Genomic DNA, 253,856 nt, shown 5'->3' on the forward strand with positions numbered 1-253,856 from the left:
GCAGTTTGGTCACTTTAGGGGTCTGTGGTTTGTCTTTTAGCACTCGTTTTCGGTTGGACGGTGCAGTAAAGCAACATCTAGTGGTCAAATAATACACACTGCCCCTTTGATGTAAGTGCAGCCCACGCAAATTATATTTATTTATAACTGATTCATTTATTTTCACATTAATTCTTTTTCTGGTGGAAAACCCAATTCGGCCCAACCTCACCAAGGCCCTAGCTGTGGCGGCCCTTAAGTCAAGCTTGAGACCCCTGTTCTAAATAAATACATGTATAAAGGAAAAAATCAATCATATTTACCTTTAGTGTGACGTGATTTGAGCTGGTCAAGTGTAGTAGCCGATGGATACAAAGGGGGAGGAGACAGATTAAATGATGATTTAATTAAAAATTCAACTGAATATAAAACTTGCAATTGCGATCCATATTTTTAATGATAGTCTTGACCTTCAAATGATTATGGCCATGCAACTTAGGTAGCCATTTGTGTGCCTCCTTTGTATTTCTTGATAATCACAAGTTGCGTTTCCATGGTTAACATGTTTGTGCTTCTCTTTTTAGCATCGCTGCAAGCCTTGAGACCCAAAGCGAATAAATACATTATTATATCTTCAACACGCAGGCTTCACAGAGCGCATGAGATTCTGAACCGAATGAACAAAGACAAAGGCATTGTAGGAGGTAATGATGTAAAACAAAAGCAGACTAGCACTTTAGAAGAAAAAGCTCATCATTCGCATGACCTTTACACTTTATGTCTTTGGGCATGCAAAATAATTTGTTGTTGATGTGGTATAGTGGGGAAAATGTTGCGAAGAGGGGCTGAAAAAACATCTTATCCAACATTGTGAAGTTAAAACGCCGTGAGGTGGAGGGGCCATATCCCAGGGGTCTACTGTATATTATTTGAGTCAATGATTAATACCATGTTAGTTCAGGGTTACCGCAGGGTCTTAAAAACTTGAAGAAATTTGAAAATTGCAAATGAAAGCCTTAAATAGGTCTTAAATTGTGCTTACAAGTCTTAAATGAAATCTCAAAATGTTCCTTCTTCCTGCGTGATAGAGCTAATGACTATGAAATAAGTAAACTAACAAAAGTACGGAACGTTGGGTTGTAAAGGTTTTTTATTTTCTCTGACTTCTAATCTCTGACGAAAGAATGCAATGTATATGCCATAATAGGTGCGATATTGGTCTTAAATTTCATTGGATGTCGTCTTAAAAAGGTCTCTCATTTGAATTGTAAAATCCAGGGGAAACCCTGTAGTTGACTGCATGAAAAAAACCACACAGGACAAGGGCTGTGTAAAAGTGGGACGAGAACCACCAGGCTCAAATTTTGGGATGGTCCCAAACGGGATGCATGTCCAAAATGAAGCCTGTAACTAAACTGTATTTGCAAATGTATCGTTGTAACAATCTCAACATGTTAGTCTCATACACTGTCTGGAGTTAATCTTCTCTGCTCTTGTATTTTTTTTCCTCCTGCCTGAAATATTCTTATTGTAACAGCTTGTCCACAGAAATTAAATACATCACACGTGAATGAGGACATCTCAAACTGGAATCTTTATTGAAGTCAAGCTGTTTCCATGAAAACATATGGGAAGTTAGACCACACATATTAAAGTAGGACTCACCCGAGTCGAGGATTTCGAACAAAAAATGTAGAGATCTCAATATATCACCTGTGGAAAATAGAATTATTTCACAAAGCGAAAATATATTAACTCTGACTGCATCACAACACGGTTGCTGGATATTCTAAAATGACAAAGAAACTAAACGAGCAGCTGAGGTTCATGTACTACGCTATAAGATAGTATGTGGTAATCTCCCCTCATTGTTAGCACTCAGCAATCTAATACTATATAAAAGCTAGACGGCGATTGTCTTTCGTACGTTGTAGTTGGACAGGAGCTAGTTTCCGAATTTTCACAAGCTTAGGGCGCACCGTGTTAAAAGGCGCTGTCTCCGTAGCTGATTCCATTCTAGATTTAACACTACACAGGGCGCACCGCCCGATAGAGTGCGGGGTCCCTCAGCTGCGGCCACCTTACAACACAGACAAGCATACAAGTGTGCGTATTTAAAAATACAGCAGGAGCAAAACTGAAACTGGTTGTAATTGTAAGTGTTGATTACAAAGTAAAAAACACGGATGAAAACAGACTTGGTTTTTCAGCTTCCTCCACTCGCGAACCATTGATTTATTAATCTTCAATTCTGTCGCGACTGCTCGGTTTCCATGCTTAGGGTAGCGTAGGAATCAACACAACATGGCGAACGAAACCATGGAAAGCATTCAATGGAGGGAATTTGAGGTTTTAAATTGTATTCATATTTGGTGGGACAACTCTCTTAAGCCTTCGGTAGCAGAATAACTTTCAAATTGCAAATGTGCTACAGCACAGGTGTCACACATGCTGCCCACGGGCCAGATCAGGCCTGCCACGGTTTTTTGCTTGGCCGCTAGACAACAACGAGAGAAGCACAAGAAAAAAAAACAGCTGAAGTTTGAAATATGTCCACTTGTTGCCAAAGCCAGGCAATGCAGCTGAAGCAGTTTTACTTTTTCTATTTTCCTCTTTACTTATTTCTTTCTGTTGATCTTTTTCTTTATTTCTTTTTCTCTTTTCACTCTCTCTCTCCTCTTTTTCTGTCTCTCATTTTCTATTTATTTTTCTCTTTCATTATATCTCATTTGTCTTTCTTTGACTTTCTCAGTACCTTTCATTTCTCTTTCTCTATCTCTCAGTTTCTATTTCTTTTTCTCTTTTTTTCTGTGTTTCATTCTCGTTTTATCTTTTTCTATAACTGTCTTTTTAGCTCGTTAGCTTGTTTTGTCTCTTTCTCTCTCTCTCTATTGTTCTCTCTGTTCTCTCGCTCTCTTTCCCTGTTCACCCTTTCTCTGTTCTTTTCTTTTCTTTCTGTTTTTTCTTTCACACTAGCTTTCTCTCTCTCTCTCTCTCTCTCTCTCTCTCTCTCTCTCTCTCTCTCTCTCTCTCTCTCTCTCTCTCTCTCTCTCTCTCTCTCTCTCTCTCTCTCTCTCTCTCTCTCTCTCTCTCTCTCTCTCTCTCTCTCTCTCTCTCTCTCGTTTGTCTCTTTTCTCCTCTCTCTATTCCTCTCCCATTCTCTTATTGTCTTTCTTATTTTCTGTCTGTCTTTTTTCTTTCTCTCTCTCATCCTCTTCCTCTCTTTAACCTACCAGTCCGGCTCCCGTGAGAGTTTTTTTTCTACAATGTGGCCCTCAAGCTAAAAGGTAAAACAATGTACGCACTGCATAGAAGTCACAGGAGATCAATCACACAAAAACATGGGATTTCACAAAAAATGATGCAAGTCTCGACTCAGCCAAGACTCCAACAGGAGCCCAACCGTAGGGCAACCAAGCTGGTCCATGTCTGCCGCTTTACATGACACAAAGGGCGTACCGTAACATTTGAAAAAGACTCTTGTGTGCGCCATATGCTCGTGAAAATAAGGTACGTCATGAAGACCTGATTGGTTGTGATCTTTATGTGACTGGTTCCTGTCCATTTGATTGGTTTTTGTCATCATGCTTTTGACTGTCCACGTGATCTGAATAGTTGATTCCATCTGATTGTTTATTGTCTTCTCGCATGTGGTTCTTCTCTACTTCACCTGATTGGTTCGGGTCAACTTCTTGTTTTTGGTTCTCAGGCAACGAATCTTTGCTGCTTTGTTTTTTGTCCTCGCACGTTTTGCTTTCCTCGTGTTGAAACATTAGAATGGAATTGTAAATCTTCAGGGCGGGACCAAGTTTGATGGACATGATTCGGATGATGTCTCGCTGAGTGAGGAGAAGGAAAGCCCTCCCATCGATTTGCTGGGAAACAGGTGAAAAGCTGGTTAGATTGCAACAGGTCGACATGCGTTTAGTCCTCTCACCTCATCGCTGAATTGTTCGGCTAACTCCTCGCAACCTGGTAGCGACTTCACAAACTCGCATACCTAAAATTTCACCTCAGAAGTCAGGCCCAAACAAATTCAACAAAAGCAAATGTAATTTCTCGCTATTTTCTGCGATCCATTATCCCACAAACGCAAATTTTGTGGGTTTTCTCATATCACAGGGGTTCTGCTCCACATAAAAGAGGAATTACAGTAGTTGAAAAATGCAGGACCTGCTGGACACTCCAGTGGCGGACAGTGTTGGCGTGTACCCTGGAAACTCCTGGCAGCAGTTTGCGGTGCTGCTCCCAGCAGTTGGGCTGGGTCAGCACGGCGGACAAAAACACAGACTGGTGAAGTGCTTCTGGGAGGAAGATATATCCACTTTGGTCAGAAAACAAGTGTTGCTCACAAAACATTCTTTCAGGAAATACCTGAAACGCAGGCTTGGATATTGTGCTCCTTATCTTCCTCTTTTGCTAATGTGGACTTTTTGACGACCCTGTTGGTGACATTCTTATGTTTTGTTTGACAATGAAAATGTGTTTCAGCCCTCGACTTTATTTGTGCATCATTAGTAACAACGTACCTCGAAAGGTATAACTCACCTGTCTGTCATTCTTCTTCTCTTCACCACAGGAGACAGGACAGTTTCCTTGGGCTCTGTTTCCGCCTCACTGCTGGATGAAAGCAATTTTACTCCCTCATATCCACTTTAAAAATGCGTCCAGATAAAAAAAAATCTAAGTTACCCTAGTGGCGACTGCTCTGTGACTACGCCAAGCCGATCGGGATGCAGCAGCTCCTTGCGGATGTTCATATCAGAGTATGGACAACCAAAGGCACTGACAAACACACAGCCAATTTACATTGACAGTGTTTAAATGCAGGCAATAATTTGGGTGGAAATAGAACACTGTTATCCATGGATGGCAAATGTATTTTCACTACTTTAACTTGATGGTTTTCCTCAAAGGGCCTGATGTACCAATAATTTATTATGGTAATCAATAATGTAAAATGACTCTGAATTTATTACTTGCTCATATCACACACATTACAGTTCGTAAAATAGTCTGCCATCTGCATTTTTGGGATAATGTATTTCTCAATTCCAATATTTGGCATTGATAGGGACGACACTGCCGTGAAGTGGCTCTGTGCAGTCACTTCTTGGGTATTATAGTCAACGACCATTATGGGTAATGTCGTTTTTTTGTCAAAGCCATATTTTGACCTATTTATTTTTAGATCAGGAGACATTTTAGGCTCTCTCTCATAGGCCACATAAAATGATGTGGCAAGCCACTTTTGGCCAATGAGGCATAGGTTTGACATGTGTGCTTTAATTCCTCATATATCAAAGATGTGTCCAGACGTGCATGTATGTGGCAAGCCAAAAGCATAGAGTTCCACTATACATGGAGTGATGCAATTGTATATCAATGGTCCGCAAACCATATGCTAAATATGAAGGTGGGGCCTCAAATTATTTTATGGGCCGCAATTGACCCCCAGGCCAGGAGTTTGAGACGCTTGGTTTGGAACAACCCAAACAATTGGGTCGTTTTGTATAAAACAACCCAGAAAATTCGGTCCAATTGACCCAAGTACTAGATTGGTCCCGGTTGATTTAATGATTTTTTTTACCATTAAGAGGCGGCTAATATAATACACTGTATTAAGGCAGGGGCCTCAAACTATCATCCCGTGGGCCGAAAATGGTAATTGGGTCATTTTGGGTCAAACAAACCAGAAAATTCTATCAAATTTGACCCAAGTACTGGGTTGGTCTCATTTGAATAAATAATTGGACCGCTAGGAAGTGCCTAAAGATACACACTGTCCCTATTAATTTTAATATTAGGGCGAGGCCTCAAATTATCATCTCATGGGCTGCAATTGGCCCTGAGACATCTGGTTTAGCACAACTCCAAAAATTGCTTTTGAATATTTTTTTACCACTAAGAGGCGACCAATGATACTCACTATCTCTTTAAACTCCCGTATTAAGGCGGGGGCCTGAATCTATCATCCCGTTGGCCAATGGCGGCCCACGGACCATGAGTTTGAGACACATGGTTTGGAACAACCGAAACAATTGAGTTGTTTTCTGTCAAACAAACGATAAAATTTGACCCAGGTTGGTCCCTGTCGAATGATTGAATTTCACCACTAGGAGGTGACCAATAATACACACTGCCCCTTTAAACTCGTATTAATGCGGGGGCCACAAACTATCATCCCGTGGGCTGCAATTGGCCCTCGGACCATGAGTTTGAGACAGCTGGTTTAAAACAACACAAACAATTGAGTTGTTTTCTCTCAAACAACCCAGAAAATGTTGTCAAATGTGACCCAAGTACTGGGTTGGTCCCAGTTGAATGAATTGATTTTACCACTAGGAGGCGACCAATAATACACACTGTCCCTTTAAACTTTCAGATTAAGGCGGGGCCTCAAATTATTTTCCCGTGGGCCGCAAGTTCCAGACCCCTGATATAATTTGGATACACCTGTGGCATTTTTGGCGTCAGGGGCAGTAAATAAAACCGAAACGTCCAGGAGACATCAACTATTACACAGGAGTCTTCTTTTTTACGTGAGCGAGCCAGAGTTGCTATGTACGATTCGTCTCTGCACTAAAAGTCCCACATTGCTTTGGATGAAAATATCCTGCTTTTACATACTCTGAATACGGGCAAAATCGAATTGTTGCCTGCATGTAAACCAGATTCGCAGCCCGGGGGGGCCGATTGCAGCCCCATGATGAAAGTTAGACAGTTAAAGGGTTGTTTGAAAGGGACGTGTGTATTATTTACCTGCAAGATGTCGCTGTATTCTATCGTGCCACCCAAAAACGAGTGCTAAAAGCACAACTGTAGAAGACGAAATTCAAAGTGACTGAATTGACCATATTACTTTTGAAAAGGGAAATGAGAAAAGAAAAATGAAATAGAGAAGACAAAAAAAGACAAAAAATAAGACAAAAAGTAAAATTCAAGAAATAAAAAGAAAAATGGAAACAAAAAAAGAGAAAAGAAAAAGAAAAGAAAAATAGCGAAATATTTTGGGGTCTTTTTTCCTTTTCTTTCTTTCATTTTTCTTCTTTCTTTTTCTCTATTTTCCTTCTTTGATTCCTCTCCCCTACTTTTCTTTTTATTACAGCATTTCTTTTTTTGCTTCTTTTTCCTATTTCTTCTTCCCCCTTTTTTTAAATCCTTTCCTTTTGTCTTACTTTGAAAAAGGCTGGGTGAAAATGTGAAGAAAAAGGGTGCTTTTAGCTCACTTTCAGTCTCCGTAGTCTGCAATCTCCCTTGGACTACACATGACAGCGACGTCTGGAGGAGAAATGTAAAACACTGTCCCTTTAGGAAGAGCTGAATGTTTTTATCAGCGCTGTTGTTGTGGAAAACCCCATTAGCCTCAACCTTACCTGAACCCTAGCTTCGAGTTTGAGACCCCATGCATGTAAACGTACCTAGTGTCAAATAATCCCTGACTCATTCAGACTTTTTGTCACCCCCCACCTGTAGTGTCCGGTGTATTTAGGTCCCTTGATGTGTCCCACCCCCCTGCAGCCTATAGTGGGACATGCCCCCTGGTGGTGGGAGGGCGAGGTGCACCAATCCGGCGGCGCCTCCAGCGGATGAGCTGTACGTTGGCACCAGCCCATCGGATGGAGGTCAGCCTGATCACTGTCGCACCACACGTCGTACTGCTGCGACCAGCCGTCGTAGTGAACCTGCAAACAAGCGAACGCCTGTTGTGTCAATCACACGGACGCTCGGCAACCGTGGCAACTGTACCTTGACTCGGTGGCCTTCCACCGCCGTTACCGTGGCTACACGGATAAGCATAGGGTTCCTCTTGTCGACAGCCTCTAGTTTTTGGTTGATCTGGAAGGCGGGAGTGCTCTGATTTGACACACAAAATCTTAAAGACATAAGTGGCTAATGGGCGAGTTCACGATGCTAAGCTTAAGCTTGCTACAGCTTAAGGCAAGTTAAATTCATGACTTTTCAAGACTTTTAAAAGCCTTTTTAAGACCAAGTCAACAAAAAAAAAAAACACACAATTGAAACAAAACAATAAAACACCCCGCAAAATTGCAATATGATATTTTGTAATACATCATAAAAGAGCATCAGAACATGAAAGAAATACATGTTAAAACTAAATTGCCGCACAATAAATATAAAACGAGATGCACAAAATGTATAATGTATGTTGTTAATATGTTTTAGCCGGTTAATTATTGGAAGTAGGAATAAATAGACTCAGTCAACCACTAAAAAAATGTCATATTACTACGAAATCACAATGACCCAGCACTGGTGAGCTATTTTTAGAAGAGGCCCGCTAGCACCTCAGCTGTCCACAGGGGGCACCCTGGTGCCCTAGGCACCACGTTGGAGACCCCTGGTCCAAAGTAAACGTTTCTGTCCAAAGTTGCTATGTGTATTGTGGATAGACCTAAAACATGTTTCTTCTCTGAAAGGCCCGACTGAAACCACATTTTGATAGTCCTGTTATTGTGGTAACGCCATGTTGCCGCCAAAGTAAATCGGTTTATAATGAATAAATTAAAAAAAAAAAAAAAAAATTTATATATATATATATATATATATATATATATATATATATATATCCATTATTCATGTGTTCACATATTAAGAATTTTGAAAATCAGATTGAAGACATTATGATGCCAATTAGGCCTTATTTTTAGAATATTTAATTCAATGACTGAAGCTTTTTAAAGGATCTGCGGGAACCCTGTATTTGCATTAGCGTTTATATTGACATGCCAATGAATTAAGTGTGGTGATAGTGTTGTAACTGGACATGAGTCTCACGAGGGTCATATCAAATGGTTGCTTTACTTTAAATGTTCTTAATATAAAAAGGTTCAATCTTTAAAAGTTCACAGGATTGTGAAAAAATAAATGCTGTTACAATTTAGAAGGAAAATTGACGAACCATCGCAATTGTGCAAGGCAGACATAGCGATAGGCTGATTGAGTGATGGCTGCGTGCTCTTTCCTGCTTTCATGCCGGAACCCTTACTCTTCCTTGTCTCCGCAGTCTGAAGTGTGTCCGTGACACGAAGAGAGTTCAGCACCTGAACTTGCAGCCCCCCGCCCCCTAGTGTTCAGTACATTTCTGCGCCTGAATCATTCATAACAGTGCCCTAACTCATTTATATTGGTACTTGTCCGACTGCCGGGCTGGTGCTGATACGAGGGAGAAAGACGATTTGAGATGACTCAGCAGAACAGCATCTGACCTGAAGCATGTCAACGCCTGCATCGACTAGCCAGCAGAGATGGGGAGCCGCGTTGTTGCTGTTCTGGACTTTTTGGACTTATGTTACGGGCTTGGGCGTCGTTGCTGTCATGCGCTTTCCGGACAAATTTCAACATGTTACCTATTGTTCTCTTTTATTGATGTTTACTATGTTTGTGTACTGTTACCCAATGCTAAATATATTCCACCCTGGTCATCTTGGAAGGGGATTACCACTTGTGAAGCCCCTTCTAAAGGTTTTTTTTTTCCTCACTCTGAGGTTTTGAGTTTTTTCTTGCCCGCATTTGGTTTAAGATCAAGCGATAGTTATTGTAATCCTGTGCAGTCCTTTGAGAATTTTTAGTGAGTAAGGGCTATACAAATAAATGTGACTCAACTTGTTATACTTTTTATACATTTTATTCACTTTTAAACATTTTATTCAGTTTCATTTATTGTATGGACTTCAGCACTTTATGGTTGAACATTGGACTATTGCATGTGTGTGGGTGGGTTTGTATGCTACACTGTGTGCCTATTTATTATCCCTTGGGGACAAACAAAGTATTTTGATTGATTGATAAGAACTGGTAAGATTTTAGACCCTTAGAAGATTTTAGATCAGCACCAGTGTATGGGGCTACACTATTAACAATATAGTGGTACAGATGGTGTGGACTGAAGTCAGGAAAACTAGAAGATTTGTTTAGATGTGTGAATATGTCAGGAGGAAGCTTGGAAGCTAGCTAGCATTGCTATTACTATGTTCTCTAAGCAGCTCACTTTTTACTGTCAGACAAGGTGAGCCACTTAATCTGAAAGCTGCACAATGTTGGTTTGATTAGTCATTACCATTAGTGTTGATCGGTATAAATGGCTTTCTTGTGCCCTGTTACTGGCCTCGCCCACTGTTTACTAAATGTTACTGTCATCTCGTGGTTAGGTCTCCTGCGTGCAAAGTGTCCGCCCACTTGTGTTGTCATTTCCTCACCGGCTTGAAAGCTGACTTGGGAGCAGCCTCAAAAGCGCTTTCTCGCAGGTATTGGTCCCAAGTAAAGTTCTCAGGGTCGGGGTGACCTGAAGGTTGTGTAGATTAGTTATCAGCCCAATCTGGAATTTTGCCATCTACCGTACCGTGTGGTGCGGTCAAAGGTCGTCCTTGCTCCTCGCACCAGCCGACGGCATGGATCAGAGGACTGCCGCTCTCGCACCTGATGCGTCCAGCTCTCGGTCATCCAAAACTGACCAATCGGATCGTTTGTTTCTCACCAGTAGTCGTATGAGTCGTCCCAGTTGTCGAAATGCACCAGGATGCGATCGTCGATCACGTCAGCCACCGATGCCACGCAAACCAGAATCGGGTTTTTTCGATCCACCGCTTCCAATTTCATTCCCACGCAGAAACCGCTTGACTGACGGCACAAGGGAAAAAGGGGATTGGTCCCAGACAGAGAGAAGGAAAAACGTGCGGTTACTGACAGCCGTGCGACAGGTGAAGAGCGTCGAAGGTGCCGCTTGACTCCCCGTGGACTGCAGATACTGTGACCAATCGAAATTTCTCTTGCTGATACCTTAAGGGACAGAGCGGGAGGAGTTTTCAGTGTTGGGATTAGAAGTGGGCAGTAAATTTTGGGTCATTTTGTACTTTTAAAAATCACTTTGTATTTTTAAATCACTATACTTTTTACTTTTACCTAAATAGATTTGTGAGGAAAAAATGGTATTCTTACTCCAGTACATTATGCTACATTGAAGCACTTGCTAAAAAACTTAAATCCCCTTTAGTAATTTGCATTAATTCTCGCTCTTGCTTGCATTTTTTTTATTTTATAAAAACAATTAAATATTCTGTAATTCATTTACAAACTTGAGGTGGTATCATACAACAGAGAAGTCGTGCATTCTCCACAGGATGTGCAACATCTAACTGAGGCGTTTTGATAGTAGGCTAATATTGCTAATATTGATGCGTTGCATTCACTACAAGGCTTATATAAGGCTTTGAATTTGTTATGGTTTCTGGAAAAAAAAAATCAGTTTTTTTTATATATTGTTAGTTTTAAACCATTCCATTGTAGATTTTGCTTTGCGTTTCGGGTTACTTTCCTGTTGGAAGGTGGCTCATTCTCAGGTCATTTGCAGAATCCAACAAATTTTCTGCCAGAATCGACTCAAATTTGGCTGCATAGATCAACTTTAACCATCTTCCCAGTCCCTGCTGTAGGATAGAAACCCCACATCATGATACTGCCACCATCATGTTTGACAGTAGGGATGGTGTTTTCAGAGTGATGTGCAGTGTTACCTTTACAGTATATCCCAAAAGTAAGGCTTTGCATTCAGCCCAAAAAGTTCCATTTTGTTCTCATTTGACCAGAGCACCTTTTACATATAATCCTTGGCTCCCATTTGGCTTCTTGCAAAGGGCAAAACGGGCCTTTTTCATGGTATTCTTTTGGGAAGGCTTTTTTACAAGACAGTCTTCCATAAAGAGCAGATTTATGCAGGGTACGACTAATAGTTTTCCAATGCGAAAATTGTCCCCCCACTCAGCTTTGTATGCCTGTAGGCCAGGGGTGACAAACATATGGCCTACGGGCCCACAGGATAATTTGGTGGAAAAAACGCGCAAACGACATGGAATTCATATTTTAATAAAATGCAATTCACAGATTGCCCGTTAGGGAGCAGAGTGGTGCTGTTTCGATCAATGCAGTGTGATGCAGATTTGAAGGGCAAATTTGCCTCCGTGGGTCTGGACAAATTTTATCAGTATCTACTACCAAGGTACCCCAGATTTACAGCGCTGGCTGCTAAAATTTTGTGCATGCTTGGATCAACCTACCTTTGTGAACCAATCTTCTCAGTAATGAATATCAATAAAACAAAAATGTGTTCATTGACTTGAAAAGCGCTATATAAATGCAGATAATTTCATTTCATTTCGAAGCTCAAAAACAAGCACTAAAATGACCTTATAAAGTGTCAGCTAGTCAGGACATGACACCTGGTATTGATGCATTTGTACAGGCGTAAAAGATGCCAAATATCGGGAACAAAAACAAGTCCAGACTTGACTAACGCCTTTAAAATGCTGCTTTTAAATGAAGAATACAGCTCTGTAAATACGAATCCTTCCTGGGCAATTTAATGTTAGTCAGCAGCTTGATTTCATACAAGTAAGGTGGAATTGTACTGTTAATTTTCAGTATGTATTGTATGTACGTATGTTTCATGTATGAAGTTAACACATTTACAGGATATCTCATTAGGTAGCAGATCATGGAGGAGTAAAAAAATATATATTTTACCAGCGTTCTCTATTCTGCACCAGTGCTGTGGAATGCTCTTCCCCCTGAGATTCGATCTGCAACCTCAGTGGAACTGTTTAAATCGAGGCTTAAAACACACTTCTATTCTATGCATTGAATTACCTATATTTTATGTTGACAATATCTGTGTAATATTTGTTATTGCAACATCCATTGCAGCCTGGTCATCCTGGAAGGGGGATTGCCTTATGTGCGGTTCCTTCTCAAGATTTCTTCATTTTCCTCATGGTGAGTTTTTTGAGTTTTTCCTTGCCCTCGAGTCGATTTTAGATCAGGGGATGGTGTAATAATATTCTGTAGTTTGCAAAATTTTTTGATCTGTGCAGCCCTTTGAGACTCTTTGTTATTACGGGCTATACGAATAAACATGACTTGACTTGAGAAGAAAATCACAATGACTCAGCACTGGTAAGCAATTTTCAGGAGAGGTCTGAGGGCACCTTAACTGCCCTTAGGACGCATCACGTTGGAGACCTCTGGTGTACACGTTTTTTTCTATTTATTTTACTATGAGCTATTTTAAAGCAGTTTTATGGGCCGGCTTCAATGTGAGGATACACGGTTCTTTGTAACTAGAGAGTAACACACTACTTCAAGGTGTCAGTAATCTGGGGGCAATTTTATTACTTTTTAATTGAAGTAAATGGTAACTGAAACCATTTACCTTTTTTATGCACACGCCAACACTGTTCATTTTAAGGGCTTAGCTATAGCCGTCACCTTTGGGTTGGTGGAGTTTGCGTCGGTTTTGCCGACACCATCCCGCTGGTCGGATGTCGGGGGAATGGCTATCCAACCAGAAGTCGTAACACTCCGGGTATCCGTCAAAGTGCAGGCGCAGGCGACAGCCAATCATCTGTCAGAAACGTCAAATGTTCGATGAGGCCCACGACATTAACAACCAATTCTTTTGTGTGCTCAAAAACATACAAAATTCAAACGTTACCCTGTTTGTTTGTATTATTGCTCTAAGATGCCATCTGCTATTGGTTGATGTTGTATAAATTACATCCATCTACTACTCCACTAAACCAGCTCAAGTCACATCGAACCAAAAGGTAAATGTCATTTTTCTTTCTTTACTTGTATTATTTATATATCTAATAATATAGACAGCTGCCAAACATTGAAAATCACATTTAAGGAAGAGAATATTCCGATTTTGACATTTTTCTTAGCAGCAATTAAGAGGTCTCTCTCTCTCTCTCTCTCTCTCTCTCTCTCTCTCTCTCTCTCTCTCTCTCTCTCTCTCTCTCTCTCTCTCTCTCTCTCTCTCTCTCTCTCTCTCTCTCTCTCTCTCTCTCTCTCTCTCTCTCTCTCTCTCTCTCTCTCTCTCTCTCTCTCTCTCTCTCTCTCTCTCTCTCTCTTTTAAATAATTCATAAAAGGGTTTCAGTACCTGAAACACATACATGTTAAAACTAGATTACTGCACAATAAAACGAGAAGCACATGATGTAAAAAAAAAAAACAAAGAATAAAATAAATAATAAAAATATTCCAATAGACTTATCAACACTTTTCCCAGGTGATTCCATCCCACAAATTCTGAGACTTCGTGGAATTTTGTTTAAAAAAATTTAATTTGGGCTGATTGATGATAGCTGTATCTTGCCAGAACCCCTTTCATCCTCATCTCTGAACTCTGACGGTGACGAGATGAGCATGCTAGGAGCACGCATGCGTACTGGGTTGACTGGGAAATTTTAAGCGATAGCAAGTGTGTTTACGTTCGGCAAACTTTGGGAGCGGGTTATAGCAGTGCGTACTTTTATTTCCCTCTCTTTATTTTGTTCTCTCATTCTTTTTCTCTATTGATCTTTCTTTTTTTTCTCTCTATTTCACTTTCACTCTTTCTTTATTTAACTTTCTCGCTCACATCCTTTAATTTAATTTGCTCTCTCATTCTCTTCCTTTGATCCACTCTCTCGCCCTCTTCCTGCATTTCACTCTCTTGCTCTCTTCCTGTATTTCATTTTCTTCTTGTATTTCACTCTCGCGCTCTGGCCTTCTCTCTTGCTCCTGCCTTCTCTCTGCCTTCTTTAGTCTCACTCTTTCTCGCCTTTCTTAAGTTGAGATTCGTGAATAAAGGTACCGCTGTACTCTTTCGCTCTCTCACCTTCTTTACTTCTCTCTCTTAGATTTTAAACTTCTCTCTTTCTTGCATTTTTTTGCACTTTTTCTCTTTATTTTAAACTTTCTCTCTCTCTATATTGCTCTTTCTCCATTTCTCTCTCTCGCTCTCTTTATTTAGCTTTCTCACTCTCTGTATTTTGCTTCGCTGTCGTCTCTCCTTCGCTCTCGCCTTCCCTCTCCGGCGCTCTCGCCTCCTCTCTCCGCCGCTCTCGCCTCCTCTCTCCGCCGCTGTCGCCTGCTCTATCAGCCGCTCTCGCCTGCTCTCTCAGCCGCTCTCGCCTTCTTTCTCACTCTCGCGTTCTCTCTCACTCTCTCGCGCTTCCTCTTCCTTATTTCTAGCTCTCGCGCTCTCCTTATTTCTCGCTCTCGCCTTCTTTATTTCTCGCCCTCGCCTTTTTTTATTTGCTCTTACCTTCTTTATTTCTCGCTTTCGCCTTCTTTATTTCTCGCTCTCTCCTTCATTAATTCTTGCTCTCGCTTGCCTTCTTTATTTCTCGCTCACCTTTTTAATTTCTTGTTTTAATTTCTTGCTCTCTTGCTTCTTTTCTCGCTCTCTCCCCCTCTCTTTCTCTCTCTTTCTCTATTTCTTTCTCTCTCTATCTCTTTCTCCCCTAGTCCACCCCACAAAAGAGTGTTTTTTCTACCACGAGGCCCAGGGCTCAAATTAGTTTGACACCCCTTACCAATGTACTATTTTTTTATGTTAATTTTTATATTTAGGCTACCGGTTCTGGACACATTACTTCATTACTGTAGGTTTCCATCTCCCACTATAAAACCGTTTCCCCTTACTATGCCCGCCTTAAAAAGTAGCCGTCGTATCTCGGGTCTAGATTAATTGTAACAAAAATAAAAGTTTCTAATTCACGGATTTTGCCTATCCGGGGTTATTTCGAGAGCTCACTTTACACCACCTTCACTTGACAACATCTCATTGCAGGTTACCTCGGCAACGGTCATCACGCAGAACATGTTGGGATGCACCGGGTCGATTCCCTCAAGCTTCATTCCGACTTTAAAAGCGTTTCTTTTGCTGGGAAATCCCTGAGACTGACAGCAAAAATAAACAAGAGTCACCCATTGTGTTTGGGGAGTTAGGGGCGAGCTGTTATGAGGTTTACTTCTGTAAAGAGTGCTAGAGGTGCCGCTTCAGCCTTCTGCTGCTTCAGATAATCTTGCCAAGACCACAAACGTCTTTTTCCACTCACTAGAAGACAAATTGACATTTATGCCAATAAAAGTTCCAACAAATATCAAACCCATGGTGTATAATATTCGACCACGAGAAGGCACTGTGCTTCAAGGTATGAGGAAGGGCCCGTGACGCAGTGCACAGCGTGGCAGCAGGATGCCGGACAAACGTGCTGAGGACTTAAGTGGGGATTAACTGTGCAAAAGAAATACAAATTCCTACATTTTTTTAATAAAAATAAACATTGGCATGATACCTGTAGTTCATGTACTTTTGCCTTGTATTCAAATCAATGGGGTTTTTTTACTGAATGAAAGTTTTTGGGTGGAAAACCGAGGAGGAGACACTAATGCTGCAATTTTTCTCACTTTGCCTCGCTATTTTTCCGAGCACTCAGTTCGACACGTGCACGTGTCAGTGTAATGTGTCCCGATACTCTCAAGACCGAGGGCCGTTCAACCTATAAAATAACCCCATCAGATGAATGGAGGTCAGGAGCTGACTTGGAACGAAGTGATTTCCCAGAAGACTACAAATTCTGAATGTCGACAAACATGGCTGGAAAGGAACCGCACAAATGTAAATAGTTTTCCGCAATTAAGCATGTATTTGCACCGAAATATATTGAGGTATCCTAGTTAGACATAGATGCAATAGAAAACCTTATTTTCACGTTAAAACATGAACATCGCAAAATCGCTACTTTACACAGTGCACAAATCTACCGAGAGAGCCTCAAAAATATCTTCTCCGTACAGTGGGATAATTGTGCACAAAATCTCGGTTTAGCCTATCCCTGTTTTTATCTTTAACGAGTCCTGCCTTTACATCTCAATGGACAAAACACCAGTCGCTAAAGCAGCATAGCCACAATAACGTTATTCATAATTGTCATTGCGCTTGTTTATTGCACACAATTTTGTGTGTCCTGTTACATTTACAATATGATGCTTTTATGTGAGATCAGAAACATTAATGACGTGGACGGGAGGTAGGCATTCAGTAACTGGCAAAATGCATTGGTTCTCATCATGCATCATGATTAGCGTCTCTGTATTTTACGTGGAAATCCAGATGAAACAAATAACTATCACATAGTACACTGTCTTCTCTGTCAACACATATATTGATGCTGGTCAATAAAAGGCTCTTACAGCCATAAGAATAACATGTCAGGTTTGTGTATCTATTCACTATTAAATAATTATTCAGAACACATTCTAAAATGTCCTGTCTCACATCAAGTTGCATTGGCCTATTAGTGAGCAACTTGTGTCTAATGTGGTCTTGTGGTCTAATTTTAGGGACTGTGGAGCAAACCAAAGCCCTGATCAAATTCAGGGCAGAAAATGATGAACAGTTCACAAAAAAAAAAGTTCACCACAAAACAACTGTGGGAGTGAGTAGCCTAACCTGCAATTCTGCAATCACATTGTGATAAAGCATTATCCCACTCTAATGTCATAGGACAACCGTCAAAGTGATCGGCCTGGAGGGGAGAATCACAGGACAACAGGCAGCAAAAAATGGGAAAACTTACAAATGAAATACAAGGTAATCCAAAAGTCAATGTGATTTACATCTTCCTAACCTGTTAGCTGCCATTATGTAGATCCTGTTTCAAATACATACACAGTATATTACAGTATCATTTTGTATAACATACAGTAGTATGTGTTGAGATTGCAGAACCTAAAAATGCCCAAAACTGGGTCAGGCACTTCTGATGGGGAACAGACGGCATCAAACTGGCCTTATTATGAGGCCATGCATGCGGTTCTCGTGGCAGGCCATCCATTGATCCACCAATATTTGTAGCGTCATTCACGCAACCTGAACCCACAGAACCAATAACGGTAAGTTGAGAGGAGCAGGAACTGAACCCACCAGTAACGTTTTTTTATGCACAACAGTATATAGCAGACCAAGAACCCTATACACAGTTGTTTTTGTACAATACACCGGCATTAATTGATTATTCCTTTTTTCCCACCAAATTCAAGTCCAATGTAGAACATCCCATGGAAGAGCTGGCATTCATCACAGCCACGACATCACCGGGCACGTCATCGCAATCTTCCATTCCGTCACCAAACCCCAAGTCACCCACAAACAAAGGAAGCAGGATACACTCCTTGAGTTTTTCAAAGAGGAGTTTGCCAGAGAGCAGAAAAGGCAGGTGGGAACTGAGGCCAAAACTGAGCGGTTCCTGATACTTTTTGAGAAGCTCGTGGACAAATTGATTTATAAAGGGAAATTAGTTTTATGGAAACATTGGTCAGGAAGTTCTGGAATTGGCAGCTGCGGGTCCATATTGTCCTCTGATATATCCTGATCTGGTTCTAGGATGCCCCTGTTGTCTATGCACACAGCATGCAGAAAAGCACAGGATTCAATCACCTGAGGTGCAAAAGTGGGTCTAACTTCAAGAGCCTTAAACAGAGTGGACCTTTCATAATCCCAAAAGCTTTCTCTATGACTGACCGTCTTTTAGAAAGGGGGTGATTCAACCTTTGTTGCATCCTGCCATTAAATGGTTCCCTGTAAGGTGTAATGGCGGCATTAGCTCAGGAGATAGAGCGCTCGTCGCAGGTTTGACTCCTCCGTGTTATATGTCGAAGTTTTCTTGGGCAAGATACTGAATCCCTAAAGCAGGTAGTTGCCTTGCATGGCTGATGCTGCTATCTTCATCGACTTGAAAAGCGCTATATAAATGGAGACCATTTACATTTACATATAATGTAATGAGGCAGATCAGGTGTCTCTAAACACGGGTATCCTCAATCACCCAACAGGAAGTACCCGCTTGAGCAAAATAGTAAGAGCTGCTCTTCAAAATCCGTGTATCATTAACAGAGCCTGGATATCCCACAAAAATATCCAAGAATGGCCTGCATGTTTATTGAATAGAAGCCTTTGTAATTCAGCTGGTCCAATTAAAAGTGTAATGGGGGCTTAATAAGAATGTGGCATCCATCAACTGCACCTACAGCTGTGTTAGGGAGGAGTGTACCACATAGTTGTTCAAACCAATGACCCACAGTGTCCATATCTGCAGGGCTTGGAAAGTGTATGGCTTTGAGCAAGTTCTTCCATATTAACTGTGCACTCCGGTGGACAATTCTGTGTATGGTGGGCCTGGGTACACTGACGACCCGTGGCACCACACGGTAGGACAGACTGTGGGCCAGCCAGTACATGAAGATTAGGACCTCCAGCTCATGGCCCCAGCCGTGGTCCTGTTCCCTCTTCAGCAGGTCTTGCAGGGCCTGCATGGCCTTCCTGCTCAGCCTGAAGTCCTGGATGAGTGCTGACTTCACATCGAACCATAAGCGCAGGATGGGAACATTCCTGTCCAACCTACAATAGCTTATGGGACGGCCACTCTGGAACACAATAGATAAGATCAACTATTTAGGCATAAACGTGGCAAAAAAAAGAAAAAGACAGCTTCTACCATTTACTGTGAGGGTATGCATCTTGAGAAATGTATAAATTATCTTTTTTTACGTCCACTGACAACTCAGTTGAATTAAATCCCTTAAGAACAAAGGTGTTTGGGTGCTACAGGGAAGGTTTGGTAACAATATTACGTCAGCTTACGTGTCAGGTGGACTGATCTTGCGTTTGTTTACTTTTCAACTTGTAACACGTTAAAGACCCCTACTATATATCATAAAATGGCATCAAGATACTGATGAGTTGTCATTTATTTCTACACAATCATAGGGTATTATGTGAACGTAGGTTGTACCCTCACTGTATTTGACAAACCGCGTCATTTTTTTTTTAATGTGTGGACGTACCTTGTAAAGATGAATCAGCACTATATAGCGCCGCAGCCGTCTTCGGTTTAACCCATTTCTCCTCCGTTGATTGGAGAGACAGACAAAGGTGAGTGGCCAGGTGATCGGTAATAACACAGATGTCGCGGGTATTTGGAACGTTGCATGGACGCTCCAACTGCCACATTGCTGGTTGTGACTAGAGTTGTTTATGTGTGACGTAGGTCAACACGTCACTGAGGTCTACAGCCAATTAGGATTACCGCCATTTACTGGACTGGGGTGGAACCTTGCAAGTGCAGTCTGATTTCTTAGGCGACAATGTTCACTTGCACGCCTCTCATTGAGGGGACTTTCCTGGGGAAGGACCTCACTGGAGTATTCTCAGGGCCAAGTGAGAGGAATGGGATTGGGCATAAATATTACACACGTCCCTTGAAGCTCCTTTCTATAATATATATGGATTCTAACCTTGAGTTTCCAAAATTCAAGTAAACATTTTATTAAAAAAAATAAAACAACATAAAATGCAGATAAGAAACTTAAATCCTTTGCACTTAAATTTGTGTTAGTGTGCTATAGTAGTCATTTTCCAGTTTACATTGATTTCCCCAAGGTAAATAAACAGTATTTAAAATTATTATTTGTTATTTTTAGAACTGCTCAGTTGACAAAAACTAAACTAGTTAACGGAAATTGTTTTACAATCGAATTGTAATCAAAATTGATTTGTGAGCCTCCAAAAGATCCAGATCCAACTCAATGTTTTGTTTTTCCAATTATTACACACTGTCCCTTTAACATTTGCACAAATTTGTGCATATAACTTACCCAAAGCACTGCTTGGTTTGTTTTTAATCTTTACATGCACAAAAAACTGGGTATGCTTATATTCAGAACTGATCAAAATAATCAGAAAAAATCCTGCACTGAAATGAACTTGAAACGTCTAATGGAAAATTATTGTATCTAATTGAATGTACCAGCTCAGTAGCCTAGATGGTAGTGTGCCCGCTTTGAGACTGGGAGGTCGCTGGTTCGCGCCTCGGCCGAGACATACCTAATTGGTATAATGGCGGCGCCCTCTGTTGGCTGCGGCTGCATCGACTCGCTACAACGGGTCAGGTGTATCGACATTTCGTTCTGGGTACATTGTTACAAAGAATGACAATACAAAGGAAATTGTTATTATTATTATTATTATTAAATAATTCCCACTGAATTGTGTTCGCAAGGAAAATCAATCATTGAAGAGGGAAATATATTGCCTGGACCTTTCAAAATAAAACCAAAAATGTACATTCAATTTCGAAAAAGAAGTAGTTATTTCGCCTGTATGATCATCAACAGGGTTGGGTAGGGTTACTTTAACTTGATTACTTTCAATTACTTTTGGATTACTCCAATACCAAATATACTAATAAAAGACAAAATAAACTAAATATGAATAAAATTAATAAATTTTGTGCAGGCTTGGGGAGTAACCGAATACATGGAACGGCAAAAATAATGTTGGCAAGCAGTTTGGATTTATTTTCATTTTGTTTCTGTCACATTTTATGTAACTTTAGCCCAAGATCAAAGAGATCAAAGCCAGGAGAGAAAGCTTACCACGTGTTGTGAGTCATAATTTTATTCATATTTAGTTTTTTTTTGTCTTTTATTATAATGAAATGAAATGATGTGCATTTATATAGCGCTTTTTAAGTCAATGACTTCCCAAAGCGGGGCAGCACGGCGGCGCAGTGGTTAGCGGCACAGTTCATGTCATGGGAACCTGTCGTGGGTTCAAATCCAGCTCCAGACTTTCTGTGCGGAGTTTGTATGTTCTCCCCGTGCTTGCGTGGGTTTCCTCCGGGCACTCCGGTTTCCTCCCACATTCCAAAAACATGCATTTCAGGTGAATTGGCCGGTCCAAATTGTCCCTAGGTGTGAATGAGCGAATGAGTTGTCTGTCCCTGTGTGCCCTGCGATTGGCTGGCAACCAGTTCAGGGTGTCCCCTGCCCACTGCCCGAAGATGGCTGGGATGGGCTCCAGCCCCCCCGCGACCCTAATGAGGATAAGCGGTACGGCTAATGAGATGAGATGAGACTTCCCAAAGTGCTTTACATTGTGCTTCACATTTCCCAATAGCGGCCGTGATCTGTGCAGCCATGTAAGGCGCTAACCTGCTTATTGGGGGTAATTGGGGGTTCAATGTCTTACCCAAGGACACTTCGACATGTAACACGGACAAGCCGGGATTCGAACTGGGATCCCTTAATCCTAAAACGATCGCTCTACCTCCTGAATTGGAGTAATCCAAAAGTAATGAAAGTAATCATGTTAAAGTAACCCTACCCAACCCTGATTATCAATGATCATTATACTTCTCACTTGAGTCAAAAAGGTGTGACAGTTTGTAAGAAGAACTTTAATAGATAGAATTCAACATTTATATTGTTTTGTTCTGAAAGCCTTAGCGGAAATACACGCCACATCATTGCGAGCTTAATTAACTCATCTCTTGTTGTCGAAAAACCAAAAAGTGTCTACCAGCTATCGGCTCCTATAACTCTTGTAACAGCTCCTGAACTTACAGAAACGCGCAAAATTGAGCTGTGTGTTTGGACCCCGATGATACTGATCAACAGAGCGCCAAAAATACACTTACTGTTGCCGAAAATCCGCCAGCCAGCTGTCCCAACCCGACGGTCGCTTTTCGTAAGCAACACGGAAACGCTGCGCGAGATGACGACTGCGCATGCACCGCGTTGGTGGTTTCGAAAGAGAAAGAAAAATCTTTTTTGTTCTGATTGAAGTATGTCTAAAAATATATTTTCTTGCCTCAATAATGTGTACACCTTGGTAATAATTTAAAGGTTAATAGTTTTGAGCTCAGATCATTAAGATTAAACGGGCAAACTTGATTTGTAATGGAAATACGACCAAAGAAAATTCGCTATGCTAATGCTAAAATAGGCTAGGCTACATTGTGTCAATCTGTAAAAAAATGTAAATTTAATTTTATCTTATCATACTCTACATTTGTATTCAGTTGTCCTGATTAAGAGCTGTACAAGTAAACGTGACAAAAAAGTGAGGAATGGGTTTGGAAGAAATTTGCCTATTTTAAAGGAACAGTGTGTAATATTTAGTACCTGTTAGTGGTACAAAAACTTCCATTCACTTAATAAAACATTGATGTGAATGCTAAGCAAAAGTACACGAACTATCATATCAATGTTAATTTTTACCCCCTAAAAAAATTATAGTTAGAGGGTTTTGTATAATTTTTTTACTGTGGAATCCTTTCTTGGAACGGCGCCATGCTCCTCTGGTCGGCACTTTGTTTGTCCGCCATCCTTGCTTGTGATGAACAATACTGTGCTATCCAGTGGCCAAATTTTACACATTGGGGCTTTAAGAAATGTAAATACGCCCAAACAATATTCGGTATGCTAATTGCTAAAATGTTCTTTGCTAGGCTACATTGTGTCGATCTGGGATGAAAGTTGTCAAAATCCGACTAATTGCATTTAAACTTACAGTACTTTACATTTTTATGCAGTGGATTCGATTAAAGGCTATACAAGTAAATGTAACTTAAACTGACGAAAACATATTTATTGTATGTATATATATCGACAAGGAGGAAAGGGTTTTGAAATTCTTTTACCTACTTTAAATATGTCTTAAAGTTAAATCGTTTTGAGCACATATTGTTAAGAGTAAACAGGCAAAATGTTCATTAAATAAATAAAAAAATATTCACTACACTAATACTATAATATTCTGTACTAGGCTACATTATATCAATCTGCGATCAATGTTGCCGAAATCCTAAAAAAATAACGTATTATTAAGAGTAAACAAGCAAAGTGTTCATTAACAAGGAGAAATACTACAAAAGTTATTTCTCTTTGTTATGCTATGCCAGTGGTTGGCAACCCAAAATGTTGAAATTGTCACGAGAGATGTGGTATAACCCCACTAGGGGAAAAAAAAAAACTTCAGAGAAGAGGGTGTGGGACCAAAATAGCAGAGGAGGTAATCTCTAAAGTGAAGCTTTTGAGGAAAACCCAGGAGGATGTCTTGGGGTGGAGACAAATCTTGTATTTATTTTTTTTGAAGGGGCGTTTCTTCTGGGCACTCCAGTTTCCTCCCACATTCCAAAAATATGCATGTCGGGTTAATTGGCCAGTCCAATTTGTCCCTAGGTGAGAATGACCGAGTGAGATGTCCGTCTCTGTGTGTCAAGTCAAGTCACATTAATTTTTATAGCCCTTAATCACAAAAATGTCTCAAAGGACTGCACAGGATTACAATTACACAATTACCTGATCTTTAACCAACGCCCCCAGCCTGTAAACTAGTCCAGAAAGTCTATGACGCCGCTTCCCATCACTGCCAGATGGTCAATGCAGGCGTTGACATGCTTCAGGTCAGATGCTGGTCTTCTGACTCATCTCAAATCGTCCTTCTCCTTCGTATCACCGCCAGACAGGCAGTCTGAAAAAGACCGGACATATACAAAATATGAGGTGGGCATCAATCATAAGCTTTGGAATAGAAGTGTGTCTTCAGTCTAGATTTAAAAACTTCCACTGAAGTTGCAGATCTTATCACCGGAGGCAGAGCATTCCATAGCACCGGGGCCCCGGATGGAGAACGCTCTCGAGCCTGCAGACTTCTTGGCCCTCGGAGTCACAAGTAGACCAGCATTTTCTGAGCGGAGGCTCCGTGCAGGAACATAGGGGGAAATCAAATCAGAGAGATAAGAGGGTGCAAGTCCATGCAAAGATTAATGAGAACCTTCAAGTCACATCTTAAGTGGACTGGGAGCCAGTGTAAGTTGGCCAATACAGGACTAAAATGCTCAAACTTTTTTGTCAAAAGTCTAGCTGCCGCATTCTGAACCAGCTGCAAACTTTTAAAGCTAGACATCGGGAGACCAGAAAGCAATACAATACAGTAATCAAGCCGAGAAGTAATAAACGCATGAATTAAAACCTCTGCATCTGATTGGGACTGCATCGAACACATCTTCGCAATATTACGGAGGTGGTAGAAAGCTATTCTAGTAATATTTTTCACGTGTGACTGAAACGACAGATTAGGATCAAATATAGCACTTAGATTTTTGACCGAGTCACTATGGGTGATATTACATTTGTCTAGGTTTAGGGCAGTGTTTGAAAACAACTCACGACAATGAGCTGGACCAATAATCCACATTTTAGTTTTTTTCTGGGTTAAGGTGCAAAAAATTAGGTGACATAATTTCACCAAGCGGAAGCATATAAATACTAATAAGAAGGGGGCCAAGTACAGAGCCCTGTGGAGCACCACAGGGGACATTAGAGTGTTTAGAGGTCAGATTGCCATCGTTAACACATTGCGACTGGCTGGCAACCAGTTCAGGGTGTCCCCTGCCCACTGCCCGAAGATAGCTGGGATTGGCTCCAGCACCCCCGCGACCCTACTGAGGATAAGTGGTGCAGATAATGGATAGATGGGTAATATCTTAAAAATTAGCATATCATGAAAAGGTGCTCTACTTTGACTGACCTATTCATCTGAGTCAATGAGTTAATTCTACACACCTGCAAAAGATACCTGAGGCTGTTAAAAACTCCAAGCCTGATTCATTACTCAAAACCGCAATCATGGGTAAGACTGCTGACCTGACTGCTGTCCAGGAGGCCACCGTTGACACCCTCAAGCAAGAGGGTAAGACACAAGGCTATTCCCTGAGTGCTGTATCAAGGCACCTCAGTGGGAAGACTGTGGGAAGAAAAAAGTGTGGCAGAAAACACTGCACAACCAGAAGAGGTGACTGGAATCCTGAAAAAATGTTTGGTGAACAGCCGATTCCAGACCTTGGAGGAATTGAAGAAGCAGTGGACTGAGTCTGGAGTAGAACTTCCAAATCCACAGTGTGCAGGAATTGGGCTACAGGTCCCGCATTCCCAAGGTCAAAACACTTTTAAACCAGCGGCAGAAAAGGCTGACTCAGGTGACAGAGAAGCAACACTGGACTGTTGCTCAGTGGACCAAAGTACTTTTAGCAGATGAAAGCAAATTTCAAAGTCAAGGTGCTAGAGTCTGAAGGAAGACTGGGGAGAAGGAAATGTCAAAATACCTGGAGTCCAGTGTCAAGTACCCCTAATCAGTGATAGTCTGGGGTGTCATGTCCGCTGCTGGTGCACTGGGTCTTATCAAGGGCAGGGTCAATGCAGCTTGCTATCAGAGGATTTTGGAGCACTTCATGCTTCCATCTGCTGAAAAGCTTTATGTAGATGAAAATTTTATTTTTCAGCATGGCCTGGCACCTGCTCACAGTGCCAAAACCACCAGTAAATGGTTTACTGGTGTTACTGTGCCCAATTTGCCTGCCAACTTTCCTGACCTGAACCCCATAGAGACTGTGAGATCATGTGAAGAGGAAGTTGAGAGACACCATCCACTCTGTGGATGAGCTTAAGGCAGCTAACGAAGCGTCCTGGGCCTCCAAATCACCGGTGCCACAGGCTGGTTGCCTCCATGCCACGCCACAGTGAAGCAGTCATTTCTGCTAAAGGATTCCCGACCGAGTATTGAGTGGATAACTGAACATAATTATTTAAAAGTTGACTTTTTTTGTTTTTATTAAAAACTTTTTTTTTAATTGGCCGAATGATATATGCTAATTATTTTAGATCGTGATTTTTGTTTTTTTTCTCCACTATTTTCCCCCCAAAAAAAGAAAGAAAGAAATGAAAGGAAAATGAAACAGAGAACAAAAAAGCAAAGTAAAAAGTAACAGCTAGGAAAAAATAAACACAATGAGATTTTTTTTAAAGGAATTAAAAAAGAGTAGAAAAAAACAGGGGAAAAAAGAAAAAGTTTGCGTTACATTCAAATAATTTCCAATTATATCAAGTCAATCTTGATGCCAACTTTGTATTAAAAAATATGATTAAATACAGTTCTGTATAGTGCAACCGACTAAATAAGCCCCCAAAAATGTTAGTATTATGCGACAAAAGATACCAGGAAAAAAAGAAATGGAAATCTTGTGAAAGAATTGTAAAAACAAATGACGTTTGTAGGCCGTACAACCTTTGCAATAGTACATCAGTCAATTCATTCAAAAGTGAAAAATGATTTTGCATTGCCGGAAACTCAGCAAAATGGAACTTGATGTCAGGTTTTGGACATGTTTGACAATGATTTAGTTGCCATACTTGAGATTGCTGTTGCTCACTGTTGTTTCAAGCGTTGCTCACCAACTTTGTGTGAACGCTCAGAACCGTGGAAGATTAGAGGGAACATTGGTCATGGGAGATCATTATTGCCAAAATGGATTTTTAAAAACTATAACATACTCATGATATCTGAAGCTACTGACAACTTTTCTAATTCTAACTGTCTACTCACTACACATTCCACCAGCTGGAAAAAATGTCACCATATGGTGGAAAGGGTGAAGATCCCAGTTCGAGTTCGATCACAAATCGTCATCCCAAAGTGGAAGAGCAAACATTGCGAGCGTGCTCCAAGCTCCACCCTCTCGCATCCATCTTCCCTCCTACTCTCTGCTGCTTTCCAACATCAGCGCAACGGCACATGGAGGTGAGTTGCTTTCTGTTTGCCCTCGCCGCAAATTTTTAATATTTAAATATCCGTTTTACCGCGTGCACGTCAGCGTATTCAGCGATTTCTTGGCGTTAAAGGGAATAAGCCTTACAGGTTTTGATCACAATTTATTTATTATGTAAATATGACATCAAGATATACAATAGATATAAATAATCACACATTTTCTTGATGTTTTTGTGCTTGATGCAAACATAATATAACTAACCATTTTTGAGTGAACTCTTCCATCTGATTGGCTGCCAAGATCCATTTCCTCCTAATGGACAGTAGACACACTTTTGGATCAATAACAGGATGTGTCAGACTTCCTTTGGATCCTCGTCATACTTGTGCAACTAGAACTTTAATCAAAAGGGGTGAGAATTATGGGAAAAATATATCACAATTTTAAAATAGGCACATTCTTTAACATTTTTTTCATGATTCAGAAACCCCGCCAAAAACGTACTTTTTAGGAAATGTATCGACATCGTGGGCTGGATTGCATTAAAATACTGTGTTTTCCCCAAAATTGGCATGGTTAAACTTTGGCAACTGTGGCATTAATACAAAGAAATTGGCTTTAGCAGCTGGCGCCATGGTCGCAATGCTACCATTAGCATTAGTAGTTATCTATCTATCTATCTATCTTCCTTGGTCATATCCCTCAAGTGGGGTGACCGACAGCAAGACACACACATACAATAACAAAGGAAATAAAAGGGAAATAAAGAGCACAAAAAAAACACACAAAATTTTTTGGACCATGGCCAACCCAATTGCCCAAACACCCAAACAAGTTAGGCACCTCGGCACCCAAGTTGGTCATGTTTTCGTCCCTCCAGATGAAATGGGACACCAGAAAGCGGCCATGTCACTCGGGTCAGGGTGACACAACCCACTCTTTTGTTCAACAGCAGGGCCCGACAGCTTTCACTGGTTTACCCCTGCCGCATCATACGGGTGCCCAGCCCATCCTTAAGAACGCGTCCACAATCTCTCTTCCCTTATCCTCCCAATGTAATGTGTTGATATAGAGTATTTAAATAGTGCTACATAAAATACACACTTTAATAAAAATACGGTAATATGCAATGTGGGGGTGTGGTTTAATGTGGGCTTTTACTCCCCCGGAGAGCCTCATGGCATGAGAAAGAAATTTTCTCCTCAGTCTGTCCGTGGAACAAGACTGTGACAGCAGTCTGTCGCTGAAGCTGCTCCTCCGTTTGGAGATGAATTGTCCATGATTGACCGCAGCTTTTTCGGTGCCCGTCTCTCAGCTACTGTTATCAGGCTGTCCAGCTCTGTGCCCACAACAGAGCTCGCTTTCCTCACCAGTTTATTAAAACGAGAGGAATCCTTCTTCTTGGCGCTGCCTCCCCAACACGCTGCCGCATGGAAGAGGGCGCTTGCCACAACAGTCTCATAGAACATTTGTAGGAGCAGACGTTGAAGGACGCCAGCCTTCTGAGGAAGTAAAGTCAGCTTTGACCTTTCCTGCATAGAGCTTCTGTGTTGGCAGTCCAGTCCAGTTTACTGTCCAGCTGCACATCCAGGTATTTGTAGGTTTGGTTAAATTCTACACATTCTCCTTTGATAATTACAGGAACCGTGTGAGTTCTAGTTCTCCTGAAGTCCACCACCATCTCCCTGGTCTTGGTGGTGTTCAGGTGCAGGTGGTTAGCATTTGAGTTACGAACAACGGTACTTACGAACATTTTTTCCAGGATGTCAAAAAATATCCGGACATTGCTGTAAGTTAGATATTGTATTGTATGCCCCTTTCTCCGAGTAGAGGACAGTACTGTAGTGCTTCACACAGCATCCACCCCGAAGAAGAAATCTGGCTTCTACTACCTGGTTCGTGTAAACATAACAACGTGTACTGAATCGCTAGCGCGTTATGAACTTTGATGTTTTTATTGTTTAAGATCTCTTGCATCCATTTAATATGGTTGGTGTAAATTGTAAAGAAAAGGCTAGCCGTTTCTTTTGAAACGAAAGTGGAATAAGAAAGCTTAAAAAATTGAACGCTTTTTTTTGGCCACTTTTTACCCAGGAGGAGGACCTCTTCCAAAAGTAAGTTGAACTGAACTTTATTTATCTTTATAGAGCATATTATTCTCGAGTGGCACTTGAGGGTCTGGTCAGGTTCAACCCAACAATTGTAACAAAAACCTGTATACAAAAAAGACAGAGAGAATTGTGTTTAGTTTTACTTGCAAGGGAAGTGAAAGAAAAACTGCTTTTGGTTACAGTTCTCGAACTCACTCCAAAGCAGCCTTCCCTCACCTTGCCTTTTATTCAGAAAAGGAACGCCCTGGTTACAAGGTGGTTTCGACTGCTAAACAGAAGAATGCATTTGAAGGTTAATTTTTTTAGCTTAAAACCAGTTCTTGCACAACAACTTGTTATTTGAAATGTGACTGATTAACTCTCTTCCACTATACTCAGAAAAAGATCCTTGGCCTTCGGGTCAAATCTGTAACTGATTTACTGCATTTATTCTCTCTTGCCAGGGTGTAGTGGAAGACTTTTGCTGAGAGAATATCTTATTTTGTAAGCACAATATCTCACAAGAAACCATATAACACACATAAATTATAGTAAAGTAGAATAACTTATGTACATTATTCCAACAGGTATCCAACATATTGAACCTTTATGTCATTACCTTACCATTACCCTGAGGGTGGTAAGGGGTTGTATTAGTCTTAGTGATGCCAGTACACTTGCAAAGCTCTCTCTTTTAAAATTGCGGCCTTGGTCCGTATGCAATTTTGATGGGAATCCAAAACGAGAGAAAAAGTTCTTCCACAGCACTCGTGCTACGATGTTGGCTTTTTGATCCCTGGTTGGATAGGCTTGTGCGTAATGAGAGAATTGGTCAGTGACGATAAGGACATTTTTGATGCCTCCCCTTGACTTTTCCGGTCAAGTCCACACATAAAAGCTGCATTGATGCACTCGCGTGGATGCTTATCAGTGGGGCCCTATTGCTCGCCGTGGGTTTCTTCCTAGGCCAACATCTTTCACACTGTTCACACCATAACTTAACATAGTGGAACATTCTCGGCCAGTTGCACCTCTCCTGTATCATTTGCAGTGTTCTTTCGAAGCTCAAGTTTCCTGAGTGTCATGGAGTGTTGTTTTTACTGATTTCTGCATTGTATCTGGCAGCATCAGGTGTTCTACTATCCCCCTCTGAAAGTCTTGGGCCAGGCAGTACACTAAACCATCCTTCATCGCCAACGTCTTCCAACCTTTAAAGTAGGCATACCTTTCTCCCTGCCTCAAGACATACACGAGTTGGATTCTAGTTCCGACGTTTTAAGTGGGTTACAGGACCAATAACAGGATCTCCATTTTGCTCTGCGTGAACTTCCTGTTTGTCACGGAATTTTAACGGCCGGTGTACTTTTCAAGGGTTTGAGGACATGGGTGTAGCCCACTGTTCATTTTGTGTCTGTTCACCACCTGCAATTTGCTGGCACATCTGCCATGCTTGAAAGCCATGGCTTGGTTGGATAGGTATTTGAGTTACTTTGCCCCCTCTTGTACATAATTTCAAAATTAAATGTAAAGGGGTGACACCCATCGTTGGCCTGTGGCATCCAGTCTGGCAGAGGACATCACATATTTGAGAGGGTTATTATCTGTTTGGACAGAGAATTTGTGGCCATAGAGGTGGTCGAGTCTGTGCGACTTTTACTGGCAGCAGGACAGCTCCAAGTCCTCCTCCTGATGCATCAGTTTGCAGCACAAACCGGTCATTGTTATTCAGGTATCCTATTACTGGCGCCTTCACTAACTTCTCTTTTAGGGACAAGAGAGATTTCTCACACCCATCGGTCCACAGAAAGGGTATTTTAGGTTCTGTCATGTTTCCCCCTTTTTTCTTTCTTGGGTCGCCATACGTGAGGTGGTAAAGTGGGTCAGCGATGGCAGAGTACCCCTTCACATACCTTCTTTAGTATCCTGCCAAATCAAGGAATTGTAGCACTTTATTCCGTTTGGTGGGTCCTGGCCATTCTTTTACTTTACTGATCTTCTCTGGATCAGTCCTGACTCCCTTAGCAGACACCAGGTGACCAAGAAACTGCACCTCTTTCCTCAGGAGTTTACACTTGGAAGGCTTAAATTTTAACCCATGCCCTTGCAGCCGATCAAACACCAGCTGGAGCCTCTGCAGATGCTCATCAAATGTATTTGAGAAATTAAAGGTGGATCAGCAAATCTGTGAGATTTAGGTCTCCAAGACACCAGATCATATTTTTTTAAGGGTTGCTGGGGCATTCTGCAAGCAAAATGGCATTCGGTTAGCCTCAAACAGCCACATTAGTGTGCTTAAAGCCGTCTTGTGCTTGTTCTCTTCTGCCATCTCCACTTGCCAATAATCGAGTGTGGGGAAGTACTTGGACTGACCCAACGCATTCAGAGCCTCTTCTATTCTCTGCAGGGGAAAGGCCCAATGCATTCAGATTTTTTCAGAAGTTTAGGTTATTCGTATGCTATAGAGTAGAAGTGAGTTTTAAGCCTAGATTTAAACATTTCCACCGAGGTTGCAGATCGGATCTCAGGGGGAAGAGCATTCCACAACACCGGTGCCCGGATGGAGAACGCTCTCGAACCAGCGGAACACTTCTTGGCTCTTGGGATCACCAGGAGACCGGCGCTCTCGGAACGAAGGCTTCGGGCCGGGACATAGGGGGAGATCAGATCTGAAAGATATGAGGGGGAAAGTCCATGTATGATTTTGTATAGCAGTAGGAGAACCTTAAAATCGCATCTTAGGCTAACAGGGAGCCAATGCAGGTTAGCCAAAATTGGGGTGATGTGATCGTACTTTCTTGTCCTTGTTAAAAGCCTCGCTGCAGCATTTTGTACCAGCTGAAGACTCTTGAGTCTGGTCATCGGAAGACCGGAAAGTAGTGCATTACAGTAGTCGAGACGGGAGGTAACAAACGCGTGAATTATGATTTCCGCATCCGACTGAAAAGGAATAGGAGGAATTTTAGCAATGTTACGGAGATGGAAGAAAGCGGTTCTAGTAATTTTCTTCACATGTGTTTGAAAGGACAGATCGGGGTCGAAAATGACACCTAAATTTTTAAGTGAGTCGCTCTGTGTGATGTGGCAATTGTCTATGTTCACAGCGGTTTTAGAGAACAAGTCAACAATTTAGAGTTGAGACGCAGGAAATTGAGTGACATCCACTCTTTTATATCAGTGAGGCAGGCCTCCAAATATCCACAGTTTAGTGTGGCAGATTCCTCCATCGGTAGATAGAGTTGAGTGTCATCTGCGTAGCAATGGAAACTGACATTATACTTGCGAATAATATCACCCAGTGGAAGCATATAAATGCTGAAGAGAAGGGGGCCAAGCACTGAACCCTGCGGAACACCACAAGTAACACTAAATGGCTCAGATGTCAATTCGCCATATTTAACGCAGTGTGTCCTATCTGAGAGGTAGGATCTGAACCATAATAGGACGTTTCCTGAGAGACCAATCCATTTTTCCAACCGTTCTGGCAAGATATTATGGTCCACTGTGTCAAATGCAGCACTAAGGTCCAGCAGCAGCAAAAGTGATGATGCGCCCGAGTCCATTGCCCGTAGGAGATCATTGGTTACCTTAATCAGAGCTGTATCAGTAGAGTGGTTAGCCCTGGATCCTGATTGCATTGATTCAAAGAGATTGTTCTCGGACATGAAATCATTCAGCTGCTGTGCCACTACTTTTTCAAGTATTTTAGAAAGAAACGGTAGGTTTGACAAAGGTCTATAATTACATAAGTTTCCTGGATCAAGGTTGGGTCGTTTCAGTGTGGGTTTAATGACGGCGGACTTAAAAGCAGCTGGAACTACACCTGAGGAGAGTGATATGTTTAAAATATTTAGAACTGAAGGTGCAAGAACGCCAAAGAGACCTTTAATAAGTGAACCTGGAAGCGGGTCGAACTGGCAAGTCGTCGGTTTGGCCGTATTCACCATCTGTTTAAGATTATCGAGTGACAGTTCACTAAAACGGGACAAAATCCCTGGACAGCCACCATGTCGTGCATCTATAGATTTGAGTGCTTTAGTATGTGTTGAGTTAATACTGTCTTTAGCAATTTATTCCTGTATTCTTTGGATCTTCTTAGTAAAGAAGACCATTATGTCGTGGGCAGAATGAGTGGAGCTATCTGGGATAGTCTGTTGCCTTGTGAGCGATGCTACAGTGTCAAAAAGGACCTTGGGATTGTTCTTTTGTGACGCAATCACCTTCGAAAGGTAGGCTGATTTTGCAGAGGCCAGGGCCGCTTTATACTTCAACAAACTATCACACCAGATTTGATGGAAAACTTCAAGCTTGGTAGCGCGCCATTTTCTTTCAGATTTCCTGAATTCTTGTTTAAGGGATCTGGTTTCATCATTAAACCAAGGTGTGCGTCTTTTAGGTCGTGATTTATGCCGGGCACTACTGAATCCAGGGCATTGGCCAGGGTAGCGTTGAATTCATTTAGGAGTGGTTCGATGGAGCCTTTGTAGGAAGGAAAGGACGCAACTGCTCCTGGAAGAATATCGGAAAGCTCAGAAACTGTGCCCGTGCTTATATAGCGTCCAGTGAATCCTTCAGTTTTTTTGGTACTACATTTAGCTAGCACCTCAAATGTAACTAAATAATGATCCAAGATAACTGTAGTACACGATAGCACCGTCATTTTTGAGGTTGAAACTCCTCGAGTCAGAACCAAGTCGAGCGTGTTTCCATTTTTATGGGTTGGCAAATCAACCAGTTGATTAAAACCAAAATTATTACAATACAATTATAGACTGAAACGCAACAGTGAGTGAACTGAGTGGGGAGTTCATATGAATGTTAAAGTCCCCCATGATTATAATTTTGTCTGCATAGGTTACTAGTTCAGACAAAAGTTCAGCAAATTCGTCTAAGAAAGTTGTGTATGGTCCTGGTGAGCGATAGATAGTTATCACATACTGTAGATTGACAATGGAGAGAACCTCATAACAAGAGCCTCGAACGACTTGTGATTATTAGAGGTACGAGGAGTAAATTTGAGCGTTTTTTCAGAAATGAGCGCGACACCGCCACCCTTTTTCAACGTGCGTGCTATATGGCTACTCTCGTAATCTGGGGGAGAAGCATAATTTAACGCTAAATACTCATCCGGGCGTAACCAAGTTTCACAAAGACCGATACAGTTAAGTTTATAATCGCGAATAATATTATCTACAAATAAAGTTTTAGGAGCGAGCGATCTAACATTCAAAAGACCAAATTTTAGCTTTGAATCATTTAACTTAGCTGTAATCTTTGTAGAGATCGTCACGAGCTGCCGTTCGTGTGCGTTGGGCTTCAGGTGTCGGTGGACTCGCAGAATCGACGAAGAAATGATGGTTGGATTAGACAGATCTTCATGTCGTTGCTCCTTCAACTTCACACGCTTCCCTGCACGACATCCTCGCTTCTGTTTTCTATCTCTGCGCCGTCTTTGTCTCCGATTTTTCTTTTTATTCTGTGGAGCGGGAAAGCAGGGCGAACCCGAGTCCCTTTGGAGCTCATTCAGGATGTCGTGGGTGGTATAGAAAGTGCCCGAAAAGTCGAAATTTAGACACCCACCCAGTCGGATGAGCTCCTCCCGGCTGTAGGTCTTATTGGCCACGCATGTATCCAAAAAGGAAAGCAGGAGGACAGTGGTAAATAGTAGGATAGCCGGATAGCAACCAGCCGCTACGTAAACACGCGCCGCCATGTTGGAAACCGGAACCTTCAAATGTAACTAAATAATGATCAGAGATGACGGTAGTACACGGTAACACTGTCATGTTTGAGGTTGAAACTTCTCGAGTCAGAACCAAATCTTGCGTGTTTCCATCTTTATGAGTTGGCAAATCAACCAGTTGATTAATACCAAATGCATCAATTAGAGACAGAAACGCAACAGTAAGTGAACTGAGTGAGCAGTTCATATGAATGTTAAAGTCCCCCATAATCATAATTTTGTCTGCAGAACAAAAGTTCAGCAAATTCGTCTAAGACAGCTGTGTATGGCCCTGGTGCGCGATAAATAGTTACTAGATAGATAAATAGATAGATAGATAGATAGATAGATAGATAGATAGATAGATAGATAGATAGATATTTTATTCATCCCCACAGGGAAATTCACATTTCCAGCAGCATCCCTTCGCTGAGAACAGTACAATAAAAAGCAAAAGGAATACAATATACAAATACCCAATGTGACGTGCTAATACCCACTGTAGCGTGTTGTATAGAGTATTTAACTAGTGCTACATAAAATACACACTGCAATAAAAGTACGGTAATATGCAATGTAGCGGGTGGGATTTAATATGGGCCTTTACTCTTCCGGGTGGAGTTAAAGAGCCTCATGGCATGAGGAAGAAAAGATCTCTTCAGTCTGTCCGTGGTACAAGACAGTGACAGCAGTTTGTCGCTGAAGCTGCTCTTCTGTCTGCATATAATGCTGTGTAGTGGATGTGATGAATTGTCCATGATTGACCGCAGCTTTTTCAGTGCCCGTCTCTCAGCTACTGTTGTCAGGCTGTCGAGCTCTGTGCCCACAACAGAGCTCGCTTTCCTCACCACTTTATTGAGACGAGAAGTATCCTTCTTCATGACGCTGCCTCCCCAACACGCTGCCGCATAGAAGAGGTCGCTTGCCACAACTGTCTCATAGAATATTTTCAGGAGCTTTTTGCAGATGTTAAAGGAGGCCAGCCTTCTGAGGAAGTAAAGTCGGCTTTGACCTTTCCTACATAGAGCTTCTGTGTTGGCAGTCCAGTCCAGTTTGTTGTCCAGCTGCACACCCAGGTATTTGTAGGTCTGGACAAATTCTACACCTTCTCCTTTGATGGTTACAGGAACCGGGTGAGTTTTAGTTCTCCTGAAGTACTACCTAAATTGACAATAGAGAGGACCGCATAACAAGAGCCTCGAACGCCTTGTAATTATTAGAGGTACGAGGAGTAAATTTGAGCGTTTTTTTAGAAATTAGCGCGACACCGCCACCCTTCTTCAAAGGGCGTGCTACATGGCGGCTCACGTAGTCTTGAGGAGAAGCCTCATTTAGCGGTAAAAACTCGTCCGGTCTCAACCAAGTTTCACATAGACCAATCAAGTTAAGTTTGTAATCACGAATAATATTATCAACAAGTAAAGCTTTAGGAGCAAGCGATCTAATATTTAAAAGACCAAATTTTAGCTTTGCTGAATCGTTTAACTTAGCTGAAGTCTTTGTAGAGATCGTCACAAGATGTCGCCGTTCGGGTGCGTTGAGTTTCAGCATCGGTTGTCCGGCAAGACTTGTGAAGAAATAATGGTGGAATTAGACACATCTTCGTGTCCTTCTTGCTCCTTCGACTTCGCACACTTCACTCACTTCCCCGCACAACAACCCCTCTTCTGCCTTGTCTTTACGGCGCCTTCGTTGCTTCGTAGGTGGAGTGGCTGAACACGGAGATCCTGGATCCCTTTGTAGCTCGTTCGGGATATCATAGGTGGTATGAAAAGTGCCCGAAAAGTCAAAATCTAGACTCCCACCCAATTGAATTAGTTCCTCCCGACTATAAGTCTTATTGGCCACGCATGTGTCCAATAAAGAAAGCAAAAAAGACAAGAGAACGGTAATAAATAGAAGATTAGCTGGAGAGCAACGAGCCGCAGCATCCATCATGTGCGCCATCCATCGTGGGCAGTATTAACTTTTCTCGTTCCACACTTTCGTTCAGCCTCTTCAAGTCAACACATATTCTGGGCTCGTTATTTTTAATAAGTGGCACCATGGGTGCACACCATTGTGTTGGCTGTGTCACTTTTACAATCTTCTTTCAGCATATTATTTAACAGGATCTCCCTTTGATGTTTCCATTTAACGCGTTTGATCAGGCCTAACTTGGTGGCTACTGCTCTGCCAAGCAGGTTTTCTCCGCCTGAATTGACTACAATATTAAAATGGAAGTCACACAGCTTGTCCTTCAGCTCAGCTTTGATCCAGGCTAAAAACCTCCTTCTCGTGGTTACTATGCCTCTTGGGCTTCCCAGAGTGGTTTGTACAGGTTTGAGAATGGGTTTTGGGAACAGCCTGTTGTACATAGCTTCTGTAATTACCTCTCTTATTTTGGTTGCCATCTACAGTCACTTTTCATGCAATGGATGCGGCGGCTCGATGCTCTCCAGCAAATGACTTGACTTTTCGCACACTTTTTGTGTAGCATGCTAATGCAGAGTGTCACATTTTTTTTACATTGATCACATTTTCTCCTATTTGCTGGGCACTGATCAGACTCACTGTGGTCTCTGTCTCATCTCCCACAGCTCCCTTTTTTTCATTTTTCTGTCTCTTAGTCAGTTAAAATACATTTGCTCTGTATTTCCTACTTTAATCCTTATGTGGTTTGGACTGTCGTTTTATTGTGTAACATTACGGAATTTATGTACACGACTCTGCTGTTGTTTTTACCTGCGGAATTTGTCAGACTCCGCCGTCCATCATAATACGAAATTTGTCGGTCTCTCATTCACTTGCAATTGAGTAGTATTCACAAGGCTATCCCTCCTTACACATGCAGGCTGCGCAGTACCCTCGCGCACATTTAATGTCAACTTTTACTCTTTTATGCCCAATATCAAAATGTATTCTTACCCAGATGGCTTCTGCTTTCATACCCCATATGAATGTTACCCCGATATTGTCTTGTTTCTGGATTTCGCGTCAACCATCAGATCCCAATCTTAGAGGATGAGGACCAGTGCCTGAAAGGGTCTGTACTGCTGCTGCCACGGTCACCCTGGACGTTGACTCTGGAACTGGGAATCTTTTGGTGTTTTTGGACCTGACTCAAAGGACCAAAAATAATGTTAGGTCCATTATTATTAAACACACTATAAGAGACAAGGGACATTAATATTGCTTATGAGGAGATGGTCAATTCTCAGTCTGATTCTCATCTGCCCAAAACTTTACCAACTCCCATTTTTATTCACAGAATTGTTGGGAGAAGGGAGTTGAGGGACGGAACAAAGGGACACTCCATTTGTATACAGGGGATTGCGGAAAAATAAAACAGAAGAATGCAACTTTACTCCACAGGCAAATGATTGATAGGTCCGAAAAGGTCACGTCCCCAAAGGATGATAAAAACCCCTGAAGCAAGGGAAATAACACTCAACTGTAAGGGTCTCTATGATGATCAACTATTTGTACTTAATGCGTTAAAAATTTACAATATTCCTCTCAGAGGGGCTGCCTGATAACAATAAAAACGATGTAAAAAATGTTCGATTTTCACAATCATGATCTTGTTTTAGTCCTTCACGATTTTATATTATTATATCGCCAACCACTTTTTTGGACACTACCAATTGTACACTAAATTTTTCTTTTGCGGCCTACAGGATGATGTCTTCTTCATCAACTGATCACACCATGGGCAACGATCTCCGACATCTTGCCATGGAAACTTACTGGCAAGAGGTGGAATGTATGGAGGAGGAAGAACAAGAGGAAGAGCAAAAAAGTATGGATGGTAAGGAAGAAGTTTCTTATTTGCACGGCTGCTGGGGTGGGCAGATCAATTGAAATATCAAAATTAGTGATACTAAGCCAGTACTTGGATCGGATCGATACCATTGTCCTCGGATCGATACTTCCCATCTTCACTAATTTCCTCGAAGCACCACTTCTCTATGTTGAGAGCTAAGCTCTTATCTCTCTCCCTCACTCAGCAGCCTCAGCAACTCTCTAAGTTTATGCCTGATTGTGTGACTGACAAGCACACTTTTAGCAAAACTCTTAAAGAGAAGAAAGTGGCAAATCTATGCAACCGCCCCAACCAGGAACTAAAAGTTACAGAAAAAAATAAGAAGCGCAGCGGAGTGTGGGCTTTTTCTTCTAACTACAAAAAAGTACAATGCCGGGTGTCATTCGTGTAGTAAAGTCGTCTGCTTCTGTGGCAACGCCAAAAATTGACATAAACTCCAGGAAAAAGCTCCCATGCAGAGAGGAACGAACTGCAGCCAAAAATGTAGACATGTTATTGTTTCTGAACAAAAACCTGTAAATCCGTTGTTACTATGGCAACAGAGCCAGTGAGAGACGATTGATACTTTGTTTGCACCGCTGACTTAATCTTAAAATAGTCTGCATTAGGGCTGCAGATTTTACTGAAATCGAATCAATATCGTGATGTGACGTAGTCTGATAGTGTAACTGCAAAACACTGCTTTCTTTTGAGTATCTATAGATAGTTTGTTATTTGAGTAATAGAGTGTTTGGCCGACAAGAATTCTCACATTTCGGGGTTTAACAGCGTCCACCAATCTGAAGCATGTTTAAATATCACCAGCCAATAAAGGCCGAGGCCAAGTTTGCAAGATGTGTGTGCATGACTTTGATAAGCTTGTGTAAGCACTTAGTCAAACTGGCGGCCGCACACCCGGGCACCAAAACAAACTCAACAGCTCGTAACTTTAGCGGCTCATTACATTTAAAATTTATTGATTAATAAATCGGACTCTGTGAAAAGTTTGAAGAGCGCAAAGAACAGCAGATCACCAGCGGGTGCTCCCTGGAGTTTTATCGCGTCTCGGAATTGAGTGAGGCGGCGTCAGAAGGGAAAGCTAACAACTAGGTTAACAACTTAAAAGCCACCACTGTCTGAATGTGGCTAGTTATCAACGCCTGATCCATTACCTATAAAACGGAAGCTACCACTCATGGAAAACCGCTACATTTGTGACTCTTGTATTTTAATCATCACAAAGACCTTGCATAAGTGGCAGTTACCCTTCACTATCGTGTAGCTAGCCATCTGCTCTCTAAATCGCTTTCTTACACTGAAAGGAGTAGCCCTCCAATTTCTGTAAGGGATTAATCTCAAGATACGTTTGCATGTCATTATGTTTAAGTTATCCCTAAAAACAAAACAGCACAGAAATGCACTTTTCAAAATCACATCGAAATTGCAATTCAGGTCTGAAAAATTAAAATGATGTTTTTCTCCTGAATCGTGCAGCCCTATTGTGCAATGTATCATACTTTAGTTGTCTTGTTGACCATGTTATACAGCAGGGGTCTCAACCTTTTTCAACCGTCAAGCTACTTTTGTTAGTAATCAGTACAAGGGGCACAAGGGGCAGTTTTATATACCGTATTTTCCGCACTATAAGGCGCACCGGGTTATAGGGCGCACCCCGAAAAAATAGTTTTTGGTCCTATTTTTGACATACATAAGACGCACCGGATTATAAGGCGCTACAATGGGAACGTCGACAAAACAGTCAGATAGTTCAGTCAAACTTATTACCCCCTTCAATTTCCCAAAGCTTGCAAAGAAGCAAATACGTGTCGTAGACACGTGCGGATGCGGTGTCCCTACGATGTCACTCAAATGCAATCATTCGGAAGGTTAAAGTCTTGGGATTCAAGAAATGCCAACCATTCCTTTATTTCTATTTTCCTTTTCGCTCGCAACTTTACTGTGCATATGACAATAAACACTTGGAATTGAGTTTAATCTAAAAATAGATACACCATTCCATCCATTATCTGCACCGCTTATCACAGAAACATCGAGTTCAGTCTGAAACAAGATACAGGGACAATATAAAACCCGGAGTAGCTCACCGAAGTCGTTGTGTTCATAATAATGTGCAGCCAATGTCCTCTTATATCCGTGAGGGTAGTAAATCCAGGAGAATAAAATATTTACAAATACAGAATAGAAAAAAATGCTTTCTCTATGCCGTCAGCCACGTGCTATACGCATTCATCTTTTTCGGCCAATTGCAGGCTCTGTTTTGCCGTTTAAGCCAATGCCAGCCTGTAAATGATGAAAAGGATCCGCCCCCCGACCTCCGAATAACTTTAGCCAATAGTGATCGATTCAACTGATGATTGACACGTCTTTTTTGGCCAATTGCAGGCTTTGTTTTGCCGTTCAAGCCAATGCCAGCCTATAAATGATAAAAAGGATCCTCCCCTTGACCTCCGAATAACTTTAGCCAATAGTGATCCATTCAAATGATGATTGACACATTGGTTAGCCAATGAAACGCTGGTGAATAAATCCCAGCATACACCACGGACTACTTGGCATTCGGGGGAAAATCTAGTCGGCGGCTGCAAGTTAGTTTCAAGACTTTGTGAATTAATATTGATCCATAAATAAGGCGCACTGTATTATAAGGCGCATGGTCAGCTTTTGAAAAAAATAAAGGCTTTTAGGGCCCGGTCACACAGCCGTTTGCGTCTGAATCACGGCCAGAAATTTCTGCCTCTGAAGCAGACGCTGTTGGAAGCTTTGAGATCGCCATACAGACGAGATACAGCAGTGCTTTACACGCGGTCGGAAATTCACACGCGGTTGGCCGCGCGAAAAAGTTTTGCGCTGCTCAAAACTTTAGACCACGTGTTAACCGCGGGCGGCACACGAGGTAATGACGCGGAAATGACGCGGAACGACGTGCTCTGGCCGCGGCCAGGGCGTGGTTACACATGGGTAGGACGCGTAATTTCAGCGGGTAATCGTGGGTGGAGCACGGTCATAGCATGTTCTGCGCCTGTATCGCGGTGTTATTACGTGAAATTAGCGTGTTACGCGTGTGACGGTTAAACGCCTTTCTCCGTGTATATACAGCGCGATTTGCCGAGCACACGTCAGTTGTGCTCGAGACGTCAAGGGGTGGACATGGATCCCCGTCACCGTAGTGACCTCGTCTTAATCCATTTTTATTTCTTGACATTTCTTTTCATTTCATAACAAGATAATAAAATAAAAATGAAAAACTATTACAATAATAACATATTGGCTTTTTCGGTGCCATAGCTCACGGGACTGTGTCTTGAGCGGTTATGATTTCTACAGCCCGGTTTTATGCCGAGAAATGCATCCCTGCCGAGATTTGCATCCCCTCGCTACTACAACCACTTTTACCTCGTTTCATCTCACTTTTAGGGAATGCAATGGCGAACATATAACCAAATCTACTTCGTCTTGCATTTGTTGGGAATGTAATACAACATAAACCATTCCGTCTTTGTTTTTGTTGTGAACGTAATCGAACGGTAATGCACACCGTATATAAATCACTTTTGAGAACTGTTATGCACTCTACCTTAAAGCTTATTATGCAGAAATTAGCTTTATGGTAGAGTGCATAACAGTTTTAATACGAGCGATTTGAATAGAAAAAGGCAAAATAAACATGTTACCTGCTCAAAAGTGATTTGTATACGGCGTGCATTACCGTTCGATTACATTCACAACAAATACAAAGACGGAATGGTTTAAGTTGTATTACATTCCCAACAAATGCAAGACGAAGTGGTTTTGGTTATATGTTCGCCATTAAATTCCCTAAAAGTGATATAAAAGTGAGATAAAACGAGGTAAAAGTGGTTGTAGTAGCGAGGGGATACAAATCTCGGCAAGGATGCAGTTCTCGGCATAACGCCGGCTCGGCAGCTTTTATACCCGTGGTCCACACGAGAAAATGACGCGGAAATGACGCGATGAGGAAGCGGAACAGTCGCCGCCGTCTGTTTTGCTGGCATACCACCGATGAACAGCGGGTTGGCCAATTTTGCGCATTTTCCATCGCGGGCAACCACGGGCAAAAAAAAAAAACGCAAAATTTTACCCGCGATACAGACGCAAACGGCTGTGTGACCGGGCCCTTAGGTGCGCCTTATAGTGCGGAAAATACGGTAATTTTTTTTTTTTTTCAAAATAGCAACTTGGCTAGATGGATTGCTAAATGGCTACCAAGATAGCTTGAAAGTTAGCTAGAAAGGTAAACAGGTAAAAAAAAGAAAAGGGAATTAGATAGCTGGCTAAAAACGCCTACTAAATTGCCCGATAGTAAAATATAGGCGCTCCCCTACTTACGAACTAGATACGTTCCAGACGATTGCTCGAAAGTTGAATTTGTTCGTATGTTGCTTCAGTGCTATATTTTGTATGGAATGTACGTTAAAGGTTTATATAAGTACGTTTAAAGCTTGTATAAGTAACCTGTATTGTACCGTCCATAATCATGGGGAATGTCAACTCCCTACCAAATAAGATCGACGAACTGGCTGTGCTCGTGAAAAACATCAAAGCATACAGGGAGTGCAGTTTGCTTTGCTTTACGGAAACGTGGCTCACGTCTATCTTCCCGGACGCTAACGTCGGGCTACCCGGTTTCTGCGCTGTTAGAGCAGACAGCGACACAAAAGCCTGCGGAAAGCGCAGAGGAGGCGGACTAGCTATCTACGTGAACACGAGGTGGTGTTGGAGGCATATAAACACAAAGATTTCTATCTGCTGCCGTGATGTCGAACTTTTGGCCGTAAGTTTGCATCCCTATTACCTGCCCAGAGAGTTTGGACACGCCATTGCTGTTATTGTTTACATCCCACCGCGCGCTGATGCGGAAGTAGCGTGTGACGTCATTCACTCCGCTGTTGCCAAGCTACAAACACAGCACCCTGAGGCCGTCATTTTAATCTCTGGGGACTTCAATCACGTGACTCTAGATACAACACGGCCCTCTTTTTTCCAGTATGTGGACTGCAAAACCAGGGGTAATAGGACTATTGACCTACTGTATGCAAACATTAAGGACGCATACAGTGCTACGCTACTGCCTGCCCTCGGGAAATGAGACCACAATCTCATTCTGCTTAAACCTCTTTACAAACCAAAAGTGAGGAGGCTACCAACAACCACTCGCTCATTCAGGAAATGGTCTACTGAGGCAGAGCAGGCTCTGAAAGACTGCTTTGGACGTACGGACTGGGATGTCCTGCTAGGGTTCAGCAGTGGGGACATTGAGTAGTTGGCAAACTGCACTACTGACTACATTAACCTTTGTATGGACAATGTTGTTCCTGTAAGAACTGTACGCTGCCATGCCAACAACAAGCCCTGGATCACGAGCAACATCCAGTGCCTTCTGAACCAAAAGAAGAGGGCCTTTAAAGATGGTGATCAGCAGGAGCTGAAACGAGTACAGAGGGAGGTCAGATCCAGCTCTGTGAAGCAAAGGAGCAGTACAAGAGGAAAATGGAGAAAAAGCTGCAGAACAACAGCACGAAGGAGGTGTGGGAAGGGATGAAAACGATCACCGGCTGCAGCACCAAGCAGGGTGTGGCCGTGGACATAGATGTGGGGAGAGTCAACCTGTAAAAAGACTTTTTTAACAGGTTTGACCACCCCAACTCGTCCTCACCCCAGAGTAGTGCAGCTGTCCTTCCCCCTCTGGACACCAGCATGGAGGAGGACATCCCCCACTCAAGATAACTGCGGCCCAGGTGTGTGGAGAGCTGAGGAGGCTGCGGGCCAGCAAGGCAGCTGGTCCAGATGGAGTATCCCTCCGACTGCTGAAGGCCTGTGCGTTGGAGCTGGGAGACACTCTACAGCGCATCTTCAACCTGAGCCTGGAACAGGGGAGGGTCCCCCAGCTGTGAAAAACATCCTGCGGGTGTCCCCCAGCTGAGGGTCCCCCAGCTGTGAAAAACATCCTGCATCATCCCAGGCCCAAAGAAATCAAGACCTGAGGAACTCAACGACTTCAGCCGGTCGCCCTAACATCACATGTGATGAAAACCATGGAGCGGTTGCTGCTGCACCACCTAAGGCCACAGGTCCGCCACGCCATCGACCCTCTGCAATTTGCCTTCCAGGAAAAGGTGGGAGTTGTGGAAGCTATAGTCTACATGCTACACCGATCCCTCTCTCACCTGGACAGGGGAAAGGGGGCTGTGAGGATTACAGTTTTGGACTTCTCCAGTGCCTACAACACCATACAGCCTCTGCTACTCAGTAGTAAACTGACAGAGATGGGAGTAAGCTCACACCTTGTAGCATGGATTACGGACTACCTGACAGGCAGACCCCAGTATGTGAAACAGGGGGGCTGTACATCGAATACTGTGGTTAGCAGCACAGGATCTTCGCAGGGGACCGTGCTCTCTCCGTTCCTATTCACCCTGTATACGTCGGACTTTCAGTGCAACTCTGAGTCCTGCCACGTGCAAAAGTTTGCTGATGACACTGCTATCGTGGGATGTATCAGAAATGGGCAGAAGGAGGAGTACAAGAAATTGATTCAGGACTTTGTCAAATGGAGCGATGCTAACCACCTGCACCTGAACACCACCAAGACCAGGGAGATAGTGGTGTACTTTAGGAGAACTAGAACTAGAACTTCCTGTAACTATCAAAGGAGAATGTGTAGAATTTGTCCAGACCTACAAATACCAGGGTGTGCAGCTGGACAATAAACTGGACTGGACAGACACAGAAGCTCTATGTAGGAAAAGTCAAAGCCGACTTTACTTCCTCAGAAGGCTGGCATCCTTCAACATCTGCAAAAAGCTCCTACAAATGTTCAATGAGACTGTTGTGGCAATCGCCCTCTTCTATGCGGCAGCGTGTTGGGGAGGCAGCGTCAAGAAGAAGGATCCTTCTCGTCTTAATAAACTGGTGAGGAAAGCGAGCTCTGTTGTGGGCACAGAGATGGACAGCCTGACAACAGTAGCTGAGAGACGGGCACTGAAAAATCATGGACAATTCATCGCATCCACTACACAGCATCATCTCAAAACGGAAGAGCAGCTTTAGTGACAGACTGCTGTTACAGTCTTGTTCCACAGACAGACTGTGGAGATCATTTCTTCCTCATGCCATGAGGCCCCTTTACTCCACCCAGGGGAGTGACAGCCCACATTATACCACACCCACACTTACCCATTCACACACACACACTCACTCACCAATAGGGAGTCAGCCATGCAAGGCGCCTACCTGCTTACTGGGTGCATTAGGGATTCAGGGTCTTGCCCAAGGACACTTCGACATAAAACACGGAGGAGCCAGGAATCGAACCTGTGACCTCTTCATCCCTCCCTCTAAATAAATCATTATCATATATTATCAAGTTTGCAATATAGTTATTTAACAAAAAAAATGAAACTTTTTGGGTGCGTAAAATCCTAATGCTGTATATACCAGCTCAGTAGCCTAGATGGTAGGGCGCCCGCTTTGAGACTGGGAGGTCGCTGGTTCGCGCCTCGGCCGAGTCATACCTAAGACTTATAACATTGGTAAAATGGCGGCGCCCTCTGTTGGCTGCGGCTGCATCGGCTCGCTACAACGGGTCAGGTGTATCGACAATTCGTTCTGTGTACATTGTTACAAAGAATGACAATACAAAGGAAAGTATTATTATTATTATTAATGAATATATTAACTAATTGAAGAGAGAAATGGCTCAATTATTCAAGAATTCAATACCAAAATTTTCAGCATTACCTGCCCCTAACGTCCGCCTCTTCTGACTCGAATTTCTGTCGCAGAACTGGAGCTGGAGGAGGCATGGTTGACACAGGCGGGTCTTTCTTCATTACTGGTGGGAGAGTCTCCGCTCCCTGTGGTGGCTCCGCACCCTGCCCAGGCAGTTCTGGCCACGCTCACGCGCCAACAAACGCACACGGTCAAGACGCGATTACGCAACTACACGCAAACGCTCAAGAGCTCGCACAGACAACCCATCATGCACGTTAAAGACATCTTTGCTGTGAGTCTCACAAATTACACACTAAAATCCAAGTACTGTATTCTCTGGACTATTAAGTGCACCTCAAAATCCCCAAATCTGCCAAAAATGAAAATATGCGCCAGGGTCATTGCCAGACATGAGTGTCAGGGGCAAATCCGATATATGCACTTTATTCTGTTCTCCATTTTCCTTTTATTTTTGTTTTTCTTTTTTTCTTTCTCCTTAGCATTTCCATTCATTTTCATTGTTATTTTCTCTTTTACTTATTTTTCCTGATTGTGTTCTTCTTATTTTTTATCTTTTTTCCTTTTTTTTCCTTTTTTCATTTGTTTCTTTTTCTCAGCTTATTTTCTTGCTTTATTATTTTTTCTTCTTCTTTGTCTCCTTTTTTCTTTCATGTTTTATTTTATTTTTCTCGTTTTGTTTCCATTTCTTAGCTTTTTCTTTTTTCTTGCTTTTTCCTTTTTCTTATTTTTTCTTGCTTTTTCTCCTTTTTGTCTTTTTCTTTTTTTTCTTCTGTCCTCTTGTTTTTTTTTTGTTAGCTTTTTTGCATGATTATTTTTTCTTATTTTTCTCTTTTTTCCCCTTTATATTTTATTTAATTATTCTTTTGTTTGTCTTAAAAAAATCAGACTGCCCTACATCCAGTATTTTTGGGCTGGGCAGAACGTGTCTATGGGTGGGCGCTGCAAACCCCTACCCACTGCATAATATTGGATGCAACAGGAATAGAACCCAAATCGTGGCGGGGAGAGTGCATGATCCTATCCACTATGACAGGGGTCTTCAACTTTTTTCATCCTGAGAGCAACATTTTGTAAATAATTCGTGCAAAAGTCAACAAGTTTGATATGCATTTTTAAAACAGCAACTTATGCTTTCTATTTTGTTACTATGTTATTATCAGGTTAATTATTGGAAAAACATGTTAAAACTAGATTGCCGCACAATAAATATTAAACGAGAGGCACAAAATGTATAATGTATGTTGTTAATATGCTCTTACCCGGTTAATTATTGGAAGTAGGAATAAATAGACTCAGTCAACCACTAAAAAGTTTACTAGAAAATCATAATGACCCAGCATTGGTGAGCTATTTTCAGAAAAAGTCCGCAGGCACCCCAGCTGTCCTCAAGGGGGCACCCTGGTCCCCGCAGTCACCACGTTGGACAACCTTGCACTAGATCTCTAGGGACACAGTCAACATATGAAAACGTAATAAGTCTTATCTCATGTTCTAACAGTTTTTAGTTATGGTACCAGGTATGTAAGAAAAATGAGAAGACAGAACACAAATAAAAATCAGTGTACAATTTTGTTTCACTTTTTTATAGCCCAAACTAAGCATTGTATGTGGCAAACTTTTTATATATGTGCAGCCATGTGTTTATTTCTATCTTTTAGGACAACATAATTACTTCCAACAATGTATTTCTCTTCATTCAATTCGGAATCTCATGCGATACAATTCTGTACACTAATGGTTTCGGGTCGGACTGGGTTCAGGTTCCACCCATTAAATCTTACCTATAATTCTTACTGATCACGGTACTTGCTTATTTTATGTGCAACCCTTGCCCTTACCGTAGTTTTAAAACCATGCGAATTAATTTTGAAAATATATCATAAAAGACTATTCATTGGGGGTGCGCTTTATAATCCGTTGCGCTTTACATTGCAGACAATATGGTCAGATTTTGAGCATTCATGTCTACTTGCCAGGCTGACATGGAGTCAGGTGTAAGTTCCGCCCCTCAGAGTCTCAGCGACCAATCAACTGCCTCCTGCTACGACAAAAACACTACCAAAACCATCCGAAGACACACCAAGTCAGGTACCCATCTCCATCACTCCTCCAAACCGTCCCCGATTGGAGGATTTCTCTTTTTTAGTCCATCCCGACCTTTCGGCGTTCTGTTACGACGTCAAGCCTCCGTCCCCGCCTGCCCACTCTTCCACTGCGCAGTTTGATTGGTCGACCCCAGCTGATTGGTTGCTGCGCAAGTGCCCGTACTCGGACGGAGCGGCCGAACATAAAAGGGGGGGGACTTGTTGGGATTGCCTCCTAGATCGCGGCGGTGACATGCCGGTGAGCGTGACTTCTGAATGGGCTGCAACTATGATCATTTTAGTAATCATGATGAATTGTCGATTATCTTTTTCGATTAACCGTTGTCTCGAAAGGGTAAAAAACACATTTTAATTCAAATATTTTTGGGACAATAGAAAATAAGCGCACAAAACAACAGACTATTCTGTCATGTTGAACAATAAAAAAATCCATACAAATCGATACTACACACCTGCAAAGATGTGAGATACTTAAAGTGATTAAAGGTTTGGATCATTGTGGTAAAGCCTTGGTCTTCTACCATGGAAGAGGCCTCATGTCAGTGACAATAATGTTGAGGATGCTCTAAGTCAGTGTTTTTCAACCAGTTTGCCAGGGCACACTAGTGTGCAGTTAGAACTTGTCCAGTGTGCCGCAGGAAATTGCCCAATTTTATCTTTGCAAACAAATACCATGCCATTGTTTTTTTCCATTGATCAACCATGTAACTGTAACTTTCATCCATAACAGTAGGTGGAGACACATTACATTTTTTTCTTTTCTTTTTTTGTAACTTAATTTTTATTGTACCTTTTCTCTTTCTTGAACACACAACAAATAAAGAACAATGAGGGAAGGGAAAAAAATTAAACAAACCGAAAACAAAAACAACGTTGCAGTGTTGGAGGAATATCTTCCATGTTCAAGTCAATTTTAAAAGTCCATTCTTCATTGTTTGTAAGTGGTGCCCTAATTTTCCCTATATTCTATCCATTTTTCCCATTTGTCCATGAATCGGGGCTCCTGTCAAGTCAAGTCAAGCTTATATTGCGTCAGCTAAATCCTTCAGCTTTTTTAGTACTACATTTAGCTAGCACTTCAAGTCAAGTCAAGTCATTTTTATTTGTATAGCCCTTAATCACAATTAGTCTCTAAGGGCTTCACAAGTTATTACATATAAGATTAGGTTACTCGTATGCTATAGAGTAGAAGTGAGTTTTAAGCCTAGATTTAAACATTTCCTGTATTTTTATTTGAAAGTGGTCCTCTACAATGTGGTCCTCTCCATTTCAAATATTTCCTCCACAGTGCACACTGCTCCAGGTTGGGGAAATCTTGTTTGGGCCTTAATCTTGTTATTACTTTTTTTTTGCTAGCTGTCAGTAAATTTTCAACTAAGTACTCATACTTTCTCTGTAACATTTCTTCGGTTATATGGCCTAAACAGAGCACCTTGAATGTTTTATTTATCCCTTGCACAATATTTTCTTTAAAACAAACCATAATTTTTCGCAATAATCTTGGATCCATGGGCAAAGCCAAAATATATTCATGTGGTAAACGTCTACCTCTCCACATGTTCTCCAGCAGGGTCAGAAAAACCGAGTGGATGTGCGCTGTGTTTTACAAATATTCCACTACTCGTCTTCTGTTATTTTTAAATCCATCTCCTTTTTCCAATTTATTTTAATATAGTGTGATGAATGCCCACTACATGCCATCAAACATCCATACATACCATTATATTATGAAAAGTCCCCAGTTTTTTTTCTTTGTGATAGTAGTCTTTTTTTTGAAGATAACAAAAAAGTCACTTCTTTGTAACCCAAATTTGCATTTCAATTCCACAAATCTCTGGGGTTTGCCATTATCAACTGTCATACGTATTGCTGCAATACCGACACATAGCCATTGTTGAAACCCTTTATCATTCTGTTTAGGAATAAATCTGTCATCGCATAAAAATCTAATAAAATCCCATATCACAGCAACTTTGTTAACCAAAATGATTCATCTGTATTGCTTCCTGAGCCACAGTGACCACAAACAATTTTTACAATATCAGTTTATGCGACATAAATAAAATTAGATAATTTTTAAACAGTTTTAACAGATAGCGTGCCTCGAGATTTTTTGATGAAAAAAAGTGTGCCTTGGTTTAAAGAAGATTGAAAAACACTGCTCTAATTCAAGACCGTAGCTTGCGCTGGCATACAGTCGAGAAAACAAGTATTTGGTTGACGTTCAAGAGTGTAAGTTTTGGCAGTGAATTGGATCCGAAGAACACCATAACCACTCTGAACATCGGGGGTGGAAACATTTTTTGTGAAAATCTTCCATCAGCTAGGGCATTAAGGATAAGACGTGCCTGGGTCTTTTAGCATGAAAAAGATCACAAACGCACAGCCAGGGCAACAAAGGAGTGGCTTAGTAATGAGCATTTCAAGGTTCTGGAGAGGCCTAGCCAGTCTCCAGAATTTAACCCCATAGAAAATCTGTCGAGAGAGTTGAAAGTCTGTGTTGCCCAACGGCAGCCCCAAAACCTCACTGCTCTAGAGAAGATCTGCATGGAGGAATGAACCAAAATACCAACAACAGTGTGTGAATATCTTGGGAAGTGTTACAAAAAACGCTTGTCCTTTATTTACAACAACGGTTACATAAAAAAGTATGAGATTAACTTTTGGTATTGACCAAATACCCCTTTTCCATCATGAATTTCAAGCAAATTATTTAAAAATCAAACAATGTGATCTTCTGTTCATGCTTGGCCAGTCCATCCCCTTTACCCTTGGCCCCTTTAGAAAAGCCTTGGTCAACTTATAAGTGTATTTGGGGTAATTGTCAGACTGGAACATTGCTCTACGACCTAGTTTCTGGAAGGAGGGGATCATTCCTTGCTTCAGTATTTCACAGTATATGCTTGAGTCCATGTTTCCCTTAATTAAATGCAACTCCCTAATTCCAGTTGCACCCATGCAGCCCCAAACCATGACATTTCCAACACCATGCTTGACTTTAGCCACGACTACTACTGCTCATCTGGTTTAGGCCACACATGCTTCACACCATCTGAGCCAAATAAATTAATCTTTGTCTCATCAGACCAAAGCATATCTTACCAGTAAGCCATGGCCTTTGTTGACAGACTGCTTTTCATTGTGTCAAAACGATGTTTCTTTAGTGGTGTTCTATTAAACATTAAAATGAAAACTCTGTAGAAACGTGAGGGGTGTACTCACTTTTGTGACAGACTGTATTTGCCCCACTGTATATGATGTCTTTCTTATTGTGAAGCCTGTCATTGTTGTTTTCTATTGAGATGAGAAAGTATAGTATGAGTATGTAGCTCCCTTTTAGTTTGTTACATGTTTACCTTAATAGCTAACCATCAAGTTACGTTTTTAGCCATTTAGCAAGCCATCTAGCTAAGTTGCTATTTTAGAAATTCATATGAAAGTGGCTGCCCGCTGCGCTAATAAGTAGCTAGACATTTGAAAAAGGTTGGAGAACTTTGTTTTACAGAAACCCTGGAGGTGAGGCTTAGGCCACCTGAAATCAATATTGTTACGTGGTAGCCAAGGTAATATGGAACCCGTAAAACACACACACAGTCATTAATCAGCTAACAAGCAAACGCTAGCATCAAGCAAACTACCAGAAACTAACACAACTTTTCCTCATTTGCAAACGCAACAACAAATGCAAAATAAAGTGATGACCTACCCAGTTACTGAGTTCCCTTCTTCCTCATTGGCGACGTCAACACCTTTCTGTTTCAGGTGTCTTATTATTGTTGACCGATATAGGTTTTTCAGGGCCGATATCGATACTTATTCATAATTTAAAGAGGAGGCCGATATTTATTTGCTGTGAAAGGTTTAAAATTGGCGTAATAATTTTATAATGATGCAAAAAGAAACAGAAAAATATTTGTTATAAATTCAAGTAAAACTTTAATAGCTCTCTGAAACATTTTAGAGTCAATTAGAATTTAAACACAACTAACGTGGCTAATTTTTCACTTTACCCAAAAACTAACAGTGCAGAGAATAAAATTAGTCTTAGCAGTAACTTTTATATCAGTACATCAAAACTTAAATAGCTGTCACAGACCAGAACGGACACAGGACTCAATTGCATGCGTTTCTCAGATTCTATAGAAAGAGAGTGAGAGTAAGGCTTGCTTGATTGCTTGATCCGAAGACTGGGAACGAGCAAGGCGGGAGTGACACTTCCGTGTCGGAAGAAGACAGGCGGGAATGGCAAGTCGTTTGACCAGGGCTGGAGATCAGAGGCGATGTAAAGTTCGTAATAGTGGTCGTAGGCAGGCGGCAGGCAAAACAGGCGTAGTCAGGTTCAGAAACGGGTCGAAAAACGGGAATCAGGCAGGAAACAGGTTTTAACAGGGACGGAGTCGGACGGGAACGCTCACTGAGTGAAACACAACAGCTCGCAACGATCTGACAAAGTTTGAACTTGAAGTCGGGGGTTTAAGAAGGGTGTGGCCACTAATCAGCTTGTCCGGGCTGTTGGTGCCACAGGTGTTCCAAATAGGGCAATTATGACAATAGCTCCTTTTTTTATAGTCAATAAATAAAAAATGTCAATCATGATTCAAATTAACAAAAATTAAGAAATGGAAATTTCAATGGAGCTGGTGAATTAAAAAGTGTAGGCACTCCTATTTTAGAGTCAGATTGACAACCCAATTTTATGGTAAAAGCCAATCACTCAGCCTTCAACTATAGCTTGCTTTTTATGCTCTCTTTCAATCACAAACACACACGATAGATCAAGGGGCGGCAACCTATGACACGCGCGCCGTGTTATTTTGAAGCTTTTCGTTAGCGCCCCTCCGTGTGTCAGTGCGTGTTTGCGCGACGCCTCGCAGAGGAGAGATTCGTGTTTTTACCCAGCCAACGAAACAGACGCGCACGATAAATGAACGAATCATGAGGGCTCCTCGAGCGAAAACATCGCATTCTTTCTAGCCAGCGTGAACAGATGACTGGGGCTTTGTGCAAAAAATGACCGTGCTGTTTTGTGCACTATGCCTTGAGAGCGTTGTACCTCGCGCATCAAGTGTTAAACGTCATTACGAGACGAAACATGAACATGAATTCAAGGCGGAGACATTAAAACGTGCTGTGTACAGGTACGGCAAATAGACACAGACCCTAAAAACCTTTGTCGCTGCTAAAAAAAACACCACTAAAGCTATCTAACAAATTGCTCACTGAATAGCAAAGCACGGAAAAACATTTACTGATGTCGAATGTTTTAAAGAAGCGTGTGTGTGCGCATGCGTGTGTGCGCGCGGGCCTTCTGCATTGCTGCTGTTGTTTCAAGTTTTGATATTTTCTGTAACAAGATATCATTGATGAATGGTATAGTAGCTGAGCATATTTCTAGTTTTTTGATTGTAGCTTATAGTTGATGAAGAATGGTTGATTCTGGTTAATTCTTGAGGTAAAAATTTGAAGTCAGAATGGCTACAGGCCTTTCCACATGTTGTTTACATTCATATTTTAGTTAATTGATGAACAAGAATAGTGGAAGATAAATATGCCAGTTATACCAGTGTTTTTCAACCAGTGTGCCGGGGCACACTAGTGTACCGTGAGACCTTGTCTAGTGTGCTGCTGGACTTTTATCTTTCCAAAAAATCAGTCATTATTCAATATTTTTGCACTCTTCAGACGAGGAATTGTAATAGTCACTAGGTGGCAGTAGATTTTTATATACTTTTTATGTACTAATTATCCGCTCTTGAGGTAGCACAGTACATTTAATAACTTAATTTGTTTAACAAAGCGGTTTAAGATTGTACTGTAAAAAATAAAAACATAAAGCACGTAATTCTTTTTTATTTGAAGTGGTATTTTCTTCTTTTTATATAGTAATTATCTGCTTATGAGGTAGTACAGTGAAATATTTGACATAACTTAATTTTCAAACATTTTCGACGGATGGTGTGCCACGGAACTTTTTTATAAATAAAAGTGTACCTTAGTTCAAAAAGGGTTGAAAAACACTGAGTTACCATAAATTCCGGACTTTAGAGCTCACCTGATTATAAGCCGCACCCACCACATTTCAGGAGGAAAACCGATTTTATACATACACAGGCCGCACCTGTATATTAGCCGCATGCGCCCACATTGAAAAAACGCAACACAATCACGAAATTAACCCATGCCCGATAAAGTCCAAAAAACACAGCCGGCAATATGAACGAAAAATGATACCGGTACTTACAATTTAATACAGACCTGCAGAGTCCGGGTGCCCGTTGAAAGTAATCCAAGGAAAAAAGTGTATTTCCAAAGGTAAGGGTGGGAAAAATATATATCCACTATTGTCGGCCGCGTCCACAAACAAGTCTCACCTTTACTCCACTTCCCGTCAGCCCGCGTTTGCCCCGCCCCTTCTTTCTCATTTGCTCGTGCAAAACATCAGAATAAGTTTCTAAAATAAATACATTACAAAAATATACAGTTGCAAATACATATTATACATGGTTACACATATTTACAAAGAAAGACGGTACACCGAGAGAGTTTTCAAAGCTTTAATAATAATATTATAACTTTCATCCCAAACCGTGCCTGTGAACTAGCAACTGAACACTACTAGCAACACGCTCGCAACACAGTTAATAGCTCTGTTAAAAAAACATACCGTACTTGTAATAAGCACGGTAAACTGTCCTCATCTTCTTCTGACGTCATCAAAGTCGTCTTCCTTCAGTATGGAAAAGAGACTTTGTCATATAGACGTCGTCCCACGCTCCCTTATTCAAAAACACGCCAGCATCACGCTCGCAGAGTAAAGATTACTGTTTCCTTCTATATCGGACTGCTTGATTGCGTTTAGCTCGAAAGTTGCGTCATGTGCCTTTCTTTTTGCAATTTGCATGATGAGGATATGTCTACGCTAATTTAATTTGTGCACAAGTTAATAAGCTGCAGTCTAAAGCTTACCTTTTGTATTCGTGCGCCGCTGGTGGCCGTATCACTGGATAAGCCGCAGGGTGAAATTTTGGGGGAAAAGTAGCGGCTTATAGTCCGGAATTTACGGTATACGGTTAAAATGTCTATCCATGTTGTATATTTGGACTGGTGTAAAATGACAGCTCTGTTGGATATTAAAAAAATGTTGTGCGAGTCTTTAATCTTGGTTTGGCACACTGATTTACAAAGAAAATTTGAAAGTGGCACACCGCACCGAAAAGGTTGCTGACCCCTACACTAGGTTGACGAACTAATGTTATGATAAAAGTCGACATATCAGTCTCTACCTAAGGTGCCTCCCTAAAACAAGTTGACTGCACTTTTTACACTATCTCTTAAACACATGCACGCTTTTCTACCATGGACTTTTAAAATCTCAATATTATCAGCAGTCTTGATTCACATTCACAAACATGTCAGAATGAGTTAGCAGAGATGCCGCTGTAACGTTATTGTTCCTTCTTGAGTTGCTCCGCCCTATGTCGCTTGTTCAATCAGAAGGCGCAGGGTGGGTAGCGTCCAAGGAGAGAGAGGAGCAGGATAGAGAATAAGACTCGGAAGCATCTGAGCCCAAATGACACAGTTTTAAATATATTTAATCGGCTTGTCAAATAAATAAAAAGGCCAATACCGATATCCATAAAATTCTCTAGTATCTGTGCCGTTAATCGAGTTTTCGTGGAAACGAGTGTTTTCAAGAAACTGCCGTTTACCCGATTCGGGATGCAATTGATCATCCTGAATATTTTCGTGTTTGTTTCCATAGTACGCACGTCCACACGAGAGCTTGACGCGAGCCGACGACCTTTCGCCAGTGGACATCAAGCGACTGGGCTTCATCTGTCACATCGAGCTCTCCACCTTCTTGCTAGCTTTCGGCGTTCAAAGCAAACGCACCTGGCCAACCCGAGAAAAAAGCGGTGGTGCGCTTCATCAAAGACACCCGTGTCAACAATCGAGTGTCTTTTAAACAGTGGTTTCTCCGCCAGACGGGGCCATTTTTGGCGTTCCTCTTAACGCACTGCTGGAGGATGACAGAAAGAAGTATCCGGGGGTCAAAGTTCCTGTGGTTTTTCACAAGGTGCCTTTGAGATTAGCGACAGGGTTTGTACTGGTGCTTGAAATCCCTGATAATTCGGGATTTTAATGTTATGTTTTCAATTTATTAATGAAACATTATGCACCAAAATAATTAGTAATTCGTAATTTCTTATGTTTTGCATCCATGCAAAACACATAAAATTCAAATATAAATATTCCCAGACGTACAAAAAAACTAGCTTTTTACACACTAAACAGATTTAAAGTTGAACAACAACATGAAATCCCTGAAAAACAAAACAATACAATAAAAATTACAAATATTAACTATTCGGTGCGATAAATAAATACTAAAATCCCAAAAATAATCACCTTTTAACATTCTTTTTTAAAATAAGTTTTGGACCCAAATCTTCTGAAAAACAATGAAAATACATGAAAATACGTTTAAAAAAAAGGAAAAAAAAACAAAAAGATCATCAGTCTCTAAGATTGAAAGTTTGAATGCGTTCTGCTAATCAATATCATTACCGTTTCTCCTTTATTGTCTTCATATTGAACTCAATTATTACCCAACATCTACAGAGCCTTTTCCATGTTTGTAAACAATTGTGAAGAAGAATGGCAGAAGTCATGTGAATTTATAGCAGCCCATTAACAAGATCGTAAATCATCGAAAGGAGCAGCTCTAAATCACACAAAGTATGTGCTAGCAGCAACGATCTTTTGATCAACGCTGGAAAAATTGGCCTTCAAAGTGCTTGGATTTAGCCATGAAAAGGGTGTACGAACCCTACAGCTGAATGATTTACTGTTTTGCATATGTTGGAGGCTACATATTCATTTGTGTGTTTTTGTGCGTGTAAGTTGTTGTGTGTGTTGCAGCAGAGTGGCTTGAAGACTGAAGGAATTCTCAGAGTATCGGGATCAGTCGCTCGACTCAAGGTAAGTCAGCAGCACATACTGGTTTTGGTTTCTAAATTCTTATGCGATGACAGATTTATTAAAAAAGTTGGAGTTCCTCTAAATATAAGTATTCTAACTAAGTGGGCAAAATACAGCCCAGGCTTTACATCCAACCTGCCAAACAAAAACAAATATCTAAAATACTAAATTAAGTAAAAACACATTATTATATTTTTGGTGCCAACTTTTTCTCCATTGTCCTTTTGTCTGTCAAAAATACTACTACACAAATAAGAAATACCAGAAAAAAACATTTCTAAAGTTAGTGCAAAATTCAGTCGTTATAAACAAGGACCCAATGTATTATTTTGCTGTCATTCTGAAAGAAAATACTGCTTCAGTAAAAACATACAACTACAGCAATACTTGATAGACAGATAGATGGATAAACAGATGGATATATGGATAGATAGATACTTTTTTTATGTAGGGAAATTCACATTTCCAGCAGTATCCTCATGTTAAAAACTAAAATAAAGAGAGATAGAATACAAAAATACCCAATACTGTTATGATTACTGATTTGGGGCACCTGCGGCTGCCCCGGTGGCACCAACAGCCCTGGTAGCTGATTGGATCATTGCCACTTTTTAAACCCTCCGACTCCCTGTTACCGGCGTCCGAACGTTGCGAACCTTCAGCTCCCGCTAAGGCAAGCCTTCCGAACCTGACTCCCTGTTTTTGACTCCTGTACGTTTCCCGGCTTCGACCTGTTTCTGTTTGCTCACGTCTCTGCTCCTGCGCCCTTGTAACCCGACCTGCTTTTCCTTCTTCGACACCGCTATCTCTCGCCAGAGAAGTGCCACTTCCGCGTCACAAGCGACCTGCTCCCCACAATCTACGAGCACTGGATCGTGGGTGCCAGCTTACGTCTCTTTTCAAATAAAACTAAGAAACTAACGGAATTGGGTTCCCGTCTCCGTTCCTAGTTCATGACAGAACGATCGGACCAGAAAAAGAACCCAGGGGAGGTTTTTTACGAGCGCCGATCGGCGAAAGGAGACATGCAACGTTCGCACCGTACCGTGGCGGAGGTCTGGCAGATGTCGGGTGACGTGTCAGCCATTCTACGGATTGTTCAACAGCAACAGGAATGGCTTCAGCGCGACCAAAAAAGGTTAGATGCGCTCCCGGAGATTCTTGCTCGTCAGCAGCACGCATCGGCCCCGCCCTCCGGTAATTCCCCGTCTGCCGTGGCACCACTCGCCCCGCCCATCCCGTTCACGAACTCTCCCACCATTGAATCGGCAGAACCGCGAGTGGGCGCACCTGAAAAGTTCTGTGGAGACCCGGCACAGGTTCGCGCATTCATTGTGAACTGCCGACTCATTTTCGACCTGCAACCCCGAAACTTCGCGGCCAGAGTGGCCTTCACTATCAACTATTTGACCGGAAGTGCCCGACTCTGGGGAACGGCTGAATTTGAGAGAGGTTCAGCTGCGTGTTCCTCATTTGATCTCCTGGCCCAGGAGATCTTCAAGGTATTCGGCACAGGATCCTCATCAGTTGACGCGTCGAGATCTCTGATGAGGATACGGCAGGGAAGACGATCGATCGCCGATTATTCGATCGATTTTCCGACCCTCGCAAGCCAGAGCAACTGGAATGCAGAGGCGTTAGTGGACGCCTATCTCAACAGCTTGGCAGACTACATGAAGGACATGAAATGAAATGAAAAATGAAATGAAATGATCTGCATTTATATAGCGCTTTTCAAGTCAATGACTTCCCAAAGCGCTTTACATTGTGCTTCACATTTCCCAATAGCGGCCGTGATCTGTGCAGCCATGTAAGGCGCTAACCTGCTTATTGGGGGTAATTGGGGGTTCAATGTCTTACCCAAGGACACTTCGACATGTAACACGGACAAGCCGGGATTCGAACTGGGATCCCTTAATCCTAAAACGATCGCTCTACCTCCTGAGCTACTGACGAGTTGGTGTCTCACGCCCCGCCTACCAGCCTCGACGAGGCTATTGCGCTCACGGCCCGAATCGATCGTCGGGTCCAGGGTCGACGCCGTGAGAGAGTCTGCCAGAGCCATCCAGTTTCTGCTTACCCGAGGGGACTGGCGCCCCTTCGGATTTCCAGCAGCCACCCGCAACTCTACTAGACCCACCAGAGGCAATGGAGGTGGAGCGCGCGTCGCTGTCCGTCGAGGAGCATGGGCGTCGACTCTCCAAGGGCCTCTGTCTGTACCGTGGAGGGCAAGGACACCGGGCATCATCCTGCCCGTCAAAAGGGGGAGCTCACTGGACGGTTGGAGTTGTCTGGTTGGGTTCCGTCCGAACCCCGATCTCCCCGACCGGAAGGCCAAGGCTCCAGGTGCACCTTCAAAGTTCCGGGTCAGAATTGGATTTTTTGTTTTAATCCTTATATGGTGATATGATTTTCAGTGACCCGTTTCAAGGTTTTAAAAGTAATAAGTGTGCGGGGCCATAAAATCAAATTACAATCGGAATATATGGTTATGAATACATAGATTATTTGTGTTGTGTTAACTATATCGAGCAATCCTCCTTTCTTCTTGGTGTTCAGGACTGAGTTAGACCTCAGGTAAAAAAAGAACACCAACAAGGGTCAAAGGGTGCCAATTTCTTGAACAAGATGAAGGTTCAATTGAAAAGAAAAATCCCCAAGCTTACTAAAAGGTATAAAAAGGTAAAAATAATTTAGAAATGAAAATAAAAGCTTCTTTTCCATGGTTATGTTTTTGATTCTCACATTATTATCACTGCAAGCCTTGGATAAGAAATACAGTACGAAAATTATAATATTTTTCAACAGTAACTCGGAAAGTCTTTACAAAGCACACAAGATAAAGAGATATTTTAGGAGAGGATGTCGTTGGGCATCTCCCCAAAACATAAACAGAGTCGATATGACGGAAAGGGAATATGTTTATTCAACAACATTAAAGCCACGTTCAACCCACGTTCCTCAGACGCTGGGTTTTTATACTGTGTTCAACAACATCGGCGATCAGTGATGTGGTGTTTTTCTCGAACTGGACTTGGCTCAGTCAACCTTGCTATTTCCTGTATAAACATTGCTTCCTAACATCCAGATGTTTTCCATCAAACCGACTTGCAGTTAATCCACAACAATCCTCCCCTTGGGAGCTCATCTCCCACACAGATAAACAAAAACAACCGAAAATTAAAGTCTAAAAAATAATACAGAGTAAAGGTAAAGTATAGTAAATAGTAAATCATAGCTGTACTTTCAATACACGGACATAATGACCCGAATTTTACATTTAGCTGCTTGCGCGTCAGACTGCTGTAATTAATTTTATTGTTTACGCTTTGCTTAAAAAATCTCAGACACTTCAACGTTTATTTGAACATTTAAAACCATTCACTATTCCCCCTCTTCTTTTTTGTAGATGCTGGAATTATATATTGCAAAATGTTGATGGTTGATTGATACATGATAAAGGTACACACATTGATTAACTGATAAGTGGTAAGATAAGCTAATAACAGTGCAAGATTACGGTAGTAGTTGTCGATACATGTCAGTATGAGTACATGAATGAATATAATATAGTATATGTCCATGTTGCCATTTGGCATTGACACCTCCCCTTAAACATTTTGAAGACCATGCTTCTCCATATTCGTTATCAGGTGTCATGAAGTCAGATGTTGGAGTCAGAGACAATTCCAGCAGGCATCACGCTCAGCTTTTTTGTGTAGCCCAAAGTCGGGAATCGATGTTGCATCCTGACCTTAACCGACAGCTTCCTCCCTGGTGGTGTGACATACCAACAAGAGAATCACAATTGGAAAACAATGAAGTTGTAGCAATTATTCCTAGTGCTACATGTCTGATGAGAGTACTGTCGGATATTGTAACATCTGCAATTAGTCCAGATCATCGTTTTTGTTGATTTTTCATGGTAAATTCCAAACTAACTTGATTTATTTCCATAATTTTGTTTCCTTTAATTCTGTTTACTTTATTATTTTATTTTATTTTTCTTTCTTTTTGCGGATGCTCCACTTTCTTGTATAGGTTTTCCTGATCGTTGGCGTTTTCAGACAAGGGGTCAATGCAATTCATAGCGATGCACTCAGTTCAGCCATCTGATCTTCCTCGTTAAGAAATAAGCTTGGATATCCAATCACTAACTGCGCCAATTGAGCTTCTGCCACTTAATTCCCAGCCAAAACTGTCATTTGTTCTCCAAAAGTCTTAAGCATAGGTGTGACACAAAAACACAACAAACACATCACTATTTCGACTGTCAATACAATTATTCCAATAATTTTTCCAATTTTGTACTGTCGGTTTTTGGTGTTCAGTCGTCACCCAGGTTGTACGTCTCTCTGTTGTCGAACTAATCCCATAATACTTGGTAGTTACAAATTGATCTCTTATGCCATACCAATGCGATTTTCATTCTCCCAATTTTCAAATGTTTTGGCATGTTGTACATTATTGTGACACTTAACCAACTTTACTGTCCTGTTGTTCTCGGTCGGGCTCATCAACCGTGGCAGCGTGGGCCTTGGTGCAGTGGTTCAGATGGTATCAAGTTGTGCTGCCCTCGACTATAATGGCGCTTGGCGTTGCCCTTACGACGGTGTACGGTCCCTCGCGTCTTGGTTGATTCCACTTCTCGAATGGTTGTTCGACCTCTGACTCTTGTCTCTTCACACCCAGGTAGATGGCTGTTTGGATAGAAGTCAGTTGTCTCATATAGTCTCTCAGATCATTTTGTAACTGCTCAAGTGGTGGCCCCTTATGTAGACCTCTCAGATGCGGTGCTGGCATTGGTCTGCCTGTTAGCATTTCATGTGGTGTTAAATGTGTGCTCCGATGAGTTTACATGCGATAACTCATTAACGCTAACGGAAGCGCATCTGACCACTTTAGCTTTCTTGATTTTAGTGTTCCATTTACTCTCTCAACCAACCCCTGACTTTGTGGGTGATACACCGCACCTAACCGTTGTTTAATATGTAGCTTTGGTAGGATGCCCTTCACGACCTTTTGAACAAATTCAGCGCCATTATGTGAGCTTATTTCTGATGGAATACCAAATCGCGGAATAACTTCTTTGATCAGAAACTTAATTACTGTTCCCGCGACTCGATATTTTGATGGTACTGCGTCAACCCAACGACTAAATCGGTCAATCACGACGAGCATATACCGTTTTCCTTGAACTGTCTTGATCATGTCTACATAGTCAATGACGAGATGTTTAAATGAGCCTCCCGGGCCGATAATATGTGCGATTGGTGTTTTTATGCACTTTCTCACGTTTTCTGCACAGATTTAAGACTGGTTTAGCACTTCGTCTACAGTGGCTCGTAAAAATGGAGACCAATAGCCTTGCTGTTTTATCTTTTTTACAACTCCCCCCTCGCACAATGATCCACATTATGCGCTTCAGAGATTAAAATAGTAAGTCGTGACACTGGAGCAATAATCAGTCCTTCATGTGATCTCCAGAGTCCTTTATCATCACAGGTTGCTCCTCGTTTTTTCCACAGCGTCTTTTTGTTTTGGCTTGCATTTTCTTGAATTTAGACTATATCTTCTGGCGTTGCTATTGGCTCCAGAGACACCATAGGCGCAAGGACGGCATTTTTGCTTTTTGACAATTTGTTGGCTGCTTCATACGCTGCATTGTTCCCTTGTATTACTGCATCTTTTCCTCTTCTTTGCGCTTGGCACTTGATAATGGCTAATTTTCATGGTTGCAGACATTAGTTCCATGTCATGAGACCAGGTCCATGACATTTGGACCATAATATCTTACTAGAATGGTTGGAAAAACGGATTGGTCTCTCAGGAACCGTCCTCTTATGGTTCAGATCCTACCTCTCGGGTAGGACGCACTGTGTTAAATATGGTGAAATGACATCTGACCCCTTTAGTGTTACCTGTGGTATTCCGCAGGGTTCAGTACTTCCCCTTCTCTTCAGCATTTTCATCCTTCCATTAGGTGATATTATTTGCAAGTATAATTTCGGTTTTCATTGCTACGCAGATGACACTCAATTATATCTTTCGATGGAGGAATCTGACACACTAAACTGGACATTTGGAGGCCTGCCTCACTGAGATAAAAGAATGGATGTCACTCAACTTCTTGCGCCTTGACTCTGAAAAGACCAAAATGCTAGTTATTGGTCCATCTAAATGCCGTGAGTTATTCTCAAAAACGGCTCTGAACTATGACAAATATTATATCACCCAGAGTGACTCAGTCAAAAATTTAGGTGTCATATTTGACCCCGATCTGTCCTCCCAAACACACGTTTAGAATATTACTAGAACAGCTTTCTTCCATCTTCGCAACATTACTAAAATTCGCCCTATGCTGTCTCAGTCGGATGCGGAGATTATAATTCATGCATTTGTTACCTCCCGTCTCGATTACTGTAATGCACTACTCTCTGGTCTCCCGAAGTCCAAAATCAAGAGCCCTCAGCTGGTACAAAATGCTGCATCGAGGCTTTTAACTAAGGTGTTATTTCAAGGTTCTGTTGGTAGTACACAAAATCATGCATGACTTGCTCCCTCATATCTTTCAGATATAATCTCCCCCTATGTTCCGATCCGGAGCCTTCGCTCTGAAAATGCTGGTCTATTAATGATCCAAAGAGCAAAGAAGAGATCCACAGGTTCGAGAGCGTTCTCTATTTGGGCCACGGTGCTGTGGAATGGTCTTCCCCCTGAGATTCGATCTGCAACCTCAGTGGAAATGTTTAAATCTAAGTTTAAAACACACTTCTATTCTATAACATATGAATAACCTATATTTTATGTTGACAATATCTGTGTAGGGCAGCACGGCGGCGCAGTGGTTAGCGCATGTGCGGCACAGTTCTAAGGTCTTGGGAACCTCCTGTGTGGGTTCAAATCCAGCTACCGGACTTCCTGTGCGGAGTTTGTATGTTCTCCCCTTGCTTGCGTGGGTTTCCTCCGGGCACTCCGGTTTCCTCCCACATTCCAAAGACATTCATTTCAGGTGGATTGGCCAGTCCAAATTGTCCCTAGGTGTGAATGAGCGAGTCCCCTGCCCACTGCTCGATGATTGCTGGGATGGGCTCCAGCACCCCCGCGACCCTACTGAGGATAAGCGGTGCAGCTGATGAGATGAGATGAATGTGTATCTGTGTATTATTTGCCCTCATGTAGGTTTTGGATCAGGGGATGGTGTCATAATAGTCTGTAGTTTACAATAGTCTTTGATCGGTGCTTCGATCGTTTGAGCTGCCTGCTGATGTATAAAGCTGGTTTCTCAGTCTCGCCGAGAGTTTCACCCTTTAGTACCTTTAGGTCGATTTTGGCAGTGTATTTGTCTCATAGTGCTCTCCAAACTACTGCACGGTAGGCATTGAAGTCAGTCCCATCGGCCATAACATCAATCATCCATCCATTGTTGCTCTGGCGCAGGAGATTCTCCATCGTTGAAGCACCTACACTTTGTGCCAATATTGACTTGATGTCACCAATGGCCAGCAGCTTACCAATGGTCTCTTCCTCAAACCTTCCGATCCACTTACCTGAACCTTCGTGTATGTCTGGCATTCGGGAGATCAGTCCAGCAAGGTCAAGTGTCTGCCATGGGATATATTGAACTTTATATCCCTTGACTTGAGTGGGAAACTGACCAGGGTCTATATATCTATCCAGCGGCCTGATGTTTGGCCTATATCTCAGGTCAAAATTTTTAGTTGCACCCAGTGACGGTCCAGGTTTCTCACTGCCACTTCCTGCCTTGTTAGTCCTTGTGTGAAGACTGTCCAGTTCCTCTTCTAATTCCTAGATTGTGGCTCAAATGGCTCCTTGTCGCCCTAGGACACCTTCGGTTCCCATGTCAATCCAAAACGATTCACCTGACTTTCCTTTAACTGTTTCATTGCGCTCTGCATCCAGAAGGTGTTTGTATCCCGCTTCACTAATTCTTCTTTCAGTGCTGCAATGCCTTGGAATGGGCTGATTTTGAGGAGTCATTGGGGCGTCGCCCATTAGGGCAGTGCCCAGGTTTTGTATTCGTAATTTCATCGCGTCTTCATCTCCTTCATCATATTTGAAATCCCGATTTATTTTCATAGTCCCAACCAAAAATGGGTACAATCCAGCTGACTCAGTAGCGGTCTTGGCCTTTTCTAATTTGTTTTTCAGTAGCATTAGGCCTTTCTTATTTTTTCCCTATAACTTTCTCCTTCAGTTTTGAACATATTTAAAATCTCCTCTTCAATTTTTCTTTTCTCTTGTCGTTTCTTGCTGTTGTTGGCAAATTTATAATCCATTATTCTCACCTCCATCACTCGACATGCATATGTGTCAAATGTACCACCTTGCGGCCATTGTGGATGAAAATTCTTCGTTCTTTTCTCCCATTTTTGTGACACCTTCGCAATTAGTTTTGCTTGGTCCGGATACTTTATTCCCAACAGTTTAATAGGCATGAGTATGTTATTGGTGGTTGTACTGCTGAATGCTTAAAAAAGGTGGCACAGCTATAATTGACTGGTTAGTACGCTTGTTGAATGTATGCTTGGTTCTTGTTGATTGGTTTGCATGTGTGGTGCCATTGTATAAGGGTAAAGGTGATGAGTATGAATGTAGCAATTAGAGAGGTATCAGTTTGTTATCCGTGCCGGGTAAGCTGTATGGAAGAGTCTTGATTAAGAAAGCGAGAGGAAGAACGGATGAGGCGGTGATGGAGGAGCAGAGTGGTTTCAGGAAAGGAAGAGGATGTGTGGATCATGTGTTGGCAGTACGATAGTTGTGTGAAAAATATTTTGCAATAAGTAAGGATGTTTATTTGGCTTTCATGGACTTGGAGTATGACAGAGTTGATAGAGAGGCGTTGTGACAGGTGATGGTATTGTAGGGAGTGGGTGGAAACTTGTTGGAAGCATTGAAGAGTTTTTATGTGAACAGCAGAGCATGTGTAAGAGTAGGGAGTGAGACAAGTGAGTGGTTCCCTGTGTTGACTGGTGTGAGACAGGGGTGTGTGATGTCACCATGGCTGTTAAATGTGTACTTTGGTTGTGATGTGGCTGCAGTTGGTGGAATGAAATGCGAGGTATTGCACAGAGTGAATCAAGGAAGCAAGGTTTTGGGTGCTCTGAGGATAGTAATGAGCAACAAGAGTATGAGTATGTAGGTTAAGAGGGAACTGTATGAGAGTGTGATTGTGCAGACTGTGTTGTATGGTGCAGAGACTTGGAGCCGGTATGCAGATTTAAGAAGGAAATTAAATGTTTTTTAGATGAAGTGTTTGAGGAGTATGTTAGGAGTGACAAGATTGGATGGATCGAGATATTAAATTGTGAGAGACAGAACTGCAATAGTAGTGGAACTGAGCAAGCATTTGGATAAGAGAGTATTCGGTTGGTTTGGACACATAACTGAGAGGAAACAGTTAAAGAGTCAAAGAATTAGACATTTACATTCTTCTTCCACACCAAACAAGAAGCGAAAAAACACAAAGACACAGGGATAAGATGTTAGTACTTCTCACACGCGCACACACATTCTGTTTTATTGCTTTTTCTAAACAATTTCACCCTAATAATAATATCACTTGATTAACTACCCATTACTTAGTGCCAAACCAACTCAATTCGGTTGCATGGGCGGCAAGGACGACTCACATTGTGCTTTGTCTTAAACAAAAAATGTGAAATATCATTACTAGCCTCTTCAACCAAACTAGAAAGATACGAAAACAATTTTATCAATTCTGTATCAATCATTTCTAGATTGCCTAATAACTAACAAATGCAGCCGTGACGACGTCTATCACCGCTTTTTTGCATATCTCAATTATAGACAATTATACCCATCAGTTAGTTTCGCTTAACCGGTGTGGGTCTGACTAAGGATAAAGCATTGTGTGCACATTAATTTAGCTTTCTGCCAAATCTCTGCTCTTATTTTACTTTTATTTTGTTCTCTTTCAATCCACTGTCGAGACAAACAAAATTGAAATAAGGAATAATTAAAATTCTTCCTTACCTCAACTGCGCGCTTTTTGTTTGCCAGTAAAGTCTCGAAAAGAAGAGAACGTCGTTAGGTTCGATTTTTAGAGTTGGGCGGCACTTATTTCGGAAAGGACGTACCTGGGCGTCGCCCCAAAACATAAACAGAGTCGAGATATGTCGGAAAGGGAACGTGTTTATTCAACAACACTCAAGCCACATTCAAACCACGTTCCTCAGACGCTGGATTTTTATACTGTGTTCAACAACATCGGCGAGCGGTGACGTGGTGTTTTTCTCGAACTCGGCTTGGCTCAGTCAACCTTGGTTTTTCCTGTATAAACATTGCTTCATAACATCCAGATGGTTTCCATCAAGCCGACTCTGCAGTTAATCCGCAACAATATCCTTTTTTGGAGGAAGTTCAGCCAATTGCAATTTGGCCTTTTCATGATGCATTGACTATTTTAGTAAATTATTTTTATAAATTACATTTTTATAACACATAACAAAATGAAAAAAATAATATGTAAAATGGTAGAAATTATCTGCCAGCGGAACATTTTTTCCTTAGCTAGAAAAGCTGCCCACAAATGATGATTACTTGACTTATTTCAGTATATTCCGTAAGTGTAATGGAGTATATATACAAGGTACAGTAAAAAAACTACAAAATTGAAATGTTAGGACTAACAAATTCCTTTGGAACACATTCCTGGAACGCAATTACTTTTTTCCGTACGAGTACTGTCACGCTTCCTTGTTAGACTTTTAAAATGATGCCGGCACGCATGGACACAGCGGCACACTGCTCTTCAGCTAATTTTCTAATTAATACCGTTCTCTTGTCTTTTTTGCTTTCTTTTATTGGACACATGCATGGTCAAATATACCTGTAGTCGGGAGGAACTTATACATTTGGGTCGGCATCTAAATTTCGACTTTTTGGGCACTTCATACCATCTTTGATATCCCGCAAGAAATACAAAGAGTTGCGGGATCTCCGTGGGTGGCCTACCCACTTACGAAGCGGTGGAAGTGGCGGAAGCGGCGTAGGGATCGCAAACAAAAGCGGGGCTGTCGCTTGGGCAAGTGTGCTTAGCTTAGGGAGCTACATCGGTGAAATGGCAGAGAAGGACACGAAGATGATGGAATTGTGCCTAATTCCACCAATATTTCTTCATCAATCTTGCCTGTCAACCGACGCCTGAGACTCAACATGCCCGAACGGCGACATTTTGTGACGATTTCTACAAAGACTTCAGCTAAGTTAAACGATTCAGCAAAGCTAAAATTTGGTCTTTTAGATATTAGTTTGCTTGCTCCTAAAACTCTACTTGTTGATAATATCATCCGTGATTGCAAACCTGATTGATCAGTGATAAACTTGGTTGAGACCGGATGAGTTTTTACCGTTAAATGAGGCTTCTCCTCAAGACTATGTGAGCTGTCATGTAGCACGTTCTTTGAAGAAGGGTGGCGGTGTTGCGCCAATTTCTGAAAAAATATTCAAACTTACTCCCCGTACCTCTAATAACTATAAGGCGTTCGAGGCTCTTGTTATGCGGTCCTCCTTAATGTCAATTTATATAGTAACTATTTATCGCGCACCAGGACCATACACATTTTTCTTAGCTGAATTCTCTGAACTGTTGTCTGACCAAGTAACCTATGCAGACAAAATAATAATTATGGGGGACTTTAACATTCATATGTAATAAAACAACAAAACGATTTAGTGGACCCAAAATAAGCACTGGCATAGTGTCTTAGCTCACTGATCTTCTTTCAGGAGTAGTTGCGTCATTTCCTTTATATAAAGGCTCTATTGACTCACTCATGAATGAGTTTAATGCTACCCTGGCGAGTGTCCTGGATTCAGTAACACCCATATGGCTTAAATCACGACCTAAAAGACGCACACCTTGGTTTACTGATGAAACTAGATCGCTTAAAGAAGAATGCAGGAAATCTGAAAGAAAATGGCGCGCTACCAAGCTTGAGGTTTTCCGTCAAACCTGGTGTGACAGCTTGTTAAAGTATAAAGCAGCCCTTTGCCTCTGCAAAACCAGCCTATTTTTCGAAGGTGATTGCGGCACAAAAGAATGACCCCAAAATCTTTTTCGACACTGTAGCATTGCTAACGAGGCAATAGATTATCCCAGATAGTTCTACCCATTCAGCCTATGACTTTATGGTCTTCTTCAATAAGAAAATTCAACGCATACGGGAAGAAATTTCTAAAGACAGCGTTAATACATCACATATGAAATCTATAGATGCACGACATGGTGGCTGTCCAGGGAATATTTCCCGATTTAGCGATCTGTCACTCAACAATCTTAAACAGGTGGTTAATACAGCCAAACCGACAACTTGCCTGTTTGACCCACTTCCGAACTTACTGATTAAAGGTCTTTTTGGGGTCCTTGGACCTTCAGTTCTAAATATTATAAACATATCACTCTCCTCAGGTGTACAGGGAATGCAGAATTATTAGGCAAGTTGTATTTTCGAGGATTAATTTTATTATTGAACAACAACCATGTTCTTAATGAACCCAAAAGTCTCATTAATATCAAAGCTGAATATTTTGGAAGTTGGAGTGGGGCTTTTTTTTAGTTTTAGCTATTTTAGGAGGATATCTGTGTGTGCAGGTGACTATTACTGTGCATAATTATTAGGCAACTTAACAAAAAACAAATGTATACCCATTTCAATTATTTATTTTCATCAGGGAAACCAATATAACAGCTCAACATTCACAAATATACATTTCTGACATTCAAAAACAAAACAAAAACAAATCAGTGACCAATATAGCCACCTTTCTTTGCAAGGACACTCAAAAGCCTGCCATCCATGGATTCTGTCAGTGCTTTGATCTGTTCACGATCAACATTGCGTGCAGCAGCAACCACAGCCTCCCAGACACTGTTTAGAGAGGTGTACTGTTTTCCCTCCTTGTAAATCTCACATTTGATGAGGGACCACAGGTTCTCTATGGGGTTCAGATCAGGTGAACAAGGAGGCCATGTCATTAGTTTTTCTTCTTTTAGACCCTTTCTTGCCAGCCACGCTGTGGAGTACTTGGATGCGTGTGATGGAGCGTTGTCCTGCATGAAAGTCATGTTTTTCTTGAAGGATGCGGACTTCTTCCTGTACCACTGCTTGAAGAAGGTGTCTTCCAGAAACTGGCAGTAGGACTGGGAGTTGAGCTTGAGTCCATCCTCAACCCGAAAAGGCCCCACAAGCTCATCTTTGATGATACCAGCCCATACCAGTACCCCACCTCCACCTTGCTGGCGTCTGAGGCGGACTGGAGCTCTCTGCCCTTTACCGATCCAGCCACGGGCCCATCCATCTGGCCCATCAAGACTCACTCTCATTTCATCAGTCCATAAAACCTTAGAAAAATCCGTCTTGAGATTTTTCTTGGCCCAGTCTTGACGTTTCAGCTTGTGTGTCTTGTTCAGTGGTGGTCGTTTTTCAGCCTTTCTTACCTTGGCCATGTCTCTGAGTATTGCACACCTTGTGCTTTTGGGCACTCCAGTGATGTTGCAGCTCTGAAATATGGCAAAACTGGTGGCAAGTGGCATCTTGGCAGCTGTACGCTTGACTTTTCTCAGTTCACGGGCAGTTATTTTGCGCCTTGGTTTTTCTACACGCTTCTTGCGACCCTGTTGACTATTTTGAATGTAATGCTTGATTGTTCGATGATCACGCTTCAGAAGCTTGGCAATTTTAAGAGTGCTGCATCCCTCTGCAAGATATCTCACTATTTTTGACTTTTCAGAGCCTGTCAAGTCCCTCTTCTGACCCATTTTGCCAAAGGAAAGGAAGTTGCCTAATAATTATGCACACCTGATATAGGGTGTTGATGTCATTAGACCACACCCCTTCTCATTACAGAGATGCACATTACCTGATATGCTTAATTGGTAGTAGGCTTTCGAGCCTATACAGCTTGGAGTAAGACAACATGCATAAAGAGGATGATGTGGTCAAAATACTCATTTGCCTAATAATTCTGCACTCCCTGTAGTTATTAAACCTACACTGAAACAACCCAACCTTGATCCAGAAAGCTTATGTAGTTATAAACCGGTGTCAAATCTACCGTTTCTTTCTAAAAGAACTTGAAAAAGTTGTGGCACAGCAGTTGAATGATTTTATATCCGAGAACAATCTTTTTGAATCAATGCAATCAGGATTCAGGGCTAACCACTCTACCGAGACAGCCCTGATTAAGGTAACCAATGATCTTCTACTGGCAATGGACTCCGGCGCTTCATCACTCTTGCTGCTGCTACAAAGACTAGGAACCTTCCCGTGGTGTCCTGCGAAAGGCTCCCGGGGGAGCCTTACGAATCCAACTCAATCCACTCAGACTCGCTCTCTCTTTCGTTCTTGGTCCTCTCTCCTTCCATGTCTCTCCTTTTCTCTCTTCCCCCTTTACACTCTTCTCTCTCAATTTCTCTAATCCCTTTCTTTCCTACTCTCTCCCCATCTCTCTCATTCTCTTTTACCCCTTTTTGCGTTTTACTCTGTCTTTCTCTCTTTCTGTCTGTCCCTCTCTTTCTCTCTCTTCTACTCTCCTCTCTCTGTTCTTCTTAGGGCGGGCGACTTCAAGAGCAACCCTGGCCCCCAGTCCAAATGCCAGTGGTGCTTTCGAACCATTTGTTGCGACCACACCCCAATCACCTGTACTACCTGCCCACGGGGCTTCCATGAATCATGCACCGGCCTGTCCGAACGTATAAGGACTTCAGAGGCTTCGTTTACTTGGTTTGCTTGGGTCACACCCCGTCAGGCCTGGCGGCACAGGACAGTCGCAGCCCCCTCTCCTTCAGAGAACTACGGAGCCTCCCACGAGCGAGTCTAGCGCTACTAAGGATTACCTTAAGCGCCTTGAGTGACTCAACAACAACAACAACAGTTGGAAAAAGGGATTGGTCTCTCAGGAACCGTCCTCTTATGGTTCAGATCCTACCTCTCAGATAGGACGCACTGTGTTAAATATGGTGAAATGACATCTAAGCCCTTTAATGTTACCTGTGGTGTTCCACAGGGTTCAGTACTTGGCCCCAATGCTCCCTCTAATTTTTCACGGGTCTGAGGTTCACACAAAGTTGGTGAGCAATGCTTGAAACAACAGTGAGCAACAGCAATCCCAAGTGTGGCAACTAAGTCATTATCAAACATGTCCAAAACTTGACATCACGTTACACGTTTCCGGCAATGCAAAAAAATTCACTTTTGAATGAATTGATTAATGTATGATTGCAAAGGTCGTACGGCCTACAAACGTCATTTGTTTTTACTACATTCTTTCACAAGATTTGCATTTTTTTTTTTTTCTGGTATCTTTTGTCGCATAATACTAACATTTTTGGGGGCTTATTTAGTCGGTTGCACGATACACAACTGTATTTAATCACATTGTTAAGTGGAAGTACAATGTTGGCAACAAGATTGACTTGGTATAATTGGAAATTATTTGAATGCAACACAAACTTTTTCTTCTTTTTCCCAGTTTTTTTCTTCTTTTTTTAAATTCCTTTAAAAAAAATCTCATTGTGTTTATTTTTTCCTAGCTGTTACTTTTTTTTTTTTGTTATTTATTTACAGTATTTTCCGCACTATAAGGCGCACCGGGTTATAGGGCGCACCCCGAAAAAATAATTTTTGGTCCTATTTTTGACATACATAAGACGCACCGGATTATAAGGCGCTACAATGGGAACGTCGACAAAACAGTCAGATAGTTCAGTCAAACTTATTACCCCTTAACATTCCCAAAGCTTGCAAAGAAGCAAATACGTGTCGTAGACACATGCGGATGCGGTGTCCGTACGATGTCACTCAAATGCATCGTTCCATCATTCGGAAGGTTAAAGTCTTGGGATTCAAGAAATGCCAACCATTCCTTTATTTCTATTTTCTTTTTCGCTCGCAACTTTACTGTGCATATGACAATAAACACTTGGAATTGAGTTTAATTCAAAAATAGACACTCCATTCCATCCATTATCTGCACCGCTTATCACAGAAACATCGAGTTCAGTCTGAAACAAGATACAGGGACAATATAAAACCCGGAGTAGCTCACCAAAGTCGTTGTGTTCATAATAATGTGCAGTCAATGTCCTCTTATATCCGTGAGGGTAGTAAATCCAGGAGAATAAAATATTTACAAATACAGAATAGAAAAAAATGCTTTCTCTATGCCGTCAGCCACGTGCTATACACATTCATCTTTTCCGGCCAATTGCAGGCTTTGTTTTGCCGTCCAAGCCAATGCCAGCCTGTAAATGATAAAAAGGATCCGCCCCTTGACCTCCGAATAACTTTAGCCAATAGTGATCGATTCAACTGATGATTGACACATCTTTTTCGGCCAATTGCAGGCTTTGTTTTGCCGTCTGAGCCAATGCCAGCCTGTAAATGATAAAAAGGATCCGCCCCTTGACCTCCGAATAACTTTAGCCAATAGTGATTGATTCAAATGATGATTGACACATTGGTTAGCCAATGAAACGCCGGTAAATAAATCCCAGCATACACCGCGTACTACTTGGCGTTCGGGGGAAAATCTAGTCGGCGGCTGCAAGTTAGTTGGAAAAATTAATGTTGATCCATAAATAAGGCGCACTGTATTATAAGGCGCATGGTCAGCTTTTGAAAAAAATAAAGGCTTTTAGGTGCGCCTTATAGTGCGGAAAATACGTTACCTTTTTTCCTTTTGTTTCTTTCTTTGCTTTTTTTTCTGGCTTTTTTTCTGCATTTTTCCTTCTTTTTTCTGTTCCTTTTGTTTTTTTTTCTCAGCTTTTTACAACTTTTTCATTTTGGTATTTTTTTCTTTTTGGTTCTATTCCCCCTTCCTTTAAGTCATTTTCTGCAAAAGTTTACATAATATTTGGTCATATAGGGATGAAAGAAGCAAAACAACCTGAAGAGCCGTTTAGGACCCGAAAGAGCCCGTTCCTTTTAGTGAGCAGAGCCGAAGAAGCCGGTTCTCGAAAAACTCTACTGACTTTACTCTTCGTTCTACTTCGACCTTGACTTCAAAATACCTCATTTGGAACACAACGTCAGGGGAACCCGTGTATTTTTACCTTCATGCACTGTGACTTAATTAGCTTCTTAATTAGCAATTTCGAGCCCTAATTTTTGTGTGCTGGCTAGATTTTCTTGTGCGCGTAAAAGCTCTGGGTAGTGCGCAGCTTAGAGGGAACATTGCGCTGGATAGATTTTCTTGTGCGCTGAGAATGTGCGGGCAGTGCGCGATTGCGCACGCGCGCAGCATAGAAGGAACATTGCTTGGCCCCCTTCTTTTCAGCATATACGTGCTTCTATTAGGGGATAATATTCGCAAGTATAATATGTTTCCGGGCAGCACGGCGGCGCAGTGGTTAGCGCATGTGCGGCACAGTTCAAGTCATGGGAACCTCCTGCGTGGGTTCAAATCCAGCTCCAGACTTCCTGTGCGGAGTTTATATGTTCTCTCCGTGCTTGCGTGGGTTTCCTCCGGGCACTCCGGTTTCCTCCCACATTCCAAAAACATGCATTTCAGGTGAATTGGCCCGTCCAAATTGTCCCTAGGTGTGAATGAGCGAGTGAGTTGTCTGTCCCCGTGTGCCCTGCGATTGGCTAGCAACCAGTTCAGGGTGTCCCTTGCCCACTGCCCGATGATTGCTGGGATGGGCTCCAGCACCCCCGCGACCCTACTCAGGATAAGCGGTGCAGCTAATGAGATGAGATGAGATAATATGTTTCCATTGCTAAGCAGATGACACTCAACTATATCTTCCGAAGGAGGTATCTGACACACTAAACTGTGGACATTTGGAGGCCTGCCTCTCTGAGATAAAAGAATGGATGTCACTCAACTTCTTGCACCTTAACTCTGAAAAGACCAAAATGTTAGTTATTGGTCCATGTAAATGCCGTGACTTGTTGTCCAAAACTGCTCTGAACATTGACAAATGTAATATCACCCAGAGTAACTCAGTCAAGAATGTAGGTGTCATATTTGACCCCGATCTGTCCCTTCAAACACACGTGAAAAATATTATGGGAACAGTTTTCTTCCATTTTCGCAACATTGCTAAAATTCGTCCTATGCTTTCTCAGTCAGATGCGGAAATTATAATTCACGCATATGTTACTTCCTGTCTCGATTACTGTAATGCACTACTCTCTGGCAGTGTTCCTTCTAAGCTGCGCGCGTGCGCAATTGCGCACTGCTCGCACATTCTCAGCGCACAAGAAAATCTAGCCAGAGCACAAAAATGAGGGCTCAAAATTACTAATTAAGAAGCGACTCAAGTCAAAGTTACAGTGCATGAAGGTAAAAATTCACGGGTTCCCGTGATGTTGTGTCCTAAATGTGGTATTTTGAAGTCGAGTCGAAGGAGAACGAAGTAAAGTTAGTCGAGTTTGTCGGGGGACCGGCTTCTTCGGTCGGCTCTTTCGGGTCCTAAACGGCTCTTCGGGTTGTTTTTGCTTCTTTAATCCCAACATGACCAAATATTATGTAAAATTATGCACAAAATTACTTAAAGGAAGGGGGAATAGAACAAAATAGAAAAAAATACCAAAATGAAAAAGTAGTGAAAAACTGAGAAAAAAAGAAACAAAAGGAAGAGAAAAAAGAAGGAAACATTTAGAAAAAAGAAAAAGAAATGTAGGAAAAAGTAAATAGAGAACAAAAAGAAAAAAGTACCAGCTTGGAAAAAATAAACACAATGAGATTTTTTTTAAAGAAATTTAAAAAAAGGTAGAAAAAAAACACGGAAAAAGAAGAAAAAATTTGTGTTGCATTGAAATAATTTCCAATTATATCAAGTGAATCTTGCCTCCACTAAAAAATGTGATTAAGTACAGTTCTGTATATTACAACTGACTAAATAAGCCCCCAAAAATGTTAATATTATGCGACAAAATATATCAGGAAATAAAAAGAAATGGATATCTTGTGAAAGAATTGTTTGTTGTTTCAAGCGCTGCTCACCGACTTTGTGTGAACGCTCAGACCTGTGGAAAATTAAAGGGAACATTGCTCTTCGGTCTCCCGAAGTCTAAAAGCAAGAGCCTTCAGCTGGTACAAAATGCTTCAGCAAGGCTTTTAACTAAGACAAGAAAGATTGATCACATTACCCCGATTTTAGCTAACCTGCATTGGCTCCCTGTTAGCTTAAGATGCGATTTTAAAGTTCTGTTGGTAGTATACAAAATCATGCATGAACTTGCTCCCTCATATCTTTCAGATTTAATTTCCCCCTATGTACCGGTCCGGAGCCTTTGCTCTGAAAACGCTTGTCTACTAGTGATCCCAAGAGCCAAGAAGAGATCTGTAGGTTCGAAAGTGTTCTCCATTCGGGCCCCGGTGCTGTGGAATGCTCTTCCCCCTGAGATTCGATCTGCAACCTCAGTGGAAATGTTTAAATATAAGCTTAAACACACTTCTATTCTATAGCATATGAATAACCTATATTCTATGATGATAATATGTGTATTATTTGCCCTCATATAGGTTTTAGATGAGGGGATGGTGTCATAATAGTCTGTAGTTTGCAATAGTCTTTGATCTGTGCAGCTCTTTGAGACTCTTTGTGATTAAGGGCTAGACAAATAAAAATGACTTGACTTGACTTAAAATGTTGTAATTCTACTGTTGTTTGTACATGGTTTGTTACTACGTTAGTTACTGCAATAGTTCCTGCGTTATTTCACTAACTAAATGCAGATCATGTAGTGAAATATCTCCTGATTGCGGATCACACATGCATACAAACGTACAAAATACAACTGAATACAGTACAATTATGGTGGCACCATCTTAAGCAAAGAATATCAGCATGCTGAATTTCTCGTCATGGAGATATTTTCTCTGCCATATAGAGTCGCGTCCCGGCAGAATTTTCAACTACAAAATAAGATACTAAATCCAGGAGTCAGCTAATATGTGTCCCCATTAGCAAATGGTAGGCAGTGCATGGGGACGGGAGCGTGGTTTTTACAGGAACAACAAACAAACAGAAAATACATAGGACAAACGTTAGCGCAGAAATTACTGAGAACATTTGCACACTTTGGTCTTTTTATTTAAAAAATTGTACCCCCTGCCTGGAGAAAAAAAAGATAACGTCCTAAAAAGTACCCAGAAAAGGAGAAGGAGATATTCAAGTAATTTGAAGCCTAGAGATAAAATGGATATGAAGTGTCTGGGCTTATTGTTCATTTGCACATTTTCAAGAGTGCACAAGCAAAGAAATATGAAGGGTTAACAGCTTCCAGGTTGATGTACACAATTTCAATGCAGCTTGTTTGAGTGTATGTACAGTAATTAGTTGCTGTTCACCTCCGGAAGTTGTCAACCGGACATTCTGCCATAACCTACATTTCATGTCATTGATCTCTATGTATAGTCTGTTGATCCATTTTGGCCTGGAAGCGGGATTACCTTGGTCCCTTCTCAAGCTATTTTCATTTCCTCATGCTGAGCTACTTGAGTTTTTCCTTGCCTTCGAGAAAGAGCAAGAGAAACAAAAAGGACGCAAAGTGCAAGAAAGAAAGAGAAATAAAAAGAGAAAGAAAGGAAGGAATTTGAAATAAAAGATAAAGAAATAGAAAAAGACATGGGGAAAGATAATAAGAGAGGGAGACAAAGAGAGAAAAAGAAACATGGAGAAAAAGAGAAAAAAGAGTGACCGGGAGAGGGAGAGAAAATAGAGAAGAGAGAGAAAGAGAGAGAGGGGGAGAGAGAAGAAATAGAGGGACTGAGAGAGAAACACAAAAAGAGAGAGAGAGAGAGGAAGAAAGGAAGAAAGAAATACAGCTGCTGTTGCTTTGCGAGTGGTATCCAGTGGACCTATTTCAAACTGCAAGTAATTTTTCTCCGAAAATGATTCACTAGCTTTGCTCCTCTCAGTGGATTCTTGCAAATCAGATTAAAACCCTTGGCAGACCTGAACCTTGGGCCGCATGTTTGACACCTATGGTGTAATGAGTCTGTAGAGCCCTTTGAGACTTCTTGTGTTTAAGTGCCAAACAAATAAGCAAGACTTGACTACTTGGCTTGGAGCAAATTCATAGGCAACTCGCATTTTATAGGATGTGGACCAATAGACGACGTCCATCTCAGAGATTTAACTCTTTCATATGTGTTTGTGCGCGCAGTACCTACGCAAAGAGTTAGACGGGTGTCCCGAAGGGTTCAACTGGTCGGCAGTGCGACCGATAGACGCTGCCGGGCTTTTGAAGATTTTCATCCGCGAGTTGCCCAACCCCCTGCTGACTCACGCAAATCTTCCCACTTACCGTGCTGTCCTGGGTACGTTCCATCACTCTCACTTTCACTCAAGCAACCAGCATGTGTAACACAGGGAAGGGAAAACTTTTTGAGTTGCAGGCGGTGTTGCATTGAAAACATTTTCCCAGGCCTAAACCAATAGGGAAAAAAATGGCTGATTGCTGTATTATTTTTTTTTGTACACAGTATAGACCCTTTCGCAGCATGACGTCACACTCGAAGCTGGAGGCTAAACAATTCTCTGCGCTGGTCAACACACTAAGGAAACCCAGCTTTTTTTCTGCTAGTTTGGTGTTGAATCGTCGTCATGTTGTGTGTTGGTGTGTCAGAATCAGAGAAAAAACCTTTGTGATCGTAAATGGAAGTTTTACAGGATCCCAGCCGACACTCCTGATCCCAAAAAACAAGAGTGTGGTGCTTAAATACGTTAAAGCGAAAAGATGGGACTGAGGCACTCATCAAAAATGCTTGGGTTTGCATTGCAAACTTAATATCCGGTAAGAAAAAATAAACGTTTATGATCTTTGCTCTGGACTCCGTATTTCTTTTTATGTCAGCAAAGTATCTTGTTATTTTCCCAACTTTAGCTAACTGTTAGCATGTAGCCTAATCAAGAGAGACTTCTCCTAAATTAAAAAAAATAAATAGATGAATAATTGAATGTATCTAATAACTGACCTGGATTTTGTGCCCAACAATTTTTGGCAATGCTTGACTGTTTTTATTTTTGACCCATGTCTTGTTTACAAGGCTTCTGTTGGCATTTAGATTACACGCTAACGTTTGGTCAAAGCTAAGAAAAAAACAAGTTATTTGGAAATACAATTAGAACTTAGTACGCAACAGTCATAAATGTTTAATTTTTCTAACCTGATATGAAGTGCGCGCTGCAAACCTGAGCATTTTTGATGAGTGACTCGGTCCAACGTTTTCGCTTTAAAGCATTTCTCACTACTCTCTTATTTTTATCTGATCAGGAGTGTCCGCTGGGATCCTGTAAAACTTCAATTTACGATAAACAACATTTTTTTCTCTGATTATGGGACTCAAACACTCGACATGACGACATGTCTTCTGACCAGCGCAAGTATTTTTTTGCCTCCTAGGTAAGAGGGTGATGCGTCACAATGGTTACAAACAAATGAAAGGGCCTTTTACAATAGTCATAAATCATTTACCTTGGCATTACATAAGGGAAAGATAACCCATTTTTTGTTCGCATTTACCTGTACAAGTTATGTTTTACTATTTGTTTATACAGAGACTATTTCATCAAATTAGTTTTGAAACACTCAATAAAACCATATATTTGCTTACAAATTCAAACTTGGATTAAAAGTGAGATCAAATCAACATCTCCTTTCTAAGCACTAAATTTGACCATTTTGCATCAGAAAACTCAATGCAATAGGGCCACTTCAGGAGTGTTTAATTGCATGAAATGTAATATCTCGATGAAAAAAACATTAAAAAAGCAAGTACAGAAAAATGTAGCAAGCTATTTAAACTGGTCATGAGTGGAATGAAATATATAGTTAGTGATATAGGGACAGAAGATAAGGAAAAAACAAATTAAGTCCCTTGGCGGGCCTGATTAGGCCCGCGAGCTGTAGTCTTGTGTAACATGTTTGCACGGCAACAGGTGTGTCCGGGCCAGTGCACCAGGTTCAGGCGCTGCAGTTGTTGTCTTTGTTGCTTCCTGAGGCCCACAGAGAAACTCTAAAAGTAAGTGAGAGTTCAGTAAGAGTTCCAGCCTTTGTCATAGTAACGTCCAATATGTCCCCAGGCCCTGTTGGCCTTCCTCCAACAGGTGGTCTCCCATCAGGAGCACAACAGAATGTCTCTTTGGAACGTGTCCACCATCATGGCGCCCAACCTTTTTGCTCCCCATCACCGAGGCAACAAGAAACGTGACGATCTGGAGGAGGCGGTAGGCGGGGCACAGTTGGTCCGGTTAATGATCATGCACCAGGACCTGCTGTTTATGGTGAGCCCCGTTTGGCCCAGGAACATGTCATTTTGCTGAAAGAGCTCCTACTTCCGGCAGGTCCCCAACTTCTTATTGACTCAACTAAGACAAATGAACCAAGCGTCCAATCGCAGGATAGGCCTGATCAGACCTGGATGTCTCCTCAAGACCAAGAACGATAAAAACAATGAGGTCAGACACTTAGAGTTATTTCAATGGAATTATTTACTCCATATATCCTAGTGATGTGCCACTCGGTCCGAATCCCTGAAGCGTGTGTTGAGTATTCTAGATGAGTGGTTCTTTAACCACTCATCATGTCTGTTCATGACGTAAGCGGTGACGTTTGAAGCCCTGCGTACTAGGTGTACTACTTGACTGATTCAAAAAATGATTTACTAGCTTTGAGTGTAATTCAAAATAAAAGCGGCTAAGTAACGCTATGGATCCCTCTCAACTTTGCCTGAGTCCAAAAACTTTAAAAAATGACATTGAGTGAGTTAAATAAACAGGGTTGGGTAGGGTTACTTTAACTGGATTACTTTCAATTACTTTTGGATTACTCCAATACCAATTATGCTAATGAAAGAACAAAGAAACTATATATGAATAAAATGATGACTCACAACACGTGGTAAGCTTTCTCTTCTGGCATTGATCTCCGGCAAAACTAACATAAAATGCGACAGAAACAAAATGAAAATCAATCCAAACAGCTTGCCAACATCATTTTCGCCGTTCCATGTATTCCGTTACTCCCTAAGCCTGCACAAAATTTAGTAATTTTATTCAGATTTAGTTTCTTTTGTCTTTTATTAGCATATTTGTTATTGGAGTAATCCAAAAGTAATTGAAAGTAATCCAGTTAAAGTAACCCTACCCAACCCTGTAAATAAATATGAATAAACACTTTATTTTACCTCCTTATTTCACAATTTTTAACTTGTTGCATAAGCACTAATATACAGGGATCAGAATTTTCCGCGGATCCGCCGATTTCCGCTGTTTTTGAACCCCAAAGGTCATTCCCGTAAATCGTCTAAATTCGATGAGAAAATATTTTGGGGGGGTGAGGTATGATACGTGACTGTTTCATCACCCCAAGTTAGCATTTAGACCATTGGTCGATAGGTTCGCTGATAACCAATCAGCGGAGCTTTTGTTCAGAGCATTGGCTTTCTCAAACATGGCGCTCCTTCCGGTCTTTTCAAACGGTGAAATGAGTGTTTGAAAAAGTAAATATGAAAATACTAAGAAAAGAAGACGAGGCTTTTGTCTCCGAGATTGATAAAGGAATCAAGAATAAATTTAAGTGGTCATGGCTGGAGAAGACTGTCACAGTAAACGTTAAAATTGGCGCAAAGATCGAGGAAGTTACAGAAACTTTGAGCCAGTTCATCGCAAAGTGTGATGTTCCAGGGAAAGCAAAGTGTCTATACTGTGTCGATCTGATCAATTATGGTACGCGAGGTTGTGTGGCACTGATCGATCATGCTAAAATGAACAAGCACAAAGCAAAAATAGCTTGCCGGCGATCAAATTATGCACTCGGATCCGCATTTAAAATCGGCAGCCACCGGTTCAACATTATTGGCCGTTTCAAATCCTTCCACTTCAAATACTAGCAGCAGTCAACCACTGGTTCCCCTGTGTGACAGAAAATCCCAATCTGAGGTATCTATAAATCTATTTATTTATGAAATGATTTTATCTTTTGTGTTTATACAATATTTAGAACAGGATAAACAAAATTTAAAATTTGTTATAAACATGATTAAAATAGATTATTTTGTATCATCATGATCATGTTCAATATTACGAATGCTTTTAATGTCAATATATTATTATTTTTTAAATTTATATATATATATATATATATATATATATATATATATATAATACATGGTTTCTGTTTTGTTGGATTTAATTCATTCTAGTGCAATTTTCACATAGCAAATAAGATAAATGCTGTTGACTTCAGGGGGGCTTCGACCCCTGAGCCCCCCACCGGGCTCCGCCCTGGACCCTGGCTATTTCAGCTGAAAATGAAAATCTCCATTCTGATCCCTGAATATAGTCAAAATAACACAGAACAAATCATGTTAAAACATTTTAAATATGTACATAGTTTTGCTTTAATTTCGATATATTCGGCTTTAGAAATAAGTACTACAGTCTTTTTTTCGAAGCAGTTGCCAAATTCACCACTAAAGAGAACCAGCGATTCTCAATAAAGTTTACTTTGTTCAGTCTGGTAATTGGAAGACAAAACTCACTACAGACGCTCCCCTACTTACGACCATTCGACTTACGAAAAACGGTAGAACATCCAAAAACATGCATTTCAGGTGAATTGGCCGGTCCAAATTGTCCATAGGTGTGAATGAGCGAATGAGTTGTCTGTCCCTGTGTGCCCTGCGATTGGCTGGCAACCATTTCAGGGTGTCCCCTGCCCACTGCCCGGAGATGGCTGGGATGGGCTCCAGCCCCCCCGCAACCCTAATGAGGATAAGCGGTACGGCTAATGAGATGAGATGAGGTAGAACATTTGTCGAAAAATATCTGTAAGTTAGATTTTTGTTGTATTATTTTGTGAAATGTTTATTTTTTATATAAATAATTATATTAACCGTAAACATACAAATAATAGTACTGACGCAACAATCTTGTTCGTAAGAAGGGCATCGTCTGATTTGACTTTTAATGCTTTTACTCAGGCCAGTGCGGCAACTAAGGTGGTTAACGTGCAGAAGTCTAAGTTTCAATTTTAGCTAGCGCAGCCTCCCTGTGCGGAGTTTGCTTGAAAAAAAAATTGCAATCATGTGTAAAAGAATAGAAAAAGAAAAGGAAGGGGTTTTTGGTGTCAATGGAGTGTACCAGGCACATGGGAGGGGGGAATGGAATAAGCAAATAGCTTGATGACACGCAAGTAATTCCACTAAAATAAAACCAATCGCTAACCAAAAGAGGATGAGTTTGAAAATTCATACTGTACCATCACCTTTTGATGTCCCTTGGATGATCAAAAGTCACGATAAGGTCTATTGGACCCACTGAACGGGACTAGGTGCAGGTTCAATGCCCTTTTATCAAAATGGGCTGAGTGATTAACCACGTCGTCAGGCAGGCAAAAAGAAATTACTGGGCGAGGTGAAAAACCTAACCTAACCTATGATTGTTTTTCAAACCAATGAGGGCAAATAATAAGCTTCAACGTATGAATGGCCTAAACACAACATATTTTGTAATCATGAGGCATAATTTATCATGATTAATACATGGCCATAATTTCAATCACAAAATTCATGTTATCAGACTTGTTATCAGTTCTTGAGGTGAATGTTAAAACAGAGCAGGAATGTAAATGTTCGGTTTGTTCTTCTTGAGGCATCCATCCATCCATTATCTGCACCGCTTATCCTCAGTAGGGTCGCGGGAGTGCTGGAGCCCATCCCAGCTATCTTTGGGCAGTGGACAGGGGACACCCTGAACTTGTTTGCCAGCCAGTCGCAGGGCACACAGAGACAGACAACCATTCACTCGCTCATTTACACCTAGGGACAATTCGGACCGGCCAATTAACCTGACATGCATGTTTTTGGAATGTGGGAGGAAACCCACGCAAGCACGGGGAGAACATGCAAACTCCACACAGGGTGTTCGATTTCATTACCTCAGAAATTTGCCGCACACGCGCTAACCACTGCGCCGCTGTGCTGCCCTTCTAGAAGCATAGATAATGATAATCCAACTGGGAACAAAAAGGAGAGTCTTTAAAAGAAAATAAGGAGAAAGGTTTTGGCAGTGGAGCGAATACAGGTGGTAAATTAATTATTCTAACAAACAATTTAGTGACCAATCGAATTGCTTTTAAAGTCTTTCCAAGTTTTAAATACATTTATATAGCACTTTTGAAGTCACAGAAGACCTCCCAAAATGCTTTACAATGTGCTTCACACTTCCGTGCATAATATGGAATTATTATTGGTAATATACTATCAAAGGGACCCCTTCTTTTTATTTTTTTCTTCTTTTTCATGTTTTTCTACTTATTTATTTCTTATTTTTTCTTTTGTTTCCTTTTTCCTAGTGCTTTACTTGTTTTTATTTCTAGCAACTTCATTTTCTTCTTTTTCCTTGCTTTTACATTATTTTTTTCTTGCTTTTTCCTTCTTTTTCTACTTTTCCATTTTTCGAAAGGGAGTTTTCCAGATTGTGATCGAATTTGACAAGGTTCTAGATAAGGCTTTAAGCTATTGTCTGTTTTTCAGCTAATATGCTACACTCAATTAAAGGCATTTGATCCCGCAAAAAAAAAACAGGGGAGAATAAAAACCTTCTATTTCTGTGTGTTACAAATTAGATGACTCAATATTAGTAGGACTTGCAGCGATTATTTCATTTTGGGACAAAACTCAATAGTGTTGCCTTCCAAAAGAGACCAAAACCGTCTAAATTCTACAAACAGTTCGAGAACAGCATTTGGGTACGTCTTGGATTAGGATTTTAGGCAAATTTTACCCAAATGTTAAGTGGTTAATAAATGAGTGGACAAGAAATGAATGTATTAACACTTTCAATGCATAAAATACAACAAATGTTGGACTGGAAGTTATGATTTCATATTGGCAGTAAACACACCTGAAAGTTAAGCAAAAAATTTCTTACTATTTTCATCTGGCTCGTTAGATCCTTGTGTTGTATTAGTATTGATGTAAGCCCACCTTTTACTTGCATTATTGCAGTTTTAGTAATGATGACATTTTAGAGTGCTCCATTTTTGAAACTTCCATCAATTTGTGGTCAAGGTCACAGAGTTGTGTGAGGGCATCATCAAGGTCCAAGCCCCCCGACATGCCAAGGTTTCCATGGCGATACAGCTAGACAGGCAGATGACGGCCAAAGATGTCACCGCTCACTTCAAGTGTAACAGCAGGTATGAAAAGAACGGGTGTAATTTTCGCGTTAGCCTTCTGCTAAACTCGCTTCAAGATACTTTCAGTTCAAATTATAAAGGCAGAGTCATCAGCATACAAATCCCAAAATTTTGCCATGTGGCTATCAAGATGTGAAGACCTTTTGAGTTTTTTATTAATTTGCTGATAAAGGATTTTATTGCATAGTCATGACAAAGGTTGTGTACGTGTTGCTTATTTGCTAAGTTATTGGACAGTTAGCTACGCCCCCTTTTCAACGCCAAAAGGTACTTGCAGTTGACAATTTGCACTTCTCGCCAGGGTCTCAAGCTTGTATTAAAAAACTGTCCATTCACTCGCTTTTAGTTAATTGGTTAATATGAGTGTTTTAGTTCAATGAGTATTTGGGCGGCACACTACATTGGGCAAAAGAATGGAGTGAAATTTAAAAAAATGAGTCCAAGCAAGGGGCAGCACGGCGGCGCAGTGGTTAGCACATGTACGGCACAGAGGTCATGAGATCGAACCTCCTGTGTGGGGTTTGCATGTTCTCCCTGTGCTTTCGTGGGTTTCCTCCAGGCACTCCGGTTTCCTCCCACATACCAAAATACATGCATGTTAGGTTAATTGGCCGGTCCAAATTGTCCCTAGGTGTGAATGAGCGAGTGAATTTTCAGTCCCTGTGGCAACCAGTTCAGGGTGTCCCCTGCCCACTGCCCGAAGATAGTTGGGATGGGCTCCAGCACCCCCGTGACCCTACTGAGGATAAGCGGTGCGGGTAATGGATGGATCGATGGAGTCCAAGCAGGAAAATAATACTTATTTGGACTCATTTCAGTGAGATTAATGGCTCCAAAACTGAATTGTCTATTATTGACAGAAGAATCCGAATCTGTCCCTCAAAGCTTAGCATGTTTTGTTCCCAAATGGCAATATTGGGTAGAGACTAATATTTTTGTTTTTGTCATACACATTTTAATTTATATTTTTGCAAGTTTTTCAGAGGTTCTGTGTTGTTGCAGTCAACTATTGTTTAAAGCTGAATTGTAAATAGTTAAAAGTTCTTGTATTTAAAGATTTTTCATAGCATTGAATAGCTAATATTTTTATGGGTATTTTGTTGTGTAGTTTCTTTTTTTTCACGAATTCTGTGTTCTTGACTTTAAAGTTACTTCGTATACAAAGTTTAAATTAGTTAGAAGTTCACTGTAGAATGAAAAGATGCGCCCCCGGACATTGCCCCAACCTGCCAGACTGTCCACCCGCCAGGGTTTCTCAAAATTTTATGGAAATCAATGTGTACTTAAACAACGATATTGGTTTTGAAGTATAAATAATAAAAATTAGTCAAAACAAAAATAAAAATCCAAAACAAATTTAAAGCATTTACTGTTCCTGGTCCTACACCTTTACAACAATTTCATATAAGGCAACCATTTCCCCCTTCAACTTGTTCCTAAAGGTGGAATGCGTTGTTTGAGGTCTCCTTAAAGTTGAAAGTAAATGATCTGCATTCGTATAATGCTTTTAATCATTTACTGATGACCTCCAAAACGTTTCACAATGTATTGTACTTCCCACGTTACCTATTCACACACACACACACACACACACACACTCACGCAAAAATAGTGAAAGATGAAAGGCACCTACCTACCTATTGTGGGCCATAAGGGTTCAGTGTCTTGCCCAAGGACATGTCGAAATTAAAGTCTAAGGAGTGGGAATCAAACCTGTGCCAATATTTAGTTGTTTTGTGCACTATTCATCTATGCGTCAAAAAGAGTCAATATTTGAATTAAAAGGAGGAAATTAGAAATATCTTTAAGAAATAAGATTCATCAATTAATTGATAAATAATCGACCGATTCATCAATTATAAAACTAATCGTTAGTTGCAAGCCCAAGTTGAGGACTCATTTCACGTAGCTGTTTGAGTTCCCATTTTTTCGTTCCAATATCGAAGCAAAAATTACCCCAATTTTTGGGTCAAATATTGAATTGTTCATATAGAGCAGGGGTCGGGAACTTATTGCTTGCAAGCATTTTCTGGCTTTTTTCATAAGTACATATAGAGTACTTATGCTAATCTCATCTATAGAGTTCCAATTCTGATGAGAGCAGGCTAGTGCACGCATATTAAGCGTAGTGCTGTCAAAGTGAATGGTTTGGTCCAGTATATAAAGAGCTAACTCCCCACTACAGGTTACAGCCAAAGTATCACCCCATTAGACCCCATTTTGACTGTATTTCGCTAAGGAATCCTTTATATTGAAGCTCATTAAACATGTAAGATTCACTATTGAGTCTCTGTGATAAAAAGCCACAGAAAAAATTTAAACGGCCAGAATCGCCAGCCAAGCAGAGAGAGCAATCTGATAGGGTGAGCAGTAGGGGAACTATGCACACAGCACACTTTCCTCTGCCCAGCAGTCTGCACCGAAAGTAAAAGTCAGTGGGCTCGTTTGCAGTAATTTGTGACATTTTTACAAAACAACTCTGCTTGCACCTTGTTTTGAAACCATTATTTATGAAAAAATGAAGGTCAAATGAGCCTCAACAATATTAAGTCATTGCACGAGGGACACAAGTGAAATATTTGTTAATATGGGACACAGGCTCTGGCTTTACTCTTATTTCATACATTTTAACAAATCATCTAACGTTACACAGTGAAATAAAATGCGCAAATAGATTTTGTCTGGAGAGTGGGTTTGTTGGTTTTGCTGAATTTTGTCTCAGAATTTACAGTATATCTCTCCCTCCAAAAAAATAATTGCTATTATTGTTCCTGACCCTGGAATAGAGTTGTTCGAATTCTGAGGTATAACTGCATTCCCTACCAACTGATGATCCTTTAAAACTAAGCAAAAAAAAAAAAAGAAGAAAAAAAGGAGGGAATCGAAATGAGCATCAGTCTTCACTTCAAAATCCCGCCCCAAAAAAATCTGATTTAGGATCATTTGTGCAGACATGTAAAAGTTTTCCAGTAAAACACATGATGTTGTTTTCACATCAAATCTAATGAAAAAATATAACAAAAAAATAAAATTCTATCCAGGTTCCAATATTTATAGAGTCCTTTGAACAGAGCGGTGGATTATCTTTCTTAATGGGGTGCTTGCTAGGCGTAGTTCGGCCGGTGCCGTCAGGCAAAACGCTACATGTACATTGTATACAAGCCAGCATTTGTTCTGCCATGCAGAATAAAACCAAGCAGTCAAAGTTTTTCCTAAGCAAAAGTGTGCAAAGGAGACAACTGGACTCTTGGTGCTTAGCTCAAAGTCACGCCAGTGCGTCAAAGTCATGTGATCTCTCCTCAGCGGCGCTCAGCGTCTCTTTGAAGTCGGCGGCAACATCAGCGAGCGACGCCTCCACCCGGACTGCCTCCTTCTGGATGTCTACTGCGTCAACCCCGGCTGCGATTGGCTAGTCAAACCTTGACCAGTGAGCGGTGGCTCGGGTCCTTTTTGGCACTCATGGAACAGAGCAAAGTTTTTGGGGGGTTTAAGCAGTTTTTGTGTGCGCTATGAGCAGCCCAAGCTGTCCATGTGCGACTCTTCGGCGGCCATGGCGGCCGCCTGCAGGGCTTCCGTGTCGCTCTGCAGGGGATTGGGCAACTTCCTTTCACTGTGCATGTTGTTTTCGTGACGCTTGAGGTCAGACGCCTGTCCACAGACAAACACCAAAGTCAATTAAAAGAAAAGGGAAAAAAACTGATGGGCGGATTTCCTGATTAAAAAAAGATACAACCAAAGAAGGTAAAGAATAATAGTCAATTTCAAATATTTTATCCTGTGTCTGTAGTCAATGAAAAAAATAAAGGGCTATATAAATAAACATGACTTGACATCTCTATCCTTCACTACAAATAAATTAAATCTTTGATGTCTATAGTTGTCAATGGCACTAGAATTTAAGTCAATCTTTGAGGCCCATAAATGTAAAAGCCACTATAATTAAAGTCAACCTTTTGCATCAATGGCACTGGAATTAGAGTCAATCGTAGACGTCTAGAGTTTTCAATGGCACTAAAACTAAAGTCAACCTTTGACATCTATAATTAATAATCAATGGCAGTGGAATTAAAGTCAACCTTTGACGTCTTGGTTTTCGCTGTCACTAAAATTAAAGTCATACCTTGATATTGATAGTTCCAGATGGCACTTTGACTACCATAGTTTGCTATGGCACTAAAAATAAAGTCAAGGGCACTTGAAACTAAGTCAGTCTTTTACGTCTTTAGCTTTAAATGGCACTAAAATTAGAGTCAACATTTGACCTCTATGGTTGTCAATGGCACTGGAATTAGAGTCAACCTTTGACATCTACAGATAATGACATTGGAATTAAAGTAAATCTTTTGACATTGATAATTACCCTGGACCTTTGATGTCTATAGTTTTCAATGACACTAAAATTAAAGTCTTCTTTGACATTTATTTTTTACGCAAACTTCAGATCAGGGGATGTTGTAATGGTATTTTGTGCAGCCCTGAGAGAGAGAGAGAGAGAGAGACTTTATTCATCCCCGTAGGGAAATTCACACTTATCCTGCTGTTGAAAAATAAAATAATAAAATAAAAGAAATATAATACAGAAATAGCCAATATAACGTGTTGATATAGAGTATTTAAATAGTGCTACATAAAATACACACTGTAATGAAAATAGGGTAATATGCAAATGTGGGGGTGGGGATTAATGTGGGCTTTTACTTGGAGTTAAAGACCCAGCAATACCAAAACTATATGCACCCGTGCCAATCAGAAGCCCTGGATGACTGCTGAGATACGCAAACAACTAAAAGTACGGAACCTTGTCTTTAAATCTGGTGACAAGGAGGCGCTGAGATCAGCGAGGGCTAACCTGAACCGTGCTATCATACTAGCAAAGCGAACGTATAGTCAAAAAATCCAGGAACGTTTCCTCAATAAAACCAACACCAGGGATATGTGGAAAGGCATTCAGGCCATTACCAAATACAAGCCAACCACCACCCCAGTGCAGGACACTAGCATGGACTTTCTGAATGACCTCAACAAATTCTTTGGAAGGTTCGAGGCACAAAACGGCACCACTGCAGCGAAAGCGGTTCCTAATCAGGACGAAAGGGCACTCCACCTGGACTCAACCGACGTGAGAAAGACCCTGAGAGGGGTCAACACAAGGAAGGCTCCAGGCCCGGACAACATTCCGGGGCGGGTACTTAGGGAGTGCGCCGATCAGCTGGCTTGTGTACTAACAGACATTTTCAACACCTCGCTAGACCAAGCCAAAGTACCATCATGCTTCAAAATTGCCAACATCATCCCTGTGCCAAAGAAACCCCAGATCTTATCATTCAACCATTACCGGCCCGTTGCACTGACTCCTATCATAATGAAGTGCTTTGAGAGACTGGTTAAAGAGCACATCACCTCCAGTCTCCCCTCCTCATTCGACCCCTTTCAGTTTGCCTACCGGACAAACCGCTCCACCAGTGATGCCATCTCCTCTGCGCTTCACCTGAGCCTGACACACCTAGAGGAGAAGAACACCCATGTGCGGATGCTGTTCCTGGACTTCAGTTCAGCATTCAACACCATCATCCCACAACATCTGGTAGACAAAATGAGACTCCTGGGTTTCAACACCCCCCTGCGGAACTGGCTGCTGGACTTCCTCAGTGACAGACTCCAATCAGTGCGGATAGGTCAGAACATCTCAGATGTCATCTACCTCAGCACGGGCTTCCCCCCAAGGCTGTGTCCTGAGCCCCTTGCTGTTCACCTTGATGACACACGACTGCGTCCCTAGGTCCGCCACAAACCACATCGTGAAGTATGCTGACGACACAACAGTGGTGGGCCTCATCAGGGACGACAACGACCTGGCCTACAGAGAGGAGGTGGAGCAGTTGGTGGCCTGGTGCAGGGACAACAGCCTGGTCCTGAATGTTGACAAAACTAAAGAGATCATTGTCGACTTTAGGAAAAACCAGCCCAACCATGCCCCACTTTGCATCAACAACAAGGCTGTGGAGGTTGTCAGCAGTATCAAGTTCCTAGGGGTGCACATTACAAACAAACTCACCTGGTCCGTGAACACTGCATCACTGGTTAAGAGGGCACAGCAGCGCCTGTACTTCCTGCGGAGGATGAGGAGAGCCCACCTGCCCCCACCCTCCCTCATCACATTCTACAGGGGCACCATAGAGAGTATCCTGACCAGCTGTATCTCTGTGTGGTGTGGAGGCTGCAGCGCTACCGACTGGGGTAGTGTGAGGAGGGTAACGAGGACAGCAGAGAAAATAATCGGGACTACACTTCCCTCCATTCAGGACATTGGCCAGAAGCGCTGCCTATCCCATGCTAAGAACATTATCGGGGACCCCTCTCACCCCCATCATGGACTGTTCACTCTGCTAGCCTCTGGGAAGAGGTACTGCAGTGTGCGGTGCAGGACCACCAGGTTCCGCAGTAGTCTAGTCCCCCTGGCCATTAGACTGTTAAATGGTCAATCTAACATATAGTTAACCTAAATCTTAACGGCTGCTAATCTGACTATATAGTTAACCTAAATCTTAACGGCTGCTAATCTGACTTTTTGCACTACTGGCAGTTCTTTATAGCTTGCCACTCCTTGCACATTTGCTCTCTGCACTATTGTACTTACAGCGTTACTGTTACAGTGTTAATGTTACTGTTTACCTGACTTGTTAACCTGAATGCCCATTTTGCACATCTGGTTAGCTACTCCTCTTGCACTATCGGCACTATGGTATGGTAAAATACTATACGTAGCCATAATACAATACAACTTTTACTTATATCTGTACATTCGAGGAAACTGCGGGTCAGATGTATCGACATTTCGTTCTGTATACACGTGTACTAGAATAACAATAAAGTAGATCTGAATCTGAATCTGAATCTCATGGCATGAGGGAGGAATGATCTCCTTAGTCTGTCCGAGGAACAAGACTGTGACAGCAGTCTGTCGGTGAAGCTGCTCTTCTGTTTGGAGATTAAAGGCATCACATGACTTGACCAAAAATACGTATTAAACTAGTAGCCCTTTGCGCTAATAAAAAACAAAAAGTAGCTCTCAGCATCAAAAAGGTTGATGAGCTCTTAGTTAGACAATGAACAAACACAATCAAAGATTTTTATCACATTATAGCGACAATATTATTGACAATACCCGGATATTCTACAGAACGTACAGTGCTGACGATTTATTAGAGCAAACATTTGTTTTTCTGATAGTTTTAAATTTGACTAAAAAAATAAAATAAGCACCTTGGCGAAGGCCTTTGTGCACGATGCACACACAAACGGCTTTTCTCCCCGGTGCCGACGCTCGTGATCTTTCAGGTGGGACTTGTGCTTGAAGGCCTACCGACAGATGGACAGTTGAGACAGACAAACGGACGGACAAACGGACGGACGTCTTTTCACCTTATCGCACATCTGGCAGGCAAACGGCCGTTCGTTGCTGTGGACCCGCTCGTGTTTTTTCAGGTCAGGCGCCCGGATGAAGGACTTGCCACAGACATCACATCTGTAAGGTTTGAAGCCCGTGTGGATCTTCAGGTGTTCTGTGACGAACGACAAAAGCAATGTCCAGGGTTCGTACACTTTAAATTTTTCCAGTACATTCAAAGGAAGAAATCCAGCGCCAATCAAAGGTAGGATTTTTTTGTTGTTGTTAAATTTGATGACTAAATGAAGTCGCTATCTTGCTGCTCGCACATACTTTGTGCTATCTTGAGCTGTTGGGTTGCTAAAAAACTGACATGAATTCTGCAATTCTGCTTCAATAATGCATGCATAGCTTCAATATGTCACACTTGATTACAAACATGGAGAGGGCTCCATAGGTGTTGTGTATTAATTGAGTTCAATACGGAAGACAAAAAAGAAAGAAAGCACTGCGTGTATAAAAAGTAGACAAATAAGCCCAATTTTAACTAATTTGAATGATATCGATTGCTACGAAGGAGAGTGCATTCAATTTTTCAATATATAGAGACTGCTGAGCCTTTGCTTTTTGTTTTATTTATTTTAATTTATATTTATTGCATGTTTTTCAGATGAGCTGTGTCTAAATTGGTTAAAATACAATTTATGGAGTTAATTTGTTTTGTATTTTATCATTTGTTTATAGCGCTGAAGAGTTAATGTTTTTGATTTACATTTTGGATTGGGGGGTGGCGTATTGATAGTCTGTGCAGCCTTTTGAGACTTTCTGTTATTAAGGGCTATACAAATAAACATGACTTAAATAAACATGATTTTGTGTTGTTGTTCAACTTTAAATCTGTTCAGTGTGTAAAAAGCTAAACTTTTTATGTATTTTACATTTTTGGGGGAGATCTGTGAATATTTGAATTTCTTTTTTTCCAGGGATTTCCTGGAAAACAAACGAAATTAAGAATCCTTAAATAGTTTGGTGCATAATGTTTCATTATTAATAATAATTTATCGTTTAAAATAAACAAAAATCTGAGCAGCCCTTTGGGAGCTGAGCCAAAAGAGCTGTCTAAATAGAGCTGTCCTCTTAGGTAAAACCAGTATGGGGAGTTGTTCACATGACAACGCCATAATGAAAAGCCACTAGAACAGGCGTGTCAGGGTCATTTTCATGCACGTTTAAGTATTTATTGCGTGGTCCATAAAGTTACAAGAAACATTTCAAACAATTTTAAGCATTTTCAAGCACTTCACCCAAACCTTCAAGCATTTTCCATACCTTAAATACACAATATTAAAGCCTAAGGATTTCAAGCACACGCATGAACCCTGAATGTCACAAACATGTACTTGAATCCAGGTCGGCATCTTTTTACCTTTGAGGTGAGCGTGTGTGGTGAAGGCTTTGGCGCAGATCTCGCAGGCGAACGGCCGCTCTGCTGAATGGAGCTTTTCGTGTTTCCTAAGCGCACAAAAGGTCACCAGTCTTGGAAACAATGCTGTTATAAACAACAAAGTTACGTAACAATGTTATCTTTTCAGTAACAGTCATCTAACTGATTATTATTTCTGCTATTACAATGCTGTTATCATTACCGACGGTCGAAAGCAGAGCGTTACTTTGTCTCTTCTTGTGTTTAAGGAAGATAAGCAAAACATCCTCAGTCAGCCTTTTGCAGTGTTGGGAATAACACAGTTATAAATACCAGCAATATGTAATGCCGTTATATTTTTATTAACGAGTTCATCCAACTATTTTTTTCTGCCATTGCCATTACTGATGGTTAAAATCAGTGCTTTTTCCCTAGCAAACCTCACACCGTTATCAGCGGCAAGGATTTCCGTTCTCCTCAAAGTTCTCTTTTTTAATCATATCACCATAGTATTTATGGTATATAGTACTTACTAATGCACCAAAAGAAAAGGCAAATTGAGGGCTCAGTTTTGACAGCACTCGAGTGGTGTCGTTTCAAACGAAAGGTCTCTATGAAGTGAAAGAAGGGAGCCGGTTCCCCCGGGACGCCTTTTTTCAATAGTCTTTCACGGTCTTTCGCCCATGAGAACCTATGAGGTATTGAAAAAACAAACAAACGATATGACTACTTCAGCTTCAAAAATCTTTAGCCAATAGCAGCGTCTGAAATAATGTCTGCCCTGACGCCCGTGGCATGCATCTTTTACGTCGGGCGTACAACTTACAAAACGTCTCTGCCCGGGTGGCCGACAACCTTTTCAAGCAAAAAAATACGATTACCGTATTTTCCGCACTATAAGGCGCACCTAAAAGTCTTAATTTTTTTCAAAAGCTGACCATGCGCCTTATAATACAGTGCGCCTTATATATGGCTCAATATTAAATTCGCAAGGTCTCGCAACTTACGCAACAGCCGACCCGATTTTCCCCCAAACGTGGAGTAGTCCGCGGCGTATGCTGGGATTTATATACCGGCGTTTCATTGGCTAACCAATGTGTCAATCATCATTTGAATCGATCGCTATTGGCTAAAGTTATTTGGAGCCTCGGATTGGCTAGAGGGCCAAAACAAACCCTGCAATTGGCCGAAAAAGATGTGTCAATCATCCGTTAAATCGATCGCTATTGGCTGAAGTTATTCGGAGCCTTGGATACGCTAGAGGGCCAAAACAAACCCTGCAATTGGCCGAAAAAGATGTGTCAGTGTCAATCATCTGTTAAATCGATCGCTATTGGCTGAAGTTATTCGGAGTCTCAGATACGCTAGAGGGCCAAAACAAACCCTGCAATTGGCCGAAAAAGATGTGTCAATCATCCGTTACATCGATCGCTATTGGCTGAAGTTATTCGGAGCCTCGGATACGCTAGAGGGCCAAAACAAACCCTGCAATTGGCCGAAAAGGATGACTGAATAGCAAGCTTGCTAAACAACGCCATAAAGAAACATGTTTCATTAGTCTGTATCTGTAGATATTTTACTCTCCTGGATTTACTACACTCACGGTTGTAAGAAGACCATGATTGCGTATCATTATTGAACGTGAGCACTTAGGTGAGTTATGCAGCTTTATAATTTCCCGGTATCTTGTTTTAGAACGATCTTGATGTTGCTGTGATGAGTTGAGTGAATTAAACTCAATTCCAAGTGTTTATTGTCATATGCACAGTAAAGTTCCAAGTGAAAAATATAATAGAAACTAAGGAATGGTTGCCATTTCTTGAATTCCAAGACTTTAACCTTCCAAATGATTTTGAAATGACGCATTTAAGTGACATCGTACGGACACCGCATCCGCACGTGTCTACGACACGTATTTGCTTATTTGCAAGCTTTGGGAATGTTAAGTGGGTAATCAGTTTGACTGAATCATCTGACTGTTTTGTCGACGTTCCCATTGTAGCGCCTTATAATCCGGTGCGCCTTATCTATGGAAGATATAGGACCAAAAACCATTTTTTGGGGGTGCGCCCTATAACCCGGTGCGCCCTATAGTGCGGAAAATACGGTAGTTGTCTTATTGCGTTTCAAGTTGTGAAAATTGGGGCAGGCAACTTTTTAGCTGGGCAGGCAACTTTTCTGAGTTGTCTGCCCTAGTGTCTGGTAACTTTTTGTCATGAGTTTCAGACACTGCCAATAGTAACCAATTTAAATGTTGAGTGACACATTGGTTAGCCAATGAAATTCCCAATCCAATTGTATGCAACTGAATGGGCTATATTCAAAACAGACGAAAAATAAACGTGCATAAATACAACCCGGAACCCATTTTTACATATGATTATCACGCGCAAGTGTGCACAATTATGCGTGGACTTCTGAAAACATTTACAACTCTTTCACAATGTCTAAAAATTGACCAAAGCAAAATACACGGTTGCAAAGTTTTTAGGGCTGTGAACTGGTCGTCTCTAAATGGCCCCTTTTGGAAACGCCTAGACTTACCCTTAAACGTGTAAAATATGTTTAGTTTTTTAGATTGTGATCAAATTTGAGAAGGTACAAAGTAAGGCTTCAAGCTATTGTCTCACCTGTTCTCAGCTTAGGTGCCCATGCTACACTCATTTACAGGCATTTGATTCCCCAAAAAAGTCAGGCGAGAATAAAAACCTTCTATTTCTGTGTGATAAAACTTTACTAAATGTAAGTAGCTTTTGCAGTGATAACATCAGTTTGGGACAAAATTTCAGAGTGTTACTCTTCAAAAGAGACCAAAAGCGTCCATATTCTCTAAACGGTTCAAGGAATTTTACAGGAACCATAAGGGATTAATAGCTACCTGAGTCTGGACTCGTCCACGAAGGTCTTGGCGCACACATGGCACGATAGCTGCTCTCGGTGTCCGTAGAGCAGATACTCAAACTTCATGTCGGCTGCGGCGGCTGCAGCCCAAGCCGGCGGCTGCTCATCTTTCACTTCCCCCATGCTGTCGGCAAAAGTCAGCGTCTGGGTGGCGTGGTGTTCTGCCCCTAAATCCTTTGGCTCCGCCTCCATGTCGGTAACCACGTCTTGGTCATAGCACGCCACCTGGAAAGCTACTGAGTTTCGTCTCACAGTGACCTCCAAAAACATGCTCGATTGCGCTACCTTGTGCACGTGCTCGTTGGCCAGTTCTTTTAAAATGGCTTCCTGCACACGCAACGCTGCGTTGGGAGATTTGTCCAGCTCCTGATTGGCCGTGGCGGCAACAAGGTCTTCGGCAGTGGGCGTGTCCTCGTGCTCCCCTAGAACCTGCACAGCCCCAAACACATGGTCCATTAAAACCAGGAGAACAAAAAAATACTAAAGGAGGGGAGAGTGGTATTTTCATCCCCCTAAATAAAAATAATTCTAGGTGAGTGACAATAAAATAATATGATATTGTATTTATTTGTGTACAACGCAAACAGTGAATTTTTGATTAAAAATCGCAATTGAATGTTTCACTTTTTCTCATCTCAACTCAGCATTGTTAAGTAACAAACATTGAATACATGCAGCTATGATTCTAATAATTTATTGAAAATGTAAACTACTTATACAATAGCAACATAAATTTACAATGTGTATAATTGATGTTCTTCAAAATCTAATTCATCATCTGATCCACCAAAGAGTTGTTTCACTTGTTGTGCTTTTTGGGTTTATATCTTTCAGGAGAACATTCTGGCTTTTTTTTCTCCATTCTTTAATATTTGTTTTGGTACTGTGACTAAAAGTAGTGTGATAATGAGATAAAATGTAATGCCTTTTAATATGTCATCCATCACTGATGATCTTTGGGTCAGGATTTAGCACTCTCACCACCGCCACCCGGGTTCAATTCTCGTTGCATCCAATGTTTTGCAATTCTGCTAAGCAACATTTTTGACTGATCAATAATTGTACGAAAACAGCAACGTGTACCCGGACTTGAAAAAAAGCACGTTATAATCAAACAAATATGGTTATTATTATTGAAATATTATAAACATTCATTTTCCTCATGTTGAGGTTTTTGAGTTTTTCCTTGCTCTTAGCTTAAAACATACTTCTACTCTATAGCATATGAATAACCTATATTTTATGTTGATAATATGTGTAGTATTTGCCCTCATGTAGGTTTTAGATCAGGAAATGGTGTAATGAGTCTGTGGTTTTCAATAATCTGGTCTGTGCAGCCCTTCGAGACTCTTTGTGATTAAGGGCTATGCAAATAAACATGACTTGACTTGACTATAATGTTTAGTAGTGTAGAATAGTACAGTGAATCCTTGCTATAACATTGTTCACTTTTCATGGTCTTGCTGCTTCACTGATTGACATTGTGCATTATTATTTGACAGTACAGTAGTTATTTGGAAAATAAAACAAAACATGTAATAAGTACTTTTATTTGTTAAAGATACGTTTAAACCTGTAAAAAGTGTTTGTTCTTTGCTACTAGAGTAAATAATAGAATACAGCGTTCATGAGTATTATAGTCGATACAACTGCTACTGACAATATGCGCATATTTACATTTTTTTTTCTTTTTTTATCCATGTGCACTCACCTTTTTAATTTATTTTACTTGCACTGAGAGAACAAGCCCTCCAATGTTGTCATACTTATATAATGGCAATATGAGCAATTAATTCATAATTGTAAAAAATAAAGGTTTCTACTAATCACGGATTTCACCTATCACAGGTGTTTTTGCAACGTAAAAGAGGGTCCACTGTATTATTGTACCGTATTTTTACGAGCATAGGGCGCACATAAAAGTCTCAGATTTTTTTCAAGTTGTGCAGCGCACCCTCATGCAAAGCAGCAGACTAACCCCGGGTTGGGCACCCTCCCCGAAACTGGGAGGTCACAGGTTCGTGCTGTGGCTGAGTTAAGACTTACAACATTTTGGGGTAAAATCCGATGTTTTTGTGAGATTGTTCACATTTCCAACTAAATGCGACGTGTGATCTTTTGTGCCTACTCGTGTGTTCACCACACGTTTCCCACAAGCAGAAGAGGACAGGTGACGTCACACGCAATGCCTCCATTCTTTGCGAAAGTACTCATGGATGCCAACGCTGTAGCGTATGTAGCAATTTGAAAGTTATTGTCATCTTGGTGCTTTTGTCTCGTGAAACAATGTCATTTTTCCACCCAGACCAGGACTACGGTGACGCAGAAACTTCAAGCCGATTATGATGAAAAGACTGGATTGTCGAGGCTGTTGTTCAAGCTTTTAGAACGTGACTTTGAAAGTAAGGCTGAAAGGGAAGAAAGTTAACCCTTTAATAGAGCTTTCGCGAAACTGTTATGGTCAGAAACAGAGAATGAGGATTTTGCACCAGCTTTTTTTTTTTTTTTATTTCTGTTTCATCTGTGTGTTCTTCATAAAAATTCAATACTTAAATAAACCACGAAACTCAATTTTGCTTCCATTGTATTTCTAAATACGCATACTTGCATGCTTTTCTGTGTTCATGTCAGGCAGCCGCAGCAGAGGGCACCTGCGCCATATCCTACGGCGTGCCTTGTGTAGTGTTAATTACAGAAACAGAACTAGCTACAGAGAGTGCGCCTTTTAACACAGTGCACCCTATGCTCGTGAACGTTAGACATATTATTAATGTTACAAACAGAATCAAGTGATGACCTCAGCCTCAGCAACCATCTTGGCAATGTCGTAATGGAACTTGTCCTTTTCCTCAGTGGGCGTGTCTTCTCGTTTCTGTAGGGAAAAATAAAAATCCTCAACAGAAGGTTGCACCGCATATCTCTTTACCAGCGCCCAACGCACCTGAGAGCAAAGTTTATCCAGGAAACGGATGCCCAAGATCTGTCCCGACGACATCATCAGGTTGATGTCCCTTTTCTTGATGGAGATCTTGGCCGTGTACATGTAGTTCAACACCTCTTCAAAAATGTCAGAGCGGATGAAGTCGATCTCGATCACGGACGAGTTGTCTACCTGCGCATGCCCCCACACTGAGTATCGCCATAAAAACGATCCCATTGTTTCTACTAGAGATCGACCAGTTATTGGGCAGGCTGATAATTGGCAAAGATATTTAGGAATTTGATGGATATCAATACCAATCTTTTTATTTATTACTGTGTGGAATAAATATATTCAAAACTGGGTTCTTCAGGCTCAGTTGCAGCTAATCCTCTCTCCCTCTTTCTCCTGCCTCTGTCAGCCCTGCGCCTTTTATTGAATAAGCAACTGTGGGTGGAGTCACAGAAGCAGGAAAAATAACGTTAGTGCGGAGTAAACAACGGTAGATTTGCTAACTCCTGAGTCCCAACATGAAAAGTATGTGTGACTAAGAGATAGCGTGAAAAGTGTAGTTAACTTGTTTTAGGGAAGCACATTCAGGTGGAGACATATATTAGCTCTTATCATATAATCTTATCAATCAAGTGTGCGTGTTTGTGATTGAGACAGAGCATAAAAAGCACGTGAATCTGGAGGGCTGATTGATTAGCTGTTAAAATAACATTAGTTTGTCAATCTGGCTCTAAAACAAAAGTGCCCACACTTTTCAATTTGTGAGATCCGTTGAAATTTCGATATAATTTTTGTTTTAAGTTAATTTAAGTCATGTCAGTTATATTGACAGTTTTATTAATTTATTGTAAAAATAAATAAATAAGGAAGCTATTTAAGGTTTTATATTCTTTTATACAAGTTGCTGCTAAACCTAATTTTAATTCCTATTAGTTCTTGGTTTGAGAGAAAGATGAGTCATTTTAGTTGTGTCGAAATTCTAACATTTGAAACAACTGTAAAACGATTCTGAGAGCTATTTGTTGTATTTGAATTTTAAACAAATATTCTATGTTTCTATGTTTTCTATGTTTCGGCCTCCTCTTAATACCAATAATCGATATCGGCCTTGAAAAACCCATATTGGTAGATCCCTAGTTTCTACCTCGTGCTTCTTAAAGAGCTTTTTGAAGTAATTGGAGCAGGCGGCCAGGACACAACGGTGAGCGCGGAACTTGACGTCTTCGACCACCACAGCAATGTCGCAGTGCTCGCCCTCCAAGCGTTGCTCGTTCAGCAACTTCAGAAAGACGTTCTTGTGCTCCTCATCCACGTATTTCACCGTCTCGGCCATCTGTCACATCACGTTCCCATAAGGTGCAGAAACACAAAAATCGTCTTCTTTTATCTCGTGCTATCTATAGCTTAGAACTAAATGAACGCATCAAATCTTGAATCCCTGGTTTATAAGCTAGATTCACACTGGAGAACATAAAGCTCAATTACAATTGTTTGGGTGAAATTCGATATTTTAGAGTGATTGTTGACTAAATGTGACTTAATCTCCTGTGTGAAAGCCACTAAAGTTTCAGGCATGTGCAGGAGAGGACACCTAACGTCAGACATTATGTGCTCGTATTGTTAACTACCATGAGAGCAGGGGTCGGGAACCAATAGTTTGAGAGCCATAAATGCATCTTTTAATGAGTACATATTGCTAAACGATAAAATCTTACTTGTGCAAATCTCATTCGTAGCATCCAAACCTCAATAAGCACGAAGTAAAGTCTAGTAAACACGCAGCTGACGTTGCAGTAGTAGTAGAGATAAAATCGGGCCTAAAAAAATTCAGCCCGACTCGACCAGCGTTGTGGGTATATAAACCTGAGCCTGCCTAAATCTGATGGATTAACTTGATTTGATAACCGAGCCCATGATAAATACAAAGCTTTAATTTGGCCATGCGTACTTCAGCGCTGAACTGTGCATTACGGATAAACAACGCTGCTTGGGGTTAACTTGGGGCCAAGTCCCTCACATTAAGTGTGCATTGTAGCGCCACAATGAACAGTTCGGGTGCGCATTTGGGCGGCATGCAGCGAACAAAAGTGAAACTGAACAAAATGGCACCGAAAAGAAAATGATATTCTGCAGATTACAAGCTGCAAATAGTGAAATATTTGGCCAAAAAGCAGAAAGTTTGTAGAGCTTGTAAGCTGTTGGCAAGAAGCAGAAATTATGTCTGACGTGAGGGAGATGGAAGGAGGAAGCGGCGCGTCTTTTACCCCAACATCGAGGATTGACAATTTATTTGGATTTGGTCATTTGAACTAAAACTGATTATTTTCTTTATCAAAATGATTACTTGAGTAAAAGTAAGTGCATGCTTTGCAGATCCCTCCACGATGAGGGAAAAAAAAAAAAGGCAAAATAACGGCGAGCAAAAAGCCCAACCGGTACAACCTGATGATTGACAATTTAAGCCCGGGTCGGGTTCAACCCAAGATCTTACCTCTAGCTAATACCAATCATGGTTTGGTCAAGTATATGAAGAGCAAACTCCCCACTACAGTTTACATTCATGGTGTCACACCAACAGACCCCGTTTTGGCTGTCCATCGCTAAGCATTCATTTCGATGGAAACTCATCAAACAATTTAGGTTCACTGATGAGACAATGAAAAAAAAACAGACAAACTGTTAACGTACCGACACACCAGCCAAGAACACAGAGCAATTTGATTGGGTGAGCGGTAGGGGTGGGGAGAGCTATGCACACTGTCGCTGCCCAGCGCCGTTTGAATCAAAGGTAATTATGTTAGTATCCTCGTTTGTAGTGTTTTGTGTCATTTTAACAAAATAACTCTCCTTGCATCTTCTTTTGAAACCATTATTTATGAAAAAAATGAAGGTCAAAATGAGACTCAACCATCCTAAGTAATTGCGGGAGGGAAACAAGTTTACAGTAGTATATTCATAAATGTTATCAAATCACCTAAAGTGACACAGTGAAATAAAATGCATTGAAAATTAGATTGTTTTGAGAGTGGGTTTGCAGTTTTGCAGAAATTTTTATCAATATATATAGTATGGCTCTCTCAAAAAGTGAAACCTGCACTAAAGGATACTATCGCTTTAAGATTTAACTCGAGCAACATGTTGCGAATCAGCGATGTGATGTTGGGTATTCTGTACGAAATTAACAAGTATTCATCTTCTATGAACGTGTGATTGTATAAGGGTAAAGGTGATAAGTATGAATGTAGCAATTCGAGAGGTATCAGTTTATTGTCTGTAAGCTGTATGGAAGAGTCTTGATTAAAAGAGTGAGAGGAAGAACGGATGAGGTAGTGATAGAGAAGCAGAGTGGTTTCAGGAAAGGAAGAGGATGTGTGGATCAGGTGTTTGCAGTACGACAGGTGCGCGAGAAATATTTTGCAAAAGGTAAGGATGTTTATTTGGATTTCATGGACTTGGAAAAAGCGTATGACAGAGTTGATAGAGAAGCCTTGTGGCAGGTGATGGTAATGTATGGATTGGGTGGAAAGTTGTGGAAGCATTGAAGTTTTTATGTGAACAGCAGAGCATGTGTAAGAGTAGTGAGTGAGACAAGTGAGTGGTTCCTTGTGTTGACTGATGTGAGACAGGGGTGTGTGATGTCGCCATTGCTGTTTAATGTGTACATGGATGGTGTGGTGAGAGAGGTGAATGCAAGAGTATTTGGCAGAGGTGTAGAGATGATGGATAACAGTGGAACGGTGTGGCAGGTAAGTCAGTTGTTGTTTGCAGATGACACAGCGCTTGTGGCTGATTCTGAGGAAACATTGAGAAGGTTGGTAATTGAGTTTGGAAGAGTATGTGATAAGCGTAAGTCAGGGGTCGGCAACCTATGGCCCGCGTGCCAGCAATGGTACGCGAGGGGTTAACCAGTGGCACGCGAGCGCACGGAAAAGTAATGTTTTTTTTTTTAAATGTGCATTTTTACCAGAAATTTAGACATTTTTATTGGGCGCTTTCATTGTTTAGCGGCTTTACGGTGAGCTTGTGTCTGCGCGGTGCCTCGCAGAGGAGGAGAGATCTGTTTTAACCTTCCCACAGAAACACCGGCGCGCGATAAATGAACGAACCACGACAGCCAAATCATGACGGCTCCTCGAGCGAAAAATCTCGTTCTTTCCAGCCAGCGTGGACAGACGAATGGGGCTTTGTGAAAAAAATGACCGTGCTGTTAGTGCATTATGCCTCGAGAGCGTTGTACCTCGCACGTCAAGTGTTAAACGTCATTACGAGACGAAATATGAACATGAATTCAAGGACGAGTCTGAAAAGGCGGATACATTAAAACGCGCTGTGTCAAGGTACGGTGTCATGCCCAAATCCGACTCCCCTGCAAAATCCTTCCCCCTTGTATGAACGCGCATTCTGCTGTGCTCTGACAAAAGCGATCGCATTCTATATACAGGAATGTCTCAGAAAATTAGAATATTGTGATAAAGTTCTTTATTTTCTGTAATGCAATTAAAAAAAAACAAAAATGTCATACATTCTGGATTCATTACACATCAACTGAACTATTTCAAGCCTTTTATTATTTTAATATTGCTGAATTTGGCTTACAGCTTAAGAAAACTCAAAAATCCTATCTCAAAATATTAGAATATCATGAAAAAGTATACAAGTAGGCTATTCAACTAATCACCTGAATCATCTAATTAATTCGAAACACCTTGCGAGGGTTTCCTGAGCCTTAAAAACACTCAGCTTGGTTCAGTAAACTAAATCACAAGTATGGGGAAGACTGCTGATCTGACTGCTGTCCAGAGGACCATCATTGATACCCTCCATCAGGAGGGTAAGACACAAAAAGAAATTTCTCAAAGAGCAGGCTGTTCACAGAGTGCAGTTTCAAAGCATATCCACAAAAAGTCTGTTGGAAGGGAAAATTGTGGCCGGAAACGCTGCACAACCAAGAGAGATGACCGCAGCCTTAACAAAATTGTGAAGAAGAGCCGCTTCCAGAATTTGGGGGAGCTTCAAAGACAGTGGGCTGAAGCTGGAGTCCAGGTATCAAAAGCCACAGTTCACAGACGTGTCCGGGAAATGGGCTACAATAGCCGTATTCCCATGGTCAAGCCACTTCTGAACTCAAGACAACGGAAGAAGCGTCTGACTTGGGCTATGGAGAAGAAGCACTGGACAGTTGCAGAGTGGTCCTCTTTTCAGACGAAAGCAAGTTTTGCATTTCATTTGGAAGTCAAGGCGCCAGAGTCTGGAGAAAGGCTGGAGAGGAGCAAAATCCAAGTTGCTTGAAATCCAGTGTGAAGTTCCCATAGTCAGCAATGGTTTGGGGAGCCATGTCAGCTGCTGGTGTTGGTCCACTGTGTTTCGTCAAGTCCAGAGTGAATGCAACTGTGTACCAAGAGATTTTAGAGCACTACATGCATATTCTAATTTTCTGAGACAGTCCTGTAATAAGTTTATTAAAACAATAAAGCGAGCTAATTAAAACAATTAAGCGATTGTAGTCTATATAACGCGTTTATTAAAACAATAAAGCGCGACCGTATTCTACAAAATGCGTTTGTTAACGCGGAGGAAAAAGTCACCAACACCGGAGATGAATCAATGCACGCTATGATATCCACGATCACAACTAATTGTACACAAATAGCTTTTATTTGATGTACTATAATAGCCATAAGTAATTTATTTTATTGTGAATGAAACCCTGGTTGCATTGGATCCCGCGGTGTAAACAAATCTATTTTTTTTTCCCATTTAAAATTGGACTTCCCTGCCTATGCTGTTTGCAAAATAAGACACACTTTAAACCCATCAATTTTTTTGGGCTTTAGGATCCAACTACAGTGGAATACCTCCACTTTGTGATGTGTTACTGAAGAGGTGTTTTGACAAATCTAGTTCGTTTTATTACTACTATTATTTTCATTAATAATAGTAATATTATGAGAAACGTTCTGAAGCTCTTCAAAATCACTGTGCTGACATATTTATGTCACAGAAGGTTACTCTAGAAGTCACAAATCTAGATCTCAAACAGGGTCCATATTAGCAGGGGAGTCAGATTTTGGCAGGTAAAATGCCTGGCAAATCCCCCCCTGCTAGCTCCTGAATAAAAAGTCCTGATGTGTGTGTGTGTGTGTGTGTGTGTGTTTCAAGTTTTGATAGTTTCTGAAATAGGATTTTATTGATGAATGGTATGGTAGCTGTCCATATCACTTCTTTTTTGATTGTAGTTTATTGTTGATGAAGAATCGTTGAAGTCATGTATGTCTACAGGCCTTTCCACATGTTGCTCACATTAATTTTTTAGTTTGTTGATGAACAAGAATAGTGGAAGATAAAATTGGTCAGTTATACGATTTCAATGTATATCCATGTTGTATATTTGGAGTGGTGTTAAATTACAGCTCTGTTGGATATAAAAAAATTGTTGTGCGAGTCATTAATCTTGGTGTGGCACACTAATTTACAAGGAAATTTGAAAGTGGCACTCCACACCGAAAAGGTTGCTGACTCCTGGTGTAAGTTATGTGTGAATGTTGGGAAGAGTAAGGTGTTCACGTGTTGGAGTGGGCATGTCTTTGGAAGTATGGTTGAATGGACAGGTGCTGGAAGAAGTTGAAAGCTTTAGGTACTTGGGTTGTGATGTGGCTGCAGTTGGTGGAATGGAGTGCGAGGTATTGCACAGAGTGAATCAAGGAAGCAAGGTTTTGGGTGCTCTGAGGAGAGTGATGAGCAACAAGAGTATGAGTATGGATGTTATGAGGGGACTGTATGAGATTGTGATTGTGCCGACTGTGTTGTATCGTGCAGAGACTTGGAGCCTAAACGCAGATTTGAGAAGGAAATTAAATGTTTTTGAGATGAAGTGTTTGAGAAGTATGTAAGGAGTGACAAGATTGGATAGATTGAGAAATAAAATTGTGAGAGACAGAACTGGAGTAGTAGTGGAACTGAGCAAGCGTGTGGATAAGAGAGTACTCGGTTGGTTTGGACGCATGGAGAGGATGGATGAGGAGAAAATGTTGAAGAGGATTTACAGAGCAGAAGTAAATGGAAGGCCAAGAGGAAGGCCGCGTTTGACGTGGATGGATAGAGTTATGAGTGCACTGCAGGAAAGAGGTCTAAATATAATGGAAGCTCGAGCTCTTGTTGGTGATAGGAATGAGTGGATAGTTGTTGTGAAAGGAAAGTAGGATGCTTGGACGCGTTCGAAGGGATGGGCAGGGGTAAACCAGTGAAACATGACAGGACCTGCTGTTGAACAGAAGTGTGTTGTGTCACCCTGACCAGAGTGACATGGCCGCTTTCTTGTGTCCCGTCTCATCTGGAGGGACAAATGCATGACAAACTTGGGTGCCGAGGTACCCGACTTGTTTGGGTGTTTGGGCATTTGGGTTGGCTATGGTCCCCAAAAAATTGTGTGTGATTTTTTTTTGCTACTTTTTCCCTTTTTTTCTCCTTTGTTTTTGTGTATGTGTTTGTCTTGCTGTCGGTCACCCCTCTCGATGGATATTACCAGGGTAAATAGATAGATAGATGAACGTGTGATTTAATGACCCTCCGTGTTATCTTCCGCGGTGGTTGTTGAATTCTTGGCTTCCTCCTGCCTGGTTTAAGGCAGAATTATGAAGTTTACCACCTATAAATTATGTGCAGGTCGCATACATGAGTCTCGAGCCTTCACAGGGCAAACACATTCCAAAATATCGGAGATGTTCCGTTCAAACGGACTTTAACAGTTGGGATACAGGTCAAGTTTGTGCAAAAAAAATCCCATTTCCCTGCAGTGTAAATCTAGCAATACAGTACTTTAATTGTAAGTCTCCGAAAACACACCAGTCTTTCAGCTAAGGCACACTTTTTTGCCATTAATTCACTAGTCTGCGCCCCGTGATACAAAGAAATATTATTATTATATTATGAGAAACGTAATCAGATAAGTAAGATAAGTAATCATTGTACTAGAAAATCACAATGACCCAGCACTGGTGGGGGTATTTTCAGAACAGGTCTGCGGGCACCTCAGCTGTACTCAGGGGCACCCGGGTGCACCACGTTGGAGAGCCCCGGTGTACAGTACATGTAAGATTAAGCTCATATAATAATAGTAGCATTTAACGCAGAGGGGTAAAAAAACGACAATATATGTATTAATCGTGATTACTTGTGTGACAATTAATCGTCTCCGGAATTCATAATGGTGACAGCCCTACCACCAAGCTAAAATTAGTTTGACACCTCTGGTTTAGGCTCACTACAGAAATGAAAAACTTAGATGGATAAGCTACTACAGGGAGTGCAGAATTATTAGGCAAGTTGTATTTTTGAGGATTAATTTTATTATTGAACAACAACCATGTTCTTAATGAACCCAAAAGTCTCATTAATATCAAAGCTGAATATTTTGGAAGTTGGAGTGGGGCTTTTTTAGTTTTAGCTATTTTAGGAGGATATCTGTGTGTGCAGGTGACTATTACTGTGCATAATTATTAGGCAACTTAACAAAAAACAAATGTATACCCATTTCAATAATTTATTTTCATCAGGGAAACCAATATAACAGCTCAACATTCACATATATACATTTCTGACATTCAAAAACAAAACAAAAACAAATCAGTGACCAATATAGCCACCTTTCTTTGCAAGGACACTCAAAAGCCTGCCATCCATGGATTCTGTCAGTGCTTTGATCTGTTCACGTTCAACATTGCTTTCAGCAGCAACCACAGCCTCCCAGACACTGTTCAGAGAGGTGTACCGTTTTCCCTCCTTGTAAATCTCACATTTGATGAGGGACGACAGGTTCTCTATGGGGTTCAGATCAGGTGAACAAGGAGGCCATGTCATTAGTTTTTCTTCTTTTAGACCCTTTCTTGCCAGCCACGCTGTGGAGTACTTGGATGCGTGTGATGGAGCGTTGTCCTGCATGAAAATCATGTTTTTCTTGAAGTATGCGGACTTCTTCCTGTACCACTGCTTGAAGAAGGTGTCTTCCAGAAACTGGCAGTAGGACTGGGAGTTGAGCTTGAGTCCATCCTCAACCCGAAAAGGCCCCACAAGCTCATCTTTGATGATACCAGCCCATACCAGTACCCCACCTCCACCTTGCTGGCGTCTGAGGCGGACTGGAGCTCTATGCCCTTTACCGATCCAGCCACGGGCCCATCCATCTGGCCCATCAAGACTCACTCTCATTTCATCAGTCCATAAAACCTTAGAAAAATCCGTCTTGAGATTTTTCTTGGCCCAGTCTTGACGTTTCAGCTTGTGTGTCTTGTTCAGTGGTGGTCGTTTTTCAGCCTTTCTTACCTTGGCCATGTCTCTGAGTATTGCACACCTTGTGCTTTTGGGCACTCCAGTGATGTTGCAGCTCTGAAATATGGCAAAACTGGTGGCAAGTGGCATCTTGGCAGTTGTACGCTTGACTTTTCTCAGTTCACAGGCAGTTATTTTGCGCCTTGGTTTTTCTACACGCTTCTTGCGACCCTGTTGACTATTTTGAATGTAACGCTTGATTGTTCGATGATCACGCTTCAGAAGCTTGGCAATTTTAAGAGTGCTGCATCCCTCTGCAAGATATCTCACTATTTTTGACTTTTCAGAGCCTGTCAAGTCCCTCTTCTGACCCATTTTGCCAAAGGAAAGGAAGTTGCCTAATAATTATGCACACCTGATATAGGGTGTTGATGTCATTAGACCACACCCCTTCTCATTACAGAGATGCACATCACCTGATATGCTTAATTGGTAGTAGGCTTTCGAGCCTATACAGCTTGGAGTAAGACAACATGCATAAAGAGGATGATGTGGTCAAAATACTCATTTGCCTAATAATTCTGCACTCCCTGTACTTGAAACAATTAAAATGAAATGAAATGAAATGATCTGCATTTATATAGCGCTTTTCAAGTCAATGACTTCCCAAAGCGCTTTACATTGTGCTTCACATTCCCAATAGCGGCCGTGATCTGTGCAGCCATGTAAGGCGCTAACCTGCTTATTAGGGGTTCAGTGTCTTACCCAAGGACACTTCGACATGTAACACGGATAGGCCGGGATTCGAACTGGGATCCCTTAATCCTAAAACGATCGCTCTACCCCCTGAGCTACTGCCGCCCCCAAAAAACAAAACAATGTGAATGTAACATGTTCGAAAAGGAATCAGAAGAAGCATATGGTATTTGATCCTACCCCACTTCCCTAATAATTGTGTCTTATAGCTACTGTAAATATTTTGTGTATTTGCATATAACCAACACCTCAAAAATATACATGTTTACATTAGTTTTGTGGATGCACAGTCACTCCGTCGTCATCATCATCACCATTTTCACCGTCACCATCATTGCTGTCTCCATCCATTCTCAGCATACTATATAATAAGAGTATCAATTATAACAACAATACGGACACTGCCTTACTTACAAAGGAGATGGGTTCTGGACCATCGTTCGTAAGTTGAATTTGTTCGTAAGTTGCTTCAGTGCTATATTTTGTATGTTTAAGGTTTATACAAGTTTGTTTGTGGCTTGCATAAGTCACCTGTATTGTTTTGTCCTAAGAAAATAAACATTTCATAAAATAATATGCTCTATAAAAGATAAAGTTCAGTTTAACTTACTTTTGGAAGAGGTCCTCCTCCGTGGCAAAAAGTGGCCAGAAAAAAGCGTTGCGACCATTTTCTCAACCGCATTAAGCTTTCTTATTCCACTTTCGTTTCAAAGGAAACGGCTCGCCTCTTCTTTACATTTTACATCAACCATATTGAATGGATGCACTAGATATTAAACAATAAAAACGTCAATGTTTTTAGCGCACTACCGATACAGTACACGTTGTTATGTCTACACGAACCAGGAAGTACTAACCGGATTTCTTCTTCGAGGTAGATTCTGGGTTACCTCTCACAGCGCCACACAGAGGAAAGAAGCACTACATACAGTACTGTCCTGTACTCGGAAAAAGGTGCACACAATACAATATCTAAATTACAGCAATGGCCGGACATTTTTCGACATCCTGAAAAAAATGTTCGTATACCGTTATTCGTAACTTGAATGTTTGTAAGTGGGGGAGCCTCTGTAATTCTCATTGGTGATCAAGATGAAAACTAACTGCTATGTGGTGTGTGTTTTGGACCCAGGACCGAACCCTGTGGTACTCCGCAACAGATGTCCAAGAATCCAGATGTCAACACTCCGATTTTCACATACTGTATTGCTGCCTCCCAGGCAAATAACTTTGAATCCATTCCAAAACCACTCCTCTGATGCCATATCGTTCCAGTTTTTTTCACAGTATATTATTATTATTGGTATCAAAAGCTGTTTTTAAGTCAATAAATATTCCAGCTGTGTATCTCTTCTTTTCAACGCTATTGGTAATTTCTTCTACTGCATCGATAATGGCCATTGATTTTGATCTGTTTTCCCTAAATCCATATTGACTTTCCTAAATCAATTTATGCTTATCTATAAAATCTTCTAGTCTATTCTTATAGTTTATCTAATTTTTCAGAGAACTGAGGAAGAAGAGTTACCGATCTGTAGTTTTGTGAAAATGTGTTTGTTTCCATTTTTGTATATTGGTATAACCTTTGCTTTCTTTATTTTATTTGGAAATGTATCTGTTTGTAATGACAGATCACATTCCGTATATGGGTTAATGTTTTCACAATGTTATGCATGATCTGCTTAACTAATACCATATCTATGTCAAAACAGTAGACATTTTATTTTTACAGTTGTTTACCACGTCTAATAACTGTGGTTACGCCACACAAAAACATTGTCTTTGGGTTTATTTTTTATCAGTAACTCGTATTATTGGCTACTGCACTTGGGTATATTTGCAGCTAGTTCCGGTCCAACATTTACAAAAAACAATTAAAAGCCTCCACAATTTGATTTAAATAATAATTGTCACTGTTGTTTTCAGTGAAATAGTTTGGATATGCATTATTTACATGATTACCTTTTATCATGGTATTTAATATTCCCCAAATACCTTTAATCAGGGATCAGAATGGAGATTTTCATTTTCAGCTGAAATAGCCAGGGTCCAGGGCGGCGCCCGGTGGGGGGCTCAGGGGGGCAAAGCCCCCCTGAAGTCAACAGCATTTATCTTATTTGCTATGTGAAAATTGCACTAGAATGAATTAAATCCAACAAAACAGAAACCATGTATTATATATATATATATATATATATATATATATATATATAAATTTAAAAAATAATAATATATTGACATTAAAAGCATTTGTAATATTGAACATGATCATGATGATACAAAATAATCTATTTTAATCATGTTTATAACAAATTTTAAATTTGTTTATACTGTTCTAAATATTGTATAAACACAAAAGATAAAATCATTTCATAAATAGATTTATAAATACCTCAGATTGGGATTTTCTGTCACACAGGGGAACCAGTGGTTGACTGCTGCTAGTATTTGAAGTGGAAGGATTTGAAACGGCCAATAATGTTGAACCGGTGGCTGACGAATTTAAATGCGGATCCGAGTGCATAATTTGATCGCCGGCAAGCTATTTTTGCTTTGTGCTTGTTCATTTTAGCATGATCGATCAGTGCCACACAACCTCGCGTACCATAATTGATCAGATCGACACAGTATAGACACTTTGCTTTCCCTGGAACATCACACTTTGCGATGAACTGGCTCAAAGTTTCTGTAACTTCCTCGATCTTTGCGCCGATTTTAACGTTTACTGTGACAGTCTTCTCCAGCCATGACCACTTAAATTTATTCTTGATTCCTTTATCAATCTCGGAGACAAAAGCCTCGTCTTCTTTTCTTAGTATTTTCATATTTACTTTTTCAAACACTCATTTCACCGTTTGAAAAGACCGGAAGGAGCGCCATGTTTGAGAAAGCCAATGCTCTGAACAAAAGCTCCGCTGATTGGTTATCAGCGAACCTATCGACCAATGGTCTAAATGCTAACTTGGGGTGATGAAACAGTCACGTATCATACCTCACCCCCCCAAAATATTTTCTCATCGAATTTAGACGATTTACGGGAATGACCTTTGGGGTTCAAAAACAGCGGAAATCCGCGGAAAATTCTGATCCCTGCTTTAATATTGCTTGTATTTCTATGCAATAAATTGGTATAATATATTTCTAGCTCGTAATATGCCTGTCAATTTGTTTTTATATGTTTTATAACGGGATTCAGCTCCCTTAGTTCTTAGTTTAATACATTTCCTTTATAGTGTTTGTCTTCTAGCAAACGCTAAGTAAACCCTTGGTTATCCACGTATGCTTTACTGATTTTTTGTCAACAATATTTGTCTCATTGGACATTTTTTTATGATACTCTGTATTGAATATTTCCAAAAATGTATCAAACGCACTATCTACATCGTCTGTACCATATATTGTATTCCAGTTATGTTTAATTAAGTTTTCATTAAATCATTCAATAGTCTCTTCAGTTCTTGCTCATTTGTAAACATATTCTATCGTTGATTTCCGAATAGTAACCTTATCATCATATACTGTAAATACTGGCAGGTGGTCAGAAATATCACAGACCAATAATCCACTAACATTAGCAAATTCAATATTATTTGGAATGATACTATCAATAAGTGTTGCACAGTGTGAAGTATTTTTACTAGGTCTTAATATAGTTGGGTATAACCTCATGCTGTACATTCTGTTAATATAGTCATCAGTGGTTTTATGATTGTTTGGATTCATCAGGTCAATGTTGAAATCTCCACAGATGAAAAGTGTTTTGCTGTTATTGGTGATTGTGTTTCTTCAGCCCAATTTGTGAAGATTTTTAAACTTGAGCTTGATGATTTGTATACACAACTGATTAGAATGTTTCTCCTTTTTAGGTTATAAGTCCTAATGTTACACATTCAAGTAAATCATTGATCGCCAATGACATGTTTTGTATAATTTTAAATCTGAAGCTCTTGTCAAGTAATATTTATTTGTAGAGCCCTTAATCACAAAAGGTCTCTAAGGGCTATGCAGACAATACAGACATTGTCAACATGAAATATAGGTAATGACAGTTTTTTAAAAAATCCTCGAGCTCACAATATCCCTAAACATTTTCTAATAAAAAGAGATCGCCCACTATACATTCGTGTAGTTTTTTTGTCGTAATATTCTTGTGCACGTATATAGCGACTTTTCCTCCTGCTTTGTTTGATCCATTTATGTAGTTTAAACTATAGTTCTATTAATGAAAATCAACTCTGTGTTCATCATTAAACCAGGTTTCAGAAACTGCAATAATAATAAATGGGTTCTCAAACTGCTGCAAGTATTCTGTAATTACTCCAAAGTTTGCAAATATACTATTGTTCAGGTGAATCATTGAGAATTTCCCTTTGGATTTAATCATACAATTATAGTCATTTTCAGTGTATTACTTGCAATTTTTTTTAGCTAGTTTATAAGAAATGGTTATCCGGATTTAACTGATCTGCCAGTTCTAAAGGATTATAGTCCGTGTGCTCAAAACATCTGTTCCGGTAGCTCTTAGTCTAATATATTTAGATTGAATCCTATTTCACTATCTGTCATGAATGAGGTTTAAATCGACATTACATTAGTTTATCCTCACTTCTAGTTACTGTACATTCATTGACTTACTTATGCTATTATTCATATTCATTCAGTTCCCGAATTACCAATACTTTAGCTAGTTCAGGGGGTCCATTAAGTTTTATATATATTTTACAGTTCCTAAGCCACATGTTTTTTATTTTATGTCATTAAGAATCTTGCTTTTTTAGCTATGTCAGCATTTACTTTATTAAGTGATCATTATGATAAATACTAGTATCTTTGAGTTTTCTTCCCTGCTTCATTAATTCGACTTTGTTCTTCCCGTTAGAAAATCTTAAGATCACAGGTGGGAAACTCCTCTGTTTCATTGGTAAAGGGTGGCAACCTTCAATGTGATCCATGTTCAGTTTTATGTTTTTCAACGAGAGGAACGCCACCACCTGTTTTTCTGCACTCGCAGCAGCCTCCTCGCTGGGCTCCACCCTGTTTTCGGTACTGGGCGAAGCTGCCCTTGCATACAAGTTGGGTTTGATCCTCAGCCTGGTCACAATGACATCGTTCATCCTTGAATATTGCTCCAACTCAGCAATTTTCGTTTCCAATTTACAATTCTTTATCTTTCTCCACAACTTGCATCCCAAGTTATTTCACCTCCACCAACAGTTTAGGTTGCAGATCCTGTTTGTTTGTAATATATTCTACCTTGTTTGCAAGGAAGTCCTAGTTTTGTTCAAATTCTCTGTCTCGTCCGAGGCATGATTTATTTTTGGCCCTATAAATACCTCCAATCAAGACCCTCTCAAGTCGACCTGCTCGTATCAGCTCGCCCGTCAGTTGACCACGCTAGTTAGCCTAACTTCCCTCTGCACCACGGCTCGAAACCTCTCCTCGCAGCGAAAATCCACCTTGCACGTGGAAAAAGCCACAGCCAAAAGCAGCCGGGAACAAAATAACATTAAAAAAAAAGGGGGAAAAAAGAGAGTCAAGGTAGTCCTCGGTTGCTCAAACATAAAAAGTTTCACGAATAAAGTTTTTCACAAATGCCAATCACTTATGCTTATTGTTGACATTGCAGCCCTTAAGGGGACATGTGCGGACACTTCTGAAGGTTTTTCATTTTCCTCATGCAGGTTTTTTTTTAGCTTTTCCTTACCCAGGTTTCAGTTTAGGGGATGTTATAATTGTGGCCTGTGCATCCCTTTGAAACTGTGATTAAAGGCAATACCTGGGGGTCGGAAAACTATGGCTCATGAGCCAAAATCACTCTTTTTATCAGTACATATGGCTCAGAGATATTATAGAACTTCAGTGTTCTCGTTTGCCCGCGTCCCAGCGTCCTAGACGCATTTTTGCTGGGGACGCATAGTGTAAAATCAACGTGTGTCCCTGGGACGCAACTTTTTTGACACAAAATTGTCATTATTACCTGATTACTTTTTTCAACAAAGATCTACCGCACTCCAAACTTTTCGTCAGGCAGATCCGCCATTGTTGTTTTGGTCACGCGGTTCAAGTTTTTGTCTGCACGCCGATCTCTACAAACGCGATCTCGTTGATTCGAGATTACGTCATTGTTGTGGTGGTTGTCGTTGAGTGAAGGTGAAGGTTGAGTATGGCTCCGAAAAAACAATTCGTATTAGGTGAAATACAACACAAAATTGGTCATTTCTTCAGTCTCAGTAATAAGTCGAAATTGATAACAGCAATAATTCCGGCACGAAAAAACAGCCGAGAAATTCTTCGGAAGATCGCGAAGGCAAGGAAAACATGTGTGTTGAAGCGAACGATTCGACAAAAGAAAATAAACAAAAGAATACTAGCAAGAAAAGGACTTCTCTGCCAAAATGGACTAAATTATATTCCTGGTTATGCTATGAGGAGGATGATAATAGATTGGACCTTGAGAAGGCATTACAACTGTGGCGGGACAGCAAACCACGAAGAATATATGAACAGAAAAAGCAGTGATAACTGCTTTGTATTACCAATTAACTGTGATGATTAAAACTGCATTAATATATTGACTAATATTTCAGCAATATTATTTTGTATAATGTACAATATTGTGAACTGAAAAATCTGAAGTGATAACTGCTTTGTATTACCAATTAACTGTGATTAAAACTAAATGAAAATATAGATTAATATAATTATTTCAGCAATATTATTTTGTCAAATGTACAATATTGTTGTGAACTGAAAAATCTTGAAGTGATAAATGATTTGTATTACCAATAATCTGTGATGATAAAAACTGAATGAATATATAGATTTATATTATATATTTGTCGCCGATTTACAATGTCAACCTCGATAACACTAAATTTTGGGGACCCATAGATCTCTGTTAGGACCCATAGATTTTTTTAGCATGCAGGTCCCCGGGACCCATCACTTTTCAGAGGTAAAATGAACACTGGAACTTGTGCAATCTTTTTAACGTATGAAGCCAAGGCAATATTGATGCACAAATGATTCGTTCCAGTATATATAAGATATAGTTTTAACTAATGTTTACAGTCGAGGTGTCACACAAACAGACCCCTTTGTGGTTGTGAATCGCTAAATAATCCTTTATATGGAAGCTCATTACACAATATCTACATTGTTTGAACACTTCATGATGAAAAGCCGCAGAATCAATTTTGACCTAAAACAAACATTTTATCAAGAAAATTCTAGCAAAGCACCTAGAGCAACTTAATTGGGTGAGCGGTAGGAATACACAGATCCACATTCTCTTTACTTTGCCCAGTGCCACCAGCAATGAAGATAAATACGTCGGTATCCTCGTTTGCGGTATTTTGTGACATTTTTACAAAATAACTTTGCTTGCACCTTTTTTAACATCATTATTTAGGACAAAACTGTCAAAATAAGCATCCACAACCTTAAATAACGGCGGGAGGGGGACAAATTTTAAGTCGTGTATTTATAATGTTATGGGTCGCAGGCTCTTTATAGATTATATCAAATCAAACGTCCCAAAGTAAAATAAAATGTGCTTAACAATTTGCTTTTGTGTGGAGAGCAGGTTTGTTATATTTTGTCTTAAAATATATGTTGTGGATCTCTCAAAAAAAAAACGTACATTTTTACTTTTATGGCGAATTGGGTCAAAAAGGTTCCCAACCCCTGGGCTATACAAATAAATGTTACCTGACTTGAATGTTCTGAGCTGGAAGCACGGAAGAAGACTGTTGGGGTCGTGTATGTCTAATCTCGTAGCATTTAATGTCTCACAACTTTAGTACTAATGACAATGAAGATAATTCTATTCGATTTGACAAGCCACTCCCTGGTAAAAAAAAATGTAATAAAAACTGAAGATGAAAATTAGATAAGGGAAAATAAGATAAGACTAAGGATAGTTGAGCAAAACTGTTAAGTTTTATGTTGAAGCGATTGTTAATGAACGCGGGCACGCGCCTCCAAGCTTCTTTGCGTGCCCATGTGACGTCACGCGCATACTTTTTTTTTAACTAAAGCTAACTATTAGCCCGCGGTTGCTAACGGGTTAAAGGGACACAGAAACTAAACTACGAACACAACATGTATAATAGGCGTTTGAATGGAGGTGGGAACCGTCTGGGACTGAGCCGGGAAGGGAAACATTTTGTTACTACGCCGAATCTTGACCTAAACTCGTCAAAGAGCGACGCTAATCCCACTTTAGGCCCCAAAACGACCAGAGCGAATTTGTGTCATTCCCGGTGGTGTTTTCCTGACGCTCGTTGTTTTTTTAATGCCGTCAATGGCGGCCGCGCGGCCTTATAGCGACATTAGCATAAAACGTCGAAAGTGTGACTCAAGCATGCCGACTCGATTGTGTTCTTCACCCGGCTCGGTAGTCGTCTGCGCGCGGCCGACCCCGGGAGCGAGACGCAGGCACGCGAGAGGCACGAAGGAGCGAGCGGGCGGCCATGAGCGGGAATCGAGAACGCGCAACCATCCCCGCGAACTGGGGCGCGGGCGCGGCGCTGCTTGGCGGGCTCGGCTCGGTTCTCACCTCCGTATGGTCAGCCGTCGAGATGCTTTTTAGGGCCGCCCGAACTTTGGATCTCGCGGCCGCCGGTGGCTTTCTCGTTGCGGTCGGAGTTGATGGTGTTAATGTCGTGCTTTTGCGCCTGCACGCTAAGATCCCAGACGGAGCGCTTGCCGGCTCATCACGCATGCGCAGTGCCGGTTTTTTAGGGGGAAAAAGGTTCCCACATTTGCACGGTGCTGTTTCTGACTACAGGTTTTTTGCGTTTCGATGACGTCACGATCAGTTATTTAGAAATATAACTTTCTTTACTGTCATTGACATCAACGTAGTTATTATGTTGGTCCGTGCAGCCCTTGAGACTTTTCGTGATGTTCCCTCAGGACTGCTGAGGTGCCCGCGGACCTGTTCTGAAAATGGCTCACCAGTGCTTGGTCAAGTTGATTTCCCAGTGACATTTTTTATGATGGTTGACTGAGTCTATTTAGCCCCTATTTTTAATAATTAACCTAGTAATTGCGTTATAAGTTGTTGTTTTCGAAATTTAAATTGATACATTCCAGTTAATTGGCTTCATGAACAAAAAAAAATGATTCAAGTTATTTTAAAGTTAGTTATTTTAAAGCATTTAAGAGAGCAAAATGCGACTTTGTGTATGAAAATCATTTGTTTATTTGTCTTTTATTTGTTTTATTTTACAGAAAATACAACATACTAAATTCCAATTTATGGATTGTATAAAGCAAATGAGCATATAATTTTTTTAGTTAGATAGCTGGCTCCCTTTTAGCTTTGTGGCTAGATATCTTCCTACTTTTTCAGCTATTTAGTAATCTTGCTAGATTTTGTTTTACTTGTTTTCATGCTATCTGGAAATATCTAAATTTGAACTGTTTTTAAAGACTTTCAAAGTCAATTTTCCAATTTTATTGGTACCATTTAAAGAAGAAATCCACTATGAATCATGTATTTTGCAGATTCACAAATATTTCTGTGATCTGCATAAACAATTTATTTTTATTTCCATAATTTATCAAGACTTGTGATTTTTAGATCTTGAGTAAATCTAAATATATGTGGATCTGAGCAATATGTGTGTAAATATTTTTTCAGATATTTTATCATTGTGTTTTATTGAACAACATTGAAGATCGCTTTGACACAATGAAAGGTAGTCTGTGTAAAGTTTATATAGAAGTTAAATTTATGTTTCCCTTAAAAAACTCAAACTATAGCTATTAGTAGATAAACCCTTGGTAACAAAAGTGATTACACCCTAAAGTAAATGTTCCTGAAGTTTAATATTTTGTGTGGCCAATTTGATTTTGCAGAACCACCTTAATCTTTGTGGCTATGGATTTCACCAGAGCCTCACAAATTGCCACTGGAATTCTCTTCCACACACATGACAGAGCAGGAGGATATTTAGGATTTTGTGCTTCACTACCTTTTATCTTGAGTATGCCCCAAAGATGTTCTATAGGAATTGTAGTGACATGCTCCTCGGCTCTAATCCCTGAAGCGTGTGAAGAGTATTTTAGATGAGTGGTTCATAAAGCGCGAGTCGAGGTGTGTTGATGACGTGAGCGGTGACGTTTGAAGGCCCTAGGGTTGTTTCGAAAGCAAGTGAAATTCTCTGCAGAGACAAAGAAACCGCCTGGGTCCAAAAGCTTTGGAAAAACGATTGCTTAAAAAAAAGAATACTTCCTTTATTTTACTCACTTTTCAATTGTTGCATTAGCACAAAGTAACAGAGAGCATTTAATTATACACTCGTACACTCTTAATACACGCTTTGCATTTCAAACAAGAATTTTATACATTTTTCTGTCCGCGTGAGGACGTACTTGAGATTATGAATCATCTTGAAGCTTTGTGTGTGTGTGTGTCATTTCCCTTGAGGGCTTCACTGCTTTATGGGGCTTCATTTTGCCATCACAAGTGTTGGGTAAACTGAGTGTAATACTGTATGTATCTTACATTTCCAGTTGCAAAAATTTCAAGCATTTACAAACACTTCACCCAAAATCCAAGCACCTTTCAAACCTTGAAAACACAACATTAAAATTAAAGCATCAATGATTTCAAGCACCCGTACGTACCCTGTTATTAGGCATTTTGGGCGAGAAAAGGGGCGTGGCGGGTGGAGATTTATTTTCTTAATGTAAATGTATATACAGCAACTTGCAGTATCTAGTTATCGTAGCTGCCTAGCTATTAGCTACTTTAGCTAGCAAGCTTTTTAGCTGTTTGATAGCTATCAATATTAGGCGTTCAGTAAAGAGAAATCCTGCAAACCTGATTATTATATTATTTTACAGAATTCCGTGACCGATTGATTTTTCAGAAAATGAAATTACAACCAAATTGGTCATAAAATTCCCCCCAAGCGAAATCCTCCGTTATGTACGTTATGACGTCACTGCGCCACGCAAATGACGAAAATAAATGCTTACCTCGGAACCGCTACGAACAGAGCGAGCACCCGGCAGGCAGCCAGGCAAGTTAAGGGCATCTTCACCTTCAAATTGACAAGCAAATTATTGTTTATAATTAATTTGTTATTTTGCATGTTTCAAATGTAATATTTACTCGTAAATGAAAGAATATTGTCTCCTTTTCCACTTGCTTCATCATGCTGCAGCTTTTCGCTTGCATTGATGTGCGTGTCTGTGCAGGGGTGTTTCCTTCTGCAGGATCATAGCATGAACGCCCCATGGCAATCGTTTGCATTCAAAAACTAAATACAATAGTTTTGTTCCAATGTACATTTTGAATTGAAAATTGACTCACAAACAGATCGTGAGTTTTTCAAGTGACCTTAGTCCCAAACTGCATGACGGAATATTAAATTGCTTTGCAGTAGCAATAAAATATTCTTGGGAGGCATAGTGGGCAGAATCCTTGCTCCCCAGGAAAACAAAAAATATTGCTATTCAGTTGGATTTAACTTCCTAAAATATTCGATTTATACACTTCATACTCATGAATCGGTAACATGGGAGAATCACTACAGGAGGGGATTTTATCAGGTGTGGGCAAACTACGGCCTATGGGCCACATGCTATAGAAATAATAATAGAAAAATGTCCCCGTTGTCCTTTGTCTGTCTGCAAAAAAATACCGGTACTACAAAATTACTACAAAACTAAATATCAAATGTATTGCTTACATATATTTACATCTTACGGCTTACGTATATTTTTGCCTTCATTCTGACAAAAAAATAAAATAAAAAATAAATAAATATATATATATATATATATATATATATATATATATATATATATATATATATACTGCAGAAATACTACAAAAATACTACTACAGTAACACTAAAAAAATATTACAGATATACTTCAAAAATTGTATTGGAGAAACTATAGAATTATTTAAAATAAAAGTACAGTAATACCAGTGTCTGAAACTCATGACAAAATGTTACCGGACAGCCATAAAGTTGCCTGCCCCATTTTTCACAACTTGAAACAATAAGACGACTAATCGCCAAAAAAAACCATTGTTGCAAAGTATTAAGGATTGATAATCAGAATATGTAACAGAACAACACTTTAAAAATAAGTTTATTATAGTTCTACTTATAACATTCATTACAAGTATATGACATTGCTGCTTTCCATCAGTATGTACCTGTATTTGCTCATCTTCATTCATGCAAGGTTTGCGTTGCGTCGTCTTCTACAAGCCTCGTGAACTCCTCTTTCCACAATGCTCTTAATGGACGTTTACATTTTGTAGCGTCATGAATTGTGGTACCTTCTTTTAAATATTTCTTCTGGGGCTGAGGTTTTGGCTTGATTCCTAACCACTTTACCATTTTTCTTGTGTTCTCTGTGCGTCTACTTTGGAAAATGATATGCAAATGCAGGACCTTATAAGGCTCGGTTAAGTCCGGAAGCACAAAGTTATTCGATGCAGGCTTCTGATTGGCTGCCGAGTATGCAAATTGCCAAGCGAACCAAAATTTCCAAACCGAACGAACATTTCGAAATCGGAATAAAGCAAATGTTTGTAACAAGCTACCATTCCATAATGTCTAAAAAAAATAAAAAATAAACTTTTTCTTGGTGGCTTCACTGGCAGAGACGTTTTATAAGTTGTACGCCCGATGTAAAAGATGCACGCCCCAGGCGTCCGGGCAAACGTTATTTCAGACACTGGTAATACTATAAAGATACTACAATAACACAGCAAAAATACAATTGAAGTAATGTTACAAAATACTAGTTATACTAGAAAGATTTTGCTATGGAAATATCGCTAAAATACTACAAAAATAAAACTACAGTGATGCTACAAACTTATGGCTGCAGAAATACTATAAAAATACAACTACAGTAATGGTTGGTTTGTTAGTTGCAACACATAAAAGGTCAACAAGTCGAGACCTGGTGGAAACATATTTTGGCCTGGAGAGGGATGGGTGCCAGTAGGCTGTACTTGCCCAAGATACACCACAGGAAATGGTACGACCCTAGTGGCTAAGAGATCCAACTCTACTATAGAAATACGACAAAAATACTACTGCAGAAATACTACAATGCGGTTCTAGGATTCAAATTGACTGAAACATTTCAAGGCAGTGGAGTGTTTCCGACGCTGCGTGGTTCACATTTTCTTTTGTTTTACTTTTTTTAGTCCAGTGGTTTTTTTTTTAAATTATACTATCATGTCCTCATCAGTTTTCGTTAGTCCGTTCTTCTCCTTGCCCCATGTTCCTCACATGTTGTGCCCTTCACCGTGCTGTCGAAGCTGACATCATTTTGCCCCTCTGTGTCCCTAATCGTCTCCTTCACTCTGTCCCTTTACCTGTAGTATGTTTACTGATATTCTGTTGATTGTCCTCTGTCATTATGTTTTTTTCTTGTCCCGCTCTACGCCCTATCATTTGTATTGTCCACCATCCTGTCCTTTATCATGTCCCTCATCCTGTCCGTTATCCTGTCTTCCAATTTGTAGTTAGCCTTTCCTTCTTGCTGTCCTTTTTCCTGTCATATATTATGTTTTTCTCGCTGTCCGTTGTTCTGCTCCACCCTTATCTTTGTATTGTCCACTATCTTGTCCTTTATCATGTCCCTCATCCTGTTGTTTTTTCTGTCCCTTATCTGTCCTCCACATTATTAGTTAGCCTGCCCTTCTCCCTGCCCTTTTTCATATACTTCATTATGCTCTTCTCATTGTCCCTTGACCGGCTTTTCACCCTATTCTTTGTATTGCCCACTAACTATCCTGTCCTTCATCATGTCCCTCCCTCTGTTTTTTACCATATTCTTTGTATTGTGCTTCATCAGGCCCATCCTTTTGTCTTTTTCTGTCCCTCTTCCTGTTCCTTAGCCTAGTATTTGTATCCTGTCCCTCACTATGTCCCTTACTCTGTCTTTATCTCTGTTTCTTATCATGTTATCCACCCTATACTATGTATTGTCCTCCTTTCTTCATGTCCCATATCCTGTACTTTTCTTTACCTAATTCATTGTTATTGTCCATTTCCTCTCCTTTTTTTCTTTCCCCCTTTTTGTTCTTCTGTTTTTGTTAGTCTGTCCTTCATGTTGGCCTTTAGAGTACTACTAGTATTGCTTCTTGATAAATGTGGTATCAAACATCTCATTGAAAACACCCCTCCCGCCGCCCCATGCACACACTGACCCACATCCTCCCCTTCGAAAACAGAACACATCCTCATAATCCCTTTTTCTCTTTCTCGTTGCCACAGTGATCCTCACACGACAGCTGTTAGGTCAAAAAGATTGGCAACTGCAGAACATATTTATTAATTTTTTTTCAGCTGACCTCAATCTGAGGCTGATCAATACCAACTTGTCGTCATCGCAGCTCCGTCGCCATGATAACCGAGCAGCAGGGAGCACAAGAGGCCGGATCCCTTCCCGAAGCAGCCCTGACCAAAGAGGTAAAAAAGCATCAATCTCAATTAGGCGTGGCCAAAGATGACCTTGCTTTCCCTGCCCCTCAGTTAGAAGAGCGAGGCATCCGATTAGCAGCGGAGCGGGAAACTCAACTGCCGATCGCTCCCGCTCCTGTCAGAAGGTCAGTGAGCTTCAGGACCATGCAGACCAAAGTCACCCTGTTGGATGGATCGGTTTTCAGCTGCACTCTGGAGGTGAGCACGGACCCTGTTAGCTTTTAGTTAAGATTTCATCCATCTATTATCTACTGCTTATCCAAGGTCGGGTCGTGGGGGTAGCAGCTTTAGCAGGAAAGCCTAGACCTCTCTATCCCCAGCTGCTTTGGCCAGCTCGTCTGTTGGGATCCCGAGGCCCAACCTAGAGACGTAGTCTCTCCAGCATGTCCTGGATTGTTTTTGGAGCCACATGCCGATGAGACAGTACGGGATACCTCCTGAGTGAGGCGTCCAGGAGGCATCCTCATCAGATGCGCGAGTAACCTCAGCTGGCTCCTCTTAACGCAGAGGAGCACAGGCTCTACACTGAGTTCCACCCCGATGACTAAGCTTCTTACCCTATTTCTTAGGGATTGCCCAGCCACCCTGCAAAGGAAATTAATCTCAGCCGCTTGTTCTTTTGGTCATGACCCACAGTTGGTGACCATAAGTGTGGGTAGGAAAGTCGAACGACAGGTAAATTGAGAGCTTTTGTTTTGGCTCAACTAGTTTTTTACCACAACAGACTGGTACACTGTCTGCATAACTGCAGATGCGGAATCTGTTGGTCGCTCTTCTGTTCCATCCTACCCTCAATTGTGAAGAAGACCCTGAGATACTTGAACTACTCCACTTGGGGCAGGATCACAACCTCGACCCAGAAAAGGGCGCTAAACTTTTTCCGGCTGAATACCATGGTTTCGGACTTATAGGTGCTCATCTTCTTTGTACCCGGCTGCGAACCGTTTTGATGAGAGCTAAAGATCACAGCTGGAGGAAGCCACCAGCACCACATCATTTGCAAAAAACAGATGCGATGCCGAGGCTCCCAAACAGGCGGCCTTCTTTCCACAGCTCTGCCTAGAAATTCTGTCCATGAAAGGTTTGAACATAATGGAAGGGCAGCCTTTTCAGAGTCAAACTCCGACTAGAAACAAATCCAACTTACTGCTGCCAATGCAGACCAAACTTTCGCACTGTCATACAGGGACTAAACAGCCCTTATACAACTTTCTGATGGCCCTTACTTGTGAAGCACTCTTCACATGGCTCCACGAGGAACACAGTCAAATGCCTTCTCTATATCCACAAAACACATGTAGGCTAGGTGGGCAAAGTCACATGCACACTGAAGGATCCTGCAAGGGGTGTAGAGCTGGTGCACTGTTCCACGGCCTTGGCGAAAACCACACTGTTTTATTTGTAGTTGGAGCACTCTCTCCTATCCTTCTTAAAAATGAGCTAACAAAATAGTAAGATTGCATCTATTCTTGTGTTCAGAAACGTGCTCGCGGTCTCAAGCTGCTGGACAAAGTTTGTGAGCATGTCAACCTGCTGGAGCGAGATTACTTCGCCTTGTCCTTCCGGGATGCGGACAACAACAAGGTTAGTATGTCCACTGCCCCACCCACCTGTCACCCCTCGTAATCTCTGACCCTCTGCTGAATGTGAAATAAAATAAATGTGACTTGACTTGAACCAGAACTGGCTGGATCCCGGGAAGGAGATGAAGAAACAGCTGAGAGGTCAGTCAGTAAGTTTCGAGTGAGCAAAGCCCAAGGACGAGAAGTTAATGTCTGGTTTTGCAGGAGTCCCATGGAATTTCTCCTTCAATGTGAAATTTTACCCACCTGATCCTGCTCAACTCTCTGAGGACATCACCAGGTGGGACAATTCTGCAGTCCATGGGAGGACCAATTAAAAATGAGGCGTTTTTCGTGTCCAGGTACTTCCTGTGTCTACAGCTCAGACAAGACTTGGCCTCGGGTCGACTTCCGTGTTCCTTTGCCACACACACTGTCCTTGGCTCCTACACTGTCCAATCGGAGCTAGGGGACTATGATGCTGGTAATGTGTTAGCCTTGACCTTCTACAGTTTGTCCTGTCACTTGTTCTATCTATGATATGTCCTCATCTTCTCCTCCCTCCTTTCTGTTATTATGTCTCTCACTTTATGTTTTATCTTGTTCACTTCACTGTGCTGTCCGTTGTGTCCCTTATCTAGTCAATTTTCTATCCCTGATCCTCTCCTTCACCTGTCTGATATGTTTTTGCCATTCAGTCATTTTCCCTGTCCATTCTCCTGACCTTCTTTAAGTTATTCTCTTTGTCTTGTTCTTCCCTTTACTCTTTAAACTGTCCATTATCCTGTCCTTCACGGCGTTCCTAATCCTGTCCTCTGTATTTTTTATTAGTTGGTCTTTCTCCCTGACGGTTTCTTCTCCGTATTATGTTTTTTTTATTGTCCCTTGTCCTGTTTGTATCCTTATTCTTTATATTGTCCCTCATCCTGTCCTTTTTTCTGTCTCTTATCCTGTCCTCTTTGCTTTTTCATAGTCCGTCCTTCTCTCTGGTAATTGGTTGTTTTTCATTTTAGCCTTAATAGTGTCCTCTTCCCTGTTTCTTATTCTGTTTTTCTTCTCTTGAGTTCATGTTGCCCCTGCCCTTACTGTTTTTTATTGTCCTTTCTGTCATCCCGTTTCAATAATGTTCCCCCGCCTGTCTTTCTCATGCTCCACTATCTTGTTATTTATGTTCTCTTGTCCTATTCATGCTCCTTCTGTCCTTTACTTGCCCGCTTATCCTGTCCTTTACCCTTGTGTCCATCTTCCTGTTTTTATGATGTCCCTCATCCTACCTTTCTCATTTCCCTATTGGTGTGTGAGTGTGTGTGTGAATGGGTAAGTGTGAAGTACATATTAAAGCGCTTTGGGAGGTCTTCATTGACTTGAAAAGCGCTATATAAATGCAGACCATTTACCATTTCCCATTTTCCTGTTCTCTATGTTGCCTTGCCCTCTTACTGTCCTTTTCTCCATCCCCTCACGTTTCTCATCCTGTCCTTCACCTTGTCTGTCCTACAGACGAATGTGGCTCAGATTACGTGAGCGAGCTTTGCCTGGCTCCGAATCAAACCAAGCAAATGGAGGAGAAGATCACTGAGCTTCACAAGAGTTACAGGTTCAGAGAAAGATTTGTTCTCAGTAAAATTTCATGAGGGACACAAACTCTTCAACGTTCGACCTGTCTTTAGAGGAATGTCCCCAGCTGAAGCTGAGATGCTTTTCCTGGAAAACGTCAAGAAGCTTTCCATGTATGGGGTGGACCTTCATCACGCAAGGGTAAAAAAGAAATCCCAAACAAACTCAGTCGATGAGCTTGACAAGCCATTAGCAATACATGACCCACTTCTTAACTTTATCGATTGCATGCGTCCATTTCCAGTCTGTCCACTGATTTTTCCATCATGTCAGATTTGGTTCTTGCACCAAGTCGTAAAGTGAATTGACTGATGTGTGAAAGCTACGACTTGCTGATTTATTTATATTTTTATTTTTTGCTTAAACTTCATTTTGTTTAATAGCAATAAGGACAAATTGATTTTTTAGTGAAACATACCCTCTAGGCCAGGGGTGTCAAACTCATTTTAACTCTGGGGCCACACAATAGAACAAACATTCTGTCGGGGGCCGGACGAGTAGATTCAAGAGAAAGAAAAAGAGAGATAAAGAAATAAGAGAAAGAGGGAGGGAAAAGGAGAGAGGGCGGGACAAAGAACGAGAAAGAGAGAGAGGGAGAGAGCGTGAAAACAAAAGCGATAAAAAGAGAAGTCATGAGAGAGGGCGAAAGAAAGGGAGAGGAAGAAAGAAATCCAAAGAGAAATAGAAAGACAGAAGGAAAGAAAAGAGAAAAGAAAGCGCAATGGGTAGGAAGAGAGAAAGAGATAAGAGAGAAAAAGAAAAAAGGAAATTAGAGCAAAATAAGTTAAAAAGACACAGAGAGAGAAAGAGACAAAGAGCAACAAAGGAAGAGAAAAAGAGAGACACGGAGAGTGAAAGAGACAGAGACAGAGAGTGGGAGAAAATGGGTGGAAAAGAGAGAGAGAGAGAGAGATACAAGTACAGTGTCTTTGTGAGAGGCACCTGGCTTTGGCAACATCAAGTTGACATATTTCAACCTGCAGCTTGTTTTTCTCTTGCGCTTCTCTGGTTGTTGTCTCGCGGGCCGGATTCAATCCTTTAACGGGCCCAATCTGGCCCGCGGGCCGCCTGTTTGACACCTGTGCTCTAGGCAAAAAATATTCACAAAACTAAAGCATAAAACTGCAACTTTTTTTAAATACAAAAAAATACTAACATTTATCACACACATTAAAATCTTTTTTCTTGTTTTAGTGTATAAACCTTACAGAATTCATGTAAAAATGTTAGTATTTAATTTGCATCCTTCAATATTTACATTGTATGTCACACAAATACAATTTTTACTATGTTGTTTTTTTTACCTTTTTTTGTATTTTGGAATTTATCCTGAGGTTATTTCCATTTTCAGGCCATGCCCACTTTGAAGAAAATGGAGACAAATTGAAGCATACAAGGGCACATTTTATATTTATTAAAATATAAATTACCTTAATTTGTCAACCATACTAAAAACTGTTTTGTTTTAAAAACTGTAAATAATTATTTAGCATCCTTGAAAATTAACTTTGCATGACACACAATTTTAGGAGAGAGAAACAAAGAGAGAGATAAAGAGTAAAGGAGAGAAAGAGCAATAGAAATAAAGAAATCCAGCTACAGTTGCATTAGAACTGACTTTGACAACATCAAGTGGACTTATTTAAAATTGCATCTCTGTGCTTCTCTCAGCGTTGTCTCGCAAGCCAAAATTAAATCTCTTGCGGGCCTCATGTTTCACAATCCTGTTCTACATATGGTTGAATATTTGCAATTCTTGTAGTTTAAGGTTTTGGGCCACACACCCTTTTTTGAATTTCTTTGGGCATTTGCCCTCATCGACTTGAATTTTGAGATTTGGAGCAATTTTTTTATCAACAAGTAGACCAGGCTTCATTGAAATATTTATTTGTCTTGTTTTGTTGTTGTTTTGCTTTTAAATGAACTAAATGGTAAGAAGCCGATTTGCTTGCTTGTCTTCCGATGTCTGGGATGTAAGATGGTGTGTGTCAATGTTTTGTCTGCTCGGGTTTCCCTGTGCTCGCACTTGCCAGACCACACCTCCTTGCTTGACCAGCACAATTTTGTATGTGCATTTTGCATAGGACTCTGAGGGCGTGGCTATCATGTTGGGCGTGTGCAGCAGCGGCCTGCTGGTCTACCGGGACCGACTTAGGATCAACAGGTTTTCCTGGCCCAAGATCTTGAAGATCTCCTACAAGAGGAACAATTTTTACATCAAGGTCCGGCCTGAAGAGGTGAGAGAGACCGCGGGGGATCTGTGAAAATGACTTTCAGTACTTTCAGGTTACCTACGGCTGCTTGAACTTTTTGAAGATTAATTTAAACCCCTAACGTTCCTGACGTTTGGCCATCAGACTGTTAATAAACAAAGTCATGTGTACGATGTCACCCGTCACTGAAATACATCTCATCTCATCTCTCATCAGCCGTACCGCTTATCCTCATTAGGGTCGCGGGGGGGCTGGAGCCCATCCCAGCCATCTCCGGGCAGTGGGCAGGGGACACCCTGAACTGGTTGCCAGCCAATCGCAGGGCACACAGGGACAGACAACTTATTCGCTCATTCACACCTAGGGACAATTTGGACCGGCCAATTCACCTCAAATGCATGTTTTTGGAACGTGGGAGGAAACCGGAGTGCCCGGAGGAAACCCACGCAAGCACGTGGAGAACATACAAACTCCGCACAGGAAGTCTGGAGCTGGATTTGAACCCACGACAGGTTCCCATGACATGAACTGTGCCGCACAAGCGCTAACCACTGCGCCGCTGTGCTGCCGTCACTGAAATACGTCATGCCACATATCATTGGAAAGCTCTTTGGATTCAAAATACGAGTTTTTGAAAACATACACAGAAAAATCACGACCAGTTTGAAACAAGATACCCAAAAACTAGAAAGCCGGCTAGCTAACCAGTTTTGGCAGTCAACGAATGAGTTGAATTTCCTGGCCCAAGATCTTGAAGATCTCCTACAAGAGGAACAATTTTTACATTATTGAAAAGCGCTGTATAAATGCAGATCATTTCATTTTCATTTCATTTACGCAACCATGGCCTCCTTACATCCATGACTATCCAGTAAATCCAACTGTGTAAAAAATTTACTCCAGAACACACGATAATGCCGACAGATAAAAAAAATCCGCTTAAAAGCATTACTTCTTCGTTGAACGTTCTGTGTTGTTATCCGTTTCCATTCTCTCCCAAAAAATCTCCTTTAAAACAAACTCTCATAAATTTATTCCCAATATGGCGATTAGCCTCTGAGCTTTTGCTTGACATCACTCTCTGCCAATATAGAAGACTTTTTTTCACACTCCACAGCCCGAATTAACCTACAGTATATGGGTCTTTTTGAGGAAACAGAGATTGCCTTCAGTAGCTTCGAATATCTTTAGCCAGTACTAACCGATTTAAAGGATGATTGACACATAAGTTAGCCAATAAAATTTCCAACAAAGTTTTAGGCCAGTTTCCGGGGATGTATTCAAATCAGAGTCGGGAATAAACATGCGCAACGCCATCCGTGATTCTTTTTTACGCACTATTTTTACGTGCAAGTGTGCGCAATCATTGATAAACTTCTGGAGAGAGAAGTCAAGCATTTACAACTCTTTCACAATGTCTAAATGATTGGCCAAAATAAAATGCACATTTGCAAAGGTTTTAGTGTGATAAAATAGTGGAAATTTGCTTTGAGAGTCCTAAAAAGTGTTTGAATTTGGACATAAAAAAGGTGTAAAACTTCTGTACTTTGTGTCCAGTTTGAACAGTTCGAATCCACGATTGCCTTCAAGCTGCTTAATCACAGAGCCGCCAAGAGGTTGTGGAAAGTTTGCGTGGAGCATCATTCCTTCTTTAGGTGAGTAGCAAATGTAGTGGCAATAAATGTCATCCATCCATCCGTTATCTGCACCGTTTATCCTCAGTAGGGTTGCGGGGGTGCTGGAGCCCATCCCAGCTATCTCCGGGCAGTGGGTAGGGGACACCCTGAGCTTGTTGCCAGCCAGTCGCAGGGCACACAGAGACAGACAACTCACTCGCTCATTCACACCCAGAGACCATTTTGCACCGACCAATTAACTTGGCATGAATGTTTTTGTGGGAATGTGGGAGGAAACTGGAGTGCCAAGGGGAAACCCAGGCAAGCACGGGGAGAACATGCAAACTCCGCACATGAAGGTTAGTGGCTGGATTTGAACCTATGACCTCAGAACTGTGCTACGCACGCGCTAACCACTGCGCTGCCATGCTGCCCCGGGCAATCAATTATTTCAATAAATGATTGATTGACAAATTAAACTGAAGAGATCTGTTAAATACATTAAATCAGTTCCATAACATAAACATATGTTTTCAGAACCATCGTCCCTAAGTGCCAAAACGTAAAAATATATATTTTAAAATGCTATTTTAGAAAACTATTCCAAAGACTTTGATGCTAGTGATCAGTAAGTATCAAGCCTCTGGGATTTTTTTCAGTAGGATAAATCATCACTAGATGGCAGGAATGGAGTTGATCATATTTTTATCCACACATCAAAGGGACCCCAATTCCTCGTGTTGCTTTGCTTCTTCTATCCAGCGATTGGTAGTGTGTCGGCGTCCACCGAGTGACCGAAATGGTGTAATCATGTAACCGGAAACATTGGGTGGTGAAAAGTCGTGCATCGTTTATGCATAAGTACTGTGTTCTAGCAATCAAATATTATTTTGCAAGCACAGTGCCCTGTGTTTATGCAACACATTGTATATATATTGGAGGTATTACAAATGCAAATGCGTTTTTCTCAGAAGTTTTCTTGGAAACTAATATTTTCAAGAAACTTATCAATGTTCAACTGTTGTTTACTGAACAATGGTAAAAACTAAAAAAAGCAAAAAAAAAAAAACTTTTTTAATCGTCAAGCTACTTTTTGTTAATGATTAGCGCAAAGGGAACCCCATTTGATATGAATTTCTAAAATAGGAACTTTGCTAGATGGCTTGCTAAATAGCCAAAAAGGTAGATTGATAGTTGGTGGGAAAGGTAAACATTTAAAAAAAACTAAAAGGGAGCTAGATAGATAGCTAAAAGAGTAAAAAAGCCATCTAAATAGACAGAAAGCTAAAGACAAAGCTAGATTGACAGCTAGAAAGGAGGCCAAACTTTAGCTTGATAACTAGCAAAAAAGGTGAAATGTTAGCTAAATAGCATGCAAAAAATGTAAAAAGCTAGCTAAATAGCTTACTAAATATCAAAAAGGTAGCTTGATAGTTACCTAGAAAGTTAAACAGGTAACAAATAAAAAAGGAGCTAGATTGCTAGCTAAAAGAGTAAAAAGGCATATAGATAGATAGCTAGCTTGAAAGGAGACCAAAATTTAGTTTGACAACTAGAAAAAAAGGGTAAAATGTTAGCTAGAAAGCATGCAAACATGTTAAAAGCTAGCTCGATCGCTTGCTAAAAAGCTTAAAATGTAAGAAGATAGTTAGCTACAAAGCTAAAAAAGTAGCCAGATAGCTAGCTAAAAAACACAGGGCATTTTTTGCTCATTTTTTTAATAAACACCATAAATTAGAATTTAGTTTGTTGTATTTTCTGTAAAATTAATCAATTAAAAAGCTGAATAAATACATTTGTTGTATATACTGATAGATTCTCATTCTAGTTTTTAAATTAATTGCTTAAAGATAACTTCAATACTTGAAGAGATTCTTTTGTCCATGAACTCCATAAACTAGTATGTATTTATTCGAATATCAAATATAACAACTTATCATGTTATTACTATATTATTACGAGGTTCATCATTAAAAATAGGGGTTAAATAGACTCAATCAACTAACAATCATTTGCCTACAAAACCTCATTGGCCCAGCACTGGTGAGCCATTTTCAGAACAGATCCGGTGGCACCTCAACTGTACTTAGGGGCCACCTTAATGCCTGCGGGCACTAAGTTGGGGACCACTGAGCTAGAAACATCCTTTTTTTCTTATAAATGATGAGGGTTGAAGATTTTTTTGATGTGTCCTATGCTTATATACTGCAGCTAGATAACTAACTTTTCTGTCAAAACGTCAACAATTGGCTGGCATCTGCACTTTCCATTTGAGAGAAACGTCTCTCATTGAATGAGTTAAACTCGTCTCGTCTTCTAGGAGCAACACATTTGTTTTTCAATAATTCTATCCAGAAAAGAGATAAAAAACGTTTTAAATAATCAGAAGGTTGGCTACCATACAATTTAAGAGAAATTCCTTCTCACCTTTTTTGGAAGTTCACTTTAATCAAAACATACACACACATACACACTATGAGTCAAAGGTGGAGTGTGTCGTTTGAGGTGTTCTTACAAAGTTAAAATTCTAATATTTTCTCCACAAAATATGTGTTCATAATGCCGAACTAAGTTAAAAGAACACTGCTTTGTTCCTATCTCACATACTGACATTTTTTTGTCGTTAATGTAAATGGTTTGCATTTATATAGCGCTTTTCAAGTCACTGTATGGATGCATGTTCCTCCAAAACCCATTAAATTACATGAAGGGTTTCCTATGGTTCAACTACAGGATTTTAGACCTTTAGATTATATCATAAACTTGGGTGTATCTTCGACTCTGAGCTCAATTTTACTCCACATATCAAAAACATAAATAAAATTGTTTTTTAATCATCTCAATAATTTAGCCAGAGTCTCTCTCAGGCAAACACAGAGGTACTGATGTGATATACGCTTTGATATATTCACGTTTAGATTATTGTAATGCCCTGCTCTCTGGTCTTCCCAAAAGACTATTGCTAGCTTGCAGCTATTGCAAAACTCAGCAGCACGGGTGCTTACGGGGACCGGGGGGAGGGATCACGTTACAGCAGTTTTAAAATGACTGGATTGGCTCCCTGTGTGTTTCAGGATTCATTTTAAGATGATTTTACCTCTTTTTAAATGTTCTTATGGTCTTGTGCCATCCTATCTGTCTGATTTGCGGTCCCTGAGGATTATACTACCTTGTTGTATGCTCTGTTCTTATACAGCACTTTGAGTGGCAATTTTTTGCCTGAAAAGTGCTTCACAAATAAATTTGATTTGATTTGAATGAGCTGACTGGGGCTGCAATGACAACACAAGCCACAAGATGGCGTCAGAGAGTAACAAAGTTTCAAATTACGCACAGCTCCTGAATTTTGTTTACTAATCATCTACAGACAAAACTTGAATAGAACACAACACAAAATAGGAATAAGACAGACATAAAGAAAAAGAAATGCTTGGGATTTTGACTGTTACCATTAGGATCGAAAAACAATGTGGTTGGCTTATTTTTACTGTAGATAGAACTTAAGACAAACTGCGCGTTATTGTAATTTGATATTATTTCCCTTTGATCACACTAATCAATACTTGTAACCATTCGACTGCATTTTGTTTGCAGTGCGATAATGGGATGATGGTTGAAGCCGGTTCAGAGGATTTTTTTGCCCTGTGGGTTGCTTTCTGGCAGCATATGTTCCAATGCTTACTTTCGGACCAACCGGGAAGGAACATGAAGGTTAGACGGAGTGGTCAAGCTCTCAAAATTTTTGCCAGCATCCTGGGCCATAGCCAAGACAATCCCTTAATGTCCCTTGTTTCAAAGACGTGATATAAGATTTGCAAACCCACTACAATTAAATCACTTAAATAATTAAATTAAAGGTGTGTAGGGAGTGGTAGTTCATGTCTGTGTGTCACAGCATACTGAATGCTGTCCAAAGTTGCTGTACTCTACACTGGTCATAGGTGGTTCTGCCTGTTGCCATTCTTAAACGTTCACCGTTTCTTAGGCTGCTCTCCCCAGAGGAACCCCCCAAGCGCTTTCTGTCTCTGGGTTCCAAGTTTCGCTACAGCGGGCGCACTCAAATCCAGAGTCGCAGGGCCAGCTCGCAGATTTCCAGGCCAGCGCCCAATTTCCCCAGATGCGTCAGCAAGAGGAACTTGCTGAGTCGCAGCTTGGATGGAGGTATGGTGACTGTAGTCCTCTGAGAAGTTCCAATCAAACTATAATTGAAACACAATAAAGCCAATTTCCAATACTTTCCCTTCCACCTACCCACTTGGTCTTGTTTATCTTGCTCTTCCCCATTACTTTTTTTAATTATGGACAAGATAATGATTCCTCCAGGATTTTCATAGCATTAATACATTTCTCTTTTTAAACTTTCTTTCTTTTCTTATCTAATTTTTTGTTACTTTCGCCCCCTTTTCCCCCTTTTTGTTTGTTTCTCTCTTTTGTAATTTTGTCTTTTATATCCCCAGTGAGAAGCTAGGGCACTTGCGACCAATCTTTTTGAAAAGAGGCCCGGTTTCCTTACTCTTCCCCTACACCTTCTGGATCAATGAATTTATCGATATATTGGCTTAACCCTTTTAATTTATTTTGGTTGTTCATGTCAGTAACTAGATATTTAATTGATCTTCAGCTCCAAGTGACACGCCCACTTCGTCTCTCAGTGGCTCTCCAGCTATATCTGGAAGCACACAAACAGGTAGAGATAAAAACTTCCAATCGAGCACCAGTACTGTGCAATGATTGGTCATAGCTATGCGTCGTTTTTCCAAGCTTATGATTGGCTGCTAGAAACCAGCTCTGTCAGCTTTGCGGGTGGCTATGCCTCCTTTTTTGCCCTTCCTTCACACTGCCTGCTTGAACTGAATTTTTTTGTCTTTTTTGAGAGATATTTTAAAATCTCTTTTTGCTCTGGAGAGGTATTAGTGCAAATTCGGCTAATGCGATTATGGGATGATAGCAGATTGGATGCTACCCTGGCTGCTTTGCATGAGTGTTGTACATTTTTAGCCTTTATGGTATTCGTCTCGTTAGCATGTTGCTATAACTGTGCAAAACAACTAACTAAGTGTGTGTGTGTCTAGATATGGGATCAGGTCTATACATGGTCTCTAAAGCCATCACCGTCAGTGATCTCATCACCACTGTGACGCCTGAAAAAAGGAGGGAGGAGCAGACCGATGGAGGAACCAATAAGCCCGCTGTTTTTAGGCCAAGTACGTGAAAAGATTAAATGATCAAAAATCTTTTTTTATTTCACTTTTTTTATTCTAGTTGAGGAAGTGCTGGACAGTGTGAAGGCAGAAGCAGAGGTGGAACAAGAGGCGGAGCCAGAGGTAAAGCAAGAAACAGAACCAGAGGTGGAGCAAGAAACGGAACAAGAGGTGGAGCAAGAAACGGAACCAGAAGCTAAGGAAGAGGCTGGGAAAGAAGTAAAACCAATGGCGGGGCAAGAGGTGGAATTGAAGGAAGGGCAAAAAGAGATCAAAGTCATGGAGGCATCAGAAAGTCCACCGACACTAGAACAGGTGGACAAGCCTCAAAATGTTAGTTCATCGCTTTTGCCCATTGTGATATTGAAACTTTTGTGATGCTAACAGTAAGTGTACTTTGTGTTTTCAGGCAGACCTGACGGGATCTGAGGTGATAACAATGATGACTTACTGTGTTTTACGCACTATTGTGCACCGGATTATAAAGCATGACTTGCAATGCTTAGTTTGAGTAAAGAAAAAGTGAAACAAAATGTTCTACCGATTTTTATCTGCTTTCCCTTTTTCTCATTTATCTAACATTTGTATCTGGTACTGTGATCGAAAATAGTGTTAACATGAAATAATACCTATTGCTTCTTCTGTTGTCTATGTCCCTAGCGGGATATAGGTTAGGAATCGGTGCTTTTACGGTCGCTATCTGGGTTCGATACCCGTTACTACTGTTATTATGCATTTGTGTTGGCAAAAAATATCGACTGATCAATAATTGCACAAATAATTGAAAATCATTGAACACCGGTTGCTTTTCCAATGTTTTCTCTTCATCAGAAACACATTCAAACTTCTGGCAGGGTGCGCCTCATAATCCGGAAAATACGGTAACAGTGAGTGTTTCAAAACCTAACCCGAGTTTCTGTTTGTCAGTCCGAGCAGGAGGAAGATCTTTTGAAAAGTGACCAGGTAACAAATGGCCTCCAATTCTTTTTTTTAATCAAGTGTCACTGAAGTTTCTCTGTATGAGTGGAGCTCCCTGGCTCTGCCATCAGGAACCGATCCCGAGCCCGGTGGAGCCAGAGAAAGTGGCAGTGAGCGCCATCAGCGACTTGCGGCGCTCCTTTTTAGAAGGCGGGGCCCCGACTGGGGGCCCGACCGAGTGGGACAAGCGTTTGGCCGGGTCACCCCTCCGCAAACTCGACGACTCGCCCATGATTGAGCCTTTGGATACAGAAGAGGTGAGGATTTTGAACAGGGACCGGGTTTCTCGCGTCTGATTGGAAACTGAATCTGTGACACACGACAGGGCGGGGCCATGGTAAAGCACCCAACTCCGCACCCAATCAAAATAAGGAGCGTGACTCTCGGGCGGAGTTACGATATCAGCTCCGGGAGCGTTGTCGCCATAACCAACAATGTTACCATGGAAACTTCTGTCACGTTGGCACAGAGTGATGATGTCATTACTAGGGGACGACAAGACTTCATTAGTCAGGCAGCGACTACCCTTGAGACAGTGGGAAGCGGAAAAGCTCTTTATGGAGGTCCCTTAAAGGGGCTCCAGGATGAGGTGTGTTTAATCCATGCCCACAAGCTAGCTTTCACCCTATGCTACGCTATGCATGTGAGCCGTTAGGAGGGACAAATGTTGTATAGTAACCATTTATGCCTTCCTTTGTTGTATTTTAAGAGCCATTTAGTTAATCTTTGGGTTTTACCGGGGGACACAAAAGTATGCAAATGGTACCACTTCATACAAGCTTTATTCGTTTCCAGGATAGTGATCCTAGCTCAATTTGCTTGTTTAACGAGCAAACTTTCCCAATACAAAATAATTAAAAACTACTTGGCCCATTCCCGACCTTCCCAAAGAATACCTGTGAACCCTAAATAGCTATAAAACACATTATCCTGATCAATAGAAACACGTTAAAAAGTATTTACACATAAGACAAGTTACCACAAGGCCTTAAAAACTTTGATCGATTGTTTAGGCCTTAAAAAGGTCTTAAATTTTGTCTACAAGTCTTAACTACTAGATGGCACTGTGTTTTCTGGTACGAGCGAGGGCCAGTGATACACGGCACAGCGTGTCAGCAGTTGGGGATTCTTTGGTGTAAAAGAAATACAAATTTCTCGACCTTTTTTTTTTAATGAAAACTAACATTGGTATGATCGATCATTTCTTTTTGTCTAGTAGTATAATCGATGTTTTTTTTTCACTGGATGAAAGTTTTTTGTACCACTAGGTGGCACTAAATAGTACACAACGTTCTTTTAACTTTGACATTTCTTAATGTTCCCCTGTTTTATCTTCATGACAAAAATAATAATTGCATACTAAGTATATTTTTTTGAAAATGCAGCATTACCTTGGAGCTTTACATACAGTCTGTCTTTAACCATCTGTCATCAGCAGAGTAACTTTGAAATGGGAAAGTGTATAATTAACTCGTTATGGTTGAGTGATTTAAAGTATAACTGGGTTCTGTCTGTACCGGGGAATGAGTGAGAGTCACCCAGGTGACGCCTCAACCCTTTGCGGGTGCGCTGTTGTCTGGCGCTGCGGGGTAACGTCGGTAGTTGGGCGCGGACTTCTATATCGGGGTCACCCAGCTGATGTCCAGAACCATCGCAGGTGCGTGCCGCTTCGCCACCTCAGACGGTTCCGGTTCGCCCCAACAATTACCCGCCCCGTGCCCGCAGGTTAAGAGGACAGGGAGCGCCAGGGGTTGGGGTGAACGATCACCCTGACAGGCCGGTGCGGGCGGTTCGTTGCCGGAAGGGTTTGGTTCCAACGCTTGCCCCCCTGGTTCCGTTGCATTCTGCGGTGTTCCCCAAGGAGAGGCCGGGGCACTATACTTGGTCCTGTCCTCTCAATGGCGGCGGCTCGCGAGTTGCCATAGCTCCCGGGTCGGTCTTAAAAAGTCTTGCATTTCAAGAGAAAATAATAGGGAAACCCTGTAAAAAATACAGCAATAAGATGCTATTGTAGCGAATTATTCTAACAAACAATTTATTGACCATTTCAATTAAAGAGTTTATTCTTTTCAAAACTCGTCTCGCCACATACGTTTTTAGATCATTATGTGAAATACCTTGTTTAGTTATTCTGAAGGGTGGCTACACACACTTTAGGTGAACTCTTTTTACCCTTTTGATAGTTAAATTTACTTTAATCAAGACCCACACACTCTTTGATTTATGGACTTTTCTTTTACTAATCATCTACTGAAGAAGCTTGACTAGAACACAAAACAATAATAAGAAAATAAAACAAAACAAAACTAGAAGTTGAGAACTTAAACTGGCACCATTTGGCTAGACAACAACATTGGCTTGTTTATTACGGTATTGTATTTTGATAGAGTACCCCTTTTTACGTCACACCAATACCTAGCAACAAAGAGATGTTCTGCGAAGTTCTGCGTCGATGAAGATGACGGCCCAGTCCTTATGTCCTCGGCTGTAGAGCGATAAGGAATCCGGGTAGGCTTGAAATCCAGTTCGGAAGAGAACCACAGGATGCAGAGTGTTGAAGGAGAGGTTGACTGCTGGTGGCTTAAGGGTTCTGTGAGGTCGCTGGCTTTGTCCTACCGATTTGGGCGCTAGCTTGATCAAGCTTGGCTGCTGACTTGGCAAGGTTCTCTGGCTGCTTGTTGACCTGCCAGGACCTGCCAGGAATTTTGGACCAGTTTTGCGTGTAAGAATTTGCCCACTTCCCTTGTTGCTGGCCAAATTCAGAGTGCCCGTGCGAGGTGAGAAATATGCCAGCTTTGGGTTCCTGTCTCCTGGAAGGGGAGGAGTTGTCACGGCAACCTTTGATGGGAAGATTTACCAGCTCGGTAGCCTAGATGGTAGGGCGCCCGCTCCGAGACTAGGAGGTCGCTGGTTCAAGCCTCGGCCGAGTCATACCTAAGACTTACAACATTGGTACTCATTGCCTCCCTGCTTGGCGCTCGGCATTAAGGGTTGGAATTGGGGGTTTTGGTCACCTGATGACTCCCAACACAGCAGTTGGGTCTAAAATGGCGGCGCCCTGTTTGGCTGTGGCTGCATCGGCTTGCTACAGTTTAACTGTACAGATCGACATTTCGTTCTGTGTGCATGGTTACAAAGAATGACAATAAAAGTAAATTCTATTCTTAAAAGAACATGCAGCCATTGCGCCCTTCCCCAACCTCACATTCCAGCAGTATCAGTAGGATAACACATATATGTGATTGACTTAAGAAACTGTATTCACTTCACATGTTTTGACAAAACGTAATTCTGACCAGACGTTGAATATTCTACAATATTAATAAATGAAAGGCAAGTTTAATATGGCTACTTACCATGGGGAGAGTTGCCGGTTGCTGACGTTTCTGAGGTGTTGGAGTGGGGGGTTGCAGGAAGAGTGACATATGACAGACTGTTGAGGATTCGTAAGAACTTACAATACTGTATACTTAAAAATTAAAGTTTCGGTAACTAAATAAACAAACACTCAAACATTTCTGCAGCATACTGTTTTTACTTTCTTTCTTATATTTTAATGAAGCCAAATGCTGCAAAAACTCTTCCGCGGCTGCACTCATGCTAGACCTGAGTCACAGAGCCAGTCATCTTTGTGAATTTTTCAAAGCAGCCATAGCGGGAATTAAAATCCACCCTGTTTTGTGATCCTTGCAGATAGACGGCGACTTCTCTTCGTGTCGTTATTTCTCGCTAGCTCCTTGTTGTGGCTCCACAATAACTAAACGTCTATCCTTCTCGTCGTGAACATTGGTTCACAACTGGTCAGTTTTATAGCCTTAGTGACATATTTCCGTTTCAATAGTGTACAAATAATAGAAGCTGACCGTTCATAATCCCTACCTAGGTCACTCAAACGAACACTATTATTTCCTGCTTTGTTTCAATTGACATAATTTTTATTTTTCAATCAGAAAACACCTGACCATTGAGTATCATAAACAAGTGGGTGAGAATCGGCGTTTGATGGTGGGAAGCGCCAACTGGGACTGCTCGTAGCTTTGGGTTTACCCTTGTACGCCGGGCAAAGATAATTGTTAGAAATAAAACTTGCACAGTGGTACCTCTACTTATGAATTTAATTTATTCTGGGAGTAGCTTCGTAACTTGAAAACCTGGTAAGAAGAGACACATTTTGTGTGTAAATGCGCTAATCCATTCCAAGCCCCGCAAGAATACAGTATATTGTTTTAATAAATCATAAAAAAGCATCAGAACATGACACAAATTTATGTTAAAATAAGATTACTGCACAATAAACATAAAACGAGAGGAACATAATGTAATAAAAAAAAAAGAACAAAGGAAAAACACAAATATTCATTTACCTTTTTGCCTCGCGTTTATTGAAAAACTGATCTACTTAGTTGCCGGGCAGATTTGAAGCAATAGCCAGTTTTATTTTATGTTCGAGAAACTTTTGAAAATCAGCGCGAGTACTGTATTTTTGACTTCATAACTAGAGGCAATCTTCATAACTAGAGGCAATATTTTACTGTTCGGGTACATTGTAACCTGAAACATTCGTAAGTTGAAACATTTGTAAGTAGAGGTGCCACTGAATACTGAATTACTCTTGTTTAGGGGTGCTTGTATGAAGAGGTACCCCTGTGTTTTCCGACAAGCTTCCATTTTACAAGTTCGCAAATTTTGCATTATGTGCAACTGTGGCACCCTGGATCTCGCTAATCCTGATTTGTTCCAAAAAAAAATCGTTAACGTCACCATGTGATCATGCAGCCGAGGGCTCAACTGGACGAGATGTCTCCTGAACTGAACGCTTTGTTAAGGTCAGCAAGACAGCAAAAAATCTCGCGAGGAGAACCACTCCCGAAGGTTTTTGTCTGTTTTTCTGTGTACTTCACCCCCTTCCCCGGCTGTCTCTTTTCTGACCCCTGCATTTCATTCCTTCTTTTAGTCGTCCGAGAGGGTCCAGACCATCATGATGCCAGGGGATTTGGAGGAGGAGGCAAGATTCCAGGTAGCACGGGCAGGTTTTCTAGGACCGCCACCATGCGATCCCCCGCCGCCTCCGCCGGGTTCATCGGTCGATCACGCAGACGAGGCGGCAGAGGCTTTAGTCAGGGACATTCTCCGAGAAGCTCAGTCGCTAAGGTGTCAGGACGGCTTTATAGAAGACTATGAGGATCTGAGCAGTCAGTCTAGCAACATTAGCGAGGCTAGCCAAGACGCTATCAGCGTGCTAGCGCAGGCTGTCGTGGGAGAAGTGATAGAAACAGGAAACCAAAGCCTGGTAGCTGATGATGCTACTGATGATGCTACTTTTGGTAGTGTTCTTTCTATCTTCCCTAAGTCTGACCTCAGTCCCGGAACCGGGCCCCTATCAGTTTCAAGTTTGAGACTCCGCTACTGTCACGTGGAGGACTCTGACAATTCTGACGTGGATGAAAGCCAAGACTCTCCTGGCACAACTGAAAATCAGGACAAGGAGGTAACAAGATCCTGCAACAGGGGATCCAGAAAGCATTCCAGATCCTTGTGATCCCTGTGAACCACACCATCTTACCCTGAACAGAATCCATCATCCTGAGTGGTTTCAACGTCTCCCTCTCCTTACACATATGATTCTATGAAGTCTTTAGCAGACTTCTACAGATTTGGTGTAGCGAGGACCACGTTTTCCTACTCCGTTCTTCCGAAAACCAGTCCCTGTGTTCTAGTTAAATGTGACCAGTCTCCTCGTGTGGTTGAATCCTACCTAGCAGATGGTAAAATCAACTAGTTTAAAGTAAAATTTTTGTCCGTGGTTTTTATTTCTGCTAGGCCTCTGCTAGAAATAAACGCCTTGCAGGTCCTCACCTCAGCTTAGTTAAGCAGTACCTGAAAAACACTACACTTTTACAGATGTGGTTTTGAGAGGACCAGGTGACCCTACTCTGTCCTGTCGAAAACCAGACCCTGTGTCTCAGTTCTATGTGACCAGTCTCCTCCTGTGGTTGAATCCAATCTCGCAGTTGGTAAAACCTTACCGTTTAAAGTGAAATATTTATTTGTGATTTTTGTCTCTGTTAGAAATAGACACCATACAGATGTTTTCAGCTTGGTTAAATAGTACCCTTGGTTTTTGTCTCTCCTAGGTTCTTCCTGGGACGAGAAAGACTTGGACATTCGAAGCTACAGGGGTGATGAAACTCTTAGTTTTTGACAATATAAAACAGTTTTATTAATGGAAGGGATTTAAACTTTTTAACTAACGATAGCTTTTCGCCATTTCAGAAACGAAGCGATGCAGATCGCGGGGTCCTGACTTCGCAGAGTTTCACGACAGAGACGTCCAGCACTTCTTACATCTCAAAGGTAGGCAAAAAAAGAACTTCAAAAGAAAGGTTGTCTGAATCCACAAACTGTTTCACTAGACAACTCGAGGGATCACGGAAACCAGGATTGAGAAGCGAATTGTGATTTCTGGAGATGTGGGGATGGATCACGATCAGGTAAAGTAACGCAGCCAGCTACCTTGAGCGGACAATCGCGTCACGGTTGTGTGGGCGTTTCTCCCAGGACGCTTGAATCCCTTGACGAATCAACGTAACCTGACCTTGGACAAGCTGACTGTAATAATCGTTTAATTTTGACACTCCGATTGTGAGCTTTAAATAAAATTTGAATAGCATGATTGCTAACCTACCGTAGCAGCTCATTTTCATCATCAAAGAGCCTGTCACTTTAAATGACATCACACGCCAGCCCACCGACTTACTACAAGTGCTTCTGTAACATCAGCGATGCTAGCATGATAATATTGCTATCTACATGTAAAAAAAGCAGCATCTGTTTCCTGTTCAGTTCACTATTTACCTGTACATCATTGGTCATTTGACATGTCAAACATCTCACCCAATCTATTGTACCTTATTATTGTCACACTCATACCTATTTATCTTATCAAAATGTTATTTATACTCTAAACCAACTGTAAACGACATCATAGCCGCACCTTCTTGGCATAATAAAATAATGGCATCATTTTATGTTGTTTTTGTGAATGAAAAATAATATGCACAGATTTACATAAGTATGCTTTCTCTCTGTGTAGCACAGACAGATAATCCATTTATGTTAAATTAGTGCAAGCTGGGTCACACTATATAGACGTCACGCTACCCACAAATTAGCACTTTGAAAAATGTATATTTTCTTTTACCCAGAGGCCTTTAAAATCAGTTTTGCAGCCCTGCGGCTTAACATCAATGTAGATGAGGTGTTGGGTTAGCCCAGAGGTCGGCAACCTAAAATGTGGACCACAAAAACAGATTTGTCTGAAGCCGTAAAATGACTACGTTTAATGCAACGCATCCTGGAGAATGATGCACCACTTGATTATTATACGATACCTCATCAAGTCTAACGTCAATACAATATTAATGAATTACAGTATGTTTTATTTCTTTAAAAAAATTAAAGTTGACAAAATCAAATTTTATATGACATTTTTATTTTGAGGATTCGAAAAAAAAAAAACATATTTTTGGAATCTGGTAGGAAACCGGAGTGCTCGGAGCAAACCTGCGCAGGCACATGGAGAACACGCAAACTCCACACGGAGGGACTGCATGCTAACCAACCAGCCGCTGTGCCACCCAATATCCCCAGTGTATGCTGACAAAAAGCAGAAATCACTTAATAAAAACAGCTGCTTTGTTACTAACTAAGTGCTAATGACAGCATTATGCTCTTACCTTGTTTAATATAACTTCTGAGTTGAAATTAGGAGTGCAGTGTTAAATTTTGACGCAGCCACTTTAACAGAAAGGAACAGAAAGAAGACAGAGGAAGAACATGCGAAGGAGCTGATATCCCTCTTGCCTCATTCTTAACCCAGACTGTGTCATGTTTGTCTTCCTACAGAAACCATATTAAAAGAAAACTATCATTCCTTCCGATTTCATTTAAGTTGTAAACATTTTTCGAAAAGTGCCAGGGAGCCGCTCTGCAACGCTGCAGAGCCGCGGGTTGTCCACCAGGCTTTAGCCGATCACATTTCCAGTTGGCGGAGCGGGCCCTTCTCAAAGGCGAAACAAAACGTCAGCGGTTTCACAAGCTATGATTGATTGGCTAGGGGGCAGTAGAGGAAAAAGTGGAAAAAGAATCCTGGTGTCCACTGCTTTTGTCGAAGGGACTTTTTAAGTCAAGTCAAATCATGTTTATTTGTACAGCCCAAGGGTGGCGAACACGCAGCTCTAGAGCCGCATGCGGCTCTTGGCCAATAAGAATGCGGCTCTTTGCCTCATCATATTTTCTATATACTGTGGCTCTTTGCCTCTTTTCATGTTTGTTTTTTTCCCCTCTTAAAACACACTTGAATCCATCAGAGTTAATAACAAATAATAAATAATATTTTCAAATTAATTTGGTAGATTTGTTGTTTTTACTCTGCTCCGGACACATAACAGACTGCCAATCATCTGCGTAGGTTACGTCTAATGCCAGTGTAGTGCCTAAATCCGACGCCCCTGCAAAATCCTCCCCTCCTCGCGTGAAGGCGCATTCTGTTGCGCTTCCGACAAAAGCGATCATATTCTATATAATAAGTTTAATAAACGCGTTATATAGACTAAGATCGCTTAATTGTTTATAATTAGCTCGCTTTATTGTTTTAGTAAACTTATTATATGGAATACAATTGCAGCAGGATAATTTAATTACGTTCACGCGAGGAGGGGGGGGGGGTGCAGGGGAGTTGGATTTAGGCACTACACTGGCAAATTAAGTAAACATTTCATGGGCGTGCAGACTGTTACCCACATGGTCAAAATGGCAAAATATAAAGCGAAACGGAAATATAAAGATGAACACAGGGCATTTCAGGAAGATGCTTACATTTTTGTTGAACGGCATGGCCAATCACTGTTTATTATGCAGTACCACGATATCCCATTTCAAGACTTCAAATCTTCAGCGTCATTTTAGCACATCCCATGCTAATATTGACACAAAATTCTACGCGAGCAAAAATTGAGCACCTTGAAAGCCAGGTAAAAAGACAGTCTCAAATGTTTCGGCAATTGATTCAGCATGGAGAAACGGTGACACTTGCCTCCTATAAAGTGGCGTGGAACATTGCCCGTCCTAAAAAAACATACAGCGAAGTCGAGTTTTTGAAATAGTATTTTTTGGATTTGATTGAAACTCTGGCTCAAAGATTCCATGACTGATCTACAGCTGTCACAACACACAGTTGAAACCAGAATATCAGACATAAACAAATCGCTTGAATCTGATCTACACGATGACCTGAACACATGTGCTTATTTTAGTGGCGCATTGGACGATTCATGCGACATACAGGACACGCCACAGTTGGCAATATTTGTGCGGATGGTTTTTGAGGACAGCGTGGTTAAAGAAGAGCTTTTCAATATTGTGCCCTTAAAAGACAGAACTCGCGGCATTGACGTAAAAGGAGCAATGACGGAAATATTCCAAAAAGCGAACTTGTCTTTAGAAAAACTCACCGCAATAGCCATCGATGATTGGTTCTTATGGGCCTATGCAAGAGTGATTAAACATTCCCTGAATTTTGGAATTTCCATTGCATCATCCACTGGGAGCAACTTGTGTCCAAAACACTGAATTTAGACCATGTCATGAAACTTGTGATGGACATTGTGAACTACATCCTTAAACACGCTCTTAATCACCGGCAGTTCAAAAATCTCATTGCTGAACATGACGCAGACTTGCCTGGTGATCTGCCCCTGCACTGCGCTGTGAGATGGCTCTCAAGAGGTAAAGTGGTTTCGTGTTTTTTGGAATTTTTGGAAGCAGTAAAATTGTTTATAGCAGAAATGAACAAAAAACTTACCCCTTGATTTCAGACCCCAACTGCCTTATGGATTTGGCTTTGTTAGTGGACATGCTTTTACACTTGGATAAACTAAACCTGGATCTGCAGGGGAAATCAAAAACTCTTTCTGATGTGGCACATAGTGTATTTGCTTTTATCAACAAGTTGAAGCTTTTCAGAGTGCACATTCCAAATGGGCAATTTATCCCACTTTCCTTCTTTGCGTAGCGCACAGCAGAAGGCTGCCATTAAAATGAATACAGCGCAGTATGTAACACTGCTGGTGAATCTACACGGGTACTTTACTTCACAGTTTGAGGAACTGCAGCAGAAACAACTACAGATCCCCATCTACCCCTTTAATGCAGAGACTGACTGCCTGAAATCCCCGCTTGTCACTGATGAGGCAGCGACTGAACTGGAGTTGATTGAGCTACGCGAAAATCACAGACTGAAATCTCTTTTGAAAGAAGGCCCTGTTACATTTTGAAGAACTGAAAAATACCCATGTTTAAAAAGAGCTGCTCTGAAGCTGCTGTCAATGTTCTCGTCAACATGTGTTTGCGAGTTCCTCTTTTCTACCTTGAAACACGTGAAATCAAAGCATCGGTCTGTTCTGACTGACACTCATGTAAAAGAACTGCTCCAAGTGGCTACAACTGACTACAAACCTGATTTGCAGAGGATTACGGGAAACAAGAGATGCCAGAAATCCCATTGAGAATATCATCCCATCACTCCAGCAATACTAATTTAAAACTTAGTATAAAAATGTTATTGTTTATTTTTTATTAGGTATCAAAATTTAAAATCCCAACATTTGTTCATGCATTAAAATTTATTTTGTGTTTCACTTTGAATAAAACCATTTTTTATGGGACATTTTTATTTTGCCTTAGTGTAGTTTGGAAAAAAACACCTGATTGAACATGCTTGTGTGAATATTTTGATATTCCATTAATTTACATTTTACAGTTTATATATGTGTGTGTAACCGCGGTTTACCTGTCCCACCAAATATCCACATTTACGCTGGACTGGATGATGACGTTTTTTTATTACAGTTTCTGCAGATGAAATGAGTCACAACATTAGCTTTTCTGCTGGCTTTGATTTCTTTGATCTTGTTAGCAGCTCTCTCTGTAGACTGCCCAAAGCATATCAAAGAGCTTTCTTTTCAATTTACATAAAATACATTTTAGAATACATTGTATTGGTTTCCCTGATGAAAATAAATAATTGAAATGGGTATACATTTGTTTTTTGTTAAGTTGCCTAATAATTATGCACAGTAATAGTCACCTGCACACACAGATATCCTCCTAAAATAGCTAAAACTAAAAAAGCCCCACTCCAACTTCCAAAATATTCAGCTTTGATATTAATGAGACTTTTGGGTTCATTAAGAACATGGTTGTTGTTCAATAATAAAATTAATCCTCAAAAATACAACTTGCCTAATAATTCTGCACTCCCTGTAGTCCAGCAAAAGAAAATGTAACGTAGCCTTCATTGATGTAAAAAAAATATATCAGATAATGAATTCATATTGATGATTTAATAATTTAATTAATCTGATTAGTCATACCTCTGTATTTTAAAATATTTGAAATGTATTTTACGTAAAAAGATATTGGTCAGATCCGCCATGTTTGTCATTTATTTAGAAAAAAAATTGTTCTGCAATAACAATCCGACAAAAGTAAAACGAAAGTTGGGTGGGTATGCTGTTCGATCCCTCGACCACTAGGGGCACCATTTCCTGTGGTGTGTCATTGGCAAGTACAGCCTGGTATCGCCCATCCCTCTTCAGCCCTACAAATGTTTCCACTCAGTCTCAAGCCTTCATTAATGTAAAAAACGATTTTCTAACAATGATTTGACAATAATAATTCACCTTTTATGTCAAATTTTAGTAATTTAGGTTATTTTAACTTTAACTTATGTTAAAAGATGTACGCCATGTATGTTATTTCATTAAAAAAATGTTATGAGATACGAGTATGTTAAAAGGTAAGCTTGCCTTTATTGATGTGGCGGCAGTAGCTCAGGAGGTAGAGCGATCGTTTTAGGATTAAGGGATCCCAGTTCGAATCCCGGCTTGTCCGTGTTACATGCCGAAGTGTCCTTGGGTAAGACACTGAACCCCCAATACCCCCAATAAGCAGGTTAGCAGCCTTACATGGCTGCACAGATCATGGCCGCTATTGGGAAATGTGAAACACAATGTAAAGCGCTTTGGGAAGTCATTGACTTGAAAAGCGCTATATAAATGCAGATCATTTCATTTCATTTCACATTTATTTTGGCGCAAAGAGACGTCGGTTAAACCCGCCATTTAATAAGATAAACAACAACACCTTCCTGTGTGTTAATAGCAGAGTGCAATGTTTAATTAATCCACAATCCCACACATTTTAACAAAGTACTTGTCACGAGGCTGAGCGGGAAATTGGAAAAAAGGACCCATTTGCGTAGACGTACTCACAATTTATTGGGGGAAGGATGAGGAGGGTGCGCACACTCGATCCGGGGATCGATGGTCGCGGAGTGGATTAGAAATCCAAACAAAAGACAAGTTGTCAAAAACAAACAAACGGATCAGACCAAAAACAAAACAGGATCAAATACGAGCAGATTCACAGAACTAGGCATTTAACAGGTTTTAACCGAAGTCTCACTGAGTTTAACCAGGTTTAACAAACGTTCCAGCAAAGCACAGTACAAAGGAGCGCGCTTAAGTACTCCAAGAGCAATCAGTCCAATGCGTCTCAGCCGGTGTCAAGGGGCGGGACCAGCTGGGCGCCATGACAACCGTGCAGGACATGACAGTACTGGAGATGAAAACCGAGTTTACTTTTAATTATTATTATTATTATTATTATAACTGTTTAATAGTGTTTAATACAAATGTATTTAATGGAGGAACCAGACACTGCAAGAATGAAAATACATTCAGTCATTTTAAATATGCAAATGAGTCATTCTTTTGCTGACATGGTCCATCCCGGGAAGGGACCCCATGTTTTTTCCCTCCAAAAGGGGTACAGTTTTATTTGTTTAATATAAAAAGGTTAAAATTATTTCACTAGTCGTGGGTGATAAAACATCTCGTCTCATCTCATTAGCTGCACCGTTTATCCTCAGTAGGGTCGCGGGGGTGCTGGGGCCCATCCCAGCAATCATCGGGCAGTGGGCAGGGGACACCCTGAACTGGTTGCCAGCCAATTGCAGGGCACACAGGGACAGACAACTCGCTCGCTCATTCACACCTAGGGACGATTTGGACCGGCCAATCCACCTGAAATGCATGTCTTTGGAATGTGGGAGGAAACCGGAGTGCCCGGAGGAAACCCACGCAAGCATGAGGAGAACATACAAACTCCGCACTGTAAGTCTGGTAGCTGGATTTGAACCCACACAGGAGGTTCCCAAGACCTTAGAACTGTGCCGCACACGCGCTAACCACTGCGCCGCCGTGCTGCCCGTGATAAAACATATGTTATTATATTTAAGGACAAAATTAAATTTGTTTACATTATTGGGAATATATTGCTGAGAGAGTGAGAAAGCGTTAGAGCGAGAGAGCGAGAGACTGCGGCTGAGTTCGGTTGGAGGCTGATTCTTGCTCTCTCAGCTTTGTCATGTAGTAGTGTATCGGTCCTTTATTCCAAGTTTACCACCAAAACAGTAGTCGTACCCACATTGAAATACGCTTTCAAATCAGGCGACACTTAGATTGGTTGTCACTGCCGCCGAAGGCGATGCCCATCTGCAATAATTACCCTTTCACACCAGCTATATGATAGATGGACGGTTTATAACACTGGAAGTATGTGCTATCTCGAGGGATTATATTTGGAGAATTAATTTGCAAATTTCAATCAATTGTGCACAGCATTCGATTCGAATGGCTCTGATTTTTCCGGTTCCTTCAGCCATGGGACTTTTGCTATAAAGACGCTGCCATACTGGCGAACAAAAGTTCAAAAATTAAGTAGCTTGGACGTTCACTGTAGAAGTAAAAAACACATGCCATGCCTGTCAACCTCCACGGCTCCATGCCCTTACAAACTGTCTTATTTTCTCTTACAAAATACAAAATAATCGTACACCATATTTTTTTTTTCGGAATCATGCATGATGGGTAATCCCTAGGCGGCAGACGCATGCGCACAGGAGCATCAAACCGCTCGCTTCGTTGGCAACGAAAAAAACGATACCGAGCTAGAGGCTACAGCGGCGAACCGGCTTTTTCGGCTCAACTCATTAAAGAGAGCCGGCTCTCTAAAAAGAGACGGACCTTCTTTCACTACATAACTACCACATGAAATCCGCGGCGGCAGATGCATCGCTTCGTTTGCAATGAAAAAAAAAAACATACAGAGATAGAGGGTACCGCGGCGAACTCGTTTGACTTGATTGATTGGCCGTTTCGTCATAGTCGGTGTAAACCGGATGGTACCCATAATTGACAAATTTGCGTTTTTCCATACAGATTTTCTTGTACGTCGTACACGTCTTAAAATGCATAATAAACGTACTTTGTACAGTAAAAACGTACAAGTTGACAGGTATGTATCCGGACGATCGTTCGTGAGTTAATTTTGTTCGTAAGTTGCTATATTTTGTATGGACTGTATGTTTAAGGTTCATATAAGTATGTTTAAGGGCTGTATAAGTAACCTGTATTGTTGTGAAACTGAAAAATAAACGTTTAATAAAATAATGTGCTCTATAACGTTTACAAACCAGGTTGAATGATAAAGCACAGTACTCAAAAACAAAGCTACACATTAGGCGTTGACATTCTCTGGTCTGTTAAGCCCTTTGAGACTCTTTGTAATTAAGGGCGTCACAAATAAACATGACTTGACGACTATAAAGATAAATAAAGTTGATTTGAACTTACTTTTGGAAGATGCGCTTCAAGAGGTCCTCCTCAGTGGTAAAAAGTGGATGAGTTGCCAGATTATCTTTGCAGGTCAGAGCCTTGCAGTGGACAATTTTTTACATTTCCATCACAGGTTTTCAATTGGGTTGAGATCTGGGCTTTTTGCAGGCCATTCCATTGACTGGATCATCTTTCTCCAAGGAATGCTTTCACAGTTTTTGCTCTTTGGTATGATGCATTGTCATCTTGGATAACGATTTCATCATCCCCAAACATTCTATCAATTGAAGGAATAAGAACGCTGTCCAAAATGTCAATGTAAACTTGTGGGTTTATTGCAGATTTGCCCAACACCATCTCCCCAGTGTCTTTGCATAACATGTAGCTCCTTATCATTTAGGACTGTGGGAATTTTGATGTTTTCTTTAGGCGGTCCTCTTTGTAAATCTCACCGGAACAGCACCAAAAGAAAGTTTGAGCATCATAACCTTGTCCAATGTAGATTCGTGGGTCATTACTGAAGATAGCCTTCATCCAGTCATTCATACCTCTTCTAAGCCCATTGAAGTCTTTTTTTTTTGTGTTTAAGCGTCAACGATGGTTTCCTTTTAGCTTCCCTATATGAAAATCCCATTTCCTTTAGGTGATTTTGCACAGTTCTGTCACATACATTGACTCCAACTTCCTCACATTTCCTCTTCACTTGTCTTGTTGAACATTTTCTGTTTTGAAGACATGACCTTTAGTTTTTTGTCTTGACACCTACTTCCTTGGCCTACCAGTACGCTTGACTTTAACAACCTAACAACCATTGCTATGTTTTTTCTTAATTTCCTTTAGTGTTTCTGAATGCCAATATATTGCATTTTGGAATGACCTCATGTTTGTGATCTGAGATTTTTCTATAGAATAAAAATAAAATGACTGAGGGCTTGCCCGAGACTGGTGGTTCCATACTTTTTGCTGGGCGGTTGTACTTTCGTAGAAGTCCTTGGAACCAACTGCCTTTAAAACATGGCTCCACGATCTACACTTTTTGCTCAAATTAGAAAAAAAACATCTCAGAGGATGTTAAATTCTACACTTATTGGGCACCTTTGCTCCACTATTTTGGAATGATCCTACCCGACAACATAGTGTAATCGACCTGGATGTCATCGTCTGGTAACTGCTAACTCTAAATTCCATCGGGTTGGGTGTAAGGTATATTAAATCTAGTTATTTGTAATTTTCTCTGTTATCTCTATTATTCACGTCACAAATGGCTCTGATGGAATGTACTTGAGTTCATACTATTTTTATTACTTATTCTCTATTTTTCTACTCTTTTATATGATTCTGTTTAAAATATATGCACACTTTCAGTCTTTATTTTGAAGGATACAGGAAAGTCATCTTGGTATGTTTTTACAACTGCTTGACTTCTTCCAAATAAAAACATTCAGGTCACTGGGCCACGGTGAGAGAAAGGGAGTCATTCAATGGAGTGGGTCCGTTTTTCTCCCCGCGGTTACTGGAGGCCTCCTGTTGATATCAAACCTGCATCTTCCTTGACTCTCATATCAGCCAAAGATTAATATCCCAAATTAATCTGTCATTTTGGTGCCGATACGACCCGGAACGTGCCCCAGCAGTCGTCTGACTGAGGAGGGAGAACTTTTCAACAGTTTTTTTTTTCAAACAAAGGACCACCTGACTGGTTCTTCTTTTTCTCTCTCCAATCGAGTTTCAGTCAACGACCTGGGAAAACCGTTCTTCGAACAAGGGGAGGCTGATCTGATCAATCAGGTGGGATGCATTTTTGATATTAAGATTAAAAATAATTAAGGAAAGCCATAAAATGAAATAAGAGGTTGACAATTGGGGATTCATTAGCGAATTATTAAATTGGTTCGAGGGTTGTGCCTCACCGAGTCAAATATGATTGTGTATGTCCATATATATATATATGATACATATATATATATATATATATATATGTGTGTGTGTGTGTGATTCATATATTGACGAGCCGATTACCAGATTCGAGGGTTCGCCTCATCACTAACGGAGTCGGTAGAGCCTGTACGATTGATTACTAGTCTCAATCGAATGAAACTAGAGGAATAGGCCTCGTTTCAGTTGCTGTTAACGGAAAGTTAGACGGCACTTTTATGATATTACTAGAGGAATTTGCCTCGTAAATCAGAGAGAGAAGACAGGCATAAAGTGGTTCGCTTTTGAGAATATATATAATCTCTGCAGTCGGCAGAGTCCTCTGTTTGAAATCGTCTTAAAATGAGCAGGCCAAAATAAAATAACCCAGAATAAATACGTGGCTTCATTAAAGTGGGGAGTATTGTAGGAGTCTGTCTGTGGGCCCTATGTCTGTCTGTGTACGTGATTTATGTATCTGAGCTGTTAGTTACTTTTTGCATGTCCCTAACCCCTCCCGCATTCCTCTGGTGTCCTTTGTCTTATGTGTTGTGTACTGCGCATGCGCTCGCCGGCCCACGGAATTATTCCTGCGTTTTGGAGGGGGGGAGAAAGAGAGGCAGAACAAAGGATTCCTTTACACTCTCCTCTCCTTTTTCACTTGAAAATTGATAATTTAAGAAAGAAGAAGTTAGGTAAAATACAATTTGGGAATTTTACACGGATAAATTAAAAGCAATACCAGGAAATAAAATTAATAGAAAAAAAAAAAAAAGGCCATTTTTAGTTTAAAATTAGCAAGTCAAAGTTTAATAAGATCAGGAATAAGCTATTGAGAGATACTTTTCTTTGTGGGTGACATTTGTTTAAGAAAAAATGGGCCAGGCCCAAAGAAAGATGCTAGCAGAGGACCCAGATGTGAAATTTATGAATAGAATAAACCCTAATAGTTCAAAATATTTGGAGAAATGGCTAAAGAAAGGTTTTAATCAAAAACTGAAGGAAATAGAGACAAAGCTCGAATTGAAAACTGAGTTAATTCACAGGAGAAAGGAAAGGGCTAGGAAGGGAAGAACACAAGTGAGATAGACTCACAGATAGGAATATTACATCTGTGGATTGATCAGAGTAAGAAAAGAAGGATGGATATTGCTAGCAAGGAAGAGAGAAAAATGTTACGCATGAAGATTGAAGCAGAAGAAGAAACTGGGGTGAATGGAGAGATAGTCAGGAACAGAGTGAGGAGAGAACAGGAGCAGAACGAAGCGAGGGTTAGAGAAGAGGAGTATCAACGTACGGCTGTCAGCGACAGGCATAAGAGGGATGAGCGAGCAAAAGGAGGAAAAGTTGGGGGTGAAGAAAGAGAAATTGAAAAGCACCACTCTCCAATGGGAGGCCGCACCAGAGGCAAGACTTTTCAAGCAAAGAATGAAGAGATGAGTACATCCGCTCCAAAACAAACGGCGAGGATCAACATAACCACCACAAAACCAGCCAACTTGTACCCCCAACTGCCTGATTCGTCCATACCAACAAATCCTATGTATCCAATGATAGCTGTTGCAAATCCAGCTTTCGGAGTTTTGGGCCAAGAAAGACAAATTCACGTTTATCGCCCTTGGACCCAAACTGAGATGAAAGAAGCCTGTGCCTCCATCCCTCCTTTAGAGCAGAACGTGGGAAGATGGACTGAAGCAGTTAGGGAGCTTGTCAACAGTTACAGGTTAAATGGCCCAGAAATTGTGACGGTCCTCAGATACCTTTTAGGATACAGGGTAGGACGGGTTATGGGGAACTTCAACCCCCTCGATGTCAACCAAGTCGCACGTCCATATGGAGATGATTTGACTGCGGATTTCACCCAAATTATGGACCGAACAAGAGAAGCTTTCACCAAGCCACCTGATTTTAGCGCTGTCACCCAATGCCGCCAGGAAGCAGGAGAATCAGTCAGGCAATATGTCGAAAGGCTGACAGAGAAAATGAGAAACTGCAGTGGAGTTCAAGAAGCTGAAGCCCCGGATACACCATGCCAAATCATGCTAAGGTCGGCTTTCCTCGATGGTCTGGAAGACAGCATCGTCAATAATATAAGAAAACATCTGATCACCTGGAGAACAGCCACAATGAGTGATCTAGTGACACACGCCATCCACGCTGAAGATCTGAAGAGGAAGAAGCAAAGCCAGACAGCTGTTTTCACCATAACAACACTACTTGAAGGTCTTTCCGCCGCTGGAAACCCCCCATCTGCGCCGATGTATTATGAAGAAGGAAGAAGAGGTCGTGGAAGAGAGAACGGCCGTTTGACCGGAAGATGGAAAAGACGTCCAAAGAAAAACGACAACTGCTACAATTGTGGAAAATATGGACACTTCGCAGATGAGTGCAATTCCAAGCTGAAACCAAGGCATTATCATAAAAATAATAATCCTCAATCATCCGAAGATTGACTAACCGACAGAGAGATAGACAAGGAGGAAGATGAGGAGAACTTTGGTGAGACTAAAGATCTGCTACCAACTCCCATTCTGGATCTCAGTGTATTATTTGGAAATATCTCATCGGTCAATCCTCCTAAAAGAGAAGTACAGGTAGGACCAAGAGAAGAACCAGTTGATTTTATAGTAGATTCGGGAGCCCAATCATCTGTGGTTAGAAACCTTCCACCAGGAGTATTATTGGCCAAGTCATCAGTGTTAGTAATTGGAGTAGGAGGAAGACCCACCAAGAGATATTTCACTAAACCAACGACTGTTGTTGATGAAGATGGAACTGAACACAGAGAAATTCGTTTCGTCTATGTTCCTGAATGTCCAGAAAATCTGTTGGGAAGAGACTTGATAAAAACGCTAGGTTTGACACTAACGGTTAAAGGGGATCACATGGTGGTAAAAAAAGAAGATCTACCACTAAATGCCCCTATAAAATGGACAGAGGAAGCCGAAGCTTATTATCCCAACCTCACCTAACCATCAAAAGGTGTAACACCCTCAACCCAGCAACCCTCTTACCTACAGAAGAAGATGGACAACCGCATAACTGTACAGAAAAGACTGAAGAGGTTTACAAACCTCGCCCAGATCTCAAAGACTCACCACTTGACGAAGGAGACACCATTTTTGTGGATGGATCATCAGGCAAAGACCAGTTTGGACAGAACAACCCAGGCTATGCAGTGGTCAGCCAGACAAAGACTTTAAAATCTGAACCACTGCCCAGCAACTACTCAGCTCAAGCTGCAGAGATAATTGCCCTGACAGAAGCCTGTAAACTGTTCAAAGACAAACCTGTCACTATCTATACAGATAGCCAGTATGCCTTTTCAACCATCCACACCTTTGCTACCATATGGGCAAGACGAGGAATGAAGACCTCATCCGGCAAACCAGTCCAACATGCAAAACTGCTAACAGAACTGTTGAGAGCAGTACTACTGCCCTCTAAATTAGCAGTGTGCAAATGCAAAGCACATACAACAAACAAAGACCCTGTTTCACTTGGAAATGCAAAAGCTGATGCAGCTGCGAAAAAAGCTGCACTTCGACAATCAGATACTTTCACCCAAACGAATCAAGAAAATTCGTCTCATATTCCAACACAAATTTTAATAGACATGCAAGACAATGCACCTGACAAAGAAAAGCAACAATGGATGGACATGGGAGTCACAAGAACTCTTGAAGGACTTTTTCAAAAAGACAACAAACCCGTCATTCCCCGCAGTCTGTATCACGCGGTCGCTATTTTGAGTCATGGTAAAACCACGTCTCAACACCGGGGATGTGTTCCGTGGTACGACAAGCATTTATAGTACCGTTAGGATTACAGACCTATTTTAAAATTTTTTGTAGATCTTGTTTGGTTTGTTGCCGACACAACGTCCAAGGTAACATTAGGCCAAAACGAGGGAAGACCCCAGCTGGGACTTACCCTTTTGAAATCGTACATATGGATTACATTGAATTGTCTAAAAGTGGTCCATATAAATACTGTCTTGTGCTTGTTGATTCGTTTTCAAAGTGGGTAGAAATTGTACCGTCAAAATATAACAATGCACTTTCAGTTGCCAAAGCCATTTGTAAACACATCATCCCAGAGCATGGCATTCCAAGAGTGCTCTGGAGTGATAATGGCAGCCATTTTGTCAATGACATTATTGACAACATGGCTACCCATCTGGGTATAACACTCAGATACCACTGTTCCTATCATCCACAGAGTGCAGGGCTTGTTGAAAGAACTAACGGGACAGTTAAACTAAGACTCAAAAAGACAATGGAAGAAACAGGCAAACCATGGCCTGAATGTCTAAGTCTAGTTAAAACATATATGAGAATTACACCAATAAACACAGGCATCACACCATTTGAGGCTGTGCATGGCAGACCTTTCCACCTTCCAATGTGGGAAGGTCAGCCATTCTCAGAAGAAAAAAACCAAGCAGATCCAATGACAGAGTGGTTATGTAAACTATTTAGAGAGAAACAAGTTGTGTCTGCAAATGATCTGCCGCCTGGTTCTATTCCTTTGTTTCAGGAGACAGTGACTCCTGGTGACCTGGTGCTCGTAAAAGTGGTGAAAAGAAAGAGCTGGTCCAGTCCACGTTGGGACGGGCCATATACAGTCCTGCTCACCACGCCGACAGCTATAAAGATAGCTGAAAGAGACACCTGGATTCACCAGAGTCACTGCAAAAAAATCACCGAACTCAAATAAACATGCTTGTCACCATCCTAGGGTGGGGACTCATCCTCACCCTGCTCCTCTTGCCAGCCCAATCGATGCAAGCCAACATCCGCACCAAAATTTGGGGTCCAGAAAGCCAACAAACGACATGTCCTGTCATAAAGCCAATAGAAGGGGAATACACCTGGTCAAGGTGGTGTATGTGCACTGATAGGAGAACACTTCTGCACCTACATCCCGGATGAAAACACATTGACCCAGGAGAAGGACGTTCAGCCGGGATGGCTCGATTGGCTGTACTCTGGCAGCTGGTCCCAGATTCTGGTGAAGATCCTGGCACCATTTGTCGGAATCCTAGTGATCTTTATTCTCCTGTGTGGCGTATGTTCTTGCTGCATCGTGCCCATGACAAAGAAGATGGTGTCAAGAATGTTTATTGCTCATATGTACCATTACAAATTGATTTCTGTCCCACAATACTCTGATGATGATGATACTGACCCAGACAGCGTTGTCTAATGGACTTATCCCTACCAACTAAAAGGGAAAACCCCCTCACTGTATACACCACTGACACACGAAGATCCGAGTGGGTAAGGCCGGTCGGGCCCCTGCTTACACCGTCGTCGGCAGGCGACCTACGATGTCACACAGGCTCGGGTTAGGCCCTGTGGGGACCAACGCGCAGGCAGGATTTCGTTTTTTTTTTTTTTTTTGTGTGTGTTTTGGTTTTTGTTTGTTTTAGCTATGATTCTTAAAGTTAACCATCACTTATTACTACTATGTTTTCTATGTTTTATAAGAAACACTCTCGACCTCATAAAAACGAGGTGGGAGGAGGGGAATTTTTTCCTTTACGAAGGTTTTTCGCCCCTCCACAAAGCTACCAACCTGTTGGATTTCTTAATGATGTGTAAACTTGAAACCTCTGGTATTGTTTTCACGGATGTTCTTCGAAATTTACAACAGGGGGGAAATGTAAGGTATATTAAATCTAGTTATTTGTAATTTTCTCTGTTATCTCTATTATTCACGTCACAAATGGCTCTGATGGAATGTACTTGAGTTCATACTATTTTTATTACTTATTCTCTATTTTTCTACTCTTTTATATGATTCTGTTTAAAATATATGCACACTTTCAGTCTTTATTTTGAAGGATACAGGAAAGTCATCTTGGTATGTTTTTACAACTGCTTGACTTCTTCCAAATAAAAACATTCAGGTCACTGGGCCACGGTGAGAGAAAGGGAGTCATTCAATGGAGTGGGTCCGTTTTTCTCCCCGCGGTTACTGGAGGCCTCCTGTTGATATCAAACCTGCATCTTCCTTGACTCTCATATCAGCCAAAGATTAATATCCCAAATTAATCTGTCATTGGGTAACTGAACCATTGAGTTTTACTTGCTAAACAAGACACGAGCAGTAATGGTATAATGTTACTATATATATATATATATATATATATATATATATATATATATATATATATATATATATATATATATATATATATATATATATATATATATTCTTTTTCTTTCTTTTTATTTGTTTATTATTACCTTTTTTATTTGTTCTATTTCAGAGGCTTGTGTGTTTGGGGTGGGGGTTTTCTCCTTTATGAATATTGAGTATAACTATATAATAGTGAATATTTGATATTTTTATTATTGATTTTTTTTCTTTTTAATGGGGAGAAATCCGAAACCATGCATTATTGCTTGTTATAATGAATGATTTTGTCTATCAATAAGTAAGAGTACGAGTAAGAGTAAGAGTTAGAGTGAGAGTGAGAGTGAGAGTAACAGCGAGAATGAGAGAAAAAAAGAGAGGGTGGAGAGACAGATACGAAAAAGAAAGAGAAAAATAGTAAGAAATAAATAAAGGGAGAAGAAATAAAGAAAGAGAGAGTGAGAATGAGAGCAGAAAAGGGAAGCAAGAGAGACAGAAATGAAGACAGAGTGAGAAAGAAAGAGAGGGCAATAAAGAAAGAGAAGAAAGGGAAACAAAATCAGTAACAGAGAGAGAAAGAGACGAGGAGAAACAAAGGGTGAAATATAACAAGAGAAGGACAAATGACATGGATGAATTTGCAGCCTGTTTTTCTCTTGCACTTATCTCGTGCTGGATTCAAGGGACTTCTTTCAGCTTTTTTCCTTCCTTTTTCTTTTTATCTTGCTTTTTCTTTCTCTCTCTCTTTTCATTCTCCCTATTTTAAAATCTATTTTTCTTTGTTTTTTTTTTCTTCCTCAGTTTCTCTTCCCTATAGCTTTTTACTTCTTTGTTTCTTGTTTTTTTTTCCTTTTTCTTATCTTCCCCCCCTTTTTATCTCTTTTTCCTTTATATTTTCTTTGTTTTATTTTTTCTTAGCTTTTATTTCTTTTTTTCTGTCTTTCTTCTTATTTTTTCTCTCTATTTCCGTTTTTTACATGTATCATTATAAATATGCAAATTAGTCACTCTTTACCAGATTTGGTCCCTCTCCGGAAAGGACCCCCTGTTTTTACCCACTAAAGTGGTACAGTCCTCCCCCTCCCCCTCCCCTACTGGAGCAAATGGATTGGGATGCAGCGGCAGACTCTGCAACGACACATTCTTCAAGTTAGGGGCCTACTCGGATTTGTCCCCCTTCTTTCGAGATGAAATCGCTTCTCTTACTTTTTCTGCTTCTGCAAGGAACAGATTCGCAGCATAAAGGTAAGATTTACAAAAAAATATATTCCGTTTTTCCCATTTTGAGGAGGGGTGAGAGGGTGGCATAAATCAGAGCAAGCATCGGATCAAGTGTAACCGGCGCCTTCCCTTTCACATTGCATTGCAAAAAAGGCAGGTAAAGTTCCTTTAAAAATAATCATGGAGAAAATTGTTTTTTTAAGTTTTCTGATTTTTGACCCCCTCCAAAAGAGAAAGTAAGTTTGCGAAAAGTTGTACAACACGTGTGTCCCTGTTAGAGGAACACGGAGGTTCATGTTTAGTCTCTGAGATGCGGTTCTGGTCCAAACATTTTCAGACTTCAAGGTCATTTGTGGGGGGCAAAGTCGTGTGACGAGAAACACTCACTGTATTATAGAGTGTTTATTATTTAGCGTACGGGTGTCAGACATGCAGCCTGCGGGCTGAATCAGGCCCGCCAACAGATTGGAGCCGGTGTTATGCCGAGAACTGCATCCCTTCCGAGATTTGCATCCCCTAGCTACCATCACCACTTTTACCTCGTTTTATCTCACCTTTATATCACTTTTTGGGAATGTGATGGCGAACATATGACCAAAACCACTTCGTCTTGCATTTGTTGGGAATGTAATAAAACTTAAACCATTCTTCTTTGTATTTGTTGTGAATATAATCGAACGGTAATGCACACCCTACAGTGGGACCTCGGTTATCGCATTTAATGGGGACCAAAACCACCCGCGATAAGTTAAAATCCGCAAAGTAGCGGCGCACCTTAAAAAAAATAAATAAGTTAAAAAAAAAAAAAAAAATATATATATATATATATATATATATATATATATAGGGCAGCACGGCGGCGCAGTTGTGAGCGCGTGTGCGGCACAGTTCTAAGGTCTTGGGAACCTCCTGTGTGGGTTCAAATGCAGCTACCGGTCTTCCTGTGCGGAGTTTGTATGTTCTCCCTGTGCTTGCGTGGGTTTCCTCCGGGCACTCCGGTTTCCTCCCACATTCCAAAGACATGCATTTCAGGTGGATTGGCCGGTCCAAACTGTCCCTAGGTGTGAATGAGCAAGCGAGTTGTCTGTCCCTGTGTGCCCTGCGATTGGCTGGCAACCAGTTCAGGGTGTCCACTGCCCGATGATTGCTGGGATGGGCTCCAGCACCCCCGTGACCCTACTGAGGATAAGCGGTGCAGCTAATGAGATGAGAGATGAGATGAGATTATTTAGACCCAACTAATGGGGACCAAAACCACCCGCGAAAAGTGAAAAAGTAGCGACGACCCTTCAAAAATGGTTGAAAAGAAAAACATTTTTTTTAAAAATTATTTTATTTGATTATTATTTTTTAGACCTGCGAAGCTCTGAACCCGCGAACATGGAACCACAAAGTAGCGACGCCCCTTCAAAAATGCTTAATTTAAAAAAAAAATTAAAATTTTAAAATTATTTTATTATTATTATTATTATTTTTTTTAGACCTGCGAAGCTCTGAAACCGCGAACGTGGGACCACGAAGTAGCGACGCCCCTTCAAAAATGCTTAAAAAAAAAAAAAAAAAAAAAAATATATATATATATATATATATATATATATATATATATGTATATTTTGTCATTATTATTATTATTATTTTTTTTTATTATTTTATTTTATTATTATTATTTTTTAGACCTGTGAAGCTCTGAACCCGCGAACATGGAACCACGAAGTAGCGACGCCCCTTCAAAATGCTTTAAAAAAAAAAAAAAAAAAAAAATATATATATATATATATATATATATATTATTTTATTATTATTATTTTTAGGGCCGCGAAGCTCTGAATCCGCGAACGTCGAAGCGCGGAGTAGCGAGGTCCCACTGTAAATCACTTTTGAGCAGGTAACATGTTTATTTTGCCTTTTTCTACTCAAATCCCTCGTATTGAAACTTGTATACACTCTACCATAAAGCTTATTTCAGCATAAAAAGCTTTATGGAAGAGCATAAAAGTTCTTAAAAGGGATTTATATACGGTGTGCATTGCCGTTCGATTACATTCACAACAAATACAAAGACGGAATGGTTTAAGTTGTATTACATTCCCAACAAATGCAAGACAAAGTGGTTTTGGTTATATGTTCGCCATTACATTCCCGAAAAGTGATATAAAAGTGAGATAAAACGAGGTAAAAGTGCTTATAGTAGCTAGGGGATGCAAATCTCGGCAGGGATGCATTTCTCGGCATAACACCGGCCAAATATTGAGAGAAGTGCAAGAGAAAAATGAGGGACAGTATGAAATATGTCCAAATGATGGCCTCAAAAGCCTGGAGCCACTCACAAAGACACTGGAGCGAGATTTCTATCTTGCGGTCTTTTTTGTCTCGCTCTTTTTTGTTTCTTTGTTTCCATCTTTCTCTCTTTCTTTCTATCTTTCTTTCTATCTTTCTTTCTATCTTTCTTTTCCCTTTTGTTTTTTTTTTCTCTTTTTTTCTACTACTCTGGCCCGCGTTTTTTTCACAATATGGACTGTGAGCTAAAAGGATTTTGACACCCCTGATATAAAGGGACATACTGTGTTATTTGGCATCTCCTAGTGGTAAAAAACGTAATTAATTTAAAATCATTTAATTAAATTAAAAAAAAACATGAACTACTAACAAATGCGTTTTATTTGTTTTAATACTTGGAGGTCGGGGAATTTGCATTTTTTTTAATGAATTGAGTTTCACAGGTAAAAACAATGGGCAAAACATTTTGAAGTAAAGTAGTAAAGGGAGTTTAGATGACTTTGAGTTGCCATCGTTTTTATTCCTCTTGTGCTTTTTAACACTCGTTTTCAGTTGCACAATACTATACAGCTACATCTAGTGGTCAAATAATACACACTGTCTCTTTAATATTTGTATTGATTTTCCATTCATCCATCCATTATCTGCACCACTTATCCTCAGTAGGGTCGCGGTGGTGCTGGAGCCCATCCCAGCTATTTTCAGGTAGTAGGCAGGGGACACCCTGAACTGGTTGCCAGTCAGTTGCAGGGCACAGCAACTGACTCCCAAGATGATCGCTTTACCTACAGAGACAGACAACTCACTCACTCATTCACACTTAGGGACAATTTAGACCGGCTGCCATGCTGCCCTGTATTGATTTTCATTTTTCTTATACTCTTTATTGCACCTAAGTCTCCCAAAATGTATAAATAATATTAGTATACAATACAGTCATATTTGTGATTTTCTATGTTATAGACTCATCAGAACATCTAAAGGGATTTTATTTCAATTAGTTGTCTATTAATTGAATTAAATGGATCCTTTTTGAAAAAAATTAAATAAATTACATTGAGAGAATAGAGAGTAAAAACCATATCATTACTTTCTGAATAGTAAAAAAAAATTACAATTTGTTTTTACCTATAAAATATATATTTGTATCATGAAATATGGTGAAAAAAGGAATACAGTTTTTTGGGGTAATTTAAAATTTTTATATTGTTTATTCTAGACTCTTTTAATTAATTGGATACCTTTTTAAATTTAAAAAAAAATTATATATACACAGCCGGCTCCATTCCAGATGCTTTTTTCCCCTTCTGATTGGTCACTATGCATTTTTGCCATGGATTCTGTGTCGTTGACTTTACGTTTGTTGAGTATATGAAGTGTAAAAGTATAAAAAGTATGTAAATATAAAACAAGTTTAAATTATATAAAAGTTCACTGGACAGTGAAAAAAAAATGTTAATAAAATTTAGTAAAATAATGGAAATTTTTCTCATAAAAAATAATTTTTCTCATAACTACTTTAGCACACAATATTACAATATTATTGGTGATATACTGATCAAGGAACCCCCAAAAATATCTCCTTTTTCTTTTTTTTTCTTCTGTTGTCTTCTTTTTTCCTCATTCCTTTTTTATTCTGTTTTGTTTCTTTTTTCCTAGCGTTTTGCTTCCTTTTTCCGCTTTCCTCTTCTTATTTTCTTGTTTTGTGCGTCATTCCCTTTTTCTTTTTTTTCTGCTATTGTTTAATTTTTCCTACATCCACCTTTTTGGGTGGGCAGAGCATATCTGTAGGTAGGGATAAACCGACCAACCACCCACGCCCCCCCACCTTGGGGAGGTGCAATTCTATCTTGTGTTTCTCCTAAAGTGGCATCTCTCACCTGCAGGAAAACACACGCAGCCTCTGTGTGTGTCCACACGGGAGTGATAATTAGTGTTGAGATTGCACAAAACCTCCCCCACTCAACAAACACAAAACAAAGCTTCACAAAGCTTCCCACTTCTCCCCCATGCTACAGATTCCTCAATACGATTCTCTGTGTTTGTTTGTGAGTCCCCCACTTCTTGCAATCACACCTTGCCAGCTGTGCTCGCAAGACCACCCCTTAAAACCTGGTCTGGTTCTCGCCAGTAAAACTGGATTTGCACCCCAAAGTGACCTGATTCCACAGTGGATTGCAAAAGTATCGCTTTAAGTTTAGGACCGTTGTGCTGTTGGAAGGTAAACCAGCGCCACATTCTCTGGTATCTTTCAAACTCTATCAGCAGCGTTCCTTGCAGTTTTACTCTTACACAAAACATTAAAGCTTTGCATTCAGCCTAAAAGGTTCAATTTTGGTCTCATCTGACTAGAGCACCAAGTTCCACGTGTTATTTGTGTTTCCTATGTGGCTTCTAGCAAACGCCCCTTTTTGTGATTTTCTTTCAGAAAGGGATTTCTTCTTAAATGGTAAATGGACTGCATTTATATAGTTTTTTTCAAGGCACTAAAGACCTTCAAACGTGATTTACACACTTACCCATTCACACGCACACTCACTCCCCTATAGTGGCGTCAACCATGCAAAGGCACCTTCCTGCTGATCGTGGTTGCTTCTCTGATGAGTTTTCTCCTTCTTTGGACCGAAAATTTAGAGGGACAGCCAGATGATGATAGGTTTGCAGTGTTTCTTTTGGTCTCTCCATTTTGATATTATTACTCACACAGTGCTCAGGGAGATGTATCAATGTTGCAAAATCTTCTTGTATTCCATTCCGGCTTTGAATTTTTCATCAATTTTATCCCAAACCTGCCATGTGTGTCCTTTGGTCTTCATAATGCTGTCTGTTCTCCTCCGGCCTTTTCATAGACCTCTGAGCCCATCACTGAGCAGGTGCATTAAAACTAATACTTAATAACATATTGTTTGTCATTGTTAGTCATTTAGGTCAACATTGGATCATTCAGAAGTCATCAATGATAATTTAGTTTCGCTTATTTGAAAAGGGGCGAGTATGCACCATAAACTCATGTCACATACTATAGCATGTTAGCCGAAGCTAATTCTCATTGTATGTGCCCGGAGGGGCTTTTATAGAAAAAAAACATACATAAAATACACAGTATTATAAAACAGCACAATTGCAGGGGCTACAGGGAGTTGGTCAAATGTCTGAACTCTGATTTAAAAGAAAGAAATTCCGGAGTCAGGTAGTGAACTGGATTTTCCTTTGTTCAGTGAGCAATATTTTTGTTGCAAATAAAATTTTATATCGAAATTCTCGCGTTTCAAATTGTTCATGTAAAGTGGTACCACTGTACTAATTATGATTCTCTTACGGCAGGTCTCTTTCCGGCCATTCTTAACCTGGCCACAAACGCTGAGATCAGCAGCAATGCGACCTGCGGGGACCCTGAACCCGAAGTTTACTGCAAACTGGTGGAACACGTCCCCGGACGCCTTATCAAGAACCCTCACTGTCCCAAATGTGACGCTAACTCCATTTTAGCCAAAGGTAAAGATTTGACTTGATCGCTTATGTGATTTGCAGTTAGGGCTGTACGATTAACCGAAATCTAATCAACATTGGGATGTAAGATAGTGCGATTACACAGATCTCCCAGAGGAGGGCGCTGTTTACTTACCGGTAAGTTTAACTCCTTACCAACATTGTAAAATTCACCTCAAATCTCGATCCAAGACATACCCAAAGTAAATTGAATGAACAGTTTAGATAATTTGGACGGTTTTCATGATTTTCTTTCAGAAAAGGATTTCTTCTTAAATGGTAAATGGTCTGCATTTATATAGTTTTTTTTCAAGGCACTGAAGACCTTCAAACGTGCTTTACACACTTACACTTACTCTCAAGTTTTGTCCTAAACTGAAATCACTGCAAGTGCTACTAACATTGAATCATCTAATTTGAAAAAAAACAAAAACAGAAATTGAAGGTTCTATTCTCGCGTCTTTTTTTGGGGGGGGCAATTGAATGCCCTCAGATAAGTGTAGCACGGGCATCTTAGCTGAGTTTAAAAATATTTGAGCTTGCAAAATAATTTGTTTTGATTCGTAAAGTGGGGGATAAGCCTAACCCATAAAAAGGAGCTGAAAAACATCTTATTACACACCATAAACATGATAAGTTGTTAGGCTTGGACACCATATCCCAAAAATGTGTGGCTCAGAGATTTAACCCTGTGGAACACTACGCTAGCAGTTTATGCGCTAGCTAGTAAACTTATTTCTGGCTCTTTGTCCAGAACGCCATTCAATCACCAACGCCATCGATGGAACCAGTCACTGGTGGCAGAGTCCTAGCATCAAAAATGGCCGCCGCTTCCACTGGGTGACCATAACCCTCGACCTCAAACAGGTGACCCTATAAAAACCCACCAAAATCCACTTTTGGTGTAGATTTTGAGGTCCTATTTGGTCTTTGCAGATCTTCCAAGTAGCTTACATCATCATCAAGGTGGCGAACTCTCCTCGGCCAGGTGAGTGCGCACTTTCAAAACAATGAACTGGGTTTCTGTGGGTGTGTTACCAGTTACCTTGCAGGGAACTGGATTCTGGAGCGTTCCATGGATGGCGTGACTTTCGAGCCGTGGCAGTTTTACGCCATTAGCGATTCGGAGTGCTTGTCCCGTTATAATGTCACACCCAGACTCGGGCCACCCACTTATAAAGGTGACACAGAAGTCATTTGCACGTCTTATTACTCCAGGCTGGAGCCGCTGGAGCATGGAGAGGTAAGTAAAGCTAGCCGCCGGGACCAAGTTTAGATTTCGGACCATCCATCCATTATGTGCACCGCTTATCCTGAGTAGATTCGCGAGGGTGCTATTTTCGGGAAGTGGGCAGGGGACACCGTGAACTGGTTGGAACTCTGTCACAGGGCACATAGAGACAGACAACTCACTCGCCCATTCACACCTAGGGAACAATATGGACCGGCCAATTAATCCGACACACATGTTTTTGGAATGTGGGGGGAAAAAAAGGGTGAACATACAAACTACACAGGAAGGAGGGTAGTTGGATTTGAACCCATGACCTCAGAACTGTGCCGCGGACGTGCTAACCACTATTCTGCCGTGCTGCCCGATTTTGGAAGCTAAGCGTTAAATCTGAAACATAGTCTGGATCTGAAAAAATCATCAGATAGCAACTTCTGTATTTTCCGCAATATATGGCGCACTGGATTATAAGGATTAACCCCGAAAAGAGTCTAGTGATACATTTGTCAAATTTAAGGCAAACTGGAGTATAAGTCTCATGGAGTTATAATTGCATTAATATTTATTTCTGGAGTATTTCAAAGAACCTAAATCAACATATGGTTTTACCAATTAAATCATATAATTAGTTCTTAAATAGTTATTGTGCTGTACTCACTCCGAAGTATCCTCTTTTCCACCAGATATACAGCTAGTGAACGATGTCCTAAATAAGCAGACTTCTTTTCTATAGTTGCTGTTTATTCAGACAATGGCATCAACAATTAACCTTATAAGGTCACTGTACAGCTAAAATCAAAGCACAAGAAAGTCCTGTTACATTGCTATTCTATTAGTTCTTAGCTAAGCTGTGACATATTGACAACAATACAAGCGAGGACGTAATTTTGTACTTAATTAGTCACTAGTGTCTGTCGGCATGTATAATGATTTTTCACGTAATAGTAGCAATACTTGCTCTCCTCTTCATTACTTTGTCATGCACCCAAAGGATGGGAGAGCTTAAGATCAGTTTCACGGCTCAGTATTTTGTGATTGTACAGGCTTCTAAATTTTAATGAGTACAATACATTAAGTTTTGGTTTTAAAATGTTTTTGTCGCATTCCTGCGTTTATGTTAATGCAAAATCATTTAATATTGCGCTAGTTGTTTAGGATTGACAGCTTTGGGCACAGTCCACAAACAAGTGTCTTAATTGTGGCACAATGTGTTGCTTTTCTGTACTACATTTCCCGTTTGATTTTTAAAAAAATGCAAGAAATTGATATGAATGAATTTGTTTTTATAGCTGTTTTCGCCTGTAGCTTAAAATCTGGTGCATCTTTTAGAAACACAAAGTTAAGTTTCTTCCTTGAATTTGCGCATGCGGCTTTTAACAAGGTGCTCTCTGTAGTCTTGAATTCACAGAAATGGTAATTCCGTATTTCTCAGATCCACACATCGCTGATCAACAGCCGACCTGGAGCGGACGACCTGACTTCGGAACTCCTCAACTTCACCTCGGCCCGCTTCATCCGGCTCCGCCTGCAGCGCATCCGGACCCTCAACGCCGACCTAATGACCTTGAGCGCTGGCGATCCTCAGGACATTGACCCCATCGTGACCCGACGGGTACGACTTTATTTATTTAAATCAGTTTTTGTAAAGCTTTTAACAAAACTCTATTAAAAGACAAAAAATACCATACCAAACAAAATCAAAACAGGCATGCTAAAGGGTAGTCCAACATCATATGGAAAAAGAAAAAGCAGTATATTTAATTAGGAGTGTGTTAAGAGGCACTTAAACCAATAACTGAAGAACCTCATAGCACTTAACAATGAACTTTACACTTTACACATTCACACACACACACACACACACACACACACACACTGATAGAAGAATCAGCCATGCAAGGAGCCTACCTGCTTATCGGAGGCATTAGGGGTTCAGTGTCTTGCCCAAGGACACTTCCACATTCAAGAGGAGCCGGAAATCAAACCTGCTTCCTTTTTGGTCCCAAGATGATCGCTTTACCTCCTGAGCTACTGCCAGCTACTTGGTGTGAGTGTAATGCACTAACAATACGGAGGCTTTTTTGGTTTGGGAAAAAAGTTACCAAAGTCATCCCTTCACTCATTAGTCACATTCAACCTGGTTAATCGGCCAAGCATTTTTTAACAAGCTATAACATCCATCATCAGTGTTTTTCCAAACATTTTTTACTGGGCTACCTTGGAGCTTCTGGCGTCTCAAAATTGTCAAAGTGCAGGTCATGAGTCCAGTCCTAAGTACTCACAAAGAAAATGTGTCCAAGTGGGGCACCACATTTCTGGAGGAAACAGTCTCACTGTTTTTTGGAGAGTACATTTAAACCATTTCCCCATGCAATCAACAACATTTTCCCTTAAGGGAGCAATTTTGGAACATTTTCACAAAGCATGTACCACAGGGTTTACACGGATCTTTGAAAAGTCTTAAAAGAAATTGAAATCTATATTCTAAAAACAAGGCCCTAATTGGTATTACATTGTATTAAATACGATTGTCAAAAGTCTTAAAAATGTGAACACATGAATAAGATTCAGATTTTTTCTTCCTTCTCGCCTCTACCTCGATCAAGCAGGTGTCGGCTCCGATACACACACATGGTGCAACTGTGGAATGTATGGTAAACGATATGACGATAGTTCTACACCTGTCGGCGGGAGTGATGAGAGAACTAAACCACCCAATCAAACCCATAATGCCAAGGGCCAAGCAGGGGGTAATGGGTACCAATGTTGTAAAACTTAGGTATGACTCGGCTGAAGCGCAAGCCAGCGAGCCCCCAGTCTCATGGTACGCGCCCTCCTCCAAGGTCACCGAGCTGGTCATAAGATTGATATTTGATTAAACTAAATAGCTTAAGTTACATTTATTATTTGTCTTAATACACAGATTTACCTTGGTGGTAACTTGACGTGACCACAAAAACGGAAGTATCAAAACAGTGATGTGGTTTCAGTCGGACACACTTCATAGGTCTACCCATAATACACCTAGCAACTTGAGGCATGGAAGTTTAGTTTGGGCAATGGGAAAGTGTACATTTAATGAGAAATGTTTTTCGCCATGGCTAAAAGCTGTGCCAGTTAATGTGTGCAAGAGTATTGTGTGCAAGAAATATTTGTTTTTTTTTTGGTTTTGTGTGTTTCAATTGTGTTTTTTTTTTGTCAAATTGGTCTTAAATTTTATTTCAAAAGGCATTAAAACTCTTTAAGTCTTGAATTTAACTTGCCTTAAGCTTTCAGAACCCTGGTCACAGCGTACATCATTGGTGAATTTTCAACATGAATCACCTTTGAGCAGTCCCATTCTGTAAAGTTTTGATATCTACGTGAACACGAGGTCGTGTAACCCTGGGCACAAATATTTCCATCTGCTTCAGGGACGTCGAACCTTTGGCCTAGCGTGTCACATCATCCACTCCGCTGTTGCTAAACTACAAGACAGCACCCCGAGGCCGTCCTGTTAATCTGTTAATAAACAACAAAAGGATACTGCTGGAAGTGTGAATTTCCCTACGGGGATGAATAAAGTATCTATCTATCTAGAGCAGAGGTGGCGAACACGTGGCTCTAGAGCCCCATGCGGCTCTTGGCCAATAAGAATGTGGCTCTTTGCCTCATCATATTTTCTATATACTGTGGCTCTTTGCCTTGTTTCATGTTTAGTTTTTTTTGTGTGTATTGAGGGTGAACACCTAACTTGAAATCAAAACAAGAACAATACTTGTTGTATTGTAAGGAGAAGATTGTGTTATGGGAAGTAATATGTTTTTAATTGTGTGTGTTTGTGTGTTTCTGTCTGTCATGGCAGGTCAGTGTGTGGTGTGTCTCTGTGTTTCTGTCTGTGATGGCAGGTCAGTGTGTGGTGTGTCTCTTTGACTCTCACAGTTAAACATTTAGGCTTTTTGTGTCAAACTTGTTCGCCACCCCTTAACTACAGTGAAATAATATCTATTGATCATTTTATATTGGTTAAATTTAATTGTATATATAGCTTCTCTTACATAATCCTCTGACCTCAAAAGATCCCCTCCCACGTTTTATCATGCTGGTTACAGGATACGCCCTTTTCCCGTGACAGTTAATGTTATTACGAGAATTCTTATTTTTACTATTGCCTTTTTTGTGTGGGAAAAAAATATCCAACTTTTTTTTTCTTCAGTATTACTACTCCATCAAAGACATCTCCGTGGGCGGCATGTGTATCTGCTACGGACATGCCCGCAGCTGCCCATTGGATCCTGTGACCAAGGTGACCCTGCCCTCTTTTTCAAACTTTCTGGTGATTTTCAAGATTCGTACAGGTGCATAAAATCCTTGAATTTTAATGTTGTGTTTTTAAGGATTGGAAAGTGCATGAATTTTAAGTGAAGTGCTTCTATCTCAAGTTTAAAAATGACACTGACCCTGCTCTCTGGTAGCCTCACCTTGCCATATAATTTGTTTTTCCCTCATGCTTAACGGCATCTGGCATTAGTTGGTATGGCATTGCCATATGAAGTTTCATCGTCCCCCAAGGGTCGCGCCCAAGAGGACAAGTGCAGGCTACACCTAAACACGGCACTAAGAAATGAGCATCGGTGCAAGGATTATGTGCAAGGATTATGTATTAATTGTAGACATTTATTGTAGCATTTTCCATTGGTGTAATGTGACAGGAAGAATTTTCTGCAACTGAAAATGTAAGCTACATATTACTTTCACTTTTACCCAATACATAGTCGGGGAGAGATTTGTCTCAACAAACAAATAAATATGTTTGTGATTTAGTCAAGACCTAAAAATCATTGTTTTCGATAATTGCACATGCAAGATTAAGAATTGCATCTGTAAATCTCACATATATTTGTGGATCTGCAAAATACATTATTCACACGGAATTGATTTTTAATGGTATTGAAGAAATATAAAAATTGTTTTCCAAAGTCCTTAAATAGTGCTTGAATTTGCTCACTAAAAAAGTGTATAAACCCTGGAAATGGCAGTTTTTAATCACTTATGTGTGTTCAGAATCTACAATGTGTGTGTGAACACAACACTTGCGGCGCCAGCTGTAACCACTGTTGCCCCGGATATCACCAGCTACCGTGGCAGCCAGGGACCCTCACTGAGGGCAACACATGCGAAAGTAGGTCTCCGAAGCACCGCCACCCCAAATAAATATTAAATTGAAAAAAAACGTTTTTCCTTAGAGTGCAACTGCCACAACAAAGCAAACGAGTGCTCCTATAACCAAACAATTGCTGATCTGGGATTTAGTGTCGATACCCGCGGCATGCGCCGAGGGGGTGGAGTCTGTGTGGGATGCCGGCAGAACACGGCAGGAATCAACTGCCAGACATGTGTTGATGGTTACTATCGTCCCGAGCTGGTAAGTTGGTGCCCACCAAATGCTTGTGTCTAATGGGCAAGATTAGGGGTTGGGAAGCTATGGCTTGCAAGTCATATATGGCTCTTTTCATGAGTACATCTGGCTCTTCGATGAAATACAACATGTGCGATTATATATTATATTAATACATGTATGGCTGAATATAGCATGTGCAAAGCTGGAACAACAATTATTAAACATTTGGTTCGGTCCAGTATATGTAGGGCACAGTCCGAACTATAGTTTAAAGTCAAACTGTCACACCAACATAACCTGTATGGGGCTAGATTGCTAAATTCCCTTTATATGGAAGCTCATTAAACAATTAAAAATTCACAGAACAAACTGAAAACACGTCAATACTCCAGCAAAGCACCCAGAGCTATTTGAATTGGTGAGCGGTAGGAATGGGCAGGGCTATACTACAGCATGCACACTCCGCCTGCCCCTTGCCCAGCAAGGTCTGCACCAAAGGTATGCTGCAGTATGTGAATTTTTTTTTTAAAACTTCGCTTGCACTTTATTTTGAAACTGTTGTGAAGGACAAAAATGACTGCCAAAATAAGCTTAACACTCTTAAGTAATCGATATGTAAAATAGATACATTTTTAAGTGGTTAATTTATACTGATATGGGACACAGGCTTTGGCATTATTATTTCATGGAATTTATCAAGTCATCTAACGTTACACAGTAAAATAAAATGTGCTCAAGAATTATTTTTAGTTAGAGAGCGGGTTTGGCGGTTTTGTTGAATTTTGTCTTAAAATATGTCGTTTATGTCGCTCTCTCACAAAAAACATATACAGGTATATTTCTTTTATGGCTCTTTGGATAAAGAAGGTTCCTGGCCTGTGGGGTAGAGGAAGGTCTCCCATACAGTTTTTAAAACCGTTGATCTAACCATCACGAACCTCTCACACCTCAATAATATAGCCATCATACATATGGCTTAGCGCAATTAGGACGAACTCAGATCATACATTATTCTATCACCTTTGCCTTTTGCCCTTTGGCTGCAGGTACAAAACTCTGAGATGGAAGCGGGTACGCTTGAGTCAAAGCTTTGTCCTTTCTGCCATTTACACACTGAACCGTCTGTAACAATCTTAACCACTCATCTGCATGTGTGATCTCAGATGTATTGTTCATATTTTTTTACGTTTATTCGGCAGTGCCTGTGAAGATAAATTTTCCTTGAGGGCAATAAAGATACATCTAACAATCTATGAACGATCACTCGTTTTTGCATTCAGCTTTCCCCGTACTCCGAGTGGCCATGCATGGAATGCGATTGTGATCCCAGAGGGTCGGAGACGTTCATCTGTACTAGAGACGACACCTTTCCAGGTGATTTTTAGCCAGCAGAAAATGTGCGTTGACTTACGAGCATTATATTGTACCCCATGGGTATGTACTATGAATTTATGAAAAAAATGCACTTTTTTAGCATTATTTCCCATTCAAACTTATGGGCACAACTCATCAGTAAGCTTGCATGAAGAGGTGTAATCGTAAGTACCGTATTTTCCGCACTATAAGGCGCACCTAAAAGCCTTTATTTTTTTCAAAAGCTGACCATGCGCCTTATAATACAGTGCGCCTTATATATGGATCAATATTAAGTCGCAAAGTGCAATTAAGGCAAGCAGCCGCTAACTAGATTTTCCCCCGAAGACGAAGTAGTCCGCGGTGTATGCTGGTATTTATATACCGGCGTTTCATTTCCTAACCATTTGAATCAGTCACTATTGGTTAAGTTATTCGGAGGTAAAGGGCAGATACTTTTTATCGTTTACAGGCTCGTATAGGCTAAAGGGGCGAAACAAAGCCTGCAATTGGCCGAAAAAGATGAATGTGAATCGCACGTTAGGTTGCGCTACGGCATAGAGAAAACATTTTTTACTATTCTGTATTTGTAAATATTTTAATCTCCTGGATTTACTGCTCTCACGGTTGTAAGAAGACCATGGTTACGTATCATTATTGAACGTGATGGCTGCAAGAGAACTTAGGTGAGCTATGCGGCTTTATATTTTCCCGGTATCTTGTTTTAGAACGATCTTGATGTATCTGTGATGAGTCTATTTTTAAACTAAATTCAATTCAAAGTGTTTATTGTCATATGCACAGTAAAGAACCCCGTTTCCCTGCACAATAAAATTCTTACTTTGCTGTACACACAGTTGCCAGCAAAAAATAAAATGGAAACTAAGAAATGTTTGGCATTTCTTGAATCCCAACACTTTAACCCTCCGAATGATATTTGGAACGATGCATTTGAGTGATTGGTGACATCGTACAGACACTGTTTCCGTACATGTCTGAGACACGTATTTGCTTCTTTGCAAGCTTTCGGAATGTTAAGGGGGTAATAAGTTTGAATGAACTATCTGACTGTTTTGTCGACGTTCCCGTTGTAGTATAATCCGGTGAGCCTAATATATGAAAAATATAGGACCAAAAACTATTTTTTGGGGGTGCGCCCTATAACCCGGTGCGCCTTATAGTGCGGAAAATACGGTACTTCTTAGCACAAGTTGTGTCACCTATAGGGTTTAACCAGTTGTAAGTACATCTCTTCAAAAAGTTTGCAAGCGGATGTGAACTTGTAAAAGCGTCTTAGCATAGGTTTTGTCAACTAACAAGCACACAGATACACCATGAAGGTTGACAGATCCTTTTTTTAAACCTAAAAGCACAACTCAACTGAGCTTGTATGAGGATGTCAACTTTTAGCTTAGCTTTTTAGCACAAGTTATGTCAACTTATGAGCACAACAACACACCTCCAGGTTTTAGGCACTTATACATACGACTTACCATTATTTATTGTTTAAATAAACATGCAGGACTCATAACCAGGCTTGTATGAGGATATCAACTCATAAGAGCTCCTTACCTCAAGTTGTGTAAACTCAAAAGCACAGAAATACACCTTGTGGGGTTCATGCACTATAGTACAATTTAGCACTATTCCTGCTTTATACAAAAAAGCATAACTCATAACTGAGCTTGCATAAGGATGTCAATTCGTAAGAGATCTTTAGTTCAAGGTATGTATACTTATGAACAAGGAAACATACTTCTATGGTGTATGCATTAAAAAGTACGACTTAACACTGTTTACTTATTTACATTGACAATCACAACTCATAACTGAGTTTGTATGAGGATGTCAACTTGTAGGAGATCCTTAGCTTAAGTAATAAAAACTAATGAGCACAGAGACACACCACTAGGGTTTATGCAATTATAAATACAACTTACCACTATTTAATATTTAAACTGACGAGCACAACTCATAACTGAGTTTGTATGAGGATGTAAACTTATAAGAGCTTCTCGGCACAAATTGTCGACTTATTAGCACAGCACGACACCTCCAGGATTTATGCAATTTTGAACACAAGAAGCATGTTGTACTATCTAAATTTACAAGCACAACTTTTCTGTTTTGTTTTTCTAGGTGTAAGTGCTGGCCAGTGCACGTGCAAAAAGGGCTTTGCTGGCCGGCGTTGCGCCCGTTGCGATTTTGGATTCCGAGACTTCCCTTTGTGCGCTCCATGCGAGTGTCACTTAGCCGGAAGCATCAACGCTGACCCGTGCGATGATTGCCTGTGCAAAGTGAGTAGGAAGCTCTTTTTTGAAATTATATATAGTTTATATTTAATTTATGGGGGGTAGTCTATTTTTAAGATATGTCATTTTTAATGTTTTGATTTTTAGTTTTTTTAATTCGTATATTTGTATTTTAGTTCTTATAATTTATTTTATTTCCATTCTCTATTGTTTTTCTTTTTAACAATTATTTATTTCTATTGTATTTTTATTTTATTTGCTTTTTTGATTGTATAAATTTGTTTGTAATTTTGTTTGTAATTCTCTCAATTTTTATTTTTAACTTTTAATCTTTCATTTTTTATTTTTGTGTATTTTTATCATTTACTTTTTAATATTTTGATTTTCTGTTTGATTGAGTAGTTTTCTTTTTGTTTTTCGTGTTTCTTGTTTTTAATGTTTAGGATACAGGTTGTCCCCCCAAAAATTCTACACATTATAGCAGCTGCTAACTCAAATGCTGATTTATTCTTTATAGAATAAACTCAATTGAACCGGGTGATGGTAGACAGACTTGATTTTGAAAAAAGTTGAATCAAAAATGCTACTGGAAGTAAAGTGAACACTGTAAAAGTGCTAAGACAATTTTGCGTGGAGTTACACAAAGAAACGCCAACATGATTTACCATCACTCCGACTAGAGATAAGTTTGAAGCTGATTGTACTGTTCAGGAAGTCCATAAAAAGAGTCCAGAAGGCCACGTACATCGAAAAGCCCGCTAAAATAAGAAATATTACTGGAAACATTTCAAAGAAGTCCAAGAATGTCTTTGCTGCATTAAGAGCATGGACTAATCTTGGAATGCAACTTCTCCATTGACAAGGCTTGATGATGTGATAGATAGAACATTTTGAAATACCTCCTGAATCAGTGGTGTCAAACTCGCAGCCCGGCGGGACATTTGCGGCCCTTTGGATGATATTTTGAGGCCCCCACTTAATGAATAATAGTATTATTTGACCACTATCAGTATTTTGTTGTGAAACCTAAAATAAGTGTTAGAAATCACAAGTAAGAATGCAAATTACAGAGACTCAAAGTGACCATAATACAACATTTTTCTTTGATTTGTTTTTTTGCCAAGCTTTTCCCCATAATTTTTTTGAGGGTTACCACTCGCAGCAAGATGACAGGCAAGTATGTCAGCCCACTATAGGTAAGGTTTATTTTATGTAAAATAAATGTGAATATCTCAACTTTTTAATTTTTAAAAAAATGCACATCCCAATGATTGATTATTTAATTTTTGCTAATTATTTAAATCAATTGTCTTTTTTTTTTAAATGAGTGACATTTCTACCCCCAAGAGGCACTGAATAATACACACTGTCCCTTTAAGTGCAGCCCTAGCGTATTATGGATTAATGTATTACTGACTGATGGATTTTCACATCAAGTCAAGTCATGATTATTTGTATAGTCCTTAATCACAAAGAGTCTCAAAGGGCTGCACAGACCACCGTCCATTGCAAACCACAGACTATTATCACACCATCCCCTGATCTAAAACCCACACAATCGCAAGGAAAAACTCAAAAACCTCAACATTAGGAAAATGAAGAAACCATTCATATGAAATATTTTTTTCCTAAGAATGCTGGATATGTTGGAACAATAACTTTAACTGAACAAAACATATAAGAAAGACAATGCAGAATATATTGGAAACTTCACGTAGCTTTAATTGTACAAAGACGGAAAATAAGGCACAGAATTGGGTGATCTTTTGTGTAGGGAAGAAATGATATTCAAAAGCAAAATACTGTTATTATCTGAAAATGTTGTTGCTAACCCCATTAGGCCCAAGGGTCTGCACAGACCACAGATTATTGCAAAAACAGACTATTATTACACCATTTCCTGATCTAAAACCTACATGAGGGCAAGTAAAAATTCAAAACCCTCATCATGAGGAAAATGAAGAAACGTTGAGAAGGCACTGCACGTGAGGTGATCCCCCTTCCAGGATGACCAGGCTGCAACGGATGTTGCAATAACAAACAATACTCAGATATTGTCAACATAAAATATAAGTCATTCATAAGCTATAGAATATAAGTTTGTTTTAAGCCTAGATTTAAACAGTTCCCCTGAGGTGGCAGATCGAAACTCAAGGGGCAGCGCATCCCACAGCACCGGGGCCAGGAGGGAAACTGCTCTTGAACCTGCGGATCTCTTCTTGGCTCTTGGCATCACTAGTAGACCAGCATTTTTAAACAAAGGCTCCAAAACGGAACATAGGGGGGAGATAAAATCTGAAAGATATGAGGGAGCAAGTCCATGCATAATTTTGTATAATACCAATAGAACCTTAAAATCACATCTTTTGCCAAAAGGGAGCCAATGCAGGTTAGCCATACTTAACGACTTAAAGACTTTTTATTGTAATTTTTTTTCAGTATTTGTATTCATTTATTAATTTGTGAGCAACTCTGCCAAAACGAGTTACAAATCGCGACGTTCTTTTTTAGCTACAGGCCGACAACTGAGAAAAAACGACAAAATCTTGAAAAAAAATAATTTTTACATTTTTTGCTACTTGGAAAGACGTGTCATTCAAGTTCTATAATCCATATAAATAAGGAAAATAACAAAAACAGCAATTAAAGCTCAATATTTTCGACATTAGAAAACAAAATGAAATAACTTTTTTGTGTATTTAAATAAATATGTGCTAAAGATGTTAAAATAAGACTACCCTTATAACTTAAAAACATTTGAATGACATCACACCAAAACTTACACACTGCAAGCTTACTGATGAGTTGTGCCCAAACTTTTTCTGTGATTTTTTTTTTTTTATCAGAAAAAGGTAGATGAGAGACCATAATTCAAATGGCCGTATCTTCAAAATAATTCATCATAAACCTTTTTGACTTTGGCATAATTTTGAAGCTCGTTTTATATACTTTCCATTGATACAAAAAATCCAAATTTGATGTTGACCTCACTGTGACTCCTTTTGATAGACCAGGTCACATTTATTCATTTGGTGACTTTTCCTCCTCCTCCCAACAGGCCAACGTGATGGGTGTCCACTGTGACTCATGCAAAGCGGGATTTTACAATTTAGAATCTGTCAACCCACTAGGCTGCACCGAATGCTTTTGCTTTGGTGTTTCTGACGTTTGCGAAAGCTCCGCTTGGAAAACCACGCAGGTAAACAAAAAATACACACGCATACTAAAGGTAAGATCTTTGCCTTGAACCCAATTCCGACCTAAACTCGGGTCAATCATAACGTTTGTGTTTAGGCTGGGCCAGGTTTCTCTCTCACTGACCTTCTTTTTATTATTATTATTATTATCCACTCGTCATTTTCGTTTCTTTTTCTTTCTGGAGAACACGTTAAGATGCTTGCTGTGCGGCATGCGCGTTTGGCTGCACTGAGCAGCTGGCGCGAAAGCTCCCCTTCCCTCCCCTTCCCAAATCCTCACAAATAAAATATAGAAATTCGTGTTTAGTTCGGGGGCGGCACGGAGGCTGAGTGGTTAGCCCGTCCGCGGTAAAGTTCTGAGGTCATGGGATCAAACTTTTTGCATGTTCTCCCCGTGCTTGTGTGGGTTTCCTCCGAGCCCTCCGGTTTTCCTCCTATATTCCAAAAGCATGCATGGCCAGTCCAAATTGTCCCTAGGTGTGTATGAGCGAGTGAGTTGTCTGTCTTTGTGTGCCCTGCAACCGACTGGCTGGCAACCAGTTCAGGGTGTGCCCTGCCCACTAACGAGGACGCCTGGGATGGGCTCCAGCACCCCCGCGAACCCACTGAGGATAGGCGGTGCAGATAATGGATGGATGGAAGGGTTTGGTTTGGGCTCGGTCTCTCAAACCAAGTTAATTGGTTGGGCTCGGCTGGGTGGGGCTTTAATACCGCAGGATGTTTTTTTAGGGCCGATCTTACCTCTGATAAGGATATTTGTTTTGTTTGTTATGACTTGTGACAACACCATTGGTTACAGGCTGTCTCCACTGAGGCTTGGCTCCGTCTCTTGGTTGACAAGGACCCCGCTTTCCTTGGTAATGAACTTCCCGCCTCGGGCAATGCAGGAGAGCTGTGGTGGGAGGCGCCCGACCGTTTCTTCAGCAACATGGTAAGGGGTCTGTTCAGAGGCGAAGCTTCCTATCAGGCAAATGCTTGGAGCCTCCTAGCCAGCAGGGGGCGCTAGAGGGCCAATACATTTATGATCATTTATCATTGTATTATTTATCTTAATTTTGTTACATCTATTTGGGGGCCAGCACAGTGGTTTGGGTGGTTAGCATGTAGTCCCACAGTGCAGAAGTCCAGGGTTCAGTTCCAGCTACCGGCCTCCCCGCGCAGAATTTGCATGTTCTGCCCCTGCCTGCATGGATTTCCTCGGTGCGCTTCGGTTCCCTCCCACATTCCAAAAACATGCATGGCAGGTCAATAGTCCCTAGGCAAGAGTGAGTGTGTAAAATGTTGTATTTCTCTGAATGCCCTGGGACTGGCTGGCAAGCAATTAAGGGTGTCCCCTGCCCACTGCCCGAAGATGGCTGAAATGGGACCCTAGTGAGGATAAGTGGTGCAGAACATGTATTACGTCTTTTTATTCAACAAAAATGTTGAATAGTGTACAGAAAAAAAAACTACATTTACTTGTATCTTTCTAATTCAAACACATCAAAGCTATTAACACTGACGCAACTAAGCATCCCTGCTCCATTATGTTGAAACACTAACTAGATCTAAATGAACAAATCATGAAGGTAAGACAACGCAGGATATGTTAAAACACAAACTAACTCCACATGTACAAAACATGAAAGGAAACGGGATGTCTTGGCATTTTTACTCATTATAACAGAACAAAACATGGAAATAAAATGATGAAAGAAGCATTCTCACATAAGTAGACAACAACAGTGAGAGTGCCATTAGGACTATGAAATACCACAGAGGCAAGCTAACGATCTTGTATAACCAAAACATGATAGAAAAGCAGGATGTGACGGATCACTCACTCGCTCGAAAGTAATTAAAACAAAAATAGAAGAAAAAGAAGACATTGCAGGATATGTTAGAAACCGAGTATATTTGAACAAAACATACAAGAAAAGACAACACAATATATGCTGGAACGCTCACTAATTCTAACTAAACAAGACATGGAAGGAGACTGGATATGTTGGAACAATAACTTTAACTGAACAAAACATAGAAGAAAGACAATGCAGAATATATTGGAATCCTCGCGTAGCTCTAATTGTACAAACACGGAAAATAAGGCACAGAATTGGGTGAGATATGCGCAAATGAGTGTTTATTTCAAATGTGATGTGATTTTTTGTTCTGATCTAAAAAACTTTTATTTCAGCTGTCATCCGTCGGTGGTTTTCTGAATTATTCTGTGGTCTATCCGCATGACGGGCGCCGTTTTTTTCCAACTACAACCTCAGTTGTCATCCAGGTAGGCCATGCTTGGCAGCCTTAGAATTAAAATTAGAATTTGTCTTTCTTGTCATTGATATAAATGTTGTGAAACATTGTTTCTAACGACATTAGACATATCACTCCAGGGTAAAACATCAGGGGGACGGGGGCAGTGCCCACCCATGGACACACTCTGCCCGCCCAAAGAAAACTGGATGTAGTAGTGATGGTAGTCTAAAAAAATATAAAAACACAAACAAAAGGGGAAAAAAATAAAGAAAAAAGGAAAAAGAGAAAAACATGAAAAATCTAGAAAAAGAGGAAAAAAATGGAAAATAGGAAACGCTGGAAATAAAAAAGAATAAAAAAAACAAAACATGAAAGGAAAAAAGGAGAGAGAAAAAAAGACAATGACAAAGTAAGAAAAAGCTAGGATAAAAAAGAAAAGAAAAAATGAAGGAAGAGTGATAAAAGAAAAAAACAAGCCGGAGGAAAAAAATTAAAAAGCCAGGAAAACGAAACAAAAGAAGAAAATAAAAGAAAAAGAAGAAGTAAAATAATATAAGAAAATGGAGAACAAAATAAGTAAAAACCTGGAAAAAATAAGTAAAAAGCTTGGTGGGAAAGAAAAGAAAGAAGAAATAAAGAGAATAATAATAAATAAATAAATAAATAAAGCAGGTCCAGTTCAGTATAATACTAAACAATAATGTAATATTCTGCACAAAATAAATTAATACGTTTTTAAGAAATCTATTATTTTACTAAATTATGATTGCATTTCATTTTTCACTCTGCTGTGAACTGTTTAACTCATTTAGACTTTTTATACTAAGCAACTGCCGGACATAACTCAATGTTTATTAACAATATTGAGTCTTACAGTGCAACAACAAAAAAACCACCACAAAGTTGGGGGTTATAATAGTTATAATAGTTGTGCCCCCCCCCCCCCCCCCCTGCATTTGATATGTCCCTCTTGAATTTATGTCTGTCAACAGCCCTGAATGAAATATAAAGACTATGAAAAGAAAAAAGTTTAAAGACGATCAGGATGAATAAGTAATAAAGCAGAGGCGGGACGGACGTGTGAATCATGATTTTGTGTTGTGCAGGGCATCGGGCATACATTGCTTCACTTTTCGCCCGCCGCCCTCTCGGACTTCTCCGTCCGCCTGCTCCCGGAAAACTTTGTGGACGGCACGACAGGCGTCCTTGTGGGACGGGACGACTTTTTTTCCGTCCTGGTTTCTGTGACATCGCTGAGGATCCGAGTCGACCTCAACGCCTCCGCGGACGTTCGGTGAGGGTCCGGTCAATGGGAATTGGTCGGTCGAGATAGCCTCCATTTTAATCTCGTTTTTTCTTTTCGTTTTTTTTTTTTCTCAGCCTGAGTTCGGTTTCTCTAGACGTGGCTGAAAATAGGACGGGTTCTGGTGTCCAGGCAGTTGCCATGGAGACCTGCGAGTGCCCATGGGGTTATAGCGGAACCTCCTGCGAGGTAAAGCCCCGCGCACACCGGAAGCCAACTGCGTATGGAACTTGGCGTCTTTGGCCTTTGGCTGCAGAAAGCCAACAGTGCCATTCCCCCGCACATCCGACGCCATTTTAAGCAGTGTGGTTTTCCTTTTTCATCGGAGTAGTTTACATAATGTATTTTCGGATCATAACACCATTTAAAATTGCGGCTAACTAGGTGTCGGGGAACCTATGGCTCACAAGCCATATTTGGCTCTTTTCCTCCGTAGATATGGCTTGCAGATAGAACTGCTGAAAAAGCCGGTTCTCTAAAAAGAGTTGGAAATCCTATTTCTTCAACAGACCATTCACTTCGCGTATAAAAGTAAACTTCGGTCAAAGACGTCACATTGGGGTATCCGTATTTAGAGCTTACCTCCCGCACACTTGCAGAATTTAGCAAACATGTTTAGTATTCGGTGCCACACATTTTTCTCCAAAAAGGGCCTTGGATCTCTCTAATTCAATAAAGAAAAATTCTAATTCTAAGGCTGCGACCTGACGGCAGGAGTATTATGGCGTTGCGCGCGGTTGGCGCGAGGTGTGCGCGGGGCTTAAGACCCTTCCGCACTCTGTCAAGATCCTGATTTGAAAGTTCTTTGGGTCCGTCCAGTCGTGTCTTGCAGGATTTTACAGGGTAGGGGGTGTTTTGTTCGGTGGAAACTGTATGCAGTGTGAATGCAATGATCATGCCTCCGATTGCGATGTCAACGGCGTGTGTCTGGTGAGTAACTGCACGATTAATTAATTATTAATTTTTTAACAGAGTGATTTTTTATTAAGGTTTCAGTATGTGTAGTGCAGTGGTCCCCAACCTTTTTCAATCTGATAGCGCTCGTAGGGTACTAATCCGAGCAAATGGCACCCAGTTTGATACGAACTTCGCTAGATGGAATACTAAATAGCTAAAGAGAGTGAGACTCTTTGTGAATAAGGGCTATACAAATAAAAATTACTTGAGATAGCTTGATAGTTAGCTAGAAAAGTACACCAGTAAAAAAAAAACTTAAAGGGAGCTAGATAACTGGCTAAAGAAGTAAAAAGTGCAAAAAAAGTTAAATGTTAGCTATATAGCATAAAATACAACGTAGAAAGCTAGGGAGATAGCTTGCTAAATAGCTTATAAGTTAGCCAGAGAGCAAGCTCAAAAAACTGCAAATTCTTTGCTCATTCGCCTTTTAAAACCCATAAATTGGAATTTAGTTTGTTGTATTTTCCTGTAGAACAAATCAATAAAAACATGAAAAAATACATGTGTTCAATACACAAATAGATTCTCATTCTACTCTATGAAATAATTGCTTAAAAATAATTATCAATAATTATTAATACTTATAGAATTTTTGTCCATGAAACCCATGAACTGGAATTGTTTTATTTGAATTTCTAAAATAACTAATCATGCTATTACTATGTTGTTACTATGTTGTTACCAGTTTGAATATTAAAAATAGGGGGTTAAAATACTCAGTCAACTCATAAAAAAAAAAAAAATTCATTAGAAAATCACAATGACCCAGCACTGGTGAGCTATTTTTCAGAAACTCAACTGTCTTTAGGGGGACACCCTGGTGCCCACGGACACCACGTTAGAGACCCCTGGTAGATTGAAACTGGGACAAGTTACCAAAAAGTGTCTCATGTCTCTCAGGGTTGCAAGCATCACACAACCGGTCCTCACTGTGATCAGTGTCTCCCCGGTTACTACGGCGACGCCACAGAAGGGTCACCGGACGACTGTCGACGTTGCGCGTGTCCTCTCACAGAGGCGTCTAACAGGTGAGCCTTAGCCCTCCTTCATCACACCCGAGGAATTGCAAACCTAGAATATTCTTTTTTTCCTCACTGTGCAGTTTCAGCCCAACATGCGTGTTGGACCTTTCAGGAAAAGTTTCATGTGACCAATGCCAGGAAGGCTACACCGGGAACATGTGTCACGAGTAAGGAGACTGCAGCAGCATTTCACCCACAACCCTAACCCTTTATCAATCCTGTGAAATTCGCCAAAAATCTTAATCCAAGACATACCCAAAATAAATTAAATGCTGTTCTTAATTTGTTAGGGGAATATGGACGATTTTGGTCTCTTTTAAAAGGTAAGACTCGAGTCAAAAACACAGAGATAGAAGGTTTTAATTCTAGCCTGAATCTCTGCAATCAAATGTCTGCGGATAAGCATGGGCATCTTAGCTGGAAAACAGGTGAAACAATAGCTTGAAACCTTACCTGGCTTCTAGTCTAATTTGATCACACCTGAAAAACAAAACATTGTATTTTAACATTTGTAGTGTAGGTTTAGGCGTCTCCAAAAGTCTCCATTTGGAGACAACCAGTTTACAACACTAAAACCATGCAAGTGTGTATTTACTTGGACAATTTTATAGACATTTTGAAAGAAAAGAGGTGTATTTGTTTGACTTGTCTTTCCAGAAGTCAACCAATGATTGAATCACTTCCGCGTAATAATGGTGCGTAAAAATGGATTTGAATACACATAAAAAAGAAATGTACACTTTTATGTTGGGAATTTCATTGGCCAAGCAATGTGTCAAACATCACTTAATTCGGTTACTACAGGCTAAAGTTATTGGAAGCAAAAAGAAGGCAAATTTCTTTTTCTCAATACAGGCATTCATATGCTAATGTGGGTTTGGACCGTGAAAAAAAGGCTGCTATTGGCCGAGAGTCATGTCAATCAAAAGGTCAGAGGCTAACAACTACAATGGGAATATTTTTACTAGTCTGTTAATTTGTAAATGGAAGTTATGTGATGGCAGCGCGGTGGTTAGCGCATGTGCGGCACAGTTCTGAGGTCATGAGATCGAACCTTCCTGTGTGGAGTTTGCATATTCTCCCCGTGCTCGCGTGGGTTTCCTCTGGGCGCTCCGGTTCCCTCCCACATTCCAAAAACATGCATGTCAGGTTAATTGGCCGGTCTAAATTGTCCCTAGGTGTGAATGAGCGAGTGAGTTGTCTGTCTCTGTGTGCCCTGCAACTGACTGGCAACCTGTTCAGTGTGTCCCCTGGCCACTGCCCGGAGATAGCTGGGATTGGCTCCTGCACCCCTGCGACCCTACTGGGGATAAGGATAAGCAGATAATGGATGGATGGAGTTATTTGGTGAAACAAACTGATTACAACGAAAATTGTCAAACAATGCAGGAATGATTTTAGGAGGATTTTTTTTTTTTATCTGTTGGCATTATCGTGTGTTTTGGAGTAAATATTTTACATGGTTGGATTCACTTGACGGTCCTAAAGGTATCGACTCCATGTTTGTGTACATTCAACGCATTTGATGACTGCAAGGAGACGTAATTGGTGAGATATACCGGCTTTGTAGTTTTCGGGTATCTTGTTTCAGACTGATTGTGATGTTTCTGTTATGAGTACATTTTGAAATGGTCATTATATCTTAAATCCCAAGATCTTGACAATGATATGCGGCATGATGTATTTCATTGACTTGTGACACGGACCCGTATTTGTTTATCAACAGTCTAATTACCCGGCGGCGGAACATTAAGGGTTTAAAATACTCAGACGACACAGGCATTCTTTCAATCTCTCTAAAGGTCAATCCATTTTGGACTCCCCTAACACAATCAAACATTTCACAGACAAAAAAGACAAAAAAAAAGAGTAAACGTCAGTCTTTAGTAAACTCTAAGGAATATATTTTGCACCTTACCTCCTGTTACCGCTGTACTAAAGGATTGTTCAACCCATCACACGTATAACACAGCAGCTAAAATCATCAACCTACCCACACTCAACCTTTTAGACTTAAAAAGACTAATATTTTTTTCAATTATGCCCGGAACATGTAGTGTTCCCTCAATCATGCAGCTATGTTGCATAACCATGCACCAAAGGAAATTTAGTATCAAAGTTGAACGACTTGGATTTTTTTTCTTGCCCTTATGTAGTTTTTAGATCAGGGGATGGTGCAATCATAGTCTGTGGTTTGCAATAATCTCTGGTCTCTTCAGCCCTTTGAGACTCCTTGTGATTAAGGGCTATACAAATAAATACGACTTGACTTGACTCTAGCAAAGTGACATCAGCAGATGAAGACAAAGATTCATAACAATGGCGGGTCCTGTTCAAAAACCGACCGGGATTGTTGTACACAGCGATTGCAAAGCGGTAATTTCTGCTTCGAGATATATAATATATAACTTTGTTAACCATGTCGCTAGGGGACTTGTAACTCTTTTGTATGAGTTGGGTGCCCAAACCTCCAAAAGCTGCGTGAGGTAAGTTTTGCTCCTGCCGTTACAGTGTAAGTTCCTTTTCTCCCTTTGCCACCATTTAGGTAGGCATTTGTATTTTTCTCCGCGTGTCTTGCAATTGGTACAATATTATCAGGATAGCTCCTGGTTAGCATCGGGCTTGCCGAACGCTTCCCATTACAGCTGGCCGGCTGGCTAGCCTGCTGTGTCCATTGGTTATACCCGACTGGGTTTGTGTTAGTTAATGTTGCCACTTTTCGTTGTTATTTCCTGGTTTGCCTGGATGTTTACTGCGTGTTTTAGTCGGGCAGCCTGGTGTTGATCGTCCATTTGTTTTTTACTGCCGGTTTCGTGTTTGCTGACGTTGCCATTTGTTCGTTGTTGGTTTCCGCGTAGTCCCGCTGCCTACTGCATGTTCTCGGTTGGCTAGCCTCATGTTTTTCCGCCAATCAGTCACGGTTAGCCCTCTTTAGCAGCCAGCTACCCTGCCGTTTCCCAGCTGGGTTAGCCCCTGTTTGCTCTCTGTGTGTTATTTTTGCCAGTTCGCCCCATTATGGCTGCTCGCTATTTGTTGCTGCACCCACCCTGTGACACAATGCCGAGGCATTCTCCACAAAAAACTAACAAAACTTTGCTTAAAACACTCAAAACCTTTATGACTAATTAACATGTAAACCAGTATGGTAACTGGCTTGCGAGGGTGTCTGTGATACCCAGATGACGTCACAGCTCAAAAAGTCAAAGACAAGACAGGCTGTCTTCAAAATTTATTATCTGGGAAAATAATTATAATTTATCAATTAAATATATAAAGATATTATGCAAAAACATGTACTATTTTTTTTCTCATTTTGCATGTTTTAGAATTTGTGTATTCCTTTAAAATATCGGTTCATCATCTGACTGGCAAACACAATAGTCCAGTCGGTGGAAATTAATTTCCTTAATTGCACCAATAAATTATATCTAAATTAAACTATCGTGACGTGTTCCTTCTAATTACGCAGGTGTGCCCACGGTTTCTATGGCAACCCACAGGTAGTGGGCGGGTCTTGCGTTCGTTGCCAGTGTAACGGCAACGTGGACGAGGATGCAGGGCACTGCGACAATGTCAGTGGCGATTGCCTGCGCTGCCGCAACAACACGGCCGGGAGGCATTGCCAGATCTGCGCCGCCGGTTACTATGGCGACGCTGTGCTCCGGAAGGACTGCCAAGGTGCCTCGCGTCTTCCTGTTTTCATTGCCCAGGAATGTTGAGCTCTCCAAATCCAGATTATGGATACCCTTTCAACTATTTTCAACTTCAACTCCAAATGTATTGTCAAATATGCCCTATGCACAACGAACAGCACAGATGAAACTGTCTACTCTTTCCAGCATGCAAAAATGCAATAAAAGGGAGGAATAACAAATAATAGCAAGAACAAATATCAGTAATTTTATGTTGTTTTTTGTCAAAAAAAAGGAGAAAAAAAGGACGAATAAAAAACATAAAAGTTTCTAATAAAAAATATGAAAATTATAGCTGGAATTTAATGTGCTGTCTTGCAATACGAGTGGTCCATGCATTAAAAAGGAAACAAAAGTATTCAAATACAGTAAAGTAATCATATTTCCAAATTTACACTGGCATTTTAAATACTATTTTTCCTATTTTCTATCAACCGGGTCTGGTAAAATGATCCGCCACATTCGTAGGTTTAATAAAAATGTGAACATTATCTTCATTTTATTTTCCAAACGTAATAAAACTAAATTGCATTACATGTATTTTTACAAAATAACACATTTTTTGTCCTGTATTAATCATTCTTTTCTCTTTGGGTCAAAATGACTTACCACTGCGTCATAAAACCAGAGAGAAATCTTGAATTTGAGAAACCCAAATTTTTACATTTTAAATGAGAAATGAAGAGGAGGGCTTTTCTGTTGCTGAAAAAAAAAAATTATCCACCCGTCATTGTTCTTTATTTTTTTCTCTGTGGATTATCTGTGCAGCAGATTCTGTCCCCCTCTTACACCGAGCACTCGGACGTGCCGTGCTCGCCCCTTGATGGGCTGAGAGGATAACGAAATCCGTTCAGCGGATCCTCTGCGAAGAAAAAGAAACAAAGAAAAATGATGGGTGGATAATTTGAGCTTAACCCTTTATTGTCTTGACTTTCTAGACATGTTCTTGCTCACTCAATTTTTCTCTCTCATGAATTGATCTGTAAAAAAAGGCTAAAAGCTCTGCTTGGTTCCGCATCCTTTTTTGTCATTTCTTGCCTATGATCTGAAGGTTGCTCGCTGCCTGAGAGATAATTCCTTGTTGAAAGTTGCAGCCACAATATGGCTGTTATGGAGAACTTCTCTGGTTGAATTTCATTGAAATCAAGGGTTATATCCAAATCCCGTCTTCTAGGAACCGTTTGAAGTTTCTCTTTTAGCCCAACGGTTGGGGAGTTACGGTAATTTAAATAGCACTTGTCAAACGGAGGTGGTGACGCCCCCATAGTAATAAGAGGGTTAAGATCTTACCTCTTTTGTTGTCCCTCACCTATAACCAGATATGTTTTAGTAAATGTACTTATTAAAAAATATAAATGTTTTTTTTTTGCAGACTGCAACTGCGACGTCAATGGATCTATGTCAAGCGTTTGCGACCCAACCTCAGGCCAATGCCAGTGTCGGGAGAATGTAACGGGACGTACGTGCGACCGTTGCCAGGTTTGACAACCTCCCCTTTCACTCTTTTCCCTTAACAGATATAATGACGGTTATTCCCATTTGATCTTAGCCGGGCTTTTTCGGGTCGAGCTGCGAGGCTTGCGGATGCGACCCGCTCGGATCTTTGGCGGTTTCCTGTGATGACAATGGCCGCTGCCGGTGCGCAGTCGGCGTAGGGGGAGAGAAGTGCGACCGCTGTGGTCATGGCTATTTTGGTTTTCACGGCGACGGGTGCACAGGTAAATGCAAAGTCGGCTTGGAGGTTTGGCTTGGTCTGACACCCCATTTTCTTTTCTTTTATTTTTTAAGCGTGCATCTGCAACCACACGGGCGGTAACTGCCACCACCTGACCGGGGAGTGCGTCTGCGCAGCCCACACGGAGGGCGACACCTGTGGAACTTGCAAAGCAGGATACTGGGGTCACCACCCAGTTATGGGATGCAAGGTACGCACGCTACAGCCATTCTGTTTTTTTGAAATTATTTTTTACAGGATGAGGCACATTACTGAATGTATATTTTGACTTGATTATATCTTAAAGCAGGGATGTTAAATATATTTGTGGTGGCTGTCCCCAAAGGACCTGATGTAATTTATAAATGTGACAAAATGTAAATGGTATGTAAAATAGAAGTAACTATTCCTTCATGTAAAGTAACTGTGAATTTAAATATTCATGTCACAATGCATTGAAAAAATGTCATGTCGTTGCCGATAGATGGTCAAGTCTTAACTGACAGTTTTCAGTTTGTTTAATTATATAAGTACAGATGCTGCCCTACTTACAAACGAGATATGCCGGACGATCGTTCGTAAGTTGAATTTCTAAGTTGCTTCAGTGCTATATTTTGTATGGAATGTATGTTTAAGGTTTATATAAGTAGGTTTAAGGCTTATATAAGTAAGCTGTATTGTTTTGTACTAAAAAATAAACATTTAAAAAATAAAATGCTCTATAAAGATGAATAAAGTTAAGTTTAACTTACTTTTAGAAGATGAGCTTCAACAGTTAGGCGATAAAGAGTGGCCGAAAAAAAAAAACGATCCAACCATTTTCTCAACAGCATCAAGCTTCCATATTCCAATTTCATTTCAACAATGTAAAAAAGTTCTTGGCGCGCTGGAGATACAGTTTAGAATGTTTACAACTAGGAAAAGGAAGCAGATTTTTCGCCAGTAGCGGCGTAAATAAGCACTACTGTAATGCCCTGTGCTTGGAAAATGGTGCACACAATACAAAATCTAACTTACAGCAACCGGATATAACCGGATAGTCCGGATATATTTTAATATCCTGATTCTTTTTTCGTATATATGTTCATAAGTTGAATGGACATAAATATAAATGGTCTGCATTTATATAGCGCATTTTAAGTCGCTGAAGACCTCCCAAAGCGCCTCACACTTACATAGTGATAGCAGGGTCAGCCATGCAAGGCAACTACCTGCTTATTAGGGGCATTAGGGAGTCGGTGTCTAGCCCAATGACACTTAGACGTATAACACGGAGGAGCCGGGAATCAAACCTGCGATCTCTTGATCTCAAGTCGAGCAATCTACCTCCTGAGCTACTGCCGGCCCCGTAAGTAGGAGAGCGTCTGTATTTTAAAAAAAAATGAGGGCAAGGTTGAAGGAGTTTGTTGTTTTGGTAGTGGGATTAGAATGCGATACCATGTGTGTGAGTGCAATGGGTCTGACGGGTTTTGTGCTGGGTGCAAACTGGCCTCGCAAGAAAACACAGAATACTGATGTCCAGCTTGAAAATGACCAGTGAGTACAGTACACTCATTGGAGGCATATTGGTTGGTGTAGGTAATGTCAAGATGAGACTGGGAGGTCGCTGGTTCGCGCCTCGGCCGAGTCATACCTAAGACATAACATTGGTAAAATGGCGGCGCCCTCTGTTGGCTGCGGCTGCATCGGCTCGCTACAACGGGTCAGGTGTATCGACATTTCTTTCTGTGTACATTGTTACAAAGAATGACAATACAAAGGAAATTATTATTATTATTATTATTATTATTATTATAGGACGCACTTTCAAATATCTGGCCAATTAGTTTTTTTGGTGCACCTTATAGTCGGGAAAGTCCGCTACTTTAAGTAAAACTACGTCCTGTCGTTTCTTTAAATTTTATAAATATTTTATATATGAATATTGTTTTAATTCACTATGCAATAATTTATTACATAAAAAGTGTATTTAATATCCCTCCTCTCAGCCTTGCGAATGCAGTGTCGAAGGAAGCTCTACCTCTCAGTGTGACGCCGCTCACGGCCAGTGTCTGTGCAGTGTGGGCTTCTCTGGCAGGGCATGTGACAGGTGCGCCCCCGGCCACTACGGGTACCCAGAATGCTCGGCATGCGGCTGTGACCCAGCGGGGACGTTGGAAGATTGGTGCAACCAAACGCTCGGAGTGTGCAACTGCAGGGATAACGGAGAGTGTTTTTGCAAGGTAACACGAAATCTGCAAGATCATGGACTAAATCAATATAATTGAAATGAGTTCAAATTTAGCATTTTTTTCTGCTTTTTATACCTACAGTACTTTCTTTTCATCTTCTGTGTAAAACTCCATTATTACTCAATACCTATAGAATCCTTTCTGTGTTTGTAAACACGTGTGACGTAGTAAGTGTCAGCAGCAGTGACTTTTTTGTAGTCATCAAAGCCAACAACAACAAAAAAACATTTCATGATTGGCACTGGATTTCATCCTTTGAAGGTACTGGAAAAATTGAAAGTGCTTGAATTTGGCCATGAAAAATGTATTCAAACGCTTTCTATACTTTGTGGCGTTGGTGATGTGAGTAAGTTGCCGCGTTTGTGTGCTTGGAGGCGGCGGTTTCAGGCCTGCGCTGTCAGGAATGCGTGGCGGGATTCTTCGCACTTTCCCCGGATAACCCGAATGGCTGTTCCCCGTGTTTCTGCTCTGGACTCATCAGGGACTGCGAGGAACACGCGGGACTCAGCAGAGCTCTCGTAAGTACACGTCAACCTGTTTATGTCAAAAGGCAATAAAAATAGGGGCTTTACCTGGTGGACGAGGTCGGGTTGGTGGGAAGGGGGGTGGGGGGGGGAGTGGCCTGGGGAGGATTGAGAGGGATTGGAGCGTGCGTCGTGTTTTTTAGATGGGAGGCAGGGTGTGTGACTTCAACATGATTGGTCAACCCAAGGCCAACCCATCCCTTGGGGAGTTCAGTTCATTCCTGTACGGGGAGTCAGCTGGCGGCATTTCTCTAACAATCTAGAAAGCTCTTTCTGTGTTTGTATCAACTTTGACTTAGCCAAGCTGCTTGTGCATTGTTGATGCAGAATAGCAGTTCATGGCAGTTTATAGCAGCCCATTGACATAAAAAGATCATAGATAGAAACATCCTAAAATAGCAGTAAATATGTGCTAGCAGTAAGATGGTCATCAAAATCAACAAAAGAAATGTTCTTTCGCTGCTGGATTCCTTTTTTTGGGGTTCTGGAGAAATCGGCCTTCGAAGTGGTTAGCCATGAAAAATAGTGTACAAACCCGTCAGAAAGTTGACTTCAGCAATGAACAAAGTCTTGCATGTCGCTTCTCATTCATAGATCACGTTTTCTCGCTCTCCGGCCCCCCTGTCCCTGGTTAGCCAGTCCAACCTGAAGGGTGTCACATCCGGAGTCTACCAGCAGGGCGGCGACACTTTGGTGGACACCCGCCAACTTAACGCGAGTGGTCTGATGGGTCCGCTCTACTGGAGGCTGCCCCCCCAGTTCGAAGGCCAGCAGGTGCTGCAGCACCGGCCGCTTCCTCTTTCCACTCAATGTGGAGTAACTCAAGATTTGCATTTCTTGCATAGCTGCTGTCGTACGGTGGCGCGCTGTCCTACGCGGTGACCTTCCACGCCGACGACGCCAGAGGGCTGGCCAATCAGGAGCCTCAGGTAATGATGAGGGGAGGAGCCTTGAGGAAGCTGCTCATCTACACCGACATGGTTGCCCCTGACAATGGGATCAGGACCCAGCATGATATCAAGTTGACAGAGGTATGGCGAGGATTTTTTTCAGGCCAAATCAATCGAACCTGAAATGTGTTATGTTGTGTGTGTGTAACAGCATAAATGGCGCTATTTCAACTCGGTGTCTGAAAAGGCAGTGAGTCACAGTGACTTCCTGTCGGTGCTAAGCAACTTGCAATACATTATTATCAAGGCGTGGTACGGGACCAAACTGCAGCAAAGCAGGTGAGCGCCACCTAGGCAAAGGCATGTAGACAGCTCCACTCATCGAAACCTGTGCAAGGATTTCGAACGTCACCATGGAGACGGCGCTGATACAACAGGATGGTGAGGAGTCGGGGGTCAGACTGATTGAGTCATGCTCCTGCCCGCCAGGTTACGCCGGAACGTCTTGCCAGGTACAGGGTTCGTGCAGGTGCTTGAAATCTTTGAAAATGTTTGAATTTTAGTGTTCCCATTTCAAGTTTTGAAAAGTACTTGAAATTCGATTGAAGTGCTTGAAATCTTTTGCCATGTTTCACAGCAGTCTGAACCGATAGACCACGCATTAAATGAAGAAAAATGACAAGTCTGCCTAAAAAGACACTTACAGTGATCTCTGGTGGCTTTGCCTATCCATTGCATTTCTTCTTCCCTCGTGATTAATGGCTGCTGACTTCAGTCTGTCTTGCGATGTCATCCGAAGCGTTATCGCCACCTAAGCATCCTAGCGTGACGTTTGCAAGCTGCACATGCATTGTAACGGCGGAATGACATAGTTCATGTCAGTTTATACCAGCCGATTGACAGAAAAAGATTGTCGATCATGAATAGTATCATCTCAAATAAGCACAAAGCATGTGCTAGCCGCAAGATAGCAACTTTATTTTAGTGCTCAGGGTCAACCAAAAAAAAAAACAACGCTGTTTCGATCAGCGCTACACATAAATTTACAGTGCGTAGGGGGGGTTGAAAACGCTTGAATTGAAAAGTGCTCAAATGCTGGGTGAAGTGCAGTAAAACTTGAAATTGTTGTCATGTTTCTAAAAAAGTCTGATTAAAAATGATGCAGACTCTGCTCTTTGGTCAAGTCAAGTCAAGTCAAGTCATTTTTATTTGTATAGCCCTAAATCACGAAGAGTCTCAAAGGGCTTCACAGATCATTCACTATGTTACACAGACTATTTTTCAGAATATTATCATACATTCCCCTGCTCTGGAGCCAACAAAAAGAGTAGGTTATTCATATGCTATAGAGTAGAAGTGAGTTTTAAGCTTAGATTTAAACATTTCCACTGAGGTTGCAGATCGTATCTCAGGGGGAAGAGCATTCCACAGCACCGGTGCCCGGATAGAGAACGCTCTCGAAACCAGCAGAACACTTCTTTGCTCTTGGGATCACCAGAAGACCGGCACTCTCAGAACGTAGGCTTCGGACCGGGACATAGGAGGAAATCAGATCTGAAAGATAAGAGGGAGCAAGTCCATGTATGATTTTGTATAATACTAAAAGGACCTTGAAATCACATCTAAGGCTAACTGGGAAGCCAATGCAGGTTAGCCATAATCGGTGTGGTGTGATGTGATCGGACTTTTTTGTCCTAGTTAAAAGCCTCGCTGCGGCATTTTGTACCAGCTGAAGAGACTTGATTCTAGACTTCGGGAGACCAGAGAGTAGTGCATTACAGTAATCGAGACGGGAGGTAACAAACGCATGAATTATAATTTCCGCATCCGACTGAGACAGTATAGAACGAATTTTAACAATGTTACGAAGATGGAAGATAGCGGTTCTAGTAATTTTCTTTACATGCCTTTCAAAGGATAGATCAGGGTCAAATCTGACACCTAAATTTTTGACTGAGTCACTCTGTGTGATGTGACATTTGTCAATGTTCACAGCAGTTTTTGAAAATAGGTCACGGCATTTAGATGGACCAATGACTAACATTTCGGTCTTTTCAGAGTTAAGACGCAAGAAATTGAGTGACATCCACTTTTTTATCTCAATGAGGCAGGCGGCTATGTTTTGGATTTGCATTTCTGGTACTAAATTGTATAGTGTTGTCCTATGAAGCTTCATGCCCAAAAGGACAAGTGCATGCTACACCTAAACTTAGCACTATAAAATGTGTAGTAGTGTAAAAATTACATATCAATTATGAACATTTATCATAGGCCATTTATAAATTAAGGTAGTGTTTCCCAGTGGTAAATAGTAATGGAAAGAACTTCCAGCAACTGAAAGCTACATATTATCGCCATTTTTATGAAATGAAATGATCTGCATTTATATAGCGCTTTTCAAGTCAATGACTTCCCAAAGCGCTTTACAATGTGCTCCACATTTCCCAATAGCGGCCTTGCAGCCATGTAAGGCGCTAACCTGCTTATTGGGGGTATTAGGGGTTCAGTGTCTTACCCAAGGACACTTCGACATGTAACACGGACGAGCCGGGATTCGAACCAGGATCCCTTGATCCCAAGACGAGCGCTCTTATCAAACACCTTCTTGGAGAGCTTCGTCCCAAAAATATTTACACATTTATAGTCAGGATCCACAAATATACGATAAACTGAAGATCTAAAAATCATATGGCTTAAAAAAACATGCATGATTAAAAATCTCATCTGTCAATCGCAGATACATTTTTGGATAGGCAAAATACATAATTCACACTCGATTATTCTCCTTATAAAGTGCAAAAAGGTCTACGAATCCTGCAGGTAGCAGAGGTTTTTACCATGGTAACCATGACAACAATTAAGTTTCGCCAATTTGTAGGAATGCGCAGCGGGTTTCTTCCACCAGCTGGTGTCGGAAATGTCAACACGGGCCAGGAAGTCAGCGCTGGTGCGCCCGTGCTTGGCGTGCCAATGCAACGGGCACAGCAACAGCTGCAATCCACACAGCGGAGAATGTCAGGTGAGCTAGCGCACAGGTCGGAATCTATCAATAGTGGGCAGGGCCAAAGGGGTGGATTCCTTTGTTTTCGCAGGATTGCCAACACAACACCAGTGGGAGAAGCTGTGAGCTGTGTGCACCGGGTTTTTACGGGAACGTCACTGGTTCTGTCAACGACTGCTCGCCTTGTGCCTGCCCGCTGCCGAATAACAGGTTTAAGTGACTCGGGATGACTAGCTGCTACTTATTGTGACTTTGTTGTGACTAAGCTGTGACTTATTTTGACTTGTCGCTAATGGTCATGGTTCAGACCTGTGACTCAATCATGACTCACCTGTGATTTGTTTTGACTGGTCATGTATTGTCATGATTCAGATGTAACTTAACTCTGCAATGACTGATTTCGACATGTTGTTATTAGTTATGACTCTTTTGTGACTCGTTTTGAGTGGTTATGACCCATCATGACGCAGATGTGATTCGTTGTTAGTAGTCTTCATTCTGTTATAACTTTTCAGGTGATTTGTTCAAATTGGCTGGCAACCAGTTCAGGGTGTACCCTGCCCACTGCCCGATGATTGCTGGGATGGGCTCCAGCACCCCCGCGACCCTACTGAGGATAACAATGCAGCTAATGAGATGAGATGAGACCTAGTTGTGACTCGTTCTGACTTGTCGTGTATCATCATGATTCAAATTTAAAACTTAAAACTTACTCTGGCTGATCCTTACCTATCTTGACTGTGACTCATTTTGACTGGTCATGACCCATTATGATGCAGATGTGATTCGTTGTGAGTACCGTATTTTCCGCACTATAAGGCGCACCTAAAAGCCTTTATTTTTTTCAAAAGCTGACCATGCGCCTTATAATACAGTGCGCCTTATTTATGGATCAATTTTAAAGTTGCAAAGTTTTCCAACTAACTTGCAGCCGCCGACTAGATTTTCCCCGGAACGCCAAGTAGTACGTGGTGTATGCTGGAATTTATTTACCGGCGTTTCATTGGCTAACCAATGTGTCAATCATCATTTTAATCGATCACTATTGGCTAAAGTTGTTCGGAGGTCAAGGGGCGGATCCTTTTTATCATTTACAGGCTGGCATTGGCTTAAACGGCAAACAAAGCCTGCAATTGGCCGAAAAAGATGTGTCAATCATCAGTTGAATCGATCACTATTGGCTAAAGTTATTCGGAGGTCAAGGGGCGGATCCTTTTTATCATTTACAGGCTGCCATTGGCTTAAACGGCGAAACAAAGCCTGCAATTGGCCGAAAAAGATGAATGTGTATAGCATGTGGCTGACGGCATAGAGAAAGCATTTTTTTCTATTCTGTATTTGTAAATATTGTATTCTCCTGGATTTACTACCCTCACGGATATAAGAGGACATTGCCTGCACATTATTATGAACACAACGACTTCGGTGAGCTATTCCGGGTTTTATATTGTCCCTGTATCTTGTTTCAGACTGAACTCGATGTTTCTGTGATAAGCGGTGCGGATAATGGATGGAATGGAGTGTCTATTTTTAAATTAAACTCAATTCCAAGTGTTTATTGTCATATGCACAGTAAAGTTGCGAGCGAAAAAGAAAATAGATACTAAGGAATGGTTATCATTTCTTGAATCCCAAGACTTTAACCTTCCGAATGATGGAACGATGCATTTGAGTGACATCTTACGGACACCGCATCCGCACGTGTTCTCGACACGTATTTGCCTCTTTGCAAGCTTTCGGAATGTTAAGGGGGTAATAAGTTGGACTGAACTATCTGACTGTTATGTCCACGTTCCCATTGTAGCGCCTTATAATCCGGTGCGTCTTATGTATGTCAAAAATAGGACCAAAAACAATTTTTTCGGGGTGCGCCCTATAACCCGGTGCGCCTTATAGTGCGGAAAATACGGTAGTTTTGACTCTGTTATGACTCGACGCTGACTAGTTTTGACTGGTCTTAACTTGGAAATTACTTGGCTGTCAAATGCGACCAGTGACCCAAATCACTGATGTGTTTTGCACCCGTGTCCAGTTTCAGTCCCACATGCGTGTCCGATGGAGTTCTCGGGGAGTTCCGCTGCACTTCATGTCTGACAGGATACGAGGGCCGCTACTGTGAGCGGTAAGTTTAAGTCGCAGATATATCTCAATGCGCATTCATAACACGCTAACCATCCCGCAGGTGCTCCCTGGGTTATTACGGCAACCCTTCATTGCCGGGTGGGACATGCACCCCTTGTGGCTGCAGCAAATGGGGATCCCTGCACACAGTGTGCGACCCGGTGAGCGGCCAGTGTCTGTGTCAAGCCGGAGTCCGAGGCCTTAAGTGTGAGCAGTGTGCCGAACGCCACATCCTGGAGAGCGGGCAGTGTTTGTGTGAGCGCTAGCAAAAAACACTCTCACTGGCACTTTAGACAGTGCCTAGCGAAAGTATTGACCCTCCCAAAAACTTTTCGTCTTATTGCCACATTTCAGGCTTCAAACTCAAAGCTAAAAATGTTAAAATATTCTTTTAGGAATCTTCAACATGTGAGACACAATTTTTATGAGGAATCAAATTATTTCAACATTTTATATTATATTTACAACGAAAACAATTTCTAAAGTAGGTGTGCAGAGTTTGCATGTTCTCCCCGTGCTTGCGTGGTCTTCCTGCGGGCAATAGTTCAGACCTGTTAATTGGCTGGTCCAAATTATCCCTAGATGTAACTGAGCAAGTGGGTTGTCTGTCTCTGTGTGCCCTGCCACTGGGTGGCAACCAGTTCAGGGTGTCCCCTGCCCTCTTCCAAAAGATAGCTGGGATGGTCTCCAGCACCCCCGCCACCTTACTGAGGATAAGCGGTGCAGATAATGGATACAGTGGCTGAGCCAAAGTCCAAACCTCAATCCTACAGATCAACTGAAAAATTCTGTGAACAATCACCATCAAAGCTTAAGGCACTTGTTCTGTTTTGTAAGAAAGACTGGGCAAATATTTCTGTTTCAAGATGTGCAAAACTTCAATAGAAATTTTATAAAGTATTTACTCAAACACCTACGTTTAATTTTTTATTTGTTAGCTCAATTTAAAATGTTAAATAAATTTGACTTCTTTTCACAGTTGTGTCCTAAATGTTTTAATTCTTAGAAAACATTTTGAGTTTTTTTTTAACCTATGTTTGAAGCCTGAAATCTGGCAATATGTCAAAGTTCTTGGGGTGCCAATACTTTTGCAAGGCACTGTATTACACTGTATGTATGTAACATCCTACATGCCCACATTTCTTGTGTAAATATTGTGTAAATGATAACCTTATCTTCTTTGTTCCTTTATATTGTGTAAATTATAACCTTATCTTCTTTGTTCCTTTATCTTCTTTGTTTTCTTTTATCCTCACTGTTAAATGTGACTGGAGTGCCACGCCCAATTTCGATGTCACAATAGATAGATAGATAGATAGATAGATAGATAGATAGATACTTTATTCATCCCCTAAGGGAAATTCACATTTCCAGCAGCATCCCTGAGCTGAGAACAGTACAATAATAAAGCCAAAAGAATACAATATACAAATACCCAGTGTGACGTGCAAATGCCCACTGTAGCGTGTTATATAGAGTAACTAAATAGTGCTACACAGAATACATATTGCAGTAAGATTCGGTAATATCCAATGTAGGTGGTGTGGTTTAATGTGGGCCTTTACTCTGCCGGGTGGAGTTAAAGAGCCTCATGGCATGAGGAAGAAAAGATCTCTTCAGTCTGTCCGTAGTACAAGACAGTGACAGCAGTCTGTCGCTGAAACTGCTCTTCTGTCTGGAGATAATGCTGTGTAGTGGATGCGATGGATTGTCCATGATTGACCTCAGCTTTTTCAGTGCTCGTCTCTCAGCTACTGTTGTTAGGCTGTCCAGCTCTTTGCCCACAACAGAGCTCGCTTTCCTAGCCAGTTTATTGAGACGAGAGGCATCCTTCTTCTTGACGCTGCCTCCCCAACACGCTGCCGCATAGAAGAGGGCGCTTGCCACTACTGTCTCATAGAATATTTTCAGGAGCTTTTTGCAGATGTTGAAGGAGGCCAGCCTTCTGAGGAAGTAAAGTCGGCTTTGCCCTTTCCTACATAGAGCTTCTGTGTTGGCAGTCCAGTCCAGTTTGTCCAATATGTTCAACCCATTTTATAACAATTATAATAAAGGTATATTCTATTCTATTCTTCTATTCTATTACCTGACGTTTCGTTGTCGGCTAGCTTGTGAGGACGACTGCGCCGGCGCTCTACTTGATGATGTGGATCTGCTACTCCAACACTGGCTGGTTTTCAACATCAGCAGTGTTGCAATGGCGCCCTATCACCAGCTGGTGGCGCTCAAGACAAAGACCAAAGATGTGCAGGTATGCAATGATGTCTCCAATGGGCGAGCTTAAGAAGTTTTATGTGCCTTTTTTTGTTAGCTCATGTTGGCAGGACGCTCATCATTGGACATGGTGGTGTCCACGCTGAAAGAAGACACGGTGCAGCTGACATCTGATCTGGGACGTCTGATCGAGGAGGTGCTATCTGAAGATTAGACATGATTAGTTGAATCGGACAGAATTTTCTTTTCTAAGGCTTTAATAATGTCAGCTTTATTGTGGTAGCACAAGAAGGAAATATCCTCCAGACTGGGCAGAGAGCTGCCCATTTGTTTCTGCGTTGTGTTAATGACTAAATAAAGGTCTTGTGTTTGCTACCATGTACCCAGGGTACCACACAATGATGCTGTATGCCAGCAGTCAACAATGTCGGCTCAGTTGCGATAACATAAGCCAGCAATATTCTCCAGACCGGGCCGAGAGCAGCCTATGATTGTCTGGGTTGTGTTGATGACTATAAAAAGTGCTCCTGTTTGCCGCCGTGCACCCGGTATACCACACCAGGATGCCCTATGCCGGGAGTCCATAATCATTTCGGCCCTGTTGCGGTAGCCTGAGCAGCCAATGTACTCCAGACTGGGCAGAGACAGCCCATTATTTTCTCTTTGTATTGATGATTATACAAGGTTCTCCTGTTAGCTGTAGTGCTCCCAGCATAGCACATTGTGATGCCATTTGCCAGGAGTCCTTAATAATGTCAGTTCTGTTACGTTAGCACGAGCAGGCAATGTCTTCCGGACTGGGCAGAGAGAAGCCCATTATTTTCTGGGTCGTGTTTATGACTATATAAAGTTCCCGTGTTTTCTGCCGTGTACCCATGATACTAGACCATGATGCCGTATGGTAAAAGTCCATAATAATAGCATGGGCTAGTAATGTTTTCCAGACTGGGCCAAGAGCAGCCCATGGTTTGATATTTGTGTTGATGACTAAGGTTCTCCTGTTAGCTGCTGTGCTCCCAGGATACCACATTGGTATCATGATACCAGTATGCTCAGAATCTGAAATCTGCATCCTAGGCCACCCGTGCCTCACGTGACTGGGAGCGAGTGGGCATGGCTACCAACGTCAGCAGGTGGCAAGCAAGTCAGCTGATAGAAAAGCTAGCGCGAGTTCAAGAACAGATTGGAAGTAAGCATCCATTGTTATGGCCATTCAGAAAAATGAACTCGCTCACTTGTTATTGTTGCAGCCCTGGCAATGGAGGCGGAGCAGCTGGGCAGTGACAAGGAAGCGAAGATAGAAGCAGCAGAACGGATGCGCGTGCTGGACCAGGCCACCACTGAGTTGGAAACCATGCGAGCCATCAATATGAGCACCGCCGCTGACGTGGCACATCACCAGCTCGGGTTTGTCTTTAACCTATCATAATGTAGTGCTTCTCAATTATTTTTTGCAAAACATTTTGACTGACCCTGTCAAACCATAGACTGAATAATTAAATTACATAAAATCAACAGTAATAATGCATTTAAACAGATCACCAACATTAACTCGAGGAAAATAAAATGGAAAAAAAAACGGTGCGAACAAAAATATAAAATAATTAGTATTAGACGTCAACTGACTATCAAGCTTGCCGATTATCTGCACCAATATTTGTGAAGTTGACGAATATCGATATCAGCATATTTATTTTTTTCGATGCATTGATTATTTAGCACAACACAGAGCAACTACTAAGCTTTTTACTCCCTCTGTCGCTGACGCTGCCCAACGCTCGCCACCTGATTGGATAAGCAACTAAGGGTCGAGCCACTTAAGCAGGAAGCTGTCAGTACTGTCCACAGTGTTGATAAGTTAACAAAAAACACTTTACCATTTTCATACAAAAGAAAATTATTTGAAGATTCTGATATAGTTGAATACATATTTACCTATGTACAGAATCGGCCATTTGAAATCAAAATTGTATTTTCGGTCCCAAAAGATTTTTAGGCTTTACACTAAACTCTTATGGAGTAACTTCACTACACACATTTTAAGTAGGCTATTTATAACTTCAAAAGCAAAACATTTGTCTCTGGAACTTTGTTGATGACAATGTCATTGTCTATAAGACATGAGAATTTCCGTTTCAATGTACATCAGGAGGAAGGCCTCCAAAAGGTCTTGAGACTGCGAGCTTCTTAGGCTAGTTTTCACGCATTTTAAAGCAGAGAAGCTCCACTCACATGCATTTTGAGAACCCGAAAGGCTCAGCAGGAATTTGTATGCCAGCCCAATGACATAGTAGGAATCTGTGAGGATGTTAGATTGTGAGATTACCTGCTTTTTCTTCTTTTTCATATCATTTTTCCTTTTCCCCAAGCATTTTTTTTGTTCGTTTACAGCATTTTTCCTCTTATGTTTTCCTGCGTTTCCTTCCCTTTTCTAATTTTCCTTTTGAATGGAAATGCACTAATCTGTTCCAAGCCCCAAAAAAGTATGACATTTTTTGATAAATCATAAGAGAGCATCAGAACATGAGATAAAAACCTGTTAAAATTAGATTACCGCACAATAAATATAAAACGAAAGGCACATAATGTCAAAAAACAAAAAAATAAGAAAATAATGAAGGCAGATGTCACTTTAATGAGCGATAGCCTGACCTGTCAGCACTTTTTCTGAGTGATTGCTTTCCACAAACACTAATTGGAATTTTGCCAAAATGTAATTAATTTGTGCTGATGGATTGATGGCTGTGTCCTCCTTGTCGTCCCTGAACTCCTTCTGCACGGTGATGTGTGTTTTCATACATTTCCATTATCTCTTGCTTTGTTTGTATAGCCAGAAAAAGTCCGTTCCTCTTCTTTTCTCCTTGTCCACTTTTGTGCATGTGTTTCATGAGGTACATTGTGAATGATAGCTCTTCGTAGATGGTTTACAGAGTGACAAGGGGAGACAAAGAACATGCCAAGATTCACGAATATGAAATGAAATGTTTATTGAAGGTATTGTTAGATACATTAATCAAAACATGACACCAAAAAAAAAAAAAAAAAAAAAAAAAAAAAAAACAACAACAACAACCTAATGCTGAGAGTGAGCATGGCCAAATATGGTCACCTTACGCCCCCTCCCCTAAGAAAATTTGACAAATCTATTTCTGCCAACCTTTGCCCAAAGGTTTGCACCGTATTTGCACTAATAACCCGGTCAGGCAAAAAATTCCAAATTTTTGGTATCCTGAAAGAAATAAAGTTTCCATGCAAGTTGCTGGTAGGTCTAGGCACCCGTAACTTATATCTGTGACCACGTAAACCATCAACACGACAGAACTCAAAAAATTGATCAAAAGGCACATCGATCATTCCATGCAGTACTTTGAACACAAAAATTAAATCAAATCGTATTCTGCGGAGCTCCAAAAAGTCCAAGTTCAGTCTTTGTAGTCTTTCCGGATATGACAAGTTGTGCATCCCAGGTATCCGCTTCGTATACCGACGTTGAACTCCTTCCAGTAGGTTAATGTCCTTGAGTAAGTAAGGGTTCCACACAACGCTATTATATTCTAACCCGGGTCTAACATAAACGCAAAACATTCAAACTAAGAATGCTGGGTTCTTGTTGTAAAAGTGTCTGTAAATGTTTGATGCTATGTTATTGGCTTTGTTGGTAATTTTGGCGATATGCGTGATAAACTTTAGGTTTGAAGTAAGAGTGACACCCAGATCCTTATGTTCAGTAACAACATGCAAATCATGATCATTAATGTTATACAGCGGAACAGAACCATGAAAAAACGACTGTGCTAAGCATTTATGAGATGACAGTTGCAGTTGCCACTGTTCGGACCAAAGAAAAACTGATTTAATGTCATTTTAGAGAGAATCAATTGTTCCTGCAACCTGGGTTTTTGGTAAGAAAGCCGACAGTTTAGCATCATCGGCAAAAATTGAGATGTCACTACTTTGAATGGCCTCAGGTAGGTCGTTCACAAAAAACAGAAATAATAATGGTCCTAGTACTGAGCCCTGCGGTACCCCGCTACAAACTTCCGACCACGCTGAAAGAACATCATCAATTTTTACGCATTGTTTACGATTTGACAAATATGCAGTTATCCATTCAAGCAGTTTTCCACTAATACCATAGCATTTCAGTTTTTGTAAAAGCTTGTCATGAGACACTTTATCAAAAGCCTTGCAAAAGTCAAAGTAAACAACATGACCAGCCATATTGTGAACAAAAAACATACTGGTAATATTATTCAAATGAGCTATCAAGTTAGTCATGGTAGAATGTCCGGACCTAAACCCATGTTGCTTAAACGTAAAAAGATTGTGCTCCTGTATAAATTTCCATATGGCATCTGAGATAATTTTCTCAAACATTTTACAGACGCAGCTAGTCAAGCTAACTGGTCTATAGTTGGCTGCACTTGTTGTGCTCCCCCCTTTAAAAATGGATATGACAATGGCACAGAGCCAGTCCTCAGGCAGCTGTGAATCCTCAAAAGATCTAGAAAACAGGTAAAATAATGGTTCACATAAAAAGTCAGCTAGCTTTTTAAGCAAGAAATTTGGAATTTTGTCAGGGCCGGCTGAAAATTTGCTGGGAAGTTTTATCAGGTATTTATGAATTAACTCCTTTGAAAGTTCCACAGAATTCAGAACAACTGAAGTTCTGCTGGGAAAGTCGGGTGAAACACCATTGTCACAACCAAAAACACTGGCATACTGATCATTTAATATACGGACATTGTCAGTATTATCAGTAGCAACGGTACCGTCAGATGCCTTCAGGTTGGGAAAAGATGCCCTAGAAATTAGTTTACAGTTGATGTATGAAAAGAATTTACGAGTATTATTAGCCTCTAAAACTTTATTTTCCTCAGCCACCCTTTCCCGCCTGATGGCCCTCCGCAGTTCCCTTGAAGCATCTTGATAACTTTCCAAGTATGCCAACTGATCACGTTTATAAAGCTTGTGAATAAACTGCTTTCACCAATGCAATTCAGCTATATCCCGGTTGACGTGAGGTGTAACAGCAACTGAGGGTACGTATACAGATATCAAAGTGTAAACAACAGATTTAAATATTGCCCACATTTCTTCAATATTCCCACAATTATCAAATAAGAGATACCAGTTGACACTGGACAGAAAGTATCTCATGCCATGTAGATCACAGTCTTTAAATTGTATGTAATTCTGAGCAGTGGTGTCTTTTTTAAGAGCCAGGTTAAGTTGGAAAGTAACAGAATCGTGATCACTGGTAGAGAAACTCGGCCCAACGTCAATGTTTTTAATCAGATATCTGTCAATAGAAAACACAAGGTCTAGTACATTGGACCCCCTGGTTGGTTTATCGACATGCTGAAAGAAACCCGCATTTGAAACCAAGTTTTTGAACATTGAAGTTAGATTAGTATCAGAATTTTGAAGAAAACTGTGGTGAAGGTCAGGAAAGTTAAAATCACCCATAAGTAGAATTTGCAATTTAGTATCAAAAATAGAATTCAGATGTTCGAACATAGCGACGTTGGCCTGAAAAGAGCTCAGGCCAGAGCGATATACAAGCACTATTCTCAGCTTCACCCCAGAAATAAGAATATCACAACTCAATAACTCAATTCTATTGAATTGATAATTAGCGACAGAAAACACAGATATACCATGAGAAATCATGAGCAAAACTCCTCAATGTTGAGCATTTTTTCGGTCAGTTCTAATGGTATGATATTTCGCTATAGTTGGCCCTGTGTCACCAGCGGAGTACCAAGTTTCTGTAATTGCCAAAATATTAGGGGTGTAGAAATTGATGTACGAGACCAAGTCATCTGCCTTAGAAGTCAAACATTGGGCATTAATGAGATGACTCAAGGGGCTGTTCAATAAAGGCGAAGGCGACCTTAGGCATTTCCCGGCTTGACAATAATTTTCCCGTCCCGTATAATAATGTTTACTTCACCTTCGTTCCGACGGCGCTTAAGTTCATCCTGTAGTTCCCTGTCGCGTTCCCTTTCTTTTGGTGTCATATCTGGACGAACAAATCCAGAAGACAACATCGTAAAGGTACTTTTCACCCGATTGAATCCACGGAAAAACGCCAGCCTTGATCTTGTTTTCCGGAATCGGATCTTCACAATCCTGGGTTTACCATCATTCCTCGGCCTTCCATCACGAAAAACTTCCAGAATGTCTTGATTCTCTACTCCCGGAACTGCTTCGGCGACTTCCTGAAAGAGCTGGGCATCATGAACAGCTTCACCATTTTCTCGATGTGTCTTTGTTCAAACCACCGCAAGATTATGCTTCCTAGCCTCCTTTGCTAGCATTTCCTCTATTAGGCTAGTCGACATTTTGGCAACTTCTGGCATCATCTGCGTCATAATTTCTCGGACCGGAGTCGGTACCATGGCCTTCACGGTTTCACGGACAGTGGAGACCAAATCAGCAGAGTTCAGGGCACCGCACGGTCCAGACGACCCGGATAAGGGCACTGGAGTGCTATCCACGTAGGTGAACACTGTTCCAGAGCTACTCAGAGAGGCGTAAGAATCCTTATCATCAGCGGATAAGCCGGGGACGCAGGACTTGCAGATGTAAGTAGCTTGCTTGTCCTGTATCGCGAGGCTTAGGTTCTGAACTGACAACCCAGAGCACTCGTAATGAATGTAGTGCTTGCAGTGGCTACATTGAATCATCGCTCCATGGTTCACGGCACCGCAAAAACATGGCTTAGAGACTGCCTTTCGAGGCGCCATATCGAATAAATCAAAAACTCAGTCGAACTAGGAAGGGGAAGCTGATTTTTTTCAGCTGGATGCTGGGTGACCTCTCACAGCGCACACGCCGGTAGTGCCGGAAAGAAACACTGCAGTAATGTCCTGTACTTCGAAGAAGGTGCACACGATACAAAATCTAACTTACAGCAATGTCTGAATATTTATCGACATCCCCAAAAAATGTTCGTACGTATTTACCGTTAGTCATAAGTTGAATGGTTGGGGAGAGTCTGTATATATGGAAACCATTTACCATTTCCAAACCCTGGGTCTGCTTTAATAGATTTTCGAAAAATTTAAAACGAAGAAATATGATAATGTTCATGAGGTAAGTATTAGTTTCAGGAGCGAGCAGCAGCAAGTCAACTGCAGGAGAGAGAGTGGGAAGGAGAGAGAGTGGGAAAGGTGAGATGGCACAACATTCATTTGGACAGGTAACTTAAAATTAGTTTTACCTGGTTATATCAGTATCAGAAATTATTTTCGTTTGTTTGTTTGTTTGTACATGATTCAATTGTTTGTTTGTTTGTACATGATTCAAATTGAATCTTTTCTTCCGGCGCCGTCACGAATGGCAGCCACTCCAGCAGCTCCCGTGTTATTTTCGATTGTTCTCGATTGTTCTCAGCTCAGGGATGCTGCTGGAAATGTGAATTTCCCTTCGGGGATGAACAAAGTATCTATCTATCTATCTATCTATCTATCTAAATTATTGAGCAAAACAAAACAAAAACTTCGACTCGACTTCAAAATACCGCATTTAGGACCCGCCGCATTTAGCGTGCGCCAAAATCAGCTTGCGCTTGCGTGCCACTTCCGCGAATATGCACCAGAATGCCAGGTAGAACTCAGGTAGGGAGCGGCGAATGCCAGTGCGTATTGTAGTGTATATTTGATTTTGTATTCTGAAACGCCTTGGTAATTTAAGGCAATATTTATATGTTTAGGTACTTTGTAATCTGAAACTTTTGTATGTAGATATCAATGTTAGTAGAGGTACAACTGTATCTGAAAACTATACGGCCGTGCTTTCTCACCAATAAGTCCCCTAGGTAGTCATCTTATGGGTTGATATTCCGCAAACATGGAATCATTACATCCAGGACTGCGAGAGAATGCAAGCGTGTATAATATATACTCTAAACACGATATTGCCGTCAGATACAAAAACATTTGCCGAAAAGCATTTCTGCATTGATGGATGTACCTTGTTGCTAGTCATAATTTCATAATTTCATCTATTTGGCTCCATAATTCACGTTTACAAATAAACAGACTCGTAAAATGATTTTCAATATGGCCGTTAGAAACTTGAATAGAACACAAAACAATAAAAAGAAAAGAAATCAAGAACTACAAGTTGAGAACTTAATTTGGCCCCATTTGGATGGACACAACATTGGCTGGATTATTGCGTTATTATATTTTGATAGAGTTCCACATTTTCCGTCACATCAATACCAATACCTAGCAACAACGAGATTTTCTGCAAAGTTATGCGTCGATGAAGATGACAGGCAAGTATTTATGTTCTTGGCTGTAGAGTGATGAGGAATACTGGTAGACTTGAGAGCCGGTTGTGACGAGGACCACAGGATGAAGAGTGTTGAAGGAGAGGTTGACTGCTTGAGGCTTCTCTGAGGTCGTTGGCCTTGTCCCACTGGTTTGACGGCTAGCTTGATCAAGCTTTGCTACTTACCTGGCAAGGCTCCCTGGCTGCCTGATGAGCTGAGACCTGGCCACGACCAGCCAGGGCCTTGGTCCAGCTTTTTCTCCTGTTAGGACATCCCTCCTGCCTTGTGGCTGGCCAAAATCAGACTGCCCTTGCGAGGTGATACGTGTACCAGCTCTGGTTTCCGGTCTCCCAGGTATGGTGGACCCCCCTGTGGTAGAGTTGTGGCGGCAAGCTTTGATGCGCAAATGAAGCCGCAGCCCGTCCTTCTCAACCTCACATTCCAGCAGTGTCAGTCAGATAACATATATATGTCATTGCATTGGTGTAGCTCAGTGGTTACTTCACCAAGACTTAAAACACAGTACAGGTATTTACTTCACATGTTTTGACATTGTTTGATCATTTTTTGACATTGCAAAACCAAATTCTGACCAAACGTTGAACACTCTACAGGGCTATGAGCTGGTCGACTCCAAATGGGCAATTTTTGAAACGCCTATACCAACCATTAGAAACATGTGTGAAATACAATGTTTAGTTTTTTAGATTGTTATCAAATTTGACACGATACGAGGTAAGGCTTCAAGCTATTATCTCAACTGTTTTCCAGCTAAATGCCCATGCTACACCTATCTGCAGGCATTTCATGGCAAAATAATCAGGCATAATAAAAACCTTCTATTTTTGTGTTTTCCAACTCAGATTACGCAATGTTAGTAGGACTTGCAGTAATTATTACAGTTTGGGACTAAACATCAGTGTGTTACCTTTTAAAAGAGACTAAAAGTGTCCGTATTCTCCAAATGGTTCAAGAGCAGCATTCAATTTAGTTCAGGTATGTCCTGGATTGGAAATTTTGGCGAATTTTACAGGAACGTTAAGGGGTTAAGACATATTTATGCAAACAGCACCAACCACCGGAGGGAACCCAAAGTAGTTAAACGCTATAATATTTATGATCATGACGGGTTGCACACAAGTAGGCTTTATTTGGTGTTCTATAGTAGACTTATTGTAATGCATATTTATTGTATGCTGTTGTTCACTGATCACTGTAACCGGATGAACCATTGTGAATGTGAGACCCTGGTTTCATTGGATTCCCGGTGTAAACAAATGTTTGAATTTAAAATCTGAATCCTTTTTAAAAAAAATTTAAAGTAAGATACACTTCAAAGCTTTTTTGTGTGTGGCTTCGCTTTCATGTAGGTTTTAGACTAGGGGATGGTGTAATAGTTTGAAATCTTTTAGACTTCTTGTGAATAACCCGAGAAGTACCACAGCCAAGCCATTTTGCTTTCATACATAGAATGCTCAAAGGACAGTCAACTGACTGGATTAGTTTCACCATTGATCTGCAAATAAGGCAAACTCTGGTGTGAAAAGCACAACTCAGTAATGACCCTTTGCACTCTGATGTGAAGAAAATAATTTTTGGTGGGGGTGTAACCAGCCCATTTTCTTCAGTATTGCTCAGTTGTATTTTTTAGTATTTCTGCAGTCTGATTTTTGTGGTATTTCTGTCGTATTTTTATAGTATTACTGTACTCTTATTCCACAACATTTTGCAGCATTTGTAATATTTTGTTTTCTGTAGGATTTATACAGGATCTTTTTGTAGCATATCTACACTATTTTTGTTATATTACTGTAGTTGTATTTTTGTGGTATTCCTCTGGTGTGTTATATTTTCTCCCTCGGAGTCACAAGAGTGGACTTCAGCCAGAATCATGCACAAAGCCTCTTGAGTATAAAAGTGCTTCGGCATCTTCACTTTTTAGTTGAGTAAGTGAACAAGGGTCCTGTGCACTAGCTCTTTATGCATCTCTCAACATCACACCTACCACATTCCATTTGAACAACCCACCATCTACAGAACTATGGTGGCAAGATGGGCCGTTGAGTTATTTTTGAATAACACACCCTGTCTGCGGGTTATTCTGGAGGGTTAAGAAAGTTGCTGGGACTTTTAGTGTTAAGGGCTGTACAAATAAACATGACTTGACTGCGACTACAAATGACTACTGTACCACACTTATTGGTCATGTGAAAGTGAACTATTAGCATGTTAATTGTCATGAAATTATAATTTATTTACTGGAAAATGTTTCAGAGGGCTATTCAAGTTTTATTTGAGTTAATAACACATATTCTTTGGGCTTTTTTTCCATTTTGAAAATTTTTTAGGCTTTTACCGCAAATGAATATTGCTCCAGATGTTGGTTATTGGCCCCCGCCTAATGTAAATATTCGGTATCGGCCCTGAAAAACCCATATCCGTCAATCCTTAATTAGTACAAACATTTGTCCTATGCGCCGGCGCTTTAGCTTCACCTCCGTCAATGCAAGATCTCTGCCCGTCAGGGACATTTTTGATGAAAAAATGCAAGCAGCGTGATCGGGGGGTCGTGTCTTGGAGTGACAGCTTAATTAATTTGGCTTCATGCTGTCCACTGCCAACATTTCAAACATAGAAAGCACAACAGACTGTGCTCGTCTCAAACTCTGTGGTCACAATGGAGCGCTAAGGTACGCTACGTCAAATGTTCCTGTCTTGGCGTTTGAAAGGAGCCTTTTCTTCTTTTTACTTTCTTCATCTCTCTTCGATTGTCTCCTCATTTGTGTGAAATATTTTTCATGGAGTCACTTGAGGGTCCTCTCTACTTCGTACCAAACCCTCATACTCAATGCTCTTCCTCTGTGTTATATTCTATATCAGTGTTTAATGAAAACCCGGTAGGTCGCACTCATTTATTAGCAAGACAGACTATGCAGAACAAAAAAAAAATTAAAAAACAAAAAAATCTGATATGGCGTAGGCAATTCAAAATGATCAAAAAACGTGTAAAATATATTGGCAGTTTTATTTTATTTTTATAATGGGAATGTTATGTCTCATTTTGACTCACCTGTGCCCGCTCCTTTGGCGCCAACTGCCTCGGACTCTGATTTGCTCTCTGTTCCTATTTAAACCCACTCCTTTCCGTCACCTGTTGTCAGTCTGTCTTTGAACCTCAGTGTACTCTAGGCAAGCTTTTTTGACCCTGACTCCCACCTGCTTTTGCTCCCGTTTGCTGCCCGGCTTCAACCCGTTTTTTTTATCCTGATCACGCCAACTCTCCTCTCTTCCGTTCCCGACACCGCCATCGCTCGCCACGGAAGTCCCACATCCGCGTTCAGAGCGACCTACTTCCCGTGTCCAGCGATCACCGGATCGTGGGTGCAACCCTTTCCTTTCTTCCAATAAAACTGAGAGAAACGTAACACAAATGGGTCCTGTCTCCGTTCTGGTCCTGACAGGGAAACCAATTTGTGAAGGGTATTGTGGTTCTGGTGTTGCTTTAACTGATATACTACCAATAGTAATGATAGTAATGTAAAATTATTATGCATGAAATGAATGAATCAAAATTGTATTATATTACTATCTTATATTAGCCTTTTTTCACTCAATGGGGAACTTTTAAAAAATGTAAACCTTTTCATTCTGATCAACTTCAAAGCCAAGCAATATGGAATCCTTGAAAAACTACACATCTAAATGAAAATAAACATTAAATCTTTGGTGTTATAAAAAAAATTAAATACCAAAACTTTTAACTATTTGAAATCCAACTTCTAACCAATGTTGACTGAAACAACACAGAACCTCTAAAAACACTCAAAATATAAATCAAAATGTGTATAACAAAAACAAAACTATAGTTTGTCTCTAATGAATATTGGCATTTAAGAACACAACGTGCGAAGCTTTGAGGGACAGATTCAGATTCTTATCTCAGTGAAAGACAATGCACAATGTTTTGGAGGCATTTTTATCATTAAAATGAGTCCCAATAAGGATAATTTTTCTGCTTTTACTCATTTTTTTAAATTTCCTTTCCTTTTTTATTGTCCATATTGCGATCTCTCTTGAACCGTTCCTTGCTCAATGTCCTTCTGCTGCGTTCCCCCTAGCCCTGGCTCTTCTGCTTAGTGAACAGAAACATTCATATTAACCAATCAACCAATTTACCAAAAGTGAGTGAGAGGAGAAAATTAAAAATATACATGCATTTCTTTTTTAAGGTCTAACACAAGTTTGACACCCTGGCGGGGCCTAATTAAACCCTGGTAGCCCGCCAGAAACTTTCGATGGTATGGGAAACACTGCTATATGGAGGCAGAGTGTACACAAAACACTCCACTACACCTCTAGTGTAGTTAAGGTGCAATCGCTCTTAAAAATTGTCAAACGCAGCCACGCACCCCTTGATGGAGCTGTGAATGCCCCACACACCCAACCCTGTTTGAGAACAACTGTTATAAGCAATTGCAATCGATACATTATTTAACAATTTGAAAGATGTGATTTACTCTTTTTCTCAGTCTCTCGAAGACTCTCCTGGAATCGGTCCAACACCACTTCATCACTGGACTGGAAGACAGGCTCCAACCCTTTGACACTAGCCTGACCTCTCAAACACAAAATTTAGGAGAAGTTGAAAGACACCTGGAGGACGCCGCCAAGCAAAACACGCAAACGCAATTGGTCATTAACCGGACAAACGTTTTGCTCGCAAACTATCAGGTAACGTGACATTAGTCAAATGTCGCATTTGGCTGTTAGCTATGTTCCTTCGTGTAAGTCAGTGTAACATGTTTGCTGTTAGGCATTGGGAAGAAAAAGTTCAGGACAAGTCCGAGGTTTGATGAGTGGTAACATAATAAAATAAACACAAAAGTCAAATTTCTTTTGAACAAAAGCAGGCAATTTAATGAAAAAATGGAGAAGACAATAGACTACATTATTATTACAGTAAAATAACACTCTTATTGTTTTCCGGTGTTGCATGGGAAATCTTAAGTTTGATTAATCTTGGTTTACAAATCCTCTTTTATTTCTATTTCAGTTCAATGACTGGTCACCTTCTCTAATTGTGGTTGATAACCTATCGTTAGTCGCAGAATTTACATTTATGCGTACTGAAAGGGTTTCCGTGTGAGATGGAATAAGAGCTTGCTCTGTCCACTCCACGCATCGGCCCGGTATTGCAGTACCTCCGGGAACGGTGCATTCGCAATGATCGCAGCAAGGCTTTAGGGCTAGGACCTTAGCTTGGCCTTTTGGCTGAGAGTAAGTGTCCCGGCTCCTAGGCTTTGTAGCGTATTATGAACTGACCGATAACGGATAATGGATAATGAATAACGAAGATAGAACAACAACCCTTAAAAACCCCAAAACCCCATAATACAGTTCATGTTTCTATAATAAGAAGGTTCATCAAATAAACAAAAAACAAACGTAATTCCTATGTTTTCCAAATTAGGAAATACACAGGTATCGCTGGTTCCCTAAAGTTCATTAGTCCACAGTCAAGATCTGAGAAAAAAATCCAATTCCGGCCACAGCCTTGATGCAGAGCTTTATGATGCATAAGATCCTTGCTTGATTCTTGGTCTCGGGTAGCTATGACCACCAAGATTCCCAATCGTATAGGAGATTGAGGAATTCTCCTGAAAGGGAAAAGAACCTGGCATTTCAAAAAGGTAAATCAATAAATGTATCTGGTCTTTTTTAAAGAACAAACTTTGACGCCGAGCAGTCTACCAAGACTGTTAAGGAAAATGACAGGGCGAGTTACAATAACTTGTAAAGTTACACAGAAAATAGACAAGCCAAGTAACAGATTACAAAGTACCTGAACAGACAAAACTATAATCAACGGGGACATCAAAAATTAAAAGGAGATCTCATATTTGATGTGAATGTTATAATCTGTAACCACAAGCAATGTTTCATTAATGCATCAAAGCAACCTTTGAATAAACCAAAGACAAACAGAAACAAAACTCACCAAAACTCGTCTCGTTAAGGTTTTTCAGCCATTGTGACGCACACCGTCACCGGGAAGGGTCAAAAGAAAGAAAAGGAGAGATTTGTTTTTTCCAAGCAATGTCTTGTTAACAATTGTTATTAATAACCTTAGGTTGTATCTGACTTCTACTCTGACATGCCTGCGGGCAATGACCACATGCTATCGGTTCTCGCAATGATTTCTATGATCTTTGATGTATTTTCTTACTAAACTTTGTTGAAACAAGGAATAAAAAAATTATTGTTCACTACTTAAAACAATTCATTGCATTTGAAAATTTAGTTCTACGATCAAATATATACTATAATATGTTTCCTTTCAAATTTTCATATTTTATTTAAATGTCGATTATCCTTTTATTTCTTTATTCCTAACTCACTTTTTTAACGGGGATTACGTCAGGCATCTCGGCAAAACGTCAGTGCTGCCTCAGCGTGTGTGGAGGATGTGATGGAGGTCGGCCATATTCTACTGAATGATGTCATCAATCTGACGGAGGCACTCACTGACGCCAAAGCGGTAAGATTAGCAGAACGGTGAGGAAATCGCGCAGACGCTAAAGCTAATGGCAGTGCAGGCTGATGAGCTGGGAGGCCAGCTGGATCAATGGCGCCCTCTGTTGAGGAAGAAAGTTGAAGCTCTCGTGGTAGGATTGAAGAAAACCGATTCGCTGGAGAGGGTTTACCAAGCAGAGAGCCATGCCCACTTGCTACAGGACCATGCCCTCTCCTTGCACAGGTTCCTCAGACTCCTTACCTTGACTCGAAATTTTTGTAAACAAACTAATTTTTTCCCATCTCAGCGTTCTGTCGTTGGTGTGGAACATGTCCCAGAACGGGAGTCAATTGTCAGCCTTGAACAATAACATAACGGACAGTGTTGAAAAAGCCCGGAGAGCTGCTTTCGACGCTAGCATATCTGCCAGCCTAGCTTTCAATATGGTGAGGTCACACTTTGATCTGATTGGTCATGAGATTCACTTGAAAACAGTGTCATGTGTATTAGACTAACAAATCAGAGCAGCTGCTGTTCATGGAGGGCGGAGCCAGTCTAAGTAAAATTTCTGCTGTGTTGAATGAGAGTCACATGATCACAAAGATGGCTGAAGGTTTGTACGTCCGTGAAAAGAATATTTTGCTGACTTGTCTTTAAACATGTCTACCTTGTTTCCAGATGTGCGGTCACAGGTCTCCATGGTAACCACCAGACAACAAATTCTGAGCAACCGTGTGAAAAACGCCAGCATCCTTCTCCAACAACCAATCAGGGCGCTACAGAACTTTTCTAACGGTATGACTTAGATTACAGTGAGCTAATCAGACTTGTCGTGACTCAAACTTGATGCATCGTGAATTGTCCTGAATCGTCATTACTTTTGATGATGCTTCTATGACGCGACATGACTCTGTCACAAGTCGGCCATGACGGGTCGTGACTGGTCATGACTCAGATGTGACTCGTGACCCAAACTGACTCAATTGAGTGACTTATCATAACTCAGAGGTGACTCATGACTTGAACTGACTTGATTGGTGAGACCTGTCTTGAGTGGTCGTGACTCACCATGACTCAGATGTGACCCGTGACTTGAATTGACTTGATTTCTTAGACTTATGTCACGTTTTTGCGACTTGTCCTGAATGATTATGACCTGAATTGACTCAAACATGACTTGTCCTGAATTGGCCCGCATCATCATCACTTTTGGTGACCTATCAATGACACTACATGCCTCTGTCACCACTTGGCTCGTGACTAGTCATGAATCTGATGTAACTTGTGTGAGTGACTTATTGTGACTTATCGTAACTTAATTACTTGTGTGTGACTAGTCATAATTCATAGGTGGCTCATGACTTGAACTGCCTCGATTGTTGTGACTAGTCTTGACTGACCGTGACTCATCATGACTCAGATCTGACTTCTGACTTGAACTGATTCGATTTCCATTACTTAATTTAGGTTTTCTTTGACTTGTCCTGGAGAATTATGACTTTAATAGACTTGTCATCCCTCAAACATTACTCGTCGTGAATTATTCTAAGTCATGACCCAGCTGTGACTTGTCTAGACTAGTTGTGACTCATCATGCCTCGGATATGACTTATTCTGATCGGTAGTTACTTATTATGACTCAGCTGTGTCTTGTTCTGACTAGTCATGATTAAGCATGACACACGTGTGACTCATTCTGATTGGTTTTGTGAGTCATTCAGAATGGTTCTTACTTAACATCACACAGATGTGACCTGTTTTGACTTCGTAACCCATCATGACTCAGATGTGATTCAAGACTGGTCGGCACTCATTTTTGATTTAATTTGACTCATTCTTGACTCAGTTTTGACTCATTTTTAACTTTTGCCACCCGTAACTTGTTCACTTACCAACTCTTGCTTCTGATGTGTATTTGTCAGAGTCGTCAAAGTCGCAGGAGGCCCAGTTGCAAGCTGCGTTCGCTCACGCTAGACTGCAGGAGGCGCTGCAGCACTTGTCCAACCTTACACAGCAGCTGCAGGATTCTTCTTCTGTGGTGGAAAAAAACAACCAGAGCATAGCGGACACCAAACGGCTGATGACCTACACACACTCAACAGGTATGTTAAACCTCCTGGAGGATTTTGCAACTTTTCTTCATTGAGTCAGTGTCATTTAGCCGACGAGGTGCGGCGAAAACTGGAGGAGGCAGAGCAACGCACGCAACATTTGAGAGAGAAAATCAAACCGCTGAGCATGCTGGGAGAAAGCCTGAGTCGAAACCTGTCTGAGATCCGGGAACTCATCGAGCAGGCCAGGAGACAAGCGGCGTCCGTAAGTTATGTTTTTTTCAGAAAACTGGGCGATGTCATGTGACATCACATGGTAGCGCTGTTCTGCCGTCATCAGATTAAGGTGGCGGTGCAGGCGGATGGCGACTGCGTGCGTTCGTACAGACCCCAAATTGAATCCAGCAACTTCAACACCTTGACCTTGACCTTGAAGACCAGGAGTACCAACAATTTGCTCTTCTATGTGGGCAGTAAGACAACGGTAAACGTGCATGCTAACACACACAAACACACTGGCTACGGTTTACGATCCGATTGGTAACAGGAACATTTAGAGGCGTTAGGCTAATAGGCTTAATTTCTGTATTTAACTTTTGACATTGAATAATGTAGTGTTTTTCAACCTTTTTTGACCTCATGTATTGTAATGATGATGTAATGCTAAGACACATTTCTTTCATTGAAGAAAACCCTGCAGTACACTACCAGTCGGTGCCATTGCATCTCCAGTAAAAGTAGATCAAAATAATTTTATTCGACTACACAGGCACACAAATTGGATCATTTCCCATGTACGTTAATTATTTACTGTAGCACGCATACTAGTGTTCCCACAGTGGTTGAAAAACACTAGAGTAATGAATTAATTCATAAACTATATTCAACAAAATACTGTGCTTGTTTCCAAAAATGAGCTTCATTGTCTTTCTGTGTTACAAGATTTGTTTGTACGTGGCTTGCCAAATTAATTGACTTACTTTCTAAATGGATGGATACAACTGTGGTTTCCACTATAAATTAATGTAACCTTTTAGTTTCTGGAGCAGAAAAATAAAACTCAAATTTCCTTGAGAAATCAAATAATAATAAATAATTAGTAAGCCGTGTACTACATGTCCTACAGTGCTTTGCGGCATCAAAATCTCCAAACAGCAATCTGATTGCCTAGATGCCTAAACTTCCTTGAGCAATCGGAAATTAATTACCAAACCATTCAATTGGAATACTCTTTTATGCCCCCGCTCGCAGCAATAGTCGTCTGAGGGTAATGCATCACATCCACAACTGTGCCTTTTTTTTGTGGCAGGCCAGAACGGCATGCCTCCCGACGTAAGTGCCCTTTGCCGGTCCCCGCTAACAGCAATATGGGATTTGAGATAATGGATTGCTGTCAGATGAGTACAGTTCACTTCAGGTGGAAATGAGGGCAAAAAAAAGTCACCAGGACTGACTAAAGTGCGCTCTCTCGGTCCCTAGTCCAGCAGTAATGCGATTGTGGAATCTTTTTCAATCCGCATTGCACTGAGGCTGTGGAGTTTAATTTGCAAATTAGCGAGGGATTACAGTATTGCCTGTGTATATGTAACCAATTGTTTAAATAATACCTATGCTCATACATCTAGATAGAATTTTTGGCTGTAGAGATGCAGGATGGGAAGGTTTCTCTCCTCTGGGACGTGGGATCCGGCAGCACCAGGCTGGAATATCCGGGACTAAACATCGCCAATAACAAATGGACCAGTATCAACGCCACGCGGTACCAAAACACACCTAGCCGCAGTACTGCTGCTATCCACCACTGATCCCTGCGGCCATCTTTGTAGCTTGGGCTCTCGGGGCTTCCTGACCGTCCACCAGCTGGATACGTCGCCATCTCAAACAGTTATGGCGTCATCCCCCGGACCGGCTCGGGTACTGCATGTGGACAACAGCACCGCGATCCACATTGGAGGCCTTCCGGACGACACACAGGTAATGCATGCCTCGCAAGGTAAAGTCAGCCTGATGCTAATGGCGCCGTGCGACGTCAGAAGCCGCCGGCGCTGCAGTGGTCCACGTTTCGGGGATGCCTGGGGGAGGCGTTGCTCAACGAGAAAAACGTGGGACTTTGGAACTACTTCAACAGGAAGGGGCAGTGCGGCGGCTGCTTCAGCAGGTACAATGATCTCTCTGTTATCATGGTTGATAGGGACCAGAAAAATTGAAATCCGTAAAGTAGCGACGCCCCCAAGGGTCAAACTTCGAGATGACATCATTATCAACTGAGAGTATATAACTGTAACAAAATAACAATTACAGATCTACAAATAAAAACAGAACACTGAATTACAGTGTAATAAATGGTCTTTGTCATCGTGAAAAAGTGTTTCAGTTGTGCAGTGGTTAGCACATTTGCCTATCACTCGAAAGATCATCAGTTCGAGACCTGGTGGAAACATGTTGGCCTGGAGAGGGGTGGGCGCCACCAGGCTGTTCTTGCCCAAGACATACCACAGGAAATGGTGCTTTATGACCCGAGTGGTTATGGGATCCCACCAACCAACAACGAAATTAGAAAGCTTTTCCTGTCAGAGTAAGAAAGCGATTCAGAGAGTGGCTAACTAGCTTCACGCTAGCATTGGGTAACCGCTACTTCAGCTAGCTCTGCGAAGATTTAAATACAACCATCCCGAACACTTCCCCACAAGTTGTTGCTACAGTTTTATGGGCAATGGATCTGGCATTGGTGGGAAACAGGATCAGTAAGGGTAGCTTAAGAGAGTTGTTAGCCTAGCTGTAGCAGTAGGCCGGACCTGCAGCCTCTCCCAACTTTGCCTCAGTTGCTTCCCGGACGCAATAACAATACACGGAGCACTGGCTGGTAATCACCATTTTTTTGTGTTCTTCTGATTTTCCTTAGAATCTGATTTAATTGATTTTCTTTTCAATGTAATGAGCCGCTTTAGCTACTAGCTGTCGCCATGCTTCGCAGTCTGTTTGGATGAACACAGCGCCTGCCCACTCATTTTCCATCTGCAACCTCAGTGAAACTGTTTAAATCTAGGCTTAAAACACACTTCTATTCCATAGCTTATGAATGACCTATAGTTTACGTTGACAATATCTGTGTATTATTTGTTATTGCAACAGCCATTGCAGCCTGGTCATCCTGGAAGGGGGATTACCTCATGCGCGGTCCCTTTGAAAGGTTTATTCATTTACCTCATGTTGAGGTTTCGAGTTTTTCCTTGCCCTCCTGTAGGTTTTAGATCAGGGGATGGTGTAATAAGTCTCTCGTTTGCAATAATCTGTGGTCTATGCAGCCCTTTGAGACTCCTTCTGATGAAGGGCTATACAAATAAACATGACTTGACTACACCAGTCCATCACAGTCGCACACACAGGTTCAAACGTCCACCCAACACCCCACAAGCCATCACCAACCTCCCCCTGTGATAGCATTTGCTGTGTGTTTACTGTACTGTCCCAAACAAATACAAGACATTGATATCAATGAGAATGAAGACAACTCCATTCAAAATCCACGGAGCAGTGAACCAGCATAACCGAAGTGCGATGGAGCAAGGGGTCTCTATAAAAACACTCAGTTTGATCCCCAAGAACCTGAAACTAGTACAAGATTCTGATCCAGTCCACAGGCGGAAGAGACGGCCTTCCACTTTGACGGTTCCGGATTCTCATTGGTCCAAAAGTCTCTCCGAGCCACTTCCACCTCCATCGTCTTGTTGTTTAAAACGCTGTCGCCGGGTGGATTACTCTTGTACTTGGCCTCCAACAACACGGTATAACCGCCACCCAAAAATCGTCATCATGAATTTGTCTCAAGGTTTTTTTTGTCTCCTGCAGAGGGACTTCCTGTCCATCGAGCTGGTGGAGGGCAGTGTTCGATTGACTTTTGACCTCGGTTCTGGCCCTCTTGTGCTAACTTCCAGCAGGAAATACAACACTGGTGTGTGGTACAAGATCACGTTGCAAAGGAACCGGCGCAAAGGTAAGCACTGCCAACTGATGGAAAAATAGTCTCCTTTTAACACCAAACCGATGTACTGTGACAGTTAGCCTGGAATGTAATTAAATTCTTATTACTCGTAAACCACCCCGCTTTGAGAAAAGAGATTCTGGTATTAGATAGATAGATAGAACAATACAATAATAAAGCAAAAAGAATACAATATACAAATACCCAATGTGACCTGCACTGTAGCGTGTTATATGGAGTGTCTAGATAGTGCTCCACAGATCACATATTGCAATAAAAAAATACGGTAATATGCAATGTAGGGGGTGTGGTGTAATGTGGGCCTTTACTCTGCCGGGTAGAGTTAAAGAGCCTCATGGCATGAGGAAGAAAAGATCTCTTCAGTCTGTCCATAGTACAAGACAGTGACAGCAGTCTGTCGCTGAAACTGCTCTTCTGTCTGGAGATAATGCTGTGTAGTGGATGCGATGGATTGCCCATGATTGACCACAGCTTTTCCAGTGCCCGTCTCTCAGCTACTTTTGTCAGGCTGTCCAGCTCTGTGCCCACAACAGAGCACAGATTGGATTGTTTGTAAACCACAACCACATTTTTAGAAAATAAAAAACATGGGAGAAATTTGAACGAAATGACCGACTCCTTTTTCAAAATAAAAGTTTGACCCTGCCTGGGGTTTCTTTATAACCCTATTATAACTTAGTAATTTGAGCGAGATTCCCGTAAGTGCATTACCATTTTTTTATGGACTTTTATTTTAACCCTATCATAACTTCGTCCTTTGAGCCAAATGCCTTTAAGTGTATAACACCTTAAGTGTATAACACCTCCCTTATATTTTTTATTCATTTTGTTTCTTTTTAGGTTACCTGTCAATCATGGCAGCAGACCAATCATCTGAGAAAGAAGTCCTGGAGACGGAGTCACCTGGAACAGCCTCTGATCTCAACCGTTCCGACCTCGACCCTATCTACATCGGAGGGCTTCCCGCTTCCCGTCCAATCAGGTTCGGTTTTTGGGGGGAACTGGATGTGAATGGATATCTGATCACAAGCTGTTGAATATTAATTTGGTTGCTAGGCGACAAGTTGTCTCTAGGTCTTATGTTGGCTGTATTAAGAACGTGGAGATTGCCCGGTTGAACTTTGACCTGCTACGGGATGCATATGGAGTCAAGAAAGGCTGCATTCTTGAGGTGCGTGCACACACAGACACTCTTGACTTTGGACCTCATTTCTTATCATTGTTCACATTTCTTATTCTTAGGCTGTGCGCAGTGTGTCAATGTTAAGTGGTGGCTACGTCCAAATCGCTCCCCAATCGCTAGGTCAAGAGGCGGAGCTTCTCTTTTCTTTCAAATCCAACAATCAATCAGGACTACTGTTGGCTACCATCGCGGATAGCCATCCTCAGCCACGGGTTTGATTCCACTAAAGCGAATTCCCACGTCTTTAGTGATCCTTTGCTCATGCACACCTGTCCTTCTGCAGCACTTCCTGTCCGTGCATTTGGTGAATGGATCTTTGGAGGCAGAGCTTGGAGAAGCAGGCACAGACGGACGGCGAGCGTTGGTAATGGCGGCCCAAAATGGCAGATCCTTCGCTGACGGAACCAAACATTCGGTTATCGTTAACATCAACAAGAAGTATGTGTAACAGTGGAAACTGAAATCGTCATCAATCTAACATCCGTCTGTCTCTCAGGTCGCTCTCCATCCAAGTCGACGAGGGAAACGTAAAATCCGTCCCACTTTTTCCGGGCGTATTTTCCCGTTTGGCCACGACCTCTTTTTTTATTGGAGGATTGCCTTTGGGGACTGAGGCTCATTTTCCAATGAGATTAAAGAAGATTGTTACGTCGTTCAGAGGATGCATACAGCATCTGGTGCTGGGTGGACGGTCAGTTTTAAGCATAAAGACACACACTGTAAATCATCTTGAACAAAACGGACGTCCAATCCGATAGGCTCATCGACCTGTCAGCAGCAGTCAGGTTCGAGGGGGCGGTGCTCGACAGCTGCCAATTGGAGGAGAAGGTCCGAGGGGCGGTGCTTCCGGAAGACCAGGATGTAGAACTCACTATGGATCCTTCCCAGCTGTTTGTCACTCCACCTGCCCATCTGACACCTGCTGAATTTATGGTAATTTTAACTAATTTAGTAGCCTTACATATAAATATGTTTCAGAAGCATTGCCCCTGAGTCCAATCGTAAAAAAAAAATTAGTTTGTTTTATTTTAAAAGTTAGTACACTGGCTTTGGTGCTGCTTATAAGTCAGCACTAAGCCTCTGGCAATGAATTAAGTAAGATAAATCACCACTAAATGGCCGGAGTGACAAATGCAAACAAAATGTCTAGAGCCGCAAAAAATTAAAAGCTTTAAAAAGCTTTATAATATAAATATGAGTTACATAAGCCTACTTTCAAAATTAATTTAATGCTGCACTTTATGTGGGGTATAATACACTACATGACTATTGTAGGATACCTCCTTAAGTTTGACATATTTACAATATAAAACGATTACAGTATGTTTCATTTCTTTAAAAAACTACCGAAATGCAATAGACAAATCCCACTTTTGATGTCACTTTCATTTTGAGGATTGGAAAGAACCCCAAAATGAAACGCGCATAACATGCCCCCAACGTGCAACAAAAAGAGTGCAATGAAACGTACTGTGCATTTATTTAAAAAAAAATGCAGCTTTTTGGTTGGGTAAATAAAATCACATTGATGCAGTTTAAGTTTGTCTCTTCTACAAATGTCAAACAAGTCAGTGCGTGGGTAAAACACAGCAGCAGTATCCTCTCTCGCTCTGTAAGTACAGATGCTTTACGGGTCAATGCTTTATTTTTTGTAAAAAAAAAAAAAAAAAGCTGACAAAGGCCTTTAGTCATTTTTGTGACGGAGAGGGATGATTTTTTGTGCACATTTTGTGCACGTCCACGGTCATCATGGTTACCAAAAATCATGTGATCATGCCACAAGAAACATCGGGGGCTGTTGATTGTTCTTGCTCTTGCAATAAAATATTATTTTGCAAGCGAGGTGCCCTTTTTCTATAGAAAACATTTTTTATATCAGGGGTGTCCAAACTTTTTCAAGCGTCGAGCTACTTTTTGCTACATACCCAGTTTGATGTACATTTCCAAAATAATACTTACTATAGTAGTACTATATTAATACTTAATTGTTGGAAGTAGAAACAAGAGATAAAACTAGACCAAACAAGAAAAAAAGAGAAGGAAAGCAGAAATGACAAAGAGAAAAAAATAATAGGGGAGAAAGAAAAAAAGAAGGAGGAAAAAAATAGAAAAGAACAGAGAGAGCAAAAAAAGATTTGGAGAGAGGGAAAGAGCAGAAGAAAGAAAGGAAAGAAAGAAAGAAAGGGATACAGAAAGAGACAGAAAATGGATACAGAGAGACAGAAAAGGGAGAAAAAGAAAGAGACTAAGAAAGGGAGAAAAAGAAAGAGGAGTATAAAAAGAAAGAAAGAAAGATCTGTGGGCACCTCAGCTGTTCTAAGGGGGGCACCCAAGTGTTTGCAGCCAAGGGTCGGAGACCCGTGGTTAAGGTGTTGGAGGTATAACAAACGCAAAAAAAAAGTGATGGTAAAAGCTAGAAATATACTTTTTTCCTAATGAAAGAATGACGCTTTCTTTTGATATGTCCTATGCTTATATGGCTACAGAAGTAAATTTTCTGTAATTCTTAAAAAATGAGTCAAAATGGCCAAAATTGGCTGGCACCGGCACTTCCAATTTGAGAGAAACATCAGGCGAACGGAAGGAGTTTATAATAACGATGATACATTTTATTTCAAAGTGCCTTTCTTGGCACTCAAAGTCGCTATACACAGAATAAAAACAATTACTGTATTTTCCGCACTATAAGGCGCACCGGGTTATAGGGCGCACCCCGAAAAAATAGTTTTTGGTCCTATTTTTGACATACATAAGACGCACCGGATTATAAGGCGCTACAATGGGAACGTGGACAAAACAGTCAGATAGTTCAGTCCAACTTATTACCCCCTTAACATTCCGAAAGCTTGCAAAGACGCAAATACGTGTCGAGAACACGTGCGGATGCGGTGTCCGTAAGATGTCACTCAAATGCATCGTTCCATCATTCGGAAGGTTAAAGTCTTGGGATTCAAGAAATGATAACCATTCCTTAGTATCTATTTTCTTTTTCGCTCGCAACTTTACTGTGCACATGACAATAAACACTTGGAATTGAGTTTAATTTAAAAATAGACACTCCATTCCATCCATTATCTGCACCGCTTATCACCGAAACATCGAGTTCAGTCTGAAACAAGATACAGGGACAATATAAAACCCGGAATAGCTCACCGAAGTCGTTGTGTTCATAATAATGTGCAGGCAATGTCCTCTTATATCCGTGAGGGTAGTGAATCCAGGAGAATACAATATTTACAAATACAGAATAGAAAAAAATGCTTTCTCTATGCCGTCAGCCACATGCTATACGCATTCATCTTTTTCGGCCAATTGCAGGCTTAGTTTCGCCGTTTAAGCCAATGGCAGCCTGTAAATGATAAAAAGGATCCGCCCCTTGACCTCCGAATAACTTTAGCCAATAGTGATCGATTCAACTGATGATTGATACATCTTTTTTGGCCAATTGCAGGCTTTGTTTGCCGTTTAAGCCAATGGCAGCCTGTAAATGATAAAAAGGATCCGCCTCTTGACCTCCGAATAACTTTAGCCAATAGTGATCGATTCAAATGATGATTGACACATTGGTTAGCCAATGAAACGCCGGTAAATAAATCCCAGCATCCACCGCGTACTACTTGGCGTTCGGGGGAAAATCTAGTCGGCGGCTGCAAGTTAGTTGGAAAACTTTGCAACTTTAAAATTGATCCATAAATAAGGCGCACTGTATTATAAGGCGCATGGTCAGCTTTTGAAATAAATAAAGGCTTTTAGGTGCGCCTTATAGTGCGGAAAATACGGTATATCAATAAAAGCAGATAATAAGTATAGAAATGAAAACTAAAGTCCTATAAAAAAAGGGGGAGTGTCAGAGACCAGAAACGGAGACGGTACCCACTTGCATTCGTTTTTCTCAGTTTTATTTAGAAGGAGGAAAAGGCTTGCACCCACGATCTGGTGATCGTCGGTCATGGGTAGCAGATCACTCGGAACGCGGAAGTGGCACTTCCGTGGCGAGCGAAGGCAGTGTCGAGAGCGGTGAAAGAACAGATCGATGGCCGGGATGGTGGAGAAAAACGTAATCGAGTTCAGAAAAGGGGTCGGGAATCAAATAGGAATCAGGACAGAAGAAAGTCAGGGTCAAATTCTGCTTATTGTATTCACCTTTATGGATGTTTTTTTGTTAAGGTTTTTGGAAATTACTGAACTCTAAAATAAATCACTCTAATGCCACACCTTTTATGTGTACAGTAGACCCCTGGGATACTTCAATCCCACCTTACATTATTTTCACTTTATAGTGGGGAATAAGATGTTTTTGGATCCAATTATTTTGCGTGCCCAAAAGCTTTGGGATGTTTGTGCATATGACAAGTTATGTATCTGAGATGCTTATCTGCTAATGGTCGTTCTATAAAATGCTAGTCTACTATTTGTCATGACGATATAGATATTCTATTGGCGAAACTACCTCCCACTATGTCAAGTCCAGTCAGGTTTATTTGTATAGCCCTTAATCACAAGGAATCTCAAACGGCTGCACAGACCACAGATTATTGCAAATGACAGACTATTATTAGACCCTCCCCTGATCTAAAAACCTACATGAGGGTGAGGGAAAAAAAAAAAATCAAAAACCTCAAAATGAGGAAAATGAAGAAACCTTGAAAGGACCCCACATCAGATAATTCTCCTTGCTCTTCGTTTCATTCTGAATCTCTTTGTCACTGCAATACAATACTGTATTTATTGTACTTTATTTATTTGGTATGGGTATTAAGACTTACACTGACGCAAAATGGAGAGGAAAAAATATAATAACTATGGAAATAAAGCTTGTCATGATCCATACATACGATGAGGCAATTAAGGCCAGAAAATCTTTTAACGGCATAACAATACACACTTGTGAACAAAATCATGTGGATCCTGGGGGTTTTCGCCATTAATTTATGGTTTCCACATTTATTGCTTAAATATTTTTTTGTATATTATTATTCTTCATCACATTGACCCCAAATATTTGGCGAATGTCTTTCAGTGTACGCCGGAAGCCGACTTGAGCTTCCTGCCCACAGCGGCTCACCTCGGCTCGTCGCGGCATAGTCACATGACTTTCACCATCGAGCCCAGCACCGTCCGCAAAAGGTAAGCCTGGGACAAGTTCTGCTTCAACGTCCACCTAAATTACCGAATTAGAAAAGAGGGGTCTGTAACATTTTTCAAGCGTGGAAAGCAAAGGGCACCTATTTTCGTATGCATTTCTAAAAGAATAATTTAGCATCTTGTACTTACATACTTTGTTATTGTTAGGTTAATTATCATACATAGAAAGAAGAGAGAAAGAAAGAGAAAAAAGGAAGGGAGAGGGAGAAAAAGAGAGGGTAAAACAGAAGAGGAAAAAGTGAAAGAGAGAAAAAAGATAAAAAAAGAGAGAAAGATAAAAGTAGAGAGGAAGACAGAGATAGATAGATAGATAGATACTTTATTCATCCCCGTAGGGAAATTAACACTTCCAGCAGTCTACCCCGTTGTTTATTAACGGATTAACATGATGCCCTAGGGGTGCTTGTAGCGGAGTGGATGACGTCACGCTAGTCCAAAAGTTCGAAATCCCTGCGGCAGATGCACCATGGCAACCGTGACACACACACGGGCTTGGCCAATTGGACACCATTGCAACTGTGACACACAGGCGCAGCCAATTGAGCGCCATGGCAACCATCACAAGAAAGAAAGAGAGGGTAAGAAAAAAGAGAGAAAGAAAAAGGGAAATTAAGATGGTTTGAGGGTAAGAAAGAAGGTAAAAGGAGGTGAAAAAAGGAAAAAAAGGGAAAGAAAGATGGAGAGGGCATGAGAAAAGGAGAGTGAAACAAAGAGAAAATAAAAATACAGAGATAAAGAGAGGGTAAGAAAGAAGCTAAAAAGAGCTAAAGAAAGAGAGAGAGAGTCAGTTGGGTGCAGTAGTGGTACAACAACTTGTGAGCAGCCAAAATACAGTCAACTGGCAAAAGTAACACACGGAGAGCTAACAGGGGCTAAACCAACCAGCAAACAGCAGGTTAGTCGGCTGCTAAATAGGGCTAACCGGGACAGATCGGCAAAAAAACACCAGGCTGGCCATATAAAAACATGCAATAAGCACCTAAGCTACCGCGTCAAACACGTACACAAGGCATAAAAGGAATGTATGCGGAAAATGCAGCAGGTAAACTTACCCACAGAAGCGTTTGATGATCAAAGCATGCAACTCGGATAAAAAAGTCCCTGAGCCAAGCAAAGTTCTAATTCACATGTTGTGTTGATGGGATTTCCCAGTTTGAAAGTCCTTCTTGTCCCTTCAACTGCATCACAGCGTAAAAAAAATATGAGGCAAATCGGTCAACTTTGAGACCAAATTTCTCGAGTCTCCCGGCGCCTGGGATATTCTGCAACAAATCTGCATGGTTTTGGAGAGGAACACTACACCAACGTGGTTCTCGCGCACACAGGGGTGCCCCCCCAAGGACAGTTGACTTGTTCTAAAAACAGGTCACCCGTGTTGGGTCAATGTGATTTTTTTTTAGTTACGATTTTTTTTGGGGGGGGTTGACTGAGTCTATTTAGATAGATAGATAGATAGATAGATAGATACTTTATTCATCCCCGAAGGGAAATTCACTTTTCCAGCAGCATCCCTAAGCTGAGAACAATCGAAAATAACTGAGAACAATCGAAAATAACACGGGAGCTGCTGGAGTTTAACCCCTATCTTTAATAATTAACCGGGTAATAACATAGTCACGACATAGCAATAACATGATAAGTTGTTATTTTCGAATTTCCCAAAAATAAAATCCAGTTCATGGGCTTCATGGAAAAAAAAATTATTCAACATTTTTCAAGCAATTAATCAAAAGAATAGAATGATAATTTATTCATGTATTAAACACATTTATCTATTTATCTTTTGAGTGATGTAAATGTAAATGGTCTGCATTTATATAGTGCTTTTCAAGTCATTGAAGACCTCCCAAAGCACTTTACAATGTGCTTCACACTTATTCATTCACACACACTCACACACAGATAGCAGTGTCAGCCATGCTATCCGGGGCATTAGGAATTCCCAAGGACACTTCGACATATAACATGGAGGAGCCGGGTATCGAACTTGCGACCAGCGCTCTACCTCTTGAGCTACAGCCGCCCCACAACAAACTAAATTTCAATTTATGGGCTTTATAAAGAAAATGAGCAAAAAATGTGCGTTTTTTTACGCTAGCTATGTGGCTACTTGTTTAGCTTTGTAGCTAGCTATCTTCCCACATTTGTTTCTATTAAAAAGCTATATACCTAGTAATTTGCATTTTTTGCTATTATCTAGCTAAATTTTGGCCTCCTTTTTAGCTTGCTATCTAGCTTGGTTTTTAGATGTCTGTCTAGCCATATAGATGGCTTTTTACTCTGTTAGCTATCCATCTACCTCACTTTTAGTTTTTTTTACCTGTTTACCTTTCAACTTACAAGCTACCTTTTTAGCCATGTAGCAAGCCATATTGAAAAATTGATATTTTAGAAATTCATATCAAATTAGGTGCCCTCTGCGCTAATTATTACAAAAAAGTAGCTTGGCTCTTGAAAACGGTATGAGACCCCTGCACAACACGTTCTGTGCCTGTTTGAGAACCAAAATTGGTCTTTAATCTCTTCAACGTCTTCTTTCTTGCTAGCGCGTCAATGAAGCTATCGCTTCGAACCCGAGCTCAGGACGGTTTGCTGCTGCTCTTGTCCGACACAAAACAAATGGACTTCGCCGTCCTGCGTTTGGCAGCCGGTCGGGCTTCGGTGTCGGTCGACCTCGGGAGAGGAGTCTCCTCCGTTGCCTCTTCGGTAGCAGTGAACGATGGGGAATGGCACACGGTGAGGGAAACCATCTGATCCAAGTAAATACATGATAGTATCTATTGATATCGATTCGATATATTTTGCTTGGAAATGTCATGATCATTGAATAATTGAACCTTTTCGGTTGCAGATCTTTGCTCTCTTCAGGTTGAGCTTTTTTGAAATGTTTTTGTAAATTCCTGTTTTATTTCCCTTCTTACTGTATAACATTAACTGCACTTGCGCGGCTGCGATCCTTTGCAGGATCAGTTCCAGGCTCCTCCTAGTTAAATGTTGTAGTGTCCTTAGGCAAGACACCCTTAATTTCCCCGATAAGCAGATAGGAGTCTTGTCTGAATGGGTAAAGTGTGAAGTGCATTGTAGATCTCTCTTCTTGGGACCTGAGAGGTCGCAGGTTTGATTCCCTTGCTCCGGGTTAAATGTGGAAAGTGTCCTTGGGCAAGACACTGAACCCCTAAATTCCCCAATAAGCAGGTTGGCGCCTTGCTTCCTCTGCTATCGGTGTGTGAGTTTGTGAATGGGTAAAGTGTGAAGTTCATCGTAGAGTGGTCGTCATGGGACCAAATAGGTAACAGGTTTGATTCCTGGCTCGTATGGGTTAAATATGGGAGTGTCAGTGAGCAGGACAATAAACCCCCATTTCCATCAATAAGTAGGGTATGCGCCTTGCATGGCTGACCCAGTTATCGGTCTTTGTGTGAGAATGGGTAAAGCGTGAAGTGCATCGTAAAGCGCTTTGGAGGTTTTCAGTGACTGGTAAAGCGCTATATGAATGCAGTCCATCGTTTACAACAAGATTAGACGTGGCACTCCAGGATATGGCTCGGATGAAAGGCGTACCTACTTATGTTGTCGGCTTCTCTGATTGTGTTGTGTGTGCATCCCTAGGTGACTTTGGACGTCAGTCGGCGTTCCATTCGAGTCTCTGTGGATGCTTTTGCCCCTGATTGGGTCCCAATTCGAGGAAACCAACTAGATGTCAACAACAAACTGTACCTGGGCGGACTACCACGGGGGTTCAACACCCGACGCATAAACGTAAGACGGACAAAACACAAAAACGCAATAGTATTCGAACTATCAATTTCTGGCTGTAGGCTACTACTGGCCTTCGAGGTTGCGTCCGCTCTATGAGTCTCAATGGCGTCACGTTGGATCTCTCTCGACCTGCATCGCAGCACAACGTCACTTCCTGTTTCATTAAAGAGGAAGTAGGAAGTTACTTCAACGGAAGTGGATACGCTACACTCAGTGAGTAGAAAATGTCGCCAAATCATTTAAGCCAGGGTTCCTCAACCTTTTTCAAACCGAGAGCTACTTTTTGCTGGTGCAAAAAGAGCACCTATTTTGACTTGCGGTTCTAAAACAATAACTTACTTTGTAATACTTGCTGTTGTTACTATGTTATTACCAGGTTATTAGAAGTGGAAATAAAAAATAGAAAAAGATAGACAGAGAGAAAAAGAGAAAGAGAAAAAAAGAAGGGTGAAACATAGAGGGTGAGAAAATAGAGAAAAAAGGGTGAAAGAAAGAGAAAAAGAGAAAAAAGAGAGGAAAGATAGAAAGACAGAGTAAGAAAGAAGAGAAAATGATTGTGAAAGAAAGAAAGAGAGAAAATAAAAAGAGAAATAAATAAACTGACAAAAATAGATAAGAAAGAAGAAAATGAAAGAGAGAAAGTAGGGACTCAGTCATTCAATTAAAAAAACATTTTACTAGAAAATTACAATGACCCAGCGCTGCTGAGCTATTTTCAGAACAGGTCTGCGGGCACCTCAGCTGTCCTCAGAGGGGAACCACGTTGGAGACGCCTGATTTACGTAATGGGTTGCCAAATATTTGGAAGCCTAGAGCTACTTTTTTGTTACTGATGAGCGTCTTGGCCAGGGTATGGCAACATGTTGAAAGAGCCATATTGGACTCATTTTTTTTTTTTGTTTGAAACAGTAAAAAGTGAATAGCCTTTTATAAGTCTTATAATGTATGCGACACATGCTTTAATTAGCTGTGTAAGCCTATAAAAATGACTAAGCTGGATGCAGCATATCCTGTGGAGAATAATGCACCACCTGACTACTCTGTTGTAGGATCACACTTTTATTTTATAACTTTTTATTTCTCACACAAATTTTGACAGAGGTTTGATTCCACACAAACACAAAACATACACTTGACACACCCATAAATTACAGAAGGAACAACAGGAGAGAAAAAAAAAGTAAAATAAAAATAAATAAATGTTAATACAATACAATCAATACAATAAAAAAGGGGGGGAGGTGTTTAGACATCAAGTAAAATTTGTGTGATAGGCTTCCATCTTTTCTCGAATTGGTCGAGTTTCAGTTGAAGTCTTGCAGTGTTTTTTTCCATAATGTACAGTTGCTTTAATTTGTCTCTCCATTGTTTTATGTCAGGGGGTTGTGGTTTCAGCCAGGACACTGTGATCATTTTCTTCGCTACCAGAAGCATAACCTTTAGTATATATTTCTGTTGACCAGACAGTAATTCTTCTGGCAAAATTCCAAATACATAGGCCATTGGGTCCAACCGCAACTCCCAGCCAATAATTAATTTTATTTCTGTCTGGATACTTCTCCCAAAATTTAATATTACAGGGCAATTCCAGAAAATATGCGTAAAGTCTCCGACCCCCCCCACAGTTACGCCAACATAGATTTGAGGTATTTTTATATTTTGAAGTGATAGAGGGAGTATAGAAGAATCGCATTTTTACTTTCCATTCAAACTCCCTCCATGTCGGGCTGTTGGTTATTTTGTGTCCCTCTTTCATTGTTTTTTCCCATTTGTTGTCTTTTATCACTACCTTAGTTTCTTGTTCCCATTTTTCCTTAACCTCCATGTCATCATTACTGAGATCCATTCTCAGGGCTTTACATAGTTTTGATATAACCCCCTTTATTGATTGTCCTTTTGTATATGATATTAATAATTCCTCAACTTTAGTTGGCTCCTTACATATTTTCCCACATTCATCACGTTTCTGGAGTTAATGCCTTAGTTGCAAATATTTGTAAAAATCGTTTCTAGGTAGGTCAAATTCTTGTTGGAGCTGTTTGAATGATTTCATTGCCTGTCCTTCGAATACTTGGGTGATCAACATCAATCTTTTTTGGGCCCATTTTTCAAATCCAACCTCCATAACCCTAGGTTTAAAGTCTGGGTTTTTCGCTATTTTTGTAGCCCTATTCGCAGATCTTGATACTTTTATTTTTTTTTTGTATTGTTGACCAAGTTTTAATAGTTCCCTTAATCCATTCATTCTGGATTTTTAAGTTCTTCCACCTCGTGACTGATATGTATAGTAACGATTCCACAGGCATATTTGGACAAGATCGCTGCTCCATGTCCACCCATATCGTATCTTTGTCTGTAGCAATCCACAAATTAAGTGCTTTAAATTGAGCTGCCCATAGTAATATTTAATATTGGGTAGGTCTAGGCCCCCTTTTTCTTTAGAAGCTAACAGGGTTTTGTATTTTATTCTAGGTTTCTTGTTTTGCCAAAGGAATTTTGCTATCAATCTATTTAACATTTTAAATGTGGGGATCAGAATAGGAAGAGATTGAAACAGAAATAATAGTCTTGGTAATATGCTCATTCTAATTGTTTCCCATCTTTCCAAATCTTTCCTTATTTCCTTTATCAACATTTCATAATTTGCATCAAACAGCCGTGTGGAATGTGGTGTAATGGTCACCCCAAGTATTTAAACCCTTTATTTGTCCATTTGAAATCAAATATCTGTTGGACATTTTCCTGATATCATTGCTACTGATTTGCTCTCATTATTTAAATACCCAGCTACTTATCCATATATTTTAAGGCTCTCCAACAGTGGTGGTATTGATAACGAAGGTTCTTTCAGCATTACCAACAGGTCATCGGCAAACAATTATATTTTATGTTCTATTCCTCCTTCATCTAATATGCCTCTTATTTGCTCATTTTGTCTTATTGATTCCGCGAGTGGTTCTATGCTTATTGCAAACCAGAGTGGACTTAAACAGTCCCCTTGCCGGACTCCTCTTTTGATATCGAAGAAATATGAGCAGTGACCATTTACTCTAAGACGAGATTTAGGATTTTTATAGATTATTTTCACCCATTCTACAAATTTATTGCGGGAAGCCAAGAGCTATAAGTGTTTAATGTAAGAAGCTCCATTTCACCCTATCGAAAGCCTTTTGTGCATCCAAGCTTAGTAACATCGAGGGTTGGGTCTTAGATTTTGTGCTTGTAATTATGTTTAGTATCCTCCTAATATTGCACATCTGGTTAGCTACTCCTCTTGCACTATCGGCACTATGGTAAAATACTATACGTAGCCATAATACAATACAACTTTTACTTATATCTGTACATTCGAGGAAACTGTGCGGGTCAGATGTATCGACATTTCGTTCTGTATACACGTGTACTAGAATGACAATAAAGTAGATCTGATCTGATCTGATCTATTGTTGCACCCTGCCTTCCCGGAATAAACCCTGTTTGATCATTTCTAATTAATTCCGCTATGAATTTCTGCAATATTTTTGCCAGTATGCTTGTAAGAATTTTTAGATCGTTACACAGTAAACTAACTGGTCTATAGCTTTCTTTTCCTTCTTTGTGCAAGACTGTTATGATGGCTTCTGACCATGATTTGGTGGGATCTCCTTTTGTTAGCGCATAGTTAAATACTTTATGCAGTACTGGTGTTAATTCTTCCTTAAAGCTTTTGTAGAAGACCCCCGGGAATCCATCCGTTCCTGGTGATTTATTTATTTTTAAGTTAATTATGTATCTTGTATTTCCTGTTTTGTAATGGGGCGAATAATGTCTAATGTATCCCCCCCTGTTAGTGTTGGTAAATGTAGTTTTCCCAAAAAGTTTTGTGCCGTGTGGTTATCCAAGTCATTTTCTGAGTCCTTGTATAAATCTTCATAATAATCTGCAAATGCTTCTGCAATACCTTTGGGTTTTACTAAACATTGTTTAGAGATAGGATGTTTTATTTGTGATATCATTCTATCTGTTTGGGCCTTTTTAAGTTGGAAGGCTAGCAATCGACTGGCTCTATTGCCCATTTCATAATATCTCTGGTTCACAAAACGCAGAGCCCCTTCTGCTTTATTTGTCAAAAGTTCATCTAATTTGCTTCTGGTTGTTTTTAATACCTGTAATCTGGATTCATTTGGTGTTTTTTTATGTTCTTCTTCTAGTTCCTTAATCTTATCCTCGAACTTTATTTTTTAGGTTTTTGTTGCAAATAAAACTCGTATAACAAAATTTCTCGTGTTCAAATGTGCTCGTATGAAGAGGTACCAGTGTACTATGTTAATACTAAATTGTTATTGTTAATGACACTAAGTGATATACATATAGAAATGATACACACATTGTTTATATTTTTGAAGAATTTATCATGTTTTGAAGACACTGATCATGTCAAGGATTTTATAAGGCCAGTTAGAAAGATTTCCTAGAAAATCAGTCTTTTGAGCTATTTTCATAAGCGGTCTTTGGGCTACTTGGTGCCCACGACTTCACGTTGGTAACCCATGATTTACGTTTGTGTGCTCAGTGCGAGAGGGATACAAGGTGGGCTCAGACTTGTCATTGACTTTGGAGTTTCGGACCGGAGAATCAGATGCGGTCCTGCTTGGAATCAGCAGTGCTAAGGTGGACGCCATCGGACTGGAAATTGTCAAAGGACAGGTAAAATATTAGTATTATTATAAAATAAATTGACATCTACAGCTGTTATTGGCAGTGTGTGCATCAAATGAGGTTTGACGTTAATTCCTGTCAATGGTACTAAATGTATTGAATACGATTTGACATATAGTGCCTTGAAAAAGTATTTGCCCCCTTCCTGAATGTTTTTTTTTTTTCTTTGCACATTTATCACTCAGTAAAGTTTCAGATAATCAATCGAATTTTAATATCACACAGACATAACTCTAAGGAGTATTTTTTTTCAATTTATCAAGGCACAAAAAATAAATCAAAACTTAACTGGCCCTACGTGAAAAAGTATTTGCCCCCACATTTTGGGAAAGTTGAGTTCAATTCCACAGGCCATACCCAAAATCGATTGCCACCACCTGTGTTGAAACAAGAAATCACTTCAATTGGATCTTTTAGACAAAGTGAAGTAGGCTATAAAACTTCAAGAACACAATTAACATGCCACCATCAAAAATAGAACAAAATAGGAAAAGTGATTTATTCATCCAGAAAAGGTCACAACGCCATTTCCAAAATTGTAGGGCTCCAGCAAACTACTGTCCGAGCCATTATCCACAAATGAAGAAAACTGGAAACGGTGGCAAACCTTCCCAGGAGTGGTCGACTAACTAAGATTACTATGAGAGTGAGAGGACGTCTCATCCAGGAAGTTAGAAAAGAACTTTGAAAAACATCGAAGGAACTGCAGGCTTTGATGGCCTCAGTTAAGGTCAGTCTTTGTAACTCTACTATAAAAAAAGACACTGACAAAAAAATGACAACCACTGGGGAAAACCACTGCTGTCAGAAAAGAACACAAAGAATTCCCTCATAATTGCCAAAAAAGCGTCTTTATCCTCAAAAAGTTTGGAGACACTTTTTGGAAGGTGTGCATCCTGTTACATCTGGTGTAAAAATGGCACAGCATTTGATAAAAAGCAGTTAAGCATGGTGGTGGTAGTGTGATGGTCTTGGGCTACTCTGCTGCCTCAGGACCTGAACAACTTTCTGTTGTTGACGAAAAAATGTAGTCAGGCGTTTACCAGAAGATCCTGAGGGAGAACATTCAGCCATCAATTTGTGCCTTTAAACTCAAGCGCTCTTGGATCATGCAACCATATAATAATCCAAAACACACCTCTGAATAACTCCCCAAAGACTTAATGGAGGTTCTGGAGTGTCAAAGTCTGGATATAAATCCAATTGAGATATTGCGGTGTGGCCTTAAACGGGCAGTTTATGCTAGAAAACTCGCAAATATGGTAGATTTGAAACCATTTTGCAAAGGAGAGTGGGCCAAAACCTTTCCATAGTGGTGTGAATCACTCGTTACCAATTATCGTGAAGGTTTGTTTTGTGTTATCGCTGCCAAATGTGGCCCAATTCACTGTTAGCTTCAGAGGGCCAGAGAGGTTTTGATTTTTTTTGTGGCTTGATAAATGGAATCAACATTTGAAAAATGCATTTTGTATTGCCTCGGGTTGTCTCTGTGTAATATTAATATTGGCTTGATGATCAAGCTCAGTAGCCTAGATGGTAAGGCGCCCGCTTTGAGACTGGGAGGTCGGTGGTTCGCGCCCCGGCCGAGTCATTCCTAAGACTTAAAAGTGGTCGGCGGCGCCCTCTGTTGGCTGCGGCTGCATCGGCTCGCTACAACGGGTCAGGTGCAATCGACATTTCGTTCTGTGTACATTGTTACACAGAATGACAATACAAGGAAATTATTATATTATTATATATTATAAAACTTTTGTGGTTGATTAATATGCCAAAAAAAACCACAAAAATCAGGAATGGGGCAAATAGTTTTTCACAAAACTGCATATGGCAGTCAATTAATATTGGGTTAATTTCTAATATATTTGTGTGCACAGGTGGTGTTTAACGTGAACAACGGGGCAGGCAGAGTGCGAGTCGCCACTGGTGGTTCTGCGCTTTGCGATAGACGCTGGCACCGCCTGCTGGCCCGGAAGACCAAACACACACTGAGTCTGAGCGTGGACGGGCGGAGCTTCTCCATCACCAACCCTTACCCACAATCCACTTCTGCCGAGACAAACAATCCTGTGTTTGTGGGCGGGTACCCAGGTAAGCCGGACCACAGATATGTACAGAAGACGTCAGCGTGCCGTAGCAGCCCGTTAACTAGCGTGCCTAAGTTGCGTGCTGTTATTACAGAAAAAGAATTGAAGAATATAAAAACAAAGCAAACAATTTATCAAAACAATTTACAAACAGGGCAGCACGGCGGCACAGTGGTTAGCGCGTGTGCGGCACAGTTCTGAGGTCATGAGATCGAACCTCCTGTGTGGAGTTTGCATGTTCTCCTTGTGCTTGCGTGGGTTTCCTCCGGGCACTCCGGTTTCCTCCGACATTCCAAAAACATGCATGTCAGGTTAATTGGCCGGTCCAAATTGTCCCTAGGTGTGACCTGTCTGTCCCTGTGTGCCCTGCGACTGGCTGGCAACCAGTTCAGGATGTCCCCTGCCCACTGCCCGATGATTGCTGGGATGGGCTCCAGCACCCCCGCGACCCTACTGAGAATAAGCGATGCAGATAAAAAAATCATTTATGAACAATTATAGAAGTTACAAACAACTGCATTAAAGTTTTAAAACCTAATATGAAACATATTAAATAAACTATTTGCAATCAAAATCAACGTTGAGCGAATATTTTAAAACTTAAAAAAAAAACAAAAAACTTGATTAACCTTTTTGTAAGGAATGTCTTATTTTTATTTTGCAAATAGCGGGAAACGAATATCCATATATATACACACTGCTTGGGGTTGTCCATCGATACGATGATGACCATCTTCTTTTAATTGTGAGTCTGCTGATGTTTGAAGAGTCCGATCCTGGATCCACAGATGCGGTTACAGACAGAGCATGTGAAGGGGGTGCTGGGGGGAGCAGGGGTGGCCTGGCGAGCATGTCTCTTTGCACGCTTTGCTGCACGGTGTTGCATGCGCTTTTCCTCCATGTAATCCACTCCATGTGAGCAGTGGGAGCGCCAGAGGTCTCGGCAGGAAGCAAGTTCCTCCAGTGAGGAGGGGTTTATCCGACATCTCTTCAGGATGTTCTTCATTTGGTCTTTGAACCGCTTCTTCTGCCCACCAGCACTGCGTTGGCCTAGATGTAACTGACCATAGAGGATACGGCGTGGCAGTCTGTGGCTGGGCATTCGAACAACATGCCCCAGCCACCTAAGTTGGCGTTGGGCCATAATGGATTCCATGCTGCAGCTGCCTGCCCTCTCCAACACCTCTGTGTGCGGCACTCTGTCCCTCCATGTGATGCTAAGGATCTTCTGAAGACATCTTACATGGAAGGTCTCGAGGCTCTTCAGATGGCGGCTGTAGATAGTCCATGCCTCACATCCATACAGTAATGTCGTGATACATACAGCTCTGTAGACCAGCATTTTGGTGTGGAGTCTAAGGTTGTTGTTTTGAAAGACCCTTATCCTTAGTCGACCGAAAGATGCTGATGCTTGCTTGAGGCGGCTCTGGATCTCATCATCCAATGAGCAGGTGTCAGACACTATGCTCCCCAGATATTTGAAGGTGGGCACCATGAGCAGGTGTTGCCCTGCTGCTGTGAGGGTTATTGGGTTTGGTAAGAGGTCAGCACTGGACTGACAGAGTACCTCTGTCTTCTGGGTGTTGATCGTCAGTCCCATTCTGGTGTATGCAGTTACAGCTGCCGAGAGAATGTTTTGCAGAGCCTCCGGTGTATGGGCAACCAGGGCACAGTCATCAGCATACTGTAGCTCAATGATGGTCTCTGAAGTCAGTTTGGTAGTTGCCTGTAGCCTCCTGATGTTAAACAGGTTACCATCAGCCCTGAAGTTGATGGTAACTCCAGCCTGCTCCTCCATCCTTCTACGTAGCAGTGTTGTAACACAGACGAGGAAGATGTTGAAGAGAACTGGAGCCAGCACACAGCCTTGCCTCACTCCAGTTTCGACGCCAAAGGGCTCTGAGCTGTGTCTTCCAACTACCACTCTGGCCGTCATCCCTGAATGGAACTGTGCAAGAATGGTGAGAAACTTGGGTGGACACCCAAATCTCTTCAGGACTTGCCACAGTAGGTCCCTGTTCACTGTGTCAAATGCCTTTGAAAGATCGACAAAGGCGATGAACAAGTCCTTGTGCTGCTCCCGGCATTTCTCTTGGAGCTGACGTGTCACAAAGATCATGTCGACTGTTCCCCTGTCCTTTCGAAAACCACACTGTGACTCTGGGATGACGCGTTCCGATATTTTGGAGATGAGTCTGCGGAGCATGACCTTGGCAAGGACCTTTCCAGCAGTGGCCAACAAAGAGATACCCCTACTGTTGGAGCAGATGGATTTATCTCCTTTATTCTTAAAGATGGTCACAATGTTCGCATCTTTCCACAGTTGCGGGACACACTCTCGTCTCCACACCTCTGAAATATATTGAAACAGTGTCCGTGTACAGAGGTAACCTCCTACCTTGAGAAGTTCAGCTGGGATGTTGTCAGGTCCAGGGGATTTATTGTTTTTCAGGGTTTTGACTGCATGCAGGATTTCATTGAAAGTTGGCGGGAGGTCGAGGTCTGGCAATGTAGGATGTTCAGGGAGCTCTGAAAGGACAGTTGGGTCCACTGGGGTGGGCTGGTTGAGCAGGGTGTTGAAATGCTCAGCCCACCGCTCCACTATCATAGCCTGATCCTTGATTAGAGATGTTCCATCAGCAGATCTAACAGGTGCCAGTGAGCAGTGTCTGGGGCCATAGATGGTTTTTACTGCATCATAGAAACTGTGCATATCGCTTCTATCAGCGTGAGACTGGATTTCATTGGCTTTTGAGATCCACCACTCATTTTGCAGTTTTCTGAGAGTTCTCTGGGCCTCGGAACGAAGGGCTTGCCATAGCTTTTTATGGAATTGAGATTGTGGGTTGTTCAGGGTGGCTCTGTGTGCCTTGTGCATTCTGTCCAGGAGGGTTGAGATCTCTCCGGCATTCTGGTCAAACCAGTCCTGGTGTTTTTTAGTTTTAAAACCAACGGTTTGGGCTGCAGTGTCAAAGAGGGTGGTAGATATATAGGTCCACTTCTCATCCATCCCAGCCTCTGACATGACCAGCTGCTCAATGTTTGCCAGCCTCTCAGCTAGAGAGCAACGGAAGTTGTCAAGGGTGTCGCTACTGGAGAGTTTGGCACAGTTGAGTGTCTTCCTCTTTGAACCACCATGACGTGCTAGGGGCCGGACATGCATTCTGACCTTTGTCAGAATCATGCGGTGGTCGGTCCAACAGTCTGCCCCACGCATAGCTCTTGTAATGAGCACGTCCTTCAGGTCAGCCCTCCTCACGATCGCGTAGTCAATCAGATGCCAGTGTTTGGACCTGGGATGCATCCAGGATGCCTTATATTTATTCTTTTGTTGGAAGATGGTGTTTGTGATGGTAAGGTTATGTTCCGCGCACAGACTAAGAAGTCTCATGCCATTGGAATTAACTTTTCCAATGCCATGGGCACCAATCACACCATCCCAGTTTTGCAAGTTCTTTCCGACTCTTGCATTGAAATCACCAAGCAGCATGATTTTGTCATTCCTCGGGATGTGACTGAGGATGTCATCGAGTGCCTGGTAGAAGCGATCCTTCTCTTCATCATTCGATGGCAGTGTTGGTGCATAGGCACTAACTAATGTGACATGTCTGCATTTTGCAAGTGGGATGCGAAGAGTCATTAGTCTTTCACTGACACCCACTGGTGACTCTGTGAGCTTCAGCAGTAGAGTGTTCTTAATTGCAAAACCAACTCCGTGAAGATGGTGTCCGCCCATGGGGTATCCCTTCCAAAAGAATGTATAACCCTCCCCCTCTTCATTGAGTGAGCCTTCCTCAAGGAGTCTGGTCTCGATGAGCGCTGCCACATCCACATTATATCGCTTCAGCTCGTTGGCAATGAGTGCTGTTCTGCGCTGTGGTCTGTCCAGACTGGTATCCAGGAGTGTCCTTATGTTCCATGCTGCAATTCTAAATGCTATTGTTTTTCGACCGCATAGTGGAATGTCCCGACAGGCGCGGTTTCCTGTCCGGGTACTGTGCTGAGTGGGCAATCTTTAGGCCACCTTTTCTAGGCCTTTCCCCAATTGGGGTGAGCAGTGCGGCCACTAAATAGTGCTGCTCAGACGCACAGGGGTCTGCCGGAAACAGCTGCCACTCAATCCCAGCTGCTAACGACCCTTGCCCTGTGCCGCTGACGTGCAGAGGTCCAGCTAAGAGCTTCCAGCTCATTCAAACCTGCTCCCGTCACTGGTTACTCCATCGCCGCCAGACTTTTGTGGTCGGGGACTCAGGTAAAAGAAGATACCTGCGCAATGATGGTTTTTAAAGTGGCGTAAGGGGTGCGCTTTCCCCAACGCCACTATCTTGATTGTAGAGAAGATGGATCCAGTGGCAAGGGAGACCCTAGACGACCGGCATCTTCCCACAACTGCAGGCGGCTGCCGGAATCCAGGTCTGTGGGAAACCGCCTCAAAGCGTGCCGCCACCAGCTTTTGGGATCACTCTTAGTCTGGACTCTACCCTTCGACCTGTTCGGCTTGGGTAACCCTGCCAGGAGTACGAGACTCCCGCCGACATAGCTCTAGGGGTCATTGAGACGCACAAAGTGCCCCACCACGATAAGGTGGTGATCCGTCGGGGCACAATATATATACATATACACATATACACACACAACCATATACAAAACCATAGTCCTTAGTCCCTCCCTAAATGAAAAAAACACCAAGTTAAAACAAGTTATTGATCCAGTTTTAATGTCATGTAAGGCAGTTGGTGTAAAACTTCACCAGTGGGGGTGGGCTTGCAGCGTCTATTGTTTTTGAGCTTATTTCTTGGCCAGGCTTCTCAAAGGAAACTAGGAAAAGGGGCAAAAAAAGAAATAATGAAAATTAAATTAAAGAGAAAAAATCATCTAGAAAAAAAGGGGTTTCTCCCTTTTTTCTTCTTTTTTCTTTTTCTATTTATTTGTTTTATTTTTATTTTTTACTTGAGTTTTACTTTTTGTCTTATTTCTTTTTCTTTTTTTCTCTTCTTTTTATTGTCATTTTTTACTTTCTTTTTTCTTTTCTGTTTTTTTTTCTCATTTTTCTTATTTTCAAATGTAATATAGTGTGTTTTAGTTGGTTTGAGTCTCCATATTTTGTCTTCTCCCGTTGTGGTTTTAGAACTCGTTTTAAGTGGCACGACAGAATACAGCGACATCCATTGGGAAAAAAAATACACAATGTCCCTTTAACTTTCATTTTAAGGCAAGGGCCTCAAACTATCATCCTGGGGGCGGAGAGTTTGTGTTTTAGGCAAAACAAAAATAGATTAGTCAATAAGTATTTTAATAGCCACTTGGTTGTGTCGTACAGTGAGTCCAGTTTAAAGTTGCCTTGTATAAAAAAAGGTTAAATGAGTTCAAAGTTCATGGAATAGTGAAAAAATAAATGCCATTATAATCCCATCCCAGGAATCATTGGGCAGTGGGCAGGGGGCAGGGGACACAATTAACAAGCTTACACTTACAAATTGCTTACAGAATTACACAATAATACATCACAAATTTGGTTAAGGATCGAGACGAGACGACTTACAAGGTTACACCTGCTTGCATTGCATGTGTGCTTGTCCATCATGAACTGGGTTTGTCTTTCGGGGATCAATCTCAGGCTCAGCCTCCACATCAGCAGGCCCACTGCCAGAACGCCCACATCCGGGAGGATGTGTCGCACGGTGGACGCCGCATCGCTTCCTGTCAGACTGATGGACCTTTGTTAGCCATGTTGCTTAATAACAGGCATGTCAAACTCAGTTTGGCTGGGGGGCCGGATCCAGACTTTATGTTCTCAAGTGGGCTGGATCACTTAAAAAAATGTCAATGCCAAATCCTTACCTTTGCTTTTCAGTACTATGCCCCATCATCCAGCCTACATTTGTTGTATTTATTATTGTTACAACTATTATCATTAATAGGCAGCACGGCGGCGCAGTGGTTAGCGCATGTGCGGCACAGTTCATGTCTTGGGAACCTCCTGCGTGGGTTCAAATCCAGCTCCAGACTTCCTGTGCGGAGTTTGTATGTTCTCCCCGTGCTTGCGTGGGTTTCCGCCGGTCCAAATTGTCCCTAGGTGTGAATGAGCGAGTGGCTTGTCTGTCCCTGTGTGCCCTGCGACTGGCTGGCAACCAGTTCAGGGTGTCCCCTGCCCACTGCCCGATGATTGCTGGGATGGGCTCCAGCACCCCCGTGACTCTACAGAGGATAAGCGGTGTAGATGATGAGATGAGATATTTTTCTAAAACGAAATAATTTATTTTGTGCAGAATATGACAATATTAGAGCAATATACTGGACAAGCCACCTGTATTGCTTCAACACACAAGCCTGTCTTTTTTCTTCTTTTGTTTATTTTCACCTAGCTTTATAATTATGTTTTGCTTTTTCCTCCTTTTATTATCATTTCTTGCTTGCTTTTTTCTTGCTTTTCTTTTTCTCAGTTTTTCCTTTTTTTTATTCTTTTGTTTCCTCTTTTCTAGCTTTTTGCATTTTTAAATTTTTACTTCATTAGTTTGTCTTTTTTTCTTTTCTGTTTCCCTTTTTGTCTTGTTTTTTACTTTTTGTCTCTTTCCTTTTTTTGCTTTTTCTTCTAGCTTTTTCCTCTTTTTCTTTTTTTCTTTTTCTTTTTTACTCTTTTATTTTATTATTTTGTTTCATTTTCCCACCAGCTTTTTGCTTCTTTTTTCTTGATTTTTTATTTTTTCCGTCTTTTGTTTGCCTTTTTCCCCCCGATTGCTCTCACCACTACATCCAGTTTTCTGGGTGAGCAGAGCATGTCCCCCCCTTTAACGCCCCCTTTTTTGTTGTTGTAGGCGGAATCAAACAGAACTGTCTTTCAATCAAGAATGCTTTCCGAGGTTGCCTGAAGAACGTTCATCTCATTAAACCGCACCTCAGTAACCTCCTCGACATGAGCGAGGCCTACTTTTCCTCGGGCGTCACCCCCCACTCATGCCCTGCTGCTTAGTAACTTACTCTAAAATGTTCTCGTTACTGACCAATAAAGACCTCAAAAAATTTTGTTGAAGTGTGAGAAAAGTTTGAATATCTGTTTTGCACTTATATCATTGCAGCCTCAACCACGTCCACGCATGTGTCACTCTTAGATTTCCTAGAATAAACTCTACTGCCTACCCCAGCCCCTCTACCCCCTTCCCTGAAGCCCAATGTGCTCGATGACTGGAACACGCAGATAGGCGTAGTGAAAATATAGATAAAAAGGCTCTTTGAACTCAGTTGGGCATTGTTAACACATACTTAAGTGAGAAAATATTTCATTTTAAACTGTTTAAGAACAAATTAAACACGCACCCCACCTTGAATAGACAAGATTAAAATAGATAATGAAATGCATAGCAGATTGAAAAATAGTCTTTAATGCATTATACCATATTGCTGCGAGCGGGGGCCAGCTGACCACACTTTTGTCAGGCCCAGCAACTTTTTTGTCGCTGCTGTATTTTCCCCTAAAATTAACTGTACTCTTGTGGCCGCGATCTCCGATTCCAATATGCTGCGAGCAGGACCAGCAAAAGGCACCTGTGTCAGGAGGTGTGCCTTGCTGGCCTGCTGAACATGAAATGCACGATTCAGGCTGCACTCCATTATCCCCAGTTAAGTATTGATGAAAGCAAGTGCAAGCAGAGCGCTTTTTTGGAGGAGGGATCGAGCAGCTGAAGTGTGCTTTTGTAGGTTTGTGAATGTAAACAAAACAGGCTTACTCCAAATTTGGGGGTAAATATAAGTATTCACCCAGAGATTTAGGATTTTAGGTTAATCTCTGAAGAGCGAAAGAACGCTTTACATAGACAACAACGGCAACCAAATGATGGAAGTGCTGTATCTCAATCCGATCAGGAGGCTTCTACTAGTGGCATTCATAGAATCCAATACTATCTGTATCATCTGGGGGAGTGAATCCATACCTAAAAATGCCTGGAAAGGGATTGGCACCACCAGGTTGTACTTGCCCAAAACACATCCATGGAAGTGGTGCCCATACGATCCTAGTGGTGAGGGATCTGTGAGGTGCGAAGAATTAGGACAGATGAGTAATATTTTCAAGATAGTTTTTGTAAAGTTGTAAGTGGATAAATGAAGTGTCATGTCCTGCACGGTTGTCATGGCGCCCAGCTGGCCCCGCCCCTTGACACCGGCTGAGACGCATTGAACTGATTGCTCTTTGAGTACTTATGCGCGCTCCTTTGTGCTGTGCGTCGCTGGAACGTTTGTTAAACCTGGTTTAACTCTGTGAGACTTCTTTTAAAACCTGTTAAATGCCTAGTTCTGTGAATCTGCCCGTATTTGATCCTGTTTTGTTTTTGGTCTGATCCGTTTGTTTGTTTTTGACAACTTTTCTTTTGTTTGGTTTTCTAATCCACTCCGCGACTATCGATCCCCAGATCGAGTGTGCGCACCCTCCTCATCCTGCCCCTAATAAATTGTGAGTACGTCTATGCGAATGGGTCCTTTTTTTCCTGTTTCCCGCTCCGTTCCGTGACATGAAGATCCTTTAGACTAGGCAGCAAGCAGCCCACGATTTCCTGGGCTGTGTTGATGAGTTTGTAAAATTTTTCTTACAGGTTAGATTACTGTGAGGAATCTGAATATTTATGTTTTTGGTGTAGATCTGAAACAAAAATCAACGAATATGATCTCCACACAAGTTAAAAATGATAAGATAGCGATTGCAACAAAATAACGCAAGATGGTGCTGTGTCAGTGTAAAATAAGATCAGCTGTTGGTTGTTATGAAGTCCAAACTATCACCTTTATGGTATTTTTAAACCTATTTGAACAATACAACTCCGCCAGGCTCTGCCGTGTTTAACCAATCAAACGTAGCAGCCTCTTCACGTGACCATATTCAACTTTAGGGCGGGGGGTGGTTATGGATCGAAAATGTCGTTTACTAATACTGTACTGACTATAAAAACACAGATGAGGAGGAGCACCCCTAGCCTCTCATCGAAAGTATTGTTACCCTTAAATAGGATGCGAAAAACCAGCTACAATTTGCAATGTCTCCTTTGTTTGCATTCAAGATTTCAACATCGAACTTGAGGAAACATGTAGCGGTAAGTTTTCTAAATACTAATTTTAACTTTACTCTTGTTTTATTTTATCTTTTTTTTTTATCTTTGATTCAGCCTTACCGTTTCAAAAAATGTTTTTACATTAAATAAATATAAAGAAATCCATTTTTACTGTGCTCTATGCGCAGAGCATATACTTTAGCCTCTTATGTACTGTATATATATATATATATATATATATATATATATATATATATATATATATATATTATAATTCATATAAGTATAAATATAAGTATAAATATTTTTTAATCCACGGAAGGTTCACCCAAACAAAGTGACTGAGTACACAAAGTTACAAGAGTCACACACAAAGCGCAAGTCTTCCTCTTCAAGTGATATTCCTAAAAAAATATTTACGTAGATTATTTTAATCTACTTTTAAATTGAATGTATTTTTCTTAAGTGGACGGACTCTAAAATTTGATGATCGGTTGTTAAAAAAAAAAAAAATCAAAAATTACGACGTTGCTACAGTTACCCAGTACTTGAGTATTTTTTTCACCAAGTACATTTTAACTTTTACTCAAGTAGGTATTTCGATTACTACTTTTACTTGAGTAATATGATTCTGAAGTAACAGTACTTTTACTTGAGTAATTCTTTTGGTTACTTTACCCACCTCTGCTGTTAGTGCAGATCATGTGTGACATACCAACTTGATCCTTGCTGATTGCACGTGCACACGCACAAATTGTGCGAATAGTTCGGTAAATGCAATAAAAACAAAACGAAGCTTTCAATGTTAATCACTTTTTTATTAAAATGCGCATGCACACGCACACGCACATGCGCACACAGACACGCGTACTAAAAGCAAGCTCTTGTTTTTTACGCTGATATCACGCAATGTGGATGCCTTGGGTTGGGGGGGGGGTCTTTTGACGTTAATTGCCCCTTTGTAGTTTAACTAATTTGTTTTTTCCCTTTCTTTTGGATGGCAGCAAAAGACAGACAAACAAAGCAGTGACTACTCGGTATGAATTCCACTATGTAAAAGAAATACTTACTTTTCCGCTGATAATTTTTCATAAAAAGTAAAATTATGACCGTTCGTGTATTTTTGGTTATTATTCAAATATATTTGTTTTCTGTTTTTATTGAGTTATTTGTTTGTTTTCCTGAATAAAGCTTTTAGTACCACTAGGAGGCGCTAAATACACACCGTCCCTTTCCGGAATTGAGAGTCTGGAGGCCCCAGTGAGTAATATTTGACCACTCGATCGCACTATTGTCTTGTATTATTCGATCAAAAATTAGTGCCAATAGCACAACGTAGCGGCAAGATCCCAGAAAAACATGGCGACAGCATCTAGGTAGGGATTCCGCTATGTTAAAAAAAAAATACAAATTTCTCGACCTATATTTTTTTAATTTAATTAAAAATGAACATTGGTGTGATAGTCCCTACTATTCCAATCAATGTTTATTCATTTATTTATGTATGTATTTATTTATTTATTCATTTTCCTGAATGTAAGTTTTTTTTGTACCACTAGATTTGTAGGCACTAAATATTACACACTGTCCCTTTAAAAATGCTATGATTTTTTTAGGTGTGCTTGGGTTGATTTTGGGGGTTATTGAGTACCCCCCCAGAAATGGGATTGTTACGCACAAGATGCGACTCTATGTTGAGAACGCAAAAGAAAAGCAGGAAATTGCGGGGTTGGCATTAACCTCGCGATACTTTGTTTCTCTTCTCGTTTTATCTCCCTCGTCGGAACCCAGGGGCAATCAAGCGTCTGGGTGGATGCTGCCACTCACTCGGTGTCGGTTCAGCGGCCCCATTGAGAGCACAACCAAACGCACAAAACACAAAACAACTTTCTGCGTACTTCTCTTTTTTGGGGCACTTTGTTGTCCTCTATCCGCGCTTTAGTTCACCTTTTTTTAATTTGCAACGCTCGTGCACTAAAGCAACAACCAACGCGCGCACGCAGGAGGACTTTCCCCCCTCTCTTTTACGAATTTGTAGTTTATATTTTTACAGACACTCCTCCATCAATTCTTCCTTTTCATCCTCATGACTGGATATAAAGAGTGAAGCGCGCGCAATTGCAGGACGCCATGTGAAGTCAACGTGCATACTTTGACTTTGAAAACACTCGACACGTGAGTAACACTTAAAGTAACTTTTTTTTTTTGGTATTATTATTTTGTTGTTTTCCCTTGAATAAAAGTGTGCATTTTCCCTCCGTGCCTGCGAGGACAATTTGGCTCCTAAGGGGACACGCACCGCATTTCCTGTGTTCCTATGCAACCTGCACGCACTCTTTCCATTCATTAACATCCCAGTCATGCATTCTAATTATTGCAATCATATTTGTTGACTTGACAGGATTATTTAGTTCAGAGGTCTCAAACTCAATTTACATGGAGGCGGTCAGAGCTAGGATCTAGGTGGGTATGGGCCAAAATGGGTTTTCCACAAAAAAAGATCGATAAAAAAAACCCAAACCATTCCACTGTTTTCATATGTCATTTTTTAATTCCCTACACAAAATAAGATCTCAAAAGAAGAATTAATAAGAAAATAAATCAGTCAGTAAAAAAAATAATCCATTATCAGCTAGGGCTGCACCAAAATGGATAGTGTTTTATCTAGAGCCTCCAAAGTGGGAAAAAGATCTCACTGTCTAAAAAAAAAAGAATATTGATTTAAATATAAGCAAAAATACACGAAGCTTTATATGTGCTTTTTTTATAAATACTCATTGGTCGAGACATTTCCATTCATTTTACATAACCTGAGCCTCACAAAAGAGGGAGATGATATAATTTTCTGCCATCTTAATGCTAAGGGTATCAAAGAAAATATCTGGTCTTGAACTGATGATCTTAGAACCGTCCTGCAGGCACGGTAACCACTCATCCATCATGCCTCCATCTTTTGGGTAGTTGGATGTTATTTTTCTTTTTCAAGTTAAAAAAACAGAATTGAGGAAAAACCTGAGGTGTTTTGAGTACTAGTTTTTTTATTTTACCATATTTCAAAACATTTTTTCTAAATTAGATCGGAAAAAAACCTACTTTTAGCTGGGCAAAAGTTCTGGTATTTTTTACTGTTTACTTTTTTTTTTCACAACACATTTTTACTTTTTGTAAAATATTAGTTAAACTGAGCAATTTATTTTTCAGATAAAATAATCAATTGTTTTTTTTAATTGTCATTTTTTTCTTAAATGTTGTATTTTAGGTATTATATTTTGTTTGACTACTTTTTTTCCCGGGCAAAGTTGGAAGTATTTTCTCAATAATTCAATTCCTTTATTTTTCCAAGTTAAATGTTTCTGATATAAAGTAGTACCTATAATGAACAAAATCATCTGCTATGGAAGATGGCAGTTTATGTTTGAGTAGGTTTTGGATGGCTGACTCCCTATTGGTGTGAGCGTGTGTGAATGTGTAAGTGTGGAATACATTGTAAAGCGCTCTGGGAGGTTTTTGGTGACTTGAAAAGCTCTAAATAAATGTAGTCCATTTACCAAAAGGTTGGGCAAAAGAAAATGGTCACTTTGAGTCACTGCAATTTCCATTATTCTTGTGAATTTTTAGTAATTATTTTCAATTGCATGACAGAATACTATAAAGAAAGAGACACACTTTCCCTTTAACGTTCTTTTTAGGGCAGGGGCCTCGAACTTGAGGGCCGTAAATGGCCCCCAGGCCGCGTGTTTGAGACCTCTGATTATGATGATTTAGAAAGCCATTTCTGCAGCAAGTT

At 40.9% G+C, this 253,856-nt stretch overlaps 6 protein-coding genes and 2 long non-coding RNA genes across 22 annotated transcripts in view; 4 read left to right on the top strand and 4 right to left on the bottom strand.

Annotated features, from left to right (window-relative positions):
• Positions 1–1,550: 1,550 nt before the first annotated feature.
• On the bottom strand, positions 1,551–22,389 carry l3mbtl4 (L3MBTL histone methyl-lysine binding protein 4). The gene is made up of 16 exons (XM_088322017.1): positions 22,306–22,389; positions 15,796–15,881; positions 15,620–15,724; positions 13,261–13,396; positions 10,688–10,779; positions 10,478–10,620; positions 10,343–10,419; positions 10,200–10,285; positions 7,729–7,836; positions 7,450–7,664; positions 4,672–4,764; positions 4,528–4,599; positions 4,354–4,421; positions 4,153–4,283; positions 3,917–3,979; positions 1,551–3,854 (listed from the first exon to the last, which is right to left on the bottom strand). Coding segments are annotated over exons 1-16 (1,809 nt in total). The 5' UTR covers positions 22,307–22,389; the 3' UTR covers positions 1,551–3,521.
• A 1,756-nt stretch (positions 22,390–24,145) lies between these two features.
• On the top strand, positions 24,146–89,669 carry arhgap28 (Rho GTPase activating protein 28). 2 transcript variants are annotated; one of them, XM_088322015.1, is made up of 16 exons: positions 24,146–24,175; positions 24,245–24,481; positions 27,069–27,248; positions 38,688–38,818; positions 46,636–46,856; positions 48,562–48,673; positions 48,732–48,928; positions 56,453–56,609; positions 56,676–56,767; positions 57,595–57,672; positions 78,837–78,990; positions 80,612–80,694; positions 80,756–80,956; positions 81,017–81,130; positions 85,747–85,874; positions 89,178–89,669. In XM_088322015.1, the coding sequence occupies exons 3-16, from the start codon at positions 27,088–27,090 to the stop codon at positions 89,296–89,298; spliced, it is 1,950 nt and encodes a 649-aa protein (XP_088178141.1). In that variant the 5' UTR covers positions 24,146–24,175; positions 24,245–24,481; positions 27,069–27,087; the 3' UTR covers positions 89,299–89,669. The 2 variants fall into 2 exon arrangements, with proteins under 2 accessions (XP_088178141.1, XP_088178142.1); XM_088322016.1 differs by having other exon boundaries at positions 57,613–57,672; positions 89,178–89,668.
• On the bottom strand, positions 87,368–121,594 carry zbtb14 (zinc finger and BTB domain containing 14). 4 transcript variants are annotated; one of them, XM_088322020.1, is made up of 10 exons: positions 121,530–121,594; positions 101,662–101,850; positions 100,527–100,697; positions 100,383–100,457; positions 97,871–98,014; positions 97,563–97,810; positions 94,688–94,773; positions 93,297–93,436; positions 93,138–93,233; positions 87,368–89,522 (listed from the first exon to the last, which is right to left on the bottom strand). In XM_088322020.1, exons 2-10 carry the CDS (start codon positions 101,848–101,850, stop codon positions 89,382–89,384), a joined length of 1,290 nt encoding a protein of 429 aa, XP_088178146.1. In that variant the 5' UTR covers positions 121,530–121,594; the 3' UTR covers positions 87,368–89,381. The 4 variants fall into 4 exon arrangements, with proteins under 4 accessions (XP_088178146.1, XP_088178145.1, XP_088178147.1 ...); XM_088322019.1 differs by lacking the exon at positions 121,530–121,594 and adding an exon at positions 119,098–119,254; XM_088322021.1 differs by lacking the exon at positions 121,530–121,594 and adding an exon at positions 118,248–118,951.
• On the top strand, positions 121,488–149,294 carry LOC148348011 (protein 4.1-like). Of its 8 annotated transcripts, none has more exons than XM_088322007.1 (26): positions 121,488–121,573; positions 124,927–125,002; positions 125,066–125,212; positions 126,494–126,598; positions 126,696–126,738; positions 126,802–126,877; positions 126,939–127,060; positions 128,077–128,173; positions 128,247–128,334; positions 130,278–130,430; positions 131,964–132,061; positions 136,008–136,183; positions 136,644–136,709; positions 137,095–137,226; positions 137,285–137,556; positions 137,633–137,653; positions 138,151–138,186; positions 138,273–138,458; positions 138,527–138,790; positions 142,978–143,073; positions 143,156–143,689; positions 144,336–144,380; positions 144,475–144,555; positions 144,615–144,692; positions 147,906–147,987; positions 148,077–149,294. In XM_088322007.1, exons 1-26 carry the CDS (start codon positions 121,509–121,511, stop codon positions 148,271–148,273), a joined length of 3,336 nt encoding a protein of 1,111 aa, XP_088178133.1. In that variant the 5' UTR covers positions 121,488–121,508; the 3' UTR covers positions 148,274–149,294. The 8 variants fall into 8 exon arrangements, with proteins under 8 accessions (XP_088178133.1, XP_088178139.1, XP_088178137.1 ...); XM_088322013.1 differs by having other exon boundaries at positions 143,156–143,218; XM_088322009.1 differs by having other exon boundaries at positions 121,496–121,573; positions 124,808–125,002.
• Positions 149,295–162,109: 12,815 nt separating this feature from the next.
• lama1 (laminin, alpha 1) lies at positions 162,110–248,061 on the top strand. Of its 4 annotated transcripts, none has more exons than XM_088322892.1 (64): positions 162,110–162,242; positions 167,820–167,990; positions 168,739–168,851; positions 168,921–168,972; positions 169,037–169,227; positions 170,648–170,827; positions 173,411–173,500; positions 174,259–174,376; positions 174,441–174,619; positions 175,876–175,969; positions 178,088–178,245; positions 181,259–181,399; positions 182,197–182,328; positions 183,574–183,666; positions 184,745–184,932; positions 185,019–185,130; positions 185,761–185,871; positions 186,799–186,926; positions 187,001–187,087; positions 190,390–190,598; positions 191,985–192,091; positions 192,162–192,330; positions 192,401–192,537; positions 194,315–194,548; positions 194,932–195,075; positions 195,676–195,855; positions 195,927–196,112; positions 196,183–196,310; positions 196,369–196,483; positions 198,850–198,990; positions 199,064–199,182; positions 201,005–201,094; positions 201,155–201,348; positions 203,202–203,344; positions 203,405–203,503; positions 204,385–204,496; positions 204,558–204,714; positions 216,124–216,325; positions 218,016–218,132; positions 218,191–218,351; positions 218,416–218,554; positions 218,619–218,721; positions 218,787–218,903; positions 220,031–220,210; positions 220,270–220,424; positions 220,500–220,643; positions 221,785–221,918; positions 221,986–222,133; positions 222,193–222,317; positions 223,794–223,944; positions 224,009–224,153; positions 225,003–225,144; positions 225,219–225,333; positions 225,405–225,557; positions 225,629–225,783; positions 225,842–226,036; positions 226,104–226,278; positions 230,366–230,472; positions 233,037–233,226; positions 234,100–234,249; positions 234,309–234,462; positions 238,802–238,935; positions 240,822–241,035; positions 247,847–248,061. In XM_088322892.1, exons 1-64 carry the CDS (start codon positions 162,185–162,187, stop codon positions 247,999–248,001), a joined length of 9,120 nt encoding a protein of 3,039 aa, XP_088179018.1. In that variant the 5' UTR covers positions 162,110–162,184; the 3' UTR covers positions 248,002–248,061. The 4 variants fall into 4 exon arrangements, with proteins under 4 accessions (XP_088179018.1, XP_088179019.1, XP_088179020.1 ...); XM_088322893.1 differs by having other exon boundaries at positions 222,196–222,317; XM_088322894.1 differs by lacking the exon at positions 185,761–185,871.
• On the bottom strand, positions 191,309–195,159 carry LOC148348013 (uncharacterized). Its single transcript, XR_015847768.1, has 4 exons — positions 195,130–195,159; positions 194,883–195,041; positions 194,347–194,517; positions 191,309–191,474 (listed from the first exon to the last, which is right to left on the bottom strand). It is a non-coding gene; the product is annotated as an uncharacterized LOC148348013 (long non-coding RNA).
• Positions 216,530–218,714, bottom strand: LOC148348014 (uncharacterized). Its single transcript, XR_015847769.1, has 3 exons — positions 218,370–218,714; positions 217,593–218,229; positions 216,530–217,251 (listed from the first exon to the last, which is right to left on the bottom strand). It is a non-coding gene; the product is annotated as an uncharacterized LOC148348014 (long non-coding RNA).
• Positions 248,062–251,916: 3,855 nt separating the features above from the next.
• Positions 251,917–253,856, top strand: part of LOC148348015 (sodium channel protein type 2 subunit alpha-like) — an 82,129-nt gene continuing 80,189 nt past the window's right edge. Inside the window, exon 1 of the mRNA XM_088322849.1 lies at positions 251,917–252,244. The gene's annotated coding sequence lies outside the window, so the exon portion shown is untranslated. The remainder of the gene's footprint in view (positions 252,245–253,856) is intronic.

The sequence above is a fragment of the Urocampus carinirostris genome, chromosome 18 (assembly GCF_059441175.1).
Source record: "Urocampus carinirostris isolate Australia breed hairy pipefish chromosome 18, RoL_Ucar_1.0, whole genome shotgun sequence".
In the NCBI taxonomy this organism is placed as follows: domain Eukaryota; kingdom Metazoa; phylum Chordata; class Actinopteri; order Syngnathiformes; family Syngnathidae; genus Urocampus; species Urocampus carinirostris.

Excerpts from the sequence above, each read along its gene's own strand:
- l3mbtl4 (XM_088322017.1), bottom strand. Across the intron at positions 10,286-10,342 it reads ACCTTTGACCGCACCACACG|GTCACCCCGACCCTGAGAAC; the intron begins GTACGGTAGATG and ends CACAACCTTCAG. Across the intron at positions 4,600-4,671 it reads ACAGAGCAGTCGCCACTAGG|CAGTGAGGCGGAAACAGAGC; the intron begins GTAACTTAGATT and ends GCTTTCATCCAG.
- arhgap28 (XM_088322015.1), top strand. The coding sequence starts at position 27,088 with ATGGTGGAAAGGGTGAAGATCCCAGTTCGAGTTCGATCACAAATCGTC. Across the intron at positions 46,857-48,561 it reads ACGTTAAAGACATCTTTGCT|GCTGACATGGAGTCAGGTGT; the intron begins GTGAGTCTCACA and ends TCTACTTGCCAG. Across the intron at positions 80,695-80,755 it reads CCCACAGAGAAACTCTAAAA|GCCCTGTTGGCCTTCCTCCA; the intron begins GTAAGTGAGAGT and ends ATATGTCCCCAG.
- LOC148348011 (XM_088322007.1), top strand. The coding sequence starts at position 121,509 with ATGACGAAAATAAATGCTTACCTCGGAACCGCTACGAACAGAGCGAGC. Across the intron at positions 125,003-125,065 it reads AAGCAGCCCTGACCAAAGAG|TTAGAAGAGCGAGGCATCCG; the intron begins GTAAAAAAGCAT and ends CCTGCCCCTCAG. Across the intron at positions 137,654-138,150 it reads CAGACCTGACGGGATCTGAG|TCCGAGCAGGAGGAAGATCT; the intron begins GTGATAACAATG and ends TCTGTTTGTCAG.
- zbtb14 (XM_088322018.1), bottom strand. The coding sequence starts at position 111,219 with ATGCGGTTGAGAAAATGGTCGCAACGCTTTTTTCTGGCCACTTTTTGC. Across the intron at positions 98,015-100,382 it reads AGATGGTTGCTGAGGCTGAG|GTTCTAGGGGAGCACGAGGA; the intron begins GTCATCACTTGA and ends GGGGCTGTGCAG. Across the intron at positions 93,437-94,687 it reads CACACACGCTCACCTCAAAG|AACACCTGAAGATCCACACG; the intron begins GTAAAAAGATGC and ends CGTTCGTCACAG.
- lama1 (XM_088322892.1), top strand. The coding sequence starts at position 162,185 with ATGAAATCGCTTCTCTTACTTTTTCTGCTTCTGCAAGGAACAGATTCG. Across the intron at positions 195,076-195,675 it reads CGGGACTCAGCAGAGCTCTC|ATCACGTTTTCTCGCTCTCC; the intron begins GTAAGTACACGT and ends TCTCATTCATAG. Across the intron at positions 195,856-195,926 it reads CCCAGTTCGAAGGCCAGCAG|CTGCTGTCGTACGGTGGCGC; the intron begins GTGCTGCAGCAC and ends TTTCTTGCATAG.